General features: G+C 40.7%; 3 protein-coding genes across 12 annotated transcripts; all 3 read right to left on the bottom strand.

The window, feature by feature from the left end:
- Positions 1–33,186: 33,186 nt before the first annotated feature.
- On the bottom strand, positions 33,187–39,843 carry SMKR1 (small lysine rich protein 1). Its single transcript, XM_082399267.1, has 2 exons — positions 39,452–39,843; positions 33,187–33,866 (listed from the first exon to the last, which is right to left on the bottom strand). Exons 1-2 carry the CDS (start codon positions 39,452–39,454, stop codon positions 33,672–33,674), a joined length of 198 nt encoding a protein of 65 aa, XP_082255393.1. The 5' UTR covers positions 39,455–39,843; the 3' UTR covers positions 33,187–33,671.
- Positions 39,844–46,136: 6,293 nt separating this feature from the next.
- Positions 46,137–90,586, bottom strand: STRIP2 (striatin interacting protein 2). 6 transcript variants are annotated; one of them, XM_082399158.1, is made up of 23 exons: positions 90,308–90,586; positions 83,645–83,714; positions 80,538–80,612; positions 79,391–79,525; positions 77,916–78,036; positions 77,072–77,140; positions 76,768–76,874; positions 75,910–76,037; positions 74,826–75,029; positions 73,361–73,596; positions 73,044–73,109; positions 72,288–72,351; positions 72,137–72,153; positions 71,520–71,739; positions 71,299–71,370; positions 67,376–67,450; positions 66,605–66,702; positions 66,022–66,148; positions 63,076–63,176; positions 59,680–59,746; positions 52,279–52,383; positions 51,171–51,375; positions 46,137–48,603 (listed from the first exon to the last, which is right to left on the bottom strand). In XM_082399158.1, the coding sequence occupies exons 1-23, from the start codon at positions 90,446–90,448 to the stop codon at positions 48,353–48,355; spliced, it is 2,754 nt and encodes a 917-aa protein (XP_082255284.1). In that variant the 5' UTR covers positions 90,449–90,586; the 3' UTR covers positions 46,137–48,352. The 6 variants fall into 6 exon arrangements, with proteins under 6 accessions (XP_082255284.1, XP_082255285.1, XP_082255286.1 ...); XM_082399159.1 differs by having other exon boundaries at positions 71,610–71,739; positions 90,308–90,584; XM_082399160.1 differs by lacking the exon at positions 71,520–71,739 and having other exon boundaries at positions 72,242–72,351; positions 90,308–90,582.
- Positions 90,587–94,656: 4,070 nt separating this feature from the next.
- Positions 94,657–269,178, bottom strand: AHCYL2 (adenosylhomocysteinase like 2). 5 transcript variants are annotated; one of them, XM_082399186.1, is made up of 17 exons: positions 268,759–269,178; positions 145,949–146,060; positions 137,854–137,997; positions 137,308–137,408; positions 130,668–130,770; positions 128,608–128,702; positions 125,422–125,528; positions 123,841–123,957; positions 120,378–120,441; positions 119,810–119,898; positions 117,059–117,129; positions 108,763–108,857; positions 101,379–101,477; positions 99,662–99,730; positions 99,461–99,539; positions 98,082–98,202; positions 94,657–97,681 (listed from the first exon to the last, which is right to left on the bottom strand). In XM_082399186.1, the coding sequence occupies exons 1-17, from the start codon at positions 269,119–269,121 to the stop codon at positions 97,675–97,677; spliced, it is 1,836 nt and encodes a 611-aa protein (XP_082255312.1). In that variant the 5' UTR covers positions 269,122–269,178; the 3' UTR covers positions 94,657–97,674. The 5 variants fall into 5 exon arrangements, with proteins under 5 accessions (XP_082255312.1, XP_082255313.1, XP_082255314.1 ...); XM_082399187.1 differs by having other exon boundaries at positions 145,949–146,057; XM_082399188.1 differs by lacking the exon at positions 268,759–269,178 and adding an exon at positions 149,147–150,158.
- Positions 269,179–272,926: the final 3,748 nt, after the last annotated feature.

Here is a 272,926-nt window from a genome sequence, read left to right as displayed (position 1 = left end):
AGTGAGAGAAGAATGAGGCAGACACACACAGAGACGCCAACATCACATAGAATTTCTCAGGGTCCCCACAGTGCTCTAGTCTCTGGTTCTCTTCCTGGGACCCACCGGATCCCCGTCCTGGGGTTCCATAGGTTCCTGAGTATTCTCCTAACAAATTACCTTTTTTTGCTTAAAGCACTTTGAGTAGAGTTTCTAATGGGCAGACACTCCCAACCTAGAGTTCTAATGAATATACATCTGCTGTTTATGAGACTCTGGGCAAGGCACCAGGGATCCAACATGGATCAGGCTTGGTTCTATACTCAAGGAAATTTGAGCACTGGGGAGAAGGTAAACCCCGTTATCAATAACTATGATACAGGTAGGAAGAGAAAGCCCGCTAGAGATGTACGAAGCAAGCTCTTTGGGGGTTTAGAAGGGTGTGGCACTTGTAGAACCTCAAGAGTGAGTGCCTCCTTAAATTCTGCACCTTAGGTGCCTTGCTAGGCTCACCCCACTCCTGGCCCTGGCTTATAGTGAGGGTCAGGAGAACTCCATAGAAAAGTTAGTTAACTAAACCTAGAAGCAGCGAGGATTTGGACTTAGTATCAAGGTCATGTACCTCAAGATAAAGTAACATAATAGAAAATACTCTCATGAGAACTCACAAAGTCTGCTCTAGGATAATCAGACTCTTAAGTATGACTTAAGTGTTCAGAGCATGAAGGAAGAGGGGATAGCAAGAAAAACGGAGGCATCATAGAGACAAATTCTGCAGGCACCAAGAAAATAGTGATGACTGTGAATCTGGGAAATGACATAGAGTGGTGCTTAAGAATATTAAGTGAACAGAATAGCATGAACTGAAGGAAGGGCTAAGGTTGGGGCAAACAGTGGAGGCTATTGTGTTAATCCAGACAGAAAGGTGAAAGTCTAAATGAATTGGCACTGGGAATGCACAGACTGTAGGAAAAATAATATACAATTAATATAACTTGGCAGTTGATTGGATGTTGGAGACAAGGGAAGAGAGAAATCAGAAATGCTGTTGAACTCTATGCAGCTAACAAAGGATGAAAAAGCATTTGATGAAACGGTGTCCAAGACATGTATATGAAAAATGAAAGGGGTAGAACTATATATATGATATTCTACCAGTTTTATTTTTAAAGGAGAAAAATATCTAAATAAACATATTTGCTTACATATGCAAAATATATGTATATATCCCTAAAGGAATCCACACAAAACTTATGGCATTAGTGGCCACTGAGAGGGGAAATGGGTGGCTGGGGTCAGTAGGGGGAGAACATCTTCTCAGTTCACCATCAAACCTTTTGAATCTTGAACCATTTGGTTGTATTACCTAATGAAAACAATTGCTTAAAACTGCTAAACAAAAACAACCCTAAAGCCCAAAGATGATGCTGAAGTATGGGGCTGGTGACAGTAGCTCCATTAACAAAAATAAAGGAGACAGGAAGAGAAGTTCATTTGAGATCACCTCTGAGGCCATGTGAGTTTTTGTGGGTTATATGGAGTGCAAATATCTTCTCCTACTCTGTGATTGTCATTCACTCCTTCATCGTGAATTTTGGTAAGCAAAATCAATCTTTTTCTTAATGGTTAGTGCTTTGTGTCTCCTGTTTAAAAGATCTTTGCCTACCTTAAGGTAATGAAGAGAGTTTCCTATATTATCTTCTCGAAACTATATTATTTTAATTTTCACATTTAGCTCTACCACATACATGGAATATATGTTTGTGTAATGGTATGAAGTAAAGGTCAAGCTGCTGCTTTTTTTTAAACATAAGGATATCCACTGGACCCAGCATCGTTTATTGACTGCCCTTTTCTGCTGTGTTCTGCCTTGCCGCCTCATCACACAAGTGATGGTTTATGTGTGAGTCTGTTTCTAGTTTTGGGTTCTCTATTCTGTGCCTTTAGACTTCACAGGTTCTTTTTAATTCATAAAAAAAAAAAAACTTTAGGAGGGAAAAAGGGATGGGTTGGGGCATTCATTATAAACATATGTAAATAGTAAAATCATTACTATTATTTTATTTGCTTTAATTTCAAAGTTATCTATTTTTAAAAAACAAACATTCAAAACTGCAACATAAACTGTCAACCACTGAATTTTTTTTTTCAGTTCTATAGACCATTATAGATGAAGGGGTGATGAGGTCCAACAGAGCAAATGTCAAAATGATTCCCCACTGGAGCACTTTGTACCAACTGTTTAAGGCACTGAGCTTTGAGTATGATCTTTCAAAATTATTTCAACAAAGATTACATGCTTTATTAGAGACTTGTTTACCTAAAAACCATTTGATATACAAATAATTTTTAGACTCCACCAACAGTAGGAGCATACATTTCTTAGTTTAAATGTACTTGTATATGAAATGTGGAATTCAACTTTGGTTTGTATCTTTGCAGGGAAGTATCAGGCACTTAAGTTTTAAATTTGATTTAAGTTTTTGGATATATTACTTGTGGTTCAAACATTAAAATGTATATAAAGGCATACAATGAAAAGTCTCTTTCCACCTTGATCAAGTTTCTATCTAGTTTCCATCCACCTCAAGAAGTAACTACTGCTAGTAGTTTCTTATTTTTCTTCCAGATATTTTTTATGCTTATATAAACTACCATGAAAATATATTTTTCACTTTTTTTTTACAATGATAGTGTGCTCTATACACCCTTCTGCACCTTGCTTTTTTAAAAAACTTAACAACATATCATAAAGATTTTTCCATAATAATACAAAAAGAGAGTCTTCATTCTTCTATATAGCTGCATAGTGTTCTATTATATACATGCATCATAATTTAATTACCCTGGTGATGGACATTTTAGTTTGTTTTAGTCTTTTGCTATTATAAATAATGCTACAACGAATAATCTTGTCCTAATGGCATTTTACCTGGGAGGGAGTAAAATTGCAGGATACGTTCCTAGAAGTGGAATTGTTAAGTCAAAGAGTTTCCTTGACCAGATGCTGACAAATTCTCTTAGAGATTGTTCCAGCTTACACTCTCCCAGCAACGGATGAAGGTGCCTCTTTCTGAAGAACTTTGCTAACATATCATGGTTACTTGTTTATCTGGAATAATGCAGAGTAGTAAAACAATCAAATATATGTAATCACATTACATGTTATCATTTTTTAAAAAGATTTTTTATGGCCACTTACTGCAAAAAAATAAAAACTTTATCCATAAGTGGAACACGCTACCTACCCCAAATCTTAAGCTCTTTGCTGTGCTCCATTTTTCCTTTCTTTTCATATTGATGATTCTTTACTTCCCTGTAGCCCCAAAATAGTTTTGACAACTATTTTATCAATTTAAAAAAATTTATCACTTTAATAGCCCATAAGCCTTAAAATTGTTTTTATTACATAAAAATGATCCTCCCGTTACCCAGCTTCAACTCAATTCATAGCGGATCTTATTTCATCCACATCTTCTCTACTCAGGACTATTTCAAAGCAAATCCCACACTTCATATCATTTCTCTATAAATATTTCCAGATGCATCTATAAAATATAGGGACAGAACCACACTACCATTACCCTACCCTAAAAAAAGTAACAATAATTTCTTAATATCATTAAATATCCCATCAGTGTTCATTTTCCCCTGATGTCTCTTTAAAATTTTTTCTCGGGCTTCCCCGGTGGCACAGTGGTTAAGAATCCACCTGCCAATGCAGGGGACACAGGTTCGAGCCCTGGTCTGGGAAGATCCCACATGCTGCAGAGCAACTAAGCCCATGCACCACAACTACTGAACCCCGTGCACCTACAGCCCATGCTCCATGAGCCCGTGCTCCGCAGCAAGAGAAGCCACCGCAATGAGAAGTCCATGCACTGCAAGGAAGAGTAGCTCCTGCTTGCCACAACTAGAGAAAGCCCACATGCAGCAACAAAGACCCAACACAAACAAAAATAAAATAAATAAAATAAATTAATCAAAAAAAATTTTTTTCTCATTTTTATTTAAATCCTGATTTGAACGAAGAATATATATTATGATGGGTTACATTTCTTTTTAAATCTTTAATTTCTTTTAATCTACATGTTCTTCCATTTTATTTTTTCTTGCAATTTTTGGTTGACACCTGATCTCAGATTTCCACCCTCCAGAATGTGAGAAATAAATTGTTGTTTAAGCCACCCAGTCTATGGTGTTCTAGCATTCCGAACTCCCTAAGAAATCTCCACCCATGAACTACTCCCTTCCTCTTCCCCAGGGAAGGAGGTAACACTCATTGATTGTCAATGCTGGAGAAGGACCTTTTAGAGAGGTTATCTTCTGGATGAGACGACCCTGGCCTCCATGTGGTCAGCTCCAGAAAATGATCTGTCCCTACAGAGGGCAGTTCTATGTGGTGACTCTAATATGCGGGAGGGACCCAGCAAGAAGTGTGTGGCTACAGATCTAAGTCCCGTTCTCCAATCTCCTTTATCTAATAATGTTGATATTTTATCTCTATTTCCGCACTGCTTCTACACTCAGAGGGTGCTATAGACTGAATGTATGTGTGTCCCCCTCAAATTCATACGTCGAAAACTAACCCCCAAAGTGATGGTATTAAGAAGCAGGGCCTTTGGGAGGTGATAAGCCATAATAATAATAATAATAGATGGGGTCTTCATGAATAGGATCAGTGCCCTTATCAAAGAGACTCCAGAGAGCCCCCTTACCCCTTCCGCCATGTGAGGACACCACAAAATGATGGCTGTCTATGAATGAGGAAGTAAGCTCTCACTAGACACCAAATCTGCTGGCACCCTGATCTCAAACTTCTCTGCCTCCAGAACTGTAACAAATAAATTTCTGCTGCTTATAAACCACTCAGTCTATGGTATTCTTTTATAGCTGCCTGAATGGACTAAGACGGAAGGAAATTCTAAACACAGCAGATTATCTAATATGTTTGTATGAAAAATTCAATTGAAAGTCTGTTGGAGGGTGCGCTTCATAGGAAACAAATTAAATGAAAAACCAAGGTAAATATAACTTCGAGGATGTGTGTGGAGAGGGGAGATTGTACAAACAATGAAATTAAAGCACAGTAAATCAGCAGGCTCAGCACTCATTCACTCCAGGTGCTTACTGATAGCCTTCTACATGCCAGGCATGTTCCTAGGCCCGGGGAACACAGTGGTAAACAGTGTCCCTTCCCTCAACAAATATATAATCAGTATTTAAGTCAATAAGTACATAAAATAATATCAGGGTGTATGTGTGATAAGTTTGTGAAGAAAAGTAAAGCTGGGAAAACAGATGGAGGGGGAGGGTGTTATTTTAGCTAAGACAGGCTGGAAAGACTTCTCTAGTCAGGTGATATTTGAGCAGATTCATGACTGAAATAAAGAAGCAGGTCAGACAAACATCAGGGAGGAGTGTATTTTGATAGAGGCAAGAGCAAGTGCAAAGGCCCTGAGATAGGAATGCACTCAGCATGGTCACAGGTTTGAGGAACCAGGGAGGCCACTGGTGCTGGGGAAAAGTGATGAAGAGGGATAACAGTAGGAAGAGGAAGCCAGGGGCCAGATCCTATAGTGCTTTGCAGGATGTGGCAAAGACTTGAAGGATTCATTAGCGTGATAAAGTATGCACTGAATATTGATGTAACTAAAACTCATGATAAGAGGATGGAGGTTGTGAAAAAATGTCAAATCCTCATCTACCATAACAGAAAGTCAATAGATAACATCTAAAATTGGTAAATCAAGCAATATAAGAATTAGCATATTATTTGGAAATATAGAGATAAATACCAGAAGAAACAGCTAAAAGAGTTGACAGTGGTTGCCTCCAGAGAGAAGCCAGGCTGGATGGCAAGGGAGTGGGGAAGGAGACCATTGTTTATTATTTTAAGGCTTTTAGTATAATGTAATTTTTAAAACGATATGCCACATTGCTCTGACAAAACCAAAAAGCAAAGCAGGAAACAAAAACCACTGAAAAACCAATGAGTGACTTCTCATGTCCTAGTGTCACAGGCAATGACAGGGGTAATCTCCTTCTATTAAGCTGAAAGCTGGATCCTTGTAATTGTCACCCAGTGGCCTAGTTCAGCTGTTTGGAAAGACCCAGAGAAGGCCCCTCCCTCCTCCCCGTGAAGGGCCTCAGGTATGTGAAGCAGATCTGTCAGGAGACACCCTGGGACGGCCCAGCTACTCCCAGTCTTCCTCACTAGACATGGTTTCCTCACAGAACCAACTCAACTAGGCAATAAGCAGCAGCACAGATGGGAAGGCTGGGCGCTAAGATAAGGCATGGGACAGGGTTTGAACTTAAAACCCAACCGACCAAGGCATTCCTACGCAGCTTCGCCATTCTGCGGGCCACGTTTAGTGGGAGAAGTTAGGAGGGAGGAGAACCTACACTCACTGAGTATTCACTATGCTCTAGTTTTAAGTGCTAGAGGCTTTACATACGTTATTTCATTTAATCCTCAAAAACAACCTGGTGTGTTTAATACCACTGAACGCCACACTTAAAAATGGTTAAGATGGATGTGTTGTACAACATGGGGGATATAGCCAATATTTTGTAATAACTGTAAATGGAAAGTAATCTTTCAAAATTGTATAAAAATTTTTAAAAAGTTTTTTTAATAAAAATAAGAACTAAAAAAAAAGGTTAAGATGGTAAATTTTGTTATGTGTATTTTACCACAATTTGAAACAAAACCTTGTGTGGAAAGTATTGTCCCCAGTTTTCAGATGAGGAAACAGGGACTCAAGAAATTAAGCACTTGTAAAGCAACTATACTTCAATAAAAATTATTAAAAAAAAAAAAAAACGAAAGAAAGAAATTAAGCAACTTGTTCAAACAACCCAAGCAGTAGCTGTCTGAGCTAGGTGTGTCTGACTTCAAAGCCAGTGGTTTTCTGCCCTCTGGGAAGTCTCAGGCGATAAGGTAAATGCCAAATGAAATGGAAGGAATCAGCTCCAGGAGGGGATCGTGGTCTTTCTCTAGAATCTCACAATTTTGCCGGCTGCCAGCTTGGCACTCCTCCCTGGAGAAGTGGGCAAGTGCCGACGTGAGGCTCATTAATTAACATTCCCCTGCGCTCAGCAGCTCTGGGAGGGGGGGGTCCATCAGTCTGTTTCTCACCCACGAAGGCCAAGTCCACGAGGGCCGACACTGTCTGCAGCAGGGGATAATGCAGGTCTGAGACTTCTCAGCTACTCTGCGGGAGGCTCCTTTCACTTGATTTCAGGTTCCGAATTAGCTGAATTTTTAGATGATGCAAATCCAATTCTTTCCCTGCAGGAGTTGGAGGAAATGACAAGTACTTGACAGAGGGCAAAGAGAGCATCAGCATATCATTAAAATCCAGGTGGGAGAGTGGGGGTTGGAGGAGGGAAGGCTTAGGAGGACAGGTGAAGGTGTGAAGAATACTTACAATAATAATACCATCAAACACTTTTATAAAGCATGCCATGTGGCAGGCACTGTTCTAAGCACTTTACCTGTATTAATTCGTTTAATTCTCATAACCCTACTACGGGGTTATTATCAGTTAGTTAAAGAGTACACAGTTTATAAAGCATTGAATTATCCTATATGCCAATTTCCACCTGAGAAAGTGGGACAGTACAATTTATAATAGACAAAAACTAGAAACCGCCTAAATGTCCGATAATAGGGAATATTAAAGCCATGGAATTTATGCAGACAAAAAGGATAATAATAATAATAACCATTACTTACTAAGTGCTTGCCATCTCCATGCGTGCTTTACATATATTACCTCTTTTAATCTTTAAACAACCCTTTAAGGGAGGTCCTTATAGGAGCCCATTTTACAGGTATGGAGACTGAGGCTCAGAAGCCTTAGAAGGTTAGCTGGAGTAGATTTGAAACCCAACCCCATCTAACTTCAGGACCCAAGCTCTTACTTATGACATTATCCTGCCTCTGAAGACTGGAAGGTAAAAAAAATTGTACAAAACTGCTACTCACCAGGATTACAATCACATAAAACCTGAGGTCGTGGGGAAATGCCAGTCATGACTACAGTATGTGAATTCAGTAAGGGGGTCACGAGTGAAACGAGTGGAAACTGTTCTCTCTAAACACAATTGTTAAGGGAATCCCAGAACAGGGCATTTTCTTCTCTGCTTTCATAGGTAACAGTCCCCCATTAGCTGTCATCATACTCTGTGCCACTTTGAGCATCTGGGCCTTCGTGTCCTGGGTTCCAAAGGGAGAGAGGTGGCAGAAAACAGTATCGAGTTGGCCAAAAACAGCCTACGGAAAAACCCAAACAAATTTTTTGGCCAACCCAATACTTTTCCTTTCCCGGTTCCCCTGAGGCCTGCAGACCTGCACTGACAGCTCTTACCTGAAGTCACACCTGCTTGGAGCAGAAGACTGTGGCCCGGGTGTCTCTGGGCCCTGCATTTCAGTTGAGTCCCAAGCCTTCTGGGAACCCAGGGCTCCACTCACACGCCTCCTCTTTGCGATGGGCACCTGTGTCCTCCTATGTACGATCGATGGCCCAGGGTGTCTCAGGGCTGAAACTTGGCTCCTTCCTTGACTTCCACAAAACAGACCGCTTTCCCAGAGCTTCTGTTGGTGTAGCAGAGTTTCCTGATGATTTCACAGGGCAGACCAGAGAGGTTCACATCGGAACCACACAACTGTCATCCTTCTCCAAAGTCCTTTGCCTTTCTCACCTGTGCTGGCTTCTGGCCACCGCTCTGGCTCCTCTGCGTGTCTTCCGCTTGCCCCTCTCACTCATCTCTCCTTTCACTAGCCTCCTCCCTGTTCAGGAGCAAAGCCAGTAATTCCCCCCTGGCCTCTTGCAAGCCTCTTCCCCTCCTCTCCCTGCTAACTCCATTCCCACAGGTCACACCAAATCCCCAGGAGACTCAGCAAGGTTCCTTTCCTCAAAAGACACCTCCTTTCCGAAGAGGAGTTCTAATAGCAACTGTTCAGAAAGAAAATTTGTTAAAAGCAAAAAACAAAAAAACCCTCTTACACTTGAGATCATCAGAAAACAGACTGGGTAAGACAGAGATTTGTGTGCAGCAAGTTGATTGGGACGTGCTCCTATAAGGAGTGCGGGAAGCAGGACTGAACAGAGGGGGAAGTTAAGCTCCAATGCCATTGCAGTAATAGTCTTCACCCAATCCTGCAGAAAGTTCTGGAATAGGATGGCCCTTTGGAGTTAGGCCATTGAGGCAAGGGGGCCAGGCCTTTGTGCTCCTGTCTCCTCATGCATACTGGCGGTCAGTCACTGCGTGCCGGACAGGCCCCTCGGAAGACTGGTCCAGATGGGGACAGAGCAGGCAAACTCCCAGCAGCCAAGGGAAGGAGCGCCTGACTCCTAAAGGGGCCACATGGATGGCAGACATTGCGGTAATAATAATTTTTTAAAATATGAAACAATCTAAATGCCTATCTATTGGGGGTTTTATAAATCAATGATGGTACATCCACACCAAAGAATACTATGAAGTTGTTAAAAACTCAGTCTATTTACTGATGTGGAGTGATATTCAAGATATATTCTTAGGTGAAAAAACAAGCTGCAAAATTGTATTATCTTATTATTCCATTTTTGTATTTAACAAACATATATTAAAAAATATATATATGTAGTCTAAAAATATCTAGTCCAAACTTTTAATACAGACTGCCTCTGGAGAGGCAATTATACTAAAAAATTAACAGTAAACATTTTTATTATAATAATCTTGAGCATAAAACTCTTCTGGAAAAAAAAAACAAGCCCTAGCCAAATGAAACCAGGTAGCTGTTGATCAAATTTAAGCCAAGGAAGTGACTTTTCTTGCTGCTGACTTGTATTTCTCTCTCCATCAGTTTTCTCTAAGAAATGGCATTTCTCTCCACTTCCTGCCTTAAATTGTGCTGCAACCTGAGCAGCTGTTGAGCAGCTGTCACGTCCTGTTCCAACACAGAGGTGGCTGTGAGCACCTATTAGGAAGGCTGTTGGCTTTGTGTCCAGTGTGGGAGGAACAGGAAGAGCTGGGGTTGCCCAAATTCTACAGATCTGTCGCCATGCAACAGTCTCCCAGGCTGTGGCCATTGCTCAGCGTCCCTCAGTGGAGGAACTCCGGCCACTCTCTCTTCATCCATCATCCTAGTCATCATCATCGTCCAAAGAACAATGGCCACTTAGGGAGAGTTTACCGTGTGCCAGGCAATGTACTAAGCGCTTTATATCTCATTTCTTTCTCACAGCAATCTTATGAAGTTATATACAATTATCCTGTTTTACAGACAAGAAACAGAGGTCTGCACAACTTTGTGAATATACTAAAAGCCATAGAACTGTACTTTTATGGCATGTGGTTACTTTCTCAAAGATATTTTCTTATTTATTTATTTAAATAAAAAATACAGAGCTTTTATTAGATACCTTGCCCAGTCTAGATATATAAGATACAGTGATGACCAGCTGTGTAGAAAGCTATCAAAGCTTTTTTAAAACAGAGAGAACTAAAGTCCGTATAGGTTAGACGACTTGCCCAAGATCACAGAGGCAGGTTGTTGTCAGCAAGAAAGAAGCAGGTGGTGGATGCTTGCAGTGTCTGCTACACCAGAACCCCCTGCCAGCATGTGGCAGATGCTGGGGTGCTCAGTGTCCCTGACAGCCTGAGTCTGTGGGGACCCCGGGGGCTCTGGGGTGGGCAAGCCCTCTGGGCAGTCCTTCTAGCTGTGAGCAGCAGCCTCTGAGCTCCTCAGAGAGTGGCCCTAGCAGTGTGGGTGTGGGGAGGCAGTGGTAGGAATGGGAGTGAGAAAAATGAGTGCCATCTATCACAGGAAGTCCCCTGCCTAAAATGCTCCACCGGGTGGTTGGCTGCATCAGGAGCTGCTGCAAATCAGCCATGCACAAGGTGGAGAAGGGGCCGGAGGAGCTGCAGGGGGATTTATGTTGCAGGTGCCCTGGGACCCTGGCATCCAACTAAGGCGATAGAGAGCACGGGTGCAGGGAGGCGGCCAGGCTGAAGGGGCAGCCCCAGGCTGGGTCGCAATTCTGTCTTCACCCATGCTGGAATCTGTCCTTCTGCACCGATGTGCCCTTCCAGCCATGTACCTGAGACAGCTGCGTGAGGCTTGCGCTAAGGACACGTGAATGTGCTGTTAACCAGACCGGCAGCATTATCTTGAAATAGTTAGTATGGAAAAGTTTGATGGGTTTGAAATCCTTTGCCTTATCACAAGAAATTTCCATAAGAGCTGTTAAACTCTTTAAAGATAATTTTAACTGCTGTAAAACTTTGAAGGGTGGTAAAAACACTTTTCAATTTTTTATCTCCTGGTTGGGCAAAATTTCTCACTGATGGTGATTACTAAGAACTCGAATAAATCATTATTCAAAAATCTTCATTAGCAATTATTTATCGCCATTGCGAGCATATAAAAAACATTTGAAAGAGTTATGTCCGTGCTATATTTACCATCCTCACGGCAGAGCAGTGCCACCCAATCAGGCAGCCACATGGGGCCATCGAGCACTTGAACTGTGGCTGGTTCAAATGGAGATGTGCTGTAAGTGAAAATACACAACAGATTTCGAAGACCTAGTAAGAAAACAAGAATGTAAAATGTCTCATTAATAATTTTTATATTGATGACATGTTGAAATCATAAAATTGTGGCTATATTAAGTTAAACTATGTTATATAAATGTTTTAAAAGTTATGTTCATGGAACAAGCTCAAGTTTCTCATTAAAATTTGAAAATATTTTATTTGGAAAATTTTATACAAATGCAGTATTTAATATGTTCTCTAATTACTTCATATTTTATTTTTATAATTCTTTAATATCAAGAAAACATAATTACGTTTTCTATCAAGCCCCATACAGATGTCCTCAAATCCCCTCCAGTTTACTTGAGCATGCCATAAAAATGTGAATGCTTCTTGTGAGTGTGATGACATGAAATAATTTAAGAGAAGGTATTTTTGAGCATCTTTCAGGTTTGGAAAAGGCATTTTTGAGCATCTCACCATGCCCAGAGCCATGCTGGATTCTTACACAGAGCTGTACATATGGTATATTGTATAATATACACAGGGACAATTATTCACGGGAAATCTTTGTTGTTCCATTAAGGAAAGAACACCTGGCAAGAAGCCCCCAGCAACTTGCTCTGTTGGCCGCAGAATTCGTGGGCATCTTATTGAGGCCTGGACCAGCCACAGAGCAGCAGGCCAGAAGGCCTCAGTCTGAACACAGTGACAAGGAGAGGTGAGGCCCTTTGATTTTTTGAGCTTTATGTTTAAGTAGAGCCTCTGGACCAGTTCCATATTGCATGTTTCCAGGACACAAGGCTTCCTCTCTTTCCTTCTGTAAACTCCAGAAGCCCTGGCTCAGCTGCTGAGCATCTGTGGGTGGGTTTCCTATAATCCACATGCTTGAGGCAAGGCGTGTCCAGAAGTCAGAGGCCAGGCTACCTGGGTGCTTGTAAACTTGTTTAATTTTTGCATGTGTGGCTTTGGCAAACCGTTTAGTCCTCATTATGGGCCAGCTGAATGCCAGGGCTGACTTTCTGTTTCCAGCCTCGCCCCCTTGGGTGGAATCCTGCACTCTCCATAAAGGGCCTCCGCAGTGCAGGACATCCCCTGTGTGCCCCCACATGTGTTAAGTGGAGATGCTGGCATTTTCTCAGCTCCTCTGAGGTGAAGCCCAGGACAGTCCATTTAGAAAATCATCAGGAGGACTTCCCTGGTGGTGCAGTGGTTAAGAATCCGCCTGCCAATGCAGGGGACACGAGTTCAAGCTCTGGTCTGGGAAGATCCCACATGCCGCAGAGCAACTAAGCCCGTGTGCCACAAGTACTGAGCCCGCGTGCTGCAACTAGTGAAGCCCGTGCACCTAGAGCCCGTGCTCTGCAACGAGAGGCCACCGCAATGAGAAGCCCACGCGTGGCAACGAAGACCCAAACACAGCCAAAAATAAATAAATAAATTAATTAATTAATTTTAAAAAAAAGAAAAGAAAATCATCAGGGAGCTCTGAAGGTGATGGAAATCAGTGTTAGATCCCAGACTTTAGGGTCACTTCCCGTAAATGCAGAGAAGCAGTATGGCATCTGTTCAGATGAATATTTCTTTCTCAAATTCTGTGTGGCTTTGGGGCTGTGCTGTGATATAACTGTCATAATTTCTCCATCTTTGCCCCAAAATACCTATGTACTTGTGCCTAAAGCAATTGATATATAAGCATAGGTGGTACATATTACCATAAAAACTATGCATATGTGTGGAGGGGAAGTACTTAGCTATAAGAAGTGTTGTACTGAGATGACAGGGGTCAAGGGTGTTGTTTACTAAGTTATTTAAATATTAAATAAACATTTAAATTTTTAAAAACTGTCCAATTTAAAGGGGAAAACTAATAAAGGCCTTTGAAGAAAGCCTGTCAAAAGAATTTCGACCATTTAAATGTCCAACAATAGGGGAGTGATTAAGTAAATCACAGTAATAATGAGTAACCACTTACTGTACACTTTACTCTGTATTAGGTGCTAACCTAAGTGTTTTATATGCATTATTTCATTTTGTTTAAGTGCTCAAAATAACCCAACAGAAGAGGACTATTGTCATCACTATTTTCATTTTCTAGATGAGAAAACTGGGGCATAGAGACATTAAGCCACTCACCAAAGACCGCACAGCTAGTTAGTAGCAGGGGTGGGATCTGAACCCAAGACTGTTAGGTCCTACCACCAACTGTCAACCACTAGGTTACCAGACAACCCACTATCACACAACCATGGTAAGTTTTCATAGCCATGCACATTACAGGTGGGGCTATAATGGTTAGAACCTTCTAAAAAGATGACAATTTTGCGGCATCTATCCCAATGTTAAGGTGCACATACCATTTGTCATACAGTTCCACTTCCATCCAAGAGAAACTGCACGTACATAAAGACAGTTGCACAAGTGGTTGGAAACATTGTAAATGTCCATTAACAGGAGAATGGCAAAGTAAGTTTTGGCACATCTATAGATGAACTATGTGGCAGCTTTCTTAAAATGAAGTGGATTCCTATGGAATAAGGAATATGTCTTCAAGATATAAAAAAGCTAGTTGTAGGACCATTTTTAAAAAGCTGTTTTGTATGAGTATAAAGAAAGGTCTGCAAGGATAAAAACTAAACTGTTAAAAGTGGTTTACCTCTGAGGCATGACAGGAAAAGGAGGAGTGGAGGGAACATTTTACTTTTTCCTTTTTATATTTCTAAATTGTTTTAATTCTTTACAGTGAGTGTGTATTACTTTTGTAATTAAAAAATAATACAGAAAAATTTTAATGTTCTCAACCAATATGGTAACAAGTAAAAAAAATTAGAGCATGAAATTATTTATACTGTATGATCTCAGCTACAGAAAAATGCATTTAAAATCCAGGAAGGAAATATATCAAAATGTTAATAGGGACTGCCTCTGGGTGGCAGGATTAGAGGTGGGTTTTTTTTTTCTTCTTCTTCGTTTTTTTTTTCTGCTTTACTTTTCTATACTTTCTAAATGTGCCTTATTATTTTTGTAGAAAAAAAATTAAGTAGATCTGCCAAAGGTGCACGGCAGGTTGTAAAACACAAACAGCTGCTACACATGCTGGGTGGCATGACGATCTAAGATTCCCAGCCACCTAGGGGAAACTTCCTAACTGCAAGGGGACAGATGAGGAGAAAGGACGGTTTTTCTCCATCTTGCTTTTCTGATTAAATTGCAAGAGGGAAAAGGAGGAGGAGATACCAAAAGAAGGTAGAGTCTCCCAGCAAAAAGAGTGAGACTTGGAAATGGGGCCAGAATGAGGTTGTGAAGATGAGAGCACTGGGTCCCCAAGGGAAGGTTTCTGATCCCGGAGGTCAGTGATGGCTTTTGGCGGGAATGGGGGGATCACTGTGCCTTTAATAATTTCTGCATTCAACAGCTGAGTGGCGGGAAGGCAGGCACCACACCAGCTGAAGGGGCTTGTGCTGTTCCCAGAGACTGGCTGGGATGCTGCTGTGACACTGTGCAGAGGTGGGGGTCACAGTGGTGATGGCTGCAGGGGAAAACAGCTCCGTTACTTTACCCATGAGACCCAGTGGGTCCAACATTTCTGAAGCACGGCTCTGAGACTGGGATACCTCTGGGAGCCCAGCAGTCATCACGGCAAGCTCTAACATTACGGGGAAGAGTACATTTCTCTTCTTTTTAAAAAAAAATTTATTTTATTTACTTATTTTTGGCTGTGTTGGGTCTTCGTTGTGGTACACGGGCTTCTCATTGCAGTGGCTTCTCTTGTTGCAGAGCACGGGCTCTAGGCACGTAGGCTTCAGTAGTCATGGCACGCAGGCTCAGTAGTTGTGGCTCGTGGGCTCTAGAGCACAGGCTCAGTAGTTGTGGCACACAGGCTTAGTTGCTCTGCGGCATGTGAGATCTTCCCAGACTAGGGCTCGAACCCATGTCCCCTGCATTGGCAGGCGGATTCTTAACCCCTGGGCCACCAGGGAAGTCCCAAGAGTACATCTCTTTCTACAAGTAATGATTCTCATTTTGGTTAAGAGCTCTTGGCTTATGTGCCCATTCTAGGCCTGTTTATCATTGGATGTCCTTCTCGCTCTTCTCCTGCTCTGCTCGATAAATCAGAAGGGCTGCTCCCTGAAGGCTGTGTTTCCAGGCCTCCTGTGTCAGCTGAATTCTGGCTTTTAGCGGATGTGAGACGCTGTTGCTATCGGGAGATCGGAAGACAGGAAGTAGGGAGGAGTCAACGTATTTCTCCTCCTCCCTGTGCCTCAGGTGATGTCTCGGCAGCAGATGAGTTTCCTCCATGACACCAGCTGGGTAATCTGGGGCTCCAGTTACCCCACTTCCTCTCTGTTCCCCCTCAGCGTAGGGGCAGAGGCGACTTCTGTTGTTACCTCTGGCTTGTTTGAATTCACATCCCTTGTTTGGCTTCGCAATGCTTCTATCACACATGTAATCAATTCCCTGCCGTTAACTTCTCTCTCCTGGAAGTACTTTAAAGTGGTTTCTGTGGTCCTGCTTAGATCCTGAACTAATACCTTCTTGGTCTAGGTTTGTCCCCATAATGAGAATCCCAAGATGGGAATATTGAACAAGACGTATTATATGCCAATGGCTTACCCTCCCTCTTACCGTGTCCCCTGGGGAGTGCCCAGTGCTTCTCAGCTTTTACTTTACATACCTAGAACCTGGGGATCTTATTCAAATGTACATTTGAATTCAGTAGGTGTGAGGTAGGGCCCGAGAATCTGTATTTCTAGCAAGCTCCCAGGTGATGCCAATACTGCTGGTGCAGACCTGCCTGAGTAGCAAGGCACAGAGGCATCGGGAACTATATTAGGGAGGGAAACACCAGTGTCCTTTCATAGCTCAGTGGCTGGCGTCCTCTGTGGCACTACCACCAAGAGGCCTAACACTTACTGAACCTCTGTGTCTCTAAGAGGCAGCACAATTCCACATACGAATGTGCTGTTCTGACCTATTTATTGAGTAGGGGACAGAAGGTGGAAGCCAGCTACCTGGTGGCAGGTTGACTGCGTTCAGGTAGCTGCTGGCATCTGACTCCTTCACTGAAACCTTTCCCTCCCCACCACGGCCTCTCCGGCTCCAGCTAAATCATCTGTGCGGTGACTCCACGACTGGAAAACCAGCCCATGTCCCACACTCTATCAACCTGCTCTGCGTTGCCACCATCCTATGTCACGATGCTGTTACTCTTACTAACATTCCAAACTATAAATAAGGAAAATAAGACGAAAAAATGCTGAAAACTGAGCTGACAATTCAAGTTGCATAAATTAATTATACAGGGGAGACAAAGAGGGGGACCTGCGGGTGCCTGAGTGTCCCTGGGTGGAAAGCTGCCTGCTCATTCCACCAGGGTCTGGAGAAGGTGCTGGGTGATGGGAGCAGGAGAGCCCCCCATGTTTCTGGCCTCTTCCCAGCCCAGGCAGCACCCACCCCCTACCCCAGCCCCAGCGAGCCTGCCACATGCACAATGTCAGGAGAGTCAACTGCGCACGAAGCAGTTTTCATGCCCAAACATGCTGGAGGCAAATGTGTTCTTCCCAGAGCCTCAGTAGATTCGAGCATGAGCTGAGGAGAGAAAAGGAAAATAGAGGAAGTGAGGTCAAGGTCATGTCCCGATCAAGGCCTGGGCCTGGCCTCTCCCTGAACCCAGACCTGGCCTTTGGACCTTAGGGGAGGGGTGGGGGGAGGCAGGAACCAGAGGGAGGTGGGAGAGGCTGAGAGGCCGAGCACAGGAGGATGAATTTTTGTGAGTGGAGGAGAGTGGGCTGCCCGGCCGGCCCCTTCTCTTCCCTCTTTCCTGTGTTTTAAAATGAATGCGGGATTTTGTTTTTATTCAGGTATGGTGAAGCCAACAGACCAGGAGACGACTGCCATTGACAAAAGTTTGTTACCCACAGTTCCCAAGAGGAGGGGTTGCCACGCCACACAGGGGCTCACAGGGGGGCCCAGGGCTGTCAGGAGTGAGGGGAAAGCCTGGGCCAGAGCCTTCACGGCGGTTTCTGTGGGTGAGGCAGGGCAGGTGAGCTGGGCAGGCTTAGGATGGGTTGGTTGGGATAATTTTGGTGGGCGCTGGCTATAGGGGTGGTCCTCAGTTGTCTGGTCCCTAGCCCTGGGGTGACTTAGGGTAGGGGGTAGTGTCCCCGACCACAGGACTATGATAAAGGGAGAAGCATGGCGGGGATATCAAAGATGTGCTCACACGCAAGCTGTTCGCTATTTCTAGAAAATAGCTAACCTTGGGAGGGGCAGTTCCCACCCTCAAGGTGTCAAAACATCATAAAATACAGAACATAAAAAGCAGAATGAAAGAACATGCCAGAGCATCTGTGAGTCTTTGCGGGGGCTGGAACCTCTCCGAGTTCCCCACCCAGTAGGGTAGGGCACGAGAGCCAAAATAGGGACGTGAAAGTTGGGTGTGTCCAGGTTCCATCAACCATCCCATTTGGCCTGCAGTGGGGGAAACTTGCGCTTTCCCCCTTTTCTACTGGATACAGTAGGGGGTGGACTCGAGCTTTGGCATCAGACAGACCTGACTTGAATCTCACCTGGTCCTCAGGTACTGCTGTGTGACCGTGGGTAAATTACTTCACCCCTCTGTGCCCGAGAGAATCGTCTTACAGAAGCTTCTCTACTTTGGCTTCTGGCTCTGTGTGTTCCACAACTCCTGCCTCAGAGAGCCCTCCAGCAACAAAACGCAGATTTCCTGGCTCCTCCAAGACCTTCTTGCGGCCGGTGCCTGGGCGACACTCAGTACATGGTAAAGAGATAGCCAGACCAGAAGTGACTGTGTCAGGGAGAGGTTTCAGGGAGCCGTGGGGAGACTCCCGGGCAATGCCGGCTCACTCCAGGTGGGCGGGGACCTGGCCAGGCTGGGTGAGCCTCATCTCTTAGGTCGGAAGTGGGTCCAAGGCCCCGGGACACAGAGCATGAGAAGCTCTCCCTGGTGCCACTCGCAGGGGGCCAGCACCCCTCGGCTGGGTCCACAGACCCATTGGAGCCTCAGTACTGAAGTCACAGGTATTCAGTGAACACAGGACAAAGACCCATTTGCAGCTCTGTTAGGCCCAGGATGAGAAATAAATCCACATCCTCAGAGGAAAATGGAAATATCACATCCTTTTCAAGTTTCTGCTAGCACCTGTACATTCCAAACTGTGGAGAATGGACCATTTACTTATTTATTTCTTTAAGAATGGACATTTTAAAAAGTAAGCTGATTTTTCCTGGTCATCTTTTCTCAACAAATTCCATGAAGACTGAAAATCTAGAGTTCATCTCCTCTAATACTCCTTAATCCTGCCTACTTCCAACACAAAGATATCTTTGTATAATTTCTGATGAGAGAGCGTTTCACTGAGGTGATTTCACAGAATTCTGGAGCCGACGTGCTCTCGGCCCCCGTCTCCCAGCTGTGATGGAGCAAGCTCAGACTTGGGGCCCCAGGGCACCCCTGCTTTCTGAAATGCCTGACTCATCCTACCCCACTTCACTTGAAGAAAGTGAAGTGAAATTATACCCTCCCACACTCCTTTAAAAATGTATACTCTAAATTCCAGTTGTCGTAGTAACATCTTCACGCTGCCCTGGTGCCTTTTATATATTTCGGCACTGATGGACCATCAGTTACCATGAGAACAGGAGTGGTTTCCAACACAGCGAATCTTGTGGTGTTTATCTTTGTGTCTTATAAAAAACAAAACCCTCGTCCACAGGGACAGCCTCAGCAGAGCTCAGGTAGTTTACCGATGGAAGGACGCCATCCTCAGTCAGTGGATCCTAGAAACCACTAGAGGTTCACTTTATTTGTTCTCTGAATTGTATTTTGAAGAAAAGGTGTGTGTGTGTGTTTTTTTTAAAGATTCAGTTCCTCTATTAATTATCACTCTTAAGTGAGTAGATTGGTTTTAAATGTATATTCCTACCCTCAGCCTTGAAGACAAATTTGTCACTCCCACCCCACAATTGTAATCATTCCCTGAGCCGTGCTTTGCTGTACTCCCCCACGCCCAACCCGGCGACCCATTGGTGAGCAGGCAGTGCCAACTGATATTGCAGCAAATTCCCTGCTATTTCAGACCCAAGGTCTGTGCATTTATCCTTTCTTTCATAGCTGAATGTTTGGAAAATGTAAGCCCTTTGAGTTCAAGGACATAACACATGACTCTTCAGAACTCTCTGCACAGTCCTATCTGTTAATTGATTTGACTTTAAGCTTTCTATTCTGATGTACAGAATTAAGTTTCAACTGAGAATTTTAAGTCATTTCAGAGGATTTGTGTGTGGGTACAAACTTGAAGGGAGGAAGAAACCAACCCCACAGTCTGAATAGCAGGCTGTGTCAATGACACATTCTTTAATTAGTCCTATCGATATAACTAACTTGTATTCTGTGCTTACCACATGCTAGGCACACGGCGAAACACGTGACATGTATTATCTCATTTAATCCTCATAATACCCTATGATATAAATTCTGTTTTTAATCTTTCATTTAACGAATGAGAAAACAGAGCCACAGATATTAGACAACTTGACCCAAGTCACACAATAACTACCCAGTGGAGCTGGGATTTGATTACAAGCAACTTGCTCCACAACCCATGCACTCGGTCACCAAGCCAAGTAAATCTACGTTCTACAAAGACATCCTCAATCCAAGGCCAGCTGTACATCTGTGCAAACTCAGCAGCACAGAGACCCTGTTGTAACTGGTCATTCCCTGCGTTCCGTCTTTCTGTGTTACCACTTTGCCACTCCTGCCTGGGCAGAAGCAAACTAGGCTCCACTACAAGTGTGAGAATCATTGCCCTGTGAATCAATTCCTGGTCTTCTGGGAAACAAGATGGCCCCTCAAAAACCAAGTCTCCATAAAAGGATTTCAATTTTTGACCCAATACTCCCACTCATGGGAATTTATTCTAAGAAAAGTATTCAAAACAAATCTATAGGGACTTCCCTGGTGGCCCAGTGGTTAAGACTCCACGCTCCCAATGCAGGGGACACGGGTTCGATCCTTGGTTGGAGAACTAAGATCCTGCATGCCGTACGGTACAGCCAAAAAGAAAAAAAAAAAAGAAGAAGAAGAAGAAAAAAAAAATAAGCCATTCATTTTGACCAGAGGCTGAAACCAGGAGAACTTAAGCTGATCCATCAAACAAAGCAAAGCCGGGCAAAGACTTTCTTCTTCCCACCACTGCTCCCATAGTAACTCCTTCCCCTCTTTTCATTGTCTCTCAAGGTCAACAAGTAGCTACACCTTCACCTTCCATATCTGTACTGATTGGACAGTGGTTTCCATCTGTGCCCATGTGGTGGTAGTGTATACACACACACACACACACATGGTCTGGCTATACTGTAGCAACATAGCAACAGGCTGCCGTCGTCACCTTGGTGAGTTCTTGGAGGTTGACTTCGGCGGTGTGGATGGAGCTCAGAAGAACAGAAGCCTACAGACTGCTGAAGAGTTCAAAGTGGAGGGTACAGGGAGACTGAGAAGAGACCAAATGGCTCTGGGCAGCTCAACTCCCACAGCCAAAGGGTGGACCCAGATGGGTAGACGGTGCTGTTTATAGCTCTCCTGCTGACCTATCTGTGGCAAGTACAATGGTGACTGTTGCCCCAGAAGCCAGGGACCAGGAGGCCCAAGAAGACGAGGTCTGAGGGACCCCCATGGGGGCAGCGGCCCTCAGTCTGCACTCTCCTTGTGCTGAGACTGCCTCGAGCCTGACCTCTCATTCACAGCGTCTCTGCCTCACTTATCATTAATGCACTTTACATCCTAAGCAGGGAGAGAAAACACAAGGTTGAAATATCTGGGGAAGGCTGTTCACAGAGCAACAGATCCAGGTGCAGATGAGCAGGCAGGAAGTGCAGACTCCAAACCAGGGAAGGCAAGAGGGGAGAGTTTTCTGAGGGAGGTGGTGGAGGTAGATGCAGGGTAAAGGGGAGGGTGGTCCCGTGGCAGGTAATGTGGTTCAGGGCCTGGAGAGCGAGCTGTGCAGGAGGACACAGAGAGCACCGTTCTCTCCATATCACAAGGAAAAGATGAGAAATAAGGCTGCTGGCAGAGTGAGTGAGCTGGGTGAGGGGGTGGTCCTGGAGGGGGATCATGCCTGCTCCCACCATGTCCAACTGGAAAGAGAAAGTCTTTTGTGGGAGGTCTGCCCTGCATACGCCCTCTCCTCCCACCTCTACCAGAGATCTACAACAAAAAGGGAAAATCCTTGATTTTTGTGTTTTTTTTAATTGTGGTAAAAATATGTAACATTTATCATTTTAATCATTTCTAAATCTACATTTTAGTGGCATTAAACACATTCACAGGACTTCCCTGGTGGTCCAGTGGTTAGGACTCCAAGCTTCCACTTCAGGGACACCGGTTTGATCCCTGGTTGGGGAAATAAGATCCCGCAAGCCGGCGCGGATAAATAAATAAATTAATTAATTAATTCACAATGTTGAACAACCACCACCACTATCCATTAGAACTTCTTCATCAACTCCAACAGAAACTCCACACCCCTTAAACAACAGCGTCCCATTCTGCCCTCCCCTCAGCCCCTGGTAACCCCTATTCTACATTCTATCTCTATAAATTTACCCATTCTAGATAACTCATGTGAGTGAATTATACAATATTTGTCCTTTTGTGTCTGGCTTCTTTCACTTAGCATAATGTCTTCAACATTCATCCACATTGCAGCATGTGTCAGAATTTCATTCCTTTTCCAGGCTAATAATCCGTTGTATGTATAGACCACATTTTGTTGATCCATTCATCTGTTGATGGACATCTGGGTTGTTTCCATCTTTTGGCTATTGTGAATAATGCTGCTATGAACATGGGTGTACAAGTATCTGTCTGGCTCCCTGCTTTCAATTCTTTAGGGTGTATACCTAGAAGTGGAATTGCTGGATCATATGGTAATTCTATGTTTAACTTTTTGAGGAACTGCCAAATTTTTCCACAGTGACTACACCATGCCTTGAGCTATTTAAATGAAAAATGAATCTATTCCAAAAGCCTCATGTCCGCTTGGCTTGGAAGCATGGTCTAACGTCCAGGTTCCGGAAGGCCACAGCCTCACTGGGCTGTGAAATGTGGGTGCCCCATCTTAACGACAGGGTCAATGGAGAACTGGTGGCATCCAGGAGAGGGTGACCAAGAGGGGTCATGTCAAGTAAAAGTGGTTGATGGGAATTCCCTGGCAGTCCGGTGGTTAGGACTCCGTGCTTTCACTGCTGAGGGCTCGGGTTCAGTCCCTGGTTGGGGGACTAAGATCCCCCAAGCCGCACAGCTTGGCCAAAAAAAAAAAAAAATAGTAAAAGTGATTGAAGGGACTGGGTGTTTGGCCTGGAGAAGAACAGGTGTTCCTCTCCACAAGGAGCTGTCTCCAGGCGTGTGAAAGGCCGTGACATGGCAGAGTGGACAGACCTTTCTGTAGCCATGGAGGGAGAAGGGGAGCTGGGAGAAACCCACCAGGAGACCGACTTTGGCTGAACACTGCTCTGAGGGCCGGAGCCCACCGTGGCAGCAGTGCCCACACCCTGGGCAGTGGCGGCAGGTGGGAGAGGGGATTCCTGGGATGGGTCATCACTAAGGCTCCATGAACTTGGGAGGCCAGGGAAGAAGACAGCACAGAGCAGTAACTCACACTTCCTGGGCTTCTTTCATTGTGGTTATTCTGCCTTTGAACAAATGGGAAGGTTGAGCTGGCAGGATTTTTTGCAATTGAAAGAAATCTCACACTTTCCTTTTTACACAGGAAATCAGGAAGCACACAGTCTCGATACAAATGTAATTGCTGGGTTATGGATTTTGCTTTGATAAGTTTAAACAATCAAAATAAACTACTGAAGAAGAGTCATCTTATTTGAATGGTTTCTCTAGGAGCTGGAGGTGCAGAAGAAAATGGTATCAGAGATAAGAGTTTTGAGACTGAAAACCGCTTACTCGGGTATCCTTATGGCTTTGGACACCTCTACGGGTGGCTCAATAAATAAAACCTGAGCACACAGATGCAGCATCTTGAGGATGCATTTCTTCTTTAACCAGATTCGCAGGACCTCTTGTATCTCAGCCTTATTTCATTTTTAATTGTTTTCTGAGTCCTTTTTATGTCTTACAAAAGTAACGCACTAATACAATAGTTACTAGTGCTGTCCAGCAAATATTTCTGGTTTTCCTCTGGGGCGTGTTGGGCATTGCGATTCCCCACTCCCTTAAAGGTAGGTGTGGCCATGTGACTTGCTTTGACCAATAAAATGAGAGAAGCAACCTGGGTCACTTCAAGGTGGGAACTTTAAGGGCCTGTGTGCAATTTCCACTTCTTTCTTTCCTTGCTGCTGCCCGGCGGGCTGCAACACTCCACGTGGTGGTGGCTGCGTAAGCCTGGGTCCATGAGTGAAGATGATGAGAACAGGCCCCCAGCTTACCCTCAATGGACACGGAGCCTGAAGGAGAAAGAAACGTTTGGAACAGCCCTCCATGAACTGCAGCCTTAATAAGAAATAAACCTTTGTTGTTTTAAGCCACTGAGACCTGGAGTTTGTTACCATAGCATAATTAGCTTGTTAGAAAAATCCTTCAACAAATATTTATGTGCCAAGGTGCTGTCAGTATAGCTGGGACCAAGAAAGCCATCAATAAGCCACCAAGCCCCGCTTATCAGAGAGCCATTTCCTAGCAGTGAAGATAACCATTAAATAATGAATTGTACAATTCACCATTCAATTGTAAAAGTGTGGAGAAGCACAGGGCCCTGAAGAGTGTGTACAGCAAATGATCTAATTTGGCGCGGGGTGGGTCAGGGAGACTTCTCTTGGACGCTGGGATCTAAAGGCTGACAGGAGTTACCTGGGTGAAAGGGAGAGCAGTGTTCCAGGCAGAGGGAAAGCAGGAGCAAAATCCCTGAGGCAGAAGGGAGCTTGAGCAGCAGGGATGCCGAGAACAGGCCAGAGAATTGCTGGGAGGCAGGGAGGCAGGGGCCTGACCACGCAGGGGCTTTGGGTCACGGTGGGAAGTTTGGTCGTATCCCACGAGCGACGGGGTAGCCACGGGAATGTTCGTAGCAGAAGAATAATGTGAGCTTAACTGTATTTTTAAAGAGCAGTGGCTAACACGGGATTTGTGGGTGGTAAGAAATGTCAGGTGGGGAGAAAATCAGTCCCTAGTTGGCCCTGACCCGCAAGACAAAACACGGACGCAGCCCACAAACCCAGCAGCGGTGGCTCTACCTGCAAGTGGGCCCAGCCGCCAGGAGCCTCAGGCCACTGCAGTGACCCTGTTGCAAGCAGGCGGCGTCTCGGGCTGTCGCGGGCTGTCGCGGCTGAGGGACACACGCTGCATCCTCCCACCACCAGGGGGCGATGAGGAGACGAGGGCTACAGCCTGTCGGGCGGGGCGCAGACCGGGATTCTGACACCAGCAGACTTTGGTTTGTGCGCCACGGAAGCCCCCGTCCCTCCCTTCTACATTTACTCTCATCTCCTATTTGGTATATCTCCTGAGACCAAGAGGACCCCTTGTCCAACAGATCATGGTCCGTGTTCCCATTCCCCATCCTCTCTGACATCTCTGCAGCGTGCAGCCTCACAGACTCCCTTTCTTCCAGGTTTCCTCTCCCTTCTCGTTCTCCGACTCCATCTGTAACAGTTCCTCTTCTTCCTTCTGCTGCTAAATCAAAGGAGGCGGTCCGCAAGGTTCCCAACTCGCTGCTCCTTTCTTACCTCCGCACTATCCTGACAAGCTCTCGGTCCCAACCACGCGCTTGCACTGAAGCTGCAAACGTCTAAACCTACACCTCTGGCCAGCCGCTCTCTTCTGAGCCCTGGTCCCCAAATCCCGAGTGCCTGCAGGGCATCTCCCTGAGTTTTCCACGCCACCTCACGTCCCCAGGGAGGTGGTCTGATTCACCTAGCTCATGTTTTACAGCCAGGTGACCAACCCTGGTGCAATCACGGAGGGTGGGAGGTAGTGGGTGGGAAGGGGGCGAAAGAGGTAGAGAGCACAGCCAACGTGGGGAGGCAAGGGGAGAACCAACATACAAATAGAGACGACAGGAAGAGGAGAAGTAAAACAGATATAGAAGTACAGGCAGAGCTAGAAGGAGAGCCAGGAGCGACAGTGTCAAAGAAGCCCAGACAGAAGAGTCTTGAGAAGAAGGGAGTGGACGCAAACAGGCTTTGGCAATTACCAAATTCCATCCATTCAAAGGCACTTTCCCCACCCCACCCCACATTTGAGCAGAGTGTGTCATACAACTGGCGGCATTTCATTGTTAATTGGTGGTGAGTCTCCCACCCCCCCGCTGCCGCCTCGTTCTTAGTTGTACAGAAAATGATAGTATGGTTTGCAATCCTTGGAATTTTAGAATTAATGGAACAATGACATTTATCAAGCAATTTCGCTGGAGCAGTGGAGGCAGAAGTCTGAATGTAATGGGTTGAAAAGAGGACATTCCACAAAACAACTGGGTCTAGGGAATTCCCTGGTGGTGCAGTGGTTGAGAGTCCACCTGCCAAGGCAGGGGACACCGGTTCGAGTCCTGGTCCGGGAAGATCCCACGTGCCACGGAGCAACTAAGCCCATGCGCCACAACTACTGAGCCCGTGTGCCACAACTACTGAGCCTACGCTCTAGAGCCCCCAAGCCACAACTACTGAAACCCACGTGCCTAGAGCCCATGCTCCACATCAAGAGAAGCCACCGCAATGAGAGGCCCGTGCACTGCAACCATGAGTAGCCCCCGCTCGCCGCAACTAGAGAAAGCCCACGCACAGCAACGAAGACCCAACGCAGCCAAAAAAAAAAAAAGGGGGAACATCGAGGAGTTCTGTGGCCTAGTGGTTAGGATTCCAGGCTTTCACTGTCATGGCCTGGGTTCAGTCCCTGGTTGAGGAACTAAGATCCTGCAAGCGGAGCAGAGCGGCCAAAAAAAAAAAAAAAGTCAATGTCATAAAAGACCCACCCCCACCCCCACGAAAGGGAGGAAACTGTTTTAGATTAACAGAGACTACAGAGACACGATAGCTAAACACAATATGTGATCCTTGATTAGATCACTGATCAAAAACTAATCCAGCTAACTGGGATAATTAGGAAAAAACGAAGACGGACTGTATTGATGTCAATTTCTTGACCATGAAAATCCTATTGTTGTTATAAATGAGAATGTCCTTGTTCTCAGGAGCTAAAGTATTTAGTAATGAAGGATAATGATGTATGCAACTTACTTTAAAATAGTTCAGGAAAGAAAAGTGTATGTATATATGTATGTATATATACACTTTTACGTATTTTAACATTTTGCCACATTTGCTAGGCATGTAAAATACACACAGATGCATATATACTACATATACATTATATGTATATGCTGCTTTATGTAGAGATCCACAACTTAACAGTTTGCCACATTTACTTACTCTGATTATCTGTATATAAGAAATATATATGTAGATATACATATGTTTACATGTATGTATTTGTATTATATATATATACACTTATTATATGTGTATACACACACACACACGACAAAATGTTAGTTCCTAAATCTAGATCAATCGTTCTCAACTGGGGATGAATTTGCCTCCCAGATTTGACGATGTCTGGAGACGTTTGTGTCTGTCTCAGTTGCAGGGGTGCTACCAGCATCTGGTAGGTAGAGACCAGGGATGCTGCTAAACATCCCACAATGCACAGGACAGGCTCCCACAACAGCGAATTATCCAGCAGCCCAAAGTGTGAATAGTGCCATGGTTGAGAACCCTGGTCTAGGTAAAGGGCCTGGGTGTCACTGCACTTTCTTTCAACCTTTTGGTAAGCTTGCAATTTAAAAAAATACAAAGTTGATGTGAAAAAAAAAAAAGCAAGAGGGGAAGAATATGTGACAGAAAGGTAAGGAAGTGAAGAAAAAAGTGTAAGCAGATTCTTTCCAGGATCTTGTCTATAAAGGGATGGATTACAGCTGGAGGGAAAGAAAGAAGGCACTCCTGTCCACCACACTGCCAGTCCCGCCATGAAGAGTCACCCTACATGTCCTGCTTATAGCACCTGACCAGCAGACCTGCACCATCCTCAGGCACAGAGGTCAGACCAGTGGGAGACCCCAACCCCTGACAGCTCATCCACTGGCTACTACCACAGAGACTGGTCTATGGTAAGACGAGGTGGGTCTCTGATTCTCTCACCTGTAAAGACCCCGAAAACGAGGCCAGCTGACGCTTGGAGGAAGCACAGAGACCACGGGGTAGAGCTGGAGTCACAGGGCTCACGACAAGTTGAGGTTGTAGAAAAACAGAAACCTAGAGTAAGCAGAACTTAAGAAGCTGAGAAAAGATGTGTGCAGCATGGGAGGGTTGGGGGACAGAGGTCAGCATCTGGTAGAATGACTACAGCGGCGCAGGAGTGAGATCACCGCCAGCTGCTGAGCTCCCTGACTCCGACTTGAATCCTGGCCCCCGAGGGTCCCGCTGGACCCGCAGGTTCTCATCTCATGTCTCCCTGCTCTCTGTGCTCTTGTTCAGTTCCTGTGACCTGTCATGCTCCCCCCGTGCCTTTGCAGAGGCTCTGCCCCCTGCCTAATTTAGTCCTAGTTAACGCCTTCCTAGGACAGATCCAGGTTTTGTGGCACCCTCTTTAAGAAAAAATAACAGCCAGAATACAAGATCAATAGGGCTTCACCAGCTCTCCCTGACACCACCTCTTCCAGTCTCAACTCTAGCATCACTTCCTTGGTAACATCTACTTGCCCTCTCTCCCTCCTCCACTAGGTCAAATCCCTCCATATGTAATTCTGTGCTGTCCAACCCAATGGTCACTGATTACATGAGGCTATTTAAATTTAAATGAATTACAAGTAAATCAAATAAAATATCCAGCTCTTTAGTCTGCACTGGCCATATTTCCCATGCTCAAGAGCCACAGGTGTGGGTGGCCATAGTGTTGGACAGAACGAATATAGGACATTCCCATCGTTGCAGAAAATTCTGTCTGACAGTGCTGGTCCACATTGTCATAGCACTAACCAGTGACTATTCACCCCCGTCCACCTCAAGGCTGAGGCCCATCACACGTCTGCTGGCTTGATTGCTGTCACTCCAGTGCCTGGCACATAGCAGTTCCTCCATAAACATTCATTAAATGATTTGATGACTGTGCCATTCTTACCGTTACAGGCATCTCCTTTCAAACCCCGTTTCCAGACTATGGTGAGCCCCCATCTCTGCTTTTTAAGGTGGGGGAGCCCTTCCTTTTCTAGGCTGAGGGAAAGGAACTGGCAGAGAGGGAGAGCATGAAAGTACAGGAGAAAGACCTGTCCTAAAACAAAAATACACACTCTCCCACATATGGAGATATATTCATATCACCACGTAAGAAAAAGCCCAAGAATATACCAAATATGCCAAAATGTTGGTAGAGCTTATCTCCAGATGGGTTAATTGGGGTGAATCTAATTACCTTCTTTGTGACATTTGTTTTTCCAGAGTGTTCCCTGTGTACGTTATTAAAGGGATAATTAAGTAAACTCTACACCCAAAACTGGAAGGGAAGGGATTCAGAAACCTAGTGGAAGTAAGTCCAAACATGCAGTCTTCCCCAAGGACTATGTGAGGGTAGACAGAAGGTTGAAGGGAACTATTCAGCTCTGAGAGCCTCTGATTCCCCATGAAGGGGAAGAGGAGGTGAAGGATGAGGCTGGATAAGTGGCTGGGACTAGAGCTGTGGTCTCCCTTCTAGCCCTGAGTCTAGTGCCTGCCAGATGGGGCTGCTGAAAACACGTTGTTGAAGGATGAAACGAAGAATAAAAAGAGGATGGAGAAAAGGCCACTGTCCTGGGCACCTGTTCTGGCAACTGGTACCCACCCTCACCTCCTTATCTCCCAGGCTTTTTGGACCTTTGCTAGCTAGCTGTCATCAATTTGTTAAAATGAGATATAGTTCACATACCACAGAATTCACTATTTTAAAGTGTACAATTCAGTGGTTTTTAGTATATTCACAATGTTGTGCAACCATCACCACTGTCAATTCCAGAACACTTTCATCACCCCAAAGAGGAACCCCTACCCATTAGCAGTCACTTCCTATTTCCCTCTCCCCCTGGCAATCATTTATCTACTTTCTGACTCTATGGATTTGCCTATTTGGGACAGTTCACATGGAAAGAATTACACGAGATGTGGCCTTTTGTGTCTGGCATATCTCACTTAACACAAGGATTTCAAGGTTCGTCCATGTTGAAGCAGGTATCAGAATGTCATTCCTTTTATTTTTTATTTTTTTAAATATTTATTTATTTATTTGGTTGCACTGGGTCTTAGTTGCGGCTCCCTGGCTCCTTAGTTGCGGCTCACCGGCTCCTTAGTTGCAGCACGCAGGCTCCTTAGTCGTACCATGTGAATTCACGCGTGTGGGATCTAGTTCCCTGACAGGGGATCAAACCCGGGCGCCCTGCATTGGGAGCACGGAGTCTTAACCAGTGTGCCACCAGGGAAGTCTGTCATTCCTTTTAATGGCCAAGTAATGTTCCACTGTATGGACAGACCACATTTTGTCTAGCCATTGTTAATGGACATTTGGGTTGTTTTCACTTTGGGGCTATGATGACTAATGCTGCTATGAATGTTTATATACAAGTTTTTGTGTGAATGTATATTTTCAATTCTCTTGGGCATATACGTAGGAGTGGAATTGCCGGGTATATGGTTGATAGTAGCTCTACTTATAACATTTTAAGGAACTGCCTAACTGTTTTCTACAGCAGCTGCACCATTTTACATTTCCATCAGAAACGAACAAGGGTCACATTTTCTCCACATCCTCGCATACACTTGATATTGTCCTTTTTTTTAATTGTCATCAATTTTGCAAGGGGCACTGCCATTCTAAAAAGTGCCCTCTCTCGGGAATTCCCTGGCGGTCCAGAGGTTAGGATTCTGGGCTTTGACTGCACAGAGGGCCCAGGTTCAATCCCTGGCCGGGGAGCTAAGATTCCCGCAAGCTGCGTGGCTCTTGGTCCTCTCTACACAGGCGTTGCCAAGTCCTCCTTCCTGCTCTGGGGACATTGTGCTTGTCCCTGTAGTCACCGTTCATGGGGCGCTGCCTCCTCCCCCCACACTTGAGCAGAGCCTTCCTCACAGCAAGGACGCTTCCTCCACAGAGCACGTGTGGCCTGTGTGTGGACTTTCCCATCACGGCTCCTTTCACACGCTCCCCTTTGAATCCTCATCCACAGGAAGGATCAGGATCCTGGCCGATCTGAGTTTGGCGAAATAAAAATAGCAGCGTTCAAGGACCTATTTTATCATCAGAGGTGCTCCAGGTGTCCTAGGAGGGCAGTCCCACCCTCCTCTTAATCATCTTCATCAACTGTATGATGCTTTATCGAAGTTGAAATAGAAATGTAGCTGCTGTCACAATGGAACCTGGGCGTCAGCCCCCTTCACCAGGTTGGGAGCACCTGAAGGGTAGGAACCCTGTCTTATCCTCCTAATGCCAAGCATAGGAGATACTCAATAAAGTGTTAAAATGAGATAATTTTGTTGAAGAAAGTTTTAAATGGAATATTTCACCAAAAAAATTGAATTTCTCTTGAAGTAAAATGTGCCACAACTTTTATATGGCTTGCGTGTGATAGTTCATGTCATACACTCACTATACCACCACCATAGCTATTTAATCCAAAATTCCTAACGGCTTCTCAGAACCCCAGCGTTGCAATGAGGACAACACTAAATAGCCTTTAGCCACTCTGCTATAACCTGGGTGGAGAACCCGAGTGCACAGCGCCCCATCCAATCAGGTCAGTACTTCTTCTGTTCCAACGCTTACAGTCCTTTCTGTTCATCATTTAACCATCTCAAAAGAAGAAGGCATTGCCACCTCCAGATGATCTCCTAAGCCTGTAAAATCTGCTGACTGGCATGTCTGTCCTCCCCTCAGCGATGTTATCCTGCTGTGGACAAGATCAGAAGGCGGCAATGCAGATGCCACCTCCTCAACCTTCCCGTAAACATAACTGCTCAGACACAAGCTCCTGAACCCAGCCAGGTGAGGCAGAGGAGGGCCTTAGACATCCTACACGTTCAGAGATTCGTCAAGTCTTTCAGCATCTGGTGTGGCAGCATGAACTAGAGCAGTATCTCCAAGGGTCTGGTCCAGCAGCAGCGCAACCTGAGAGTTTGCCGGAAACACAAATTCTTGAACCCCGCTCTTCCTACTGGGTAGGGCCCAGCAATCTGCGCTTTCAGGAGTCCTCATGTGACCACGGTGCACACCCAGGTTTGAGAAGGACTGGACTAGAGTTGGTGTGTCCACAAACAGAAACCGCTCGGATCCAGCCCAGCAATCTCAGCAGAGTGGGAAGGTGGCCCTGTTTCCCAGGCCTGTAGACAAAACAGAAGAGGTCCCTTCAGGTTAAGAGGAGGACCAGGTTTCACCTGAGCTGAGCCAGGGCTCCTCTGGCAACCAGCCAAGGGCTCACATTGACTCTACACGGATGGTACAGCTAGACAAGTGTCATCCCCAGCAAACTCATGTTGGTTCCGAGCACCTCGCTTCTCTGGTACAAAGATTCACAGGATTGCCTTTTTTCTCTGATATTTATAAAATCCTGAGTCCTGGGTTGCAGACTTCCTTAGCAAGCTTCATGAACGTTTGAGATCCTCACAAGGCAGCCTGTGACATCGTTATAAGTAATTCAAACAAACTAGATCGTCTCTGGACTGGTGCTGCCTAGAGGAATCAGCTTCAAGCTCAGAATTGTGAATGGAGACAACAGTGCAGGTGTCAGCGCCAGGGGAGGTGGCACGATGTGCCAGGAAGACAGAGCAGGAGGCAGGGATGGGAGGCTATGTGATTTAGAGATGGTGCTTACACTTAAAAATGCCTTTCCTTCCAAGTTTCACATTTGGGGCCAAGCAGAACCAACTGCAGTTTTCTCTTTTAAGTGTCTCCACACAGGCTGGGGAGATCCCAGAATATCATCAGCAGAATGCCCAAGGAAGGCTTCCCTGGTGGCGCAGTGGTTAAGAACCTGCCTGCCAATGCAGGGGACACAGGTTCGAGCGCTGGTCCAGGAAGATCCCACAGGCCGCGGAGCAACTAAGCCCGTGTGCCACAACTACTGAGGCCGCATGCCACAACTACTGAAGCCTGTGCGCCTGGAGCCCATGCTCCGCAACAAGAGAAACCACTGCAATGAGAAGCCCGTGCACCACAACGAAGAGTAGCCCCCGCTTGGCACAACTAGAGAAAGCCCGCGCGCAGCAACGAAGACCCAACGCAGCCAAAAATAAATAAAATAAAATAAATTTATTAAAAAAAAAAAGAATGCTCAAGGTACATTTCTAGCACCAACTCCAAAACTCAGAGTCAGCCAAGTTTAAAAGAAAGGCTGCAGAAGGTGGGAAGATGTAAATGTGTAGAAAAAGACGAAGAAGAGTCAGGTGAAAGAGAAAGGAGAGAGGGACGGGGGCTGATTGGCCCCCTTCTCCCCGTGCTCCAACCACTGACGCTGTCAGCTCATTTGAGCCGCTGTTCCTGCACACTAGCAGGTTCAGAGCAGGACTGACAACCCTGGTCTCTACCGCTGTCTGTGGCTAATTCGAATCAGACAAGAGTCAGACCTCTGAGAAGAAAATTATAAAAACAAAATATTTATTATTTTTCCAGAAAAAGATGAGGAAAGGAAACTGTGCCCAAAAGAGGGACACATAAGCAAATTCTGTGCTTTTTGCCATGTCTTCTCTAAATAACAGACCCCCTTTGGTAAAAGAAAACAACTCATGCAAGCTAGAACTGCCTTTGGAGAGCGAGGTTTAATTCTGACCCAGACTTATAATAATTTTTTACAATCCTATCAATTCCACCACCATGTGGGAATTACTCGGACTTTTTTTCCCCCTCTTAACTACTGAAAAACCAAAGTGGCTCACCATACCCGGGTTTAGCTGAGGAAGTAAAATGCATTCAGCATTAACTACCACTGAAAAGCACACTTAGCTTGCATCTCAAATTGTCTTCAGTAAAGTCTATTTTGCTTGCAACAGTGGTATTATCCTGATTTCTCTTCCCCAAGTTCTGTCCTCTGTAGTAGAGAGAAGCTGGGAAACGCTCTGGCTTAAGTCTTGTTTTCCCCCTTCTTTGACTTGGTAGCGCCTGGCCAGCGGAAGCCGCGCAGGTGCAGGCAGCCGGCGACGTTGTGGACGATGTAGTAGAGGTTCAGCATCGCGGCAGGGCTGAAGATGTCCACTTCCGGTTTCTTCTGCTTTTTGTCATGGGACTTGCCTCGGCCTTTTCTTTTCCCTTTACCTGGCTTTCAAAGACAGGTATATATACGGGGCAAAAATTAGTTTTTATAACATTGACATTATATAATTTTCAACATTTCCTACCGAACTTAAGAAAAAAAATTCCTAAAAGGAAAAAACTGTGACAACAACAAAAACTTGCATGGAGTGGGAAGAGAAGTCATATGCAGTCTGATTCAACAAATGCCTATCAAGACCCCCAGTTTAAAAGAGATCCAACCTGATTCAAGCGCCCAGAGACTGGGAGAGCAAGGCGGAGAAACTGAGGTACGACCCAACACCTAGACATTGTGGGCTGTGTCATTCAACGAGAGGGTGAACTATAATGAGGTGACCCAGGGTGAGGAGAGAAGGCGAAGGGACAGAGGGCTCCGAGGGGAATCAGTGTACAGGGAAGGGAAGGCTGGTGCCAAGGGTAATTCTCATGGTTCACGGCTCCCCAACTCTCACACACCTCCCCAAAGGAGACACTCTTTTAGCAGAGAAGCAGCATTCTCCTGTTTCTTTTCTTTCAAAAACAAAACAAAACAAAACAAAAACTAAACCCCCCACCGCCAAGAAAACTAAAAAAAAAAAAAGACCCAACCTAATGCAACTGATGTGTGGACTCTGCATTTTGATTAGAACAAACAAGCCATAAAAAGACATTTTTTTAGGCAATTGAGGACATTTGACAATATCGAGTAATTGTTAATTCTATTAGGTCTGACAATGGCATTGGGTCATGGAAGAAAATGTTCCCACATTTCAGAGATGCACATTAAAATCTGTAGGAATGAAATGAAAGAAGGCCTGAGATTTGCTTTAAAATACTGCACCTTCCTCCTCCCCCCTCCCCCCTCCCCCCCAAGTAAAGTATAGATGAAGCAAAGGTGGCAAAATGCTTATAATTTCTGAATCTGAGATACGGCTATATAGGGATTCATTTTAGTATTCTATTTTTGTGCATGTTTGGAAATTTTCCTAATAAAAATTAAATTAAAACAGATAATTAGGATCAAATACATATTTTGGCATTTGTTATGCGAGAGTCTCTACCTCATTAAACAGTCACGAGGATTAAGTGAGACACAAACATAAGGCACTTAGCCAGTGTCTGACACGAAGAAAGCACTCAGTGAAGGATGTTGCCATCACCTTTATCACTGCTAATCCTCAGAGCTGTGTTTCAAGGGAGGGAGGTATCATTTCCGTCTTAAAAATGGAAATGCAGAGGCTCCCCAAGGTCACAGTGCAAACCAGCATCCACCAGGCTCGGGGGCTGTGCTCTGGCCACAAGCACACTGCCAGGTTAATGCCCTCCCGGCAAAGGAATGGCTACCATCCTAACCTGGGAATAAACTATCTCCAAAGTTTTGCTAGAGCTGCACAAAGCTGAATGGAATTCTCTATGTCCTATGACCCACCCATACAGAAAATAAATGATGGGAATGCATTATTGAAAAAGTGTCTCTTCTAGGCAAGGGAAAGGAGGAGTATATAAGTTATCAAGAGTGCCTGCAAGGGCTAAATGTTTGTGTAAAATAGATGTCCTGTTCATAGCATCTCACTTTTAAAATATCCCAAGTTAAACAAAGAGAAACATAGTCAATGTGTCAAAAACACTAAAATACATTTTGTGAAATGAAATGGAGGACATTCCTAGATACAAAACCCAGAAATGAAGATGAGATATATCTTGCAACACAGTGGCCCAGCTTCTGTGAGGAAATCCAAATGAAGAGAAACAATATGGAGTCCCATATGATAACTGCATCTCCTGATAAAGCATCACCTTGGGGTGTGGGATGTGCACTGCCATAAGCTCTTAAAGATTTTGAGTCTTGCCTTCCTTTCTGATTTTATACTTTTTTGCATGTCAAACACGCTTGACTTACCTGGAATAAGTGCCCCCAAAAATGTATGTGTTTTAATCTCTAAAATTGGTTTGAGAACTAAGATTCACACCAAAGTTTGACATTTTTATTCAAATTTCTCTTTTTTTTGTAGATGATTCTAAAATTCATATGGAAATGCAAAGAACTCTGAAAAAGAAGAACAAATTTGAAGGACTAATACTACCTTATTTCTAGAATTATTATAAAGTTTCAGGATGCAGACAGTATGGTACTGGTATTAAGATTAATAGACTAAAGAGTCCAGAAATAGATCAACACATACACAAACAATTGATTCAACTGATTTTCAACAAAAGTGCCAAAGCAATTCAGCAGAACAAGGATAATCTTTTCAATAAATGGTGCTGGAACAATGAATATCCGTTTGCAAAAAAATGAACTTCGATCCATATTTGCACCATATGCAAAAATTAACTCAAATGGCTCATAGACCTAAATATAAAACCCAAAACTATAAAACTTATAGAAGAAAATATAGAAAAAACCTGTGTGACCTTGGGTTAGGCAAAGATTTCCTGGGTATGATATCCATATTGATGTGTGTGAAAGAACAAATTGATAAATTCAACATCAAAATTAAAACTTGTGCTCTTCAAAAGATATAGTTAGGAGAATGATAAACAAAGCCACAGATTGGGAGAAAATATCTGCAAATCATAAGTCTTGAATGTGGTGATGGCTTAATGAGTGTATGCCTAAGCCAAACTGAAACTGTACATTTTAAATATGCACAATCTATTGTACATCAATTATACCTCAATAAGTCTGTTAGGAAATTATTGTAAGGGAGTGAAATTTTTCAGTTTCTGAGCTGGTTGGGTTGGTTGAATACAACTCCATGGCTCTTGACTATTCCTGGGCTCAGAACACAGAGCTCCTGACTTAAAACTCTCCAAACTCCTTAATGAAGACCATTCCTTCTTTCTAGTTCCCAAACTCGCCAAGCTCTTCCCTGATCCCTCCTCTTCCTGCAGATCTTCACAGAGGGCATAATTTGTTTCTTATCTTTGTGCTAGCCTCTGCTCAAATACCACCTCTTCAGAAAAACCTCTCAGACATCATGCCTCTATTCTATCTATAGTTAGGGTGACCATATAATTTATTGCCCAAAACAAGACACTTCAACAAGCATTAACTGGCACTGTCCCAGGCAAAGGGGGAGGAGGTACAGATGACCTCTTAAAAACCCTCCCAGGGCTTCCCTGGTGGCGCAGTGGTTAAGAATCCGTCTGCCAATGCAGGGACACGGGTTCAAGCCCTGGTCTGGGAAGATCCCACATGCCACAGAGCAACCAAACCCGTGCGCCACAACTACTGAAGCCTGTGCACCCTAGAGCCCGTGCTCCGCAACAAGAGAAGCCACCGCAATGAGAAGCCTGCACACCGCAACGAAGAGTAGCCCCCGCTCGCCGCAACTAGAGAGAGCCCGCGCGCAGCAACAAAGACCCAATGCAGCCAAAAATAAATAAATTTAAAACAAAACAAAAAAATCCCTCCCAGCAGTGTCACTTTCTATCTCCTTACCCTAAGCACTCACTATTTAATAATATTTTTTTGTTTGTGTATTTATTGTATGTTTCCCTAACCAGAGGTTTTGTCTGTGAGTTCACTGAACTTTCAGGACCTAGAACAATGTCTGGCATATTGTAGGGATGAATAAAATATGCTGAGTGAATAAAATGCAACTCAGGGAAAGCAAATGTAGATTTCTCCTTCTCTGGATTTTAAGATGCCGCCTTCATTCATTCAACAAATTTTTAACAAATACTTCCTGGACATGAGGCCTCAAGTTAGATGGAGAGCAAAGCAGATCTGGGCTCCCGCCCTCAAGAAACTTACAGTCCAGTGAGGGGGAAAATCACAAACACATTTAGTCACCAACTATGCTGTGAAGGAAGCCCAGGGTACATGGCATTATGATGACATGGGATGGGCAGGGAGTGACCTCGTCTGGGACATGAAGGAAGAAGGATTCCTGAAGAATGCCCTATGGGCTGAGGGGTAGGGAATTCCCAGGCAGAGCAAACAACCTCTCAAGTCAAAGGGACCAAAAAAGAAAAGGTCAATGTGACTGCCCTGTAAGCAACAACCATGGGGGCAGTGAGAGGAGTTGAGGCTGGAAAAGTAGGCAGCATACAGCTCTGGCCTGTAGGCCTTGCAAGCTAAGGTTTGACCTTTATCCAAGGAGCAGTGAGAAGCCATCAGCTTAAATGGCTTTACTTATTAAACCATTCTGCTTCAGTTTCCTGGCCTCTGAAAGAAAATGGCAGTGTCAACCACGTGAAGTAACCAGGGAATAGCTCTCAATTTAAATCAAGAGATATTTATTTAGTGCTTTTACACACAACACACTGGAAGAAACACAGGTTTACCAAACACATTTTTATACTACAGTCTAATGGGGATGAGGAGTAAGACTTTCCAAGAAACAGGCAAAGCACAGTAAGTGAGGTGCAGAAGGCTGTGGGTGCCTAGGAAGCAACAGGGGAGCAGGAGGTATTTCAGAGGTGGGTCCGTCTTTAAGTAGATTGATCATTCGAGTTGGGGAAGGTGCAGAAGACTTCCAGAAGAATGTGGGTCTATGTGGGATGTCGTTTTGTTTTTGTTTTTTAAAGCAGAGAAGAATATGGTAGATAAAGCTCAAGAGGTTGAGGCCCCCTTACCAAGGGCTCCCAGCGCCAAGCTCAAGCAGAGCAGTGCCTAGTTCAGCAGACAGTGGAAGTCCCTGAGGACCTGGTCACAGCCATTATGGGATGATCAAACTGGCAGGGAAGGACAGAGGAGATGGACAGCCCCTGAACAGTGATAGGGGGCTACTGCCAGAACCCGGCAGGTGGTAGTTAGGAGGGTCTGACCAACAGTGGCAGGCAGGTCACAAGAGACTGGATGAGGACTTGGGAAAAGGAATGCTTTCGAGTTTGCGGCCAGGAGAATGAACGTGCCATTGGGAAGTGCAGAGATGGTAGTGGTTAAAAGAGCTGGATTTTGAACACAGTTTGAAAAGGCTCTCTGATGGAGAGATCCAGCAGGAAGTTGGAAATGAAGGTTTGGCGTCAGCGAGGTTTGGTTTAAGATGTAGCTCTGTCAGCCAAAGACTTGGGGTTCAGATGGAAGTAAGGATGTTGCAAGATTTCCTGGGCATAAACCCAAGAACTCCCTGCACAAAAGGTCTCCTTCCAAAGCCTTTCCTCAAACTGAGGTTGGAAAGAAAAATCACTCTCTACAGCGGGCACTCCGAGTCCCACCAAGGCTCATTTTCTAATTCCGTAATCCACCGAGAGGAATCCCACCTGGGACCCTAGCGGGGGCAGCAGAAGCTAGATGCCTGGCCAGTCGCCGTTGGCACATACTGGCGCCCTGGGCATTTTCTGGGTGTGAAAATTGCTCAACAGAACCAAGGGACTGCAGCCAACCAACTCACACACACACACACACAAAGGGCTCAGCCTGATTCTGCGGTTGCTGTCCCCTTCGGCGGGCGCAGACCACCTAGCAAACCCCTCTCCCACCTCATCTTGACCCAAAGCGTTCAGATCACTGGATTGGACACCACCAACAACGCGAGGAGATAAAGGCACCAATCTCGTGGCGAGGGCAAATCTTAGTAAAGCGTGCCTCTACGAGGCAAACGGTATTAAACTAATTTAACAAGAGCCTGGGAACCTCTTACACTTAAATAAGACGTGTATTACCATGGTAATGCTTTCTCAGTTGAGCCGGTGAGTTCCTAATCCTGAAAGATACCCCAGTTCTCCGCGTCGCTTGGGGGCGGCGCCCCCGCGCCCATTCCTGCGGCTCACGGGACTGCCACCTCCGCTCTTGCCCCCGAACCGCCGCAGGCCCAGGACCTCGCCACGCTTCTCAGGAGCCCGCGCCCGCGGCGCGGCGCGAGGAGGCCGAGGCGCTCAGGGGAGCCCGGCGGGGTGAGGGGGCAGTCAGCCACTGGGCCGCCGCCACTACACGCTGGGGCACCCACCGCAACGAGGTTGCGGGCTGCGCGTCTCAGACGAGCGCGCCTCGGGCGGGCTGGGGCGCTGGGCTCGCGGGTGCCGGCGGGCGGTGAGCACACACGCCGGGCGGTGCGCGCCGCGGGGGGGCGGGGCCGCTCAGTGTTTACCTGTTGCCAGGACACCGGGGCCTGGCGCTCAGCCGTTGGACGGAGCCCGGCCCGCCCAGCCCGCCCGCAACCGCTTTCGTGATAGCGGCCGCCGTCCCCTGCTGGCCGCGCCGCTCTGGCTGGGCCATTTCACCTCGCGTGACTGCGGGTAAGGTTGAGAACGCCCGGAACCCGGGCTCCGCGCGGGGGAGGCTGTCTTTGGGCGACCGAGGAGGGCGCAGGCGAGCTCCTGGCCAAACCCGAACGGGCAGGCGATGCTCCGCGTGTACCGTACTGGCCTTGGAGTGGGCGGACTCGGCTGTGCGTGCGAGCTAGGTCACTCACTGGCTGACGTTGGAGAAGTTATCGAAGACTCCATGACCTTTTTTGGAAAATGAGATAAAGCCTTTGAGGATTGAAATGAAAATAACATGGGGAAATGTTTGTAAAAGAGCCTGTAATAATACAAACATTACAAAATGTTTTTTAAAAGCGCCTGAAAAAAGTTCTTATACCCGTCGTGGGATTACGCAAGGATACAGTAGATTCAGTTATGCTTCCAACCTTGAGTTCATCCTGACATCCTCCTCCCCGCAGGAGAATACACAGTTTAGGAGCTGGACCCTCATTCATTTTAATGACTCACTTCTTTTTATTCAAGTTATTAGGCATCTATCATGTGCCTGACACTCAGTTTTGGGCCCTGGGAATTCAGCCCCGAATGCAGAAAAGTTCTTTTTTTGGGGGGGGGTGTCAAATGGGGGACGTGGCAGACATTAAAAATGATAGGTGCAACAGGATGTATTACATTTGGTGTATTAAATTGATACTATGATAGCTGACTACTCTTTTATTTTTTTATTTTTATTTTTTTTATTTTTTTATTATTTTTTTTTATGACTACTCTTTTAGACTGGTGAATGGGGAAGGTCTCTCTGGGGTTTAACTGAGATTTGGGTGATAAGGAGGAGTCAGCTATGCCAAGGTCAGGGGACAGGACATTGCAGGCCCAGGGCAGGAGGAGGAGACTGGACCCAGAAGCAGGGGTGGGGTCCTGAAAGGCTCTGCAACCAAGGGTAAGGTGTTTTTTTGTTTTCCTTCTTTTGATTGATGACCTCACTTCCAAAGGGGAGTATTTGTGTACCAGGTTCTCATGCATTTGCTTTCTCTAATCATCAGCAAAGCAAACCCAAGTTCCAATGACTTTTAATTTGTCTGGTAGTTTTTTTGAGTACATAGGCCCTTGATATGGCAAATTCTCCTGCCTTCTGCCTGTGCTTTCTCCTCTGCTGGCACCTTACTCCCTGGGTAGGGGTGGCTCACACTCCCTGTGTACACTTCTTTGGGTCGTCACAACTCTCTCAGGTTAACCCCTATCGGGCTCACTCCCAAATCTGTTCTAGTCCTACTTTTCCTGAGTTCCAGATTGGAGGTCTGAAAAAAAAGATAGAAAGCACAAGAAAGCATGATTTGTCGGTGGACAGGTGAAACATAAAATGAACGGTCTAGTGACAATTGGTACAACTTCAATGGCAGCACCATCTTCCATTGACCAAATGGGTCGTCAGCCTTTGCACTGGAGAAAGCCTTAGCATTGACCTGAAGGGAGGTGAGGAGGGCTGCTGGGGGGTGGGGCTGAAAGGCAGACTTCCTTATAACAAAGAACGCAGGTTACTGGTTAGAATCAAAGGAAAATGTCATTGACAACATAAGCATTTTTCTTAAACACCAGTCCACTTAAGAACCTCTTAATGTTTAGCACTTAAGATCTGTTTATTCTACAAGAACCGAACAAATCTTCCTGTATAAATTGGAAGATGATGTTAAATTTAGATAACTATTCAAACTCACATTGGAAAAGTACTAGTTAATTTTATGTTTATGAGTACACATCCTTATGTCTTCTTTATAAATAGTAACATTAACTATGCTGCTCTTTAAAAAAAAAAATTACCAGAATTAAAGTGTACATTCTTAGAATATTCAAACTTAGAATATTCTATCACTATCTTTCTTAAAAGTTACATTTAAAAATTCCTATTTCTTCCTCTCTACTCTGGTGGTCTCTCTTCCTCCCTCCCTTCCTCCTTCCCTTCCTTCTCTTTTTCTTTTTATCTCATTAAGTTCAACAGTATAGCACTGTTCACTTCACCCACTATAGCCCTAATTTTGAAGAGGAGGTTACAGAAAAAATAAAATGTTCTTTGTAGATAATCTCTGGTCAGTTACTAGGGTCCCAGCAATGAGAACCTTGGGGTACAGTAAGACCAGGTGGAGCAGACTCAGGAAACTATCTAGAGCAGGGGTTGGCAAACTCAGTAAATATTTTAGGCTTTTCAGTTCTCATGTCCTCTTTTTTCCAACTACTCTGCTGATGTAGAATGAAAGCATTTATAGACAACACGTAAACAAATGAGTGTGGCTGTGTTGCAATAAAACTATTATGGAAACTAAAATTTGAATTTCATAGAATTTTCATGTGTCATAAAGTATTTTTCGTCTATGGATTTTTTCCCTCAACCATTTAAGAATGTAATAAAAAACCATTCTTAGGGCTTCCCTGGTGGCGCAGTGGTTGAGAGTCTGCCTGCCAATGCAGGGGACACGGGTTCGAGCCCTGGTCTGGGAAGATCCCACATGCAGTGGAGCAGCTAGGCCCGTGAGCCACAACTACTGAGCCTGCGCGTCTGGAGCCTGTGCTCCGCAACAGGAGAGGCCACGATAGTGAGAGGCCCGCGCACCGTGATGAAGAGTGGCCCCCGCTTGCCGCAACTGGAGAAAGCCCTCGCACAGAAACGAAGACCCAACACAGCCATAATAAAAATAAATAAATAAATAAATAAAAAACAAAAACCATTCTTAGCTCACAGGCTGTATAAAAATGTTGGTGGGCCAGTTTTGGCCCATGGGCTATAGTTTGCTGATCCCTGAGCTAGAGAATTTAAATGCTATTTATTATTCTTGCTGGGGGTTTCTTTAATAGGGAGGGGAATGAGGTGGAAATAACCAGCAATTTTTGAACACTCATGTTTAACAAGCATTATTCTAAGCACTATTATATTGACACATTTAATCCTTACAACTCTAGAAAGTAGGTAGTGTTATTATCCCCATTTATAGATGGGGAATCTGAGACATAGAGAGATGAAATAACTAGTCAGTTATCACACAGCTAATGGAGGCAGAGCCTGGGTATAATAACTCACCAAGTTGGGTCCAGCACTGTCAATCTGAGCCCTTATGCTGTACGGCCTTTCTGGGTAAAACATCTCACATCTTCCAGCAAAGACATATTTTCACAGGCATCCACATGGAGAATCTTTGTCCTGACAGCTCCATTAAGCATTTGAACAAAAAGTTACAGAATGTTCAAAGTAATGTTTCCATTTGGAGGCAAGGGGACAGATGGCGCTATCTTATTTAGTAAGAAAGTCACAGTCACCAAAGGTGTTTGAGCAGAGGTGGGATGACTTTTGTACTCTTGCAGTTCCTTTGAAAGACTTTTTCTTTTCTATAAAAGTAAAAATTTAAAATTCTTCCTTTTTGAAATTTAAATCTGGCTAATTACTGAAGGAGCAAATAGGCTGAACATCTCCCCATGGCCCACTCAGGCCCAATCTCATTCCATTTACAGGATCTGGGGGTGTCTGAATGGCCAGAAAAACTGCTTGTAGGAAATTACATTTCAGATTGCTTTGGCCTATTGCTATGAGAACTGAGTGAATCTCCCTTCACCTCATCCGCCACCACAACATACACACATGCACACGCACACACACACACCCTATTCTTCCCATCTATACCCTTTCGTATAACATTTCTTCCTAGCTAGAAAATGTCTGACAGTGTTAGGGAAGAATTATTTGATTTAATTATTTGATATATTAAATTTATAGTCATATAAGAGAATATTGATATAGAAAAATAGATCTCCAGGATAAATGATAAGAGCAAGAATAGAACAGTACATTGTGCTCCTAATTGTAAAAAAAAATGTCGATGAGGAGGAGATGGGTATTATCATGGGAATTTTCTGAAAGAATAAAAAATAGAAAAAAATATTGGCAGTGATTACTTCTGGGGAACAAGACAAGAGATCTGGGTTGGGAGATTACATTTTTCTTTGTGTACTTTGAAAATCATTTACATTTTTTGCATGTATCTTAACAAAAATACCAATACATAAATGTATTTTTCAGTTTTACACATGTTCCCTCATGTCATATCCTCTACCCAAGCCTAAAACTCTTTCTTTACTTGAATCTCCTTTGACTACATCAATAGCTACAAGTATTTTCTAGATAAAAATAACTTCCCTGGGTCTTGCCTTAAACCTCTAATACTGATAGAGTAAATAAATCAATATTGCTATTTGTTAGTGTCTGATGAGTTTTAGTGGGTTGAATGGTGGCCCTCCAAAAGGTATGTCCATGTCCTCATCCCTGAAACCTGTGAATACGGCAAAAGATAAAGATATTTAGATTGCTTCCCTGGTGGTGCAGTGGTTGGGAATCCGCCTGCCATTGCAGGGGACGCAGGTTCGAGCCCTGGTCCGGGAAGATCCCACATGCCGTGGAGCAACTGAGCCCACATGCCACAGCCGCTGAGCCTGCACTCTGGAGCCCACGAGCCACAACTACTGAGCCCACTGTCCTAGAGCCCATGCTCCACAACGGGAGAGGCCACAGCAGTGAGAAGCCCTTGCACCGCAACGAAGAGTAGCCCCCACTCACCGCAACTAGAGAAAGCCCGTGTGCAGCAACTAAGACCCTATGCAGCCAAAAAAAATTAATTAATTAAAAAAAAAAGTTAAGGATATTTAGGTGGTTACAGAGCTCATCAATTATAGCATCCAATGAGATCAAAGTCGTGAGTTTCATTGTTGTATGAACAAGTGTCATTTTTCTTCCAAAACCACAGGTGAACTTTTTTTTGCAGGGGCGGTGCTGCACAGCTTGTGGTGTCTTAGTTCCCCAACCAGGGATTGAACCCAGGCCCCGGCAGTGAAAGCACCGAGTCCTAACCACTGGACCGCCAGGGAATTTCCCCACAGGTGCATTCTTAATCTCAGCTAGTTTTATTGTAAATATGGGTCATCTCAAGAAGGACTAGAGGAATGAATTCTAACTTACCACTACTTGGGGGAAAAACAGAAACCATCAACACACTTGTCTTTATATAACAATGATTAATAATTGTTAGGTGGAAGAGCTGGGGATCTATGGGCAAGGAAGGTCAAGAAAGCCACACTGCAAGTATCAGCATAAAGCACTGAAATGAGTCTTTTCAAATATTCACTGGAAAGCTGTTGATATTCTCAAGAAGAATCTCTAGGGAGTTCCCTGGTGGCATAGTGGTTAGGGTTCCAGGCTTTCACTGCCCTGGCCTGGTTCAGTCCCTGGTGGGGGAACTGAGATCCTGCAAGCTGTGCAGTGTGGCCAAAAAAAAAAAAATGGAATCTCTCAGATAGTCCCACCACCAATCTCAAGAGCTCCCTGGGAAGCTGCTCTGACTCACTGTCTACCCATATGTCTGGTGGCAACTTGCCTCCCTATGGGTAGTATGCTTCTCTGGACCAATGCTAGGCTCACCTGTGTGAATTGCTTTTTGCCAGTGGACTATGAGCAATTTAACTTGTGCCACATCCAAGCAGGAGCTTTATTTATTTATTTATTCTTCTGTGAGTAGTGTTTGTTCAGTTGGAATTTCTTCTTTTTTTTTAAAATATTTATTTATTGGCTGCGTCAGGTCTTAGTTGCGGTACGCAGGCTCCAGAGTGTGTGGGCTCTGTAGTTGCAGCACGCCGGCTTAGTTGCCCCGCAGATTGTGGGATCTTAGTTCCCCAACCAGGGATCGAACCTGAGTCCCCTGCATTACAAGATGGATTCTTAACCACTGGACCACCGGGGAAGTCCCCAGGCAGGAGCTTTAAATGTGTTTTCGTGGTATGGTTTGGTCTTTTGCTCCTGCCCTTTACTATGAGAACAGTATGTCCCAGGTAAGGGCTATTCCATCAGCCTATTGCCAGAATGAGACAACATACAGAGCAGAGCTAATCTAGCAAGTCAATTGAGTTGAGTAGAGCTGCAGCTGCTTGCCAGAACCAAGAACAAGAGAAAAAGGTTTGTCATAAGTCACTGAGATTTTGCAGTTGTTTATATCAGTCTAGCCCCAGGGAATACTAATACAAGATTTTATATATTCGTCTCTTTAATTATACCCTTCCTTTCTAGATATAATGTCTTTAAGATTCTCTTGTGTTGAAGAAGTTAAAGACCAAATTTCTAACTCCAGTTCAATTCTTTTTATTAAAGTGCTTCAGTAGAGAAACAGTGTTATCAACAATCAACACAAACTTTACTGAAATATTCACAAATAAAAATCTTCTACTTTATAAATCACTCAAATAATGTTCTTCTATGTTGTAACAGTAATCACCATTGGAGGTTGGTTACTCTGATTTATTCCTAACCACACACATGTATTCTCAAATTGGGAGATTCAAATCAGTTACTGTAACATATGGGGCTGGCTATCAGTACCTGAATGCTAGTCCCAGAAAGTCAGTAGAAAAATGATGTGATTTGAAACTAATCATTTATCCTTGGTGCCTCAGTTTTTCCATCTGCACTGAGAATTAATTTTCCCTTAGAGAAGATTTATTAAAAAATATGAAATGTTAAAGCTTAGCATACATCTATGCCTTGGAAAGAATTCACGTGCATATTTTTAAGAGGATAACTTATCTGTTCTTGATTAAATTAAATACTATATACTATTTATTCAAAATAAATAGACTGATAATTGTTCTTTCCTTGAAAGTTGTCTTTTCACTTAAATCACATTAAAATCATAGGTTAATAGGGTTCAATAGGGTTCAATAATGATATACTGAGTAAATTATTTTAATTGCAATGAGGACTGCTGTCCTACTCAGACAAAATTTACAGACTATTTTAAGTTTCATCCATTACATACTTACATTCTTCATGACCTCACCATAAAAACAGAAATCCTGCAACCCATAAAGCACAAAGAGGTGAAATTCAAGCTATAATCAGAATTTTGGTATAGTTCCTTTGGAAATCATTAGCAATCTATCATGACTTCAGAAGAGACTGTGGTTGACAAAGGATGGAATAAATAAGCTGATTTTGACTAGACCTCCTGGCACAATTAAAGTGGCCTGGTGCTATCATAAAAAAGATTCAGTTGTGTCCATGTTGCAGGGTGGGGGCATTTAAAGTAAAAAAGCTTGAAAGTATAGATGCCATAATTTTGAGGACAGAAGAGAAATAAGATGATCCTGATTGAATCAAAAACTTTTCTAAAAATCATGTTTCGGTTGGGAAGACTGTGATTCTGCTGTAAAAGGGAGAAGTTTAAAGAGGTTGGTACATCAACCCTTATATTTTCAAAGAAATGTGTAATACTTCTAGGTAGAAACAGTATTGCTAAATACCCACATGACACTTTGAAACTGCTAGCAGTAAAAAGGGAAAAAAAAATCATTAATCAACATAGGAGAAAAAGAAAAATTAACCTGTGATGCTCTTGCTGTTCTATTCAATTAAAAAATAAATCGGTCGTGAGCACAAATGGACATGCCATCTCAATTTATAAAACCTCCTGTAAATAACTTGTCATTTAAAAATGAATTGGATGAAAAGAATAATTTTCTGCAATGTACTCAAGTCATTTTAAGACTGAAATAGTTTCAGGAAAACATGAAACATCCTTAGAGGAGGCCTGTTTCATACTGGTTGTGGCAGAGCACTCCATGCCCTATACAGAGTACACAAGGAAATACTTTTCACACTGAACATGGATCTCTTAATAAAGAAAAAACACTACACAATATACCTTTCTATAACATGCAGTATTTAGGTAATAGTAAATCATCATCCTTCACAAAGAAGATGCAGTTGCTCTAAAAATCATCTCAGAGCTAATGATTTTAGAAAGAGGTGAGTGTCAGAATTTTAAATTTAAAATACAGACTTAATTTCAAAGTTGGGTTTGCCAAACCTCTGGTAATCCAGGGTGAGCAAGAAGGAAATGATCTCCCTATTTTATGACCTGCACTTCCCATTACCTATGATGAATGCCATGAGTCAAATGCCATAGTAAACTTCTCACTTTTGGAGCCAGCAAAGGCTAGCCTGGTTCTAGGCAAGACTAAAGCAGGGAGTAGTCCCACAAAAGAGCCTGTCCAGGACTGATCCAGCAGGAGATTTCAAGGGCAACTGGGCACCCAAATGACCCCAGGGCAATTAGATCAATTTGTTATCACTCAGGATCCCAGCCTTGTATTATCTCCAGGCCTAACTGCCACCATAATAGTCCTGAACTACACTGGATGTCCTAAGGCTGGGTCACTGCTACCCTGGACAAGCACTCCTAGAGCTGGAAACAAAGGCTGAGTGGGCAGGGTAGGTAGAGCACCATTTATTGGAGCCAACCCCCATCTATCAGATGCTTGTTGACAAGAGCTCAGTCAGTGATTCTGGAGCAGCTCCTCCCAACAGATGGGCTGTGAAAAAACCTCTCTCTCCAGCCAGAGCTCATATGAGTAGTGGAAATCCTCAGGCAGATCCAACCTCTGCCCCAGCACACTCTGCAAGCAGTTATCCACAGGTGAAAACTCAGAGTCCTGGGGTCTGTCATACCGGCGGCTGTTAAAAGCCTCAATGTTGGCCCTCAAGGTGCATTCTTCTGCTTGGAAGTCCCACGGCCTGGCATCGATGTCTGTGTTGGGAAGATTAGAAAGAAAAAGATGTATACACCTAAGGACACCACTCCTGTTAGCACAGAGCATGGTCTATGGGATACCAACAATGCAACTGCTCAGAATTTCAATTTTTTTTGTAAAGAGCAATGTACAAAGTAAGTATATAACAGGCTGCCAGTCAGGTTTAAAAAATATACACATGCCCACATACATGTGCTTATATATGCAGAGACTATCTTTGGAAGAGTCTAGAAACTGGTTAACAGTGATTACCACTGAGAAGGAAATGAGGGCCCTGAGGGAGGTAGACTTCTTTTTATTGTATTTCCTTTCCATTATTTCACTTTCTTACTAGTTATATGTATTATATTTTCCAAAACAGCAACTCAGTTCCCTTTATTGAACTTTCCTTAGGAATGGGAGTTTCCCACTTGAACAAAATCACAGTTTTCAAGGAATGGTAAGAGGCAGGAAGGGGCACAACAAGGAGAATCAGAATGAACCAGTTACTGAAGACTTTCCTGATTCCATGGAACCTCCTCCAGCACACGAAAAATCTATATGCACCTTATGTTAAGATAATGAGGTGGGGCTTCCCTGGTGGCGCAGTGGTTAAGAATCCACCTGCCAGTGCAGGGGACACGGGTTCAAGCCCTGGCCCGGGAAGATCCCACATGCAGAGCAACTAAGCTCGTGCACCACAACTACTGAGCCCGTGTGCCACAACTACTGAGCCCACGCGCCTAGAGCCCATGCTCCGCAACGAGAGAAGCCACCGCAATGAGAAGCCCACACACCACAACGAAGAGGAGCCCCCACTAGCCGCAACTAGAGCAAGCTCGCGCACAGCAACAAAGACCCAACGCAGCCAAAAAAAAAAAAAAAAAAAAGCAAGCAGACAAATCCAGAAGGATTCTGCAGAACAACTGGCCTAGTTCTTCAATTATGTCAGTGTTATGGGGGGGAAAAAGAACCCTGCTAGATTCAAAACAAATAAAAGGATATAACAATCAGATGAAATTTGTGGTCCTGGGTTGGATTATGACTTGGAAAAGAATAGCTTTAAAGAACATTTTGGGGCAACTGGGAAATTCTGAACATGAACTTGATTATTAGATAAAACGAAAATGTACTGATATAGAAAGGTAGAAATAATGTTAACTAAAAAGAATATTATACACAACACTGTAAAGCAACTATATTCCAATAAAAATTAATTTAAAAAAGAGAAGATTATAAAATAGCATACACAATTTGCTTTCATTTAAACAAAATGTAGGGCTTCCCTGGTGGCGCAGTGGTTAAGAATCTGCCTGCCAATGCAGAGGACACAGGTTCGAGCCCTGGTCTGGGAAGATCCAACATGCCGCAGAGCAACTAAGCCCGTGTGCCACAACTATTGAGTCTGTGCTCTAGAGCCTGTGAGCCACAACTACTGAGCCTGTGAGCCACAACTACTGAGCCCACGTGCCACAACTACTGAGCCCACGTGCCACAACTACTGAAGCCCACGCGCCTATAGCCCGTGCTCCACAACAAGAGAAGCCACCACAATGAGAAGCCCACACACCACAACGAAGAGTAGCCCCCGCTCGCCACAACTAGAGAAAGCCCGCGTGCAGCACGAAGACCCAATGCAACCAAAAATTATAATAATAATAAATAAATAAAATGCATGTGTATATGTAGAGGAAAAAATCTGTATGAACATACAATAAGATTTTGGTGGCGATCTTTGGATGGTACAAATATGGCATAAATATGGTAATATTGTAAAATGTTTGCTTCCTTGTATTTTCTAACTGCTTTGTAATAATAAAAGGTTATTTTTTTTTAAAAAATCTCTCAGAGAGACTGTCATACAGAGTGAAGTAAGTCAGAAAGAGAAAAACAAATACCGTATGCTAACACATATATATGGAATCTAAAAAAAGAAAAAAAATGGTTCTGAAGAACCTAGGGGCAGGACAGGAATAAATACGCAGACGTAGAGAATGGACTTGAGGACACGGGGAGGGGGAAGGGTAAGCTGGGACAAAGTGAGAGAGTGGCATGGACATATATACACTACCAAATGTAAAATAGATAGCTAGTGGGAAGCAACCGCATAGCACAGGGAGATCAGCTCTGTGCTTTGTGTCCACCTAGAGGGGTGGGATAGGGAGGGTGGGAGGGAGACGCAAGAGGGAAGGGATATGGGGATATATGTATACATATAGCTGATTCACTTTGTTATACAGCAGAAACGAACACACCATTGTAAAGCAATTATACTCCAATAAAGATGTTAAAAAAAAAAAAATCTCTCAGAGAAACCTGTCACTTAAAGGAATGTTTTGAAAAGGGGTAATTATCCCTCAATTGACTTGTTTTATAAAATGGATTTTCATAGTTTACATGGGACAGGGTACGTGCTGGAATTTGAAGCAGCGCCTTAATGTTTGTTATAACAGCACCTGACTATAATCATATATTTTCTCATCTAAAATATGTAACAATTCACACCAAAAGAGTAGAGATGTTTGTTTAGTTTTGTTTCAATCCTGGGCAACTCCTAGAGGTCAAAAGCTCTGAGAATACTCACCATTCCCATAAGCCCAGTCATCATTCATGCGGTGGCGTACTTTCTGATAAATGGCTGACATGGTTTTCATGTTGCTTTTCCTCCACTGGCGCCCCAGGTACTTGGTCTGTATTTTTAGCAGCTTCAGCACATAAAGTTGCAGCATGGCCTGTTTGACCTTGAGGGCCCGCTTTAAGATTGGAGCAGATTTAAACACTACCAGCATCTGCCCATTTAAAGAGGGATAGGAATGAAGAAAGATAAGGATCTAAAGTTTCTTGGAATTTCCAACTCACAGACAAATTAAGCCAAACCTGGCTAACCTCAGACTACCCTGGGGAGCTTTGGAAAATCTATGGTCCAAGCTCCACTTAGACTTAGTCTTTTAAGAACAGAGGAAGCACTACATTTATATTTCACAATTCAAAATTTCTAATATTCAAAGAGCAAAAAAATTTTGTCAGCCACACATCCCCTTTTCCACTGTTACCAGTTTCCTGTGTATCTTCTGGAGATAATTCTATGTATGTGTATGTTACTTTTATTAACAAAAATGACAGCAACTACATACCCTTTCACCTTGTTCCATACCTTGATTTTTTTTCAATTTTATTTATTTATTTATTTATTTTTATTTTTTAATATTTTTTTATACAGCAGATCCTTGATTTTTATTTAACAATGTATCTTGAAAATTATTCCACAGCAGTACAGAACCGTCGCATTCTTTTTAATGGTTGTATTAATATTCTATTATAAGGATGTACATAAATAATTTAACCAGTTGGTATTAATGAGCATTTATGTTTTTTCCAGTCTTTCATGATTACAAATATTGCTGCAGTGAATAATCTTAGACTTGTATCATTTGAGATACGTGACTATAATCCAAAATACAATGCTAACTTCCCTACCAGAGCTGCCCTGAGGGAGGGTCCATATTCAGCTCCCTGAAAAGAAATGGACCAGTAAATAATTATCATAGAAAAAGTACCCAGAATTAGGAGGTGCTAAGTCTTATGGAGCATTCAGTGTCTATCTATAAAGCTCGCAAAGCGAGAAGTCCATATTTACTAAAGATAAAAAAACCCCCAATTAGGTGGACACTGTGATCTGAAGCTCCACTCACCATGGTTCTGGAATGCTTCCATTTGGTCAGTTTATTGAGCAGCCTCAGAAGGTTGATGCAGGAAAAGAGGTTCCTCCAGCAGAACTGGTTGTTGTCTCCAGCTTCCTGTAATAAGGCATGCTCATCATTATCTCAACACCTATAAGGCATTCCTTCCCACAGAAGTATGGAAGTCACTGTTGGTCAGTTTAGGTGAGGCCTTCCACATGAAATGCTACCTCCTTTCCATCCCGCTCTTCACGTAGTGAGGCCCCAAGGCATGCAATATCCTTCATCTGAAAACACACAGCTGCCAATCCTGGAAGACTCTACCTAGAGCAAGTACTGGCTAGAAAGATGGTACATGAACATAGAAACGTCATTTAAGCAAGCTTTCTTGTGTAGCTTTCTGCTTTAACATCAGAAAAGAGATGATAGAATTTTGCCCTCATATACTCTGCACTTAAGTAAGCTATGTTTATAATTGCTAAGGGTTATTCTGGTAGATTTCAAACTATTGGGTTAGCCAAAAAGTTCGTTCGCATTTTTGTAAGATGTTACAGAAAAACCCGAACGAACTTTTTGGCCAATCCTATATATTGTATGGATCTGATATTCATTACAATTAATTCTTTAAAAAATCAACCTCCACCCTCCTTTATCAAATCATATTGCAGTAAACTGCTTAATTCTCTAGCATGGAAGGAAAAAAGGCAGATGGTTAATTGGAACCAGGTGTTTCTCTTGAATGTTACTTGATAGCTTGTGAGCACCCAACCAGAGATAACAGATGGATGTCAGATCAGAAACAGGTAACTACTCATAGAAACATCTTTCAGGGACAAAAATAAGAGTCTGGGTTTTGGGGCTTGCACCTATATACTGGGGTCAGAAGCTATATAAATCAATTAACACACTTGGTGGTCAAACTAACATCTTGGAAATTTCTCATGTCTACAACGTGAGAGGAGAATGTAGGAGTGGGAGATGTGTAGAAGTTAACTGCTTTCTGGTGAGTGGAAGATTACCCCCTACTCTCCCAAATTAATTTGAAGCAAGCAAGGCAGACATACATCAACTGTGGAATGAACAGCCAAGACTTTTGAGAATATTAGTCTCTCCTAAGAAAGAAATAAGACTGAGGATCAAAAAGTTGCAGGGAAACTTTTCAGAAATATTGTTTAGAAATAATGTTCTCCTGCAAATTCCCTGGTGGTCCAGCACTTAGGACTCGGCACTTTCACTGAAGGGGCCCAGGTTCGATCCCTGGTCAGGGAACTAAGATTTCACAAGCCGTGCGGCGTGGCCAAAAATAATAATCATAATAATGTTCTTCTTCCTCTAGTAAATGTTCAATATTGTGTTTAGAACTAGTTCCAGGAAAGCTATCTGTTTTGTTCTAAGAGAAAATTCCATGGGAGCCTCCACTCTAGTGCAAAACAGATCAGGTTTTATAGATGTTACCTTTTGTGCGGCTAACAGAGGAGACAGACTTCTAAATGTTTATGTTTTAAGAAGAAGCAGGGGAAACAAAAACATAAGAGAGAAGTAAGTATATTTCAGCTGTGAGCTTTCTTCTTCCTGACTTCTAATACGGTAGCCGCATAAAAAGACTTGCATCCCTTGTGGGATATGGGAGTAGTGGCATGGTCTTGGAGAAGCAGCACTGGAGTAGGCACCAGGACACCCGGGTTATGGCTTCAGCCCTGGCTGTATCACCTTAGGCAAGTAATTTCCCTGTTTCCTGTAAGAGGCTGAACTAAGATAACCTTTAAGATCCTTTTATCTCTGACCATTCAATAATTCTGTGGCTTACAAGTTAAAGTTTTGAGGGAGAGAATGCTGACTGTGGCTGCCTTTTTCTCAGAGCTGAGTCTCAAGAGTCCCAAGAGCTGCCCCAGTCCCCTCCTGAAGGTAGTCTCACCTGCCCAGGGCCCTTCCCTCTGATAATGCTTCCCTGATGTCTATAACTAGCCCCACTTCTTGCATCACCAGATGCTGCCTGGAGTGGGCACTGAAAGCACACATGCTGGTCAGTGGCTCTCCCTGGAGAGCTGAGTCCAGGCTTGTTGTCTTCTTTGCTGGAGCCCTGCTCAAGCCTTCTCCCTTCTTCCAACCCAACAAATAATCTTTTTCCCAGAAAGCCTTTAGGTCCATGGGTGCCCTTTCAGAATTGCCTGTCTTGAGAGTTTTTTCTTTTTATGTTCATTTAAAGCAGGTTTGGGCTTCCCTGCTGGCGCAGTAGTTAAGAATCTGCCTGCCAGTGCAGGGGATATGGGTTCGAGCCCTGGTCTGGGAAGATCCCACATGCCGCGGAGCAACTAAGCCCGTGCGCCACAGCTACTGAGCCTGTGCTCCAGAGCCTGCGTGCCAAAACTACTGAAGCCCATGTACCTAGAGCCCGTGCTCCACAATAAGAGAAGCCACCACAATGAGAAGCCCGCGCATCACAATGAAGAGTAGCGCCTGCTCACAGCAACTAAAGGAAGCCCGTGCGCAGCAACGAAGACCCAAATCAACCAAAAACAAATAAATAAATTTATAAAACTAACTAAATAAAGCAGGTTACCTTCTTCCTTCCTCTTTTTTTTTTTTTTTTTTTTTCAGGACTCAGCATATTAAGTAAGATGCAAACTTCTTCAGGGGGATATATTTTGTGAACAGCAGCACTTGGCTATATTCTCTTGTTCCTGGTACTTAGCAGTATCCAAAGCAAGACGTTTACTCACTTTCAACCAGCTAAAATTAAAAAAGAATTGCCCATGTTCCACTCTCACAAATAAATATTTGTTTGCATACACATTTGGTCTGAAGATTCAGTTTAGCAACCACATCCTACCCTTTCAGAGCATCTCTAAGGCACTACAAGGGTTCTGCTCTCAAAGATCCATTCATAGCTCAGCTGAGTGAGCCAAGCCAAATAAAAACCCATGCTTTGGACTTCCCTGGTGGTCCAGTGGTAAAGAATCCGCCTTCCAATGCAGGGGACGCGGGTTTGATCTCTGGTCGGGGAACTAAGACCCCAGATGCTGCGGGGCAACTAAGCCCGCGCGCCACAACTACTGAGCTCTGGCGCCTCAATTAGAGAGCCTGCGTGCCGCAAACTACAGAGCCCATGTGCTCTGGAGCCTGCGCACCACAACTAGAGAAGAGAAAACCCACACGCCACAACTAGAGAGAAGCCCGTGCACCGCAACGAAGAACCCACGCGCCACAACGAAAGATCCCGCATGCCTCTATGAAGATCCCGCGTGCCGCAGCTAATACCCAACACAGCCAAATAAATAAAGTTAAAATGTTAAAAAAAAAAGAAAATACATAAAAAAAAAACAGGCTTAAGACAATTAAGTGGATAATTAACTCAGATGACTGTGGAAAGGAAGAACAGAGTGTTTCTTTTGTACTGAGGAAATCAGATTGGTTAGAATCTGAGCACTGGAAGAGACTTAGCTGTTCTAGTCCAATTCTGTTATCCACAGAAGCAAAACCTGAGGCCCAGAAAGAGGAAGGTGGTCTGGCCAAGGTCACATGGTAAGTGCCCCAACCAGGGCTTGAACCTAGATTTTAGTACTTACTGAATTCTAACACTTTGTCTTTATTTACTGTTCATCTTCTGATTAAGTTACTGCTAGGTTAAGGACCCAGATCTAGGTATCATAAGAGTTATGATTCTCAAAAGTGATGTGAGGAGGTATGGAGGAAGGAGAAAAGAAAATTTCAAAGTCATCTGGGGAGCTTTAGCAAACTACTTGTGCCCTGGGAGGGACCTGAGCATGTGAGTTTAAAAAATCACCCCATTACAGAAAGGGTGACAACCAGGAAAATTGATAAAATGCAAAAAAAAAACATTTATCCATGGTCCTTCCTCTGTATAAATACCTCATGGAAAATGGATATATACCTTATGATATGTTCACATTTTGTCTAGGATAGAGAAACAATAATGCTATTGGTGTTATTGGTTTTAAATAGTGATGGTGAATGTCAAAACAAAGACTTTTATTTAAGGAGGTCACAAATCACTGGTTAAATAATGCCTAAAAGGAATGCTAGAGACCTTAATACCTGAACATAAAGAAAACAAAAATCAAAACAATAACAAAAATCTTCTGGAATATCTGTAAATATCTGGATTAGGAAGTTATAAAAACTAATAAAGATAGATGAAAGGATCAGGTATATAAATTTAAGTGACATGAACATATTTTTATAGGTATTTCTGAATATAAATCATACCCAAATTTGAAGAATTTTGCAATGAACTACCTTTTAAGAATTAACTTAATAATTTCACTTGCCTAGATCTGAAAGGAAATGACAAATATTTCTTTGCAAATGGCTAGGTCATGCAAATTCTTACCCTCTGCTTTGGACAACACTTCACCACTCCACCTGCTTCCATATCAGTAGAGGGTAAGACTGGGCAAGATACTAAGAAACTTCTAGGTCTGATACTCAATGACTCCAAAATACAGTGTATGTTTAGTTAGAAATTATAAATGCATTGTTGTAATAACATGATATATGTTATAAAGTACATATAAAGTAAAAAAGGATATTAATACATATAAAAGATCTAATATATCCCACCCCTAAAGCATCATGTTGCACACCCTATTTTTCATACCATTGCTCTAAACAACCACCCAGATGCTGAGCATCCTACAGTACTTGAGGCCATACCCACTGCCTTCTCTAGCAACCTCCTTCTAAAGACCATACCTAACTTCCACACAATCATACATTCACCATCCTTCTCTTATGTTTGGAATTTAATTTTAATTTTTTCCTAGTTTAGTGGATTGAATTTGAATACAGACTTTTGGAAATCTAGAAATTGTAAGCCTTCCTGCACCAGGTAGGTGAGGAAACTCTTCAGTACATGAGTAAAGATGGCCTACTGTAGAGCTAGATATTTTGACAAGATGAGAAGACCGTAGAAATTAATGTGCCATTAACTTTGCCTTTATTTCATGTCCATTATATGTGTAGTTGGAATTCCAAATGAAGTTGAACTCAGTTCAAATACAGAAAACTGAGAAAATATGAATCAAGACTACCTTAGCCAAGTAATTCCACTTCTAGGAATCTATCTTAAGGAAATAATCAGAGATGAGGTCAAAGGTTCATGTGTAAGGATGTTCATTTTGGATTTATACAAAGAACACTGAAATAAATGCCCAACAATAGTAGAAAACAATCATTTTTAAAAAATTAAGTAGTGTAATATTATATGTAGCTATTAAAAATTATGTTCTAAGAATGTTTAATAAAATCATATTGTGAACATTTAGATTTTACTATGTGAATTGAAACATATGTAAAGTCCTTATTTTCTTAAATAATATGTGTGTGTGTATATATGAGTGAATATATAAATATATATGGTTAACTGTAGCAAAATATTAACAGTGGTTTATTTTCTTTCCCATACGTTTCTGTATTTCCCCAATTTTCTGCAATAGTATATATCAATTTTAAAGTCAGAAAAAAAAAATTTGAAATGTTACTTAAAGAAAATCCTATACACTTAAAATGCCAGTACATTTTCTGTGCTTACAATTAATTCACTGAGCCTGAAAAAGACATAAGTCTTACTCATATAAACACTAGTCCTTTCTGAGTGCAGAAGCCATCAGTTTAGATAAACAAACCACTATACTGAGGATCTATGTGGAGTAAACTTGCTAGTTAAGTCCATGACTGAGCTCAGGGAAGTACTTCTAAGTTCAAGTAAAAAATAAAAAAATCTGTGGTTACCAAATGAAACCACCAGGCGCCACTGTTGCTTCACAGAAAGGACAGGAATCCCTAGCATGAATCTGTTTTTCATTAAGAATAGATACATGTTTTTACCTACTCTTAGATACAATAAAGTCTTCTCAGAGGCATAACAAGTATTTCAATAATTTTCTGTTCATATCCCAAAAGGTCAATCAGAAGAGATAAAGTTTAGTTCCCATCAATTCCTACTTATGGGATTGAGAAAAGAGAACACATTGTATCAAGAAATTGATTCAGGTCATAAAAGCTGACTTCACGTTTTGAAGTACCCTACTAATAGTAGCGCTTTAATGCTATCCCTGTACCACTGTTTCTGTGAGAAAGTGCATTCCTCATTCCAACTCTGAATGACAGGGCTGCATGTCTCCACCCTGGCTCTGTTACTTTCAACTATAAAGTTTTGGCAGCTATTTAACTTCTCCATCTATAAAACACTGAATACCAACCTCATACAGTTGTTTTAAAGACTGAATAACATCATAAACAGGGTTAGACAACTTACTACCTCTCTCTGCAGAGGTAAGAAGCTCCCAGCTTCCTTGGCTGCTGAGACCACATCCAAGTAAGACAGGGAATCTCTGCCCCGGTGCTTAAAAAGGTGCTAGACTTAGTGTCTCAGGACATGGGTCCTTCTCTAATTCAGGGTCTGTCATGAGGAGTGGACCTGACGAGTCACTTCATCCACTGGGCCCTCAGGTTTCTCATCTTTGAAATAGGGGGTTTGGCCAAATGGCTCTCAGGTCCCCTCTAGCCAAGAATCCTATGGTTCTGTAAAACTTGTGCCACAGAAGGTACCATTCTACTTTTGCACAATAAATTTCTCTGACGTGACATCTTGCAGGTATTAAAGTTGGGGGACAAGGGGTTGGGGCACACACGGGTGCCATCATCTGATCGTTTATTAAGGTCCTTCCATGTACTGAACATGGTGCTAGACTCTGGGGATATAAAATGAAGATGATACTATCTCTTCCTTTAGGGAGTTTTCAATCAAATGGAGAAACAGATACAGATAAACAATTACAGTGCAACAGGGTGAAGGTATGCGCTGAGGTATATCTAAAGAGCTGTAGAGATGAGATAGGCACTCGAGTTCAACATGCTTGTCATGAGTCAGTTTCATGGGATTCAGAATAACTGAGGGACTTCTATGATTTGCCTAGAACTGTTTCCAGCATGAGGAACTTTCTGGGTCATCCTTCTGTGGCCATATTGAATTTTGCCTCAGAGAGACCTAGGTAAGGTATTTTCTGAAGTACACACCCCTGGGTATTTTCTGTAGCACAGCAGAAAGAAGACAGATAATTGATTTAGGCTAGACCAGAAGAGATTCTCCTGCCATTTATCACAGATGTTCACACTCAATTTCAGTCCCATTATCTTTCTAAATTCCCTCTCCTCCTTAGTGTTTTTCACTGACCCTTTTCTGTATAAAATGCTATGCTCAGCTTTTCCAAATCTTTCTCAACTGGGTCAGCAGCTCTAAACCCCTACTACCTCTGTGCTCTTGCCAATATGCCTCTACTGATCTGAGACCCCCAAACCAGGGCATTAGGGGGCTAGAGAAGAAAAGGAAGAGCAAATGCCAACCTCTGCCACCTGGTAATTTCAAAGAGTATCAAATCCCCACTTGCTTACCAGACTCTCCGTAGTAAGCTCTGGCAAATCCTGGATGATACAGCATGGGTAATCCAGGACCGAGATACTGCAAGATGCAGAGATAAGGACAGGCTTTAGGTAAATGGCAATGGCAGCAAATGGCTATATCTGAAAGGGCAGGAGGTATTTCTCTTCAGCAGGCCGCATCTATTTCCAAAACTGCTTAGTGATTTCAGCTGAAACTGAGGGTTCTGGTGCCAGGCAACTCCAGATCCAGTCTCCTCTCCTCATAGCCATGAGAAGAACCAACAGAATTCTTTCAGGCTGGCCCCTATCTGGCAGAGGCAAGGGAAAGCAGAAGGAGAGCCTCTGTATAGCCACCTTTCTCCTCCCTTCTTTAAAGGAATACATAAGCTTGTGTGCATTTGCGTTTCTGCATTTAAGTGTATGCTTGTGTGTATGCGTGTACATCAAATTGTGCTCCCAGAGATGCTGCCCAAACTCATCCCAATAATAACCACCTGTGGATGTGAGAATGAAATGAAGACCTCTCCTTTGTCCCTTACCAGATGTTCCTGAAACTCAGGAGCTCTGGGGAATGATCACAGAAGCCACTCCTAGAGGAAGCTTGAGACAGAGGCAGCTTCCTGCAGCAGGGCCAATCTAGTAGCTCAAGAATGGTAATAGCATCTGCCCCCAAAACAGACAGTGGGGAACTGCAAGGGAGCTGGAGGCTCTGCGGTGAGCCCAGGGAAGCAGGCATGAGTCAGCAGGGGAAATAAGGCACCACATGATGACAGGGACACGGTCACTCGAAATGACAGCTCTCTTTCTTTCCTCTTCTCCCTTCTTCACTGGTACAATGCAGAATTTAGACTAATCTCTAATGCTCCTTCTGGCTCCAACATTCCATAAGGTTTTAAACACCAATCCATCCGAACTAGAGTAGTTGGAAATGGGTAAAGGATGTTGGCAAAGCATAGGCTATAAAGAGGAATATGGGGTTCCTTCAACCTGTCTCTACATTTCAAAGTCAAAACTTCTATCCAAGCAAAACCCAACAATTTATTTGACTAGAAATGTTGACCTTTGTCCAAGAAACCCACAAAGGTAACTTAAGGGAACCAAGGTAGGAGAGGAGAGGGCAGTGGACCTACCTACTGGATTCTCCCAGGGCTCTGCACTACTCCATTAGGATGAACATTCTTGGCTGGGTCATCTACTTATCTACCCACCTCCCACTGACAAAGCCCCATGGCAAAGTAGGTACTGGCAACCAGGAAATGAGGGTGGGACATCAAGGATGGATTTGTTCCAATCTCATTGTACTGAATTCTAGCCTAAGGGGGCATAAAATAAAGTTACAAGTTTCTAGGATATCTAGATTGTAAGAGCCATGAGGAAACTGCAATAACGAGCTGTAGGTGCTCAAGTTCTCAAGATCATGCAACAGTAAAGCTTACAGGTAATGCATGAGAGGACCACTGTATCCAGGCCAAGCTTAGCAAACGGTGTAGTCTGGCACTACCGCTCTTCCAACTCCAAATTGAACCTGATGGACACCTATCGGATTGTCTGCCCCCTGCTTCTAGGCCCATGGTACAGGGGGCATTTAGTTCCTGAACCCCACTCCCCAGTCACAGTTGATTGATCCAAGGGTGGGCCTCTAACCCTGGGAATGTGGAACAGGGATTGAGAGCCAATTCAATCTCTGAAGTGGCACAGGAATATGTTTAGTTCATGTGGGCATATTTCACTAAGTGGCCTAGGAAGCAGACAAAACTATTTGTCAATGAGAGAGGAAAAACTGGAGTGGAGGTACAGAGGCTTGGTGGCCATAGATGGAGGTGGAGAGCTTCCTTGGCTCCTTATGCTACAGACCAACCCTGAGGCCCAGAGCTGCATCTTGTCCTAGGTTCCTCGAGATGATATACTGCCCATTTTCTCCTAACAAATTCCCATTCTGTGTGAGCCAGGTCCAGCTCTTTTTGGTTCCTTATCACTAAGAGGGTTGACTGATACACACAGGTACCTTCATGAAGCTGTGACCCTTACCCAGCCCGACCTACACTTTCATTTTCCCTGGTAACCCAACTAGTATGTCTTAAGTGTCTTTATTTTCTGGCCGTGCCACGCGGCTTGTGGGATCTTAGTTCCCCGACCAGGGATCAAACCCGGGCCCTCGGAGTGAAAGTGCAGAGTCCTAACCACTGGCCAGGGAATTCCCGTAAGTGCCATTTTTAAGGGGGGTGGTGCCCAAGTCTCTCTGCAGTTAGGAAAAACCCATTCTCCAAGGCTTCCTCCAAACAGGAAAAGTAAAGCACTCTCATCTATGTTTATCTTAACTAATGCTTATAAAAGCTCTATGATATAGTCAGAGTAGGTATTATTCTCATTTTAAAGATGAAAATACTGTGTCTCAGAGAAACAAAGTGTCTTACACTTGAGACGACACAGCTAGCAAGTGGCAGATCCAGGTCAGGAATCCAGGTCCCGTGACTTCAGGTTCTGTTTGTGTGTTTTAAACTACATATAAGTAGGTTGCCTCTCCAGGGTGGAGTTTCTGGCCGTGCTGACAGACTGGTGGGGCAATATCTCCTAGCCCCTCTCCAGTCACCTCAAGTGTCAGGTCAGCCTTCTTCTACTTTACGAACTTTGCCTCTGGTAAAGCACTTCTGGTCAACTCTGATTATCATGCTTCTAGTTTTTGTGTAAGTAGTAAACTGAGGAACAAGGATCTACTCTGTTAATCCCCCAGGTCCCCACTTGGCTGGAGCAATCCATAGCAACTGTGATCAGAAAGCAATTGATGTTTTAACTCTGCCTCTGCTGCTTACTTAAGGGGTCTCACTAGCATGTTATCCTTAAGTAAGTCAATTAACTTCTCTGAATTTGTTTCCTAATTGGTGAAATGGGAATAAAACTTATTGTGATACATTTTAGCACTACTGAGGAGATTAAATGAAATAATGGATGTGAAAATCCTGTATTTTTTTAAACTACAAATTGATCTATCTAAGTAAGGTTCTATTATTTATCTTTAGTTACAAATTCTGTATAACACTTTACAAAGTAGTGTGATTGATCCAACTTATGATTTACACCAAAATTAGGGCTGACCAGACAAGTAGGATGCTTCACAAAAAATATTTTCTGGATCCTTCTGCCACAGGGCCGAAATTTCATCGTTGCAGTTTCATTTCTTTGAGTCATGGCACTTTCAGTTTTCAAAACTATTAAAATACAAATATCTTTGTGAAGAGGCCAAACCATACACCCCACCAGTAACACTTCAAGGAAATTAAATTTGACAGTGACAGCTCTAAGATAGAAAGGACCAGGGACACCAGGAGAACAGAAAGTCGGCTCTGAGACGATGTAACTTCTCAACCATCCCAAATATCCCTTTGAAATAAACCTGTCCAGAGTTCTTACCTGTTTTTGGCAGTGATGTAGGACAAGATATTTTGATTGAAGAACTTCAGGATCAATGGAATGCAGTTGGCAAATACCAAATGTTGTGATACATATTCAAACTGAATTAAAAGATCAAAGCAGAAAGGATGCTTATTTGGGGGAGAATAGAAGGTCTGTATGAAAAAAAAAGAGGCAAGAACAATTCTAATATCCATTCCTAAGAATATTCACTGTCCACTTGTGTTATCAGTCTTCCTGTCTGGGAAGTGGGAAGAACCATCTTCAGCCAGCCCATCCTACAGAGAAGGGGACAATCTGAGTGTGTGTATGTTGCAAGCACCTGACCAAAAGCACAAACATAAACAAGCCAGAAAGAAAATCCCACTCCAGATAAATAGAAAGAATTGCTGTGAGATTTGTTCCTAAGCTCTACAGGAAAGGAAGGCTCCCTGAGGGAGTTGTCTTCCATACCAAAGCTCTGGCTCATAGGGTTTCAACTGTGATTGATATAGCAGGAACAGGTGCAGCCCAGCAACTGCTGGCATCACTCAGTCAGGATGGATACGGCACACAGTAACCAAATGAACCACTGGAATGTGGGCTCCAGCGTGAGTCTGGTTCACTATATTAGCCCCCATACTTAGAATATCAGTATTTTAATGAATGAATCAACAAGAGTCCTTCAGTCAACAGATACTGCACTGAGAATAAATCCAAGATCTTTTTGATGGGCTGGACACCAGAACATAGGGCTACATTTTGCTCTCTTGAATCTGGATGGGGTTTGCATCCAGGAAGACCTATTGGGGCAGTGTCATGGAGTTGTGTCACCTGGATTTTGCCCATGATACACTGAGGAACATCAGACACAGTTTGTCTCCAGATCCAGAACCTAGACTGCTGGGAAGTGTAGAAACTGGGTTGAAAAAGCAGAAAACTGTAGTGTTTTAAATCCCTTAGCTCTTCCTGATCACTGAGAAATAGCCATGGAAGCAAGCTAAGCTGCCCTTTGCTCAGGTGTGTGGTTAGCAGTGGGGAGTCAGGTTGTGTTGCCCATTTCTCTCTTCTGCCTTAATACTTTCTCCCTGGCAGCTGACCCAGGGTATTTTCCAAAGCCTCAGATGGAGAAGCCAATGCATACCTACTATCAAGTGATGGAAAACATTTTTCAGTTTGAGACATGTCTGTAGCCTTGTCAGGATGCACTGACACAGGGCAAGACCCATCAAGCCACCCACCTGTCTGGCTGTTGATCCACATACTGCCCACCAAGAGAAGCAGACAGAAGCACACATACACAGTTCTGTTTCTGCTAGGAGCACTATTTCTCATCCATCCCTACTCCTTCCAGCACTGCTGCTGCTCAGCAAACACTGGCAGAAGAAGTGTGAGTACTCAGGGCACCTAACACACCCAAAGATGTCTCTGAATGTATGAAAGTGGAGAAATAATCCTGGTTGTACAGTCAAACCTGCCATGGACACATACCCTGCAGGGGCTTCCCTGCACTCTGAGGTCCTGCCCTTCTACCAGCGAGCTTGGTTCTGACTCCTTAGGAGGAAAATGAGGCAGAGGCCCTGTGCAGGAATGAGAAGGCTCCCTGTCCTCTCCATGTCTCACCACAGAGAACATCCATTCACTGCCCCCATGTTCTCCTATATCCTGGCAACACCCATAGCACCAAGTCCAAACTCTTTAGCATGGCAAACAGTGCTTTCATAGGGAAGCAGGTTCTTAACCTTTTTTAGCCTCAGTGGAATAAAATAAGACCCACCTCGTAGGGCTGAGAGAATTAAATGAGATCTTACATGAACTTAACAGAGTGCTGGCCACATTGTAAGTATTCAAAACTGTGTGCTAGCATATGTATTATGACCTGCTCCCTGCCATCCCCTCCAGCTTCGTGTATCACCAGACCTCCCCACTCCCTCCACTCCAGGCAGAACTCCAGCAACATTTAATTAGTTTCCAAGGTACTCTGCTCTCTCCCTTCTGGACTTTCACAAATTAGCTTTTCTGCTTGAAATGTTTCCTGCTACCTTTCCCTGACAACTCCCGTATCCTGGCTAACATCTATTTCTTTAGGACTCAGGTTAGAAGTCACATCTTCTCCACCTCAGGTTGGATTAGGTGTTTCCATAGCAGCCAATGCTTACCTGTATAACAGCACTTATCACTCCATAATTGGCTATTTATACATCTGTATCCTTTACAAAACTTCAAAGCCCTTAACAGCCAGAAGTGTGCCTTATATAGAATTACATCTCAAACGTTAGAGAAGTGCTTCACGGGACTTCCCTGGTGGCGCAGTGGTTAAGAATCTGCTTGCCAATGCAGGGGACACGGGTTTAAGTTCTGGTCCGGGAAGATGCCACATGCCGCAGAGCAACTAAGCCCGTGCGCCACAACTATTGAGGCTGTGAGCCACAATTACTGAAGCCCGCGCACCTAGAGCCCGTGCTCCGCAACAGGAGAAGCCACCACAATGAGAAGCCCACGCACAGCAACGAAGAGTAGCCCCCACTCACCACAACTAGAGAAAACCTGCGAGCAGCAACGAATACCCAACGCAGCCAAAAATAAATAAAAGTAAATAAATTGAAAAAACAAAAAAGGGCTTCACATAGAGAAAAGTATGCTCAGCACTCCCCCACTTCCCCTTTCTGTGGCATGTTTGAATCCTGTCGTCCACTGCTTCAAAGCTGGCTGGGCATATTCCCAAGAAGCTAGGGATTCCTATGCACAACCCCTGGATAATGTTCAAAGGACACAGACATTTGCAACTTTCTAGGACAATTCCCCACTTCCCACCCCAAGCTTGTGCAACAGGTATCTGGATTCCGTGAGACAAAGAAAAGGCTGAAAGATGCTTAGCTGGACCTCAAAGGCCCTTTCGTTCCTCCTTTGGGAGACAGGACCTGGAGGACACCTGAGACATGTGGAGAAGCGCTCTAAGCTGCTCACCTGGTAGATATGATTCAGTTTGAAGTGTTTGAGGAGTAGCAGGAGCAGGGCAGAGATACTCTTTACAATGATCTCCTTGTGCCTGTTCACATCAATGCCCAACTTCATGCTCTGGAGAACAGTGATGCTACAACGGGGAAAGGAAGAGTCAGTGCAGAGGGTGACCTTAGAGCGAGGCCTACAAGGACCCAGGTATTTGCGTCAGATACAATAAACATGAGAGCCAGAACTCGAGAAACCTGAACTGTGCTAGGGAAAACTCCAGAGTTCCCACTTACGAGTCAGGAGAAAAGCTCCTCTGATCTCTTTGTTTCTCTCTCCTTTGGCAAGCTCATCCCTTGGCAATGTCCACCCACATACATGTGCAGCCAGTAACTGGCACTGATGTTACCCTCCAGACTCTCAATTCTGAGCTGAAAAGAGCACAGCAGAGAGCACTGCAGTGGAAAGGGGCTACTGGTGGCAGAGAGGCGGTCTCTTTGGAGACGATCCCTGTAAGTGTTAACAAGGTGAGGTGGGGACTAGAGAGACCCTGCAGACAAGATAGCTAATATTTAGCAGCTGCCCCAGTTGAAGCACTCACGGCATCTCCTCAGGCAGGACATCTGCCAGGATATTGATAGAGTCTGTCTTAGCCTTGGAGGTAGGGGCTGCAGCCAGTAGAATCTTAAGTAGAGCAATCTGGGAAGTAGAAAATGAGGAAATCCACCCCATTCAACAAGGTTATTCTTCCACAGTTCAACAGCCCTACGAGAAACGTTTTAAAGCCTTTCTCTAAGTTCTTCCCTCGATAACCAAATCTGCCCAGCCTCCAGAAGGGCAAACAGGTGCCCTGTCCTGACAGGCCTGCCTGTGAGGCTAAGGAGCCAGAAGGGAGCTTATGGGCTGTTCTGCTTCAAGACTGCTCTTTCCAAAGAGGATTGAAGGAGCAGAGTGAGAGGGGCAATGCCTAGAAATTAGGTGGGAGGTATAAGCAAGATCTCCCTCCCCGACCGTTTTCCTTCCTCTACCTCAGACCATCAGCGCCCTCACCATCATAGCCTGAGGCCAACTAGGACACCAGAGGCCACGGCAGACCTCAGGGGGACTAAGGCACTTACTTAGGAGGAGGGCCCCCTATGCATCCTGCAGGGATCCCACCTCATTCTCCACCCCTCCCAAAGAAGGACTTGGGAGTATAGCCAAGTCCTTCTTCCTCTGGGAGGAGCCCTGAGGAAAGCTCAGAGAATGCCTTGCCTGAGGGGTGAAGGCTCAGGAAGCAAGATCAAACGACAGATGGCTCAGCTTAAGAGGGCTCTCAGCTATCTACTCCTCGCAGCTGAGAAGGGCAACTCTGGCCCGGCCATCTCCTTACCATGTACTGGGGGAGGCTACACAGCATGCCCTGGTAGAGGATTTCACACGGCGTCTCTGGCACTACCTCTTCCCCCTATGGCAAGAAACATACAGTTTGCCCAGGCCATTTTCCAGTTGACCAAAACCTATGTTTCCTTGGTTGTGGAGGGTGGCAGGAAAAGATCTGGGAGTCAGATCTGGATTCCTACCCTAGCTGTGTTAATCATTCATTGTAGGACCTTGGGTAAGTTACTTTCCCTCTCTGAGACCTAATTTCCTCTTCCTAGGATCAGTGGGCTGGTCTGGATGACCTCTGAGGGCTCTTCCAGCCCTGAGAATCTATGATTTTGGTTGTCCTGTTATCTGGAATCAATCCAGAATTCGATGTCACTTTTGCTAGGTCAGGAGTCAGAACTCCCACCAACGCAGTGGTTAAGAATCCGCCTGGCAATGCAGGGGACACGGGTTCGAGCCCTGGACTGGGAAGATCCCACATGCTGCGGAGCAGATATGCCCATGCACCACAACTACTGAGCCTGTGTTCTACAGCACGCGAGCCACAACTACTGAGCCCGCGTGCCTAGAGCCTGTGCTCTGCAACAAGAGAAGCCACCGCAATGAGAAGCCTGTGCACCGCAACGAAGAGTAGCCCCGCTCACTGCAACTAGAGAAAGCCCGCGTGCAGCAACAAAGACCCAACGCAGCCAAAAATAAATAAATAAATTTATTAAAAAAAAAAAAAAAAAAAGAACTCTCATCAAGGAGTTGGCTCAGACTACTGCTTTGCTGGACATACTTGGGCTTAGCTCAGGCCACAGGTACACCTGGGACACTGGAACTGACACCCCACACAGAGGCACTTCCTATGGTGTCAATCTGAGGCCATCTGAGAGCTCTGGGCTGCTCCAAAGCCAGAAAGGAGAGGTAGGTGACTCAATAGAGAGGGTTAATAAAGGCCTGGAGAGGCAGGAAGGGGTATTAGCAGGGAAAATTTTAGGTGGAAACTATTTTCTTCCCTTCTCCACTACCCTCTACAACATCCCTTCCTCCTTTCTGACCAGGCCCCTCATGCACAGCTCTGTCCTTGTGATGACCCCATTTAAGCCCTTTATCAGAGTAGCCCTTTATCAAGAGGCTACTCAGGCCACTGTCATCTTTGGCCAGTGCAGTCCTTCCTCCCCCCCACGTCACTCTATTACAGGACAAGGGTCACTGCCATGAGACCCTAAGGCAAGGAGGTGTAACCAGGCCCCTTCTATCCCACACAACTCGTCTGCTGCTTAAATGGATAATAACCCCGGCAATCCTGCATGTTTGCCTTGCTGTTCTCTAAAAGGCCTATTTCATACGTTCTCCCCTCTCTTCAAACCAATCCCCTCATCCCACAGCCCCTCAATGCTTACTGACCCTACCTCTCACTTCATGGACAAAACAGAAGCAATCAGACAGGCACAGCCTCATTTTCTCAACACCAAAACTACCAGAGAGTCTCTACCTTCCTTCTTGACATGAAGGATGAACCACCTGTGCTCCTATCAAAGGCTACCCTCACTTTTGCTTTATCGAATGCATCAGTTCTGTAATTATCTCCTTTCTCCTGGATCAACCCCTTTAGGACATAAACACACTCCAGGATCTCCTAGCTATAAAGCATTCCCTTGACCCGCATCCTCCTTCAGCTACCATCCCATTTCTACCTTCCTTTTCACAACAGAACTTCTATGTGGTTTGTCTATGTTGACTAAGTCTACCTCCTTTCTTTACATTCCCTTTTCAATACACTCCAACTAGGCTTCCAGCCCCACCACTTCACTTCAGGTTGCTCTTATCAAGGTCACCAGTTATCTCTATGTTGCCAAAGTCAATGGGCACCTCAGGTCTTATCAAGCACCATTTATCAGCAACATTTAACATAGCTGATCACTCCCTTCTTCTTGAAAGACTTTTTTTTTTAATACATTTATTTATTTTATTTATTTATTTTTGGCTGTGTTGGGTCTTCGTTGCTTCGGGCTTTCTCTAGTTGCAGTGAGCGGGGGCTACTCTTCGTTGCAGTGCACAGGCTTCTTATTGCGGTGGCTTCTCTCGTTGAGGAGCAAGGGCTCTAGGCACGTGGGCTTCAGTAGTTGTGGCGCACAGGCTCTATGTGGGATCTTCCCAGACCAGGGATCTAACCCATGTCCCCTGCATTGGCAGGCGGATTCTCAACCACTGCACCACCAGGGAAGCCTTGAAAGACTTTCTTTGCTTAGCTTTTACGGCATCACAATCTCCTGGATTTCCTCCCAGCTCACTAAGGGTTTTCCTTTTATTTGGCTCCTTTCCTGACTCATCCCATCCTTGACATATTGGTGTGCCCCAGGCCTTTGTCCTGGATTCCATTTTCTCTCTAACTTTACTCCCTCCTCAGGTTACCTCAGCCAGTTCGATGGCTTTTAACACAGTCCATGAGTCAACAGTTCTCAAATTTATTTCTCTAAGTCAGTCCTCTCTCTAGAACTCGAGACCCATATACCTAATTGCTTGGCTGCTCTGCATGGGTGTCTAATGGACATCTAAATCTTAGTACAACCAAAATAGAACCCTTGATAAGACAGAACTCCTAGGAATTCCCTGGCAGTCCAGTGGTTAGGACTCCACGCTATCACTGCTGCGGGCCCGGGGTTCAGTCCCTGGTTGGGGAACTAAGATCCTGCAAGCCGCATAGCACGGCCCCCCCACCCACAAAAAAGAAAAGAAAGAAAAAGAAAAACAGGAGGAAAAAAACACATTAAAAAAACCAAAAAATAGGGCTTCCCTGGTGGTGCAGTGGTTAAGAATCCGCCTGCCAATGCAGGGGACACGGGTTCGAGCCCTGGTCTGGGAAGATCCCAGATGCTGCGGAGCAGCTAAGCCCGTGCGCCACAACTACTGAGCCCACGCTCTGCAACAAGAGAAGCTGCCGCAATGAGAAGCCCGCACACCGCAACGAAGTGTAGCCCCCCCTCGCCGCAGATAGAGAAAGCCCGCGCACAGCAACAAAGACCCGATGCAGCCAAAAATAAAAATAAATAAATTAAAAAAACAAAAACAAAAAAAAACAAAAAACAGAACTCCTCATCTTGACAAATGGTACTTATTTTTGATTGCCCTTTATGTCTCTCTATCCACAGCCCATTGAACAGCAACTCCTGTCAGCTATACCTCCAAAATATAAACCAAATTCATCCACTTCTCCCTATCTCCACACTTCCTACCCCCGTCTAAAACACCATCATCTCTCACCTTGACTATTTTAAGAGCTTCCCAACCTCCCTGCTTCCACTCTTTCCTCATCCAGCCTTTACAAAGTAGCCAATGGTTTTTATTATAAAAAGATAGATCATGTCACTCCCCGGTTTAAAATCTCCAAAGGCTTCCCTTTGTCCCGTGAATCAACTTCAAGCTCCCTATCTTTGCTTAAATGTCCTTTGTAAAGTGGCCCCAGGCCACCTCTCTGACCCCATCTCAGACAACCCTCCCCCTCCCCACTGTGCTCCAGCCACACTAGCCTTCATCGACTACCTCTAACATTCTGAGCTTGCTTGCACCTTCTTAATAAGTCTGTTCGCTCTGCTTCGAATGCTCTTTCCCCTGATGTTCTTACGGCCAGCTCCTTCTTATACTTCAGATCTTAGGTAACTATCACCGTCTCAGAGGTCTACATACCCTGACTGCCCAATCTAAAATAGTCTACTACATGATATGTCACCCTATTTAAATTTTATTAACCATATCTACCATTCTCTGAAAGTCTTCTCGTTTCCTTAATTACTTATTATCGTTTTTCTCCAACTTTAATGTATCGTGAAAGTAGAGACCTTGCTTTGCCTAGCATACAGTAAGAGTCCAACAGCATGCACGCGAGTTCTGCGACAGCACTGCAGACAGATTTCCTCCTGTGCAGGATTCCCCTTGACTCACCAAAGACATGGGGCACTTCTCTAGCTCCTCCTCATTCTTGATCTGAACATCTGCGATGGAGATGTACTTGTGCTGGGAAACATAAGACATCAACAAGGGGCCGAGGGCCTCAATCACATGTGTACCAATGATCATTTCCCCAATGACAAGGAAATGTCCTGTTTATGGGTCTGTCAGCCCAAATACACCACGCACCCTTTGAAGGCAGGAGCCTTATTTACCTTTGCATCATGAACAGCAGCAAAGTGCTTCAATACAGTGTTTATTCCATATTTCCATGTTTGAAGGGCAGCAAATACCTTAGCATTTACCTTCAACCAAAGTGCAAGGGGAGGGACTTCCCTGGCGGTCCAATGGTTAAGACTCCATGCTCCCAACACAGGGGGCACGGGTTTGATCCCTGGTTGGGCAACTAAGATCCTGCATGCCGCATGGCGCAGCCTTTTAAAAAAAAAAAAAAAAAACGTGCAAGGGGAAGCCAAGAATGGGCCCTTGCCCCTGGACCACTGCCCTGAGAGTTTTGCTGCATGTGCCTGTATGTGCGTCCGTGTGTGTACAGAGTGATGATGGGGTGGGGTGGGGATCAAGGTCTGTGCAAGGAATGACTATTCTTATTCGTGCACACACACACTTTGGATACAGAGCAGACTGCTACTCAATCCTGGGCCTGTGGAAGTTAGTGAGCCTCTAAGGAGAGAGAAGGAAAGGAAAGGAAGCAATAAGTGGGAAGAGAGAGAAGGGTGGGAGGAGGGAAAAGGAATGAGAGGAAGAAAGAAGAACTTGTTCATCTATCTAAATGTAGGACACTGAGTAGGTAGGGAGAGACCTGATTTTTTACCTCTTTGGCCAAAATGCCTGCGGAGGAAGTACAGAATAACAGGTTCAGAACGTGTCTGGTGGAAGAGCACCATCCAGGACCCAGGACCCTAGTCATCCAACTTGCCTTGATGGCTCCCTATCCCTGAAGACTGAGAGCCCACCCTGGTCACCTGCTTGAGGGTCTTCACACTCTCATGGATGGGCCTGGGCAATCCAACCAAGGTATCTGTGTCCCTGTGAAATGCAAGACACACCAGATCATAAGGGTCAAAAGTATAGAGAATTACCAATACCCCCTGGAGTCATGTGGACCATGCCACTTTCACCATCTGGTAACCTGGATCTTTCTCTGCAAGCTACCAGGTCCCCCATCGTTGCTTCAGGACACAAAAAGAATAATGGTACAGAGAAGTGTCCCTGAAAATTAGGATTTCTGTATAGTCTTTAGGGGACTCACTTTGTCTGGGAGCAGGTTCCTACTTAAAAGGGCATGTTGCCCAACACTTTTGACAGTGAAATGGTAGTAACAATGGTTTCTCAGGTTTTGTAGCGACCAGTGAGGATTCAAGAGGGTGGGGGAATGGGGAAAGATCTGTTCCAACCATGTCGCTTCTTAACAGAATTCTGGCCCATTACAGAAGGGCTTGCAGGGGCCATCTAATAACACTCTGACAAGGAAATTGATGTTCAAGAGGGAAATGACTTGTTGCTCAAGGTCCTACACCTGGATGAGAACATAAAAGTTCTAGGAAACTGGAAGGAAAAAACTCCATGGCAAGAACCCAAAGCAGTCACTGAGAGCTGCCCATGGCTCTGGGTTGTATAATCACGACCAGGCAACATCTCTCACTCTAGGCCACCCGTTCCCCTGGTCCCCTAAAAACCACTCTAACTCTATAGCCAGTTCTGACCATCCAGTCACTTACTGCTCCAGAGTGAATCCGATGAACTTGTTCCTGCTCATCTCCAAGAAGTGTTCAATGTCCTTCTGTCTGAGAGGACGGTGGAGAGACAAATCCCAGAGAAGGGAAAAAAAGCAAACCTTGAGAGAAGGACCCTTACTGGGCTCCTACTCCTCCAGCTGGAGAACTGGAACAGTAGGGGAAGACAGCAGGGAACTTCAAACCCAGGAGTTCTGACTCCCAGCCCAGCTTATTGAGCCTTGAATACATAGACCACTCCACCCTGGGCCTCCAGTGACTGAAACCCCGAAGCTCAGGGTGCTTGGTGTTATCAAACCTACCTGACCTTTGGGGTCCACGGTAGGCCCTTGGGAAAGGCCACCCGCTCAGCAGAGAGGGGTGCCTGTGAGGGTGGAGGTGGCACTAGAGGGTCCTGCTCTAGCAAGTCTAACTCTCCATCCAAGGTACGCTCTCCATCGCCAGCAGACTCCTCTTCCTCCTCTGTGGCTGGTTCCTCAGTCTTAAAGAGATCTCTTTCGTTGTAGATGTCCAAGCTGTCCTGCTTAGTAAGGAGTTGCTGGGGGGTTGGAGGGGAGTGGGTGGAAGGAGAGAGGGAAGGTGTGCAGAGATCTCACCCTGGGCATCCTTGTCTGAGACCACCCCAACCCACAGACTGCTAGACTTCAGGGAACATGGAAGTAAGACCCCACCTCTAGTGAGAACTTTCCCTTCCCATCTCAACCCTACTGTCCCCACCAGGCCCAATTCCAGGACAAGCAGCTCTCACACAACCACGCCAATGGCTGGGAAACAGAGCATAGATAATCCCAAAGTCACAGTTACTTAGCTTTCAGAAAGCACTGATGCTGTTTTTTTTTGCCAGCACTTTCCTTCCTAATTATGCTCTACTTAGGTGAACATTCAATTAGTTTGCCTTCTGTGAGCATACACCAGCTGGCTGACTGAGGAAGAGGAGGACAGAAGCTTGCTGCTAGGCAGAGGGAAGCAAGTCTGGAATTTTAAATCTTGTCACAGAAAGAAAAAAAGATTGGACAGAAATAGGCCAAAAAGTTAACAGTGATTGCCTCTGGTTGTTAAGATTGTGGGTGACTTTTTTTTCTCCCTTCTTCACATTTTTATATTTGTTCTAAATTTTCTATAATGAGTAAGCATTACTTTATAAAACAAAAAAATAAAGGTTAAAAAAAATCACATTGCAGATAATGTAGACTAGATTACTGAGTGTGACTGTCCGAGCCCGTCACCTGTAGTTGGTGAACTCAAGTAGGTCAGGCGGGTAAGTTCATGGGAGCGTGGTCAGCTCTCAGCACAACTTGTCATTGTGACCTTTCTAGGGATGCAGACTATAGAACCCTAACCAGTCACCTTGTAAGTGTAAGCCTCTGGTTCCAAGGCCAGATAAGAGCATGGCTGGCTCAGAGTAAATCTTACTGCGAAGACAATGATAAAGTGCCTCAACCAGGTACCTATGCCCAGGATTATACCCCAACTGTTGCTCAGGGTGCTAGGGAACTCCAGGCACTGAGGTCTAGACCAATAATCCTTAGCAAGACATGGATTTATGATGTGATATCACAATGTTACATCTTGACAGCCCAGGACCCTGTCAGGGCTTGGGAATAGAGGCCGAAGTATAGACTCCAAGATTTCAGGTTGGTCTCAGGGCCAGCCAGGGGCAGGAGAGCTGGGTCATTTACTGCTCTTTCCTACCATATCCAGAGCTGCTTAGAATCTTGATTTTTGGCCAGCTGGTGTCACAACACTACTGTCTGCTTTAGTCCATACCCTTCGAGAACCACGGCGGCCTCGCAGTTTGGAGGGTGGTGGTGCCAGCTGAGACTCCCCCAGGTCGAGAGTGTAAGAGGGCGGGGAGGCAGCACGCATGCTCTTCACCACCTGGATACTGTCCTCAGCCAGTGGAGGCAGGCCCAATTCTTCCCGCTTCTGTACTTTGAGAGCCTGCAGTTGCTCAAATCCACCGAGGGTAAACTAAGGGTTAAACAGGAAAGGGGCAGAGAAGAGAGGAAGGGAGGGAAGTCAGAGGGAGCAAGGTCAGGGAAGCATGGATAGAGAGGAAGAGCCACAACCTCCAGTCCCCTCAGACCCCCTCCTTAACTAGGAAGTAATAAAACAGGAGGAGGCAAAAAATGTGGTCACCATCCCCAGTCTCAGAGGTGGTTACTATCCCTCAGAGCTCAGGGGTCAGGATAAAGCATTATTTACTGACCCAGGGCTGGAAACATCACCAGAAATAAGGAAAAGGACCACCGGGGGCCTCCACTGAAAAAAACAGGAAAATGTACCCCCTTTTAAGGAGCAGATCTAGATACTACAACCCCCCAGAATCACTCAAGGCCTGCCCTGGAGGGTATGTTGTTCAGCCAGTCAGAGGAAGGATAGGGTTGAAAAATTAGTAACAAAACTGCAACCATACACTTATGAGGACTTCATTTTTTAAAAGCAAATCCTCTATTTATCTGGATGGAGAGCAGGCACTAAACCCCACATTTTACAGCTAGAGAAACTGAGACACAGAGACTTGCCCGAGGTTTCTCAGTATCAGCAGAGGCCAGATCTCCCAACTCTCAGCCAGGGTTCTTTCCATGAAACATTAGGTCTATCAGGGGAAGGTGCAATGACACCCCAACTCAAAAAGTGGCATCTCCCATCAGTCCAACAGAAATAGGTAACCTACTCTGAAACAGAACATCTGATTTCTCTAGGACAGCCTTATTGCCCCTCCACTGGTTAACAGCTGCCCTATTCTTCTGCCTAGCTCCAGCCTCCTGGAATCAGACTAGAAGAAACTGAGGTGGCAGAGGGCACTGCTGATCTGATGAGATGGGAGAGGGGTGAATCAGCCACTCACCATGACTACTTTCCAGAGCAGAAGCAGGACCTTCTTTATGGGGAAGTGGGGAGCCAGGCCACTGCAGAACTTGGTGACCATAGAGAAAAGCAGAAGGGCAAAAGGCTCCTCATTATGCATGGAGAAGCCTGGGGGTTGTGGAGAGAGGCAAGTGAGAAAGTGAGGATGAAGCAGCTGAAACCCAGTCCCTGTAACCCTGTTTCTGGACACTGAGGAAGGCACTCACCTTCCCGCAAAGAATCTGCGTACTTGGTCCTTAGAAGGAGGCTTAGAGAGCCCCCAGAGTGAACCCCCCGAGGGCAGGATAAGGGAGGTCATGGAGTTAAAATGGTATAGTTCCCAAAGCTTGGGGGTGGATATCAAACTAGAAGTAACAGTAATAAAGATAATAAATGGTAATAAAGATGCTTCCTGGCTGAGGAATTCAATGCATTTTGTAGATCACAACTCACTTTCCCACATCAACAAATATAGTATATATTTTAAAATCCCAAAGGCCTTCATATCTTATCCCTGACTGATGACAATACCAACTCATATTTTCAAGGTAAGTCAACTCATATTTTTCACGTGGGATTTGTGATTGAATGGGAGAGGGATGACTATTCCCATTTATAACCAAGGAAACCAAGACCAAGATATAGAGAAGACATATGACTGGGCCTAGCTCATAGACACAGGGACAATCAAGCCAGACCCTCAAGCCCACCACAAAGTATCTCTGTCCTAAAAGAAGGATGTTAGTTCTAAAAAAAAAAAAAGAAGATGAAGAAGAAGAAAGAAGAAGAACTGTCTGTCTCTCCTAGGCAGATGCCATGCCTCCCCTCCGCCACAGGCACCTCGAGTGCCACTTCTTACTCAGTTCAGTGCGGAAGGTCTCCCGGGCTCTCCTCCACCCGTAGGAGTCTGTCTCTCGCTCCAGGCGGATATTTTCCACCATTAGGTACATGACACTCAGCAGCACCCTGAGGTTATAGAAGGGTCACAAGAGGTTTCCAAGGCAGTTTCCAACCTATAGTCTGAGACCTCAGGGATGGTCTCTGTGGTGGCCCAACCCAGTGGAATTAGCAACTTCTAGTGGCCTGGGTGCATCTGAAATTTGGGCAAACGTAACCCATTGCTAACCATCCCCTGTTCCAATCCCATGGGCAGGCCCACTCACCGGAGCTCTGTGCTATCAGCAATGGAGATGGCTGGTTTCCGAAGAGCACTGCTACAGGCCTGGCTGTTGCTGCCACAGGGACGAGGGAGAAAACGGGAACCCGTAAGGCCTCTTTACTCCGTGTTGCACACTTATCATATGCACAAACATGAGTACCTGCCATTCCCTGGCTATGTAGCTAAAGAAATTGGTCTAAGGTAGAGGAGCCCATAGAATTCTCCTGCCACCTAGACAAACCCTTATCTGTGGTGAAGATAGGCAAGGGCAGGGTCTATGATATTGGCTCCTCTTAAAATCCCCGCTGTGTCTAGTACTGTGCTGGACACAAAACAGATGCTAAGCAACACTTGGTGAATAATAAACAGAATTTGCCCCACTAAAACTCCTGGGTGATAGGCATGAGACAATATGAGGGGTCACTATAGTGGCAGTGGCAGATAAGGCCACGTCTAGAGCTGTAACCGTGAGGGAAAGAACTGGGCACAGCAACAGGAATTGGTCCCGTCCCTCTTGGGTCATGTTCTCAGGTAGAACAGTTTCCTTCATGGAGTCCACAGTTAGGCTGAGCTAAGAAGGTATCTGGATACAAAAGCAATACAGGATCGGCCCCTGAAGCCCAGGATTGAAGCTGTAAGTGGGGCAGAGTCTGCTGATGAGCCCAACCTTAGGGAGCAGGACAGACTATCAGAGACCACGGCTGGATGGAGGGGGACTCTCAGTGAGCTTTGGATGAGGTGTGAGTAGACCCAGCTTCCACAGAGGGCTCTACAGTGAGGGAACCAGCATAGGAGATGAGGCACTCTTCAAGGAAGGGGGTCGCCAGCCCTCCCCTAAGGCTTCTCACTCGATTTCCATGTGGAGTAGCTCCAGGAAGGCCGAGAAGGTCCCCATCTGATAGAGCAGGAAGCAGTTGTACCTGGACCAGTGGAGTACATCGACTTCTGAATCACATTCCCCAAAAGTGCCTAAAGGACCAGACAGTGCCGCAGGGGTTGAGGTGGAGGGGGTTATCCCAGTTCTTTCCACCCTGCCCCATGATCTGAAGGCTATCTTCCAACACTCTGCCCAACAATTAGGCTGACAAAGGTAGGACAAGCGCCCCCCAGAACTTCCTGGAATGAGGCAGGGGAGAGGAGAAGCAGTCTCCAGGGTTAGGTCCAATGTGCTCATCACTGGTCTGTCTTAAGTTTGAGTTCCCTGAGAAGCAGATCCAGAGATAAGGATTCAAGTGCAAGTAGTTTATTTGGGAGTTGACCCCAGGAACCATCGGTAGAGAAGTGGGGAAGTGAGATAGGGAAGAGAAGGCAGCCAAGAGCTCAATCCCAAGTGGGGAGAAGCTCTGGAAAACATAAAACAAACAACTCAGAATCATCCCACCCAAGAGGGGTGAGGTGGTCAGGCTATTCATCCAGTAACTCCTGGCAGTCACTGAGGAATGCTGCTGGACTAGGGGAGAACATTAATTCCCTAGCACTTCCTGGCTGCCCTATGTGGGCTGCACAGAAAGCCCTCAGGCAAAAAGATGAAGGTACTGGCAGCTGGAACTTGGCCAGAGCGCCAGACCCAAGAGATAGGCTTGGGCACTGCCTTGTTTACTGCAGTCGTCCCTTCACCAGATGTCCACTCTCTTTCCTCTCCATTTATGATTTTTCTTTTACAGTTTTTTAGCTCCCAACTAGTTGGTTCTGCCAACAGTCCTCTTATTTCTGACCTCAGGGATTTCTTTTACTACTCCAGCTAGGCTCATTTTTCTTTCCAACACCTGGCTAATAGGTCTCTTCTGGGAAGCTTTCCTCAGTTAATTTCATTGAGTTCTGATTCTCCAAATTACTCACAGCAACCATTCCTGCTGCTGTGTTGGCTTGGACCTTCTAAATGCCAATGAGAAACAATGCAGAGGGTCCATGTGTAAATTGGTGGCACCCTCCCTGCCTCCTCTCAGTGTCAGAGCCAGGCCACAGCCGGTAAAAGAAACCTCCATGCTCAGCTGGTGGTACATTGTCAGCTCTGGCCACAATGACCCTCTTGCTAGTCTCCACATAGGATTACAGCCCAGGCTAAGGAAAAAAAGAACCTTATAAGAAATCCTGGCATGCCTGGAAAGAGAAAGGCCGATTCCAAGGGATCCAGAACAGTACCTACCATCATCTCCTCATCTTTCGCATAAGCACAAGGTTACTTCTAGCACATGACAAGATCTGTCCTCGAGGGGCAGGAACCTTGCTTTCCCAGCGTGGCTTGCCTCATCCTAGTCCTGCTAACACCGTCTCTCTCTCTCTAGTGTCCACCCCTCTCAAGTTGGCAAAGCTGGCCACTCACCTTGGGCCAGGTAGAGAACAGCTCGGGCCACCTTCAGTCGCCGTTCCCTACTGACCACCTCCAGCCGGTCCAGGAGTCCCATCACATAGGCCTTCTGGGCATCTTCCTCCAACTCCAGCCACTCCTTACCCTGCACTGGGAACAGAAGGCCATACAGATCTAGTGTCAGCTGTTGCCTCCCCTTCCTGGAAAGGCTCCTGAGAGCATATGTACCTCTGATCTCAGTCCCCCAATAAATTCTTCTCTTCAAAAGCTTTCCTTGTTTAGCTGAGAAAGAATAAGGGATGGGAAAAGTAAAAAACCCAAATGTTCTGGCCTGAACCCACTCTGTAGCCTCATCTTCCTCCACATCCCCTCCATTTCCACTTCCCCCTCCCCAGCCTATACGGTTCTATCTCTCTGCCTTTCCTCAAGGAGTTCCCTCTATCTCCCTATGTATCCAATTCCTATTCATCCTTACAGGTTCAATACAAATTCACCTCTTTCCCACTAATGCTCCAGCCAGAAGCTCTGTCCCCCATGATACTTTTTACTTCTCTAACGACACTTCCCATTTTCCTCTTGGCCTCAGCTAGTTTTGTGACGTACACATCTCCCCTCTGCTATCTGACTATAATTTCTTTAAAGATACTGTAAATTCACCTTCACCCCTGCCTCCTGCATCTCTGGCACAAAATGGGTACTCACCACACATTTGCTGAGTTGAACACTGAATTGCCACTGACCAAGTAAGGAAATGGAGGTCTGAGTGGATCACAGGGTGGGCACATGAAATTATTACCAGATGCTATGAGGAGTGAGGCAGAACTGGAGACAGGGATTGAACACTAAGGTCGAAGACTAGGCTGGGCACAGGGTTACCAGGCAGCAGGGAACCAGTCCAGCCCCACCTCCCCATTCCTCTGTTCTCTGGGCCCTTGACATCAGGGAAAGGGACCCAGTTCAGGCTTCTCTTGCTTCCACTCCATGACCTCTCCACTTGAGATATAGGAAACTCTGTGTCCCATATGCAAAAAGGAATAAGAGAAGTTATATGGCTATGGAGAGGATGAAGAAGGATCATACTTTGTTTTAGGCTTTTTCTAGATCAGCCTTGAATATCATGGAGAGAAAAAGCAGATCTCTATGAATAAGGATCTGGAATCACCTTGGGTCTTGAAATCTTCTTCAAAGCACCTCCTGTTAGCGGTGAATTCCGGGTTTTCAGTGTAGCTATACAATTCTGTGGCAGGAAAGATAGGACAGAGTCACAAACATTCAGCAGATCCTTATAGAAGGGGCCTGGGGTGGAAAAGGTGGCATGAAAGAGCTAAAGCTTCCAACACATTCCTGTGTCCAATTCAATCCAGAGTCAGCTTCCTCCTTTTCGGAGCAGTTAAAAATAGCCACTTGGGTCCCTGGGTGATTAAACCATCAAACCTGTCCTCCTCCTGCCAGCTGGCTGCTACAGCAGAGAAGGCAGGCTCCAACATTTGGTGAGGGCCAGGAGGAGGGCTGGAACAGAGAGGGCTGAATGTCATCACTCCTGGTTCTTAGGGCTGCAACCCCTTCTGCTTGTCAACCCAGACTGGGACTAATCCTGTCTCTAGGGAAAAAGCAGGCAACACAACTCCTGAAATTTAGAGGCAAGATCCTTGTGCTATTCAAGGAGCCAGTTCATTCTCTCCCCGCTGAGTTTCTTCGAAGGGTACAGAAGTTTATGTTCCTGCCCACGGCCACCCGGGCAGCGGCAGAATCAAACCATATAGAAGCAGCTTTGATTGCCAAAGAGCGGCCTGTGCCCAGGAAAATCTAACTTTGCTGACAGCAGCCTCTCAATACAAAATGCAGACAGCTTATGAGAAATAAAAATGCCCTTTCCTACACACACATACGCACACACACACACACTCCAGAACATCACACCAGTACGCTCATCTTACAGAGGATGAAGAAGTGAAGTCATTAAGTCAATAGGTGCTTCCTCAAAACTCTGTTCCCTAACTAAGACCCTTGGTGGAAATTTAACTAGGTCACAGATAATTCACAATGCAAGAGAAATTCACTTATATTTCAGCCAGCTGTCTAATGGTCAAGAAATACCTTGTCTGGGAGCCAGGGCTTTTGAGTCCTGAGTTCCAAAATCCTGGAGTGACCAGAAACAAATCCCAGCTCTGTTTGTTAAATTCTTCAGTCATTAGTGAGTAGTGTAGATATATATATTTTAAGAGTAGAGCACAAACCCAGTTAAAAAAGGGAGCAAGGCTCTTAGGTACTAAACTTTGCTTTTGTCTTATTTTTAAAGTTTAGATCATGAACTTTCATATACTACCGGTAAATACAGAGTACATAAAAGGCACCGTGTTTATCTTCTACTCAGATTAAACAAATGTTAACACTTGTCATATTTGCTTCAGACAGCTAAAGTCCCTTCTTCCTTCCCAGTCTTATTTTCCTCTCTAGAGATAATCACTATGATGAAATTGGTATGTATGCTTCACATGCCTATTTTTATACTTTTAGTACATATCTATGTGCCTGTAAACAACACATGATATTGTTCTGTTTTTCAAGTTTTTATCCAAGCAGTATCATATTGTATAAATTATTTTTTCTTAGAAGCATTTTTTATTATGTCTTTCAATAGTTTACATGAAAAGCAGTGTGATGAACACATCCATTCACTTAACTGACACGGTTCTTAATCAAGTGTGCAATAGACTTCCCAGAAACATCTTTTAGACTTGTGTGTTTAAGCAGTTTTTTTGATGCATGTATAAATTATTTTGTCACTGTTTCTTCTCCCCTTTAATATGTTTTTAATATTTATTGACACTGAAGCATATTGATATAGATCAATTATTTTAATGACTATACAGTAGCCTAATATATTGATATACTACAGTTTATCCATTCCCCTACTAAGTTGTTTTCAATTGTTCACAGTGGCGACAATAAACATCTTTGTAAGTGTTTTCTTGGGCCCAAGAATTTCTTTAAAGTGTACATCTAGAATCACTGGGTCATAAGACGTGTGAATTCGACTTTGCTAGATATAACCAAACTGCTTTCCAATTTTATACTGTTCCCTCATGCCAAGCCATGTATAAAAAGTACTCATTTCTCTGTACCCTCACCAACCCCAGGCTTTTAAATTTTGCATCTGATGATTGTTGAATAATATCTCACCATTTTAATTTGTTTTTCCCCATTTCCTAACATAATTGAATATCTTTTCATATATTTACTGACCACATGGTTTTCTGTTCTGTGAATTCCTGTTCATATTCTTTGACCATTTATCTATAGTCTCTATTGGGATGTTCATTTCTTTCTCTCTCTCTATGTGTGTGTGTATGTATGTGTGTATTCATATTCTGGATTCTAATCCTTTGTTAGGTATTAAACTTAGCTCTCTATTTCTGTCACTCATCACAAAATCTATTCCCTATGCTTATTCACAAGAACTTCTTTAAAAGCGTTTGTCTCTTTTCTCTGAAAAAAGCCTGTCTTAAAGTGTCACTTTCATGTGACAGAATATTTAACTTTCACACAATTTCCACCCAAAGCTCATTTATTAATAATTGGCATTTGTAGCACATGTAACATGGAGGCCCTTAATGCAAGGAGATCACGTTTAGCCAAGCTAAGAATCCAGAGAGAAGCAGCCCAGCATTGAAAGAAGAATGGGATCACTTAACACCAGCTCAGAAATATCCAAGCAGAGCTCCACTGTGATGGATATAGATGACATGTTCAGCTTTGCTCAGCTGGCCAGTTGTCTATACAGTTTTTCTTCAGACATTGCTGAGACTTTAATAAGGGGCAAGTATTAGGGGAAGGGGGCGAGATGGAGGTAGAAAAGAAAAGGAGAGAGAGATGGAATGGGAAAGCAATGGAGTGGGTGGCAGAAAGAAGCACACAAAGATATGGGTGACTATGGGAAGAGAAAGAAAGGAGAAATGGGGAGAAGGTGGAGAGAAAACAGATTTGAGAGTGCACCAAAAGAGAATAAAGAAGGGTGAGCAGAAAACAGGGATAGAATGAAAGAATGGAGAATGCCATACATAGCCAAGGAAGCATTCACAGAAAGAAATGTGAAAGCAAACAAAGAGATACTGACCACTGGAAGGTGTAGAGAAGTGGGAATGTGGAGAACAGTCTGTGTTCTATAGCCACTTGCTGAGAACAGACAAGCTGCCAGGGGAGAGCACAGGTATCTTCCCTCTCCTCCTGGCCAACCTTCCACTCTTTACAGACCCATCTATCTCATACCTGACAACTCTGCTGCGTGCCCATCTGTGTCTCCATACTCAAATTCCAGGGTAGGGCAGTCCACAGAGCCCTGTAATGGAGAAATCTTTGTGGTAACTTGGGAAAAAGGTTGACAAAAGGAGATCATACCCTCATTTCATTTTCCACCTCTCTTGGAGGCCGAAGTTAGAGGAAGAAGGCAACTAGGAGAGTTCCATCTGGGCCTTTCATCCAAGAAGTACCCTCCTCCAAGCCAAAATTAGAGGCTCAGTGTGGGGCTGGGCTGAAGATTCCTATATAGAATCAGAAACTCTGGGCAAAGGACCAGGATCATGAACAGATACGAAAGCTACAATCTGTGCCCATATCTGATCTACATAAACACAGACCTGAAGAACATCTAGCTGATCTCTAGAAAAACAAGACGGATGAAAACAAAAGAAGTAAACTGGATTCTGACTTCAGCTCTGTCATTAACCCATTGTATGATTTTGTATGATTTCATTCTGTGGATCATAGTTCCTCATCTATAAAAAGAGGTCCTTCAGTTCCAATATTCCACAATTTTAGGACTGTCAAATAAGGTAGCATTTCTACTTCAAATTGTATTAAAGGCTAGATTTCCTATGATGTTGTATGTATAAATTTATAATACCCTTTTAAAAGTATTTTTAATACAATCTTACCCCCGAACCTCTTTAAGCATTTTGGGATAGATTTTTCCTACCAATATATTAATAAATATGAATTAAAAAAAATTTGGATTCCAGCTCTTGTCACATACTATGTGACCTTGAACAAGTTACTTAACCTCTTTGTGCCTCAGTGTGGTATAAAAAATGTATTTGGTCTTTGCCCCCTCACGCACCTTCCTGGCACAGAGCTCTTAAAACCTTTGGAATTTCCTGAGTAGTAGGAGTGTCTGTTATTCATAAGGAGCTCCTGTCAACCATACCTGAGTTTATGCTAATGAGGTGACTCAGAGTGAGAGTTTCAAAAAAGGGGCTCCAGGGAGGGGAGGAGGCTGGAGACTGAGTTCAATCAAGTGGCCAATGGTTTGACCAACCATGCCTAGGTAATGAAACTCCATATAAAAACTCTGAAACAATGTGATTTGGGCACACCAACGTGCTAGGAGGGTAATGCCGCAGAGAGGGCATGGAAATTCTGCACCACTCCACCTCCATACCTTGTCCTATGCCTCTCTTCATTTTGTTCCTGAGTTGTATTCTTTATAATAAAATTGTAGTCATAAATATAGCACTTTTCTGAGCTCTGCGAGTTGTTCTAGCAAACTATTGAACCTGAGGGGGACAGTCATGGTAACCCCTGAATCTGTAGTTGGCCGGGCAGAAGTGCAGGTAGTCTGGGGATTCCACTGTGGCTGGCATCTGAAGTGAGGGCAGTCTTGTAGGACTGAGCCCTTAACTTGTGGGGTCTGTGCTAACTACGGGTAGTGTCAGAACTGAATTGGTATCAGGGAATTGTTGCAAAATGACGTACTCAAGTTTTCTCATCTGTAAAACGAGGATAATTCATAGGGTCATTGTAAGGACTAAATGAGATAATAGAGGAAAAGCACTTAGCACACAATCCAGCACCTGGTAGCACTATGTGGACAGTTACTCTAAGAATTTTACTTACTCTACTTATGATTTTAATATTATATTATAAAGGCATTTTTCTCATACTACTATTATTTTTTTAAAGATAAAGGTATACTTTTTTAAAAATTAATATTTATTTATTTATTTATTTATTTAGGCTGCGCTGGGTCTTAGCTGTGGCACACAGGATCTTCGTTGCCACATGCAGGATCTTTGTTGCAGTTTGCTGGATCATTAGTTGCGGCATGCAGAATCTTTAGTTGCGGCATGCATGTGGGATCTAGTTCCCTGACCAGGAACCCATGCATTGGGAGTGTGGAGTCTTAGCCACTGGACCACCAGGGAAGTCCCTTTCTCATATTATTATAACTGTCACTTTAAACAGCTAAGTGAAGAGCTCCCTGATGCCCTAGTGGTTAGGATTCTGGGCTTTCACTGCCACGGCCTGGGTTCAGTCCCTGGTGGGGGAACTGAGATCCTACAAACTGCACGGCACAACTAAAAAAAAAAAAATTTATTAAAAATAAATAAATAAACAGCTAAGTGGACAGATATCTATTGGCTTACTTAACCAATTATCTATTGTTGAACATTTGTTTTTAATTTTTCTTTACTATATACATGAAGCTGTAATACACTTATAAATTTTTTCATATTTAGGATCTTCTCTGACAGTTTCTTATAAAGGAAATGAATGCATCAAACCTTATGAATATTTGTATGGCTCTTTGTACATGACAAGTTGTTTTCCAAAACCACTTTATGAATTTACACTGCCAAAAAGGTGATTTATGTTTAAATCCACTATAGCAAAGATTTCCAAACTTCTGGATTACAGGGACCAGTAAGAAAAAAGAAAGGTGGATGGTGGAGAATGACATAAGGTTGTTGATGTTTTATTTTCTAAGTAGAAACTTTAAAAATCTCTTATATATATAATTTTTAAAAATCGTTTAATACCCCCAAAATGCAAGACAAAATATCAGAATAAGAGCCATTAAAAGCAGTGAAGCTTTTTTTGACTGTAAGTCAAAGTATAAGTAAACTTTACATCATGTCCCAACACACACAAAAATGGAACAGAAGTTTAACAAAATAATATTTACCACTACTATATGTGATACACCAGTACTTCCTATTAGTCTATTTCTTTAAAAAAATGTTGGGATTAATCTCCAAGATTTACAAGCAGCTCATGCAGCTCAATAACAAAAAAACCAACAACCCAATCCAAAAATGGGCAGAAGACCTAAAGAGACATTTCTCCAAAGAAGATATACAGATTGCCAACAAACACATGAAAGAATGCTCAACATCATTAATCATTAGAGAAATGCAAATCAAAACTACAATGAGATATCATCTCACATCGGTCAGAATGGCCATCATCAAAAAATCTAGAAACAATAAATGCTGGAGAGGGTGTGGAGAAAAGGGAACACTCTTGCACTGTTGGTGGGAATGTAAATTCATACAGCCACTATGGAGAACAGTATGGAGGTTCCTTAAAAAACTAAAAATAGAACTACCATACGACCCAGCAATCCCACTACTGGGCATATACCCTGAGAAAACCATAATTCAAAAAGAGTCATGTACCAAAATGTTCATTGCAGCTCTATTTACAATAGCCAGGACATGGAAGCAACCTAAGTGTCCATCATCGGATGAATGGATAAAGAAGATGTGGCACATATATACAATGGAATATTACTCAGCCATAAAAAGAAATGAAATGGAGGTATTTGTAGTGAGGTGGATGGAGTTAGAGTCTGTCATACAGAGTGAAGTAAGTCAGAAAGAGAAAAACAAATACAGTATGCTAACACATATATATGGAATCTAAGGGGAAAAAAAGGTCATGAAGAACCTAGTGGCAAGACGGGAATAAAGACACAGACCTACTAGAGAATGGACTTGAGGATATGGGGAGGGGGAGGGGTAAGATGTGACAGGGTGAGAGAGTGGCATGGACATATATGCACTACCAAATGTAAAATAGATAGCTAGGGGCTTCCCTGGTGGCGCAGTGGTTGAGAATCTGCCTGCCAATGCAGGGGACGCGGGTTCGAGCCCTGGTCTGGGAAGATCCCACATGCTGCGGAGCAACTAGGCCCGTGAGCTACAACTACTACTGAGCCTGCGCGTCTGGAGCCTGTGCTCCGCAACAAGAGAGGCCGCGATAGTGAGAGGCCCGCGCACCGCGATGAAGAGTGGCCCCCACTTGCCGCAACTAGAGAAAGCCCTCGCACAGAAACGAAGACCCAACACAGCCATAAATAAAAATAAATAAATAATTAATTAATTAAATTAAAAAAAAATAGATAGCTAGTGGGAAGCAGCCGCATAGCACAGGGAGATCAGCTCGGTGCTTTGTGACCACCTACAGGGGTGGGATAGGGAGGGTGGGAGGGAGGGAGATGCAAGAGGGAAGAGATATGGGAACATATGTATATGTATAACTGATTCACTTTGTTATAAAGCAGAAACTAACACACCATTGTAAAGAAATTATACTCCAATAAAGATGTTTTAAAAAAAAAAATGTTGGTCTCAACTCACAGGTTACTCCCTACAGTTTGAAAAACATTGTTTTAAATTACATACACCCTTTAAATTTAACGTATTGAACTACATTTTATGAAAAACTCACTTTAATGCCTTGAATTTTCCTCATTTTGCTACAAACCAGTTAAACTTTGTCAAGGACTTTGAGAACCACCTAAAGCAAGGAATCTGGCTGTAAGAGGTCTGAGGTGAATCCTTTGGTTAGGTTAAGAATCTTTTTATTAAGCAAACAATCATTCTCTAGCTTCCTTTTAAGCTTAGGATATCCATACACTAAGCCATTGGGAGAGGGTAGGTCAACGGTGTCCCTATAAACACAGTGATGTACGAGGCTCTGTTGACTTGTGCCAACAGTAATTCTCTTCCAGTAATTCCTGAAGCCCTAGAGAGGAAAGAAAATCATCCTCCCCAGGACTGTCTTCCACAGGAATGCAAAAGGAGGGAGGGAAGGAAAAGCAGATAGTCATCTATCTGAGAGTCAAGCAGAGAGTCTGGCACCTGGGTGTTGTGATAGGGGATGTAGTGACAGGTAAGAGCAGCTCTCCTGCTGCAGTGGAAGGTGAAGGAAAGCTAATGTTTCCAGTCAACCTTTGGGCAGGCAATGAGCTCAGATGGTGAGGATCACTGCAGTTGCTCATTTCCACATGAAAAGTGCAGCTGCAGACAATCAGGCGGTAAACTGGGTAAACTGTGGTGCAGGTGGAAAGCTCTGAGTCTCTGGATACTGAACTCACTGGCAAGAGTAAAACTATGAGAGCCTTTTCCTGAAGGAAGACTTGATAGGTAGGGAAAAAGCCTCCTGGTTCAAGAGGAGTTTTAATTCACCCATAGAACATATCATTCCAAATTATTTTATTCACTCCCACACTGTCTGTCTCTCCACCCCAACTGTGGAGAGACTGCTGTATCCCTAGCACCTAAAACAGTGCTGGGCATATAGAAAGGACTCAACAGCTATTGAATTAATAAAAGACTCATCCCCCTGCCCCATCCCCCAGAAACCATCTGAACAAGAACGATGTCTCTATCGGGGAAGGAGAAACAGGGTGCCCTAAAAGGCCAGATTCGTACTGAGGCAGGCAGGGAGATGATATGGTGCATAAAACCCTGATCCAGTATGGCAGGAGGGCTGAGCTCTGCCACTGAAAGGTGGTGTGATTTGGGGGCCAGTCTTTTCACCTCCTCCACTTCTCTCTTTTATAAAATGGGATGGATTCCTGCTTGTCTGTATCAAAATGGAAAGCATACATGAAATCCCTTTGAAACTGAAATACAATTCAAATGGTAAACCGTGGACTGGGATGCCTAAGATCTGGCTTCTACTACCAGTTCTGTCCCTTGATGATGATGGTAATACAGTACTAAGAGCTACTGTGTGCTAACCAACTACATGCACCGTGCCTGCACTGAATTAAACATTTCACATTCAATTATCTAATTTTGACTTTATCGCAACCTTCTGAGGCAGGTAGTATTAACCTCATTTTACAGAGGAAGAAACTGGAGCTCAGAGGCTGGCAATCTGCCAAAAGTCACACTGAGAGTAAATGGTAGGGCTGGGATTCAAAACCTCAAAAACCTGCTCTGACTGAACCCAAAGCCTGGTACCCCTGGCCACTGTGCCAGATGTATGACCTTCGGCAAGCTACTTCTGTCTCCCACTTCCGTCAAAGTAAGGGCGAAAACCCGGTGACCTCTACAGACCCTTCCACATCTGACATTCTGTGGTCTGATTCCCCGCTCAGATCCGGTTCTGCTCTTGGCTAGTTGATGGAAGCTGGCTGGATGAGGGGGTTGGAGTGAATGTTAATTCACTCCTTTCATCCTCCTAGTTAGGGTTTCTTTTAAGAAGAGGGAACATTCATACTCCTCTCTGTGGGTCTGTATCGTGCGGTGGTCCATCCACTCGCTCCGGTACTGCCCCGCCTGACTCCTGTATCATTAACCCTTACGGGGAGGGGGCCTGATGTCCGTGGAATGTGCTCCCTCAAGGGCTCGCCAGCACACGGGGGTAAGGAGAAGGGCCCAAGTCACGCGGCTGCTCTGCTCGGCTCGGGGCGCCTCGGGGTGGGAGGGCGACTGCCCCCACGCCGGCCCCTCTTCACTGCGGCCGGGCTCCGGCCTCCCACCCCTCAGGCCACTCACTTCACCTCTCCGCGCCTGTTCCTCCTCTGTAAATTGGCCTTACGAATTACCACTCCGGGGGGCTACAGCGATTAAGTGAGATAAATATGTGAAAGTATATCACGCTCTATCTTCGCGCCCCCAGAGGGAGGCCAGAGGGCTAGAAAGCCCCCGACCCGCGGCAGGAGACGGGCGGAGAGGGTCAGGGGCTGCAGAGCCCGGAGTTTAGGCTGCGGCGGGCCCCGCAGGCGCCCGCTCCGAAAGGCGGCACGGGGCGCGCAGGGGTCTCCCGGCGGCGGAGGGGGACGCGACCGAAACACCTCAGCCAACGCTTCTAGCTCCGGGCGTCTACCGGTCCCAAATGAAAGCTCTCCGGGCTCCTCACCTCCGACTCCCGCCGCTGGCTTCTGAACGTTTCCCGGCCTTTAGGCACCGCCGGCTTCCCTTTGCCGCCGCCGTTGCCGTTTCCGTTGCTGTAGCCATTGGCAGGCGGGTTCCCGGCCCCGGGTGCCGCGGGGTCCTCCATGCGGCTCTCCTCAACAGCTCCCCTCTACCGCTCTGCGCTCTCTGCCAGGGGTTACCCCACAGCCGCCGCGCTCCGGGAGCCAGGCCCCGCCCCCTCCACAGCTATTGGTTGAGACCTTTCTCCGCAGCCCCACCCTGCAGCGCGATTGGCTGTTCGACCTCTCTGAGCGGGACTTGGAGGGGGCTCATTCAAGGGATTTTTCCCCCCTCTTTTTTTCCCACTCCCGCGCCGTCGCTGGTAGCCTGACACTCCTGGGTCGGCTCTTAGCTCCACTTCCCACGTCCTGGGCCTTGAGCTCTAGGTGGTCAGCTCTGCTTCTCACTAGGTGTCCCTCAGCCCTCACCCCCTCCCAAATAGCGACCTTTTCGGGGAGCTCTAGTCTCCGCCTCCTGCTCCACTGCAGTCTTCGTTTCCCCAGTATCACAGACCTCTGCCCCCAAGTCCTGGCTCCTGAATACTTCCCAAATCCCGCTTCAGTCGAAGGGGAGGGATGGCACCGCCGGGTGGCCAGGGACACCGCAGGAAACGAGCGACTCTCCCTCTCTGGAAGCTGAGATTTCAGAGGCGAACTCATTCCACTCGGAGTGAGGGCTTGACTGGGAGACTGGGGGTTGAGGGGTGGAGTAGGGCGTTTTTACTTCACTGAAATTGCTGGTGCCTTTCCGGGCTGTTCCTGGCCATCTGCCTTTCTCCGCTGAAGGGGGGCATCTTCCTCATGGTGTGAGCTAGGGAGTAAAAGTTGATTGGAGAACAAATCCCCAGCGCCACCTGTTCCCCAGTCCTTTCCTTCATTCTAAGATCCTTCCTAAGGGCTCAATGTTACCTGGGGCAAATGAGGCTGTGTGGTTTGCCCACTTTGGAATTTACGTTAAAAGCGTCTTACAGTAAACACGTGTGCAGTCTGGGATAGTAATAGAAGCCCCAAACAAGATGGGGGGGATTGTTGAACTGCCACTTTGTACCAGGCATTGCGCTAGACTCTTTCCAGATATATCTCTCCTACAGGTTGTTTTCACTAATCCAATATTACTGACAAGGAAACCAGGACGCTCAGAGACTAATTCCTCCTTGCCTGCAGTTCCCAAGGTATCATATTCCAATATCTTGTTTCAGTGTCTCTCACTGGAGGAAACTCTGCTCTTCTCCTGGCTAACTTCTATTCTTCCTTAAAGATTCTATTTAGTCATCACCTCCTGCTCCAGAAAGCCTTTCTTTTGACCCTCATCAACCCACTCAGGCTGTGCTGGTGTCAGCCAAGTCTGCCTGGATCCACAATCCTTATATTTTCTACTATATCCTCAAAGTAAGGGGCCCAAAGGAATTATCCCCCCTTCTTGTATCATATCTCTCCCTCACACTTTCCTCTGCTAATTAGTAGGTGACAGATCAAGGCAGAGTTGAGAGTGAGCACTCCTTGGAGATTTCTGAGTTCCTTTCTCTCCCTGGTCTCCAACATCTCCTTACTGTACCCACCCACAATTTTCCCTTTCCTCTCCCATTCCCACCTCCCACCCACCTCAACCTGGATATAAGCTCTCTGAGAGTAGCTTTTGTTCATCTGTGTATTGCTCATTTCTGTGTGTTTAACACAGGGTTTCTTCTGTACTATCGACTGAAAAATGTCTTGTCGTGGGGAGCTGTTTTGTGCACTGTAGAATGTTTAGCAGAATCCCTGCCTCTCTTCACAAGATGCCAGCAGTACCCTCCCCCTAGCTGAGACCACCAAAAATGTTTCCAGATATTGCAAAATATCCCTGGGTGGGGTTGCGGGGGGCAAAATCTTCTGTGGTTGAGACCCGCTGGTTTAAACAGAATTGAATTGATATGAATTTCTAAGAAAGTCCCTGGCTCAAGGCCTAAACTATTTGATTTTGGAATTTTTTTCAGGGTATAATTTTGTTAAACTCTTAAAGATTCATACTCTGCTTTAAAATTCACAACCCACACCTAGCTCATCACTGCTTCAGTGTGGTAAACCTGCCACAGCACAGCCCATTGGGGCTTCTTAATAAAACAATTAATTTTCTACCTTCCCTCTTCCCAGTACATCTCCTCCTAAGCAGTCAGAGCTCTAGGATTGACAAGCCCAGAACTTCATATTCTTTTGTGAGCCTAGTCAATCATCAGGATCCCCAACAATGGTGACATACAGGAGTGGCTACTTTTGAGGTTTTGTTCTTTTTCCAACCTATCCCTAGGGCCAAGGGAGCAGAGTAATCTTTAGTTGGGAGTAGAATTGAGGACAACAGATCTCAAGTCCCCTCTGGCCTTTATGTAAATCCATTTGCTGAGCCTAGAGCTCCATCTGGCTTCACTTTGGGAGATGGGGTTTAAAAAAGCGGTGCTATGGAGATTGCAAAGAATCAACATGGGAAGAGACCTCAATCCAGTATCTTTTCCACACTGCAGTGTAATGGGAGCCAGTAAAGATCAGACAGCTATCTGATCATTAGAGGCCCAGACTTTCAGAGCTTATCCTAAGGAGGAAGATATCTGGAAACAACTACTGGAAGAAGTAACAAGAAACCACACATTAACTGAAAACTTTGAAACTCTGGGCCATGTAATTGGCACACACTCAATTTCTTTTAGTTTATTTGTCAACAAAGAAGTGACAGCCATCAACACCACTGACCACAGAGGTACCCATAAATATACCTTGGAGCTAATTAGGGACTGGTCCACATCTTGCAGAGATGGCTCCAGTGTGGAATTATTTCTAAACCTACACTACCACTTTCCCTTGTCCCCAAACTCAGGTATTCTGAGGCTGCTGGCAGAGGGCTAGAGGTATAAATAGGTATAGTTACAAGGACCAAACATACCCGTTTCCCCATATAAGCACTCCACTTTAATCCAGAGGTTGGATATGTGATTATATAGATAACGCCTGGCATTGAAAAAGCTTAAAAATAAGATTGCAGGAAGTCTTAAAATACCTAGTTTTTGAGGGTATCGGGCAGCCAGGATAAAATAGTACAATAGAAAAAGGATAGAATACCCTCTTTGCCCTATAAAGAGCACATGTGGGTGTAATGAGGCAATTCAGGCTGTAGGGCTCTAGGCTGAGACAAGGAATCAATATTCATGTAGTACCTAGTGTTTGCTGGGTCTGTAAGCAGTATTTTAAAAATTAAATCAGGTCATTAAATCTTTACTCTAGGAGATAAGCATTATCCATTTCACAGGCAAGAAAACTGAGGCTCTGAATGGTTATATCATTTGGCCCAGTCACACAACTTGTAAATGGTAGAGCTGGTCAAGTCAGCCTGACTCCAAGCTCTTTCCACAATATCACGAGATTGAGAAACTGCACAGCAGTGGGCAGCCTGGGATTACCCTGTGAATCTGAAACTAAGACCGAGGCACTCAAGTTTCCATCCTTCACAAAGGAGGAGTCAAACCTTGCTGTAGTGGAGCAAATCCTGTCAGCTGGCTCATAGGCTCCATGCTAGCTGCTGCATTCTCCTTTGAGAATGGGCCACCTTTGAACCATTACCAATTGCCCAGGCTATTCCAGCCCTGCGGCCCTTAGTGTAGACAAACAGAAGTCAAAGTGGCATGAGATTCTGATAGGGAAGAAAACATCTTGCATACAGGATATAGAACTCATTTAGGTTGTCAACTAAAGAAAGTGGCTATCTTTAGTAGCTATTTCTCAAAAATGGCTGCTCTACTGGTAGTTGAGAAAGAAGAGGCAGTTGGACTTATCCTCTGGTTATGATTTAGTCAGGCAAAACCTGACTTAGAGACAATTCTCTGCTAGATTCATTTCTTTCTTCTCTTTGGTTGGATGTCATAGTCAGGTCCTGTAGTCAGGGTCTTTTGGTCCCAAACCACAGGATGCTGCCTTTCTGTGCTCTCCAGCTTATGGCAGCACACAGAGGGCTTGGGGGACCAAGAACCAAGGTTTAGTTTCTCTTCCTTAAGCCTGTACTTCTCAACTCCCCAGAGTGGTCGCTTTACGAAAGCAGGTTCTTTATACACATAATGGGGTGGGCAGTGGGTGAAGGGTGATATTTATGAGTGGAATGACCCACCATGGAACAAGGGACTCAAGGCTAAGGGCACTTAAACATGCCTATTGGTAAGTGCTTCAGCTTTTCACATCCTTGCGCTACAGCAGGCTCTCTAGCCTGTTGCCCAGAAGCCCCTCTCATCTCTAAATTCCTAGTTCACTGAAGCAAGGAATACTCTCAGTACAAGAATCCATTTTAAGAATATTTTATTTATCTTTTGAGATTACATATTCATTATTGCTGATCTAATACAATCACTTAGACATAAAGGTTTCCAGGAGCCTCTCAGATATGGCGATCTTTAGAGGTTTTATTTCCTTTCAGTAAGCTGACAATGAGAACTAGATGATTTTACATATATATGTATGTATATATAGTTTAGAACTCGTCCACATATAATTTGCTGGTGTTGCCTATTATTTCCTGTAATTTTCCTTTATTAAAAAAGCTTAATGCAACAATGCATTTTGATTTCTTTTTTAAAACCATGACAAAGTTAATTTTGAGAAAACCACAGGAGCAGCAATTTCAGATCTGTTCAGAGAAAAGCCAAGCAGCAAAAAAGCTTTGCAGGAGTATGTGGCCATGGGGAGCCGTGCTCATATGGGAGGGGAGGATGAGGAGGTAGGAGGGCAGAGGGAAGGTAGACCAGATACTCTTTTTTTTAAATAAGAAAAAGAAAACAGTATTTCCATTAAGAAGGCAAAAAACCTTGAAAACTAGCACAAATTCATTGCAGAGAAAATGGTAAGATCCCCACAGGCCAGGGCCACATATAAAGAGCTAATTAGTCTTCTTTCCCATGCTTCCAGATACCTAGGATGCATCTAAGGTGAGAGCTCTAGGGAAGAAGATGCATTTGTTCTGATTACATGGGCAGAAAGAATAATGACCAAATTCCAACACCAAGGTAGAACCCAAATACTCAGGAGGCCTGGACCTCCTTTTCCTTAATGGTTATGACACAGAGGTCCCCAGAAAGAAACGAAGAGTGGTCACCTGAAACGCAGAGGCAAATATCTCACCATGGGTAGCAACATGGGCAACCTAACCTAGAAGCCCAGTGTGGCTCTTTCTCATTTGGAATGGGTCTCTTCACATTTTCAAGGCAGAGTATGTTCTGTCAGGATCAGCACATCGTAAGCTCCACAGACAGCCAGGCTTTGCTGAGAAACAGCAGGTTATGACTTTGGCTTAAGAACATAATAAGCTAGAGTCCAGATATCTGCCTAATGGAATCTTCTCTGGATATAAGATGAGATACAAATTTCATCTTCTGAATCTTCTGTTAAAGGGATCCAATTAATTAATACAAAAGCCAGAACTGGGTGGACAAAAGGAAGAATTGAATGGCCTAGTGGGATTTTCAGCATTTATGATCTTCTCCATGAAAGAATATAGCCATGCATGTGGCATTTTTCCAGTACTTGCTAAGACATACGGCCTCTGAGGAACTAGATTCTATGGGCTGAGACTGTGTACTATTTAATGAGGCAAACAACCATTTACCTAAGATCCACCTCCCTACCTCCAAAGGGAAGGTCACTTCCAGACTAGCTCTGTGGGTATATGTGAAGACCAGGAGAAGCTGGAGAAGGTAGAAATCGGAGAGCAGAATTAGGGTGGGAAGGTTATGGTGATCGTGGGTGGTCTGGTGTTTCCTTGGGTCATCTTGGTCTTGAGACTTTGAGGCAGACCAGGATAGGGTAAAAATGGAAAAACAAAACTGAGAGTGTTAAATAGGGTTGGCAGGGGGAAAAAGGACTCATTTCATTCAAGATTCCTAGGACCACTCCAGTCTTTAACTCTTAGAACCAATCTGGTCCCAATGGAACCCTTAAGACCCACAGGTCAGTCTCTAAAAGGAATCCAACTCTTAGGTGGGACACAAAATTTCAGGCTGCTCACATTACAAATTTTTTGTAATGTTGGAGTTACTCAAGAAACTACCTCTGGAATACAGAATCCCAAGATGGCCAGAACATAAAAAGATATCCCAGCAGAGAAGAAAGACCACAGACCAAATTGCAGAGACATTAGATCTCAGTTTCATATTCAATGGCAATGGCCGAAGGGATGAATGTCTGGCGAGGTTCAAACTAGTCAAACTGGCTTTGATCATCTGGATTCAGTTTACGGTGTCATCTCTGTGTAGCTTAGCCAGTTAAGCTGCAAAGCCCTTCCCAGGAGACAAATAAATATATTCTGCTTCTTTAGGGTGTTGAGCTGTGGGTCTGAAAGATCTGTCGCATTTCTGAAGCCCTGCTCTCCCAAATCCCTTGGAAAGTAAGCCTTTCCCTGCTCAGTTTCAGAAGGAGTTTTAGGCAATAGGAGGAAGTTTCAGGAAGCAGTGTTTCACAACAAGCCTCCTTTTCTGAGACAGTGCCAATTTGTAGGGAGCTTCCTGGGAAACTATCCAGTTAAATGACAAGGAAGTAAAATTATGGGCCCCAGTGGGGCTGGCCCTCACTTCCTGAGCAGAGGCTAGTTGGGTTAGAAAGAGGGCAAAACAAATGTCTGATAAACATCAGAGCTGCTGAGGAAATAATAGAGGCACATTCCTCTTGGAACCTGAAATTGTTACAATGGACATAAATATTCAAGGAGAAGAAAGGAGTCCTGGGTAAGGAAGGAGACTCCCAGGAAGCACAGGCACAGCTGAGTTCTTGGTGTAGCTTGCCAAAGCCACAACACTCCTTCCTTCCTTCCATTTTATAAAGAAGGCAGTGATAGTGATGGTCAAGGCTGGGAACCCAGGCCATGTTAATTCAGTGGCTTCCAAAAGCCCTCACCTGGGGAAGGGCCAAAGCTGAGAAAGGCAGCTGCTAAAAATTTATTCCAGAAAACCTCAGAGAAGGAGGAGTCTGGAATCCATGGACTAACTCCTGAGCCTGGACCAGAGAACAATGACCAGTGCTGAGGATTCTGAGTCAATGGGGAATGACTCAAAAGATCCACTGGGAACCCCATTTCTTTCCTTCCTCAGCCTGTCCCCTGCGGCTCTCACAGCCCTCAGGACAGCAACCACACTCTGGGCCAAGGCGACATTTATTATTTAGGTTAATAAATAAATAACCTAACATATAGGGTGAGCACGGCAGGCAGCTGATTGGAGAAGCAGCTTGCTGGGTTCTTTCCTGTATAGGAGTGGAGAAAAGACTTGGAGTTCTATTCCTTAAAACTTCTTCTGGCTTGAGTTACAGGAACTTAATACCTGCAGGAAAAAAGAAAGATGAGACTGTGATGTTATCAGCTTGTGGGGATGCTGGGACGTGAAGAGCCTGCCTAAAGGTATAACGGGGAGGCAGGAACTTTCCTGCAGTGTATGGTGAGGGTAGATAAATGTGGTGCTTTTTCACCTCAATGAAGATGGCCAGTTTTTCTCCATACAGGGGTAAACATCATATCAAGAAGATGAAATGGCAAATTCAGGAAAGGGAACACTATTTAACGTCTGGAGAAGGCCTCAAAGAATCCTTTGGGGGTGGTAGTGAGGGGGAGTGGGTTTATTTTCCTAAGTTCATGTAAATATGGTGATGGATGAAAAGACCAATTCCAGTGCAGGAAGCTCATCACTACTCAGGCTTCCCTATTTTATGGGGAGTCCAAGGCACCTGTAGTAATTGGGCTTGAAGGGCCCATTCTTGTTGAGCCCCAGATACTTGGCCTGTTCATCTGTCAGCTCGGTCAGGTGGGCATCAAAGGTGGGCAGGTGTAGGCTGGCCACATACTCATCTGGAACAGATCACAAAAGACCTGGTATAAGCATTCTTGCCTCTTGTCTGGCTGTTCTCTCCAGCCTTAAAAAGTTGGAAGACACCTTCTAATTCTTGGAGCTGAATGAAAAATGCTTAACTTTTGCTCACTGGACCTCAATTCTAAGGAATGGTTGCTTGAGCTTAAGCCCAGTGCTCTTCAAAGTCATAACATTTCTTCCTTACAAGCTGTTTCTGCCTTGAACCTTTCCTTCTCCCCAGAAAAGTGAGAAATGAAAGAAGCAATAGCCCTTAGAGTCTAAAAGAAAGGATGGGACAGTGGGTGGACTAAAAAACAGGAAGCTCCAACTTTAGTTCTGCCTTGAACTTTATATTTTAGGTCACTCAGAAAAACTAACACCTAGGGAGCTCCAAAAGGAGTGACTGAGAAGGACACTACACCCTTAGTTCTTATGGGTTTCTATTTACATTCTCTTACCTGAATACATATTGTTTATTCAGAATTTTGAGTCATTTCCTATGTATTTGTTTGGTCTCCCTAACTTCATTATACATTCCGTTATGGACTGTTCTACTTTTTTATATTCTTCCAAAGTGTCTATTAAAGGGATAATATGTCAACTTCTCACAGTTGCTGTGCATCTAATGCTGAAGCAGAACAAAACCAGAAGCTGATTTATTCCTTGATCTTTGGCTTGGGAGTTTATAAACATACGGTATCAGTTCAGGTGCTTGAAGCAGGTTCTTTAAAAATTTAAGACAGTTTAATGTTTCTCCTATACGAAACGGCCACATAACTAAACTCTTAACAGAAGCTATTCAGAGTCTTTCCTTTGGCCTGAAGCAACAGGGTCAGAGTTAGAAGGTGTAGTATGAAAGTCTTCTTGGTCTGAGAAAAGTTTGGTAGGAGCTACTTAGCAGCCTAGAACTGGAGTAAGTCAGATGTCACAAGGTAGGAGATGATTCCTCTTTCTTGGGGGAGAAGAGGTTTTTTTTTCCTTTGAGATTTTTTCTTGTGTAATAGATACTTTGGGAAAATCCTTAAAATTCACAGGCAGGTAAACTAAATCACAGCAAAATGTCCTTACTTCATTAGGACAACCTATTTGGAAAATGTGATAAATCAACTGTGGATGAAATCTAAGAATCCTAGCTCCTACTTTACAAGATGAAGATATCTTTTTTCTATCCCTAAGAAATATAATGCCCCCAAACTTCCCTTAGCCTCTGACTCTGAACTACTTGGTAAGGACTGGGATAGAAGAGCTCATGCTTACCCATTTTCTTGGGCAACAGGTAGACATCCTGCTTATAGCGACCCTCAGGAGCATTGTAGAGTTCTATCAAGGCAAGAGCCTAGAAAAGCAGAGAAATGGATGCTGACGTGCCATTCACAGCAATCTACCCCATATCAAGTGAAACCCTGATGCGCTAATGACTCTCTCCAGCCCACTGCTTCCCCACTCTGGAGGCCTTACCTGAGTAGTTGCAGTGATCGAGAGCACAAATGTAGGCACTGTGGAGCAGCTTAGGTTCAGCAGACGGCCCTAGAAAGCAAAGGTTAACACACAAATGGGTTGGTTAGATGAAGTCTCTGGCTTTGAGGAGTGAGGGAAGAACACGACAGCCATTTTCCAAACACTTTCCAACTAACATGCTGGACAAAAAGCAGGTGTTCAATCAGTGGAAATGAACTGATTGACATTTGAGTGAAATGTTAAAAAATTCTGGAAAATCTGATGAAGACAATAAGATAAAAGATCTCTGCGTTTATGTAAAAAGGAATAGAGATAGTCACATGATACTGGGGCTTATGTCAAGGAAGGGTATATTTCCCTTGAATTTTCTACTTTCTACAACAGAATATCTTCCCTCTGAGGCATCGATATTCCTTCGAAAAACTGTCCTAAACAATGATCTGGTCAAATCCAAGGGCAATCTCTCCAGGTTGTGATGGGAGATATTTTTTGACTTAGGAAGCTGTGATGGTTTCTGTGCTTTTTCCTCAACCTGGTTCTCCTGAATTCAAGGGCAGTCATGTATTTCCAGTGGGTGATTCAGAGAGTTAGAATGACTAGAACCTTCCCCCAATGCCATTCTTTCCTACTTTATTTCCTAGGAAGCTTGACCACCTTTTTTGCTCAACCATTGTAGCCAAAAACAACGATGGTGCTAGCTTTTGTCACCAAAATTACTAGATGGGACCTAGAAATAAGTCACCAGACAGTGGGCTGCCTTTAAAGCAACTGGTGAATATTTAACAACCTGCCGATTCCCTTCCTGTACACACTCCTGTACATACTTTATAGATGCCCTAAAGTATTTGAGAAGGTGAGATAAGGTGAGAAAAGGTGAAGAGAATAGGAAGAAGACTCAAAAATAAATTTAAAGGCCCCTAAGTGAAGACAGTATATGTTTTATACTTTCATATTCAGCTTCTTTAATTAAAAAAAAAGACTGAAAATCAAAACTCAAGGAAAGTATTATTGTCCTCTTTGTAATCTTGGTATCTTTCCCTGAAGAAGAGAAAGTGTTAAGGTAAAAACAGGGGGCATTGTTACAGCTGTCAGAAATCTAGGATAGGAAAGAGAAGCTGTCAAGAAAGGAAAAGTGGCCAAACATTGACATGGGAGTCTAAGTGGCCTGAAAGTCAAGACCAAGGCTGAGCTAGAAGAAGCCAGGAAAGGGAAATATCAATCACACAACCAATACATAGCTGGGTATGTACTACACATCTGGCTCAGTTTAGGGGAATGGACACTCAGAAACAGGGAATCTATTAGCAAAGACATGACCTTCTCAGAGTTTGCCTAAGATTATCTTAGTTACAGTCAGGAATATCTACTTTGTGCTTCCTGATTAAACCATCCCACAAATGACATTATCTCTTTATAAGCATCACTCAAAGTGGCAATGGTTCTATCCATTAATTCCTTCCACAGTAATAAGTCATTGTCTGACTCAACCTGTAGAGTGACATAGAGAGACAGGATAATTGGTGAAAAGTGGGGAACCAAAATAGTTTCTTAATTGCTGAATGAAAAGACCTTTCACAATTAGATGTAAAATCCATTGGTAAAGTAGTTAAGCTTATTCTTAAGAGGAGTTGAAAGTATGAGAGAACATGAGGGGGAGGAGACCTGGGTACTGCAGTCTCTCCTGTCAGGGGTGAACTTCTCCAGCCTCAGGTCTTACCTCTGCCAGCAACACTATCCTCTTGCCATCAGGCCATATTACATGGTCAACTTGGGATCTCACTCGCTCCCAGGTCAGTTCTGGTGTCCGAAGACTCGCCTGGAACACATACAGCAAGCACGTCATCAGCCATGCCAAGTCCCACTTTCTGGATGGAAAGATGTTGAAGGGAGCCATTTCAAATAGCAAGTTGAAAGAAGCAACCAACATGCCAGATGGAGAATACCTGTCCTGGGTTGGTTAGGACTGTTCCATTTCAGGGAATTTAATCTTAGGCCCAGCCAGGGAGAGATCACTCAGGATGTCATTCCACAACATATACTGTGAGCCCACTCTCTGCTGAGCACAGTAAAAGGTGCTATGGGAAATACAAAAGAAACCAAAGACATGGTTTCTGCCTTCAAAAAGCTCATACTTTAGTTCGGGACACAAAACAATACATATGTGAGGGGATAAAAGCCTTTAATACTTATGAAGCAACATGCAAACAAGTGCAAATTAATACAGTGCAAACTGAATACTTAAGTGCTGAAGAGACACAGAAAAAAGGAGGGTCAGAGCTGAGTGAGATTAGTTAGAGAAGAAAGAATGTCCTACACATAGCATGCCGGGGCCCAAGGTTCTGCCCTCATGTCCCAACATCCCAGGTTCCACCTTCTCAATGATGGTGGTTCACCCTAAAGTTACAGAAGCTTTGTGACCTAAGTGCAAATGTGAGGTAGCCTTTAGAGCAATGCTTAATGGTAGAGTAAAGCTCCCAATGGCTCACCCTCCTTCCATTTCTGTATATTGTATATTCCGAGAACAAGAGAAGAAATGTTAAGTTTATTAACAGCAGTAATCAAATAACAGTCACAGGGTTTAGACTTAAGACAACTTCCTTCTTCCAAGAGGCAATGCCTAAAATAGAAAGGGAGTCTGTACTCTAAGACTACCCATTGGCTCAAGTTGGTAAAATTGAGAAGTTCTGCCAAATAGTAGTTATCAGACAAATAAAGAGAAACACTTCAGTTATACGACAATCATTTACTGGAGTACATACTGTATTCTAGGCATTATAGCAAAGAACACTATTATAGATAAGACTGTGGACTCCTCTACTAGACTGTGAGCTGTTTATTGACAGGGACTGTATCTTCTTTTCTTTACTACTCTAGTGGGAAAGAAAGACATATAATTATAATTATATTCAGTATATTCAGGACTTTATTAATGGTCTGGACCATTTCTTTATTAGGTAGATAGGAAATATAAAATTTCTTCAGATGTCAAGTTTCATAAATTAGTTCAACCTTTCTAGAGGGCAATTTGGCAGTAGCTAACAAAATTTTATATGTACCTAATCTTTGACCAATCAAATTCACTTTTAGGGCTCTATCCTATAGAAATACTTGTTCAAGTTCAGAAGTGTAAGTGCCCACGAATGTTTAACCCAACATTATTTGTAATAGCAAAAAATGTAAATCAACATGGGAATGGCTAAGTAAATCAGGATAATTCCATACAATGGAATATAATGTAATTCTCAAAAAAAAAAAAAAAAGAAATTAGTAGATCTGTATTTGTTAACATGAAAACCATACATTATTAAGTGAAAAAATCAAGTTGCAGAAATAATATGCTGTAACCTCAATTTCATAAATTTTTTGCTTCTTACTTTATACATATTTATATTGCTTGAATTTTATTAATTTATTTTTATTAATTAATTAATTAATTAATTAATTAATTTATTTTTGGCTGTGTTGGGTCTTCGTTTCTGTGCGTGGGCTTTCTCTAGTTGCGGCAAGCAGGGGCCACTCTTCATCGCGGTGCGTGGGCCTCTCACTGTCGTGGCCTCTCTTGTTGCGGAGCACAAGCTCCAGACGCGCAGGCTCAGTAGTTGTGGCTCACGGGCCTAGTTGCTCCGCGGCATGTGGGATCTTCCCAGACCAGGGCTCGAACCCGTGTCCCCTGCACTGGCAGGCAGATTCTCAACGACTGCGCCATCAGGGAAGCCCAATATTGCTTGAATGTTAAATTGAGGAAGTACTACTTTAAAATTAGGATTTTAAAAAGAAATTTTATAAATAAACACTATAAATAGAGTTAAAAAGAATTTAAGCAAATAGGCCATTTTGGGACGTTAAGGATATACAGAGTAAATCCCTCAGCCTTTAGAAATATCACCATGGAGGACAATAACCATGTAGAGCCAAGAGATACTCCTTGGTAGCACTAGCAATTTTATTGAGATAATGGGACTTTAAAGTATTTCAAGTTCTTAGTGTTTCATACTCCTAATCTTCCATTGGACAAGCAATCTTGATGACTGGAAGTAAAGAGCTGACACAATGACAACAAGAGTCTCTTGTCTTAGGAAGTATTCCCTGGGAAAAAAGATGTGGTGGAATCAAGGAAAGGGAACTTCTTAGGAACATCATAAAAATGATCAGTGCTTAGTAGAGGCAATTTACTAGAGCAGTGGGATGGCTATGATGCAAGCAAAAGACCTGAGGGTTTAAAATGGGGTTTGAAGGGCAACTTGGTTAAGTTATCCCCAGCACTGCCCATGCAGTTCCAATAAACTATTAAAGTCTATTTGGCATTTACACTCCTTGAGAGAAGGGTTTCTTATGGCTAGCACAGCTTTACAAGAATTTCTCTTAAAGACATCCAATGTCTTTTCTGTGGATTTACAATCACTAAGCAATCTACCAGGAAAAAGGTCCCCTATGCCCACTCCCTTCCCAAACTAGGTGTACGTCCCACTGTAAAGCCAAGAACAGTTGTCGTTCTAGTCCTGCGAAGCATGGAGTCAGTAGCAAGTCTCAGGCTGTAATTCTTTGGCTGGCAAAAACTTTTTTTTTTTTTAATTTATTTACTTTATTTATTTATTATTTTTGGTTGCGTTGGGTCTTCGTTGCTGCACGCGGGCTTCCTCTAGTTGTGGCGAGTGGGGGCTACTCTTCGTTGCGGTGCGCGGGCTTCTCACTGCAGTGGCTTCTCTTGTTGCGGAGCACGGGCTCTAGGCACGCAGGCTCAGTAGTTGTGGCGCAGGGGCTTAGCTGCTCCGCAGCGTGTGGGATCTTCCCGGACCAGGGCTCGAACCCATGTCCCCTGCACTGGCAGGCGGATTCTTAACCACTGCGCCACCAGGGTAGCCCAGGCTGGCAAAAACTTTTAAAGCATGTGCACATACTGGTTTAACCACCTGAACTGTGAAGCTTATAATCACACAGGTTGTCTATGTGTTATATACGGGTAAGCAGGTTTCTTTTCAAGAGAAAGGAAGTATGTGACAGAAAGACTTGGACAAAAGGCAGCTAAGAGCACATCCCTATCACAGGCCCCCTAAGTATTCATGGTATTATTTTTCAGAAAAAAATACAGCTTTCTAAATGACAAACTCTTTCCATGAGCAATTGCTTCCTAAAAATGCAGCAGTCAACATCTCAAGGTTAGGTAAACTGTAAATTCCTCCACAAAAAAAGATCCTTACATTTTTGATCACTAAAAACTCTGGATAAAAATTTACCAAATCATTTTCCTTCCCAGTTTTGCTGAGTTAACTTATAGTGATTCCTCTCTTTTTATCACACTCTGTATCCAATCCATGTAGCAAAGCCCATTGGTCCTACCTTCACAATATATCACTTCTTATCACCTCCATTGTTTATCCATCTAATCCAAGCTACCTCCTTCTATTGCTGGAAATACTGAAAGAGTTTGCTATCGTCCCTATCACCACTCAAGCTCCAGAAGTGTTTTCTTCATACAACAGCCAAGGTAATTTTTTAAAACATATGTCAGATTTCATCAGTCACCCACACAAAGCCTTCCAACGGCTTCACTTGTACGCAGTATAAAATCTAAAGTCCGTACCATGGCCTACAAAGCTCAACATAACCCGCTACCTCCTTGCTGTCTCTTATCCTCATCCCCTTGCCCATTCTGTTCCTGCCACAATGGCACCTTTTCTGTTCCTCAAACACATCAAGCATGTTTCTACCTCATGGTCTTTACTCACCATTCTCTGAATAGAATGGTCATTCAAGTTTTTGTTCAAATGTTATCTCCTCAAAGACACCTTCTTTGATCACCCTAATTAAATAGCAACCTCAACGTCCTTATCTTTCTGTTTTACTTCAGTATTAGGCACTAACTGAAAATAACTGTCTATTTTTTTTTGGCTGTGTTGGGTCTTCGTTGCTGCGTGCGGGCTTTCTCTAGTTGCAGCGAGCGGGGGCTACTCTTCATTGCGATGTGTGGGCTTCTTACTGTGGTGGCTTCTCTTGTTGCAGGGCACGGGCCCTAGGCGGGCGGGCTTCAGCAATTGTGGCGCATGGGCTCAGTAGTTGTGGCTTGCGGGCTCTAGAGTGCAGGCTCAGTAGTTGTGGCACACGGGCTTAGTTGCTCTGCAGCATGTGGGATCCTCCCGGACCAGGGCTCGAACCCATGTCCCCTGCATTGGCAGGCGGATTCTTAACGATTGTGTCACCAGGGAAGTCCATAACTGTCTATTTAGTAATTGTTTCCCACACTAGAATATAAGCTCCAGGAAAGCAGGCATATTGTTCACTGTTATTTCTTCAGCCAATTAGTACTTAGCACAGAGCAGAGCGAGTACTCAACACAAATTTGCTAAGTAGTGAATGAACATTCTGGAATCAGTTTAGTTGAGTTTGCTATTTCCTTAAATTTCACTTTGCATGCCCTGTGACACTACCATTGAAAGTTGCATAATTAAACTTTTCCAAAGTCATTCTGAACATCTCCCTTTCTGGACCGCTTAGTCATATACTTTCTGCTAAGAAGAGCACAAAGAGAGTTGAAAGATGGCTCTTGGCTAGTGTCAGTGGCAGATACTGGGGCTACCTAGCAATACCTGCAAAAGTAGGTCTAGTCTCAATGCAGCAGCCAGGGTGACACTTTTAAAATAAAACAATCATCCTTTTAAAACAGAAGGCATAAATCCTACAGTGGCTCCATATTCCTCTCAGAACACAATCAGGAGTTCTTACAATGGCCTCTGAGGTCTTATAAGATGTGGCTCATTACCCCTCTGACCTCATTTTCCACTCTTCCCTGCCCCATGCTCTTCTGCTCTAGTCATACTGGCCTCACTGTTGATCCTCAAACAGCTAGGCAACTCGTGCATTAGGGCATTTGCTCTGGCTGTTCCCTCATCTTGAAATGTCCTTCACCTAAAAGTCAACATGGCTAATTCCTTCAGATATGCTCAACCATCACCTTCTAAATGAGGCTTATACCTTGATCCCTCTATCTAAAATTACAACCCAGCACTCTTGATTTCCCCTTACCATGCTCTGCTTTTTCTTTTTTCTACGGTGCTTTCACCTTCTAATATACTATAAATTTTACTTATTATGTTTATTGTCCTTCTTCTCACTAAAATATAAGTTCCACGAGGGCAGGAATCTTTGCCTGTTTTGTGCACTGATTCCAAGCATATAGAACAGCACCTGGCATAGAGCAATCACACAATAAATATTTATGATTGAAGGTAAAGAGTCTCCTGGCCTTTATCCTGAGAGATTACTTATATCTGGGCTGCCTTTGGAGAAGAGATTACCACCACAATTTGAAGGTAATCTAAAAAGCATGAGGAGATCATAGTATAACATACAGAAAAACGGAATTCCCTGGTAGTCCAGTGTTAGGACTCGGTGCTTTCACTGCCTGAGCCTGAGCCCAGGTTCAATCCCTGGTCAGGTCAGGGAACTAAGATCCTGCAAACTGTCAAGCACGGCCAAAAAAAAAAAAAACACAAAAAAACTGGACTAGAAGTCAAAAAACCTGAATTTTGTGCTTCAGTTTCATTTTTGAATCAACGGCTATGACTGAACAATGTACTTAAGCTTTTATTTTCCCAACTGAAAATCAGGAATAAGAATACTGCCTCGTGGGGTGGTCAAGAGGATGAAATGAGATAAAGTAAAAATATAAAAATTACATGACTGCATTTGAAATTATCTTTATTTTAGAGCTTCTTGAGGGTTTAGAAGGGAAATTCCTTCCCCGTTCGCTTACTCAGAAGATTTCACTTCAGGGCTCAGAGCATGACCACTTCCCTTTAAGCTTTTTCCATCTGGGGGCTCTACAAGCAGATCAATCCAGAAAAGGACAATCATAGGCTAGATAGTTTTAGAAATATTAATACCTCTGACCATTTAGTAAACGGGCAGTATGACACAAAAGTGAAACTTAACCAAAAAAACAAACCAAACAAAAAAAAAAACAACAAAACACCCCCCAAAACAACAACAAAACATCCCTCAAAAACACAAACTAAATAAATTACTCATTTTAAGCAAAATATCATGGTAAGACAGAGTAACAGAGCCATGCCACTCCAAAACCTCAAAGGTAGAAACAGGCTTTGGTAGGTTGTTTTTCCAGCTATTTTTAATAACAGAAGAATAGAGCACAGAGTTAAAAAGAGAAACCATTTAAAATAGATATCCAACAGGCTCTCAGTATACCAACTGATCCTTACCTGGCAATGCTGAAGCTCAATCAGAGCAGCCCTCAGCGGAGATGAAAGCATGCTTTGCTTGAGCCATTTACCCAGAGAGAAATATAGTTGTGTCAGAAAAATGCCATAAAAACTTAAAACCAGAGTGAAAGTCACACTGAGAGATACTTTGGTAAGTCTGAAAAGAAATAAATAACACTTCTATTAACTATTACTTGGGCACCTTAATAGGATCAAGTGTTCTGTTGGATCAGAAAATTTTAGGTGACTATAATAAAACTAGAGAACCAAAGCTATAGGTTTTCCAGGTTTGAGGAACACATGCTACTGAATTGATTGTGACATCTATAGATCCAATACTACAGTTTGGAAAATATGTTAAGGGGAGACCTAGCCCCATAAAAGAGGGAGAGAAAAGGGAAACCACCATATTTGACAGACACAGTCAATCTTAAGCAGTGTTCTCAACCCAGCCCATAGATTTCCCTCCCTTGACTTGATTCCTTGGACCAACCTACTAATCTCACCTTTATGGCAAAATCAAATCTCTCCAAAATACTGACTAGCATACTGACTCACATTTATTGTATCCTTTTTGTAGTTTTGAGTTTACCCAGCTCTTAATCCTAATCATAAAGATAAAATGGCTTACAGTACAGGTAGGTATCAAGCTTAGGTGGAAAAAAAAACAATCATTTGAAATGATTAAGTTGAGATAAAGAAGCTTTGTAGAATCCATATGCACAAGCCATAAGGCTAGTGAGTGAACAGACTGTGAACAGCTCTACCAGTACAGTCATGCTTAGGATGGCTGGTGACCCTGCTCGTTCTTCTTCTAGTTTATGTTTCTTGGGAAGGAGAGAGAGAAAAAAAAACAAAACCCAATGATGAGTCACTTGAACTTACCACGTCAATCTCCGTGTTGGAATGTCCCATGTTACAAACGATGCAGCTATTCTTCATACGGTCTAAGTGCTCTCTGGTTACCACATTCTTGTTACCTTAAAAACAGAAGAGATAGCCACATGAAAAGGAATGAAGTTGGACCTCTTCCTCACACCATATGTAAACTTAACTTAAAATGGATCAGAGACCTAAATATAAGAGCTAAAACTATAAAACTCTTAGCAAAGCATAGGAATAAATCTTTGTGACCTGGGTTAGGCAATGGTTTCTTAGATAACACCTAAAGCACAAGCAACCAAAGAAAAAATAAACTGGACTACACTGAAATTAAAAACTTTTGTGCTGCAAATGATACCACTAAGAAAGTGAACAGACAACCTACACAATGGGACAAAATATTTGCAAATCATAAATCTGATAAAAACTCTTACAACTCAATAATAAAATTTATAAAGAACTCTTACAAATCAATAATAAAAAGACAGCTCATTTTAAAAATGAGTAAAGGATCTGAATAGACATTCTTAAAAGAAGATGTACAAAAGATGTGCCAACACACTCATGAAAAGATGCTCAACATCATTCGGGAAAGGCAAATCAAAACCACAGTGACACACTACTTCACACATACTAGGATAACTATAATCCAAAAATCAGACGATAACAAGTGTTGATAAGGATGCGGAGAAACTTCAACTCTCATGCATTGTTGACATGATTGTAAAATAATGTAGTTACTTTGGAAAAGTTTGGCATTTTCTCAAAATGTTAAAAGTAGTTACCATATGATCCAGCAATTCCACCTGTAGGTATATACCCAAGAGAACTGAAGACATGTTCACAGAAAAACTTGTACACAATGTTCATAGCAGCATTATTCATAATAGCCAAAAAGTAAAAACAACCCAAGTGTCCATCAACTGATGAATGGATATCACTGAAATGTGATATAACCTTAAAATGGAATATTATTCAGCAATCAAAAGGAATGAAATACTGATACACACTACAACATACATGAACCCTGAAAATATTATGCTAGGTAAAACAAAGCCAGTCACAAAAGACCACATATTGTATGATTCTGTTTATATGAAATATCTAGAATAGGCAAATCCATAGAGACAGAGAATTTAATGGTAGCCTAGGGCTGCGGAAAGGCGAAGGGTAGAAAGAAGAGTGACTGCTAATGGTATAAGATTTCTTTTTGGGGTGATGAAAATGTTCTGGAATTAGATAATGGGATGTTGTACAACTTTAGTAAAAATCACTGAACTGTATGCTTTATTTTTTAAATATTTTTTTTGATGTGGACCATTTTTAAAGTCTTTATTGAATTTGTTTCAATATTGCTTCCGTTTTATGTTTTTGCTTTTTGGCCCCAAGGCATGTGGGATCTTAGCTTCCCCGACCAGGGATTGAACCCGCCCCCCCCTGCATTGGAAGGTGAAGTGTTAACCACTGGACCACCAGGGAAGTCCCTGAACTGTATACTTTTTTATTTTTATTTTTTTGAATTTTTGAATTTTATTTTATTTATTTTTTTATACAGCAGGTTCTTATTAGTTATCTAGTTTATATATATTAGTGTATATATGTCAATCCCAATCTCCCAATTCATTACACCACCACCATCCCCCCACCCCCCGCCACTTTCCCCCTTTGGTGTCCAGACATTTGTTCTCTACGTGTGTGTCTCTGTTTCTGCCTTGCAAACCGGTTCATCTGTACCATTTTTTTAGGTTCCACATATATGCATTAATATACGGTATTTGTTTTTCTTTTTCTGACTTACTTCACTCTATATGACAGTCTCTAGATCTATCCACATCTCTACAAAAGACCCAGTTTCGTTCCTTTTTATGACTGAGTAATATTCCATTGTATATATGTACCACATCTTCTTTATCCATTCATCTGTCGATGGGCATTTAGGTTGCTTCCATGACCTGACTATTGCAAACAGTGCTGCCATGAACATTGGAGTGCATGTGTCTTTTTTGATTTTTTTTGTTTGTTTGTTTATACTGCAGGTTCTTCTTAGTTATCAATTTTATACATATCAGTGTATACATGTCAAAACCAATTGCCCAATTCAGCACACCACCGTCCCCACCCCACCGCGGTTTTCCCCCCTTGGTGTCCATACGTTTGTTCTCTACATCTGTGTCTCAATTTCTGCCCTGCAAACCGGTTCATCTGTACCATTTTTCTAGGTTCCACATACATGCATTAATATACGATATTTGTTTTTCTCTTTCTGACTTACTTCACTCTGTATGACAGTCTCTAGATCCATCCACATCTCAACAAATGACTCAATTTCATTCCTTTTTATGGCTGAGTAATATTCCATTGTATATATGTACCACTACTTCTTTATCCATTCGTCTGTCGATGGGCATTTAGGTTGCTTCCATGACCTGGCTATTGTAAATAGTGCTGCAATGAACATTGGGGTGCATGTGTCTTTTTGAATTATAGTTTTCTCTGGGTATATGCCCAGTAGTGGGATTGCTGGGTCATATGGTAATTCTATTTTTAGTTTTTTAAGGAACCTCCATACTGTTCTCCATAGTGGCTGTATCAATTTACATTCCCACCAACAGTGCAAGAGGGTTCCCTTTTCTCCACACCCTCTCCAGCATTTGTTGTTTGTATATTTTCTGATGATGCCCATTCTAACTGGTGTGAGGTGATACCTCACTGTAGTTTTGATGTGCATTTCTCTAATAATTAGTGATGTTGAGCAGCTTTTCATGTGCTTCTTGGCCATCTGTATGTCTTCTTTGGAGAAATGTCTATTTAGGTCTTCTGCCCATTTTTGGATTGGGTTGTTTGTTTTTTTAATATTGAGCTGCATGGGCTGTTTATATATTTTGAAGATTAATCCTTTGTCTGTTGATTCTTTTGCAAATATCTTCTCTCATTCTGAGGGTTGTCTTTTCGTCTTGTTTGTAGTTTCCTTTGCTTTGCAAAAGCCTTTAAGTTTCATTAGGTCCCATTTGTTTATTTTTGTTTTTATTTCCATTACTCTAGGAGGTGGATCAAAAAAGATCTTGCTGTGACTTATGTCAAAGAGTGTTCTTCCTATGTTTTCCTCTAAGAGTTTTATAGTGTCTGGTCTTAATTTAGGTCTCTGATCCATTTTGAGTTTATTTTTGTGTACGGTGTTGGGAGTGTTCTAACTTCATTCTTTTACATGTAGCTGTCCAGTTTTCCCAGCACCACTTATTAAAGAGACTCTCTTTTCTCCATTGTATATCTTTGCCTCCTTTGTCACAGATTAGTTGACCATAGGTGCGTGGGTTTATCTCTGGGCTTTCTATCCTGTTTCATTGATCTATATTTCTGTTTTTGTGCCAGTACCATATTGTCTTGATTACTGTAGCTTTGTAGTATAGTCTGAAGTCAGGAAGTCTGATTCCTCCAGCTCCATTTTTTTCCCTCAAGACTGCTTTGGCTATTCGGGGTTCTTTGTGTCACCATACAAATTTTAAGATTTTTTGTTCTAGTTCTGTAAAAAATGCCACTGGTAATTTGATAGGGATTGCATTGAATCTGTAGATTGCTTTGGGTAGTGTAGTCATTTACACAATATTGATTCTACCAATCCAAGAACATGGTATATCTCTCCAGCTGTTTGTGTCATCTTTGATTTCTTTCATGAGTGTCTTATAGTTTTCTGAGTACAGGTCTTTTACCTCCTTAGGTAGGTTTATTCCTAGGTATTTTATTCTTTTTGTTGCAATGGTGAATGGGATTGCTTCCTTAATTTCTCTTTCTGATCTTTCGTTGTTAGTGTATAGGAATGCAAGAGATTTCTGTGCATTAATTTTGTATCCTGTGACTTTACCAAATTCATTGATTAGCTCTAGTAGTTATCTGGTGGCATCTTTAGGATTCTCTATGTATAGTATCATGTCATCTGCAAACAGTGACAGTTTTACTTCTTCTTTTCCAATTTGTATTCCTTTTATTTCTTTTTCTTCTCTGATTGCCATGGCTAGGACTTCCAAAACTATGTTGAATAATAGTGGTGAGAGTGGACATCCTTGTCTCGTTCCTGATCTTAGAGGAAATGCTTTCAGTTTTTCACCATTGAGAATGATGTTTGCTGTGGGTTTGTCGTATATGGCCTTTATTATGTTGAGGTAGGTTCCCTCTATGCCCACATTCTGGAGAGTTTTTATCATACATGGGTGTTGAATTTTGTCAAAAGCTTTTTCTGCATCTATTGAGAAGATCATATGGTTTTTATTCTTCAGTTTGTTAATATGGTGTATCACATTGATTGCTTTACATATATTGAAGAATCCTTGCATCCCTGGGATAAATCCCACTTGATCATGGTGTATGATCCTTTTAATGTGTTGTTGGATTCTGTTTGCTAGTATTTTGTTGAGGATTTTTGCATCTATATTCATCAGTGATACTGGTCTGTAATTTTCTTTTTTTGTGGTATCTTTGTCTGGTTTTGGTATCAGGGTGATGGTGGCCTCACAGAATGAGTTTGGGAGTGTTCCTTCCTCTGCAATTTTTTGGAAGAGTTTGAGAAGGATGGGTGTTAGCTCTTCTCTAAATGTTTGATAGAATTCACCTGTGAAGCCATCTGGTCCTGGACTTCTGTTTGTTGGAAGATTTTTAATCACAGTTTCAATTTCATTACTTGTGATTGGTCTGTTCATATTTTCTATTTCTTCCTGGTTCAGTCTTGGAAGGTTATATCTTTCTAAGAATTTGTCCATTTCTTCCAGGTTGTCCATTTTATTGGCATAGAGTTGCTTATAGTAGTCTCTTAGGATGCTTTGTATTTCTGTGGTGTCCGTTGTAACTTCTCCTTTTTCATTTCCAATTTTATTGATTTGAGTCCTCTCCCTCTTTTTCTTGATGAGTCTGGCTAAAGGTTTATCAATTTTGTTTATCTTCTCAAAGAACCAGCTTTTAGTTCTATTGATCTTTGCTATTGTTTTCTTTGTTTCTATTTCATTTATTTCTGCTCTGATCTTTATGATTTCCTCTACTAACTTTGGGTTTTGTTTGTTCTTCTTTCCCTAGTTCCTTTAGGTGTAAGGTTATATTGTTTATTTGAGATTTTTCTTGTTTCTTGAGGTAGGCTTGTATTGCTATAAACTTCCCTCTTAGAACTGCTTTTGCTGCATCCCATAGGTTTTGGATCGTCGTGTTTTCATTGTCATTTGTCTCTAGGTATTTTTTGATTTCCTCTTTGATTTCTTAAGTGATCTCTTGGTTATTTAGTAACATATTGTTTAGCCTCCATGTGTTTGTGTTTTTTACGTTTTTTTCCCTGTAATTCATTTCTAATCTCATAGCGTTGTGGTCAGAAAAGATGCTTGATATGATTTCAATTTTCTTAAGTTTACTGAGGCTTGAATTGTGACCCAGGATGTGATCTATTCTGGAGAATGTTCCGTGCACACTTGAGAAGAAAGTGTAATCTGCTGTTTTTGGATGGAATGTCCTATAAATATCAATTAAATCTAGCTGGTCTACTGTGTCATTTAAAGCTTGTTTTTCCTTATTAATTTTCTGTTTGGATGATCTGTCCATTGGTTTGAGTGAGGTGTTAAAGTCCCCCACTATTATTGTGTTACTGTCGATTTCCTCTTTTATGGCTGTTAGCAGTTGCCTTATGTATTGAGGTGCTCCTATGTTGGGTGCATATATATTTATAATTGTTATATCTTCTTCTTGGATTGATCCCTTGATCATTATGTAGTGTCCTTCCTTGTCTCTTGTAACATTCTTTATTTTAAAGTCTATTTTATCTGTTAAGAGCATTGCTACTCCAGCTTTCTTTTGATCTCCATTTGCATGGAATATCTTTTTCCAATCCCTCACTTTCAGTCTGTATGTGTCCCTAGGTCTGAAGTGGGTCTCTTGTAGACAGCATATATATGGGTCTTGTTTTTGTATCCATTCAGCAAGCCTGTGTCTTTTGGTTGGAGCATTTAATCCATTCACGTTTAAGGTAATTATCGATATGTATGTTCTTATTACTGTTTTCTAAATTGTTATGGATTTGTTTTTGTAGGTCCTTTTCTTCTCTTATGTTTCCCACTTAGAGAAGTTCCTTCAGCATTTGTTGTAGAGCTGGTTTGGTGGTGCTGAATTCTCTTAGCTTTTGCTTGTCTGTAAAGCTTTTGATTTCTCTGTCGAATCTGAATGAGATCCTTGCCAGATAAAGTAATCTTGGTTGTAGGTTCTTCCCTTTCATCATTTTAAATATATCATGCCACTCCCTTCTGGCTTGTAGAGTTTCTGCTGAGAAATCAGCTGTTAACTTTATGGGAGTTCCCTTGTATGTTATTTGCCATTTTTCCCTTGTTGCTTTCAATAATTTTTCTTTGTCTTTAATTTTTGTCAGTTTGATTACTATGTGTCTCGGCGTGTTTCTCCTTGGGTTTATCCTGCCTGGGACTCTCTGCGCTTCCTGGACTTGGGTGGCTAATTCCTTTCCCATGTTAGGGAAGTTTTCGACTACAATCTCTTCAAATATTTTCTTGGGTCCTTTCTCTCTCTCTTTTCCTTCTGGGACCCCTATAATGCGAATGTTGTTGCATTTAATGTTGTCACAGAGGTCTCTTAGGCTGTCTTCATTTCTTTTCATTCTTTTTTCTTTATTCTGTTCTGCGGCAGTGAATTCCACCATTCTGTCTTCCAGGTCACTTATCTGTTCTTCTGCCTCAGTTATTCTGCTATTGATTCCTTCTAGTGTATTTTTCATTTCAGTTATTGTATTGTTCATCTCTGTTTGTTTGTTCTTTAATTCTGCTAGGTGTTTGTTCTTTAATTCTTCTAGGTCTTTGTTAAACATTTCTTGCATCTTCTTGATCTTTGCCTCCATTCTTTTTCCAAGGTCCTGGATCATCTTCACTATCATTATTCTGAATTCTTTTTCTGGAAGGTTGCCTATCTCCACTTCATTTAGTTGTTTTTCTGGGGTTTATCTTGTTCCTTCATCTGGTAGAAAGTCCTCTGCCTTTTCATCTTGTCTGTGTTTCTGTGAATGTGGTTTTCCTTCCACAGGCTGCAGAACTGTATGAACTGTATACTTTAAGAGAGTGACTTTTATGGTATGTAAATTACATCTCAATAAAAAAATTTGATTGTCTTGGTTGTATGACCTTGTGAATTTGCTAGAAAACATTGAATTATACACTTAAAATGGGTAAAATGTATATGGTAAGTGAATTATATCTCAATAAAGCTACTTACAAAAAAAGAGACCGAAGGATTGATGTGAAACAAGAACAGTTTCTTTTTTCTTTTTTTTTAAAAATAAATATATTTATTTATTTTTGGCTGTGTTGGGTCTTCGTTGCTGTGGGCAGGCTTTCTATAGTTGTGGTGAGCAGGGGCTACTCTTCGTTCTGGTGTGCGGGCTTCTCATTGCGGTGGCTTCTCTTGTTACAGAGCATGGGCTCTAGGGCACACGGGCTTCAGTAGCTGTGGCACACGGGCTCAAAAGTTGTGGCTCGTGGGCCCTAGAGTGCAGGCTCAGTAGTTGTGGCGCACAGGGTTAGTTGCTCCGTGGCATGTGGGATCTTCCCGGACCAGGGATTGAACCCACGCCCCCTGCATTGGCAGGCAGATTCTTAACCACTGTGCCACCAGGGAAGCCCCAAGGACAGTTTCTTATGGTCCCTCTTTGCCCCCAGCTCTCCTTGAGACTACAAATAATAGTTTTATTCTTAAATATTCTGATTTTCCTCCTTTAAAATAGAATTATAAAATAAACCCAATATTCCAATGGCTTTTGGTTCTAACATAAAGATAAAATATCTCAGTCCAAGGTAAGTAGCCATATCTGCATATTCCTCTCTAAAACTCAAAATCTACCTCTTTGGGAATTAACACAACTACCTTTTCCACTTTCTCTAACTACAAAGAATTTTGCTCTAGCCTTGCTTTAATTACAGGGACTAGGGAGAAATACACATCACTTTTGGAAGTAAAATTTTAAAAAATGTACAAATTTAAGATCTAGCTTCCCAAATAAAACTCACTGGTAGCCATCTCCTAGGTAGCTGAGGATGGATGGAGATATGGAATAGTTAAAAAGACTAGAGAGAAACTTTCCTCTAGGGATGACCTAATGGTATACTTTTGGTCAGAGTTCTAAAGAGGTAGGAAGAATGTGAAAGATTGGTTTTGTGGACTACTAACTCTGGCTTTTAGAGTTTGGTTTTGTTCAGAACATTTCCAGTCATTTTTCACTTGTTCCATGAAAGTGTTCCCAAGTGCCACCCCACCTTATATGTCATAATCATACCTGTACAGGTAATAACAATATCCACTTGTCGGATGACCTCATTTAATTTCACCAGTCGAAATCCATCCATACTGTAGAAATAAAGCATGATCAATTAACCTAAAAAAGCAGCTGTGGAGCCTTCTGCCACATAACCTCAAAAGCTATTACCCAAGTTGCTTTGGTACCTACATCACTTTTTGATACAGCTGGACTATTCTTAGTGAAAAATTCAAACTCTTTCCTTAGTTCATACAGGACAGAAATAAAAGGTTCTTTCTAACACTGGGACCTAATTCTTCCTGATAATAGGGAGGCAGAGTTAACCATGAAACCCCAATCAAGTTTCTAGAAAGTGCCATTTTACCTGAACCTACTACCCCATTGAAATTGCTCTCCCCAAGATCATCGATGATCTCCTGAATGCCAAAAACAATTTTTTCTTAGACTCTAATATTACTTGATATCCTCTGCTACATTAAACATTATTTGCATTCTTAAGGTTCTATACTCTTGGAGTCCATGATACCGTTTTCTCTTGGTTTTCTTACTTTTCTGATTGCTCCTTCTCGATCTCAGTCAACCTTTAAATGTTGGTACTCTGTAGGGTACTCTTTTCTCTATTCTTTCGGCACTTATCCTTTCCTTTCCCTTGGCTACAAATGATGCCTCACAGGTGGCTGATTTGCACAATAACATCCTTAGCTTAGATCTCTCCAAAGCTTCAGAGCCATAGATCAAATTATCTACTGGATAGCTCCTCCTCATGTCCCACAAGGACCTCAAACTTATTGTGCTTGAAAACAGACTCATTATCTTACCCACACCACCAATCCTGTTTCTCTTCTTCTATATTTTCTATCTTAATCAATAGCATTACTGTTCACCCAGCTCTACGAGTCAAATAAACTAGAATGTCCTAGCCTACTACCTCTCCCTAATTAAAATTGTCACCAAATCTGGTTGATTCTTTTTCCTTAATTCCTTAAAATCTTAATTCTTAATCTATCCCCTCTTTTCTAGACGTGCAGGCCTGATGTTCAGGTCTTATTATTTCTTGCTGTAGTAGCCCCTGGCCCCATCTCATCGCCTCTAGGTTTATGTCTCTCTAATTCATTTTGCAGAGTGATTTCCTGAAATGCCATCTGGCTCATGTCACTTCCTTGCTTAAAATACTTCGGTGACATTGTCTGGTATCAGGATAAGACCCAAATACTTATGTTGACATATGATTATACTGACATATGATTCCTACTCAGGTATTACCACTCCCCCAAATTTATCCTATCGGCCAGCTCCATTAAAATACTTCCAGCTTCTTAAACATAAACATGCCGTGCTCTCTACTTCCTAGGTGACCTTGCATATGTTCCCTGTACCTGAAACTTACTTCCAAACTAAGAAGTCACTTAAATAAGTTTTAAGACTCAGCTCCATTGACACCTCTTTCTACCCTCACCGCCCTGCTCTTTAGTTAGATATTCCTCCTTTGTGCTCCTACAGAAGCATGTGCTGTTTATCTCTATCACAGCACTTACTACACTGCACAGAGGTTATTTGTCTGCGTGCTTCTAAAAGCAGGGACCTTGTCTCGTTCATCTACTCATCTTTCATCCTCAGCACAGAGCACAGTACCTAACATAGAATAAGTGATCAGTTCACGTCTATAAGATAGTTTGAATCAGTACCTCAGTCAATATTAAAGCACATTCAGGTTTCTCTAATGAACCCTGAAAAAGTGCTAGAATGGTGATAGTTCCCTTCATGTGCTGGAGCCCTGACTCAGACAAAGCCAACAACTCTGTTGGGGAAAACTGTGTGTTGATGGCTACGGTGTGTGGGGAGTGGTAGGACAGGAGAAAATGGTTATGGAAACATCTTTATGCCATGCCTCATCTATGCTGGGTGCCTTCCTCTGGAGGGTTAATGGTAAAGACCGGGTGGGTTATTCAGGCTACAGACATGGGGACTTTGCAGTAGTTTTCAGGGACAGTGGTATTTTATCCTGCTGAGGGTGGCAAGAGACAATTTTAATAATAGCTACCACTTAGTGAGCATTTATTATGTGACAGCACCTCTATACTTTACATAATTATATATTTATTATATAATGTATAATCATATGTAATAATTATATCATTATTTTCTGAACTTTCACAGTTGAAGTAGATAAGATTACCCACATTTTTAGATGAGAAAGGAACTATTTTTTTTTAAACTTTTAATTTTGGAATCATTTCAAACTTAAGAATTATAGGAATAGTACACACAACTCCTATATACCCTTCAGTAAGAGTTAGTAGAGTTTATCCTTCATTTAGATTTGTCTGATATTTCCTCCTGATTACATTAGGTTATGCATTTTGGGGAGGAATGTGACAGAAGCACTCTTTTCAGTGCATCACTTCAGAAAGGATCTGATGCCAGCCTATGTCTTTTTTGATCATTGTTTTCAAAGGGAGAAGGATGGCATGTGGAGCTGATAAGGGGCTACTTGCTCTCTGGCTCAAGGCGACCCCTGTTACTATTGCCACAGGAGTTCTAAATTATAGCTTCTGACAGTCTCTGCTCTCTCAGAGCAGAGCTCCTAGATCTTTGAAAGACAGGCACTTACAGTTAATAGCAGCCTCTCAGGATCTGGGCAGCTTCTCAGGACCTAGGCCCCTCTAAGATGAAATGTGGCATTAACTAGGCCATTCTTTGGAGGCAGTTAGAAGATCATATGTTAGACAGTGGTGAGAGGAAAAAGCAAATCTCCTTTTGTATGCTTACCAGGCTTGAAGAGCACAGATGGGGTCAATCTCAGTTACATACACAATGGAGCCCATAGCTTTTAAGGCAGCACAGCAACCCTTCCCCACCTGAAGAGGAGAAAGTACACATAATAAGGAAAGTCACAAAGAAAACAGTTTCTCAAAGCTTCTGGTAAAGTGTATCCCCCTTTCCGCCCCCAAAAGGAATTTCACTGAATAGATTCACGCTTAGGGAAAAATAAGAAAAAAATAAAATGAATGCAGTTCATAAACAAACTCCTAAACCCTGCTTAGCACATGCATGTGCATAAGAACACCCACACTCAATGATTTATAATCAAAACACAAGCTAAAAGAACATCACAAACAGTGCACTGGAACAGTCAGAAAATCAACTTAAAGAAAAAATAGCAAAAATGCAAAGGGAAAAAGAAAGATTGTACTTTAACCAGAGGGCCTCTGAAGTTACTTTTTTCCCATTTAAAGTGGTAAATGAATGTACTTTTATGTCCATACAAGTGAAAAATTCTAGTATATTTCAGCAAAATACATTTTAAACACCTAATAATTGAAAGGTTAAACCTTACCTCTCCATAGCCACAGACCACCACCTGCTTCCCACCAAACATCATGTCTGTTGTTCTTTTAAGTCTACGGGGGGAAAAAATTAAATCAGAAAAATCTCTTGTTTCTCCCTTGAGATTAGATTGAGCCCCTTTGTTTTCATGTTTGGGTTTTGGGTTTTTTTTGGTTTGGGTTTTTTTTTTTTTTTTTTTTTTTTTTAATGTTGAAAGCAAGCCTGTTTTCTATCCTAGAGAAACTATTTAATGACTAGAAAGAAACGTTCAATAAAATATGTATTTTCTTATCCATGCTATCCAATCAATTCCATCTCTATGTGAGGCCTTTTTTCTTTTTGTTCCCCTTGTTTAGGGAGTGGTACAGAAGGGAAGAAGCTATAGACCACAAAGTAACTTTTAAACATAAATGTAACTTTTATTTAGGAGGTGACAAAGCTCTGGCTTAATGTGAATGTTGTAGCTTATTGAATTAGACACATAAAACATAACGCTGATAAATGAGTCCTACATTTAGTAGTATCAAAATTGCCAATAGGTCCCACATTAATTCACCAGGGAGGGTAATGGGCAACAAGGTGGAGAAGAGCCTTGAAACACACCAACACTGACTACATGAGGTAGTGAGTTTTCTGGGCTGAGTCCTCCTCAGACATGTTCTACCTCTTTCTCTCTGATTCTCTATGAAGCTAGAATAGAGGTCCTTACTGTTTTCAAGGTCTCTTGGAAGAAGTTGTAGGAGCAGTTTCTGGTTTCTCTGTAGGGTCAGTTGGTCTCCCTTCTCTAGGAAGCCCTGGCTAGGCAGAAGAAACTTCAACTAAAACCTGCCATTCTGAGACAGATGGTTCCGACAAATATTTGTAGGTCTTTCTACTCATCTGTTAACCTCTCCTGCTGAAAAGTCTATAAATGCCCCAAAGGCAAAGTAGAAATCCTATCTTCTTAATGATTTGACAACTCCACTCACTAGGAACTAGTATAACTCCATGAACTCCAATGAAACTCAATAAATATCAATTAAGTGCAGAGGCAGTTTCTGTTGAGTGAAGAGGGTAAGTCTGGCTGGGCTACCACCATACTCAAAAGCCATGGCTTAGAATGGTCCTTGACTGGCTCAGCACAGCAAGGAAATCAATAATCATATTTCTGAGCCTCCTTTGCTTTGACTACCCACAAGCCTTTCTGACTCTCTTCCCAAAGGAAGATGACTCTCTCTTTGTGACTACAAATGACTGTGTGGTGGAAGGGAAACTTCATCAACACCACTACTCTGCAAATGATAGGATGACAGACCAGGATGGATTCCAGTTAGGCAGTGATTTCCTTGTGCTCTGAGGGACTCAGATCTGCCTCAGGGTTCAAGGATAAAGGATAGAAAAGACCTCCGTCAAGGAAGGACTTTTGGGGATGTGAGTGTAAGCTGTCTGGCGGTGTATAAGAGTCATGCCAAGTCTCTGACTTCTCTCTAATTCTTCTAGCCCCAGAACTCTCTAGAAGAGTTCCTGAAATACGATCTGTTTTATGATCTAAAAATCCTATCTGGGATATCCTTTTTCTTCCTACCAAGTCTTCCTTCATCAGTCTCCATAAGGCTGCACCTGCCTTGCTTTTTGGCATTGCAGACCAATTACAGAAGTGTCCTCTAGGACTGAGTGGGGCCATTCCCTCATAGCTTATGGTGCAGTGTGCAACCAGCTCAGAGCTACAGAAGCTCAATCCCTAATCCCTTCCTCATATGGACTCTCTATTTTGCAGCCTTCCCTGGAGCATACTTTGCCTCTTCTTTAACTTCTCCTACTCTCAACTCCTCTGAGTCTACGGCCGTACCACCCTGAACGCGCCCAGTCACATCTCAACTCCTCTGAGAGGAGCAACTGCCCATGACCCAATTGGAAAGTTTTTCACCATCTGAAAATGCCAACAAGCTCTTACTACTACTCAGCAGGTTTCCAGTAGATGGGTGATGTTTTCTTATTTCTTTATTAACTTTAACTCCAGCTCCACTGCTTCCATCTTACTTTCACTTTCATACATTTCTGACGTTAAAGTATCTTCCTGATCCACAGGGTAATCACTGCTTAGGAGGGACTCTGTCCATGTTTATGAGCTAGTAGAGGTACCTGCATGCATCTTTTACTAAATATAGGCAGATTTTAGGCTCACAGATTTGGGAGTTGAAAAATCTATAAGAAACAGTTGTGGATGAGTAAATATTTTTATGAGTATATATCCAAATCATTATTATCAGGTGCAAAGCTGTGCATCACAATAACAGTTATATGTGGACAGAACTAGAGACAGTCTGTAAACAGCCTGATGCAGTGAGAATTCACTCAAATGTCCAATCTATCTGATAATACTACTGACTCTATAGGAGTAATAATTAAAAATAGTTTGAATTTGCATTGAACACCCCCCTCCACCCCCCACACACAAAAAAAGATTTCAAAGTAAAAGTCTTCTTATAAGATCTAACTCAATCCTAAACTTACTATATAGGGTTCTAGAAAGAAGGGCAAGGGAACTAACATTGATCCCCAGGATTCATACCTTATCTCATTTAATCCTCACAATAACTCTATGAGATAGGTCTTACTGTCACCATTTTACAGATGAGGAAATAGGCACAGAGAGGTTAAATAACTAGTCTGAGGTCTTAGAGTTAATAAATGATAGAACCAGTTGTTAAACCAAAGTCCTTCTTGCACCAGTGCCTGTGGTGTTGCAAATTGCCTGGGGTTCAGACTAGTAATGTGGCCCACAGGCCCTTTCTTCACTTTTCCATTAACTAATACATGATGGAAACCATTTGGCTTGGCAATATTCTAAACCAACTTAATAGTTTCACATAGGGAATTACTGAGTCTTCCCAGCAAGAATGAAGGAATTTCAGGACACAAGTGTAGAAACAGAAACTGGGCACCAGACGAACACAGTTTTTGGTATATTATATCTAAGTAGATTTTGTCAGATTTGCAGTCCTTACAGATTTGAAAAACTACAAATGCCTGGGAAATAACCCTGTGCTCACCACAACTTTCCAGGTGGCCAGAGAATTGTATGATAGTTGGAGCTTAAGAACTGACAACATAACCTGGAAGAGAAATACCAGGAACCTTTTCCTAAACCATCAAAGATACTTACTTATTTATAATGACTTTAGTTACTGACTCCCAGGCCTGATAGGGTGACAAAGTAAAAACTCTGCCACCAATAGATAGGGGCTGGTCTGACTTTTAAAGTAAAATAGATTTGCTTGAAATAGTGATAGCAATGGTAGCTCTGGGTCATAAAATATTGAGTGTGATGTAACAGTGACAGCAATGGTAGCTTTGGGTTACAAAATATTGAGTATGATGTAGTAATAGATCCAGAGTTGCTACACGAATCATTTCTAGAAATAACCAAAACCAAAAAATTTAGAACCTCAATTCAACAACTCAAGTTCATCCCGAAGATAACAAAACATTACCCATCAAGAATTGATTCACGGCAACAGTAGAGGTTGTCAAATTTCTGTTTGGTGACTGAGTCATTGACATTCATGGCTGGAACACATAGCTTCCCAGCTTTGGATAGCTGGTACAGCCTGAGGATGAAGGAAATCAAGAAGAACATAAAACAATGAGATATTACAATCTACCATCAGTTTCATATCAAATTTCACAAATAAGTTAATTGAGTAGGCATGAGAGCCTGAGACACAACTAGTTTCATCCTATAAGGTGTATACAGAGAAATAAAGAATACCTTTCCAGAATCTGTATACAGCTTAGAAATAAAGATATTAATCAAAAGACATGTGGGGAAAATCTTTGACCCACCACTAAATTTTAAGCATTAAAATGTAAAATTTTTAATTGCTTATTAGTTTTATTTCCCTTTTTAATTATAAAAAGAGAAACTTTAAGTACTATTTTAATCCCACTACTCTAATGCAACAACTTTAACTTTCAAATAGTTTAACTTTCCAATAGTCTCAATTTTATAACTTCAATACATATACCTATAAATATGTATATCTGTATATAGGGGTTTTAATTAAACTGAGTCAACTAAAAATTAGAACCAGGTGTTTTATTCAAAATTCATCCCTTTCTAAAAGTTTGAAAATATGGGACAATCCAGAGTTTTATACATTCAAAAAGATCACAGTATATTGAAGCAGTGATGGTGGCTTATTCAGAATTTACTTCCCTAAAACTTTCATACTTTCAGTTCTTTCTGGGTAAATAACAGGAAACAGAAATGGTTACAATTTTACTCAGGGAATTAATGCTCATTTGAGAAACAGAACCCTAAATCCTTGTTCTCTGTGTAAGAACATAAGCTCTATGAGGGCCCAGGCTTTTGTCTGTTTTCCCCACTGCTAGATCCCTAGCATCGTTCTTAGAGTAGTTCCTGGTTCACTGTAGAAGTTCAATAAATAGCTGTTGAATAAATGAATTCGTCCAAAAAGGACAAGCAGTCATTGTATTACAACGACTAGAAAACATGAGGACCACACTTATTCCCCTAGCTACTCCCCCCTCACTATTTTAAGTTTGCTATTTGTGTTGTTAATTTAAAAAACAAGTGTGCAGACTCATATCTCATCATTTCAGATCAGGTTTCAATTTTTAACATAATGTATTCTATAAGTATGTGATTATAAGAATATATATCCAGGGGCTTCCCTGGTGGCGCAGGGGTTAAGAATCCGCCTGCCAATGCAGGGGACACAGGTTCGAGCCCTGGTCCGGGAAGTTCCCACATGCCGCAGAGCAACTAAGCCCATGCACCACAACTACTGAGCCCGCGTGCCACAACTACTGAAGCCCGAGCGCCTAGAGCCCGTGTTCCACAACAAGAGAAGCCACTGCAATGACAAGCCCGCGCACTGCAATGAAAGAGTAGCCCCCGTTTGCCGCAACTAGAGAAAGCCTGCGTACAGCAACAAAGATCCAACACAGCCATAAATAAATAAATAAATAAATAAAAATTTGTAAAAAAAAAAAAAAAAGAATATACGTCCAGGCTGCACAAAACCAGGCATATCCATGTCAAATCTTACCTGTGGACTCCAGTAACACTCTCTTCCACTATGCCCTTGATTTTCTTAAACATGTTGGGATACTTCTTATAAATCCAGTGAGTAAGATCCCCTCCATCATCCAAGATCTGCAATAATAAGCATCAATAATGTCATATTTCAAATTTCCCAAATGGTTATGCAAAGTAACTTAAGAGTCAGTATAATGACCAACAGTCATTACACTGAAGAAAAAAAAACCAGTGAGGGACTTCCCTGGTGGCGCACTGGTTAAGAATCCGCCTGCCAGTGCAGGGGACATGGGTCCGAGGTCTGGTCTGGGAAGATCCCACATGCTGGGGAAGAGCTAAGCCCGTGCGCCACAACTACTGAGCCTGCGCTCCAGAGCCCGCGAGCCACAATTACTGAGCCCACATGCCACAACTACTGAAGCCCGCATGCCTAGAGCCCGTGCTCTGCAACAAGAGAAGCCACCGCAATGAGAAGCCCGCGCACCGCAATGAAGGGTAGCCTCCACTCGCCGCAACTAGAGAAAGCCCGCGCGCAGCAACGAAGATCCAATGCAGTCAAAAATAAACAAACAAACAAACAAACAAACAAAACAGTGAAATGAAAGGCCAACTGTAATTCTCACAGCCAAGTGACCTTCCCAAATGACATACCCGCTAGGATCAAAATATACAGCAGCGCAATGAGGATTTTCTTACGGACTAATAGCTTAAGTGATTACCTAGACCATTAGCTCTTGGCTGTATTGTTGGTAGTCAGAAAGCCTAAACTTGATATTAGCATATTTATATTGGTTGAATTCAGGACTTTAAATATCATCAGTAAAAGCTTAGTTTAAATAAAGCCAGATAATTAGTCTCCCTCCCAGAACGATGGCTTACAAACGTGTATTCGTTAATCTTTTACGTCTCCCAAAGTACAGGCACTCTCCTATCCAAAATGATCAGGCAGCACTGTAGGGTTTTGCCTAGCACAGCCTCACACTCTCTATAAGCCAAATTAAAAATAACTAGGGAACTGTGCAGCATGTAGGTGCGCAAGCATGCCTCTGAATAGCTCATCACTATTTCAGGTTGGGATTAAAGATAAACACAATGCTGTGCCCACTGGAGCTTTCATCAGCAGAGGAAAGTTTCTGAATTATAAATAAGCTAAAGAAAGACCAGATTAGAATACTATTAGGCAGTAGGCTGTGGCATTTCAGCCCTTCATCTAGCTGTTAGAAACGCTTGGCAGGACTTTCCAAGTTGTTACACCCACCCTCCTGGAAAGACCCACAGGACTAAGCTGCCCTCCACTGGCAAGCACCCATTTTGCAGTCCCATCAATTATCAACTCTACTACAAGTGCCGAAGATGCCATACTGGACCCCTGGGTACACAAAATCTCCAACCTCATGTCTACCACCTGATCTATTTTGCTTCTGCTCGTTTTTTTTTTTTTTTTGGCCGTACCGCTCGGCTTGTGGGATCTTGGTTCCCTGACCAGGGATTGAACCTGGGCCCTTGGCAGTGAGAGCGCTGAGTCCTAACCGCTGGACCGCCAGGGAATTCCCACTTCTGCTCTTGTTGTTGATCTATTTTCTCTGATTCCACTAAACCTTATTTGAGAGCAGGGATCCAAGGCAGGATTCTTATTAAAACTCTTACACTTGCTCCATACCATAAAATAGTGCTCCATTTTCTCCCAGTAGAAACCTTCAGAACAGATTCCCTAAGAAACGGAAAGGCTCCTCTGAGTTTCTCTCTCCCTTTTTACATGTATGAAATCCCTCATGGAGTTTTTCCTTGCAGCCTCTGATCCCTAGCCACACAAAAGATCAGAGACAAAAAAGATTGTGTCTTAGTCTCAGTATTCTCATCTACCTTTCCCTTTTAACACAGGTATTGAATACAGGCAGGTAGGTGCTATCCCTAATATTTATTTAATGAATGTAGCCCATAATTCTCACCCTGTCGTCCTACTGCAGAAAATTATTGTCACCTGGGAATCTTCCTGAAGTTGGCAAGCAAGTAAAAGCACTAGATCTTGACAGGATCCAAAAAGATATGGATCCTGTTTCCAAGTTGTTCTTACCCTTGTCTTACTCTCTTCGTCAACCTTTCCAGCAGTGTGTGCTGGCTCTACAGTCTATAAAAGCTCTCCATGTACAATCGCCTGTCCTCCTTATGTTCATGACTATAAAATTAATGTTTTATTTCCAGTAGAACCCCCCTGGCATATCTTCTTTAGCACCTGTCAGTCACACTCCCTTCTGTCACCGTTAAACTCCGCTGGAATGAGCTGACTCATCTTATAGCTGAGTCCTCCCTCCCTTTCAGGATACAAAGGTTTTAACCCAGCTTCCTCAAACCAACACTTGGTGCAATGTGACCTGGATGACAGAATCCAGAAAGACAGGCTGCTTCTCTCTGCTGTGTCCCAGGTGAAGCCTGCTCTGCAGTCTTTAGCAGTAAGCAATAGTTGGACTAGAGCTTCAAGGATTCTTGTTTCAGTTGATTCCCTAATTTCTCCTCTCACCCATATGCAGAAAGGTTTGCAAAGCAGGAGTGCATCGTACTTTGTGAAGCTTTTTGCTTCCCCTTGTGAATCTAATATGCTCTCAGCCTTCAAGCACTTGATCTTTTAAAAAATGAAACAAAAATAAAAACTAAGCAAAAATTAAGACCCCAAAACTTTGCCTATTCATCTTTCTTCAGGTGAGAAATGAATAAAGAGAAGAAATTTGAACTTGGAATCCCTTCAGGTTTACTATAAATTTAGCATGTGATTCTAGAAAGAAACCTAAGTACCATAGGAGCTGTGTGTGCATGTGTGTGCTTTAATCATTGATGTTGTCGGGCGGGGTGGGTGGGGGGTAGGGGGTGGTGGTAAGCAGTGGTAGGGGATGGTAACTCATTAATCTTACTTTTTAACCAGTCATGTGTGAACCCTGAGCAGTATTTTAATGTTGCTGATGAATATGAGTGCTTCTGAGATCAGCACTGACAATGAAAAGCACTTTGAGGCTATAAAGAGGTTGAATATTCTTGGGATGTCCTAAGCATAAGCATCTAGTTCTGCCAGAAGCCCAGGTATATCAGATGGAAAAGGAAGCATTTGCCTTCCTTCCTGTTGGGAAACCCTCTCCCAGACCACACTCTCCCTCTCTATACCTCCAGGCCCCAACAGAATTGTGTTGGCAGAGATCTAACCCACCATGTTTGGCTGCCAGCCCTCCACATTCACACATCTATCAATGCACCACCAGAAGTCATCTTCTGACTCTCCTTTCCAGGCAAACACAGGAAATCCTGAGAAAAAAGAACAAAGAGAAACCATTAAAGCCTGAAAAAGGGCTGACCCTAAATTTTGGCAAGAAGATGCTGGTTTTCCCCAATTCCAAGCTCTCTCGTTCTGCTATACTTCTTGGGTTGACTTTCTTCAATGATTAGTATTGTCTTCAGTCCTTTTACACTCACCTTTGTCTTTGGTGGTCATTTCACTCCTGTTAGACCAAAGAGGACAAACAAAAGGGCCAAGAGTATGACAGATGCTAAAAGTATGACTAAAGGCAAAAAAGAAGAAACCAGAAATATGTACTTCTTCATCCAGTCCAACTGGAATTCTCATCATTTCCCAACTACATTTTGATCTTTCTTGTTTCTATACTTTAGTCATCCCATCCTCTGCATCAGGAAAACTCTTACACTCTTCTCCCTCTGTTCAAATGTTGTTATTCTTCATTGTCCAGTTAAGTATCATGTTCCTAAGGAAGCCTTATAACTCAGCTGAAAGTGATCTCACATGGAATCTGAACTTTTATAAGCCCCTTGTTTGTATACTAAATGTGGGTTTATGATCTGTTGTGGCATTATCATATATGCCCTTGTACTATCATTATTTATATATGTGTCTTTTCTCCTTAACCACAATATAAGATTCTGAGGGCAAAGACACTCTCATTTGTTCTTAAAGTAGGTCAATAAGCATTTGTTGAAAAAAAAAAGAGAAATGAATGTACATGTACAATTAATTGGACTATATATTTATATATGTGTACTTTCTATACATATTTTATACATTAATAAAAATTTTACAAATGAATGACTGTAAATGAAAGAACAAATAAAACACTCAAAGTGCTTGCAAAAAGAGAGGTATGCATGCACTATAGAGCTTTCCCAGAATTTCTCAATAGCTCTGAAGCAAGTGTTTGGTATCCTGATCTGTGTTGGGCTATCAGAGAGTGAAGGCAAGGAACTGGCAAAGTCCAAACTTCTCTATTTCTTTTGTCCTTCAAGTGTCAGTGGTTGTTGTTATCAAATATTAATCTGCCAGGTCAAGTCCTGTTTACCGCTGAAGCAGAGCACCAAACATTAACTGCTGAAAACCAGTCAGACCACAAAATTATGCCTGAAGCATTTTCTTTTCTAATCCATATGACCTTAGACAGTGAATAATGTTCACTGGTGCTCTGACAAGGCAAAGCATTAACTAATAATGGAATATTAGACATAAGATGATATTTGTGACTGTAAAGCAACACAGTTACCTCGATCATATTTAACAAGAGAAGCCCAGAAAGAGGGCAAACTCATCAAGAATAGGGACCCACCAAGACATGTAAGCAACCTAAGTGTCCATCAACAGATGAATGGATAAAGAAGATGTGGTGTATACATACAATGGAATATTACTCAGCCACAAAAAAGAATGAAATAATGCCATTTGCAGCAACATGGATGGACCTAGAGATTATCATACTAAGTGAAGTAAGTCAGAGAAAGACAAATATTACATGATATCACTTATATGCGGAATCTAAAAAAATAGTATAAGTGAACTTATTTACAAAACAGAAAGACTCACAGACACAGAAAACAAACTTATGGTTACCAAAGGGGAAGGGGGAGATTAACAGATACACACTACCATATATAAAACAGGTAAACAACAAGGATTTACTGTATAGCATGGGGAATTGTATTCAATATCTTATGATAATCTATAGTGGAAAAGAATTGAAAAAAGATATATAGATATAGATAGATATATAGATATAGATATATATACACATATACAGTGAATCACTTTATTGTATACCTGAAACTAACACAACATTGTACATCAACTATACTTCAACTAAAAAAAAAAAAAAAAGAATATTTCTTTCAAGACAACTTTAAATGTCAACTTTCCTTACAGATATTTATTGAAACAATGGAACTTTTTGGAAACTTTAGCCAAAGACAAAGAGAACACACAAAAGATCTTACCATTTTCTGCTAGAGCAGCAGCCACTTCATTGAGAGTGGAATAGATATTGCAGGCAGCCCATCGGCACTGTGCCCCCAGAGCGCCCAGAGTTTCCATAAGCACCTATATTAAAGAGAAAGCAGGAGATGAGCAAGCATGGGCCAAACAACTGGTCAAGGAGATTAAGTTTATACATTTGACAATGAGAAAGTACATTAGGAATAACTAACGCCCATGATTTTCAAACTGTGCTTTACAGAAACTTCAATACTTTGAGAAAAGGGCAAGGGTTCGGGGTAGGCATGGGGAAGGCTCCAGCTGAGCTGTATGCTTTTACTCATTTAACATATTGGGCCTCCCTGTAAGATTTAATTAAACCAAGGCTTTCAGTGCCAAACATCTTTTTAAAAACCACAAATTTATAGCTCTGCTTCTCCTTAGGATGTAGAAAGCTGCAAGAGAAGCTTCTACCTTAACAAGAAAAAGCTGGATAATCTACAAAACCATAACTTTTCTTGAGTACATCAAAGAGCCGAGGTCATAATGCAACCAAGGAACTCCAAAGAGCAACAAATCCCTTTAAGGAGAGCGGGAACACTGTTTCACCCTTGTCAGAGCACAGAAGGAAGGGGTGGCTGCCATACATCACGGTAAGAAAAAATAAGCTAAAATTTTAATGAATTAGTAAAGGCTGAGTGTGGGAAAGTATGTCAGTTTGGAACTTCTGGTAGCCCCAGGCACAAGGAGAGTTCATACTCACATGCAAGCTCTTTTCCAGGGGCTTCCAACCAGGGCTCACAAGAAAGATTGGGGGCAGGGAGCTGATTGGCTGGACTCAAAGGTAAGCATGAAACCTCGGCACTTCTCCACAGTCTTCTCTCATAGGAAGCAAAAGCCTTAAACTGTAGCAAGAGGAGCAGGAATTATGCCTGCCACCAGGGACCAGGCAAAGAGCCATTGCTTCTGGGGAAGGGTGGAAGCAAAAACTCTCTGCTCCTGGGGGAGTAGCAGAAAATCATCTTGGGCCCAGGACCCTACATTGATACAAAGTAAAAATCTGCTACCTCTCCAGGAGGGACAGGAAAATATCTCTGCTCAAGACTTACCACCAATACAAGGCAAAATTTGGCTGCTACAGAGAGGAGTGGCAGGAACACTGAAAAAGTCCTACCTTCACAGAGGCCTGCCTAACACCGAGGCTGGACCAGAAAATCTAAGAACCCCACTTGCCCTCACCTTGAGCCTAGCTCCAGGAAACAAGGAGTAGCAGTCGCGTGCTGCAGCGGGGACATGCACTTGAAGACAGAGCCCCCCTGTGGCAAGCATGTGCAGAAGCGGCTGAAAGCCCGAGGGTGAAGTGCAAACACTGAGGAGTACGAGGGCCGTCCAGCCTGGGGGAATTTGTAGCCTTTGGTATGGAACAACAGAATTGAAATCCAGCCCAATTCATGACAATAATGGAAAATAATATACTACCATTCAATGTAAAATCGCAAGGCATGCCAAAAAAAGTGAAAAAAAACCCCAACCCATTGTCAGGAAAGTATTCAAGAGAACCAGACTCTGAGATGAGATAGATGTTTGATCAGACAGGAACTTTCAATTAACTATGATTAATATATTTATGCTAAGGGGTGTAGTGAAAAAGATGGACAACATCCATGAACAGGTAGGGAATTTCAGCAGAGAGATGGAAACTATAAAAACAAGTCAAATAGAAATGTCAGAATTTTTTTTTTTTTTAAGGATCAGATTTAAGAATTCTTTCATTAGGCTTATCACCAGACTGGGCATATCTAGGGATAGAATCAGTGAACTTGAAGATAGATCAATAGAAATCACCAAACTGAAATACAGAAAGAAAAAAGAGTGGGGGAAAAAATCAGAAGAGAGCATCTAAGATCTATGGGATACTATCAATGGCCTAATTTACAGAAGGAGAGACCAGGGCAAAAGATATATATGAAGAGTTAATGGGCAATTATTTTTGAAAATTAATGAAAGAGGATCCAGGAACAATGATATCCCAATAGCAAAGAGCACACTAGTGTACAGATCCACTAAAAGGAAAAGGAACCAGGGCTCCTTGGAGAAATGGCTGATTCCAGGGATAGGACAGGGAAGGTACAAAATGAGCTTAGATCATCTTGTACGAGAAGAAAGGAAGTGCTCAAAGAAAGAAAGGGATATGTCAAGAGACAAGGCACAGAAGCAAGACTTAAGGGGTTCCTCTTGGCCAAAATTGGAACAATTTTTATCATAATAAATAATGATAGTAATGGATTATAACCCATTAAATAAAATAGGAAACAATGACTCCACACAAATACATAAATGAATGAATAAATGGAAAGTTTGATGAAGAATGGGATATTTACACAGTTTCGTATTACTACCTCACAAAATACTTATTAATTACAAAAGGGGAAAAATAACTTTTACACTAGAAAAGTCTGGCAGACACCACCTCCATCAAGGGATCAAAATGAACATCAGTTATGGGACAAATCGAAAACAAGTGCCATCCAATAGGATTAAATGAAAAAAGCACAGCATCATTTTCTACGTACTAAGGACATACTACAGAATAATTTGTCTATAATCTTCAAAGTGTCAAGGTCATGAAAGTCAAGGAAAGACTGATGAACTATCCAGCACTGCAGGAGACTAAAGAGATGACAATTAAATGAGACACATAACTATGGACTGGATCCTTTGGTTATAAAAAAGTATTATTGGGACAATTAGTGAAGCTCAGATGGGACCTGAGGATTAGATGGCAATAATGAATCAATGTTAATTTCCTAATTTTGAATGGCTGTACTGGTTGGACAGGAGAATGTTCTTGTTTGTAGAAAATATACACTAAGGTATTTGTGGGAGCATCATAAGGTTGGCAACTTACTCTTCAACGGTTCAGAAAAAAAGTTATCTGTACTGTGTTTGTGACTTTTCTATAAATCTATGTGTATTTCAATTTTTTAAAAATTATTAAAATAAACTTAATCCACTGATTTGATCCTGACTTACTTTCACTTCAGTATGTAAGATGGAGATAGGCTTCTTTATAAGAAGGTAGTATAGGGACTTCCCTGGTGGTCCAATGGTTAAGACTCTGCATTCCCAATGCAGGGAGCCCAGGTTCAATCCCCGGTCAGGGAACTAGATCCCACATGCCACCACGAAAAAGATCCCACATGCCACCACTAAACAGATCCCACATGCCGCAACTAAAGATCCCACACACTGCAACGAAGATCCCGCATACCGCAACTAAGACCCAATGCAGCCAAATAAATAAATGAATAAATATTAAAAAAAAAAAAAAGAAGAAGGTAATGTACCACCCTACTGCTTCGATTAAGAGCTCTTTTAACAAGGATAAATCTTTGGTGAAAAGGTTTGTTTTAAAATTTCCTGACAGTGCTTAACTTTGGGTACTGATAATTTTCATTTTTAAAAATTTGTATTTTCTAATATTTATATACAAAATAAAAATTCTAATTAAAAATATGCTCTAATTAAAAAAAAAATACGTGCAAACAACTCCACTAGGCTAACTCTCTCACATAATTTGTCTAAGGCCACAGCAGAACTACTCTTATATCTTAATTTCTTTACCTTTCAATATCCAATCCAATTTTTTTCTATCCTGTTTTAATTTTCACCTTAAAGAATTTCTGAATTTCTATAACTAGGATTCCTCAATGTGCCAAACAAAAGAATGATACTGAGACTTACCTACAAAGCAATATAAATTAACTAGAAAAGTGACTAGGACCAAGAATATAAGAACTATTTAAAGAACTATGAGTCAAGACTGCTGGCTATTAGGGCTCAAGCAGAAGTGAAGGCAGGTAGAAGTGGGAGGAGGACAGAGCTCAGAAGCTGGTTTAACTCGACTTTAAATCATTACTGTTTAGAGAGAGTAGCTAAGGAATCTGGTTGGAAGGAACTATGGAAAAATACCTAAAAAATATAAATATTTAGATCCAAGTCTATTAGAAACATGGACAGGAAACTGTTAACCATGATAGTTATTTCTGGAGCATGGGATTATAGCAGACTTTGTCTTTCTACATTACAGATTGTGGTAATGCTTGAATATTGTAAAATGAACATGAATTACTTCTGTAATCAGAAAAATAAAATAGAGATTAAAAAAAACAAAGCAAAATTCCTTTGTAATTATTTTTTTAAAGGAAACAGAAAAATGTGGGGAGGGAACAATAAAATAATATTAAAATTGGTAAACTAATTTTGATTACTCCATTCAGGAAAAAAAAAGAAGGTAAACTTGAAGAGTGGTAATGTTTATGAGCCAGGGGGTAAAAAAGAAACTAGATGTAATTTAGCAACATGAGACAGTACAGAAGCACTAACTATTTTAAGCCACCACACTGAAGTCTCATGTCTCTGACTGGGGAAGCCCAAAAAAGGTTCCAAGAGTGTTTCTGCCTTGATTCATTAGTCTATAGCTCCAAAAAGTGATAGCTTTTCAATTTATTATACTAATTTTGGGGTGCCAAGATATCCTTTTCCTCAGAGAACACATAACCCAGAAAAGTCTCACAGGGAAGACGCTAACAGTAGCTGTGTCTTGAGGAATCTCTGCTGTTCTGAATAAGGAATGTGGCCACATAGCGTTGTGCTTACGAGACAATCTTTTGGAAGAGATCTAGTCATACAAATGACCTGGATCTTATAAATCCCATAAAGGAGTCCAGACAATTTCTTAATACACTGATTTCCTGTAGTGGTCTCATTATGGTTGGCAACTTAGTATGTATTACATCTTTGATGATGGCGACTCTAAGTCCGTGGTTCTCAGCAGAGGAACTTTGGAAAACCGTGGGGGCATTTTTGGTTGTCACGGTAATTGGTAGGGGAGTGTTACTGGTATTTAGTGGGTAGGGCCAGGGATCTTGACATTTCGAAAGTGTAGGACAGTCTCCTAGAACAAAAAAACCATGCCATATCTGGTACAATTTTCAAGTGTTCCAATGAAAAGTTCACATGAGTGAGAAATCTATTTATAATTATCTGAGTTTAGAACTTTAGTCCACTTTACATATCAACAAAGGTATTGTTGTAGTTTTAATACAAAACAATAATAGTTTTTCCAAGAATGCAACAAGTGTATAAACCAAGAGAAAACTCATATTTTTTTTTTTTAAATGTAACCTTATTTGGAAATAGGGTCTTTTTTTTTTTTTAATTTATTTTTATATTTATTTTTTGGCTGTGTTGGGTCTTCGTTTCTGTGCGAGGGCTTTCTCTAGTTGCGGCAAGTGGGGGCCACTCTTCATCGCGGTGCGCGGGCCTCTCACTATCGTGGCCTCTCTTTTTGCGGAGCACAGGCTCCAGACGCGCAGGCTCAGTAGTTGTGGCTCACGGGCCTAGTTGCTCCGCGGCATGTGGGATCTTCCGAGACCAGGGCTCGAACCCGTGTCCCCTGCGTTGGCAGGCAGATTCTCAACCACTGCGCCACCAGGGAAGCCCGAAAACTCATATTTTTGATACTGTTGTTATTCAGAAATTTATAAAAAGTTGTTTATAATTTCAGAAAATTATATAATTTGGCAATATTTCTCTGATGCTCTGGAACCAGTAACACATTTCTATGTATATACATTTGTAGCACTCACATTCAAATAATGCTATAAGTAAGTACAAATATCTGACTATTCAACTCTACTTGTACCCAAGCACTTACATATTGAAATACACATTATTTTATTATAAATTACTTTCCTTTTATTCTTCCTTCATATTTCAGTAAGATTTTACATTTATTTTTTAAAAATTATATGTACCTAGCTATGCTATATCTGAATTTCATTTCAAGAAAATACTGGGCCGTTGCAAAACATATTTTTTAATCAAAAGGGGTCAGTGAATCTGACAAGGGTGAAAATTACGGATCTAAACCCATTACGGTAACCCCAGTTCCTCTGCCAGGACTGGTGGGGCATGAGCATGTGATCCAGTTCTGCTCAGTGACATGACAGAGTACCCTGGAGGACTTCTGGGAAAGGTTTCCTTGCTCTTGGGAGAGAGGAAGAAATGGTCCTTCTTCCTCTTCATGTCAGTCTGGGATGGCTTAAAGAGCTGTAACCATCTTGCTATCAGCCTGAGGATAAAGTAAGCACAGAGAGGAGGCAGCTCCAAGAGAATCACAGATAGATGAAACTGAGCCCTGAGAGCCTTCATCTGAAGTCCACCTTACCTCTGGACTTCTAGCTATACAATGTCATGAATTCCCTTATGTACAATCCAGGTTGAATCAGGTTTTCTCTTATTTGCAGCTGAAAGCAGCCTAATACAGAGGTGCCGTGTAGAAATGACACTGGAAGGGAAGATAAGGGGAAGCAATGGAGAAGACTGGAGAAAGAATAAGCTTGGGAATCAGATATATTGAAGTTTAAATCTCAATTCTGTGGTTTACTAGCTGTATAACCTTGGACAAATTACTTAAACTCCCTGAGCTTCAGCTTCCTCATTTATAAAATGGAAACAGGAATATGTGCTTTTACATGGCCAGTATGAGGGTTAATGAGCACTTGTTAAGTGCGGAACTAGTGCTTGGCATGGTGCCGGCCCTCAATAGCTGGTGGCTGTTATTAACTATTGTTATGTGGAGAAAGGAAAAGGACTCACAGCAGTCTGAGCAGTGATGTGTGTGCAACCCACAATTTTGGCTCCAGCCAAAGGTTTCTCTCCTTGAGCTCTCTTCCTCAAAGCCATCAGCGCCGGCATTTCTGAAAAGGCCCAATACACACGCAGCAATTTTAGAGAGGAGGGATGAGAGGTAAAGAATAACAGAAAAACGTACTGTCTTAAGATAAGATCCTTCCCCAATCAGGTTCTCTGTTAGATTAAGCTTCTCAAGGGATCAAAACATTAAACTTGATTTTTCTGTTATAAGAGACTTCCAGAGGTAAATGGTCCAATGTTTAATTCCCTATATCCCAGTCCCCCTTATCTAGTCTCTCCCCCTCTTCCTTGTACAGGGGTTCCTTCTAGACCCTCTAGAGTTTACTCCCTCCCCACAGTGTTTCCTGAGCCCATATTTCTTTTGTTATAAGTATTCTTCAAAATCACACTGAAATTTCACAAACTACTAGACCCCAGGATGTAAAAAGGAATTAACATGGACAAAAAGACACAGGCAGCTTGAGAGGAAAAGGTGTTTACTTTCTTTACCTTGTTCAGCAATTTCAATTTCTCTTCGTCCAAACTCTGCCTGTTTGATGTTCTTGACACAGAAGTCACTGCTTCCCTTAGAGTTCTTTTGCTGCTTGTCCCTGGGAGATGTCTCATCATCAGAGCTATCTGTATATGAAGCAGCTGGAATGACAGAATAAAATACCTTTAGAGGGAAAAAATGGCTTCCTTTAAAACTCCAAACCATGGAGTGAACTGAGGCTTTTCTAGTAATCCAGCACCTTGTAAATTTACACATTTGGTAAGCACCTAAGTGGCACCAAGGAGCTGTGTCAATCATCACCCATGGAAAGTGCTATCCACAGGCCAGAAAGAGGAAGCTGAGAGACGTTGCCAAAGACATTCCTCCTGGGTAGCATTAACTTGGAATCTAAGGCTAACTTTATCTTCAGAACATGCAGAAGTCCTTGAAAATGAAAAAAGAGAGAGGTTATTCCACGGTAGCAATAGGTTCAAGTTCTTAATGCATGATCATGGTGATTAACCTGTGGGTTTCTGGGATCCTAGCTACCCTTCTCTGCTTGCTGCTTAAACACCTGATGTAATTTGTGTTTCAGTACAGTAACTGAACAGATAAGACCTAGAAAACAAGGAACCCATGGGAAAGTAATTAAGAACCACACAAAAAGTGTTTGTCTGACAAAACAGAGCTTTCTTTTTTAAGACTGGCTCTGATGAGGCTGAACTATGCCTGCAGACCCAATTAGACATTGACAATGAAGTATTCAGTGTGCTCTCCCTTCTTGCTGGCCTCAGTGGGTCCTGCATTAGGCATTTTAGATTCCCAAAGAAGCAGATGAATCCTCTTTCCGTATAATTAAATGTTCTGATGACTAATCCATTTAGCAACATACACTAGAGGGTGGAAGGTCTAAGACTTTTGATTGTGGCTAATAGGCAGCTACTGCTGCTGCCATTCCCATGTTTGACTGAGGTCTTTTTAGTCTTCATATAATTCTGTAGTTGCTAATCATTTGCTGGATGATTTGAAGTAATCTCTTTCTTTGATTTGTTTAAGTTCCTGAGGATAGTTTCTTCCTAAGCAGTCCTCAAGGTTTTGGGGGGAGGAAGGTTGGGGACATAAAGCACTGTCTATAAAGCATTATATATTTCTCAATGAGATAAGAAGTACTTCCATCACTTTTAAGGGGAGAAAGCTGCAAAAGCTCAGAGCTCCTAGGGTCTCCTGATCTACTTATATCCAGAGAATTAAGGCATTTCTGGGATTTCTTAGCAAAGGGTCTATCTCTGGGAGGGCTGTAAAAGGCAAGTCTGACCTTGCCCAGTTAATCAAGCATGGTGCTACAAAATGTTTGGGCAGCAGGGGCCCGAGTGTCTCTCTTGGAGCTGGAAAACTGCCCTAGAGCAAAGTCCCAACAGGAGGCAACAAGAAAGAACATGAACACCAGGGGAGGTGGGGGAATTAATAAATCCCCAAAGGGACTTTTGTTCTTGAAAGGAGATAATCTGTACAAAAAGTCTATGGTTCTCCCTCCTAGGGTGAGTGAGAGCTCAAAGTACCTTTGGCAACAGAGCCCAGAAACAGTTTCTTGGGCAGTCACCTGTTTCACCAATCAATACTCAGAAATGGCTTATGAGTCAGAGGCTTAGGGGAACCATGCTTCTATCACCTGAGAGAAGAAAGATAACAGCCATCCTAATCCTGATCCAAATTTATAGAAAAGTTGCTTTTGAAGAAAGTCTTCACATGCAGAGTATCCTGAAATTTCAAATCCTTTTCCAGAGCCATGATGATTTTTATGCTCCCTAATGGCCATTTAAATACAGTGGTTAAGTGTTCTGGAGTCAGAGAGATTTTGGTTGGAGTCTCAGTCTCTGCTTCTGGGTATAAAGTAGAGGTGATACCAGAACCTTTTTCATAGGGTTGTTAATTCATTCATGTATTCAGTCATTCACACATTCAGTTGTTCATTCAATGAACTTTTATTGTGCATCTACTATGTACCAGGCACAGTCTAAGTGCTGGGGATACAGGACAGATATCAACTGTCTTTGCCTTCATGGGATTTTCAGTCTAGTAGGTGAGTCAGACATGAAATAACTAATTACAGAATTAATTATTTAGAGTTTTTCTTTCTGTATGGTTGTAATATGTGCTATCAAGCAGACTATATAATATGCAGACATGATTTGTCAGAGTCAAGTTGTTGAGAAGATTAAATAAAATAATGTACGTAAAGTGCTTAGTGCAATGCTGGCATAAAGTAATTAAGCACTCAGTAAATGATACCTGATATTATTACTGGGTTTTGTACATATTTTTAATTCAATACCAAATATAACATCTTCAAGCGTTCTTACTTAGCTATAGGATTTTGAATGGGAAAGGAATGACATACATACAATATTATTTAGCAGTTTCTTTTTTTCTCTACCTCCGTCATCTATTAATTTACCCAAGCAGCAGGTGGTTGGCTGGCAGTGATGAAAAAGGTTGAGACTGGAGTCCTAACTCTACCCAGAATAGCTCTCCTCTCCCTATGCCTCTTCAGCTTTTAAGGACAAGTCAGGGGAAAAAAGCCAACCAAACAACAACAAACCCCCCTAAAATTCTCCTTAAGAGAAGTACTCAAATTTTTGGTTTTCTTCCAACTCAAAGAAAAAAATTATTTATACTACTTCCCTTTTCTAAAGGGAAAAAACAGTATTTTCTTTTCTTAACAGTAGTCAACTGGTTATAGTTAGTTCAACCAATCTTTTTCTTTGAGCCAAAATGGATTTGTTTTCAAAGAGCCCTTTATACAGACCTGTTATCAAGTGAGATCCAAAAGTATCAGTTGTCTAGACTGTACTAATATGTGAATGCAAAATGGCTGACACACTTAGACCAAGAGAATGTTATTGTTGCAAACACAGTGGAAAGATTATTCCTGAACTACCATTTTTTTTTAATCCATAACTCATTTCTGCCACTATATTTAAAGTAGCATATTCATGAAAATAGTTGAGAGAGAATTAAAAATTCTTCCTAGGAAAATTTAGAGAAACCCAACACACACACACACACACACACACACACACACACACACACACACACACATATATATATATATATTTACATGCTTGAACAGTTTCTAAAGTGTTTGGAATTGTCAGCACATTCTGAAGCCCAGAGTCATAATTTAGTTAAAAATGAACAACCGATAATCAAGACAATCACCTACTGAAGTACAGGTCTGAGACCTTAGCTCTAGCTTCACCTCTAACTGGTTAAGTGACCAATTTTCAATTTATCCAACCATAAAATAGGGAGTATAATAGATCCTCTCTCTCCCCATGCTCTCTCTTTCCCCTAACTCCCACCAGAAAAATCTTATGACTAAATGAGATAATCACAAAAAAAGGGTTCAATTTCTAGGTAGAAAAGTAATACTAAGTACAAAATAACTCTATCATGGGATGTTCTCTTGTTTCATGGTATCTCAGAATCAAAACATAATTTGGTGAATCACTAATCCACAATCTACCCCATGGAACTGGCATACATATGTTCTATGGCTCAAGCCTGATTAAGCCTTACCTCCTAGCAGCTGTGATATTGTGGGTTATTGCTAGGAGAAGAAGCAGTCAGACTTCTGGCTGAATTAGTCCTATTAGACTATTTTAAGTCAGGCAGTTCCTCTTGGGCCCAATCTATTCATTTGGTAATGGAATAACAGTAATCACCCGTGTGTCAATGTGCAGCAGATTTCATTGATAACACTAGAAATATGTGAAAAGCTATGTTAGCAACCAAAATATAGACAAACAAAACTTTGTTATTTGGAAAAATCTGAAAATACTTCAAGCTTTAGGAGAACCAATTATGAACTAAGGAACTTTACTCCTCTTTCCTTATCCTTAACCAATTAACTCACTGCAAAGACAGCATTTTCAGAAATATATCACTGAGAATGATCTGACTTTGAAGAAAAGTCTCTTCTATTCATTTGTTTTTAAGGGTTTTGTGCTTAGAGAAAGAGTTTTTAGAAGTTTGTTTTTTATAAAATAATTTCAAGGATTGATGTAGCCCCTTTCAGTCTGGGTTCCACTAGAATTAAGCCCTAATGTCTTGAAGCATCCACTGAATATATGAATTAACTTCTCTCCTCTGCATCTAGCAGGGTACTAGTTATGATCCCTCCTTTGAAGAACCATTCTTTTCTGTGTTCTATGATTCCCAGGAGGAACCTGGTTGAAAAGGCCAGAAGAGGTTCCTAAATAAAAGCATGGCAAAACTTAGTATTAGGATCATTAGGAAGGGAGAGTACGCCACAGCCTAAGTAAGACTCTAAGTATCTTCATCAAAACAAGCACTTTGAAAAAAAAAACAAAAAACAAAAAACAAGCACTTTGGACAGGAAGGTATCTTTTTTTGAAATGTCATAAACCTTCTAACTCTTCACATACAGAGAGTGTATCAGAGGTGTATACTCCTTTACAGGGGTGTAAAGTTGTATAATAAGAATGTCTCTGGACACCTTTCCCCAATATGTATTTATTGAGCACCTCTTATGTGTCAAACACAGTTCTAAGTGGTGGGAATAAAGCAATACCAAAGAGATAAAAATCTCTGCTCTCATGGATCTCATATTCAAGTAAGGGAAGAAAGACAACAATAAATTATATGTTATATGATAATAAGTGCTATGGAGAAAAATAAAGGAGGAAAATTTGATAGGTGTAGGGTGTCTGTACAATTTTAAAAGAGGATAGGTTTCAGTGAGAAGGTGATCTTTGGTTAAGAACCTAAGGAGGCAAGATACCCAGTGAGGGTATCCTAGAGCATTCCAGGCAGAGGAAATAGCAAGTGCAAAGACCTTAAGGCAGGAGAATGCCTGGCATGTTTCAAAATGACAGTTAGTAGGATAGCACGACTGGAGTGAACAAAATAGCCAGGGGAGGAGGAAAGTTTGGGAAATTAGAGATGTGATTAGAAATATAATGTGAGGGTGGATGGTATAGGGTCTTGTAGGCCATTGTGAGAACTTTAGCTCTTACTCAGAGCGAGACTGGGAAGCCACTGGAGGGTTTGGAGCTAAGAAGTGATACGATCTGACTTATTTTAAAAAATGAATCTGGCTGCAGCATTGAGAATAGACTGAAGAGGGGCAAGGTTGGAACTCAGCAATTCAGTTTTTAAGACATGGGAGGGCTGAGATGCCTATAAAACATCCAAGTGAAAGGACTGAGCAGGCAGTTGAATATCTGGGGCTAGTGTGCAGAGGAGAGATTTGGGCTAGAGATAAAATTTGAGAATCAAACACCAGTATACGGTATTTAAAACTATGAGACTGAATGAGTTCACTTGGGAAGAGATAAACACAGAAGGGAAGAAGTCCAAGGATCAGTCTTTGGGGCTCTAACAATGTTAATTTCTATAGTCAATTAAAATATAACATATGCTGAAAATGGGTTCCAAGTTCTTACTGACATGCATTTGCATGTCTTCTCATATTTAGAAAGCTGTAATTCTGTTATTCCTGGCTTTTCATTTGATGAGTATGGAGCTTTTTCTGTGTTACCTCATATAACTTTCCCATTGCCTCTGTTATGAGCATTTCAGGCTGTCAGAGTTTTCCAGGATCACACAACAAATCACACACTGATCAAAGTCTAGAAACTTGGGCTTCCCTGGTGGCGCAGTGGTTAAGAATCCGCCTGCCAATGTAGGGGACACGGGTTTGAGTCCTGGTCCGGGAAGATCCCACATGCCGCCCACACGCAGCAACAAAGACCCAATGCAGCCAAAAATAAAAAAAAAAAAAAAAAAAAAAAAAAAAAAGCCTAGAAACTAGGTCTCTCCTAACTCCCAGTCCAAGACTATAGGCAGTAGGCATCTCCATTCACAGACTGTTTAAAAGGGTTTGACAATTGCTCATGTGGAAACAAGAGAAGGTAACAGTGTGTGTGACACAGCTGCAAAAGAAGGAAACATAATCTTAGGTTTCATTTGAAAAGCACTGAGTTTATGGAAATAACACCTACTATAGATTATTTTGGACCATACCTAGAATATTATATTCACAGGCATAATATTTTTAAAAGGACACAATCTGGACTATATCCAGATGAGGTTAACCAGGACAGTGGGATGCCCCCCAAATCAGGCAGCCAAATATGGTGATTTTTATTTCTAAATAAAATCTTTAAATATTAGGGATTGTATAAGAGCTTATTGGGAGTTAAATTACTAGATCAAGCAAGGATCAACCTATGATCTAAAATGCTCCCAAAGAGGCCAGATGGCCATTTGTCAGGGATGCCATCAAGGCAATTCCAGCATCCAATGGGAAGCTGAATAACTGATCTTTAAGTTATTTTCCAAGTCCCAGGATGTTTCGACTCCATACTCCTGAACTTAGTACCCTTAAATGGAGATATAAGGTTGATAATGTTTTTTACTATAGAAATGGCAATTTCACATAGTTCAACCTAAAAGGTCCAATCTATGCAGGGTGGTGACATCAGTCAATATCACTCACCAATGAGCTATACCAGGCAACTATGTGTTCACTTAAAAAAGAAAGGCGTCAAACCCAGTCTTCTGGGTAAATAGATATTTTGTAAGTACCGTCCCTGCATAGGGGACTTCTGTGGGAAGGCAGGCACTGGTTTTCTCTGCAGGAACATAGTTGGAAATGTGGATCCAGTGTGTAGGGAAGAGATTGAGCTGAAGTTAAATTTTAGTACTATTATTATTTAGTTATCAATCTTTAGATAACATGCACAAACTCAAGAGTCTAAAATGTACACACTCTTTTACAATTCACATTTGCACAACTATTATAGTTTCCAGAGTTATAGTAACTGGTTCATGAATTTTCAACAGTTATTGAAAATTATTTATTTAATGATTTATTATTCTGCTGGTTATTTTAACAGAATTACATAGGTACAAAATTCGTATCTTTAGACCAGAATCCCTAGGGATTTACATTATGTGATTGTGGGGGAAATGTAAAACAAGAAATGTAAAAAGTGTAAATAACAATCTACCCAATCTAAAAGTTACAGTGTCTCAAATAAGCTTTCTTCAACTTTACATAACAAACACTACTTTCCTATTTGTGTGAAAAACAAAATTTCAGGTCACGATGAAAATTTTCTAATGAATGTTCTATTTATAATGTGAAGAGGTAACTAGGATAAACACTCAGCTTCCTACCACATTCCTACATAAGAGCAAAATAAAATAGCTCCATATTAGATCAGACATAAACTGGGCGCTGATGAACAAATGGTCAATAGCTAGTGGGAAGCAGCTGCATAGCACAGGGAGATCAGCTCGGTGCTTTGTGGCCACCTAGAGGGGTGGGATAGGGAGGGTGGGAGGGAGACACAAGAGGGAGGGGATATGGGGATATATGTATACATATAGCTGGTTCACTTTGTTATACAGCAGAAACTAACACAACGTTGTAAAGCAATTATACTCCAATAAAGATGTTAAAAAACAAAACAAAACAAAACAAAACCAACAAAAAACAAATGGTCAGTGCCGACAAAAGGTCTCACATGTTAATATTCATCTGGCATTAAATGATAACTCAAGCCCAGGGCCCATATATTGGAATTAATGCCACTGCCAGGAAGGAAGGAGTAACAGACAATACAATGTCACAGCTTAGAAGAGAAGGCAAAGGGCTCACTTGAACTAGCTACAATGATTTCACTGTTTCTCAGGGCAATTAAGGTTTCCCAGATGGATGTATGGGGAACCCCTCTTTTATTTTCAAAGAATGGAAAAAACACGTCTTCATACATGCCGCTCAGTGAAGGTCATTAGTGAGCAACATACTCTCACCCTCTGAATAAGTCAGAGCTCAGTTTCCTTAATCACCCTCTTCTGCCTTTACTGGAAGAGGAAGCCTCTATTAAGCTCCACTCTGAATCCCCAACAGGAATCCAAAGTTTCCATCCAGAATTTTGGTCCAAATTTCCACTGAGAATCGAAGTGTTTATACCAAAACATAGGCTTGATCATTCTTAATTAGCCTGGGATAGACAGGAGGGTCCATTGATCATACTTAAGTAGCCTCCGCAAGTGGGTCCATAGCCGTTCAGTCCTCACCTGAGCTATAGCTGTCAGTAGATGACTGAGAAATGGAGCGAGACAGAGAGCGACGTCCAATTTTGGTGGGACGTTTGTTGAATTCTTGCTTCTGGTCAGCAAATTGGATCTGCTAAGAAAAAGAACTCTAGTTACACAAAGGAAAATAACCTCCATTTTGAGACAGCAATTCAAGGCTTGCATTATAGGATCTTACCTTCCCTCATAGCTGATCTGATTGCACTAACCCACATTTGGAATGTTAAGACTGTTGGAGAGAATGATTTTTCATTCTTTACCTACTCTGTTTCTATGAAATTTAAATCCTGGAAACACTCTCTGACTATATACCTCTTGCAATCAAAGGGAGAAGGGGATGTACCAGTTAAAATAAATTTTTAGAAAGTCAAGTCATATTCAGAAATCCTTTCCATAGTTTCACTGAAAATTAAAGCTGGAAAGAATCTTTGAGACTATCTATTCCAATCTTCATACATCTAAGATGAGAAACTGCAAGATACAGAAAGGTAAAGTGACCTGCCTTCAGGTTTTAAGATTCTCGGGACATAGTATGGTATAATAGAAAAAAAAAAAAAGCTTTCTATTCATACAGAGCTTTCTGGAACTGCATTTAAACCCTGGTTATGTCACTCATTAGCTATATGCTGTTCATCAAGATGTTTTTGTGACCCTCCTCTTCTTGTAAATACAACAAAGATGAAAGAACTTACTTCAAAAGTTTTAGAGAGGGTTATATGAAACAATGTATGCAAACCATGAAACATAGCAGGTGATTCAATTAATACCTGGTTCCCCAACTCCCACCCCTACAAATTCACTGTTCTTGTAACTCTTGCAGGTAGTCACTCTAGCTTTTTAAAGGCTTTCTAAAATGCATTAATTAGCTTTTCAGTACTAATAAGTATAGTAAAAATTAATCTATTATTTAAAAAAAATTTTTTTAATTTTGGCCACGCCCTGCAGCTTGCAGGATCTTAGTTGCCCAACCAGAGAATGAACCCAGGCCATGGCAGTGAAAGCACAGAGTCCTAACCACTGGACCACCAGGGAATTCCCTAATTTATAATTTTTAATGTTTGGTATCACAAAATACTAAAAGCCACAAGGTTGATAATTTGTTAACTATAACAGATGTAGGAGTGGATAAGTGGACTGAATATGTATAAACCTCAATACTCTTGGAGGTTGCATTTTGGACAATATCTGATCATGACTTTTTTGCAATTTTATCTCTTTTTCCTACTGTTCAAGGTTCAGCTGATACTTTATAACACTCCACATCAAAGCTCATATCATTATTCAACAAATATCTTTCTTTCTTTTTCCCTAATTGAATGTTTGCATAATTGCTTAGATGTAGATCCAATTGGCACCGAGGCAGGAAAAATCAAAGATCTGACAACTGATTCTGCTTTTCATGATAAAAAGATGGTTCCTTGATGGGCAGAACACAGATACGGCATACCAGAATGAAAGCAGCACATTTCCTGCAGTTAGAGGTAACTACTGAGTCATTTGAGTATTCAGACAAGGGGACCAATGCCAAATCAAATTAGCTTAGCATGCCTTTTAGGGGAATTCATAGCATTTTCATAGCTATAACAACAAATATAGCCTGTGTAGTACTTTAGAGTTTGCAAATTGTTTTCAGCAATAAGAAAATTCTTTGGATCAGAAGCATTTCCCAAAATGAAAAATGGCAAAATTATTTTACTGAAGTAGCAATTTATTCCAAAAAGATGAAGTGCCCTTTTATGCAGTTCCATGGAATGTACATGAACTTCCATGTACTTCTCCTATCACAGTGAATACAACTATCTACCTGTATCCTGTACAAACTAGGCTCCATAAAGGCAGGAGCCATGTATCTTATTCACCTTTATATCCTCAGGCGAAAACGCCTGACACATAATAGGCAACCATGTGCCAAAACGATGAATCTTACTCTATCTTCAGAGTCTGTACTTGATTGAATATTAAGTAAATATGGTAACCATAAGCCAAGTCTACAGTTAAAAGAATTTTTAAGGGTAAAAAAAAAAAAAAAAAAGTGGGGAAGGGGAAGAAGGTGGGTGAGAAGATGGGGAGGGGAGTAGCAGTCAAGCTCAAAACCCTGGCTTGCATTTCACCAACCTTGTTCAAGACAATAATATGTCTTTATTCTTTTTTAGAGGCCCATCTAGGAAAAGGAGTAGTCATTGACTTTCCAAAGGCCACAATGAGTCACTAATGTCAGTCGTGCCTACTTTTAAAAAAGAGTAACAGACAAACCCTGCCTTAGATTATGTACCACCCCCTCCCACTCACACACCACTAGAGGGGGCCAGTCACTCTACTTCTCTAGATTTGTAGGATGGGGTGGGTGGGCACACACCCATTTACCCCAATACCAAACCATGTAGCCATCTAGCTGCGCCATCATTTCAAACCAGTTACCTTAAACTGAGCTCTCTTCTCTATAAAGTCCCCTCCATTTACAGTACTTCCTCCTACCCAAGTCAAGTTTAGGATATCTTTTTTTTTTCTGGCTGCGCTGTGCAGTTTGTGGGATCTCAGTTCCCGGACCAGGGATCAAACCCATACCCCCTGCAGTGGAAGCGCAGAGCCCTAACCACTGTCCCGTCAGGGAATTCCCAAGTTTAGGCTATCTTTTGGCAGTAAAGACTAGGCTAGGTAGGCTTTCTGCACTCAGAGACATAGGGTTCTAAATCTTGTTTACTTGTCAGACCCTGAACTCGAGTTTCTTTAAGACAGAAGAATATTAAAAAGAGACTAATCACTTATATAGAATAAGTTATACAATTTCCCCAAGAAATAAATGTTTATCTTTTACTGACAACCCATCCCTGGTGCCCACCTCCCCTTAACAGTTACGTGCCATTACATTTTTCACTCCTACTTGTAATACAGTAATCTTCCCACCCCGGTTGGGATACTCTGGTAGGTTCTACCTCTAACTTTCCTACCTTATCTGAAATCAGAGAGTCCTTTAAGGGAACCCTCCTTATCCATTTGAGAGAAAATTGCCTAATTCCAACAGGCAGCAAGGCGAGGAAGGGAAAGAGACTGTTAGGAGAGGCGCAGCTCACCTTACGCCAGAAGAAGGGACGAAAGCAGGAAAGGAGGGCAAAAGCAGCTGGCCTTTTACAACAGTGGCTATAGCGGCAGCAAGACTGGTAAATAAGAGCTTAGCCTCACCTGGGCTTTAATCCCAGAGTTGCCATTGACAATGTATTTCTTCTTGTTGCTCAGCATAGTGACATCACCAGCCCTACTGCCACCTCTCCAGTCCAGGGGCCCTTGTGGCTGGGCCTTTAAACTTTCCTCATCAGCAATTCTGTTGGCTCTGGTTCCAGCTAGCTTTTCTTTTCGTTGTTTTGGTGGAGGTGCCTTCCCTGGAAACCCTGAAGCAGCTCCAACGACCCCTCCAGCAGTAGAGCCCAATTTAATAAGGCATTTCTGTTAGTGGCTCATCAGCCATTCCTAATTCTGGTGGCTGTTTTGCTTTTATTATTATTATTTTTTCCCTAAACACCTAATTACACGGATCCCCTGACCTCTAAACTTTAACAAGTCCCTTGACAAGGCCCAACTTGCATGTGCATAACAATAGCTTATTTATATAACCGGTGCACTTTTTTACCTGCTATAATTAACTTGCTAATTAGCTTCCTTTTTAACCTTACCTCCTCCTTTTCCATGTCAGATGACTTTAGTTAACCTAGTCTCATTAGAAAAAAATTAACTACAGAGCCACTAAAACAATGAGGGAATTTATAAAGATGGTAAGAAAAAAAAAAAAAAAAAATGGAGCCAAGTGCTCAGGCAGCCCCTAACCTACACTCTGTGTCCTTGGGTTAGTCAAACTGGGAACACAGGTTTCAGCTCTGTCACCAAGAAAATCAACTTTCTCAGACCACTGCTTTACTCTTAATTGTTCATCTTTTTATGCAGGTTTTGACATTCGGTTTCTAGTCCCATCTCAAGATTGTTGCTGATTAGGTGTCCAGTGATCTGCTTGCTTTTTTCAAAAACTGTGTTTTGTGGAAGGTGTGACTGGCATAGGGAGTTTTCTAGTTCCCCAGGGCCCCCAGAATCATAATGACCTTGTTGCATATCAAATAGAGTCAAATGAAAGGGCAAAGAATCACATTATTTATTTGTTGGTTTCTGAAAGGGACCCAGTGAATAGGAAAGCTACGTTCAACTATATGTTACAGAGATTGGGGTGGGAATGTGATTTGAATTCTTCCTTTAGAATGAGTGCTTGTTCATAACATAATGGCACATGTGATGATCAGTAATGTCTTAGCATCACTGAAATGAGGGATCACATGTCTGCTACTCTATGAGAAAGTGAGCTCCTCCAGGTCTAGCATCACGTTTACTCATCCTTTTATTCTTCCTGCCAAGTACACCATTTGGCACAGGGAGAAAGGTACTAAATATACATATGAATAAATAAATGAAAGATTTGTTTTTATGTGTACAGCTTTTCTCCCTTAATGGAGGCATAGACTCTGATTGATTCTTTGATTTATGCATCAGAAACTTATTGGGTTCCTAGAGTGTCAGGCGTTAAAAATGTAGAACAAAACATATAGTTCCTGCCCTCAAATAGTTCATGGAATAGTCAGTCACAGGTACAGAAAGATATACAAGCCTGTACTATAACAGAAATGTGTTCAAGATTCAGTGGCAGCATACAACATGGTGACATAAAGTCAGCAAGGTATGTTAGGGAAGTTTTCCTAGAAGAGGAGTTTAATCTGATACTTGACTCAGGAGAATGAATTTTCCAGATGAGTAAAGTAGGGTGGCCCTTCTAGGTACATAGAGCAATATTCACAGAGCAAAAGGAACAGGGAACTGCCAGGAACCCAGTATGACAAAGAACCAAGTACATGTATACAGGAAGTTAGAAGTAGTAGGGCATGTAGCTGAATAAAAAACAGGAGCTAGTTTGTAGAGACTTTTATGCCATGATAAATCTGATAACTTTACAATTCATAAAAATATGCCACAGAAGATATAAAACAAACTCTTGCACAGAGGTGACTCCCTATTAATCATGGAAAGATGCTATGGGCTAATGCATGATAAGAGTGACCAGTGTGGAGAAAGGGGCTGGAGAGACATATTCTCCTGGGAAGGCTGATGGAACAGATGAGAAGGGTAGGAGGACAAACTACTGGCGGTATATCTAATAGACAATTATGCGTCGTGCATTTCCCCAGAGACCATTTCAATTTATTTGTTTATCCGCTTGTTATTTTCAGTAATTTACTATCATTGTTCATCTCCAAGATATGGGAGTTTGACCCTAGAGAGAACAGGTAATTTATTTTTGAATTTGAATAGAAGATGAAAGGGGGTTAGTGATGTTAACATTTGCATGCAGACAGATGTGTCAGCAAATGGAGAAGAGGTTCATTATTGGAATGTGACCCTTGAAAGTGCCATATTGACAATGCCACAGAAAATCACCGCTGCGTAGACCAGGAATCGGGCAATCAAATTAGGTTAGTTAGATCCCAGCAGAAGTCAAAGATCCTTCCACATCTATTTTAATTCATTCTCTCTACCTTATTTCCTCTGGTCTTCATAATAGACTGTTAGTTACATATTGATCTCCTCATTAGAAAACAAGCCCTCTGAACCAGCCCTCAGTTGTGAATCATTTCTGTATTTCCCCCCAGTGTCATCCATACAGATGGTGTTAAGATAATAGCTTTGGAAATTATTTGGATTTGTTCATGTTCTTTGTAGTTATACCATTTTAAATTCCCTAACTATAAAATCCCAGATATGATTTTTTTTTAAAAAAATGAGTGCTTGTTGAGCACAAGAAAGAACATAAAATGGTAGTTTTTTTTTTGGGGGTAATCTTTATTTTGAGAGAAAAGGTCCCTGGAAGAACAGAATAAGGGGAGGAGAACTAATATTTATTAAGAGCCTACTACGCAGAGGCCTGTGTATACGCTACTTCTGTTAATCAGTATAAGAATCTTAAAAATTTGGCATAATTATCCCCATTTGACAAATTAGGAAAGTACAAATGACTGTATTGAGAGAACAAATGATTTGCCTGAGGTCTCACAGCAAGTAAATGGGACTAGAACGTGAGCCTGTGTTTACGCCAGAGCCGAAGCTCTTTCCACTACACCAAACCTTATGATATTGATCAGAAGACCAAAAACTCCCCTGGGTGTACCAGCCCCACCTCATTCCTCTTTTTTTTTTTCTTTATTAGTCATCAATTTTATACACATCAGTGTATACATGTCATTCCTCTTAATTTATCATAAATTTATTTAATTTAAAATTGCTCCTTAAATTTACTTTCTTATTGGATTGGGTTTCAGAAAGGACATTATCGCAGATAATTTTGGGGCTCTGATCAAACCACAAGTCTGAAATGGCTAAATCATATAAGAATTTGAAATCTAACAGCGCTTTAATTGGCAACTTTGCCCAATGCCACTACCAAAAATTGAAACGGAAATTAATTGAACTCAAATATTGATGTTCACCATCATCCATGACAATCTTGATCTCTAATTCACAATTTCATGAAATGAGACAGACCAATATCTTTTTGCTTGCTTTATGAGTCTCTAAACTTCTGCTCTTCCTAACCAAGGATATTCACCCTAGAACACTCTCAGCTGGTTCCTCATTTTCCTCACTCAGGTGAAAAGGAACTCCTTGGTCTAATGGCTTAAGTCACTAGGCCTGAGCAGAGGGAGCTGCAGCTCTATACCAAATACAACCAGAAGGCAGTTTAGGATACTATGACTGACAGGAAAAGCCTTACCACTTAACAAGTTTATCTATCAAAGCAGTTCTCAAATTTTAGGTTCATCAAAATCACCCAGTGAGCTTATTAAAATGCATTGCAAGGCCCCACCCCAGGGTTTCTGATTTAGTAAATCTGGGTGGGGACCAAAATTTTGCATTTCTAACAAGTTTCCAGATGCTGCTGCTGCTGCTGCTGGTCTGGGGACCACAGTTTGAGAACCACTGCTCTAACACTCTCTCCAAGCATGAATAAATTCGACCGAACTCTCTTAACTCACTCCTTAACCAACCATTTTATCCTATCTATGGCTATGACCATGGAGGCATATTCATAGGCAGAAAAGAAAAGCTTATTTCAAAGGTCAGAGAATGGAATGAGGTAATCCTTTCTTTATACACAGCACAGGATATAAAGAGAACTGGGTCTAATTCTGATTTCTACAATTTAAGGCTAAGAATAGATGGTTAACGCATTAAGAAAAATAGGATTCATGGGGAGGATAGAAGATCTGTTTACCCTATAGAGGAGCACGCCAAGAAAAAACAAATTAATTCCTTTTCAAGTACAGAAAGTAGTACTACAAAGGATGGTGATCAGAGGTTCTTTTTTGTATCTCCATTTCTTAACATTTCTAGTACTTAACATCTGTAATCCTCATTTGTAAAATAGGAACAATAATACCTACTTTGTCTATCTCAAATGTGTGCTGAGAAAATAAAATAATGTATGTGAGAAGGTTTTGGAGGTAACATAATGATACACAAATATAAAATATTAACATTTCTATTTTTTTAGGTCAAAAGTTCTTCACCTAGAGTCCATGGATGTCTAGATGCTCTAAAACAGAATGCAAAATGTTGAGTATGTGTATATTTTCCTAGGGAGAGGGTCCATAGTTTTCATCAGTTTCTCAAATGGGTCTTTGCTTTAAGTGTCAATCCTGACCCAGAGTTATAGTGAAGCTACCTCTACCGCCATTTACCAGATACCTTAAAGGTTTTTGTCTCACTTCCAAATAGATATGGTTCAAGCATTCTTAGAGACATCTCTCTCTTCCAAGCCAAATGAGCTGCTGGAACAAATTCTTCATCTATAATAGGGATTACTTCTAGCCGAAAGAAAATCGGGTAACCAGCTGGCTGGGTACTCAAGAAAGTGAATTAGATTTCCTACGGAAAAGTACCAAGTACTACAAAGAGCTTGAGTGGGAGGAGGAAATATTAAGATGTAGAAACTTAAAAAAAGGTTACTGCTGATCTCCATGCACATAAGAGGAGGTATTTTCACCTACCACTAGGGACTAAAGATTTCTCAGGGGAAGTGAAAATATATTAATAAAGACAGTCTTTAAAAGGATGAGTTCCCCAACCTTTTAGCAGTAAAACTGCCTGAACAAGGCTAAGAAAATCTTTCACATGAAAATAGCTGGGGAGCAGAGGCTCTAGCAGAAGTTTTCCAGTGAATGATGGAATGTTAACTCGAAGGTCTACCTTGTCAATTCTCAAGATGGGTTCTTCAAACTTCGTCCTGGCTTATTTCCCTGCTGGGAGTCACAGATGTGAGTACTGTCAACCGCTGTCTGTGGTCTTGAGTCCTATTCTCTGAGGGGTATGCCAGTCCCTTTTTGCTACTGATCATTAACAAGAAGGGAGGTATTATAATGCACCTTTCTCTGCTAAATTTTCCCCCTGAAAGAAGGTTTGAGAGCCTTGTCATACTTCCTTTGGGGGCAAGGATAGTCTCAGTGGAAAATTCATTACATTAATATGTAAACTGGAACATGAGTTATTTGTTAAAGCTGTCTTAAATGGAAATTTTGACCCACTGTGGGAACTGGCTCCAGGGTTTCCTCTTGGGGATTCAAAGGCACTCTAACATTTCACAGGTAAAGTCTGGAAATCTATAGGCAACACACTAGAGGGTGTTCAGTGGCTCACAGCGGAGGCTAAGTGGATACTGGTGGCAGCCTAATGAAGCACTCTCAGACCAGGTCAGAACTTAACAACTTACGTGGTATCTGAAAGAAAGCCTCAAGAGGTTAATCTTTGGCAAGGGAAAGATAACAGGTGAAAAAACTGAGTTATTGAGGCCAGCCCCTCCCTACTTTTTCTCATTGGTCTTAAAAAAATCTACTGATCAAAGGTACTGTGCTGGTTTTTGAGAGAGAAGGGCCAGGAAATCGCTAAGTAAAAGAGGCGCCATATTGAAAACAAAGCAGAGCTGTGCTTTATTAAAGAATGTTTTTTAAAAGCTGGGAAGTCTTAGGTGGTATCGCTTGAGCAATAGTCACACTAACTCCTTTAGGACAGTTATCTTATTCACTTAAATAAAAAGAAGGTGAGTAGGTAAAAGTCCAGTAGGAGCTCCTCTTGAGAGGATGTGCTCAGCAGATAAGACAGCGCCGAGATGTATTATTATTTATAAGAATAAGAGTTACTATAACACTTTCGTTGATTGAGTTGACACACCAGTGTCCTGCGGAATTCTTCTGTAATATTCCTTTATAGAAGTACCAAAGGTTAATATCTTAATGTGGGCCCTCACCTAAGAAAACCAGAATTCCTGCTCCTCTTTCTTGTTATTAGTGAGTGCTGGAGATTCAAAAACAAACTTAGAAATCCAACTAGAATTATTATCTGAATTTTTTCCGTTAATTCTAATGTATCTGTGGGAAGGAAGGTGATCTCCACGTCTTACTCTTCCGCCATCTTGCCCAGACCCCCCCATTAATTCTAAAACACTGCGTTATTTGAAATAAGCTTGTGGATGGGTAGGATTTCTTTTGATCAAATGTCTTAAAACTGAGCACAAGGTTCTGGAACAACATTAAGAACAACAAGAGGAATAGCCGCAACAAAAATAATATTTGTTATGGGAGTTGAAACATGGGCTAGTCAGTTGGGCCTTTGTTAGGTCTACTATATATCAGTCTCATTACTGATGGTTATTTCTCTAAGCCCATAATTCCATAAACACTGAAAAGAACTTGGAATATGTTGTATACAGTCTAACCAGTTTTCAACAGGGAAAAATATATACATTTAATATATATATTATATATGTGTGTGTATATATATATATATATAAAAACATAAGCAGTATATAGACTGTAAGAAATCAGGCTAAACCCGGAAGAAAGCATACAGGAACATAAGAATGGTTGCTGTTTTTAAATCAAAAGTTAAAATTGGATCTAAAATATTAGGTTTTATGTGCTAGTTCTTATCAACAAATTAAGTCCTTATTATAATTATATTAAAAATATCAGGCAAAAAAGGTATTTTGAAAAATAGCACCAAGGGAGCTACATAGGGACTTCCCTGGTGGTCCAGTGGTTAAGACTCCACTATTCCACTGTAGGGGGCACGGGTTCGATCCCTAGTTGGGGAACTAAGATCCCACATGCCATGCGGCATGGCCAAAAATTTTTTTAAATTAATTAATTAATTAAAAAAGAGAGCTATATATTTCCTGCCTTTTAGAAACACACATATAAAGAATATTTGGGGAACTGTTTTGGCTGGTGGGAGAAAAATGGGAAGATAGGGGATAAATGTCTTAAGTCTTTTTAGGCTTGAGAGAGAGCACCATTTCTACAAGTTGTTTTTGTTTTTTTTCCCCTCACTATTCTTTTTCTTTACCCTCATGAGAAGTAAACTAAGCATCAGTTTGCAAATAGAATGCAAAGCAATCACAGTATAACACAATCCATGCGGTACACCGGCAGCAGTGGGGAAGCTCACCCCAGCCCAGACAGCCAGGCAATAAGCTGACTCTGGCCAGGCAGCTCTCAGACCTTCCCAGCTCACTCATAATTTAAAAAAAAAAATTTTTTTTAAGAAAAAAGAACAGAAAGCTGCAAGGGTGACCCAGGACATAGGAATTAGTCAGAAATTAGAGTAATAACTGTTTTCCCAACCACAGGCCTTGGTAGGGACTTTGCACAGCGATCCCTATCACCTGTCAGAAATGGCTGCCTCATTATCAAGAAACAGAAGGAAAAGCAAAGTGACCAAAGAACTCACCATCCACTCAGGCACGTGAAAAGCTGAGGTGCCCTCATTACCGTCCCCATTCTCCATAGTGCAGGCTTGGGTAATCTATGTCCTGAAGCAAAAGGGAAAGTGGTTTGGAAATGCCAGGGTTTTCTGAGTGCCCAAAAGCAGAGCCAAACCTAGTGATTCAGAAGTTCACAATATCTAGCAGAAGCTGCATCCCCTTTCACAGAGGCTTCCTATTAAAATCAAGATCATTAGTCAACTGTCTGATAAATCCCTTACTGGCCAGCTGCAAATCTTCTGATTCAAAATCAGAGCCGATGCAAGGTTCTACACCCAGGCGCTACACCCAGGCACCCAGGCACCCAAGGTTCCTACAGGGCACTCACTGTTTAATGCTACCCAGACAGTATCCCCACCTCCCCCGTGGGGACTTTCTGCAGCAACAGTCAGGCTTCCTCTTTTTCCAACCCCCCCCCCCATAAGGCGTTAACTTTCTCCCGCCCCTGAGGACGCGTCACTGGAGGTACTGATACCAAGATCAATAAGGATCGAGGTCAAGAAGGCACACCCATTTCTTGAGAGTTGCTTGATTTGGATCTGCACAGTAAACAGGCGTTTCCTTGCGATCAAGAGTTCCTTATGGCTTTCAAGTTTAAACAGTTATGCGGAAGCTCCCCATCTGCTCACACCAGGGATCTGGCAGCAAACTCAGGCATATCTCAAGTTAAATTCTTATTGCACAGGAGATTTGGACGGAGCCAGGGAAGATCTCTTGCAAAATCAGAACTTAGAAGCTCTGAAGAAAGTTCTAGGACCACAACTCCCTCTGCTGGCTCCCTGTGCTATGTACATGAAAGTCTAAGGGTCTTCAGCTACCAAAAGATAGGCGCCCACTGTAAATTACCTGCTTCCCTGAGGCTAGTCAGGAGCTACCACAGCGTAGGTAGGTAGGTTTGGGGGAGCCAGGGTTTCCAATCAAGACTAGTGCTGTCTATTTTATACATAGTAGTTTGTGCCTCTTAATCCCCCACCCCACTTTCCCTTTGCCCACTGGTAACCACTAGTTCGTTCTCTATGTCTGTGAGTCTACAAGGATATACTGTACAGCACAGGGAATATAGCCAATATTTTAAAATAACTTTCAATTGAGTATAATCTATAAAAATATTGAATCACTATGTTGTACACCTGAGACTAATATAATATTGCAAATCAACTAACTTCAATTATTTTTTTTTTCGTCGTGCTGCATGGCTTGTGGGATCTTAGTTCCCCGACCAGGGCCCCCAGCCGTGAGAGCGGGAGTCTTAACCACTGGACCACAAGAGAATTCCCTATACTTCAATTTTTTTAAAAAAGACTAATGCTGCCTCGAAGTCCCTATCCAATGCTGTTTTTTACTCACAGGTCTGGTTTCAGAAAGAAACAGGATGCCAGCACAGTACTCTTATACACTATCACCTTAAGGGACCTCAGAAGCTGCTTCCTCCTTATGTCCCCATACCAGCTCCCTTCTCCTTATACACTTCAGAAATTTGGAAATAAAACAAAACTAGAAAAAAGGTGACCTAATCTATTTACCTTCTTAATTAATTCCTAGAGTATATTATCCAATAAGAGTACCATAGATTTCAGGCACAAATGAAGCCCAACAAGATATGCCTGCTCTGGTCCCCTTCAAAAGCAGGGGCTCCTTACAGTGTTAATTCCCATTGCAGAGGATAATTTCCCTGGAGCTGATAGTCATAATATTGTGATTGTGATTATAGGTTCATTGCCCTTTTGGGCTTTCGCGGGTTAAGAGAATGGTCCTTTGGATGTGGAATGGAGGAGAGGAAGGTAACTTCTAGGGGAAGAGGTGTTATTGCAAGATGCCAGAAAGGGCAGAATTCAAATGACTGACCTGGAGGTCCGGACTGGAGAGAAAGGCAATTGAAAACAGAAGGGGACTGTTGGACCAGGTGAATGCAGAGGTGTCAAAGGATTAGAGATCACAGGGCAGGTAGAGATCAGATGCAATAAGAAAAGAGAACAGCAGGAGTGGAAGTAAAGGAAGCTGTGGTCATAGAGGAGCTATGGAGTGAAGCAATTTGAGTGACAGCAAGATACAGAAGGTCGATGAAATGCAGGAGAGATTTGAGGTCAGGGTTTAAATTTTGATAAAGCCCTCTGTAATCAGATTGTCAATTTCGATAAAGCTTCAGCTCTCAGCAACCTCCAGTTATTGTCCTCTGTCTGGTCTTCCTTTTAATCCAAACTTCTTAATAAAATGAGAAGTTAACATTTGTTGCCTAAATTTCCAATGATATATTTCATTTGACTTTTTTTTTTCTTTTGGCCATGCTGCGGCTTGCAGGATCTTAGTTCCCCAATCAGGCATTGAACCTTGGCTGCGGCAGTGAAAGCGGTGAGTCCTAACCACTGGACCACCAGGGAATTTCATCTGGGCTTTAAATGCAACATATCTAAAATTAAAATGATTGCTCCATCTTTCCTTTCCCCCCACTCTTCAAACAATAGTTTCTTCTCCTTACTTTTGTACCACTGTTCCCTCAGTCATCCAGAAATAAAAACCTGTCATCTTTTTTTTTTTTTTAATTTTAATTTATTTTTTATTTTTGGCTGCTTTTGGGTCTTCGTTGCTGCACGCAGGCTTTTCTCTGGTTGCGACGAGCAGGGGCTACTCTTCGTTGTAATGTGCAGGCTTCGCATTGCTGTGGCTTTTCTTGTTGTGGAGCACGGGCTCTAGGCGCGTGAGCTTCAGTAGTTGTGGCACACGGGCTTCAGTAGTTGTGGCTCGTGGGCTCTAGAGCGCAGGCTCAGTAGTTGTGGCACACAGGCTTAGTTGTTCTGCGGCACGTGGGATCTTCCCGGACCAGGGCTCGAACCCGTGTCTTCTGCATTGGCAGGCAGATTCTTAACCACTGCGCCACCAGGGAAGCCCCCTCAATCATCTTTGGTTTCTCCTTTTTCCCTAGTTTCTAGAACACTCAGTTGCCAATTATTTTTGAGCCCTCCGACACCAAGCATCTCATCTCTCCCACCCAATCCATTTTCATTGCCTCCTAAAAACCCTCTACAAATCCTTTCCAATAGGATCTTCCACCACTTATCCCTATATATTCTGTATCCCCAGGTAAGCTGTATTACCTGTTATTTCCTGAATGTGAAGACTGTACAGCAGAGCATCTAAGAGCTCTGGTTTTGGAGTTAAACAGACCTGGGTTCGTATCCTGGCTGCCATGTAATTAACCTTTCTAACCATCCAGTTTTCTAATCTGTACAGTGGAAATAATAACAGCCATCTCACAGGATTGATGCAAGGATTTTAAAAGTTTGCATACACTGAGTACTTAATAAATGGTAGCTCTTACTTGTGTCATTGTTATGCCATCTCCTTTCCCACCTCAATGCCTTTGCTCATGCCATTTTCTCAGATTGAAATGCATTCATTCTGCCTTCACTTCCATCATCTTCACATATTCAAATACTTTGAGGAATTCCCTGAAGGTCCAGTGGTTAGGACTCCGTGCTTCCACTGCAGGGGGCACAGGTTCAATCTCTGGTTGGGGAACTAAGATCCCACATGCCACACACCATGGCCAAAAAAAAAAAAAAAACACCCCAAAGACAAAAAACAAATTCTTCGAGGTTTGGCTCAAATGATTGTTCTGCCATGGAATCTAACCTAAAAAAACAAAGGAATCTCCCTTTTCTCTAATACTGTTCCTTGGTCACATCACTATTTTCACCTTTCCTCATATTACAGTTACTGGAATATGTGCTGTCCCTCATTAGTTCAGGCTCTTCGGGGGCTTAGCCAGCTTTGATTTGCCTACAGTGTCCGGCATATGGTAAGGGCTTAAGAAATTGTCAAATTTTGTATGCTGTACATATACCTTATAGTACTCTGGGGCAACTTGCATAACCAATGTGTTAAATACATTTATGTCCATTTTATAGGATTTGGAACACTATTTTATACCTTTAGGGGCTTAGTTATACACTACTGAGCAAAGCTATGACTTACTTGTGGTGAGTCCTTAGTAGGGTTTTAATCCTTAATTATAATATTATCTCTGCAAGAACATACAATCTGCTTTCCATTGCTTGATCTGCATCAATTGTAATCTATTATGATCTGCATCATAATGAAGCTTTTAGAAACAAATCAAGGCCAAAGGACTATTTCACTGCTAGAGTAGAGCCCAACCCTTAAAATATGTCAGTGATCAGCAAAGTACTAGATTCTTGGTACTCCTGTTGATGTTTTCTGCATAATCTGTTATTAAATAAATGGGGAGAGGGAGGGATAAATTAGGGGTTTGGGATTAGCAGATACAAACTACTATATATAAAATAGATAAACAACAAGGTTCTGCTGTATAGCACAGGGAACTAATATTCAATATCCTGTAATAAACCATAATGGAAAAGAATATGAAAAAGAATATGTATATATGTGTATAACTGAATCACTTTTTCTGTACACCAGAAACTAACACAACATTGTAAATCAACTATACTTCAGTAAATAAATAAATAAATGGAAGGTGACTGCCCTCATGGTATTGCTAAAACATGGAAGAAGATAACTTTTAAAGAAGACAGGGTTGGGAATAAAAGAATAAGCACAAGTAAAATATATCACTTCAGCTAAACTAAATGTCATTTTAGTTGTGACTTTTTTTAGAATAGGTTTTAACTAAAATAGACTTCATTTGAAAACTGCAGCCTTATTATACCTTTCTGTAATGACTCTGAAACAAAAATAAAACAGTAGCTATTACAATTGAGAACTGAAGGTCTATTAACTGAGTGGGACTGCACAAGGCACAGGGTATAGGTATAAGTACTAGTTATAAAGTTGTTTTCATTCTAATTTAATTTTACCATAATGTGCCTTAGAAGATACACCTATAGCAGGAGCAGGAGTGAGACCCTTGCGTATGATTATCTATAATAATCACCCTGAACATTTAGGAGTTTGCAACTTGAAAAGGATACACAAACTGCACCTGCTCCTGCAGCCTTCAAGCTTTACAAAAATTGACCAAGTGTGTGAATAGCTCAAAAGAATCTCATTTTCACTCCAAGAAGAAGATGGACTTGAAGTTCTGTGTGCCAGTGGTGTTCCTACCAGTGGTGATTTGATACTAGTATCATCATTAAATTAATGAGGGCAAGCCAGATGACTTGCCGGAGTGAATATATGCTTGGGGCTGGAGGGGAAAGGACAAAAAGTTAGTATTTCCAGGGGCCAAAGTCAAAAAGAACAAGAAGTAATTACAATGTGATGAAGAAGTAACTACAATGGCAGAAAAGTTTTAAACAGGAGGCAATAAATCTGGAGCCTAGAGAGTCATAAGGCACAGGGCAAAGAATACAAGAATGTGACCCTGTCCTCTATTCCTGGCTTGTCCCTAATGGTTTTATTAGACTTTAGCAAGTCACCTAAGTACTCCCTTCTTCAGTTTCCTTATTATAAAATAAGGGGGAGGTGGGTAAGAGGGCACTGTGGAAGGTTAGAACTGGTTCCTTCCAGTTCTGACATTCGGTATTTCTAATCCGTCTGGTTTCTCTGAGGCCATAAGAAAAAGCAATAACTACTCCTTAGTCACCTAAGTTACAGCTTATTGTAGAGGCCAAGATTTCTAACCAGCAGAGTTCAGAGTTCCATCTGGTCAGTTATGAGGTTGGCTGAAATTGCTAGACTTTAAATCTCCTTTGCCCCTTCAAACTTGAAATGCCCATGCTACCCGAGCAGCTGGAGTTAAGTCCTACTACCGCCCCCCCGCCCACCAACTTAAATGTTAGGCATCCTATCTCTCAGTTCCTCAGTGATCTTAAGACTCACATCCCACAGGTATTTCATATTCCACATGGAGGCATCATCATTACTGGTAAAGACTACAGGCTTTAAGAGTTGGATAGACTTGGGTTTAAGGCTAGCTCCATTACTTAGAAGCTGTGTATCTTTTGGTAACCTATATAACTTTTTGAGCCTTTGCTTCCTCATCTGTAAAACAGGATAATAAAACCCTCCTCAGATTGATGTTATAAAGATTAAAAAATACATAGAATACATAGAAAGCACTTACCACAGTGCCAGGGAACTATTTTGTCCAAAACTAGACATAGCAGAGTAGTACCAGATGGGTTTGAATCTTGACTCATCACTTACCAACTGCATAACCTTAGACAAATTACTTATCCTCCTTGTGCCTCAGTTTTCTCATCTTTAAAATGGGAACATTAAGAATATCTACCTTATAGGATTGCTGAGAAGATAAAATAAATTAACATATATAAAGCGCTTAGAACAGTGCCTGCAACTTATCAGTGCTATTTAAAATTTACTATTATTATTAATACATATAACATGTACATCCCTCAACACACCCAAATTCATCTTTTCTTCTTATACATGGTGAATTCATTCAATTGAACCACAAATATTTATTGGGTGCTTATCATGTGCCAGGCAGCATAGAAAGACAGTCCCTGCATTCATGGTGCAGGAGAGAGACAGGCAGTTCAATAATTACTAAAAATAAAGTGTGAAAAATGATAAGGTAAGTACAGGCTGCTATGGGAGTATATGGCAAGGGTACCAATCATGTGTACTGGGAGTGTCACATCACAGAAGCTCCATTTAAGCTGAAAGGTAATGGATGAGTAGGGGGTACCTGGTGTGCATTTGGTGGGGGAGGGGGAGTGAGAAGAGTATTCCAAATAGGAGGAAGAATATGTTCTCCGCATTATCTCTCGCAATCTGTCCTATCGTCTTCACACCAGCTGTCTAAAGCCTGACCATCATCCTATCCATCTAAATCAGTGCTTCTTAAACTTGAATGTGCCTACAAATTATTTGGAGATCTTGTTAAAATTCTGATTCTGATTTAGTAAGTCTGGAAGAGGTCCCAAGATTCTACATTTTTAACAGCTCTCAGATGATGGCAATACTGCTGAGACTACACTTTAACACGGCCTAGGTAACTCCATCCCTGTCATAACCTACTTCAGTTCGTTAAATTAACTTATTTATATGTGATTATCATCAGCACAATTATTTTACACATCACTTCCTTGCTCATAATGCCTCAACAGCTCCCCATTGTCTTCGAAATAAAATCCAAACTCCTCAGCATGACACACAAGACCCTTCATGACAGCCTCCGTGTATCTCCTGAGCCTCACTCAGTTCTCTGAATTCCCCCAGATCCCCACTCAGAACACATATACTCTAACTTCCTTCAGTACATATTTCCAGCTCCAGGTCTAGGTTAAGAATCAATTCTAGGGAATTCCCTGGCAGTGCAGGGGTTAGGACTCTGTGCTCTCACTGCTGAGGGCCGGGGTTCAATCCCTGGTCGGGGAACTAAGATCCCACAAGCCGCATGGGGAGGCCAAAAAAAAAAAAAGAATCAATTCTATGAGTTAATGAATAATCACCCAGACTGATCTCTATTATAGCACTTATCAGTGCCGATAGTATAATTGAACATTTATCTGTTTACACACCAGAACTGCAAGAAATTTGAGGGCAGATATTATGCGTCTCATTCCTGTATTCCAAGCACATAGCAAACAACCAATGAATATGTACTGAATTTTTAAAAAATGACTTAATCAAAGAACAGCTAGCTCCGAGTAAAGCCCCAAATGAATACAGTATACCACAGGCACCTGAAGGGTAAAAGGAAAGAAAAGGGACTCAGGTATGAGTAAGTATTGACAAAACCATAAAAAGAAACTGCATCATAACAAAATTATGCCTAGTACCCCTAAATGTACCTCCTTGCCACTGACTAATCCAGTCACTGTTACAATTAAGCAATACAGAGACTACAGTACACTAAAGCAGGCACCAAGCCACCTTTCCCACTCCCTGTTAAGTCCTCTAGAATCTGGGAGTGGAGTGTGGACTTGAATCCTCAATCTCCCTGACACAGCTAATAGAGCTCCACTTAGGTCAGAGTTCAGTTTGCTGCATAGTTAGCACCTCTAGCTAAAACTGTCCTCAAAAAGAGGTCAAGCTTAAACTTGAAAGCTCCTTCTTAAACATGAAAACAACTAGAGTAAGAGCGGACAAGGATTTGCATTCAGGGCCCTCAATTTTATCACAGAGTGGGAAGTAGAGGAAGGGTAGGAAGGATGCAGGATGAAATAATGAAGCATAATGCCATTAAATAAATGTGGAATGTAGACTTCTCACTACATTATTTTTCGTAATAAACTTTAAATTGAGGCATAACATACCTACAGAAAAAGTACGTAAGTCAGAAAGTTACAGTTCGATAAAATTTCAAAAGTCAACACACCTATGTAACCACTACCCAGGTAAGGAAATAGAACTTTACCAGCACCCTAGAGTCTTCTCTCATGTCCCCTCTCAGTCATTACCTTCACTCCTCCTTAAAGGTAATCTCTGATTCCTATCACTACTTATCAATTTTGCCTATATTTAAACCTGATGTAAATACCATAAAAGATGCATTCTTAAAAGGCTGTTTTTTTCCTGCTCTATGTTTCTAAGAGTTATCCAAGTTCATTGATTTAGCAGTAGTTCATTTATTTGTATTGCCGGAAAGTACCCCATTGCATGACTATTCATAATTTATTGAATCCATTCTCCTGTTGAAAGTTGGTTTCAGTTTGGGGCCTTAAATAATAATGTTGCTATGTATGTTCTTATGTATGTCATGTGGTACCCATATGAAAATATTTCTGTAGGATATAGGTACGTAAGAGTGGAATTGCTGGGTTATAGGGTATGCATATGTTCGGCTAGGTAGATAATGTCAAGCAATTTTCCAAAGTGTTGGTATCATTTTATACTCCTACCAGCAGGATATCAGTGTTCCAGTTGCTTCATATCCTTGCTAGTGCTTAGTATTGTCGGTCTTTTTACATTTTAGGCATTCGAGGTAATGGTTGTCACATTGTGATTTTAATCTGCATCTCACCACCACCACTACCATCATGACCACAACCTGAGCACATTTTTTTATGGCCTTTATTTTGTAGAGGTACCATTTGCTCTATAGCCACTTCGTTGAGAGTTGTTTGTTTTTTTTTTTTTTTTGAGAGTTTTTTTTTACCACGAATGGATGTTGAATCTTGCCAAATGCTTTTTCTGCATCTACTTAGATGATCGCATGATATTTAGCCTTCATTTTGTTAGTCACATTGATTGATTTGCAGATACTGAACCATCCTTGCCTCTCTGGAATAAATCCCACCTGATCATGGTATATGATCCTTTTTATGTATTGTTAAATTTGGCTTGCTAATTAATATTTTGTTGAGGTTGTTGAGGATTTTTGCATCTATGTTGATCAGGAATATTGGCCTGTAACATTTTGTGTGTGTGTGTGTGTATGTGTGTGTGTGTGTGAAAAAATATATATATAAGATTTGCCATTTTAAAGTGTACAATTCAGTGGCAATAATTGAATTGTTGTGCAACCATCACCACCATCCATCCCTAGGACTCTTTCATTATCCCAAACTGAAACTCTATACCCATTAAACAATAACTCCTCATTCCCTTTCTCCCCCAACCCTTGGTAACCACTAGTCTACTTTCTTTCTCTTTAAATTTGACTAGGTACCTCACATAAGTGGAATCATACAATATTTGTCCTTTTGTCTGGTTTATTTCACTTAGTATGTTTTTAAGGTCTATCCATATTGTAGCATGTATCAGAATTTCATTCCTTTTTAGGGCTCAATAATATTCCATTGTATGTATACAGTACATTTTGTTTACCTATTATTCATCCATCATCAATGGACATTTGGGTTGTTTCCACCTTTTGGTTATTGTGAATAGTGCTGCTACAAACATAGGTGTACAAATATCTGTTGGAGGCCCTACTTTCAATTCTTTTGGGTATATACCCAGAAGTGGAATTGATGGATCATATGGTAATTTCTGTTTAACTTTAAATTTTTAATTTTTATTTATTTATTTATTTATTTATTTATTTGGCTGCGTCTGGTCTTCATTGTGGCACGCAGGATCTTCGTTGCGGCATGCAGGATCTTTCTTTGCTCTTTGTTGTGGCACTTGGGCTTCTCTCTAGTTGTTGCACGCAGGCTCCAGAGCACTTGAGCTCAGTATATATGGGTATATGGGATCTTAGTTCCCCAACCAGGGATCGAACCTACATCCCCTGCATTGGAAGGCAGATTCTTTTTTTTTTTTTTTTTTTTAATTATTAATTAATTAATTAATTTATTTTTGGCCGTGTTGCGTCTTCGTTTCTGTGCGAGGGCTTTCTCTAGTTGCGGCAAGCGGGGGGCCACTCTTCATCGCGGTGCGCGGGCCTCTCACTATCGCGGCCTCTCTTGTTGCGGAGCACAGGCTCCAGACGCGCAGGCTCAGTAGTTGTGGCTCACGGGCCCAGTTGCTCCACGGCATGTGGGATCTTCCCAGACCAGGGCCTGAACCCGTGTCCCCTGCATTGGCAGGCAGACTCTCAACCACTGCGCCACCAGGGAAGCCCAAGGCAGATTCTTAACCACTGCAAGTGGTTAAGTCCCCTGTTTAATTTTTTGAGTATCTACCATACTATTTTCTACAGAAGCCACACCATTTTACATTCCATCAGCAATGCACAAGGGTTCCAACTTGGAGAAGTTGGAACTCTTGTGCACTGCCAAGAATATTTTTATGCTTATTGGCCATTTGGATATCCTCTTATGTGAAGTGGCCTTTCAAGTATTCTGCCTATTTTTCTTTCGGGTTGTCAGTCTTTCCCTCATTAATCTATTTAAGTCATTTACAGATTCTGATTATGAGTCTTTTGTAAACATCTTCCACTCTGTGGCTTCCACTCTTACTGTTTTTTTTTTTTTAATTTTTGTTTTGAAATAATTATAGACTTAGAAAGAAATTTGTAAAAATAGTGCAGAGAGCTCCCATAAACACTTCACCCAAGATCCTCTAATGTTAACAACTTGTAAAACCAGGGTAATTATCAAAACTAATAAATTAACGTTCGTACAATCCTATTAACTAAATTACAGACTTTATTTGGATTTCAAAAGTTTCTCCAAATGTCCTTTTTTAGTTCTAGGACCCAACCCAGGATCCCACATTACATTCAGTTGTCATGTCTCCTTAGTCTCCTCCAATCTATGATAATTCCTCAGTCTTTCATGACCTTGGCAATAGTAGTTGACTGAATCCTGAAATAAAGCTATGCATTAATTGGATTTAAAACAAAACAAAACATCTGCTCATCTTTTCTGATTAAATTTTTAGTCCCCAACCCAGTTTTACTGAGATATAATTGACATACAATATTGTATTAGTATAAGGTGTACAACATAATGTTTTATTTTGTTTTTTGGGGTTTTTTAAAAAACTTTTTAAATTTTTTATTTATTTATTTATTTTTGGCTACATTGGGTCTTCGTTGCTGCGCGGGGGCTTTCTCTAGTTGTGGCGAGCGGGGCCACTCTTCATTGCAGTGCGCGGGCCTCTCACCATCGTGGCCTCTCTTGTTGCGGAGCACAGGCTCCAGAGCGCAGGCTCAGTAGTTGTGGCTCACGGGCCCAGGTGCTCCGCGGCACGTGGGATCTTCCCAGACCAGGGCTCGAACCCGTGTTCCCTGCATTGGCAGGCGGATTCTTAACCACTGCGCCACCAGGGAAGCGCTGTTTGTGACTTTTAATAGATTTTTGGGGTGCTTTAAGTGCCTTAAGTGTTCAGAGACCCTCTCTTCTTAGCAATGAGCCAAGTGGCTCCATTTCCATTAAGAGATCAACAGGGCCTAAATGACTCCTGAATTGCCGCTCATTTTCTGATTTTTCTGGAATGAAGATGTATTACTCTTATAAAAATAGAAATAAAGAAAAGAAATGTGTGGTAGACAGAATAATGCCCCCCACCCCCCGCCAAGATGTCCACATCCTAATCTCCAAAGCCTGTGAATACATAGCATGGGTAAGGCTGCAGATGGAATTAAGGTTGCTAATTGGTTGACCTTGAGATAGGGAGATTATCCTGAATTATCCAAGTGGGCCCAATATAATCAAAAGGTTCCTTATACTTGGAAGAGGGAGGCAGAAGAATGAGAGCCAGAGAGATATTTAAAGATGCTATAATGCTGGCTTTGAGAATGGAGGAAGGGGCCATAAGCCAAGGAATCCTGGCTGCTTCTAGAAGCTGGAAAACGCAAGGAAGTAGATTCTCCTCTAGAGCCTCTAGATGAAATATAGCCCTGTTGACATTTTGATTTTAGTCCACTGAGACCCGTTTTGGACTTCTGACTTCTAGAATTATAATTAAACACATTTGTATTATATTTAAGCCATAGAAAATTAATACATGAAGGCTCTGAAATTTTAAGGGGGAGAGGGAGAGATTAGCTGTTTGGTCTTAAATATCTCATTTTCAACTAACTACCCATGAATGCTCAGTTTGGCTAGCAATATTTTCATAACTTTTTAAATTCTGCACATTACAACGACTAACATTTTAAAAAGTGCTTGGGAATAATATTCCATTTTTACCAAATCCTTATTTTGTATAAGAACACTGTCAATGAGAGAGAGTGTTAAGATGTGACTGGAGAGGTAGGCAGGGACTGACTGACCACGTAGGGTTTACAGGTCACAGAAGAGTTTTAATTTTATTCTAAGAATGATAGGAGGCTACTAGGGATTTATGTTTTTAAAAGATCACCATGGCTGTGTAAAGAGAGAAAAACTAAATGAACATGAATGGAAATGAGAAGAATAGTTAGAAGGTCATTAAAACATATGAAAGATGATGGTAGCCTGGATGATGATGACAGCAGTGAATGGATTTAAGACATATAGGTTGGTTGACTCAACTGGACTTGGTAACAGACTGAATGTGAAGGGTAAGGAAGATGTCAAGAATAACCAACAGGTTTCTGGCTCAAGCAACTGGTTAAATAGGGATGCCATTGATTAAAATGTGGAAGAATAGGGGAAAAATAGATGTGGGAAGAATATCAAGACTTCAATTTTGGCCATGTTAAGTTTGAATACAGAGTCTGGAGCTCAGAGGAAAGCCTAGGCTGGAAATATAAAATTGGGAGTTATGATTTCATCCGTTTCTATAATTTAAATCCCATGTATAGACAGATACATAAAACCATGGGAATGGATAAAAATTGTCTAGAGAGGAGAAAAAAGCAAACAAACAAACAGAATTCAAGTCTGAGCCCTGATCCATGATCTACCATACAGGATAGAAGAAGAAAAGCCAGCAACTGAAATTTAAGAAGCAGCGACCAGAAAAGTAAGAGGAAAAATCCAAAGAGAATGGTGTCACTGAAATCAAGAAAGGAGATTTTTTGAAGACGGAAAGTATGGTCAGGTATTTCAAATACCTGCTGAGAAGTTTAATAAGACGACAGCTGAAAATAGTTTGTAGGATATGGCAACGTGGAGGTTTTGATGACTTGAGGGAGTAATGGAGGTGAAAGCAGGATTAGGGAAAACTGAAGAATGACTGGGAGGTTAAGAAGGAGAGATGGTTTGAACAGACAAGTCTTTTGAAAAACTGGGCTGTGAAGCAGAGCAGAGGTATGTTAATAACGAAAGAGGGATTACAAGTCAAAGGAAGTTTTGTGTGTGTGTGTGTGTGTCTGTGTGTGCTTTTGTTCACAAGATGTTTACTAAAGCTTGACTGAACTCTGAAAGGAATGATCCAACAGAGGGGGAGGATAAAAATGTGTGCGTCTGTGTGTGTGTATGAATGTGTGTGCGTTTAGAAGTGTAAATAAAGTAAAGAGAGGGGTAAATAGGGTTGCCAGATAAAATTCAGGACATCCAGTTATATTTGAATTTCAGATAAACAACAAATAATTTTTCAGCATAAATGTGTCCCAAATATTGCATGGGACATGCTTATACTAAAAACTATTTGTGGTTATCTGAATTTCAAATTTAACTGTGCAATGTGTTGTTGTTTTTGCCAAGTTTAACAACCTTAGGGGTAAATCAAGAAGAAAAGTCTCAGAAGAAAAGAGAGAATGGGATCCAGGGCACAAGTACTTCTTCCTCTGTTATAGAAAGAAAAAAGAAGAATAGACGTAGCAAATTTACAGATGATGGTAATAAGATGAGGGAATTCACATCTAAGAGGTTCCTGCCCCCCAACAATGAGTCATGACATAACATCAATTAAGGGAGGTGTTGCGGGGGATAGTTCCCTGGTGGTCTAGTGGTTTGGATTCTGTGCTTTCACTGCCATGGCCTGGGTTTGGGGAACTAAGATCTCACAAGCCGCGCAGCGCGGCCAAAATTAAAAAAAAAAAAAAAAGGTAGGTGGGGAGGAACAGCTGTAGGAGAACTGAAAAGCATTAAGAGACAGTTGCTTTATAGTAATTTAAAAACAGACAACTTGGGACTTCCCTGGTGGTCCAGTGGTAAAGAATCCACCTTCAACGCAGGGGACGTGGGTTCGATCCCTGGTCAGGGAACTAAGATCCCACATGCCGCGGGGCAACTGAGCTCGTGCGCCTCAACGAGAGAGCCCAGGTGCCACAAACTACAGAACCCATGTACCCTGGAGCTTGCGAGCCACAACTAGAGAGAGAAAACCCACACGCCACAACTAGAGAGAAGCCCATGCCCTACACTGCAACTACAGAGAAACCCAAGCAGACTGCACGCTGTAACGAAAAAGATCCTGCATGCCTCAACAAAGATTCCGTGTGCTGCAGCCAAAAGAAAAATAAGAAAGACAAATAAAAATAAATAAATAAATAAATATTTTAAATAAATAGGGCTTCCCTGGTGGCGCAGTGGTTGAGTCCTCCTCCCAATGCAGGGGACACAGGTTTGAGCCCTGGTCCGGGAAGCTCCCACATGCCGTGGAGCAACTAGGCCCGTGTGCCACAACTACTGAGCCTGCGCTCTAGAGCCTGTGAGCCACAACTACTGCAGCCCGTGCACCTACAGCCCATGCTCCGCAATAAGAGAAGCCAATGCAATAAGAAGCGCCACAAGTAGAGAAAGCCCATGTACAGCCACAAAGACCCAACACAGCGAAAAATAAAGCAAATAAATTTATCAAAATAAATATATAAATCCACTGAAAATCTACATTTGGAAAATTAAAAAAAAAAAAACCAGACAACTAGCAGCCACTGAAAGTTTCTAAGTAGGGCAGTAATATCTCTGCAGAATGATATGATAAAAATATGCTAAAATAAGATGCATTCAAGGGAGAATGTGGCTGAAAGAAATGAGAGCAACTTTAAGGTCAACTTGAAGATGGTTAAAGTCTGTATTTCCAGATTACTATTACATGACTGAAAAAGAAAGGAAAAATTTGAGAAATTACATAAAGGAAGAACTAGCAAGATCTAGACAAAGATCTGAATCCAGAGTTGAAGGAGAGAGATGTTCCTATAATATATATGTATATGAGAAGCCATGTTCAACATAGTACATTCAAATTCTACGCACTCAGCAACTTATATCATTACCGCTTTTATGTTTGTGATAATAACCACTATGATTATTTTTCCCTACCTGACAATTTACTGCCAAAAAGTTCTAATTGCTTTCCAAAATTCTTTCGTCTTTTCACTTTTTCCCATGAATGCCAAATGGGGAATATTCTGATGAGTTTCAAAGCAAAATCAATCAAGCATAGTTATGATTAGGAAACAGATCTTTTTACCTCCAAGGGCAGGATATAATATATTTAAGAGATTCCTTATAAGAAGCAAAAATTGTCCTAGAATCTGAACATTAAAGAAAACCTACTATGTGGATTGCCCCCCACCATCCTCCATATAACAAATAAATTACTGTCTAGCAGCCAGTTTTTGAAAGTTGTGTTGATGACTGAGCTAATGTCTGTAAGATACTTTAATGTCATTGAAGGAAAGAATATATAAAATACAGTAGATTCTCACTATTCACGGTAGTTATATTCTAATAAAGTCACGACAAACACTGAATTAGCCAACACTGAAGCATTCGTCCTATGGGAAATACAGGGTTAGGCTCCTATGAGTCTCTGATCACATTTTTGTCAAATGATCAACAGATAACCTTGTTTTATATGTTTCTGTTTAAAGACACCTTACTTAACATATGTTGTTGATTCATTAACACTGAACTCACAGCCAACAGCACTATAACTCATGGCTGCATGAAGCTTATCTAGCGCACATTTTTCTCTATAAAACACATCACAGCCTTTTTTGTGCTTAGGAACACTAGACAGCACTTTAGCACTACATTTGGGGGACATTTTAAACAGTGAAATCACCAAGAAAAAGCACAAAAATAAGTGGCACTAAGTAGATCATGTAAAGCAGGGGTCCCCAACCCCTGGGCCGCAGACAGATGCTGGTCCGTGGCCTGTTAGGAACCGGGCTGCACAGCAGGAGGTGAGCAGCGGGCAAGCAAGCGAAGCTCCATCTGTATTTACAGCCTCTCCCCATCGCTCGCCTTACCACCTGAGCTCCGCCTGTCAACATTATGGTGAGTTGTGTAATCATTTCATTATATATTATAATGTAATAATAATAGAAATAAAGTGCCCAATAAGTGTAATGCGCCTGAGTTATCCTGAAACCATCCCCCTGCCTCCCTGGTCCATGGAAAAATTGTCTTCCACAAAACCGGTCCCTTGTGCCAAAAAGGCCGGGGGCCACTGATGTAAATCAGGCCAAGTTTTTGAGACCAGACTTATTTTGCAAACAAATTAGTCTTAATTTGGTTATATTTGGTAGAAATGAGGGTAATTTTAGAGAGAAAAAGATGTTTCAATGAATGTTAAATCCCAGTTTTGATAATGGAGGTCTGTATTTACTAAGACTCACCTCCCAGATAGTTCCTTACTGTTATATTAATGTAAACTTTAATTGAATTATTAAAGGACACTTTCTAAGTTTGTTACTGCAGCTTATCTCAGTAATCTATCTTTGGATGAAGATCAAATGCCCCAAGACCTGCAATCAGGGGATTATGCATACTGGAAAAGACATAATTTAAAGGACTATCTCCAACCTGGACAGAAGGACCCTTATCAGGTACTCTTAACTAGCTCATGCACAGTGAAACTGAAAGGAATTGACCCTTGGATTAATTTCCACTCACAAAGGGCCCTGCTTGGTCCCTGCACTGGACTGGCCTATAGAGAGGACAGCTGACCTCAAAATCACCTTAAAACAATGCTCAAACAGAGGAGAAACTACACTCATACCAGGGCTAGAAGATGACATCAGAAGTAGACAGCTTGCCCAAGATTCTCGACCTGACTCGTATGATCATTTATAATGTTTTCTTGACTTCTTGGACCTCTGCATATGAATCAAATGTTTTTCTATCATAGGCATGATCCTATGCTAGTTTTAAAAATCAATCCAATTGTTGATTTTGTGGCCAATTACCTGTGTCTAGTACTTCTGGGTTACCAGGATGGATTTCTCCACTCCAAGGCTCTAATTGGTTGGCTCTTAGGAAATTTGTTTATTTATTTTTGTTTCTTTTTAAAAATTAATTAATTAATTAATTTTTATTTTTGGCTGCGTTGGGTCTTCATTGCTGCACGCGGGCTTTCTCTAGTTGCAGTGAGCGGGGGCTACTCTTCGTTGTAGTGCACGGGCTTCTCATTGCAGGGGCTTCTCTTGTTGCAGAGCACAGGCTCTAGGTACGCAGGCTTCAGTAGATGTGGCATGCCGGCTCAGTAGTTGTGGCTCATGGGCTCTAGAGTGCAGGCTCAATAGTTGCGGCGCACAGGCTTAGTTGCTCCGCCGCATGTGGGATCTTCCTGGACTAGGGATCGAACCCGTGTCCCCTGTATTGGCAGGCGGATTCTTAACCACTGCACCACCAGGGAAGTCCCAGGAAATTTATTTTAAAAGAAAAATTATAGTCATGTTCAGGCCACTATCGATATTACTAGATGGAATCCCCTCACCCGGCCAATTAATAATGCCTGCTCTGACCCTGGCCACAAATATGAATTTTCCTCTGTTACTCAAGTTCAGAGCAACAAGGAAAATTTCAGCCAAGGAATAAAACCTCCCACAATTATGGGATGGATTTATGTAGTTAACACCAAACTATGGTAATTTAAGTTTAAATGCCCCTCTGTGTTGAGAACAATTAAATCATATTAAGGATAATCAGTCTAGCAACATTGGGAAATTAAGCTGGGTGCCTCATGGACAATGCCAACATATAATTTCCCTTAAAGATAAGGATTGGTACAGAACACACTAAGTCAGACAACCTGGACATACTGGGCCACACCTAATGGAAGTTCTTGGCTTCTTACTTATGACTTTACTAATACTGCTAGCTATTTTCGTTGTATTTTGCCTGTTTTACAAAGTTGTTGTTTCTTACGTTACCAGTGTGTGACTGAGCCTCTGAGAAAATGATGATATATAGTTCCATATAAGATCAATGATTGGGTTTCCCTGGTGGCGCAGGGGTTGAGAATCTGCCTGCTAATGCAGGGGACGAGTTCGAGCCCTGGTCTGGGAAGATCCCACATGCCGCAGAGCGGCTAGGCCCGTGAGCCACAATTACTGAGCCTGCGCGTCTGGAGCCTGTGCCCCGCAACAAGAGAGGCCACGATAGTGAGAGGCCCGCGCACCGCGATGAAGAGTGGCCCCCGCTTGCCACAACTAGAGAAAGCCCTCGCACAGAAACGAAGACCAAACACAGCCATAAATAAACAAACAAATAAATAAATAAATAAAATTTAAAAAAAACAAAACAAAACTCTGTGCTCCGAGTGCAGGGGGTGTGGGTTCAATCCCTGGTTGCTTCACGCTGCAGCCAAAAAACAAATAAGTTAATTTAAAAAAAAAAAAAAAATCAATGATTGTAATAGTGTAACTCTAGATATGGGAAGAAGCAACAAGAGGGAATATTTTCCTGGACCACAAGAGACTAGTAAGACAGGTGGTCCAGAGACTTTTTGCTACTCACAAGGCCTAGTCCAGTAATAGCACATTGAGTGGTCTATCAGCAAAATCTTCGCCAGACCTGGGAATGAGCATTCCTAGTACTGTGGGACAAAATGCTCATGAAATGCCGCAAAACCATGGTTGAATTTATGACCATGAAGGGGCCCTGCCGACTGGAAACTGGCACTTGCCATCTACCTCTACAAAGATTAAATCATGTGCTGCTGCAGCTGCTGACTTTCAGCACCCTCTGAAAGGAGTTCAGGTTGGAGACAAGGAATGAGGCACTCTGTGCTCTGGGAAAAACTGACAGAACAGGCCTTCAGGATAGTTAGATTCTTTCAGGAGAAGATTTTATAAGCTCAAATTCTTGCATTTTCCCATATCTAGAAAAGCAGTGAAATCATTAACAGTGACATCTGCTTTAACATTGAGGAGGGAAATGCATTTGAAAGTCAAAATGGAGTAATGATGGTAAAACTAGGTGACCATTGTGGATGTGATGTCAGATGCATTCATTCCTGTACTGTTGCAAACTTGAATTTTCTGAGCTATGTCAGACTCCATGAGGATTTAAAAATTCCCCTACACTCTTCAATGAGATTTTGGCTAAAGACTTGAGAGGATTACACCTGGATCAAGGTTGAATAGAGGCCTTTCCAGCCAAAATAGAAAAAGCATCAGAAATGACAAAAACTTAAGTGACCATCTTAAGGACATTATTAAGAAAACTCTCACCAAGCTATGAAAAAAACTCATCTAAAATGGGACAAGGTCTTTCCAGTTGCTCTCCTCTGTAAACTGGTGGCCCCTAGAAGCGGGCTAGGATTGAGCCCTTATGAAATTATACACAAGAGACCACTCTTAGCTCCTAAGAGTAAAAAGAGGAATATTTCTAACACAGGAGGTAAAAATTAAACAGTATTTTCAACAGACTGGACAATTCTGAACTGCTATGTGTGAGTTTGTGTTCCACAGGTCTCCCCCTCACCTGGAAGCTACCTTACATCCCTTCAAAGCAGGAGACCAAGTGCTGCTGAAAGTGTGAAAAAGAGCAATGACCTGAGCAACAACTTGAAGAAAAATGGAAGGGATCCTATGAGGTTCTTCTTACTACTCACACCTCTCTAAAACTGGATGGAGTATAACCGTGGGTACATCATACCAGAGTAAGAAGATTACCAGAGACTGACCAGCCAAGCCTGCTTACAGCCAGCAAGTGTACTCCCAAGAAGCAGACATCTCACCCTTTGGGAAACTTTAAGTATTTGTTCCAACAAGCGGAATGAAAGTTCTGTTTTCTTCTTTCTCATACCTTCTACCTATAGGTTCATATGCTGATTTTTTTGATAATTCTAACTGCTAGATATGTGGTCAGCTTCCTATTTCTGGGTCTTCAGGATTGCCTTGATGGGTTTTCCCCATACAGGAAATGGTTTGAAAACAACTGACTACAATAAGACTCTCTGAAGTGCTGGTTCTAGACTGGGCTTCAGACTTATGCTCCTGAATTCCTAAGGAAATGAGATCTATTCTTTCTACTAAAGTTCTAGTTATCACTCGTCTTACCTCTAACTGGTTTTGCTGCACCAAAATGGCAGAACAAGGGATGAGATCTTAATCATGTAAGACTCGAATCCAGGACTTGGAACTCAAATATTTCTAATTCGTTATCTATTCCCCCAAATTTAGGCAGGACTATGCCCTATCTCAGCAGGAAGTAGTTAGAGTGTTTATCGCCCTGTTCCCTAAAAGATTTTGGGAAAGATAAAACCGAAGTGGGGATTAAAACTGAGTTCCCTTAAAACTGAGCTCCTCTGCTGAGTTTATGATTAACATCCCTATCCAAAATGATTATTCCCTTCCTTGTCCAACACCTGTTCACCTCAAGATTGGGGAGTTTCAAAGAAAAGGGGAGATTGATACTGAGCAGGGCTCTGTGGGGTTCCTGGGCACAAAGCCTTTTCTGTGTCCCCCATTTCTTTGATCACAGGAAATAGCCTTCATTTAGCCTCCATGACCTTCCCCAACTTGCAACGGGCAGATTCAAGCAGTTGTTTATTAGGGAAGGGAGGGGGATGCAAGACAATGGAGAAACAAACAGTCAAGAGAAACAATAGTGCAGCCTTGGGGCAAGGTCCTGGTTCCCCATCAATGGATACACACAAAGATATTTTTGAGCTGTTCTGCAGATACTGAAACCCCCTCCAGGTGGGAGAAGTTGATTAACAATTAATGATGGTATGCTGCCCACAAGCACCGAGACCCCAGACCAGTTGGAACCTGAAGGTTGATGATGCTGACTCCTACTTACCTCACCACCAATCCATCAGAAGAATGCAAGCCCATTACTGCCTTGATCCTTATCACCTACCCATGACCACGAGCCCTGTCTATAAAACCTCTCCCTATTCTCCAGGGAGAGGGGCACAGTTCTTAGGGCATTAGCCTGTGCTGTTTCTTCTTTGTCTGGCAAAGAAGAAAGCTACTCTTTCTCTTCCAAAACTCTGTCTCTGTATCTCATTTTGGCATTGGTGTACAGAGAGCCAATATTTTGGCATCAAACTCTTCCAGAAAAACCACAAATGAAAAACTGAATAAAACAGAAAGACAAACCTTTAGGATTAGAGGTAGAGTCTACTCAGGAGTTATAAATTTTGTTGAAATAATTAGTAGACAGTAATGGGGCCTGCTGTTCTTCTAAAAATAATAAGAATCTCCTTTAATTCTAATTCAGATAGGTACCTGACAAGGAGAGAAAGAAAAAAATCTACATGACCTTCATGGTGGAAATCCCAAACCTATCAGGAAACAGGGCAGCCAGTGCAATCTGAAAGCCCAGAGATCCAATGATTGAGACCTGATTCTGAGCTGTTCTGCTTTTTTTTTCTCTCTCCTTTTTTTGTCAAGAAAACAATAGAGGCATGGGCATTCATAAAGAGAGCCTTGCTAAGGGATTTATGCAACAAAGTAATCTTAGGAGAAAACTGGTTCTAAATTCTGATAGTCAACAACTCTCCTCAACTACTTATCTACTTGTCCCACAGTTCAGTGTAGAATCCGGGGAACTTAGTCTCTTTATAGGAAAATGTACTCTGACCCACCCATTCAATGAGGCCCTTTAATTCAAGAAACTGAAACCTACCTCTCTGACTAACCAGTGCAACAGAGGGCCATTTTCTTAAGGTAGTCATCAAAATTATCAAGGATATTCTGATTGTGGGATAACAAGACCATGTTAGCTCTCAAAAGAAGAGTGATTTGAAGGTCATCATTGTGCTACCCAACACAGGGCAAAAAGAGAGCATGACATTTTTCCAGGTGCAACCTAACTTTGGGAGGACTAGATTCTCTATGGTAAAAATTTTTACTTTTGTCAAAATATTTGGGAAATCTCTAAATTGACTACTGTTCAGACCTCCTAGATCATCTATTACGGTGACTAACATATCACTAGTACTTACAATGAGACTTGCTCCAAACGTATTACTTACTGAGAGAGTGAAATGAAGTAATACACAGCACATACACCCAAGAGGAATGTCTAGGGATGATGGTACTCTGTTTATAAAATCCTGGGTACCCAAATTAAAACACAGACAGACAAAGAATAAAGTTCTTCCTAGATTCAAAAAAGTCAGCTCAAGAGCTCACTCTTAAGGAAAGAAAGGGAAAGCAGAAGAACTATAGCTGAACACAAATAAATACAGAATGTGTGTGCAAACTAAATTCAATTAGCAATTACCATTCTAAGGTAACCTGAAGAAAATGACAAAGAACACAATCAAGATGGTAAGTGCGTGGAGTTGTATAAAACATTTTATACACAATCCAAGTTCATCCTTGAGGTCTCAGCTCAAATGTCACCTCTTCAAGGCCTTCCTTGATCATCCTATCTGGCCCTGCCCCCGTCACTCTGAACCACTACCTTATTTTATTTTCTTCAGTTATCACTATCTGAAATTACTTTTGTTTTTCCCTTCCCATTCTGGAATTTAAGCTTTAAGAGGGCAGGGACCTTATCTGTATTGTTCACCTAGCATAACATCTGATACATACAGGTATTCAATATATATTTATTGAAAATATATGGCCTCTACCTTGGAAGGCCTAAAGTTCAGTAGCAAGAGAGATTACAATAACAACCAAAGAGCTGCAGGAACACAGCTCAACACCTGTGAGATCTGTGAAGGCTTCACTGAGGAAATAATATTAGATTTGGGACTTGAAGAAATAATAAGTTATACCTAACTCTGTAAGTCTCCAAACTGTCATGGTGCTTTATGTCTTCATGTTTTTAATAGCAACAACAAGAAAAAAGATGCTAGTTATAAAGAGAAAACTGACAGCAGAGTATTTTCTGGTGGAAGGAAACATAAAATAGCAAAATGGCTTAGATCATGTGTCAATTTTTTTAGGGCCATGCGACCCTCCTTAGAAAATATGATGAAAGTCACATACCCTCTCTCTAGAATCTACAGTGTTTGGTGTCTGCTTACACAAAATTTGGTATACAATTTCAGAGAGTTCACAGATCTATTCAGATTGACAATCTGAATTCACTTAGGCCTAGGTGAAGACAATAAATCCTCCAAACAGTAATTATGGAATTGGAGGGAAAAAAACAAGAACAAAGGCTATCATTTATTGTATATACATTTACTATATGCCAAGCAGCACTGCAAGAGATTATATACATGACTCATTTAATCCTCAGGACAGACCTAAAGATAGGTTTTTTAAATCTAGATTTTATTTTTTGATTTGTTCATTTGTTTTTCACTAGGTAACAAAGGTTCATGGCACAAACTTCAAGAGACATAAAGATTATATTGTGAAAAGTAAGTCTGTCTTTCTGTCCCTTTCCTTCAGCACCAGATTATCCACTCTAGAGGGAAATTCTCCTACTTGCCCATTCTTCTAGAGCCATCTTTTGCATATAAGCAAATAGGTTAAGTAACTGACTCAAGATTACACTTATTACACTTATAAGAGGCAGAGCTAAGACGTAAATCTAGGTACTATATGTGTGTGTGAGTATTTTTTATTAATTAATTAATTTATTTATTTTGGCTGCGTTAGGTCTTCGTTGCTGCACGCGGGCTTATCTCTAGCTGCGGCGAGCGGGGTCTACTCTTCCTTACGGTGCACAGGCTTCTCATCGCGGTGGCTTCTCTTGTTGCAGAGCACGGGCTCTAGGCACATGGGCTTCAGTAGTTGTGGCACGCAGGCTCAGTAGTGTGGCTCGCGGGCTCTAGAGCGCAGGCTCAGCAGTTCTGGCACACGGGCCTAGTTGCTCCACGGCATGTGGGATCTTCCCAGACCAGGACTCGAACACGTGTCCCCTGCATTGGCAGGTGGATTCTTAACCACTGCGTCACCAGGGAAGTCCCTGTGTGTGAGTATTTTTGTTTCTTTTTCTACACAAATAGTAGCATGTCGGGAATTCCCTGGCGATGCAGCAGTTAGGACGCCCTGCTTCCATTGCAGGGGGCGCGGGTTCAATCCCTGGTCGAGGAACTAAGATCCCGCATGCTGCGCAGTGCGGCCAAAAAAAAAAAAAAAAAGTAGCATGTCATACGTAAACCTTCCCCCACCAACATTACCTTGAAGATTGTTCCATATCAGTATTTATAGAGCTGCCTCACTCTTTCAAACTCCTGAACATTATTCTATTCTATAGGTGTACCAATATTTATTTACCAGTCCCCTACCAATGGACATTTAGATCATTTCCTATCTTTTGCTATTTGTATATCACCATGATAATACTATAATGAATATTCATCTTTATATGATATTTCATACATGTGTGAGAACATCTATAGGATAAATGTCTGGAAGTATTAGTTATTATTCTTTTTGGAAAAAAATGACTGTTGCCACTCACCCCACCCCAAAATCTGGATGCAATAAGAAAGGAGTGGAGTGTATCTACCAGCCAGAAGCTAGCCAATTACTTCACCTTAGTTTTTCAGGCTTACTTGTCTATATGGGTATAACTCAATACCCCTTTTCCATCTTTTCAGAAATTGTTTTGGAATCCATAGGGGAGGGAGCCCCTGGTACTCAAAGTAGATTAATGTATAGTATTTATTTGAAAAGCTTTGAAGTATAAAATGGTACTTGGATGTAAAAGTAAACAGGGTAAAAAATACAACTGAGGGACTTCCCTGGTGGCGCAGTGGTTAAGAATCTGCCTGCCAATGCAGGGGACACGGGTTTGAGCCCTGGTCCGGGAAGATCCCACATGCTGCGGAGCCACAACTACTGAGCCCGTGTGCCAAAACTACTGAAGCTCACGCACCCAGAGCCCAGGCTCTGCAACAGGAGAAGCCACCGCAATGAGAAGCCCGTGCACCGCAACGAAGAGTAACCCCAGCTCGCCACAACTAGAGAAAGCCCACGCGCAGCAACAAAGACCCAAGCAGCCAAAATAAATAAATAAATTTAAAAAAAAAACAACTGAAAGAAGATTCAAATATTCCTTATTTAGTGAAATAAATTTCTTTTAATTATTGGTGTTGGATGTTTTCCATCATCATTTCTCCCCCAACAATATAAAAATCCAGACATTTAATATCTATACACTCATTAGGCTATAATTAAATCTTTCCAAGGAGTGTAATTGTTCACTATCATTGTAAAAAACTTGACGGAGTGGTGAAAGTTGAGGAAGGGAAGCAAAACCTTCCCATTAAGCAGCAGCAAATAACTGAAAATAAAGACCAATGAATCCTACAGTATTTACTAAGTGATTTCAAGTTTAGACCAGTAGTCCTGAGTTATTTACCATGTCTCCATGCAATTTCTTATTACAGCTAGTTTTTTAAAAAATAGACTTTATTTTCTAGAGCAATTTTAGGTTCACAGCAAAATTGAATATATAGATAGTTCTCATGTATCCCCTCCCTTCTAACACACACAGCCTCCTCCACTATCAACATCTAGTCCCAGAGTGGTACGTTTGTTATGATGGATGAACCTATGTTGACACATCATTATCACCTGAAGTCCAAACTTTACATTAGGGTTCATTCTTGGGGTTGTGTATTCTATAGATTTGACAGATGTATAATGACATGTATCTACCACCATTATACTATCATACAGAATAGTTTCACTGGTCTAAAAATCTTCTATGCTCTGCCTATTCATCTCTTCTACCTTCCACTCCTGGCAACCACTGATCTTTTTACTGTCTCCGTAGTTTTTCCTTTTACAGAATGGCATATAGTTAGAATCACACAGTATGTAGCCTTTTCAGATTGGTTTCTTTCACTTGGTAATATTCATTTAAGGTTCTTCTGTGTCTTTTCATGGCTTGATGACTCATTTCTTCTTAGTGCTGAATAATATTCCACTGTCTATATGTACCATAATTTATCCATTCACTTGCTGAAGGACATCCTGGTTGCTTCCAAGTTTTGGCAATTATGGGTAAAGCTGCTATAAACATCAGGGTGTGGACATAAGTTTTCAGCTCACTTGAATAAATACCAAGGAGGACAACTGCTGGATTGTATGGTAAGAGTATGTTTAGTTTTGTAATAAGTTGCCAAATTATCTTCCAAATTGGCTGTTCCATTTTGTATTTCCACCAGCAATGAATGAGAGTTCCTGTTGCTCTATATCCTTACTGACATCCGGTGTTGTCAGTGTTCTTGATTTTGGCCATTCTAATTGGTGTATAGTGGGATCTCATTGTTTTAATTTGCATTTCTCTGATGACAATGATGTGGGACATCTTTTTATATGCTTATTTGCTAGCTGTGTATCTTTTTTGGTGAGGTTTTGTTAAGGTTTTTTGCCCATTTTTTAATTGGGTTGTTTGTTTTCTTATTGTTGAGTCTAAGAGGTCTTTGTGTATTTTGAGTAACAGTCCTTTATCAGATAGGTCTTTTGCAAATAGTTTCTCCCAGTCTGTGGCTTGTCTTCTTATTTTCTTGATACAGTTATTTTTAATAGACCAGAAAATTATAATTCAGAAACCTGATCAACGCATACAGTAGGAAGTGGCAAAGCCAGGACCTAAACTCTGCTCTTACCACCATTCCATGTTGTATTTGCTAGGACTCACTTGGAAAAGGAGACAGAATACTGAAGGAAAAAACAAAGCAAAACACCAACCACCACCACAACCATTCTGGTTCTGAAAAAAGGAAACCACACACCCTCCCCTTCTCTTATCTCACAAATTCCCCCTGATAATCTCTTCCATCACCACGTTTCAGTTATCCTCTATGTGCTAATAACTCCTAAATCTCTACTGAAAGCCCAAATCTCTCAGATCTGTATATCCAAATGCCTTTTGGACATCTCCACTTATATACCCCATGGGTTCCTCAAACATAGCCTGTCCAAAACTGAATTCATCATTTAACCAAACCTGTTCCTCTTCCTCCCAAATTCTCTATCCCAATAAATGGACCTCCATTTCAGAAACCCCAAAGTCACCCTAAGACCACTTCCTCTTAACCTGCTGTTTCATTTGCAGAAGTAGCCTCAATTCATAAAACTCTGTCCTTTGTCCAATGACATCATTTTCTCACAATTCATCAATCCTTTTTTTAGTTTCACTTCCCTCCTTGTCTAGCCTAGATTCCCTAGTCCGTCTTGAAAGTGACTCATAAATAACTTCATTCCCTCTCTCCCTTCATTACTTTTGCCAGGCAAAAACCTCAGTCCTGATTGACCCCTACTAATCTATCTACTTCATGTTGGGCCCCAAGCTGCTAAATTTTGCAAGAGAAAAACCACGTGACCAAGCTGACTGGTTTCACTTTAAATTCACCTTCCCCAAACTCAAATGGGCATCAATAGCACCTCAGCCATCTTACGAAGTTTCTTTAGTGGTAAGTACTCCCTCTGTCCCCTCCCAGGAAGAATAGTTCATGTTTGTCCCCTCAAACTTCTACCCTCACTTTCAAGTGACAGCCTTACCTTATATAGATAAAAGAGAATAAAAAGAAGAGGAGGAAAATATCTGATATAAACTTACATTCCCATCACCAGGCCTAGCTCATTTGCCCCAGCTTCACCTTCTTCCCCACTTTTACTGAAATAAGGGTCTCACCTTGTGCTCTACAGTCCATTCCATCTCAAGTTCTTGAGGACTTGACTCTTTCCACATGATCTGGCCCTTACTTATTATCTTTCCAACCCCATCTCCCATCATTTAGCCTCTGCCTAAAAATACTCCACTAAAAACCAACCTTCTTCTCCAAATTAGGGCCTTTGTACATGCTCCCTATGCCTTCTTTCCTTCATAATTTGCAATTTTTTGGTTAACTCAGTTGTTCGTCTATTTCTCCTGTGCAGTTGACTCACCACAACCACCACGATGGCCCTAGACAACCACTGATCTGTTTCCTGTCACTGCAGAGAGATTTGCCTTTTATAGAATGTTATATAAATGAAATCATAAATATATATACTCTTTTGTGTCTAGGTTATTTCACTTAGCATAATATTTTTGAGATTCATCCACATTGTTCCATGTGTAGTTCATTCTCTTTTATTGCTAAGTAGTACTCCTTTACATAGATGTACTTTAGTTTATCCATTTACTTGTTGATGGATATTTGGTGTTTTTCCAGTTTGGGGCCATTATGAATTAAACTGCTATCAACATCAGTGTACTAGTCTTTGTGTGAACATAGGATTTCATTTTCTTGGGTAAAGACAAAGGTAGGGGTAGAACTGCTGAGTCATTTGGTAAGTATATATTAAATTCATGACAAACTGGAAAACTGTTATTCACCAGTAATGTATGAGCATCGCAATGGATCCATATCCATATCAATACTAGGTATTGTCAGTCTTTTGAATTTTAGCCATTCTAGTGGGTGTATAGTATCTCACTGTGGTTTTAATTTGCATTTCTCTAATGACTCATCATGTTGAGCAACTTACGTGCTTACTGGCATTTGTTTAGCATCTATTGAGGCATGTCTGTTTAAATCATTTGTCCATTTAAAAGACTTAATTGTGTATCTTATTATCGAGTTGTAAGAGTTCTTTATGTATTCTAGATACCAGTCCTTTGTCTGGTATATGTATTGTGAATATTTTCTCCCATTCTGTGGCTACCCTTTTTATTTACTTAACTATGTACTTTAAAAGAAATAGAAACAAATAAGAAATTTTTGCTTGCCCCAAGGTCATGAAGATTTTTTCCTTTGTTTTCTTCTACAGTCTATGATCCATTTTGAGTTAAGTGTTACATATGGAATGAAATAAATGTAAAAGGCCACTTTTCTCCCAAATGGATATCTAATTGTTCAAGTACCATTTGATTAAAAAAAGATCCTTTCCCCACTGATTTCCTTTGGCTTCTTTGTCAAAACTCAATTCATTGTCTACGTGTGTGTCTATTTCTGGACTCTCTATTCTGTTGCACTGACCTACATGTACCTATCCTTTTTCCTTTAGTGTCAGTACCTTCTGTGGAGTGAGAAAAGGTAATAACTGGAGTCTAAAAAATTTCAATTCTTTCCCATCTCTCCAAGTCCTCCTTCTCTTTTTCTTCTTTAAGCACTTAGCACAAAATAGTCTTCAAAGTCAAAATTGCTAGCACAGAAGGTACTATAATCGTCCATGTACGTCAAATATAGACTGACCTCAGGATGACGATTTTATTCATACAAAATGTAGAACAAATAAGAAAAATATGGAAGTTTTAATTCCAAATTCACTATGAACAGTCCACTAAAAACAAACAATATCCTAGTGCCCTCTAGTGGGGAAAAACTGCAGGGATATAACAAACAGAGAAATGGGCTAATAAAACACCATTCAGAGGAATACTGAATACCAACAAATGTGATTAATATTTTCATTTATTCTCCTCACTCTCTTTATAACAAAATTTTTTTTTAGGTAAAAAGGAAAATGCCTTGCTATCTTAAGCTATTTTAATCCAATGTGCATGCAGTGAAATAGAAAATTGGTTAGAAAAAACAAAACAGATGTTTGAAATTTGTATGCCCACAGTGTACTTCCCTATACAAAGGAAATGGGGACCAGAGGTCAGAGAAAAAGAGAAAGGATTTTACATAATTGATTGAGCAAGGATGTAAATTAAACGGTTTCAAGACATGTAGTTTAAATACACTGTCAAGATATATATGTTAATATATACTTGTATACAATGTAAGACATAATAATGTATAGTATTAGGCACACACACAACACATTTTCTGGAATGGAGCACAAGAAGTTTATACATTTATATATTTTAAATATATATAATAAACGCTTTTTAAAATGTAGGTCAATCATTTTGAAACAGTGAAATGGAATTCTACATACTTACTCATGAGCCCCCCAAATAGGTGGCAAGAGATACTTTCTCGAGAATAGTTCCAACAGTTGGTTATAATTAATTAACTCTTAAGTCCCACAGGGTACATAGCTACATTAACCTCCAACATTCTCAAACATGCAAAAGTAGAGAAATAATAAATTAAAAGTACTTTTCGGACTTCTCTGGTGGCGCGGTGGTTAAGAATCTGCCTGCCAATGCAGGGGACATGGGTTCGATCCCTGGTCCGGGAAGATCTCACATGCCGCGGAGCAACTAAGCCCATGCGCCACCACTACTGAGCCTGTGCTCTAGAGCCCACGAGCCATAACTACTAAGCCCGCGTGCCACAACTACTGAAGCCCACACGCCTAGAGCCCGTGCTCCGCAACAAGAGAAGCCACCGCAGTGAGAAGCCCGCACACCTCAACAAAGAGTAGACCCCGCTCGCTGCAATTAGAGAAAGCCGGCGCGCAGCAATGAAGACCCATCGCGGCCAAAAATAAAATAAAATAAATAAAATTTAAACCTCTAAATTCTGGCAGTAATTTATTACGCAACAATACTAACTATAATAGATGTTACACAGTAGTAGACAAGCTCTCCACTTTATATTATTTGAAGTCAATATAGAATCTTGAAGATATTCTGCTTCACTTCTATTTTCTTTTTCCTTGCCTTAGAATTTCAGAGATATTTTTGTTAAAATTCCAAACCACTCATTTCATAGGTGTAGAAACTTATGTCCAGAGAAGTGAAATCACAGAACAAATTACAGATCAAACTAGTAGTAGTATATAGATCAAAATACATGCTTCTTGATTCTCAATGTAGTGTTTTTTGTCCGTAACCAAAACCTCTTTGTATCTTCTCCTTCCTTTCTCTATTCCACTCTTTCTTTGTGGCAGAAGGGCAGCCAAAATAATTTCAATCAACCAGCTTTTTATGCTTCTCTCCAAAGAGCCCAGACCTATTTCCAATTCAAGGATTTAAAGCGCATTTCCCAGTCCTGCTTGTCTCTACTCCCGCTGAGCCTCCAGCAATGCATGGTGCCAGCCTCCTGGGCCAGTTGATAAGTGTGTATAGATTATCACCAACAGAATGCAAATTTGCTACTAAGTGTACCTGGGTAACAGGGGAACAATGACAGGAGGGCATTATCTGAGTAATAAGACTTACAGAAGAACTTCCAGTAAGTAAGACAGCAAGAATCCCAATCTCACCTGGACTGAAAACTGCTATCTTTTGTCAACTGTAAAATGTAAAAGTTACCTGCAAGTCTAACAATTTCCTAACAAAGGTCTAACTAGCAGTTAGACAGGCTGGTGTATCAGATAGGGTCAGGAAGGAACCAAGAAAAGAAAATTAAAAAACAGAAATAAACCAAATGGCACCAGAAAAACAGATGGTAATAAAGAAGGAAAAACAAAGTAGGGTGAGGGTGCATGAAGGGAGCATAACTATGAAGTTATGCAGATATCTTTCCCTAGCCCAGATTAGAACTACAGCAGGATTTGTAGTTTTTCATTTATATTCAACTGATTTCTATGTATTAATTTCTGTAGCCTGGTCCCAAAGTAGGATTGCTAATAAAAGGGACTTAAAGTTACTAAAATTTCAGCTTAAAACTATATGAAACCACTCAAATGTCCATCAACAGAGTTTTGATATATCTGTTAAAAAAAAAAAAAGAGGAAGCTTTTTTGTACACATACGGAAGGTTCATATTATATGACCCTTGGTGTAAGAAAGCGGGATAAGGATAAATATATGTATTACTTATATTTGCATAAGGAAACAATAAGAAATGATGACTAGGCCATGAAAAAAAAGTTTTTGGCTATCAATACATGTAAGTTCATTATCAACCTTACTGCCCAGTTAGAGACTTAAGGTCATTATAATGACACTTCTTATTTAACTTTTGCTCTCTTCCAGCTTAAGTATGAACTGGACCATCTGGATGAGAATGTTTAATTTTAGTGCTGGTTGGCACAATAGGGTCTGATGCTGATCGGTTTCCAAAGTCTCCTCAGATCAGATAAAACATGATTTTTTTCTCCATATCTGGATTAAATGAGTAACTGCAATGTGCTTTCTTTCTCTTCCCCCAATAATGTATCACCCTATGTTTACCTCCATTAACCTCTAATTAATATTTACAATTTAAATTAATATCTTACTATCTGATTCTAAGTACTTACCTAGTTTCTGTGCCAAGTGTTTTAGGCTTCAGCTGTTCTTGTCCCTCCAGTTGTAATTGTAAACGCTTGTAAGTTATTGATTGACAAGCTAGCTACATGTATCTTTGCATAGTGCCTCCAGTGCACATTTAATTAGACACTCTGGAATGACTTTTTTTATGCCAATCCCCAAAGTGTAACCCTATATAACCAAAAATCCTTAACTTTATGTCATGCCATAAACCTTTTCCTAGGTTTTCCAGTCCTGAAAGACAGCTTAGAGTCTATGAATTCCAATAGTGACAGTTTCCAACATGCAAACAGAGAAAAAGTTATTAGTCAGCAACATCTCTCAGCTGCTGGGAAAAAAGGGCCAACACAAATAGCTATAGGTAACATATTCTAATCTCAAAGAGACAAGAATCAAGACCAAGAATGTACACATAATATTCTCCTCCCTCAATTTCTACCCTTTCTTCTAGTCCTTCCCAATTACCCTCACCACCCTTTCCTTCTCTTCCTCTAGGGAATGAGGCTCAGGCAGCAGCTGGTTTACTCATAGCTAGCTTTATTTGATTTACATGGCAACAGAAACACACAAAAAGTCAGGCCCAAAAGACAGCTATTTGTTCTTGATTGGTTCAAATTCTTTTCACCCAGGTAAAAAGACCCTCAAACTAACAAAAAAGAATTGGGAGAAAAGAGAGGTGAAGGAGGATTTTCTAGTGAAAAGCTAAGAGATGGGCCTGGGGAATTGCTAACTGTGTAAATTTCTAGGTGCTGTGCTTCTGGTTTCTGAATCCTGTTACTAGTGGCCATGGTCCCAGATCTAGAGAACAAACTAAGCAATGGTTACAATGTTATTATTTAAAGACCTTTCATCTGTTCACATCTTTGGATCTCAGAATAACACTGCCATTTCAACCTTCCAGCTTGTATAAACTAGTGCCAAGAGGAAATTACAGGCAACATCAAGAGTGGATACACCCAAACTCAGAAATATATCTCTCTTCACAAACAGAAGGAAAAGGGAATGATTATTTTTTTTAATCCACCCCACCCCTATGCTATGAAATGAATATCTTTTTAAAAACTTCAATTATAAAAGTCACTCATGTTCACTGTGGAAAATAAGAAAAGAAGAGACAAAAATCAATCATAGTCCCAACACTCAATTATTATCATTGCTGACGTTTTAGAATGTATCCTTCTGGTAAATTTTTATAGGCAAAAAATGAGATCACGTTATAACCTTTTTTCATGTAATATATTACTACATATTTCATGTCTATAAAATCATTAAATACTGTAACTGAGAGCATGGGTTTTGAAGTCAGACAAACATAACTGGGTCCCGGCTCTCCTACATATTGTGCAATTTTAGATAAGTTATTTAACCTCTCTCAATGCCTGAGTTTCCTAATATATAAAATGGAAACAAACTGTTTACCTCACAGACTTATTCTAAGTATTAAATAATAATAGATAAGAGATAGATAGAATAAATCTAGTACATAGTAAGCACTCAACAACATAATATACGTTGCATACATTTTGTATTTCTACAACATTTTATTAAAGTAGCTAGTCTTCCATGGAATAAATGTATCCTAGTTTATTAAAAAACCCCTATTGTCAAAATAAAGTTGTTTCTAAATTTATAATATTATAAATATCAATAACAATGCAACAAACACTAAATCTAAATCTTTACATGTCTGTGATTTTTTTCTTTAAATTCCTAGAAGTAAAATTATAAGTCAAAGGGAATAACATATTCTCTATTGCCAAAGTGCCCTCCAGAGAAGCTGTACCAGTTTATAATCCCATCTGCATATATAAAAATGTCATCTCACTCCTCCATCCACATAGAGATTTTAAAATATTTTTAAAATATCACACATATCTTTTTATAATCTATGTTTTAGAATTAAAAATACAGAATTCTGACAGAAAATTCCATCATTTCAGAACCATTGGAGATGAAAGTTTCCCTTCCTCCAGTTCTTTCCCTATTTGGAGGTCAATTTTTATGTAGTCAAATGTATTGCTCTTGTGAATTCTGGGTTTTATGTCAGAAAATAATCACTGATGGCTTCCTTCAGTACTTTTATAATCTCACTTTTATTTATGTATGCTTAAAATGTAGAAGTTACTCATGAATATGTTTATTAAAAATTCAAATAATACATAAATATAAAGAATGAAAAGTGAAATTCACCTTTCATTCTTTCCCAGCAGTGACTGTGATTATTAAAGTTCATCCTTCCAGACCTTTACCTATGAATTTACAAACAGATAAATTCAGTTTATTTTTGTTTGATATAAATATGGTCATATATCATCATACTACAAAAAGCAGCTTGCTGACTTTTTTTTTAAGTTACCAGAGTATCCTGGATGTCTTTCCATGACTGAATATGTAGATCTACTGATACATCATTCTTTTTTTTAATAAATTTATTTATTTATTTGTTTTTAGTTTTAGCTGCGTTGGGTCTTCGTTGCTGTGCACGGGCTCTAGTTGCAGCGAGCGGGGGCTACTCTTCGTTGCGGTGGGCGGGCTTCTCACTTCGGTGGCTTCTCTTGTTGCAGAGCACGGGCTCTAGGCGCACGGGCTCAGTAGTCGTGGCTTGCGGGCTCTAGAGCGCAGGCTCACTAGCTGTGGCGCACGGCCTTAGTTGCTCCATGGCACGTGGGATCCTCCCGGGCCAGGGCTCGAACCCGTGTCCCCTGCATTGGCAGGCGGATTCTTAACCACTGCGCCACCAGGGAAGCCCCGATACATCATTCTTTTTAAACACTGGGTAATATTCCATTGAATGAGTGTACTATCATTAATGATTGTATCATTGATGATATAATGATTAAGTATCACTTAATCATTCCTCTGTTACTCTGTTGTTTCCAACTTTTCACTATCACAAACAATGCTGCAGTAAAAAAAATTCTTGTACCAGTTCCCTTGTGGATTATGTGGGTACTTCTCTAGGATAAATACTAAAAAATGGAACTGGTGAGTCAGAGTATTTCTAATTTTAATAGCTACTACCAAAGTGTCTTCCAAAGAGGGTGCAGAAATTTTTCTTCTATCATCTGTGTATGAATGTACCCATTTCTAAATACCCTTGCCAAGACTGAATATTACTAATCTTTTAAAATTTTCCAATATCACGGTCTGAGAGACAGAAATGGTCTCTCAGTTTAATTTGTATTTCTCTAATTACTAGTGAAGATGGGCATCTTTTCATATTTTTAATGGCCATTTGTAATTTCTCATCTGTGTAATTCTAGTTTATATCTTTTGCCCATCTTTCTATTGGATGGTATGTCTATTTCTTATTGATCCATAGAAATATTGTCTATAACATGGATATTCATTTTTATCGTATATATTACAAACATCCCCTCCCAGTCTATAGCTTAATTTTCAGCGTTGTTTATAGCATCCATTTTTGTATAAACATTTTTTACTTGGATATTGAGTCTTATTTAAGAACTGCTTTCCTATCCCCAAGAGACTGAACATCCAAGGGAAAAAATGTTTATAACTCATTGATCCTACATACTATATCTGTATTTACTCAGAACTATCCTCATTGAATTTCCCTGTTTGCTTTGCCCCTTCCCCAATTTACTAACATTATAACAAATTCTGTTCCTTTTTGTCTAAAATGATTCAGAACAACAATAAAAGTGGGTAAAGACGTGTAAGATACCTTACACATCTTAATTAGATCTTCACAAATAAAACCATACAAGTGGGGGTCATCCCACCCATTTTACAATTGAAGAAACTGATGACAAATAGATTAAGGACTCTCCAAAGGCTACTCAGCCTAACAAAGGCTAAATTTAGGATTTTAACCCAGATCTATAGATTCCAAAGCCCCATTCTCCTTTCAACAAACCAAAATTGCCTTCATTCCTGCCATACTTCAATACATGTCCACATACATGATTATCATAATCTCTATGCTATTATCTAAGAAATCAATAGAAGAACATTAATAGTAGATCCAGGACTAATTCCTGCAAGGTATTCTCACTGGGTTGACAATGAGCCTTTGGTCATCACTGAAACCCAATCCTCTGGCCTAGGTTTTCCAAAGGGTATTCCAGGCAGATATCTTATTTTTTAAAAAGTCCATATTCAAATCAGTTTGAGAGACACTATAAGAAGTACAACAAAAGACCATCTCCATGTATAAAGAAAAAAAAGATAAGTTAAAGGAGAAAAATGAATTAAGCGAAATATGAGGATAAACATTCAAGATGAACTATTAACTAGGGATGTCACAAAATAGAAGAAAAATAGGTATACAGCAGTACAAGAAACATTAAAGGAAGTCCTTCAGGCACAAAGAAAATGAAAAGATGGAGCTACACAAAAAAATGAAGAACACCAAAAATGGTAACTATGTGGATAAATGCAAGATTTTTTTCTTATTATTTAGATCTCTAAACGTTTATAGTCTGCACACCCTTGCCAATACTTTTTCTCTCCTGTTTTCTTGATGACAGCTATTCTAACAGATATGAGGTGATACCTCATTGTGGTTTTGATTTGCATTTCCCTGATATTAGTGATGTTGAACATCTTCTCATACCTGTTGACCATTTGGATGTCTTCCTTGGAAAAATGTCTATTTAGTTCCTCTGCTCATTTTTAAATGAATTATTTGGTTTTCCTTGTTGTTACTGAGCTGTATGAGTTCTTTATATATATTGGCTATTAACCCCTTATCCAATATATGGTTTGCAAATATTTTCTCCCATTCTGTAAGTTACTTTTTCATCTTGTTGATTGTTTCTTTTGCTGTTAGAAGCTTTTAAGTTTGATGTAGTCCCACTCCAGTTTTGCTTTCACTGTTTGTGCTTTGATGTCATATTCAAAAAATCATTGCCAAGATCAATGTTGAGGAGTTCCTTCCCTATGTTTTCTTCTAGGAGTTTTATGATATCAGGTCTTATGTTTAAGTCTTTGATCCATTTTGAGTTAATTTCTGTGAGTGGTGTAAGATAAGAGTATAATTTTTTTTCTTCATGTCTTTATACAGTTTTCCCAGTACCATCTGTTGAAGAGACTATCCTTTCCCCATTGGTGTTCTTGGCCCCTTATTGAGTATTTTTTGACCGTATATGAGGGGGTTTATTCCGGGCTCTCTATTATGCCTCATTGGTCTATGTGTCTATTTTTATAGCAGTATCATTCAGTTTTAATTACTATAGCTTTGTACTATAGTTTGGAATCAGGAAGCATGATGCCTCTGGCTCTGTTCTTCTTTCTCATGACTGCTTTGGCTATTCAGGGTCTTTTGTGGTTCTATACAAATTTTAGGATTTTTTTTTTTTTTTTCTGTGAAAAGTGCCATTGGAATTTTGATAGAGATTGTGTTAAATCTATAGATGGCTTAGAGTAGTATGGACATTTTAACAATATTAATTCTTTCCGACCCATGAATATTGGATGTCTTTCCGTTTGTGTCTTCCTCAATTTCTTTCAACAAAGTCTTGTACACTATTGGTAGGAATATAAATTGGTTTAGCCACTACGGAAAACAAGATGCAGGTTCCTCAAAAAATTAAAAATAGAGCTATATATGATACAGTAATTCCACTTCTGAGTATATACCAAAGGAAATGAAAACAGGATATCAGAGAGATATATGCAATCCCATATTTACTGCAGCATTATTCACAACAGCCAAGATACGGAAACAACTTAAGTGCCCATCAACAGATGAATGGATAATGAAGATGTGATATATATGTATATACAATAGAATATTTTTCAGCCATGAAGAAGAAGGAAATCCTGCCATTTGTGACAACATGAATGGACCTTAAGGACACTATGCTAAGTGAGATAAGTGAGACAGAGAAAGACAAATACTGTGCAATATAACTTACATGTGGAATCTAAAAAAGCCAAACTCATTAAATCAGAGAGTAAATGGTGGTTACTAGAGGCTGGGAGGTGGGGGAATATGAGAGAGGCTGTTTAAGGGTCTAAGCTTGCAACTAGTAGATAAATAAGACCTGGAGACCTCACGTACAGCACAGTGATTATAAACAATAATATTGTATTATAAACATCACACTTGCTAAGAGCCTAGATCTTAATTATTTCCACCACAAAAAATAAAAGATAATTATGTGACATGATAGAGGAGCTAATATGAGAATGGTAATCATATTGCAATATATAAATGTATCAAATCAACATGTTGTATATCTTAAACCTACATAATGTCATATGTCAAATACATTTCAATTAAAAAAATGAATGTAAGATGCTTCTATAAAAATAGTTTACAACAAACAAATAAATAAAATTAAATTAAAAGGTACTGTTGAGTTATATGCAAAAATAAAGTGGATGACAGCAATAATATAAAGGATGGATGGGGAGATATAGAAGTATACTATTATAAGATTAATACTATATATGAAGTGCCATAATATCACATAAATGTAGTCTCTGGTAAGTTAAAGATGTGCCTAAAACAACCACTGAAGAAAAGAAAAGAAAGAATTATAGCTAATAAGCCAATTGGGGGATAAAACTAAATGATTAAAATATATTTAATTAGTACAAAAGAAATAGGAGAAGGGGAGCAAAGGGTAGATGGGAAAAACAGAAAACATACAGCAACATGGCAGATTTACACTCAACCATATTAACAATCACATCAGGGACTTCCCTGGTGGCACAGTGGTTAAGAATCCGCCTGCTAATGCGGGGGACACGGGTTTGACCCCTAGTCCAGGAAGACCCCACATGCTGCGGAGCAACTGAGCCCGCGTGCCACAACTACTGAGCCTGCGCTCTAGAGCCCACGAGCCACAACTACTGAGCCCACGTGCCACAACTACTGAAGTCCATGCGCCTAGAGCCTGTGCTCCACAACAAGAGAAGCCACTGCCATAAGAAGCCTGTGCGCTGCAACAAAGAGTAGCCCCCGCTTGCTGCAACTAGAGAAAGCCCATGTGCAGCAACAAAGACCCAATGCAGCCAAAAAATAAATAAAAATAAAAAACAACAAAAAAAAATCACATCAAATGTCAATGGTCTAAACACCCTAATTAAAAGGCAGAGCAGTGGTTGAGAATCTGCCTGCTAATGCAGGGGACACGGGTTCGAGCCCTGGTCTGGGAGGATCCCACATGCCACGGAGCAACTAGGCCCATGAGCCACAACTACTGAGCCTGTGCATCTGGAGGCTGTGCTCCACAACAAGAGAGGCCACGATAGTGAGAGGCCCGCGCACCGCGATGAAGAGTGGCCCCCACTTGCCACAACTAGAGAAAGCCCTCACAGAAACGAAGGCCCAACACAGCCAAAAATAAATAAATAAATAAATTTAAAAAGGCAGAGATTGTCAGATTGGATAAAAGCAAGACCCACCTATGTGCTGCCTACAAGAAATACACTTAAATAAACATAAAGATACAAACACAGTAAAAGAAAAAGAGTGGAAAATATATATGCTAATACTAACTAAAAGAAAGCTGAAATGACTACCTTTATACACATTCTCAGGTGATTTCAAATCTGACTGTCTGATGAGAGACACTCAATATTCACCAGCTTCCATCTTATTAATCATACCTACCTAATTCATTTCTGAGGATTAAAGGCCTGAGTCATTAAAAATTATATGCCCCATTTAAGCAGATTTTCTGCACACTTTACTCAGGGAAAAATGTTGAATGCATTTTCCCCTACATAAATTATGTCTTCTGTTTATGATTTACCAACATTGAAAGCTAGTATATAAATGGATGCCTCTCAGTCTCGCACGCTAGTGGTGCATAATTCCTGAAAACAGCAAACTTAAGCAATAAAGACATCCACGCACTGTGTCCCCCACCCTTCTTCAGGCAATTATTCTTGGGGGAAAAAAATCCCAGAGTTGCAAATTCCTTTTATAAGCCTATGTATTTTAACCTGTTTTCATTAAATACAGAAACTAGAACACCTCTCCCTCAGTAAATTTAATGAAATGATTGTTTCAAAATACTCTCTGTTTTGTGACTTTTTTAAAAAAGTGTGCATGTTTTAAAAATTGAAATATGGTTTCTTTTTTTAAAAGGTTGAAATGGCTGGGAATTCCCTGGTGGTTGAGTGGTTAGGGCTCCACACTTCCACTGCAGGGGGCACAGGTTCGATCCTTGGTCAGGGAACCAAGATCCCACAAGGTGTGTGGCTTGGCAAAACAAACAAACAAACAAACAATCAAAAACTTTAAAAAAAAGGGTTGAAATGGCTATGTTAATATCAAGTAAAGTATATTTCAGAGCAAAGAATATTACCAGGAACAAAGGATATCATTTCTTAATCACAAAGTGGTCAGTTCATCAAGAGGACATAATCCTAAGTGGTTCTATATCTGATAACTAAGCTTCAAAATAAATGAGAGAAACGCTGATAGAACTGCCAAGAGAAATAGATAAATCCACAATTCTAGCCAGAGATTTCAATACCCCTCTCTTGATTGATAGAACAGCTGACCAGAAAGGATTATAGAAGACTTAAACAACACTGTCAACCAACTTGACCTGACATTTATCAAACACTCAACCCAAGAAGAGCAGAAAATACATTCTTTTCAAGTGCACATAGAACATTTAACAAGATAAAACATATTCTGGGCCAAAAGACACGTCTAAATAAATTTAAAAGAATTCAAGTCAACAATGTACATTCTCTGACCACAGTGAAATTGAACTAGAAAACAGTAACAGAAGGATATCTGGAAAATCCCCCAAACATTTGGAAATTAAAAGAAAAAAAAAAACAAAAAGGAAATTAGAACATATTTTAAGCTGACTAAAAACATAGCATATCAAAATTTGTAGGATACAGCTAAATAGCACTTAGAAATATATAACACTAAACACTTCTACTACAAAAAAAGAAAAGTCTCAAGTGAAAAACCTCAGCTTCCACCTAAAGAAACTGGAAAAAGAAGAGCTAATAAAACCCAAAGTAAACAGAAGAAAGGAATAATAAAGATTAGAACAGAAATCAATAAAATACAAACTAGAAACTAAGTAATAGAGAAAATCTTTGAAATCAAAAGCTAGTACTTTGAGATGAATGAAGCAGACAAACCTTTAGTCAGATTGATAAGGGAAAAAAAAGAGAGACGATCCAAATTAACAATATTGGGAATGAGAGGTGACATCATTATAATTCTATAGATATAAAAAGGAATACAAGAAAATATTATGAGTAACTTTTTCTAACGGAGTCAACAAATTTCTTGAAAGACACAAAGCTCACTCAAGAAGAAATGAATAAATCTGAATAGCCCTGTATCTATTAGAAAAATTGAATTTGTGGTTAAAAACCTTCCCCCTCAAACACAAAAAACAGGCTCAGATGGCTTAACTGGTAAATTCCACCAAATATTTAAAGAAGAAATGATACAATTTCTACACAAACTCTACAAAAACATAGTAAGAGAAGATACCTAGAGAATAATTTTTCTCACTAACACAGATCCAAATATTCTTAACAAATTTTTAAAAAATCGATTCCAACAATATATAAAAAGAATAATACATCACAACAAAGTGGAGTTTATCCCATAATGGAAGGTTGGTTTGCAATATGAAAATCAATTGATGTAATTTACCATATTAATAAACTAAAAAAGAAAAACTATATGATCATCTCAATAGGTGCAGAAAAGCATTACATACAAGTCTTTATATGTACATATGCTTCCATTTTTCTTGGGTGGGTTTCTAAGAGTATAATAAGCTGGAATGTCATTCTGCCCCATATAGAATTACCCTAGCAGGCAACTTTTGCTTGGGGACTCCACATCTGCTGAAATTTCCTCAATTGTGCTGTGGTCTGAAGTTCTTCCCACCCAATCCTTCCTTCACAGCTGTTCGCCCTGTATCACGTTCTGAGGGCTCTCCGTGCCCCTCCTGGCTCCCTTCCCTCTATAGCTCACAGGTGCTTCCTCCAATAAATCTTGCACCTCTAAGCCTGTCTTGACATCTGCATCTTGGAAGATCCACACTGACATAGGGAACATAAGATAATTTAATTGAGGAAAGAATCAGCTACCTGTTTAAATTGGTCCTGACTCCACATTCTTCATACCCAACATTATGTTTAAAGCTGCAACATGGATGGTTTCTCTTGATAAGCAGTTAGAAGCCATGGAGCCCAGACATGAGGGAAGAGAAACAAGTTTTTTTAATCTCAGCATACTGTGGGCTCTTTTAGCTATTTCACTTGAACACTCAAATACATTTGCCTCAGGAAACAAAGATGTCTCTAAGTGAATCACCATACTTATCCTTGTCCTGTCTTGAACTGAGAAATAACTCAGAGATCTGGTCAGCACTGAAGGTACTTGCACCACCCTCTCGCATTTAAAATGTCCTGAACAACAAATATGTTATCAGCCCAAGGCTTCTTTGTCCCCATCCCTAAGGAAAATCTCAAATCTCACCCTAAGAATAGATGTTATGCCATCTTGTAACAGGCAACACTCATTTAGATAGGATTTCATCCGCATTTTTTCTAAAGTTTACATTTGGCTTACTTCTACCATCATTCTGTTCCAAAGGGATAGTCTTATGAAATTTGCCAAAGTTTCTAAATTATTGAAACAAACTGAGAATGCATAAAGCCTATAATAATCAGTGGTTTTACTTTAGAACCTCAAGAATCATGTGGCCTTATTGTGTATAGTGTTCGACGTACAGGGCATGGCTAATAAATGTTAAACCAATCCTCCATAACCTGCCTTCTAGGACAAAAACTCTCTTTACTCATAAGACCAAAATATTCCACAGCAATGTTTCAAGGGAAAGAGCTTCTTAAATCTTATATTTTGGCCTTACCGCTTCATACTATAAAAAGTTCTGAGGGATGAAGGTGACACCATTACCCAAAACTACATCAGGACATTACTTTTAGAAAGGTATAAATTCGCCTGCCCTTAGTTTCACCTTCTTACTAAGTTTCCTAGTCTAGGCTAAATAATTCCTCTCTTGCTCTAATGTTAATAATTTTCAGATATTTGGGAGTGTCTCTCTCCCGGATCTCGTAGTTGCCAGATTTCAGTCAACCCTGCATGCATAAAATCTTTAAATGATCTCATAAATTCATTTATTTATCCCTTTCAGCACTACAGTTGCTCTCAGAACTCACCACCTTCTGTTTCTATTATGCTGACACTGTGCTAAATGTAATACTCCCAGTGGGCTCTTGCCAACTCCCTACGCTGTGGCACAATTCTTCTTTGTTCACTGCCTAGAATAGCACTAGTTTTCCTTTGACTGCCAGATCACATTTCAAGCCCAAACCAAGTTTGTTATCTGCCATTACTGTCAAGTCTCTCTTGCCCTCTGGGGTTTCTTTCTTTCTTTTTTCCCTGTCAGATCACTTGTATCTCCTCTTCAGCCTCTGAAACAAGAGCAGAATTGTGCCTTAATGTTAATTTCCCAGACAAATGAATATTGTTCATATTTTGGCCTATTAGTACTAGAAATTGCTTATCGATAATGTTCATAACTGAGATTTTCCCCCCTGTTGGATTCCTCCTTAAGATCTTTCTTTGTTAAATCTTCACTCAAACCTATATCCTCCTTCTAGTAACTATTTTAGTTAAAACAAAATAGGTTGTATACTCTCCATAGTTCATTTAATTCAATAAACTTTTACTAAGCACCTACTAGATGTAGGTGTTGTGGATAAAGATGAATATACCACTTTTGCCCTCAGTTCACAATCTTGTTTTAAAGAAAGACACATACGTATTTATTTATAATACAGTGTAATAACACAATAATGGAAGATTATACAAACTACAAAGATCAGGAAAGGTGATAACTTTAAGAATGAATAGGAATCCATCAGCCCTGGAGGAAGGAGAGGACATTCCAGTCAGAGAGAAATTCCAAAATAAAGGCAAAGAATGTTAAATAGTGCGGAATGCTTGGGAAACAAGTAGCATGGTGTTATACTGGAGCATAAAGGGCAGGCAAGGGGAAAATGGCAGGAGATAAAAGTAGGGAATTAGAAAAGAACCAAGGTAGTAGACCCTGAAGTGCCTTGAAGCTCAAGCTAAGGAGTTTGGACTTAATCATGTAAGCAATGAGCAGAAGTTAAAGAAATATAAAAAAGGAAGATATGTGACCAATGTTCTAGAAGAATCACTGAACACAAATGCAGAGAAGAAAATGGAAGGAGTGGGTACAGAGGCAAGAAAATCTGTCAGGTGTCAGCTACAATAGTCCAGGTGAGATGTAAGCGCTTTAAATTTGAAAATTTCCAGAAGGAAAATAATCAAGATGGTTATCAGCTTAACGTTTACTGAGCATCAACTATGTGGAAGGTGCTATAAGATTCCTGTATTTTATCCATTTAATGGTTACCATAACCCCGTCGGGTAGATACTAGCGTCATTTTTTTAAATTTATTTATTTTTGGCTGCGTTGGGTCTTCGTTACTGCGCGCGGGCTTTCTCTAGTTGCGGCAAGCGGGGGCTACTCTTCGTTGCGGTGCGAGGGCTTCTCATTGTGGTGGCTTCTCTTGTTGCGGAGCATGGGCTCTAGGCACGCAGGCTTCAGTAGTTGCGGCACGCAGGCTCAGTAGTTGTGGCTCACTGGCTCTAGAGCGCAGGCTTAGTAGTTGTGGCACACGGGCTTAGTTGCTCCGTGGCATGTGGGATCTTCCCAGACCAGGGCTCGAACCCATGTCCCCTGCATTGGCAGGCAGAATCTTAACCACTGCGCCACCAGGTAAGTCCTGATTCTAGCATCTTAATCTAACACATGAAGGACCTGAGACTCAGAGAAAACAAAGTTCAAAAATGCAACAAATAAACCTACCACCAAAAAGAGTCAAATTTAGTAAAAATGTCTGCTCCCTTTGGCTGGTAAACCTGTCAGTACATATAACTTCTACACTTTTGGGATCTAAAATTTAAATACCACATTTCATCAAATCTAAGATGCTATCAATTGGAAGACTCACCATTATTTCACATACCAATAAGAAAAAAGTATTACCAATTAAACTGACATCTCAACTTCAGAGATATTAAGGTGAAAAAAAAAATACTCCTAAAATCAATAACTATGGTATCTTAATTCTGATGGCAACTGCTAGTCCTTTTATCAGTCTCTCACTCTGTGTTTTCCATTATATCTCTTTGACCTCAACTACACCTCTGGAAACTTGACCCTTTTGTACTATCCCAATCTGTTAGCTCTTGCCTTTTAGCAAAAACTGAGATTAGAATTTAGAGACACGAATTTAGAGAGGCAGCAATTCTACAACGTCATAGCACAGACAGGAACAGAGAAGGCAAACTATAGGAGTAATTCAGGAATTTGGGGACTGGTAGAGGATAAGAGTCAAGGGGACTGAAGGTATTTACAGGTGACTAACTGAAATGATAAACCATTTGTAACTATCAGTATTTATAATTCAGTGCTTTAAAATACTTATATCCCCAAATGCAGCAGACTGAGAACCACTACATGACCATAGAACATCACTGAAATTGTCTGTAATGATCCACACTAGCCTGCCCATATCATGTGGCCCATGTGCCCCAGCACCAATACCACATGCCCCTTATCACAGCAAACTATTATTCATTAAAATAATGGTTTATTTTTTTGAAATCACTTTAGAATAATTTCATTATCTGAATGTTTCTGGCTTTTAAACTCACATGAAGAATCTTCTCCTAGGGACTTCCCTGGCGGACCAGCGGTTAAGACTCTGCGCTTCCACTGCAGGGGGCACAGGTTCCATCCGTAGTTGGGGAACTAAGATCCCGCATGCTACTCAGCCAAAAAAAGAGAAATCTTCTCCTATATATTCAATTATGTGCTAAAACATCCTTTAGAAAAGTCATTCTGGTGTTTCGGATTTAAATGATCTAAACCACAGAAATACAATAAAGCCAGAACAGATCAGATCCCAAACGTGTGGATAAAGAATCATCTTCTATATATACAAAGTTGTGTACTTCTACACTATATGGTTGGTGATAATGGTGAACAGGTACAACACCCTCCTGACAAGTCATAAGAGCATGAAAATATTCCTAAAAGTTGGGAAATTCTCATCTAGACTATCACCTCCATGGGATATGAAAACTTACTAGTGGATTTTTTTAATGTGTCTGAATATAAAGCAGCAGTCAGCAAACTATGGCCCACAGAAAAAATTTGGCACACTGCCTATCTTTGTATAGGTCTTTCTTTTTTGAATTTTTAAATTTTAATTAATTAATTAATTTATTTTTGGCTGTGTTGGGTCTTCGTTGCTGCGCATGGGCTTTCTCTAGTTGCAGCAAGCAGAGGCTACTCTTCGTTGCAGTGCACGGGCTTCTCATTGCGGTGGCCTTTCCCGCTGTGGAGCACGGGCTCCAGGCAGCGGGCTTCAGCAGTTCTGGCATGAGGGTTTCAGTAGTTGTGGCTCGCGGGCTCTAGAGCGCAGGCTCAGCAGTTGTGGCGCACAGGCTCAGCTGCTCTGCGGCATGTGGGATCCTCCTGGACGAGGGATCGAACCCGTCTCCCCTGCACTGGCAGGCAGATTCCTATCCACTGCACTGCCTTTGTATAGGTCTTTAAGAATGGTTTCTACATTTTAAAATAATTTTTTTAAATCTTAAAACAAATAATATATCATGGCACATGGAAATTACATGAAATTTAAACTTTAGATTTCAGAAATAAAGTTTTATTGGAACATAGCCACATTCATTTGTTTACATGTTGTATATGGCTACTTTTGTGCTACAACAGCAGAGCTGAGTAGTTGCAACAAGAATGTGTGGCCTGAGAAGCCTAAAATCCTTACTGTCTGACACCTTACAAAAAAAGTTTGCTGACCCATAACCCCCTCAAAAGTCTTATTTTATTGTATAATTCGGTGATGACAGTGAGTTATTTCCAAATGGGCATAAGAGCTTGAACCAATAGCAATTTGGAAAATGATGACCTTAGTCGATTAGAGTTAACAAAGCTTAAATAGTTTAATAAGTAAATTAGTCCTAATTAAATCGGTAGAATGGCAGGTATCAAACATACTATTGCATATGTGCCACTTAAAAGAATTCATCTCTTTGGTTTAGTTCTTATAAGCCCTTACCCTGCTTTTCTTCAATTATCCCCCAAGCAACCTTTTGTAAGAACTCTCCGAATCTCCCCTAGGAGTTTTAGGGAAAGCCACATAAAGGTATAGTATTTTGTCACTGCAACCCTACCTAGGCACCTTCCATAGCTGTTATATTTCCATGTTTCAGGAAAACAAAACAAAACAAAAAAGCGTATCCTCATGAAATGTCAGCTGAATTATGGCCAGTAGATGGAGACAGTTTCTCACCAAACTAGAGAAGCAAATTTTGATTTCAAGTTGTAGTGGAAATTTAAACTATCTTTAGATCCTTACCTTGAAACGTTTAGTTAACTAGATGGGACAAAGTGATTTTTTTCCTAGTTCAGCACTAAAACCAAACTAACTCATATTTCTTAAATCAGATTTCATTAAGGGATCAGAAATAGAAAAGCTGGTTGTTGAACACTCCATTCTCTATAGAATATGAACCTACTTTATCGACCAGAATCCAAAATCTTTTTCTCTCGCTAATAAAAAAGGAATATTTTCCAATCATTTACTCTCAGCGAGGTTAGCATCTTTCCTCTCAAGTCAAACCTCAGGCCCTCTTTTGTACTACTCTCAAGCTGCTTCTTTACATAAATTGGGAATAACTTGCTATTCAGCAGGTAGTAATTTGATAAACAGCTCCAAATCAGCTTATCAAATACTATTTACCTTCACTAACAAAAAATACCCTTCACAAAGATTTTTCTCGTTTTATAGACAAGAAGAAAAAGGTTTATTTTATATACTGCAAATTGTGTATAAACACCTGTGTAAAACCACAGGAACAGAATTGTGGTTCTAATTTTTGGGCCACTAGTCCAGTTACAAGGCAATTTTTCTAGCAGTAGACAGGAGTAAGGAAGCTGGTTCTATTAGGCATCAAGCAAAAGCATTGTAATCTCAGGCACTCAGTACCTAGTATCAGCTCTAAACCACCTAGTTATCAGAAGGTTCTGAAATTTTCATTTTACCTTTCAGGTTATGTGGAATATAGGTATAAGCACCTTAACCTTTCCATTTTAATAAACCCCAGGCATTTACTCTCTATCAATTTCATGGATCACCCTAGGAAGCCAAAATACTTAAATCTAATAAAGCCAACATGGCACCAGAAAATTTTATCTTTCTTCCCTGGTCTGATCTTGCTTCTGATCTTTTGATCAAGTACCTAACTGGAAGGAAAGTCTGTGGTTGATGGTATATTAAGGGGTCCAATGGTTCTTCACTGGCTCCTTTATGTAGCCTCTCCTCTACTCCTCCTATTAGTTCCTTGATTACTTTCAACCAAATATCTGTTTTGAGAAATCTTAAGATTCCCCCAAAATAAGAATCTTGTACTAACCACATTTCCAAGTCTCCAATCAGTTTCTTTAAGTCACTGGAGGTAAAGGTGGGAGCAACAGAGCCAAGAGGCTGGCATAAGGTACTAAGATTCCAGGGTCTAAAATTACCTATATATTTATCCAATATATATAGCAAATAAAGACAACAGTTCAAATGCAGAGAACCTTTAGAAAAACCGACTAATCTACTTTCATCCTGACTTTGGCCAAATTACCTAAATCAATGCCTTTAACTTCATGTATGTTCATATAAACCCCCAGCAATACCAGCAACTGCTGGGAGAATAAAGGATTGAGCAACCTTCCAGGGATGCCTGTGGTTTCTCTGGCCATTCACTGCCTTCACCTTAAGACAATAAATAAGCATAATTCTATAATTGTTTTTACATTCATACATTTAATTACTGTGTGCCTACTATTTGTTGATTGTTGTGTTTTAATTTTCTTCTCTATATAATGGAAAAGTCCATGAGTCAGCTCACTAACAAAGGTCTGGAGAAATACCAAATAATGCCTAGATGGGGACCCAATTCTACACTCCATACAATTGGTTCCCCTACTGCCTATTTTTCTGCTTTCAGAATCTAGGCTTCTTTTCAATATGCTATTGAGGACCATTCCCTGAGCTTAAACTAGTTGCAGTTTACTGTTCTCAACCTAGGGACATAGACCAACTCATAGGTAACATTTTTAAAGCTGCTGCTCTGTGGTGGACATCCCTCATAAAACGTTAATCACAGTAAATTTAGTTAAATCCTTTAAAACCAGACTGTTGTAGCTTCACAGAAAAAGTCTGGCTGCTCAGCTTCAATTCCCTAGAGAGAAGGGAGAGGCTCTACTCTATTATGAAACCAGCTTGCCTAATAAAATTCCCTTTCAGAGAAAGAGGTCAAGGAGAATAACTGCTGTGCTATTTTTCAATTCTCCCTTCCAAGAAATTACTGTGATTGACAGATGCTATTTCTTTGAGTTCCAGTGGCCTACTGCCAAGATCAACTAATTGTTCCTTAGTTAAAAGAATGATACCAATCCACCAAGCTACACAACTCTCCATAATCATAATACATAATACTTTACATATGTAAAAGTTTTATAATTTTCAAAGCTTACACATACACACACACACACACACACAAACACACACACACTCGCTCTCTCTCTCTCTCTCTCTCTCAAGACCCCACTGGGGATGTAGAACAGATATTATCCTCATTTTCAACACTGGGAAAATGTAACAAAAGCAATATATCACTTGTCCAGTGTTAGGTGTTGGATCTAATATGTTGTTTTCCTATAGTCCTGCAATTCCTACACACTACATATCTCTGCAATCTCTTTAGTATGTCTACTAATCTTATTATCTGCCCCAACTTATTGAAGCAATTACTAACAGAAGACAGCATGTTCAGTCATGTTAGTGTAGTACAGATTCGTGTGGTGTAGTAGAAAAAGTGGTCTTTGGAGACTGAGATGGGTTCAAAGTATTGCCACTTAAGGTATATGACTTAGGGTAAATTGATAATTAGCCTTAATTTCTTTATCTGTAAAATCGGCATACCATCTACCTCACAAAACTCTAAGTTAAATTAAGTGAGTTAACACATGTTAAGCGCCTGATACATAAAAGGAACTCAAATGTTAATTCCCTTCCCTGGAACAGTCCTAAACAGATCACCAGCCCTTGAAAGAGTCTAACTTATCTGATTTCAGCAACCTCTAAAAATTAAGGGATGAGGATTAGGGAGATTGGAACATTAACACTTTCTTGGCACTTCCCTCAGACATGGGGTTTTTTGGCTGTCAGTCTAATGAGCAGCTTTTAGAGATGCAGTCAAACCAATTAAGAAAAAATAGAAAAAGGCAAATGTGTCCAAATAAATAACATTTATCATGGGTACACAAAGTAATTGTTCTACCAAGTAAACATATATTTGGATGGCAGCTAGAAAACACCATTCAGCCTCCCAATAAAGAGCTGAATTAATGTTACGTTTCCTACAAAATAACTGGTTGATCCATACACAAAGAAATAATATGAACATTAATCTAAATAATCCTTCTCCACTACGACCCAATAAGCCAAATGGGATGAAGCACTTTTCACAACCAATAAATGAATAATCACATTGACTATGAAATAAGTTCCTAAAAGTGAATTAACAGTCTCTCAAATGAATTTCTTAGTTTAGAACAAATCACATCTGAGTCTTATTCTCAATACAACACATAAATTCATACTAAGCCATCTCTTTCCCTGGATTTACTATATTTTGATAAATAGTTAAAAAAATAATTCCAATAAATATTTCAAAGCCTTCAACATGTTAAGCCCCTCACATATAAGAACCCATATTTGTTGTTGCTGTTTTTATTGTTTTTGTTTGAAAAAAGTTGGATGTGTGCTGGGTTCCCTCAGATAAATTTTATTCTGTGGTCATAATCACTTCGTGGTTTCTACTAGAACATTTTCAAGGCCATATTCAGACACTGATATTAGTTGAAGGGGCATAAATATATTTGCAAATAACTTTTATGTGCTGCAAAAATATTTCTTCTCTCTCAGATATAGGAAATCAGTAACATATTATTTATTAAAATAAATTTAGCATTGTTATTCTTGGTTTCCTTTTCTAAAACTTCCTTTTCCTCAACCGTTGAAACTGAGCTTCCAAAAAAAAAAGAAAAACACCTGAGCTTCCCAAACAAAAGTTTCAAAGATAGAAATAAAAGAATGCTACTAGATGTCTCTGCTGTATCAATCTGAAGAAAGGTGGTTAAGCAATATGCTTCAAAGGTAATGTTTCTCCAACACGTTAGATCAGACGGACTCAATAAAAATACACAGAACATGCCATCCAAAAGCAGCAGAATACACAATCTTTTCTCAAGTACACAAGGAACATTCTACAGGACAGATCACATGCTAAGCCACAAAGCAAGTCTCAGCAAATTTAAGAAGACTGAAATCACATCAAGATCTTTCTGACAACACTATGAGACTAGAAATCAACTGCAAGAAAAAAAACTGCAAGAAACACAGATACTTGGAGACTAAACAATATGCTACCAAACAACCAATGGGGGACTTCCCTGGTGGCACAGTGGATAAGAATCTGCCTGCCAATGCAGGGGACATGAGTTCGATCCCTGGTCCAGGAAGATCCCACATGCCATGGAGCAACTAAGCCCGTGTGCCACAACTACTGAGCCTGTGCTCTAGAGCCCACGAGCCACAACTACTGAGCCCGTGTGCCACAACAACTGAAGCCCATGTGTCTAGAGCCCATGCTCTGCAACAAGAGAAGCCACCGCAATGAGAAGCCTGTGCACCGCAACGAAGAGTAGCCCCTGCTCGCCGCAACTAGAGAAAGCCCATGCACAGCAACAAAGACCTGATGCAGCCAAAAGTGAAAAACAAACAAACAAACAAAAACAACCAATGGATCATTGGAGAAATCAAAGAAGAAATCAAAAAAACAAAACAAAACTGGAGGCATATGAAAACAATTCAAAATCTATAAGACACAGAAAAATAAGTTCTAAGAGGGAAGTATATAGCAAGAGAAGCCTACCTTAGGAAACAAGAAAAACCTCAAATAAACAACTTTAACCTTTCACCTAAAACAACTAGAAAAAGAAAAATAGGGAGTTCCCTGGTGGCCTAGTGGTTAGGATTCCAGGCTTTCACTGACATGGCCCCAGGTTCAATCCCTGATCAGGGAAACTGAGATCCTGCAAGCTGCACAGCCAAAAAAAGAAAAAAGAAAGAAAGAACAATGAACAAAAACCATAGTTAGTAGAAGGAAAGAAATCAAAAAGCTCAGAGCAGAAATAAATGAAATAGAGACTAAAAAAAAACCAATAGAAAAGATCAATGAAACTAAGAGCTGGTTCTTTGAAAAGATAAACAAATTGATAAAACTTTAGTCAGACTCACCAGGAAAAAAAGAAAGCCCAAATAAATCAGAAATGAAAAAGAAGTTACAACCAACACCATAGAAATACAAAAGGGATTACTACGAACAATTATACACCAATAAAATGGACAACCTAGAGGAAATGGACAAATTTCTAGAAATGTACACTCTCCCAAGACTGAATCAAGGAAGAAATAGAAAACATGAACAGACTAATTACCACTAATGACACTGAATCAGTAATAAAAAAAAACCTCACAAAAAACAAAAGTCCAGGACCAGACAGCTTCACAGGTAAATTCTACCAAATATTTAGAGAAGAGTTAACACTATCCTTCTCAAATTACTCCCAAAAATTGTAGAGGAAGGAATGCTTCTGAACTCATTCTACAAGACCAGCATACCCTGATACCAAAACCAGACAAAGATATCACAAAAAAAGAAAATTACAGGCCAATATCACTGATGAGCATAGATGCAAAAATCCTCAACAAAATATTAGCAAACCAAATTCAACAATACTTTAAAAGGATCATACACCATGAAAAAAAAAAAAAGGTAATGTTTCTCAATCCAGAAGTCAAGCTGTAAAGCTGTGGGGACTTCCCTGGTGTTCCAGTGGTTAAGAATCTGCTTTCCAATGCAGGGGACGCACGTTCAATCCCTGGTCGGGGAACTAGGATCCCACATGCCTTGGGGAATCTAAGCCCACGTGCTGCAACTACAGAGCACGCATGCCACAACTAGAAAGCCCGTGCACCGCAACTACTGAGCCCGCATGCCACAACTAGAGAGAGAAGCCCATGTGCTGCAACGAAGAGCCCACACACCACAACGAAAGATCCCACATGCTGCAACAAAGATCCCATGTGCCACAGCTAAGACCCGATGCAGCCAAAAAATTAAATAAATAAATAAATAAACAAACAAATATTTTTAAAAGTTGTAAAGCTGTGATCCAGATAACTTATTTGTAATAATACTTAATACTTTTATAAATAAATTAAGTTCAAAGTTCTCTCAATTAATGCCACTTTCATTCTCATATTACATTCAATTTTATTGAGTGGGAGAGAAAGAAGTGACATACAGCCAGTCAGCCAGGAATTTTGCACAACCAGTGGACTCAATTATACATGTTACATACAGCCTTAGTTGTGACAATTACAGATTATTATAGTGCCTGTGAGTTATTTTCTTTTTCTCATGCATAAATTCATAGTAATGATGGAAGCAAGGAGAGATGAAGAAACTAGGACAACTGCCTCTTCAGGGCTCAAGTAGCATGCTATGAACACGTTAGTAACCACACAAAACAAAATCACTTGCCCTAATCAAAGGGAAAGTGATGGCAAACAAATGTTACAAGTACTGTTTCTCCTAAAAATGTTTAAGATTTCCAAATTCTATGAATCTAATTGTTTTATAATAAAATAGAGGATAATAAGAATTTGTTCATACTTATTTGCTTTAATACCATCTATGAAATGATGACCTAGGGAAAAAAATTAAGATTGACTTTTCTAGGAATAAAGTTTCATTAAAAAAAAAAAAACTGGCTTAGCCATAATAATTTATCATTAAAACATGACAGATTTTGTGACACTAAATGAATAATTTTACCACATGACCATAAAATTCTTTTATGAGCACCCTCCCATCCTGCAAAAGTCTGTGGTTAGGTCACTAAAGGTAATTTAACAGCACAGGCTCTGGAGAAAGAATACATGATTTGAATCCTGGCTCTAACATTCACTAGTTGTGTAACCTTGGGCAAGTTACTTAATCTCTGTACTTCTATTACTTCATCTATGAAATAGGAGGATGATAATAATCCTACCTACTTAATAAGGTTGTGGTAATAAATTATATATATATTCCACATAAAAGCGCTCAGAACAGTGCCTACCATATGGTGGGTACTTAAAGTTAGTTTTGCATTACTGTCTTGCAAATTTTTTTTAGGATTTTGTAAAATAAATGGATAAACTCTGGGGAATGTATGCTTGGCGATGATGTAAATGTTCTTTGCCATTTATATTAAGGGAGAAAAGAACAGGTTGCGGGTGGGAGAAGATGCTTTTAAATGTTATTTATCTTCTAGCAAAGAAGTAAAAACAAAGGTTCTGATTTTTTCCTTTGAACAAAACTACAATGAAAAGACTCACTGGAAATAATGGGGTAAACAACTCCATGCCTTCTAACAAATAGCAATTAAATAACACTTACTTTTTAAAAACTCCTTTTTCTTTCACATTCATTAGAATATTTTTCACTGTTGTATTATCTTTTCTCAGATCAAGCAGGGAAGCCATACTTGACACTGTTCCTCTGTCATGTCTCTAAGATGAACTCATATTTTAAAATGTCGCTCAGAACACTCATTAATTCATTCATTCATTTAACAAACATTTACTGAAAGCCATGTGCTAGGCACCAGGGACACAAAGATGACTAAGACATGTCCTCATCTTCAAGCTTAGTCTATTAGAAGAACAAACATGTAAAATTATTAGGTAAGGAATAATGTACAATGATAACAGCAATGGATTGAAGCATATTAAAAAATGATTAAATCTAGGCATTCATAATGATACCAAAAACAAAGCAAAACAAAAAACCCTAACCGGTCACCACTGGCAAATGCTAGTGAACCAATTCATTATTCTGAAAATTGATGAATCAAAAGAAAGAATCAAGCATTCATCCTGACTTTCTTATATGAACTATACCACTGGGTAATCACATAGTAGATAAGGGAGAGTTTCTCTTTATGGAAGTATCCCATCTAATAAATAAAGAATAACAGATTAGAATATCACTATTTTGCAGCTCTTAATGATTTAATGGATCTAATAGCTACTGACATCATTAATAGCTACTGGCATCACAAAAAGAGAGTCAGTACCTCCTGATAGAAGTACTTACCGCTCTTGAAGAAGTCTGAGCAAACTTCTAAATTTAAGTACCAATTTAAAGGAAATGCAGAAGGGAAAGGAACATGCTAAAAGGCACCACAGAGATGTGATCAGCAAAATTCAGACTCAAGGAAACTCTACAAGACAAATGACTCAGTTTTTACAAGAAAAAATTACGAAAGAAAAAAAGAGAAAGAGATGGACAGTCTTAAAAGATAAATCAACCAACTGTACTGTACAAATTTATTTGCATCCCAATTCAAACACACTAGAAAAAAAATATATGTATGTGTGACATAAGTGGGGAAACGCAAACACTCACTGGGTTTTGATGCTATTAAAGCATTATTGTTAAATTTTTAAGTGTAAGAATGGAATTATGGTTATTTATTCAAAGCCCTTATCTTTTAGAGATGTATATGGTTATGTTTATAGATGATATTATAAAATGTCTAGAATTTGCATCCAATAATCTAGGGAGGAGGCAGGAGTGAGTAGGGGTAGTACTAGGTGGGTGATGGGGTACATATTTGACATTGTCTACTATAAAAAACATTAAAAAGAAACAGTAAAGATCAAAATAACACGAGAAAGAGAGAGGCTGACTGTATGTAAAGCACTTAGGCTGTACATCACAAGTACTACTTATAATTATTATAAAGCTTAAGGATTGGATTAGATGACCTCTCAGGTACTTTTCAATTCTGAAAAGTCTAAAATGTTATGACTAGATTATTTTTAAAGGTCATTTTTATCTCTTAAATTCTTTGGTTCTTCCCCAGGGATACGGCTCAATTTTCTTCTCCCACTGGTTAACAATATCACACAAAAACACTGAACAACAACTACTTTTAAAAAGCACATGAACTGGAACTGACTCCCAGTTCAATGCTTGGAGGTTTTGGCTATCCCACCCACCTCAATTCTGGAGTCTGGCTGTTATACTGCTTAAATATTAGGTTAAACAGCCAGTACTGGTTAAACTCATGGAAAATTTTGCTTTACCCAATGGTGATAACTCCTATGCTTCTTTTATCCTACACATAAATAGTTTGGGAAGAGTGGTCCAGAACCCCATGGAGATAGTGAGGCACTTTCAGGAGGTGCCTGAGATCAAAAGTATTTTTGTGGTAATACTAAGATGATATTTTCCTTTTTCACTCTCATCTTGTAAGTGTACAGCGGCGGGGTTTTCCAGAGGATACATGATGTGTGGAAATACACCAGACCAAATGCAAAAGCAGATACAAAATTCAAGCTGTTTTTTAATGAAGCCAGATACCAAAGAGATTTGCAAAAATATAAAACAATGCCTTTTTTCTCACTAAATGTTTTCTTGTTTTGGAAAATATATTCTTTTTTTTTTTTTTTCAGCCATGCCACATGGCACCAGGGATTAACCCCCTGCAGTAGAAGCATGGAGTCTTAACCACTGGACCGCCAGGGAAGTCTTCTTCATGAAAATGTTATTTATGTTAACATGTAATGGGCCGATTATTTTTCAAATAAAATATATAAATATTTTTTAATTTCTCAGTTTTAAATAAATAGTAACATGATGTATTTATTATTGTTATATTAAATAAATAAATAAATTTAAATTCTCAGCTTCAATTTCTAATATAGTAAATCGTGATGGATATAACCCTCTTACACAAAAGCTCTTTGGGATCCTCACATTTTAAGAGTACCATATGACCCAGCAATACCACTACTGGGCATATACCTTGAGAAAACCATAATTCAAAAGAGACATGTACCACAATGTTCATTGCAGCACTATTTACAATAGCCAGGATGTGGAAGCACCCTAAGTGCCCATCGACAGATGAATGGATAAAGAAGGTGTGGCACATATACACAATGAATATTACTCAGCCATAAAAAGAAACAAAATTGAGTTATTTGTAGTGAGGGGGACGGACCTAGAGTCTGTCATACAGAATGAAGTAAGTCAGAAAGAGAAAAACAAATACCGTATGCTAACACATATATATGGAATCTAAAAAAAAAAAAAAAGGGTTCTGAAGAACCTAGGGGCAGGACAGGAATAAAGACGCAGATGTAGAGAATGGACTTGAGGACACGGGGAGGGGGAAGGGTAAGCTGGGACGAAGTGAGAGAGTAGCATTGACATATATACACTACCAAATGTAAAACAGATAGCTAGTGGGAAGCAGCTGCATAGCACAGCGAGATCAGCTCAGTGCTTTGTGACCACTTAGTGGGGTGGGATAGGGAGGGTGGGAGGGAGGCGCAAGAGGGAGGGGATATGAGGATATATGTATACATATAACTGATTCACTTTGTTATACAGCAGAAACTAATACAACATTGTAAAGCAATTATACTCCAATAAAGATGTTAAAAAAAAAAAAAGAGTATAAAGGGCTCCTGAGACCAAAAAGTTTGAGAACTACTGCACTAGAATACATAGAACTCTAATTATGTCTGTCACTACATCACCTTACATTCCATTTTATGCTGCATAGCCTCATTTCTCTCATTTCCACCCTACAAAGGACACTGCTCTAAAACTAGTTGGTTTGATATACCTAAAATTTAAAATTTATGGGGGGGAGGTGTCCTGGTTTAAAGAGAGAGAGGATTACTGCTCACAATTATAAAAAGATATGAAGAATCCTAAGAATCACTTGGATTCTACAAGGTCAGGAAGAACACTTCCCTTTGGAGGGAGATTAGCACTTAGTCCAAGAACCTAAACTCTTTCTTTTGTAGTCTTTTTTCCTTTTCATTAAGACTTGCCAAAGTTAGAGTCCTCAATCCCAGTTCCCTGACACAATGGGAAGACTTTGGCAAAACAATGCTTCCTGGTCAGGGTAGGAAAGCTGGTCATCTCAGGACACAGAGAGCTGTTCATTTCCTTGCCTTGTGGATTCTCCATTAGGAACTCTATGCACTGATCTCTGCCCAATTCTTCTAACAAAAACCTGAAGTTTAATTCAGTTTAACAAAGTTGGGTGAGCTCTTGAAGAAATGACTCAAGGAAACCACAGATGGGAAAGAAAGAAAAGAATGAAGCCTTAAACATAGCTGATGTTAGCTGTAAATACATACAGACATACAATACATGCATGAGGAAGGCTATATACATAAATATATCAGGCAGGACACAGATACGAGAGAAAGAAAAGACGGTAGCCCTGAACAGCTGATGCTGGCTATAAATACCTACTTACAAACATACGTATAAATGCAAATACCTAGAGTTGGCTGTCCCATCCTCTCACTAACCCTTGAGCAGCACTGGACTCCTCGAAATCATGTCTTCTAATCTTTTATACTCCAAGGCATTTTAACTGGATTTCACCTTTATAAAAATATTGTGGAAGACATCTGAAATTTGTCCACTTTCCTAGAGCTATAATTCTCTAAATTGATACAATAAAAACCGCACTACTCCAATTTGAAGAAAAAACCACTCCAGAAACTAATGATTTGAATTTTCTTTTCTTTTTTCTTTTTTTTTTTTGGCCATGCCACGCAGCTTGTGGGATCTTAGTTCCCCAACCAGGGAATGAACCCAGGCCCTCAGCAGTGAAAGCATGGAGTCCTAACCATTGGATCACCAGGGAACTCCCTGAAATTTCTATTTCATGATATACTTACCTGCTATGAAAAAAATTTCTTTAAAAAACTTTTTTCATTCCCACTCCTTTTCAATTAATCAACAATTGCATATTGAACATAGAGGGGGAAAAAAAGAAGCAAGAGTTAAAGTGATAACCTAGAATCCTATCCTCATCCTCAGAAAGGTGAGAATCACACTGCTACAGAACAAGTCTCCATACAGATATTCCAAGCTTTTTCTATCCCAACTAGAGGTTGAATTTTCCTATTCCTCACTTTTATCAGATGACCCTACTTCCTCTCTGAGAAGACTGGTAAGCTCTCTCATCTTAACTTCAGATTCACTCTCTACTCAAAATCAACCCCAACCCCTTATTTTTCTTTCCTTTATTACGTCTATCAACAGAATTCATGTCCTTATCAATTCCCTTAAACTATTCAACTAGAACACAGTCTTCCTACCACAGGAAATCTTGAAAATAAATTATTTATAATAAAATAGTATTCAAATTTAAAAATTCATTAACCAGGCTAGAGGACAGTGCTTTTTTTTTTTTTTTTTTTAAATGACTCCATTGTGGAAAGGTTTAAAGATATTTAAATGGTTTTAATATTTGGATCTCTGTTTTGTTTTTTAAAGCCTCAGGATGTCTCTTTATTCTATTTGTGGGAGGTTTCTTCCCTGAGGTCACAAGATCAAATTAGACCAGATTAGTAGACTGGTTTTAAAGTAAAAAATGACCACCTGATGCTATTTGGAAGCTAATATGAAACAAGATAGTGATATGAATTCAGGTCTCAGGGCCTGAATACAAGAAGTATTACAAGAAGTATACAAGAAGTATTGCTCTAGTCATAAAATAACAGAACATAATAAATCTTTTTGTTTTAAAGATAACCAGTGAATGCTACTAGAATCAAAGCAAAAGGAATTACCTAAAAAACACCTGAAATATAAAACTTTAATCTCCCGAAATGTTTGAGAAGAAGGTGAAGTTTAACCCAAGTCTGGAAAATTCTAATCGCTACCTTACCTTTGACAAATATACCTGCTTGGTTTATGTATTTATCACAAAACATTTTAAGTACACTAAAATGTATAGAAAATAGGGGACTTCTATTTCCAGCCAATATGGGGTAACATGTAAAGGATTTACGTACCTGCCTCAAGAAACAAACAAAAGAGCAGACAAAATATATGAAACAACGGTTTTGAAGACACTGCTCATCAGACTATGAATGAAGGACAGTGATGCCCGAGAGACAGGAAACAAGTGAGGTGAGTTCTATGAATACCTCAACTTACTGCCTTGAGACTATTTTCAGGGCATAGGTTAGGGAGCAGGAACCCAGATAGAGCCCAGCAGACTATCTCAGTTGAGGAGATGGAGCTGAGACTTGGCAGGACAGAGTGCTGGAGAAGAGAGGCTGTACAGACAGAACACTCTGGAGATAGGTATTCAGTATACCCTCAAGAATTCAGCAGAGTACTGATCAGTGATTGCATGTAAGGAACCATTCAAAGGAGTTAAGAGGGTACACTAACTGGCACTCAAACAGAATAGGAATAATGCCTGTTCCTACGAACCAGAATGGAAAACCCCATAATTTACAGAGCACTGGGTAGAGTATTCAGAAGGGTCTTGGAGAAATAATTACCCTAGAAGGAAAACTGCTCTGGCTCCACCTAACAAATCCTAAAAGCAAGACCAGGAAGGGTCAAGTTGTATCAATAACTTAACTGTGATACAAAACAAAGAAAAAGAAAAAGACTCAGTATCCAACAAGGTAAAACTCTGGAAAAATGTCTGGAATCTAAGCAAGTTTACCAGACATGTAAAGAATCAGGAAGATATGACCCATAAAAGGAGAAAAATCAGTCAGCTGAAACCAACACAGAATTGACATAAATGTTAGAATTAGCAGACAAGGGGATTAAAACAGTTATTATACGTGTAGTCTATATTCAAAAAACTACGTAGAAATATGTAGAATATTTCTTTAAGGAGAAAGACTATACCAGATGAAAATCTCAATCTGCACAAAGGAATGAAGGGTACCAGAAAGAATCACTACATGAGTACTTATATAAGGTTTTTTCTTATTATTTAAACTCTTTCTGAGATAGTTTACTGTTGATATGAAATGGCATGGGGTTCATAATAAAAGGAGAAAATGTATGACAGAAATAGCACAAAGCCTGAAAGGAAAGAAAGGGGAGTATTTCTTCTATTGTCTAAGAACTATTGTAAACTTTTTTTTTTAGTTTATTGTAAACTTTTTATACTGTAGGTGAGGTGGTATAACATCATTTAAAGGCAAACTGTGATAAGTTGAAGATGTATACTACAAGTCAGATTTAAAGCAGCCAGTAAAACAAAACAAAACAAAAAGCAGCCAACAAAGGAATAAAAGAGAATGATAAAAAATAATGAATTAATCTAAGATAAGACAGAAAGAAAAAATTGTAACTAGAACAGATGGGACAAATAGAAAACAAATAGCAAGATGGTTGGTTTAAATCTAACCATATCAAAAATCACTTTAAATATAAATGGTTCAAAAAAGTCAACTGAAAAACAGATTGTCAAATGAATTAGCAAGGCAAATCTCAACTATATGCTATATACACTTATTAGAATGGCTAAAAATAAAGACTTGTGATACCAAATGTTGACAAGGATGTGGAGGAATTCAAAATCTCCTATACTGCCAGTAAGATTGAAAAATGGCAAAACCACTCTGCAAAACAGTTTGGCAGTTTCTTAAACATACACTTATATGATCCAACTATTACACTCCTAGATATTTAACAAAGAGGAATGAAAGCATATGTCTACAAACACTTCTACAGAAATGTTCATAGAAGCATTTATAATAGTCCCAAGCTGGAAATAACCTAAATGTCTGTCAATAGGTGAAAAACAAAGTGTGGTCTAGTCATACAATGGAATACTACTAAGCAATGAAAAGGAATGAGCCTTTGACTACTCACAATATGAATGAATCTCAAAATAGTGATGCTTAGTAAGTGAAGCATAATGTTCCCCACCCTCAAAAAAGAGCATATACTGCATGATTACATTTATATAAACTTCTAGAAAATGCAAACTCATCTATTATAACATAAAACAGATCAGTGATTGCCTAGGGATGAGGTTAGGTGGTGGGAAGGGGCAGAAGACTTTAGGGGTGATGGATATATTCTTTATCTTAATTGTGATGACAGTTTCATGGTTGATTACCTACGTCAAAATTTTTCAAATTGTACACTTTAAGTATATGCAGTTTATTGTATGTCAATTATACTTTTATCAAACTTAAAAAAATTCCATCTGTGCCTCTTTTCTATTGGGCAGATTTTTATTTATAACTGAATATGTTTAATGATTATAGGTTTATTCAGGTTTTTATTCCTTCCTGAGTCAGTTTTGGTAAGTTAGTTTTATTTCTAATTTCTATTATTATTTCTTCTTTGACCTATGAGTTACTTAGAGAATGCTTTTAAATTTCCAAATAAATAAAGTTATTTTGATCATCGTTTGGTTTAATTTCAATCTTAACTGAAATGAATAAAAGAACATAGTCTGCATAACACCATTCACTGGTTTTGTTGAGACTTGCTTTATGAATTCAGTATGCATTCAATTTTTAAAAAACTACTTAAAAAGAAAGTATATTCTCATGTATTAGGTGCAGGGCTCTGTACAGGCCCACCAAATCAAACTTGTTAGTTGTTTGTTCAACTCTTCTCAAATTTTTTGTCTGTTTGACCATCAATTATTGAAAAAGATACTAAAATTTCCTGCTTTGTAGATTTATCTTTTTCTTATAATTGTATCTATATATTTTCTTCCTGTATTCTCTCTATATACTTTGTATTCTATCTGTATTCTATCTATATATATTTTGAGGCCATAGTATCAAATGCATACTGATTTGGAATTATTATAGCTTCCTGGTTAATTATTCCTTTTATAATATTTTGTGATGATTTTTAACTATAATAATAATTTTTACCTTCAAGTTAATTTTGCCTACTATTACCCTGCTATACCAACTTTCTTTTAGAATATGTTTTTCCATACCTTTACTTTCAATCTCTCTGATTCCTTATGTTTTATTAGGTATGCCTTTTATAAACTGCATAGAGCTAGATTATTTTCTATTTAATCTGACAATGTTCCAATTATCTATTACTGCATTAAAAAAAAACTACCCCCAAACAGTGGTAAACAATGATCATTTATTATTCTCATGATTCTGTGGGCCAGAAATTCTAGTAGGGCACAGCTGAGACAGCGTGTCTCTGATCCGCAATGTCTGGGACCTCAGATGGGATGGATGACTTGAATGGATGAAGATGGTTGGGATGTCTCAAGAGGAGCTATTTGTCTGGGACCTCAGTTCTTCTCTCCAGATGATGTTAGCTAGGGCTGGACTGTCCAACATGGTTCCTTCACACTCACAAAGCTGACAGTTAGTTGATGCTGGCTGCTTGCTGGTAGCTCACTGGGGCTAACCAGGGCCTACATGTGTCCTCTCCACTTGGCTTGGGCTTCTCACAGCATGATGGCTGGGTTCTGAGAGCAAGTATTCCAAGAGGCATACATAGGCAGAAGCTGCAGGACTTCTTATGACCTAGCCTCAGAAGTCCCATTCAATTGGCCAAGCAAGCCACTAAAGACAGCCCAGATTCAAGGGGAGGAGGGAAATAGACTCCACCTCTGAATGGCAAGAAGGGAAGAAACCGACAATGGCCACTTTGGAGACAAAGCTACCACAAACCACCCTCTGGCCCCAACAAGTCCCTCCCACATGCAAAATACACTCACCCTCTCCTAAGACCTCCAAAAGTCTCATCTGATTATGGCATCAGCTTGATGTCCAGAATCTCGATATCTAATTCAGGTCCAGATGTGATTGAGGTTCCTCAGATGCAGTTCCTCAGGTACAGCTACTGGAGTATAATTCCTCTTGATCTGAATAAAGAGACAAATTATCTGCTCCCACACACTCAACATACAAATGTACAATAGTGAGACTGACTCAGGATAACCACAATAGACACTCTCATTTAAAATAGGAAAAAAAGGGGGAAGGAACAGGAGACACATAGCAGTTTTTTTCCACAGCAATTCTGTAATTTAATCAGACAAATATCACCAGTTTCTTGGTTACAGCTCAGCCCTACTCCCTGAGAGTGATTCTTCAAAACTCTTGGCTCCACCCTGAGTTATCCTTCCTTTTACATAAAAGATGGTTAATATTTGCAGGGGAGTAGCCTTCTCAGCCTATGGTATATGGTTGGGAAGTCCAAAGGCCTATTTTTACTTTTAATTGTCTCTGTTCCTTTTGCTCCATGCTGAAGCTGCTGCAATTAGTACACACAATTTATTAAAAATCTTGCAGATTTCCTATGAATCCTATAGGAAGTTCACTCCAGTAGACAGAGCCATACCCACTTTCTCTCTTTCAATTTCTGTGTAAGCTACTGTCAGAAAACACCCTTAAAATCCTTAGAAGCCCTATTGTTTAACTAAGAGGGTCTAGGAGGTATTCCCTTAAGATCTTTAGACATCTTTTTATCTAGCTGAAAGTTTCTATGAGGCACTGCTTTAAATCTTTCCGAAGTCTTAACAAAGGGATTTACAGTTGCATTCTTGAGATCTTTACTTTGAGGTCATGTTTCATTGGCAGCATGTTGAATTTTATCTTTACTCTGAAGCCATTTCTTTAGAAGTCATTGGCTATCTGGAGCAACTAGGGATGAGAAAAAGTTTTATTTCCTAACATAACAGATCCTGGGTTAGAAATATTTCCCCTCTAAGTTCTGCTTAAAAACTGACTAGTTCATTTTTTAGCTCATTCATCTCTGTATTTTTACCTTATCATAGGCAGATAGAAGTAGCTAGGTAACACTTTTCAGCATTCTGCCTAGAAAACTCTTTAGACAAAATGAATTCATTAGATACATTTTCTATCTTCCATGTTACCACATGTGACAGTGTTAACAAACCTTGTACCACCATCACCACATAACAAAGGTTCCCTTTTATCCAGCCTCCTGTAATACTTTTCTGTGTTTCAAGCCTTCACTAACAGTCTCCTCAAGGTCCCTCCAGCTTCTACCCACTGCCAAGTCCCAAAGCCAATCCATATTTTAGGTTACAGCAGCACCTCACATCCAGGTACCAAATTCTATTTCAATTATCTATTGCTATAAACAAACTACCCCAAAGCTTACTGGCATAAAACTACAACTATTTTATTATGCTCATAATTCTGGGGGTCAGGAATTCAGACAAGGTACAGTAGGGATGGTTTGTATCTGCTCCACATCTGGGGCCTTAGGTAGGGTGGCTCTAATGGCTGATGATGGCTAGATTGGGTCCCTATGCCTGGCGTCTGGGTTTTTCTCCATATGATATCTGCTGGGACTGGAATGTCCAAGATGATTCCTTCACTCACTCACATGGCTGGCAGCTGATGCTGGCTGTTGGCTGGGAGCTCAGCTGGGCCTTTCCATCTGGCTTGGGCTTTTCACACATGACAGCTAGGTCCCCAGATTGAGTGTTCCATGGGACAACATTCCAGAAAAGAATGTTCAAAAAGGCTAGATGGAAGCTGCAAAACTTCTCATGACCTAGCCTTGAAAGTCCCAGAATGTCACTTCTGGTACATTCTATTGGTCATACAAGTCACTAAAGCCAGCCCAGATTCAAGATGAATGGAAGAATAAACTCCACCGGTATGTGGGAGGATGGCACACATGTCAGCCATCTTGGAAACATGATATAACAGTCTTAACTGGTAAGTGTAATTCATTTACTTTAGTATGATTACTGATGCATTTGGATTTATTTCTACCGTCTTTTACTGTGTTTTTTATTTATCCTATCTTTTCTACTATATTTATCACATTTTTGATCCCTGCTTTCTTTTACATTGAACAAGTGTACAAATCATAAGCTTAATAAATTATCACAAAGTGAAACAACCATGTAACTACCACCAAGGTCAAGGAATGTAATGTTACCACCACCCTAGAAACCGCCCCTTTGCCCACTGCCTAATCACTATCCCTTACCTCTTCCTCAAAGATTACTATCATGACTTCTAATACCATATGTTAGGGGTTTTAGCTTTACATAAATGAAATCATATAGTATATACTGTTTTGTGTCTGGCTTCCTTCATTCAGCATTATCATTATGCAACCATGATATTGTGCATACCAGCAATTTATTCATTTCCATTGCTTTACAGTATTCCATTGCATGAATATACCACAATTTATCCATTCTACCATTGACATTGTCCATTGAATTTTAAATTTCAATGACTATATTTTCTAAAGTTCCATTTTTCAAAAAAAGTCTTTAGGACCCCTTTAGCTGTGGGAATCCTGTGTGGCTTACATTGAAGATATTCCTATAGAGAAGTTTTGCATTTGCTTCATCCTGATGCCAAGGGACTGTCACTAATTCAGGACTACTTCATATGTTAATTTCTTGGCTTTAGGTTCCCTGAACTGCAGAGGAAGAGGGACACTCTAAACCAAAGTTACAATAGGAGAAGTTCATGGTAACAAATTCTCAGAAAAAACTTTTTTACCTAGAGTTCATGCAGTGTGGATGAACTTCCTTGATATCTATGTCACTGAAGAGATGTTTTTCTACATCAACTTTTCAATGATACGGCAACCTTCTGAGGAACTAGCTTTATGGGGGGAGGCAGGAAAGTCCCCTGTTCCTATATGGCTCTTAAAACTGAAACCTCTTATTTACCTAGGGCAGCCATAGTTTTAGCTTATGTACCTACCACTTTGGTTTTAAATACCCTCTTCACTTTTTCCCCTGAGGATTTTCCCTACTTTTTTTCCCCACAAGCTCAGCTATTGGATTTAAAATAATGTTTATTATATTCTATCTGGCATTTGACTAGGAATCTTTAGTGCCCTTTTCGCGTTCTATGAAATGTAAAGCATATGACAGGGAAAACAAAAAGGCCACAGGAAGCAAAATTCAAAAAGAGAATAAAAAAAATTTCTGCCTTTTATCACAGGACAGGACAGAGCACTCACAGATCCAAGGTTATCTGCACCAAGAAGATTCTAATTAAGGGAATGTATATACTTTATTATCCTGTCTGAATCTCTTTGTGCTCTAGTGGCTAATCGAAGAGGACACCAGTCAAGCAGGTATACCAAGGCAGTTCTAAACACAACTGACATTACATTTGGAAGGCATAATCCTTCAATCAAGGTGATTATACACTGAGGAAAGGTCTAAGGGAACTGAAAAATGAAGTATTAAGATATACCTAATAGTCTCCTAATGGGCTTCATCTTCTTTTCAGTAACTTTGGCTTCTACCAAGTACTGTATAATTACATGAGTCTGCAGGAATAAAGAGGGCCTCAGTAAAAAACTTTCCATCAGTAGTGTAAGTAAAAATACTATTCAGTTAGGAAGTGAGTAGTCAGGGTAGAAAACGGAAATAAGAAACAGTAAATGAAATTCAGACACTAGGACAATATCAACAAAGAATATCTTTTAATATCCATAAAGAAATCCATGTAATATTACAAATTATTTGATATATACTATGTACAAAGCATTGTATTAAATGATAGGATACAAATATGAATTAAGAATCAAGCAAATTTATCACACAAGACAGAGCTATAAACTTTATAAACTTTAAAGTGACCTCTAAAAATATGGAAACACAAAAAGAAATCATTTAGGAAGGGAAAACCTTTAAAAGTTAAGAAGTATACTTGTATTGTATGATCCCATTTATATGAAGTGTCCAGAATTGGCAAATCTATAGAGACAGAAAATAGATTAGTGGTTGCCTGGAGATGGCATGGGGGGTGGAGTGGGAGGAGTAGGGAATGACTACTGCAAGGTTTCTTTTGGGGATACAGAAAATGTTCTAAAAGTAGATTATGGTGATGGTCACACAACTCTGTAAATATTCAAAAAACGCTGAATTGTACACCTTAAATCAATGAACTTTATGGTATAAAATTTTACCTCAATAAAGCTATTAAAAAAGGGAGGTCTATCTATTTTCGAAAAGCTAGAACATCCTACCAAAAGAGAAATTCAGCTCTCCAAGCAATATTCAAGCCCTTTTTTATTTGTTTGTCTATTTAAATAAATGAAAGATTGAAGCCCAGCATTAATGCTGTCTCCAAAGAAGAATAAACCCTACCAAAATTCCCTAATGCCTCCTTCAAAGTTATAGCTTTTTAATACATAGGTTTTTTCCACCTGGTTATACCACAATACTCTGTCAAGATGAACTTCTTTAGGGTCTAGCTGATAAAAACAAAATCCTCAAGATAGCATAGAAATTTAAAAATCATCCCACAACTGCCAAAATTCAGACTTGGAAATTACTAATTTAAATTAGAACTTAGAGTGAAAGGGAAGTAGATTGAAATAGCAAGTTTGTCTAAAAAGTCTTCAAAAGAAATTATTCTCGGACTTCCCTGGCGATGCAGTGGTTGACAGTCAGTCCGCCTGCCGGTGCAGGGGACATGGGTTCAAGCCCTGGTCTGGGAAGATCCCATATGTCACGGAGCTACTGGACCCATGCGCCACAACTACTAAGCCTGCGCTCTGGAGCCCGCGAGCCACAACTACTGAAGCCTGTGCACCTAGAGCCTGTCCTCCGCCGCAAGAGAAGCCACCGCAATGAGAAGCCTGTGCACCACAACAAAGAGTAGCCCCCGCGCACAGCAACGAAGACCCAACGCAGCCAAATAAGTAAATAAATAAAAATTTAAAAAATAAAAACAATGGCTTAAAAAAGACCCCAAATCTCAAAAAAAACAAAAAGGAAATTATTCTCACTTTCACTCTCTCTAGACATTTCCCCTCATCAATTTTTTCTTAAAATAGATAATTTGATACTTTCAGTGGTTTTTCTCCCATGCTGTAAGGACTGTGAAATAAATAGGAAGTGGTACCACCATTCATCCAATCATACAAGACTAAAAACTTATCTTCCTCTCATAACACAGAGCATCCACCTCAACACACAAATGTCACCAAATTCCATCACTTCTGTCATCTTAATATTTCTCTTATTACAGTTCCTCTTCTCTATATCCTGTCTTAGGTCAGGTCCTTATCCTCTCTTACTTAGATAACCACAACAGCCTGACAGTTCTCTTTGCGTTTAATACTAGCCTCACCCCCACCTCCAATGTATTATCCATACTACCGTTCAAATCTAATAAAACTAAAGTGAACTCAATACACTGGAGGGGTTGCTTGCTTGCGCATGCGCGCGCACACACACACACACACACACACACACACACACACACACAAACACATTCTCTGTCTCCCTCCCACTCTCCTTCCCTCCCTTTAAACTAAATTGATATTTAATTTTATTTATTTATTTATTTATAAGTTCATTTATTTATTTTTGGCTGCGTTGGGTCTTTGTTGCTGGGCGCAGGCTTTCTCTAGTTGTGGCGAGCGGGGGCTGCTCTTCGTTGTGACGCGTGGGCTTCTCACTGTGGTGGCTTCTCTTGCTGCGGAGCATGGGGCTCTAGGGGAGTGGGCTCAGTAGTTGTGGCACCCGGGCTTAGTTTCTCTGCGGCATGTGGGGTCTTCCCAGACCAGGGCTCTAACCGGTGTCCCCTGCATTGGCAGGTGGATTCTTTTTTTTTTTTTTTTTTTTTAATTTTTTTTTTAAGTACTTTTTTTTTTAAATTAATTAATTAATTAATTTATTTTTGGCTGTGTTGGGTCTTCGCTTCTGTGCGAGGGCTTTCTCTAGTTGTGGCAAGTGGGGGCCACTCTTCATCGCGGTGCGCGGGCCTCTCACTATCGCGGCCTCTCTTGTTGCGGAGCACAGGCTCCAGACGCGCAGGCTCAGTAGTTGTGGCTCACGGGCCCAGTTGCTCCGCGGCATGTGGGATCTTCCCAGACCAGGGCTCGAACCCGTGTCCCCTGCATTGGCAGGCGGATTCTCAACCACTGCGCCACCAGGGAAGCCCCGGCAGGTGGATTCTTAACCACTGTGCGACCAGGGTAGCCCTACTAAATTGATATTTTAAATTAAATTACTATTTTCTGTTCATGTCACTTTATAACCCATTTTTTGTTTTCACTTAAAACATAATGGTCATTTACCTTTTTTATTAAGTATCCTTGTGCAACATAGTTTCTGATGGCTGAATATTATTACATAGAATATTAATATTATTCTATGGATATACCATATTTTACTATGTCTTCACAACATAAATAATATTTGCATGCTGTACTAGTGAACAAAAAAGTTTCTCTTCAGGAGTTCCCTGGTGACCTAGTGGTTAGAACTTGGCACTTTCGCTGCTGTGGCCCGGGGTCAATTACTGGTTGGGAACTGAGATCCTGCAAGCCACACTGCATGCCCACCCCCCCCCCCAAAAAAAAGAAAAAGAAAAAAAAAGTTTCTCTTCAACATTTTCTTTTGCTTCTCTTTCCTTTAAAACCTATTTATATCTAAAATTAAAACTATGCTATTTTTGTTAATATAAAACAAAATCATCTTTGTTTCACATCTTTTATAGCATTTATGGTATTTATTACATTCTAATTTGAGAAGTTATTATGTGATTTATTAATTCCACTCTATTATAACCCTCTGAATGTATGTACTATATCTTATTCAGCTTTGGATGCCTCTCCCCAACAATTTCTACCCCAGCATCTAACTCAGTATCATACTTAAATTAGATACTCAATGATATGAGTGATATATCCAGATAGAGTTACCCTGATAAAAACATTATGTCCATTATGCTATCTAGATCTCTGTGAGATGACACTTTAGTTCAGGGCTCTTCCAAGGTATGATTCCTTAGCATTTCCTGTGATTCTGAGAGTTACCCCTATTATCTTTTTAATATCCTCCCCCCACCCACCCCTTTCCTTTTTTGCTTAAGTCAATTTGCAATCAAAGAAACCTAACTGATAAAGGCTGGAACACTTTATAATTGCTCAACAGACATTTGTTTGTTGAGCAAAACAGTGAATGAACATACTGAAAGCCAGTTAAATGCGCACTGAGAAGGAAGAAAAGGATACAGGGATATACTGAAACAGGAAGATAATCACTACACCTACAGTAACTCACCTTACCAATACAATTAGCCTCATTTTGGACAACTTTTCACTATTGCTCCCATCCTTATAGTTGTTCTGGCCAGTGGCTTTGAAGTCATCCTTAATGCCTCACTTTCTTTCAAACACTCATTAAATGCATTCACATTTCCTGTTTGCTCTACCTTCGATATATATGCAGAATCTAACCACTTCTCCCATCTTCACAGGTATCATCTGGTCCAAACTATCATCATCTCTCATTTGGTTATTGCAATGACCTCCCAATTGGTCTCCTTGCTACTACCCCAGACCCCCTTCAGTCTATTCTCAACTTTGCAACCAGAATGATATTGTTAAAACTTAGGTCAGATCATGTCCCTCTGCTCAAGACTTTCCAATGGTTTCCTATCTCACTTAGATCAAAAGTCAAAGCCTAAAATCCTTAATATGACATATTAAGACCATACGATCTTTCTTCCTTATCTGCTAGTCTCATCTCTACAACTCCCCCTCTCTTTCTCTACTCTAGCCACACTGGCCTCTTTGCTATTCCTTAAAATTGCCTGGTAGACACCCCCCTCAGAAGCTCTGCACTTGCCATACTCTGCCAGAACATTACTTCTTCACTCTCTTATATCAATAGAAAGCAGCTCCTTTAAGGTCATGCCATTCAACTGTATCATCTCTTCCCCTCCTAGTTACTGCCATCTACTAAATTCCTCTCTCTCATTCTAGTCATCCTAAATTCCACCACTCACCTGGGTTTATTAGATAACAGGTAAGTGGAAGTTGTTGGGTGGGACTTCTGGAAAAGAGGTGTTTTTTTTTTTGCTTTTGCCCTACCTCCTTCTTTCTGGTTATAATTTGGAAAGCATGCGTTGAGCTCCAACAGTCATCTTGAACCATAAAAGTGTCCCTAAGGATGGAAGCAGCATACTAAGAATGATGGAACAAAATGAGTTGGGGCCCTAAGAGTCTGGGTCCCCAATCTTTGGGGAGCTACCACACCAACCTTATAATGCTTATCTCTGTATTTCTTTATAAATTAAATATCATACATACATTCTGAGGGTTACAGTTGAGTAGAATTAATAAATCATGTATATAACTTATTCAGAATGTATAAATACCATAAATGCTGCAAAAGATTTGAAACAATGATGATTTTATATGAACAAAGATAGCATATTTTATGAGAAAACAAACCCATGAGCATATAAGCCATTGTTATTGTGGGTTAGTGTCATACAAAGCTGAATCTAATTCTAAGTAGCATAGTTTTTCCAGTGCACATTGCCCAGGGTTCTGTTAATAAAGAAGTAGAAACTGGACATTGAGTAGACAACTTAGAAGTTCTGCAACACTGGGTGATTTCAATAATTCATGGGTGGCCCATTAAGACCTTGGTCTTCAAGTTTCTTTATCTTATCTCTAATGATGTTCTCCTCCATTTTATCTCAGTTAACCGCTGCCAAGGTCACACCCCAAATCTTATCAACACTATAAATTGTTCCATCTCCAAAACAGCTAATTTGTATATCCTGCTCTCAGACTTCTCCTTTTAGCTCACTTATTTAATTACTCTTACTATGACCTCACATTGACTTTAGCTCACTGATCCTTCCTGATCCTTCTACTTTCAATCTTTTGGCCATCTCCTTTATGCCCTTTCCTTCTTATTCATAATTCTTTATCCTTACATTACATGAATCATCATTTTAATAATACTCCTTACATCCTCTGGACTCCATACCAGTATACTCAATTTGTCTACTAGTAATCTCCATTTAGATGTCCCACAGACACCTCAAAGTCAACATGTCTAAAATTAAGATATCTTCTCCCACCACCTGTTTTACCTCCTAGGTTGGTGAATGGCACCACCATCTACCCAAATGTCCTAACTGGCCATAACTCTCTTCCCTCTCTTTCACTCCTCCCCACAATAATCAGGGCCTCATCCTACCTTTGGAGTAACTGAAAAAATCCATCTTTCCAATCCCAATTCCAGGCCTCTAGTTTGTGCTTCCATATCTGAAACAGATTACTTACCATTCTTTTTTGCATAAGGTACTGTTCTTCCTGCTTCTACTCTGATGCATTCTCCCCATTCTCCATACTGCATACAAAGTAATCTAAAGTGCAAATCCAATCATGGCACTCTCCTATTAGCTCAGAGATACAAAGGAAAGTTTCAGGAGCCATGGCAGCACAAGGGAGTGCAGAGACTAAAGTTGCCAGGACGTTTTCTGGTCTCTTATCTCTCTGCACACTACTAGCTTCATTCCCTCAGGTTACTTTAAGTCACTGGGAACGTGGTCACCAGCAGCTCCAGGGTAATCCCAGAAAGTAAAGAAATACAATTTGATATATGCAAATAGATTCCATTTTTATTCAAAATATTCACTGCCCCTCCATGGTGGAGGATTAGACATTCCTGTCCAGTTGATGTCAGGCTTGGGCATGTGACTTGCTTTAGACAATGAAATGTGAGGAAATGATACATTCCACCTCTGAACAGAAGCTTTCAGAGCAATGGTATGGTTCTACCAAGTCTCATTTTCCTCTATCACAAGGGCAGCGTCTCAGATAAGAGCTGCATCTCTAGCCTTGGTCCTGGAAGAGAGCCACATGACAGATACGCAGCATGAGCAAAAACTAATCTCTTGTTATTATAAGCCACTGAAATTGGGGAATTATTTGTTACCACAACATAATCTAGCCTAAACTGATTTATACAGTATATCATAGGAAGGACTCTGGCCTGGTTTTGATGACATGCTCTGCTTAAAACCCTTCAAGGACACTCATGTGCCTACTGGAGTCCAAATTCCAGCATACAGTAGTTATAAAGGTCCTTTCTGATATGGTCCTACTTGTCTCTCCAGCCTCATTTCCTGGGACTCCCCTTTATATTCCATATTCTAACCATACTGGCCTATTTTAAGATTTCTCAACACATAATGTTGGCCTTTAACTTCATGTATTTGTACATGCTGGTCTTCATAAAAAGAATGTTATTCTTCCTATCCCACCCCAATCAACCCAAAATGTCTATACTTCCTTCAAGAATCCACTTAAACAGAATTTCCTCTGTGGAGGCTCATATAAACCTGCCTCCATTAAACACAATTGGTTGCTCTTTCCTGCACCACAGGATTTTGAACATCCTCTAGCAGCCCTTACCTTGCTATTCTGTAAAAATTTACATTTATCTTTCCAACTTTTCTTGAAAGAAAAGACCTTGTCTTATTCATCTTTGGAGTCCAAGAATCTAATGCAGTGCTTGGCACATAATAGAGGATCAATATAAGTTTATGAAAAGTGCTAACATACAGTCTTTTTCCAGCAAAGTTGTATACAAAAAGATGAGACAGGCCCTTCTACCATGTTAAAAGATAATACAAAAAATCTAATCTATTCCACTCTTATTTTGCTTCCATTTTCTTTATCAAGAATAATCCTCCATATTGGAAAGAGCAGAACACATATAGTTAAGAGGAAACTGAAGCCTGAGATAGAAGAAAAGATAATAAAAGAGCATCTAGTAGCTTTTTAGTGTTCAAATCTCTATGACCAGATAAATTATAGCCTAAGACATTGAGATCTCCATGATATCTCACGGAAAATACAAGAGACACTAAAAGACTAGAAACAAGAAAATTCTATTGCAATTTTCTCAATTTCAAATGATAAACAAAAGACCAGATTCTAAAAACTACAGATTAAGAATTTAACAAGGTTTCTCACACCATATACAAAAATAAACTCAAAATGGATTAAAGATTTAAATATAAGACTTGAGGGACTTCCCTGGTGGTCCAATGGTTAAGACTCCACACTTCCAATGCAGGGGCCGCGGGTTCAATCCCTGGTCAGGGAACTAAGATCCCACATGCCATGCAGTGCAGCCAAAAAAATAAAATAAATATGACTTGAAACCATAAAACTTCTAGAAGAATACATAGGCAGTACACTCTTTGACATTGGTCTTAGCAATATTTTTTCGGATGTCTCTTCAGGCCAGGGAAACAAAAGCAAAAATAAACAAACGGGACTATATCAAACTAAAAAATTTTTGCACAGCAAAGGAAACTATCAACAAAACAAAAAGACCGCTTACTGAATGGGAGAAGATATTTGCAAGCAAAATATCTGATAAGGGGTTAATATCCAAAATACATAAAGAACTCATGCAAGTCAATATCAAAAACAAACAAACAACCCAATTAAAAAATGGGCAGAGGGACTTCCCTGGTGGCGCAGTGGTTAAGAATCCACCTGCCAATGCAAGGGACACGGGTTCGAGCCCTGGTCCGGGAAGATCCCACATGCCTTGGAGCAACTAAGCCTGTGCACCACAACTACTGAGCCTGTGCTCTAGAGCCCGCGAGCCACAACTACTCAGCCCGCACGCCACAACTACTGAAGCCCACGTGCCTAGAGTCCGTGCTCCGCAACAAGAGAAGCCACCGCAAAGAGAAGCCCGTGCACTGCAACAAAGTGTAGACCCAGCTCGCCACAACTAGAGAAAGCCCGCGCCCACCAAAGAAAACCCAACGTAGCCAAAAAATAGAGAAAGAAAGAAAGAAAAAAAAAAAAAAGGTCAGAGGACCTGAATGACATTTTTACAAAGAAGACATACAGATAGCTAACAGGAACATGAAAAGATGCTCAACATCACTAATCAGAAGGGAAATGCAAATCTAAACCACAATGAGATACCATCTTACACCTGTCAGAAGGCCAATATCAAAGACAATAAATAACAAGTGTTGGTGAGGATATAGAGAAAACAGAACCCTCATGCACTGCTGGTGGGAATGTAAATTGGTGCAACCACTATGGAAAACAGTATGGAGACTCCTCAAACATTTACAAATAAAACTACCATATGACCCAGCAATTCCATTGCTGGGTATTTATCCAAGGAAAACAAAACACTATTTCAAAAACATATATGCACCCCTATGTTCACTGCAACATTATTTACAATAGCCAAGATATGGGAGCAACCTAAGTGTCCAACAGATGAATGGATAAAGAAGATGTGGTATATACATGCAATGGAATATTTCTTATCCATAAAAAAGAATGAAATCTTCCCATTTGCAACAACATAGATGGACCTAGAAAGTATTATGCTAAGTGAAATAAGTCAGAGAACGACAAATACTGTATAATTTCACTTATATGTGAAGTCTAAAAAACAAAACAAACACACATAACTAAACAGGAACAGTCATACATACATAAAACAGATGGTTGCTAGAGGGCAGAAGGGGTGGGGAAAGGAGAGAAATAGGTGAGGCAGATTAAGAGACAGAAACTTTCAGTAACAAAATAGATGAGTCACGGGTATGAAATGTACAGTGTGGGGAATATAGTCATAATTATGTTATATCTTTGTATGATGATGACAGAGCAGACAGTAACTAAACTTGGTATGGCGATCATTTTGAAATGTATAAAAATATCAAGTCACCATGTTGTGTACCAAAAAATAACATAGTGTTGTGGGTCAATTATAATTCAAATACATACAAACAAACAAACTCATAGAAGAAGAGATCAGATTTGTACTTACCAGAGGAAAGGAGTGGAGAGAGGGGGAACTGGATGAAGGCAGGCAAAAGATACAAACTTCCAGTTACAAGATAAACAAGGACTAGGGATGTACAACTTGATAAAAATAATTAACATTGGCAAACATTATATATGAAAGTTGTCAAGAGATAAATCCTAAGAGTTCTCATCACAAGGAAAAAAAAATTTTTTCTATTTCTTTAATTTTGTATCCATATGAGTGCTGGATGTCCACTAAACTTATTGTGATAATCATTTCATGATGTATGTAAGCCGAATCATTATGCTGTACACCTTAAACTTATACAGTGCTGTATGTCAATTATATCCAAATAAAACTGGAAGAAAAAAAAAAGAAGAGTTTAACAAGGATTCCCAGCAATATTATATGTCAGCCTACGGCAAAATAGGGAAGGGGTAAAGAGAGCACCAGAAACCAGAATGGGTTCAATAAGAAAAAAATCATGCTAACCTCATTTAAAAACTACTAGACTGAGAGATCAGAGAAATAACATAGAGTAGGTCAAATACATCTCGTTGAAATCAAAACAAAGTTACTTATGTTCATCAGGTGACAGATTGAGAATAGGTTGATTATTAATCAATGGCTTGATATCAATCTGAATGGAAGGCTCTCATGTTGTCTCAGGGCTCTGTATTTGGCCTTACTTTAGTCAATGTTTATCAACACCTGGGAGATTTAAACAGTAGCTTATAAATTCTCCTAGTGATATAAACCTGGGAAGATTAGATGATACCATGAAAGTCGTAATCAAAAATCAAAAATATCTGAACAGATAGATAGAAACAATGGGGTGAAAATGCAAAATGAAATTTATCAAGGATAAATGTAAATGCATTTATCTAAACAAAAGTATGCTACTAGTAAGAAATCAATTTTAACATTAGCTGATAATTAGTGGAGAGTTTATTTGACGGTAAGCTCAAGATGAATCTTCAGTGTGAAAGTGTCAGCTTATAAACCTTACACAAATTCAGTTAATAAAATAACAGTATAGTGACCTGAACAGAGAAGAAAATCACTACAGGTCAGGTAACTTCCTGAGAATTATAATTTAGAATATGACCTCTTTCAAGTGATAACTGACCACATATAATAGATTCAGAAGAGGATAACCAGGATGGGGGTAATGGGGCTGGCAAACTAAATCATATGAAGAAAAGAACTAAGAGAATCAGGAATGATTTCCACAGAGATGAGATCTGAGGTAGGAAAAGTAAATCAGAACTGTTTCTGGGGGACTTTCCTGGCGGTCGAGTGGTTAAGAATCGGCCTTCCAATGCAGGGGATGCAGGTTCGATCCCTGGTTGGGGAACTAAGATCCCACATGCCATGGGGCAACTAAGCCTGCGTGCCACAACTCCTGAGCCCATGCGCCACAACTAGAAAGAAGCCCATGTGCGGCAACAAAAGATCCCGCATGCCGCAACAAAGATCCCACGTGCTGCAACTAAGACCCAACGCAGTCAAATTAATTAATTAATTTTTTAAAAAAGAACTGTTTCCAAGTTCTTTGAATGACTGCTATTTTGAATAGCAGGAATTATGTTTTATACATTTTGTACTTATTCCCCACCTTATTCCCCACGCACACAGTTCCAAACTTTGCATATAATAAATGCTCAGATATTTGAAGTTCAAAAATCAACTCACCTGTTGATGGCTAAACCAACAAAGACAGTTGTCACACAGGAGTATCTGATGTGATCTCAACGACAGCTCAACAAAAGGATAAGGCTAGAGGAAAAAAACTTAAAAACCAAAGTAAAAAGCCTTAACTGAAGCAAGCTGCATAGGATAGCTGAGGCACATTACCCTGAAAATTAGAACTTCTGTCTTCTATTAGGTGATATTCTTGACCATACCACTAGTTATATTTCAGTTCCTCTTGTAAATATTTCCCTACAATAGAGAGTCATTTTTTCACTCTTCCTTTACAGAGAGAAAACTGAGGCTGACAGAAGCTATTTGCTTGGCACCAAACCACATGACAAGGGTTAAACTTGAATCAGAACTCTAAGCTTTTTACCCACAACCTCCTTGTTAAAACCACTGGACTCATTAGGTATGTAGTAAACAAGTACAGTACTTAGCAACTCAACCTCGATTTGGTAATACTTTGGTTTCTCTTTTATTACTCCCTCCAGTCATCCAATCTCTAAATCCACAGAGTAACCCCACATTAAAACTATAAAAGATATAGAAATTTTTATTTCTTAAAGATTAAATGCTAAAACAAAAAACTGAGATTTGAAACCAAAGATTTGTCTCTTTCATGCTGCTTAAGGAGTAGCCATGGCACCATCGGTTCTACCACAAGCAAATCTTGGCCAACAGGGTATGCTAGGCACACACCACACTGTTTTTCTGGAAACCTAAGTGGCTTCCTTTGTGCACCGAAGAGCTGCAGCAACATTAGTGCCAGAAGACAGTGTGAAAACCTTTAACTTTAGTAGAGGAAAAAGAGGTGTTCATGTATATGAAGAAGATAAGCACATGAGAGATCAATTTTGTTTTATATACATATTAAAACATGGTGTTAACTTCTCAAAAAACTAAAAGAAGGCTGGAGTGGCACAAGACTTGGTGGTGTCCAAGGAGGAGTTACACCAGGTTCTTAAAATAGCAAACTGCTAGTCATTTCTAGTAGTAAAATCTCTAAAGGATTGCCCTTACAAGTGCCCAGGCTTTCTACTTCCTTCCCAAGGAGACTCATTTACATTATAATGGTTGCCAAGGTTACCTTAATTCCATCAAACTCCTTTCTCCAATTGCTAATCTGGAGCTCCGGCCTGGGTGGTATACTGGATGGTACACATTAACCAAAAAACCTCAACTGAGGCCAACTCAAAACTCAGGCTACTCAAAAGTTCATAACCCACAAAAGGAGAGTTCTAACGACAAAAACTGCCAAAAGGTAGGGCTCTTTGTTTCCTGTACTTATTCTACCCAAGATCTTACTGCTACCTCAGGGAACTCTGTAGGAGTCAATATTTCTACCTGCCCTAACCAGAGATTCTTGTAGGAAAAGCAAGACAAATAACATAAATTTAATAAAGAGTAATGGATCAATAAAGTGATTCCTTTATTACCAGTATTTTCCCCCTTACTTTAATCAAATAAAGGCCATTATCTAAAAAGACATTGAAAATTCTCTCATATGACTCATCACTATTATCTTTTAATATAGTGCTGGCTACACAAGTAGTACCTAAACCAGACATAAATAATGAGGCTACTATATTCTGTATTAAAGCAACAACCAAACAGAACATATAGTAACAGAAAAAGCGAAGAAAGAGGTGAAGACCAAAAAAAAGAGCAAGATTTCAGAACCACGAACTCGAAATATTCACTTTAAGTACAGTTAAATTAACAAAAAAAATATGGTCCAATGATAATTTGTTATGAGAAGTATTACTCCCAAAGATAGCAACAATGAAAGACACAGGGATAGTGGTCTGTAGATATCCTCCTAGTCAGCCATCAGATGCTTCAAAGATCACCCACAGGAGAAATGAAGTTCCACATTTACATATTTTTATTGTTTATTCTTTTATCCCCATTCTCATCATCCCCTCGACTTAGGCAATCATTGCAATGTACTTAATATGTTTAGATGTTTTCTTACAAACTGCATAATGTGTTTTACTTACGTACCTTTTTAAAATTTATATAAATGCTATTGTTACATATCTCAGTCTGTTTCTTTCTGTTTTTAATCAGCACTACATTTTTAAGGTCCATCATGTTGGGCTTCCCTGGTGGCACAGTGGTTAAGAATCAGCCTGCTAGTGCAGGGGATGTGGGTTCGAGCCCTGGTCTGGGAAGATCCCACATGCCACGGAGCAACTGGGCCCTTGCGCCACAACTACTGAGCCTGCGCTCAAGAGCCCGCAAGCCACAACTACTGAGCACGCATGCCACAACTACTGAAGCCCGCACACCTACAGCCCGTGCTCCACAACAAAAGAAGCCACTGCAATGAGAAGCCCATGCACCACAACAAAGAGTAGCCCCCGCTCGCCGCAACTAGAGAAAGCCCGCATGCAGCAATGAAGACCCAACGCAGCCAAAAATAAATAAAATAAAGAAATTTATTAAAAAAAAAAAAAGGGGCTTCCCTGGTGGCGCAGTGGTTGAGAATCTGCCTGCCAAGGCAGGGGACACGGGTTCGAGCCCTGGTCTGGGAAGATCCCACATGCCGCGGAGCAACTGGGCCCGTGAGCCACAACTACTGAGCCTGCGCGTCTGGAGCCTGTGCTCCGCAACAGGAGAGGCCGCGATAGTGAGAGGCACGCGCACCGCGATGAAGAGTGGCCCCCACTTGCCACAACTAGACAAAGCCCTCGCACAGAAGCGAAGACCCAACACAGTCAAAAATAAATAAATAAATAAATTTAAAAAATAATCTGTTTGTACTTTAAAAAAAAGAAAAAAAAAAAAAGACCATTAAAAAAAAAAAAAAGATCCATCATGTTGTCATGTGCACATCTAGTTCAGTGCTTCAGACTGCTAGATAGTACCCTGTGGTATAAATCTATCACAATTTACTCAACATTAGGAAAAGAGTATGAACAACAAGATTGTTTTCCATGGGCACAAATAACAATGTAATGAACAACCAACCATTTATAGACCTGTGTGAGAATTTCTTCCAGATATATACCTAGGAAAAGAACTGCTGTATCACAGGGTATGCAAAATGCATAATCTGATTAAGTACTACCTTCCAAAATGGTTAGACCAGTCTAACCATTCCACCAACAAGGAACTAGGGTAACTGAGCAGCCACTAACCAGGCACTGGACTAGGCACTCCAGATCCTTTTTCTCCTATAAACCTCATCCTCTTCAGCTAGTCTTTGCTCCTTTGCTTTTCCTATCAGCTGTCACCACATCAAAACTATGAAGGTAAGGATTTCCTCCCTTACTCCTCCCTGACCATCAAGTTCCCTATTCTATTCCAACGATGCCTTGGGCTCCCAAGCCCTCCACTAACCATGAAACTTATGAAAACAAAATCAAACAGCAAATGTTATTTTAACAAGGTTTAATTCTCAAAAAGTCATTAATTGAGGTTTACCCGTTACACAGAACACTAAGAAATTCCTTTCGTATACATTTCAGAGCCGTTCCTATTTTTCTCTGAGGATTCTTTCTATAGTCCATCTTCTTTCTCCTTTTTGGGAAGCCTTGGAGGAATAACTCCATTTATTTGGAATTCTTCATCCATAAAATAAGGGGAGCTGGATTGCAATCAGTGTTTTCAATCTATTCTCTGGAACTCTGAGGACTCAAGAGGATCATGTCAAGACAAAAGCAGGTTACCTACGCCTCTTCAATTAGAACAGCAATATAAAAATTTTTTTAATTTATAAATTTTGTTTTCTATAATTTTTGTTTTCTGTAAAACAAAATTTATAGATTAAAAAATTTATAGATTAAAAGGTTCAGTCTGGAAAATTGGTTCAATAAGAAAAGATTTATTCACACGTAACTAGTTGGGAGTATTAACTGGTATAACCTCTACTGCATTTGGCAATACTCACAAAATAAAAAACACACACATACCTTTTGAATCAGAAATTTCACTTGTAAGAATTTATTCTATAGACATTCACATATGTGTTCAACACCTATATACAAATATATTCATTATAGCTTTGTTTGTGAAGGCAAAATATATTGAAAACAACTCTTGAAGGACACATAAAAAACTAAACATTCAGGTTGCCTCTAAAAAGGGCAATCAAGTGGCTAGAGGACAAGAGCTTTATTTGTGCAATATAATCTTTTTATATCTTTTGAATTTTATACCATTACATATGTAATCTATTAAAAATTTTATTTATCACTTTAAAAACCTACATTATCTTCTAAAGTTTCTTCTAGCCTTCACATTCTGATTTTAACATACTGACTTCCAATCAAATAGTATTTCTTTCAAGTGTTCAGGAAAAGAAAGCAGCTGAAGGGTAACAAGAAGCCAGCTTTCATTCGGCCACATGGTGTGTCTATACAGGGTGATAGTATTAAAGTTAGTCTTGGCACTGCCACCTCCTTTAGGATGAACTGTCTTCTAACTGGATCTCACCTTAGTTTTTATCCATATCAACTTCCCTTGTGTTGATCAAGCGAGGTCTATCAAATGAATTGCCTCTTCCCTAAGAACTGCTAGAAAGAAAATATATCCTCCATACAAATAACAGATAACAGTGTGGATGAAGCTCAAAATGTATTTACTTTTTTTTTTTGGCCTCGAGGCTTGCAGGATCTTAGTTCCCTGACCAGGGACTGAACCCAAGCCCTCGGGCAGTGAAGGCGCTGTCCTAACCACTGGACGGCCAGGAAATCCACCCCAAGTGTATTTACTTTTAATTACTTTTGAACCTCCCTGTTCAATAGATAGCCATTAGCCATATGGGGCTAGTGGACACTTGAAATGTGGCTAGCCCAAATTCAAATGTGCTGTCAATACATAATACACACCAGATTTCAGACTTAGTACTAAAAAAAAGTAAAATATCTCAAGTTTTATATGGATTACATGTTGAAATTGTAACATTTTATATTTATAGGATTAAATACAATATATTATTGAAAATTACTTTTACTTGTTTCTTTTTACTTTCTTTAATGTGGCTACCAGAAAATTTAATTCTACTCTACTTTCTGATTAATTCAGAAACCCTTCTACACTTCGGATTAATTCACTTGCTCACATTCCACAAAAAAAAGTATTCCAAAATGTCACCATTTTAGTTAAACTTCTGAGCCCTTTTCCTTTTCCACTCCTCAGCCTGTCACCTAGCCTCAGAGAAAATAGAAGGGTAGTTATAATGTTGCCTTTAGGTTTATTTATAAAATTGTATCTTCTTTGAAATAAAGTTTGCAGATAACATTGTTCTGGCCAGGTTAAATAAAAAGTGACCCACAACTTAATGAAAACTGATGGTTTTACAGCAGTATGTATGGTACAAGAAAGAGACCCAGATGGAAAATTAAGACACCTGGGCTCTAGTTTCAATAAAATTGCTCTTTCTTTTAAAAATATTAACAATGTACCAATCAAGTACAAAATAATCCAATGTAAAATATCTAGTTTTTAATCATAGCGTTTAGAAAAAAATAGTAATAGTTTCCTAAAATTAACATGTTATATTAAGAAGTCACTTAGTTTATTTTAAACTCTCAGTATCAAGTAAAATTATGGATTTAACTGGATTAAAAGGTATAAAGAGCTATATAAAGGTAAAATTGTTACTGTCGGATAATAATGTAATTTTGCCAATACTTCTTCTTCTTCCTGTCCATTTAATAGTGCTTTGTACCCAAGGTTCTCTCATTAGCCATCTTTTCCTCCCTACAATCCTTCTAAATATAGCTACCATTATGATAAGGACTTTATGACAACTTCCAAAGCTATATCTTGACTCCCACCCATTTCCACTCTGAACTCAGTTCTTGCTATCTACAAGACATTTTCATTTAGATGTTACAAACACAAGGTAAATATTTCAAACAAAAGGTAAAAAGCTGAACTTAAGTTCTTATTCTGTATTGCTTTAACCAAGCACTCACATGTTAGTCAAATAAGCATTTGGTTAAAGTATTATAGAATAAAAACTCAAGTTCACTTTTTTACATTGTGTTTGAATTGACTAAATCATATTATTTAAGCAGAAAAGATACGACTATAAACTAAGTTTGTTTCCTGTTTTTCTAATTCTGACTTTTTACCCCTTTGAAAATTCATGAAACATAAAGACCTAAACAAGCATGTTTTGAAACACATTCTAATCTCTGCTCAAGAATATATCTTTATTATCTTATAACTCTAGAATTATATTTTCAGATATAGAAACTGAGATTCTGCCCTGGCAAAATGCAGTGTTTGTTTTTTGCATTTATAGCTGTCTGCTCTGGAGCCTTGGACAAGCACTAAGTAGAGTGCTTAATAGCATTTAACAAACATTTATTTTATTTTATTTTATTCGGCCTTCCCATTAGTAAACTATAATTGCTTACCACAGTGCTATTATAAGAACTAATTCATATTTATAAGTGCTCTAAAGAGAGTATTCTTTGATACTCTGCTACATCTTGGCAAGGACCCAAACTTCCTAGGGTGCCCTTCCTTTTCTTCCCAAGACTGAGACTGAGGCTTCAGGAGTCTAACTGTGAGTCCCAAAATATCCATCACCTTTGCTTCCTTTAAGCCAACAGCCCTCCTGCTTGAGTCTCTCAGCCTTCAAGTGGAAATACATATCTACCATGATCTCTGTTAAGGAACAGTTTTGGAGAAAAAGAGTAGATAAAACTAAGATCTACAAAGTAGGTTTTAAGTCAAAGGAGTCTTAACTGGTTTAACATGATGCTCTTGAATAAAACCAGTGTTGCTTTAGAATTGTCAAGTATCATCATGTCAATATATACTACACACTGTTTTTGTTACTGTCTAGCCAGAGAGCCTGAAAATCCTTGGGCTCTTCCCAAAGGCTTAATTGTCACTGCCATCTGTCAGAAAATCTAACCAAGAATATTACATACAAAAGCTGAAAAATTAATACTGAAGTTTTCATGTGTGTGACTGCATCAGGGGTTAAATTCATTCAAGGGACACAGGTAATAAACTGGTAAGCATGTTATAAATCAGTAGTCCATGACTGGGGCTCAGCTCTATAATCACAAACATTTATTAAGCACCTATTATATGTGAGCATTAAATTGTGAAAAATCCACCAATAGCAAGACAAATACCAATGAACAAAAAGTAGATCAGCTAACCAAACAGAAGAGATTAAAAGATACTACTACCCCACGGTAAGGAAAAAAAATCTCAATGATTTCTTTTTTTTTTTTAATAAATTTATTTATTTTTGGCTGCGTTGGGTCTTTGTTGCTGTGTGCGGGCTTTCTCTAGTTGCGGCGAATGGGGGTTACTCTTTGCTGTGGTATGAGGGCTTCTCACTGCGGTGACTTCTCTTGTTGCGGAGTCTGGAGTCCGGGCTCCAGGGCGCATGGGCTCTAGTAGCTGTGGCATGAGGGCTCAGTAGTGTGGCTCGTGGGCTCTAGAGCGCAGGCTCAGTAGTTGTGGCGCACGGGCTTAGTTGCTCCGCGGCATGTGGGATCTTCCCAGATCAGGGTTCGAACCCATGTCCCCTGCACTGGCAGGCGGATTCTTAACCACTGTGCCACCAGGGAAGCCCTCAGTGATTTCTGGGATAGGCAAAAGATCCTAAAGACCATAAAATGTATAAGCCACTATGATAACTCAGAAGACAGTGGCAGAAAAAGAATTTAGGATTAGCTGGATTAATGGATATATTCAAACTGGAAATAATTATTTTTGGGTATTATCATTATCAAGCTATGTGAGTTATCATCATTATTGATGGGATTCAGAACATGTTACCTCAAAATAAGGCACCTTGGCATATTGAATATTTAAGGCCTTGCTAACTTTCCCCTAGTTTACTACCCTTAGCTCATACCCTTTTGTCTTATCACATTTTGCTACGACTTTCCATTCTTCATCAAAACTAGTATTAAAACATTCAGGTTTAACCAAGTCAACTACAAATTGGCACTTGCCATTGGCACTTGCCATCTACCTCTACAAGGATTTAAATCACGTGCTGCTGCAGCTGCTGACTTTCAACACCCCCTGAAAAGAGCTCAGGGTGGACAGCATAAATGAGGTACTCTGTGCTCTGGGAAAAACTGGCAGAACAGGTCTTCAGATAGTTAGATATTTTCGGGAGCCGATTTTATGAGCCCAATTCTTGTATCTCCTCGTATCTAGAAAAACACGAAAATCCTTCATGGTGACGTCTACTCCTCGTGACTAGCAGTAACCTTCACGAGACTAGCAGAAACCTTCTGCAAAAAATGTGTGCTTGATTGCATGTACTCCCCCTGCACCAAAATCACATATATACTGACCTTCCCCCCTACCTCTTTGGAGCAGTTTCTCAGAGCTGAGATGCTGTCTCCTGGGCTATAGTCCTCATTTTACCCCATATAAAACTTAACTCACAACTCTCAAGTTATGCATTTGTTTTTAAGTCGGCAACCATTTCTTTGGGTTTTCATTTCCTAATGAAGGCTCTCATCTCAGGTAAAACATATTAGGGACTTCCCTGGTGGTCCAGTGGTTAAGACTCCATGCTTCCTTTGCACTGGGCACAGGTTTGATCCCTGAGTTCGATCCCTGGTCAGGGAACTAAGATCCCACATGCCGCAGGGCATGGCCAAAAAAACAAAACAAAAAACATATTAAGTAACTTCATATGCTTTTCTCTTGTTAATCTGTCTTTAATCAGTGTAATTTATGCAGCCACAGCCAAAGAGCCAAGGAGGGTAGTAGAAATAAAAACTTTTCCTCCCCCACAGTTTTGGTGATCATGAAGGGACAGCCAGGACACCCCACTCACCACAGAGGATATAGCTAAAAACCTGGGACAACTGACAAAAGCCAGTGAAAGGTAAGAATTCTTGCAGTTGAGAGAACGTAAACTCCTCCTTGTCAGATTAGCAGGAGGAAAACATTTCTAAGAATTAATTCTTCAGACTGTGACTCTTGTGAATTGGGTTTTGCATACCCATTGGTTACTGATCCCAGAAACAGTCATTGTTTTCCTGTATCTCTGTCTTTTGTGTCCTTTGTCATAAGGAGGTTCTTTATACCACCTGCAAATATAACAGGTCTTTACTTTCTTAGGCTATCTTGGGGGGGTTGGGGAGAAGGGGTCTGCATCTTTTGCACCCTCTTTGGGGATGCCTCTTAAATCCATAGTTAAGATATAAAAAGGCTTTATTGGCTTTAAATCACATTGAAATAGGTATACTATTAACAATTTGGATTTTTATATCTAAAAGGATTTTTAAAGAGCATTCATCCTAAACAAATGCCCTTTTGGTACCTATGGGAAGATCAGACTTTTTAAAAAAAAGAAGGAAAAAAAGAAGAAAATACACAAGAGAATGCCTTGGGGCTGGTCTGAAGGGAAATAAAAAAATTCCTTTAACAAGATTAGGAGGAAAGGTTAACATAAATCTTGGTCTTAACATAAATCTTAACATAATCCTGGTCTTAACATAAATCTCAAGACCAGGCTTGAGATTTACGTTAACACTGATAGCCAGGAAACTGTTTTGGCAAAGGCCTAGAAAATGTACAGGCCTTGCCATGCTAAGCCCCTTGCAAATATATTTTGGACTCCTACTGCAAAGAATTCATTAACTTTTTAAAAAAAGAGAGGAAGAAACAAATAATGATTACCCCAGAATTCTGACAATAAGCAAATATGCCCCTGAAATCCTTCTTAGAGAAAATTTACTTGTTTTCACAGAATCCCTTACCCAAAATTTAGTCCACAGCCTCCATAAGATTATTTATCAAGGATGAAGGAAAATCCTAAAAGTCTTCTCCACAAATATTTATTAAAAAAAAAAAAAAAGCTTTAGCAATCATTAAGCAGGTAACCTAACTTGTTCCATCTTCCAGAAACATACTTGGATTAGAAAAAATAATAAAGATGAGAGTCAACTCTTAAATAAATGAGTGAATTGTGTGTATATGTATTTATACTTAACTCATGGCTAATTAGAATGAAAGTTATAAGGTCTCTGTTTACATCTGTCTGTAAGTTTTTACATGTTTACATGTGTGTAATGTATACATATTTTTCTACCTCTAGATGGTATTACCAATTTATAAAATCCAAAGGAGTTCTATTCAAACTGGCCTAGAGATAAATGAGTGCTTCTATAAATTAAGTATTCTAAAACTCTCAAAAATATAGGAAGTAATCCAAATGCTCTTTTCAAATTAATGTGATCTGGGACAATCTTTGCTTAAAAAAAAAAAAGGCTAATTTAAAATTTGGAGTTTAATAAAAACATGTATATTTTCAGAGTTGTCAGTATTAAAATACAGATAGATACACAATTTTTCCTACCCAGGAAAAAGCTTACTAGTCAAGAAGCTAATACTATCCCTACTAGATGTTTAGGGTTATAAAACTATAAATCCTACCTAAAAGCAAAATGTACAATAAAAGTGAATTTTTAAAATTAATTAATTTATTTATTTTGGCTGTGCCGGGTCTTAGTTGCGGCATGCGGGATCTTTGTTGAGACAGGCATGTGGGATCTAGTTCCCTGACTAGGGTTCGGACCCGGGTGCCCTGCATTGGGAGCGTGGAGTCTTACCCACTGGACCACCAGGGAAGTCCCAAAGTGAATTTCTTGATGTATGTCAAGCATGGCAGAAATAAAAAAGCCATGTTTTACTTTTCAGATTCCTTGCTTTTGTTTTTTTGTTGTTGTTTTGTTTTGTTTTGTTTTATGGCCACGTCACAAGGCTTGTGGGATTTTAGTTCCCTGACCAGGGATTGAACCCAGGTCCTCAGCAGTGAGAGCGTGTAGTCCTAACCGTTGGACTGCCAGGGAATTCCCCTTGCTTCTGTGATTTTCTTTTGATATTTGCCTGATTCATCAAGAAGAAAAAAACAACTTACAATGATGGCTAGCTTTTCATGAAATTATGTTTAAAAAATTCATAATTTTTAAATTATTGTTAAAATAAGTAAGGATAATTGTTAAAAACAAGTACATAGGACTTCCCTGGTGGCGCAGTGGTTAAGAATCCACCTGCCAATGCAGGGGACATGGGTTCGAGCCCTGGTCCGGGAAGATCCCATATGCCGCGGAGCAACTAAGCCCATGCACCACAACCACTGAGCCTGCGCTCTAGAACTCGCGAGCCACAACTAATGAGCCCAAGTGCTACAAATACTGAAGCCCATGCGCCTAGAGCCTGTGCTCCGCAACAAGAGAAGCCACTGCAATGAGGCCCGCGCACCACAACGAAGAGTAGCCCCCACTCCTCGCAAACTAGAGAAAGCCTGCGCGCAGCAATGAAGACCACACGTGGCCATAAATAAATAAATTTATAAAAATTTAAAAAATAAAAATAAAAACGAGTAAATTAGATAAATCTAAGTGGGATAAAAATTTATAAAGGAACCTTTTAACACTAAATATGTTTTATAATATGTTTACTTAAAAACAGTTTCCAAAATCTTTTTGGTAACTTGAAACCTTAAAGCTATATATACTAAGTTAAATGACAGATATTCATTGAATATTTAGGTCCAGCTCCGAATAAGGTAAAATGCTGAAATATTAATTGCTAAATACAAGTTAATCATCTACTTCTGGCTTAATTTTTACAGAAAGATAAAAAAATATTTGGTTCTGTTAGTAAACGTGTCCTTTATCACACTGAAAAACTGTACTATGAGGAAACAGAATACACCTATAAAAAATGTGAGATATGGTATATTAATAAAATTTGCTAACCTGCTATAGAATGCTGGTATGTGAGTCAATTCATTATCTACTTCCTAGTTTTCTCAGTAAAAGAAAGGTTACTAATGGTTAAAAATTATAATGAATATACGTAAATGAAACTACTAGGAATAATGAGTTAAAAAAACTCTATGCAAAATATGCAAGAAAAGTAAGATGTGTTTTTAAATTTTTTTTTAAATCTTATTTATTTTTGGCTGTGCGCAGGCCTTCTCTAGCTACGGTGCTCGGGCTTCTCATTGCGGTGGCTTCTCCCGCTGTGGAGCACAGGCTCCAGGGCACACGGGCATCAGTAGTTGTGACTCGCAGGCTCTAGAGTGTAGGCTCGGTAGTTGTGGTGCACAGGCTGTTACTCCATGGCATGTGGGATCTTCCCCAACCAGGGATTGAACCTGGGTCCTCTGCATTGGCAGGCAGATTCTTAACCACTGCACCACCAGGTAAGTCCAAGATGTGTTTTTGATAAGGAAAAGTATGAGGTTTGAAGGATGTGTTTTTGCTAGGGGAAAAGAGAGTTTTGTCTTAAACTAGAATGACTGATTGTTCCAGAATAAGAAAGATGAACTAAAAAACTAAATGAACATTTTAAAATGTGTAGAACGTTTGTGGAAAAGGAATTTTATGTGTGCTCAAACTGCTAAGATTGAAAGGACTTATTTACAAGTTAAAAATAAAAGATGAGCCTTAATATCAAAAGTATACTAATGCAAAACTAGAATGACAAAGTTTTAGTGGATTACTGTCTGCTCTTATTAAGAAACTGTAAGGTTTTTCTTTTTTTCTTTTTTTTTTAATTAATTAATTAATTTATTTTTGGCTGTGTTGGATCTTTGTTGCTGTGCGTGGGCTCTCTCTAGTTGCGGCGAGCCGGGCTACTCTTCGTTGCAGTGGCAGGCTTCTCATTGTGGTGGCTTCTCTTGTTGCGGAGCACGGGCTCTAGGCACGTGGGCTTCAGTAGTTGTGGTTCACGGGCTTAGTTGCTCCGTGGCATGTGGGATCTTCCCAGACCAGGGCTTGAACCCATGTCTCCTGCATTGGCAGGCGGATTCTTAACCACTGCACCACCAGGGAAGTCCAAGAAACTGTAAGGTTTTTCTTTACCTTTAAGTAATCTGCCTAAGAAACAAAGATTTTATATCTTATCAAAATAATGTCCTGTATTTCATATTCTCTTTATCATGTCTTTGATTACTCAAAAAAAAAAGTCTTCGCAGTACTGAATGAGCTAAAATTTTTTCTTTTCTTTTTTTCTTTTACAGCTATATTACTTCCTATATTTGCCTTTAAAATTTTTTATTATCACTTTGGTTAAATGGATAACTAAGTATTGTATCATAGTGACCTCGGACCCTATATAATCAAATATTCAAACCTTTTGAGATTTTTGACAAACTTCCTAAAATCAAATTCTAAATGAAGTCTTTTTAATCTCAAACTAGAGAGTCCCAAAGGCTCCTCGAAAATCAAAGGATTTGTTCTTTTACTTTGTAAAAAGAAATGTTAAAAAATAATAATAATTTCATTTATTTGATATATTATGTTGCATGGAAAATGCTGTCAAATAAAAAGGGATGCTTAAGCTTACCTACGTTATATTTTTTATAGGTAAATGTTAATAATATAGGTATTCCAGAAATTGCATGAAGTTCATAGAAATCTGTCAGTATCTTCATTGTCTTATTATTATGCCAAAATGTTGTATGCCATAGAAATATCCAGATTTCCTTATCAAATGAACTTTCATCAAATCTTTAACCTCAATGATTTTAAATTTTTTGTTATGCACAGAGAGTTTTTGTTTTACTCAGATTCTTCTCTGAAAATGTTTGAAACTGCTAATCCAAGATCAAGCAAAACACAAATTAATCACATGGGACTGAACGAACTGATAAAGAAGGATTTTGACTTTTTATGGCCTTCTTGTTTGAAATTTTGCTGGCTCTTTAATGTTCTACTTTCCAGATATAAGGAACTCCTTTCCCTTTTCTCTTAAACTATCTATAACTTACAGCAATCTAATAGATTATACCTTGGTAAACTAAAATGTAACATTTATATTTTCTCCTACCTGATTCCTCAGGTAGGAGAATATATAAATTTTTTTTTGGAACACTTTTAAGTGTTCTTATTTTCATGGCAACATAGTTATTTTAATAAGTTAAATAAGAATCTGTTCTCCTTGAAACAGGCCACAAGATGCATAACATCAGATACAATTAGACAGCTTCATGAAACTAAGGCTGACTTTATGGCGCCAATGCTTACAAAGCCCTCTTGGAAAAACCAGGCTGGTAACTGGCACACAGAGTTCTCAGGCTCACAGGTAAGTAAGGAAGGTCACTTCCTGCCAGGCCCATGTGAATGACAAATGTTGCCTGCCAAATCAGTAAACAAAGGATGTTGCAGCCATCAAGCCACAACAGCCACCCCCCCCACCACATCCAACAGTGAGCTCTGAGGGAACTCAGGATGGAGACAATACCCCCTCACCAAGCCCTCAGCCACTATTGCCATCCCCAATGGTGCACCCTGAAAGGACTCAGGATGGGAAAGAACAAGATACTGGCCCCAGATAGCTAAGGTGCGTATTAAAGGAATGATTTCAATGAGCTCAGACTCTTGCATCTTCCCATACATAGAAAAATGCTAAATTCATTAACCTGAGATAACTGGTTTCCTTTAATTAATGGTAATCTTTTGATGTTCCGACTACCTGGTCTTTGTTGCAAAAACCCCTCCATATCCTGGCTCCTCCCTTACCTCTTCTTCAGAGCAGTCCCTCAGAGCTATCTGAGAGACTGTCTTCTGGGCTTGAAGTCCTCATAAAGTCTGCTGAAGAAAACATAATTCTCAACTTTTAGGTCATACATTTTTTTTCCAGTTAACATCCAAGAACCTACCAACCACCAGCTAACATCATACTTAATAGTAAAAGACTAAATACTTTTCCTTTAAGATTGGGAACAAGGCAAAGATGTCAGCTCTCACCATTTCTACTAGAGGCTCTAGGAAGTGCAATTGGCAAGAATAAGAAATTAAAGGCATACACATTGGAAAAGAAGTAAAGAGGTCATTTGTAGATGACATGATCCTGTATGTAGAAAATTTAAAGAATCTCCAAAAACCGACTAGAGTAATAAACAAGTTTAGCAAGGCTGCAGGATACAAGATTGACATACGAATATCAATTCTACTAGTAGGTATATATCCAAATTTCAGTTGGATATATACCAAATTGAAAACAGGGATTCAAATAGATCTTTATATACCCACGTTCATAGCAGTATTAGTCATAATAGCCAAAAGGGAGAAACAGCACAAATGCCCATCAACGGAGGAAAGGATAAACAAAATGTGGTATATAGATACAATGGAATATTGTTCAGCATTAAAAAGGAATGAAGGTATAATTCCTTGGCAGTCCAGTGGTTAGGACTCCGTGCTTTCACTGCTGAGGGCATGGGTTCAATCCCTGGTCAGGGAACTAAGATCCTGCAAGCCGCATGGTGCAGCCAAAAAAATTAAAAATAAATAAAATTAAAAATTAAAAAAAGAATGACAACGTTAAAAAAAAAAGGAATGAAATTCTGATATATGATACAACATGGATGGATCTGAAAAACATTATACCAAGTGAAATAAGCTAGATACTAAAGGATAAATACTGTATGACTCCACTTTTATGAAGTACCCAAAGGAAAATTCATAGAGACAGGGGCTAGGAAGAGGAGGGAAAGGGGAGTTATTTAATGGGTACAGAGTTTTTCTTGGGGATGATAAAGTTTTGGGTATAGAGAGTGGGGACAGTTATAGAACATTGTGAATGTACTTAATGCCAATGAATTGTACACTTTAAAATGGTTAAAATGAGGGAATTCCTTGGTGGTCCACTGGTTAGGACTTGGCACCTTCGCTGCCGTGGCCCCGGGTTAAATCCCTGCTCAGGGAACTACAATTGCACGAGCTGAGCGTTGCGCGTCCAAAAATAAATAAATAAATAAATATTAAAAAATAAATTGGTTAAAATGATAAATGTGTATATTTTATCTATCACAGTAAAAAAAAAAGTCAATTGTATTTCTATATACTAGTAAAACAATCTGAAATAAAATAAAACGATTTCACTCATAATAGCATCTAAAAAAAATACTTATAAATAAATTTAACAGAAGAAGTGTTAAGCCTGTACACTGTAAAGGACAAAACGTTGCTAAGAGCAATTAGCGAATAGCTAAAAAAAATGGAGAGATGTTTCACGTTTATGGGTTGCAAGGCTCAATATCATTACGATGAGAATTCTCCCAAAATGACTTATTGATTCAACACAATCCCTATCGAAATCCTGGCAAGCTTTTTCATAGAAAATGACAAGCTTATCCTAAAAGTTATATGAAAATTTAAAGGACCTACAAAACCCAAAATAATTTTGAAAAAGAAGAACAAAATAGGAGCATTTATACTACCCAATTCCAGTACTTACTATAAAGCTACAGTAATCAAGAAAGTATAGTATTGGCATCAAGATAAATAAGCAAATCATTGGAACAGAATATAGAGTCCAGAAATAGACCCACATATCTACAAACAACTAATTTTCAACAATGGTGTCAAGACAATTCAACAGGGAAAGCACAGTCTTTTCAACAAATGGAGCTGGGACAACTGTATATCCATATGAAGGAAAAAAGATTAGGCCCATATCTCATCCCATACAATAAAATCAACTCAGAATGGATCACAGACCTAAATATAAAATCTAAAACTATAAAACCATTAGAAGAAAACAAAATATTTTTGTGACCTTGAGTTACTGATTTCTTAGACATAACACCAAAAGCACATTTCTTAAAAAAGGATTAAATTGGACTCCGTCAAAATTAAAAACATTAGCTCTGGGCTTCCCTGGTGGCGCAGTGGTTGAGAGTCTGCCTGCCAATGCAGGGGACACGGGTTCGAGCCCTGGTCTGGGAAGATCCCACATGCCGCGGAGCAACTGAGCCCATGAGCCACAACTACTGAGCCTGCGCGTCTGGAGCCTGTGCTCCGCAACCAGAGGCCGCGACAGTGAGAGGCCTGCGCAACGCAATGAAGAGTGGCCCCCACTCGCCACAACTGGAGAAAGCCCTCGCACAGAAATGAAGACTCAACACAGCCAAAAAATAAATAAATATATAAATAAATTTATTAAAAAAAAAGAAACATTAGCTCTTCAAAATAAATCATTAGGAAAATGAAAAGACAAGCCACAGACTAGGAGAAAATATTTACAAATCTTGTACCTGATAAAGGACTTGTATTCAGAATATAGAAAGAATTCTTGCAACTTAATAATAAGAAAACAACCCAATTTAAAAATGGGCAAACGATCTGAATAGATTTCATCAAAGTAGATATACAAATGGTTAAGAAGGACATGAAAAGATGCTCAATGTCACTAGCCATGGAGAAATGCAAACTCAAACCATAACGAGATAGCACTACATAACCACTAAAATGGCTATAATCAAAAAGACTGATAATGCCAAGTGTTAGAAAGGATGTAGAACAACAAGGTCATACTGTATAGCACAGGGAACTATATTCAACATTCTGTGACAAACCATAATGGAAAAGAATATGAAAAAGAATATACATATATATGTATAACTGAGTCACTTTGCTGTACAGAAGAAATTAACACAACATTGTAAATCAACTATACTTCAATAAAATTAAAAAAAAAAAAAAAGGATGTAGAGAAATCAAAACACATACATTGCTGGTGGGAACGTAACATCATACAAACACTTCGGAAAAGTTACCATTTTCTTAAAAAGTTAAACTTAACACATAACCCATCAATTCTACTCTTAGATAGCCGCCTAAGAGAAATTAAAATATATGTCCACACAGACTTCTCCATGATTGTTCACAGCAGCATTATTCAAAACAGCCAAAACTTGGAAACAATCCAAACGTCCATCAATGAGTAAAATGATAAATAAAATGTGGTATAGCCATACAATGGAATGCCATTCAGCAATAAAAAGGTAAACTACTGATATACAACTGAACCTCAAAAACTTTATGCTAAGTGAAAAAGCTAGATACAAAAGACCATATACTGCATGATTCATTTACATGAAATTTCCAGTAGAGGCAAATCTATGGACAAAGAAAGCAAATGAATGATTACCTGGGGTGGAGAGTGGGAGCAAGAATTGACTGCAAATGAGTAAAAGGGATTTTTGGGGGAAACAAAACTGCTCTTAAACTAGACTGTGATGGCAACTTTTTAAGATATTTCATACCCGTTAGGGTAGCTATTATAATAACTAAGTAAGTAAATAAATAAATGATATTGAGGATGTTAAAAAATTAGAACTTTTGTACATTGCTGGTAAGAGTGTAAAATGGTGTAGCTGCTATGGAAAACAGTATGGCAGTTCCTCAAAAAATTAGAAATAGAATTAAGACATGATCCAGCAATTCTACTTCTAGGTATATACCCAAAGAATTGAATACAAGGACTCAAAGGTATTTGTACACCAATGTTTATAACAGCATTATTCACAACAGCCAAAAGGTAGAAGCAACCCAGTGTTCATCAATGAATGAATGGTTAAACAAAATGTGGCATATACATACACTGGAATATTATTCAGCCTTAAAAAAGAATAAAATTCTGACACAAGCCTCAACGTGGATGAACCTTGAAGACATTTTGCTAAGTGAATTAGCTAGACACAAAAGGGCAAATACTATATGATTCCACTTATATAAGGTACCTAGAATAGTCAAATTCATAAAGACAAAGTGGAATGGTGGTTGCTACAGACTGGCAGGAGAGGGGAATGGGGAGTTATTCTTTAATGGGTATAATGAAGTTTCAGTTTGGGAAGATGAAAAAAGCCCTGGAAGTGAGCGGTGCTGATAGTTTCACAACAATGTGAATACACTTAATGCTGCTGAACTATATAACTTTAAAATGATTAAAGTGGTAAATTTTATGTTTTACATATCTTTTGCCATAGTGAAAAAAAAAAACTCTACAGATATATTTATTAATAGTCATTGAACTGAATATACAATGGGTGAATTTTACCCTATGTAAATTTTGCCTCAATAAAGCTGTTAAAAATTTTAAAGACTACATTAGGAGGAACTTATCCAAGCAAACATCAAGAGTTATTATAAAGTTCTAGTAATTTAAAAAAAAGTGTGGTATTGGTAAAGAGATCAACAAAGAGACCACCCAGAACAGAATGGATACAGAGCATATGACAGAAAGTGGCAACATATATCAATGGGGAAAGGATAGACTTAGTCAACAAACAGGGCTGGGACAATTGGTTATCCATATGGAAAAATAAAATAAAATAGATCACTATCTCACACCATAAACAAAAATAAATCCCAGACAGATTAAAGACTAAATTGTGAAAAAACAAAATTAAACATGTTAGAAGACTATATAGAAGAGTATATGACCTCAAGATAGGGAAAAGTTTCTAAAACAAGACTCAAAAAGGACAAACTACACAGAGGGAAAAAAAACTGATCAACTTTACATTAAAAAATTTAACTTCTGTATGAAAGTCATAAGTTAAAAAAAAAGCAAGACACAGACTGGAAGATATTTGCAACACATATATATGATGAAGGATTAGAATGAATATATTTAAAGAACTTTTACAGGGACTTCCCTGGTGGTCCAATGGCTGAGACTCCGCGCTCCACATGCAGGGGGCCTGGGTTCGATCCCTGGTCAGGGAACTACATTCAACGTGCTGTAACAAAGAGTTCGCGTGCCGCAACTAAAGATCCTGTGTGCAGCAACAAAGACTCGGTGCAGCCAAATAAATAAATATTTTTAAAATAAATAAATAACTTTTACAAATCAATAATAAAAGCCAATAAGATCCCAAAAGAAAAATGGGAAAGGATATGAATACAGACCACAATTTACAAAAAAGTAAATCCAAATGGACTACAAACATATTAAAAGATGCTCAATCTCACTTTATCCAAGGAAATACAAATTAAAACAGCAGAGATACCATTTCACAACTACCAGACCTTGGTAGTTCAACTGAACAAAAGTTCAATGCCTGACAATTGCACATATTAGTAAGGATTCAGAAAATAGAAATTAATAAAATCAATTTAGAAAGCAATTTGGGAGTATCTGGTAAAGTTGACATACCTGAAGCAATTTTGCTTATAGGGATATATCCTAGAGAAACGCTCAAAAGGAACTGTGCATAAGGAAACATGATTAAGGATGTTCACTCCAGAAAAAAAAAAAGGAAACATTAAAGGGGAATGGGTAAAAAGTGGTATATTCATACAATGAAGTACTACACAGTAGTTAAAATTAATCAACAGGAAAATCTACACGTTTCAGACTGGTTAAAACTCAAAGTTGAGTGAAAAAAGTAGGTTGCAGAATAAATATCTGCTCTATAAAACCACTTATGTTAAGTTTATAAACATGCAAAACAATGCTATATATCGTTTACTGATATACAATTGATACTGATAAACAATATGTAGCAAAAGTATTAAAACATGAAGGGGAATTATAAACAGTAAAGTTTGAAGAGCAGTTACCTCTGTGTTGGGAGAAAGAGAAGGAAAGAAAGAAAGGAAATAAACAGAGAAGGGGTACAAAGAGTCTTCCATTTTATCTACAATGTTTTATATCTTTTAAATAACATCTACAGGGCTTCCCTGGTGGCACAGTGGTTAAGAATCCGCCTGCCAATGCAGGGGACACGGGTTCAAGCCCTGGTCCGGGAAGATCCCACATGCTGTGTAGCAACTAAGCCTGTGTGCCACAACTACTGAAGCCTGTGCACCTAGAGCCCATGCTCCTCAACAAGAGAAGGCACCGCAATGAGAAGCCCGTGCACCGAAACGAAGAGTAGCCCCCGCTCACCGCAACTAGAGAAAGCCTGCGCGAAGTAACAAAGACCCAACGCAGCCAAAAATAAAATAAATAAATTTATTTAAAAAAAAAATCTACAGAAAATTTTGCAAAATGCTAACATATGTTAAATTGGGCAGTGAGTACAATTTTCTCTGTACTCTTCCATATGCTTGGGAAAAACAATTTTTTTAACAGGCTTTTGGTCAAATGAATACATATACATGTACCAGGGAGCAAGAGAAAAATATTTATCTCCTTTTGGAACCTACATTTATAAAACTATTCTACTAATGTCTCTCTGGTGCCTTACTCCCTCAGTGTGATAGAAACTTTTAAGTATTTAGGCACAAACATGCTGTACAGTCGAGTCTCTTTTTCCCTAACAAGATACTTCTCTCCAAGATGCTACCCAAGCCAAATCCCTGGGTACGTGGATACCAATGATCTATCAAACAACACAGTGTGCAACCCCCAGCCCACATCCATATAGTTTTTAAATCCTTTAACTTACAACTAAATTATTCCCCTGAGTCACTCTGAAGCTTCATCACAGATCTTTATGCAAACCTATACCATGAATGATCCAACAGGTTAAACAACCCCAAATTACATCTCTTTCTAGTTTTAACATAATTTTCCCTCTCCACTCTACATTCTTCAATCCCACACACCCACAGAGGACTCAGTACGAGTCTTCTACATAGGTACAGTGTTTCTAGATCTTCCAATTCTGGGCAGATTTATGTGACTCAGATAGCATCCAGGGGCACTGAGTATGGAACTCTGCTTAACCAGCAATCTAGCATACAAGCTCCTGAGAGAAAGAGAATAACTTTCCATCCAAGCATGATGAGTACATCAAGCTGAAAATGATGCCCAGGAACAAGCAGTTCCAGAAATAGGAATTCAAATAAAACTTTATAGCATTCACTGTTCTGCAGACCTGGTGGCAGCCCATCTATTTTTGCTTCATTTTCTGGCTCAGATAAAAGTACCTTAGAGAGTATACTCATCCCTTCTCCTCAAAATAGCTATGGAGAACACTACTCAAGTCCTATGAAAATCTGAGTTTTACACATTACCTGTTGGGGGTGTGTGTGTGTGTATATCTCTCTGTATAGGACCGGGCCTCAGGGTGCATGTGAGTCTGGGTCGGGTGTCTCTGTGGGTATAAGTCCAGGACTCTGTGGAGACGCTCTCTGTGGGTGTGTGTGTCTGGCGGTGGGGGGGGGGGGGGGCGGGGGGCAGTGTCTGAGTGGAGGAGTCTTCAGGGGTTCTGTGTATGTGGGGGAATCTCTGTGTATGTCTGTCTTTGTATATCTGTGCCCGTCTATGCTTCCGTCTCTGTGTCTATCAAATATTTCATTACAAGTCTTATAATGTTTTATTATAAATTTCTGCCCTTCCACAAAACCCTAAAATGATTTTCTTGCCTCTCTACTCTGAGATTTCATAAAAGAGAAACATGAAATAAGCCAACTGCTAAGCCAACATTATTCAACAATGAATAAAAAACTAAGGTTCTGGTGGGTATGCACTAGTACAGAACCAATTGCCTGAGATTGTGCATTTCCAACAAGATCAAAGGCGATGCCAATGCTTCTGATCATAGACTGGTTTGAGTAGCAAGGACCTAAAAGATTCCAAACTTAAGAAACTGTCTTTATGATTAGACTTCCCATGTAGACTTTCCAAAGTCTCCTGACATGTATTTCAGATTAGCCTGAAAGTTCTGTTCTGACCATAAACTAGAAGTTATCATTTTGTTTTAAATGAGTCTCTTGTGAGTTTGGTTTGAATGAACCAGTCCTAAGAGGTGAATGAACTCTAAGTGTACTAAAAATGTGAATTTCTGGATTTGTAAAGCTGGAACATGGAAACCTCACAAAGGTTCCACTACACTGTGAAGCTTCCTGGGTGGACAACCAACTCATTTTCCTAAGGTGATATACCTCCATTTCAATGCTGACCTCCACAAACTGCAACAATTCCTGCTTCCAGTGGTGCTCATACTAAACTAGATTGTACTTATTTATTTTCCTATCCACATTCCCTACCCTCTTCTTGAGGGCAAGAATGTTATTTTGATTTAATAACCCTACCACTTAGCAGTGTTCAGCACACAACACATAAGTGGTTTTTGCACAAAAGAAGCTCAGAATGTACTGGGGGAGATTATTAAACAAGCATCCGGAAGGATAATCTTTTCTCTCTCACAGAAACAACAGACATGAATGTAGTAAAAATTCCTTTAAAAAACTGTTAAGAAGCACAAGTTAAAGAGGAAAAAAAAAAAAAGAGAACAAACCCGAGCAAGTATAATATTAAATTTTATTTGGGACCAAATAGAGCTATCTTACATTCCAAATAGTCCCTATCTTATATTACAAACAAAAATAAATTCCAGATGGACTGAAGACCAAAAGATAATAAACACAACCATGAAAACAGCTGAAGAAAATATAAAAGAACTTGTTTATAAACCTGGGGTAGGAAAGGCCATTCTGAGACACAAAATGTTTAAGCCAAAAAAGAAAAAAATGGCCAATCTGACTACATAAAAACTTTTAATATAAACAAACTTACAAGTCAACAAGAAATAGAGTAGAAAAAATATCTGCAACATATACACAAGGAATTAATACCCAGGGACTTCCCTGGGGGTTCAGTGGTTAAGACTCTGTGCTTCCACTGTAGCAGGCGTGGGTTCGATCCCTGGTTGGGGACTAAGATTCTGCATGCTGCGTGGCACGGCCAACAACAACAACGAAAGAATTAATATCCAGAAAATATAAAGAATTCCTACAAGCCAACGTGAAAAAGGCAAGTCAATAGGAGGACAGAGATCTTCATCTATTTTGCTGAATACCCAGCACTTGGCACATAGTAATCCCTCAATAAATATTTGTTAATGAATAAATATGAACAGGTAATTACAAGAAAAAGAATATAAACTACCAATTTATTCATGAAAATATTCTCAGCCTCACTATAAGCAGAAAAAAGTACCAATTAAAAACAATAGTAAAGGGGGCTTCCCTGGTGGCGCAGTGGTTGGGAGTCTGCCTGCCAATGCAGGGGACACGGGTTCGAGCCCTGGTCTGGGAAGATCCCACATGCCGCGGAGCAACTAGGCCCGTGAGCCACAATTACTGAGCCTGCGCGTCTGGAGCCTGTGCTCCGCAACAAGAGAGGCCGCGATAATGAGGCCCACGCACCGTGATGAAGAGTGGCCCCCGCTTGCCACAACTAGAGAAAGCCCTCACACAGAAACGAAGACCCAACACAGCCATAAAAAAAAAAAAAAAAAAAAAAAAAAATAGTAAATGCCTTTAAAAAAAGGCATCTTTACATCTTTATGTCTTTTTTTCTTATAAAAGATGTAAAAATATACAGTATTGGTGAAGGTGTAGTAAAAAGGTTATCTTGTATATAGTTAGTTGATGTGTAAAATGGTACTACATTTTTGAAGGCAACATGATATTATGTATTAAGTTTAAAATGTGGATATCTTTCAACTCCAAAATTCTACTTTTAGGTTATCTATCCTAGAGAAACACTTATGCATGTACACAAAAAGAATGCATACAGATAGCTACTACAGCATATAAAAATTAAGTTAAATGTGCATCAACAGAATAGTTTAATAGACAACAATGGTATAGACTTTGGAAATCAACTCAGCAGTCAAAAAGTATGAGATACATATATAAGTAATGATATGTAAAAAGCTCCAAGACATTCTGTTAAGTGGAAAAAGCAACCTGCAAAACAATGTATATATATAAATGTATATATATATATATATATATATATATATATATATATATAAAATGTACTTTTATTTATGTACAAGTTATTATAAAACTACCAATTTCTCTATGTACAATATGAATGTAAAGTTGAAAAAGATAAGTTGATAGCAGAGGTCTCTGGGGAGGGGAACAAGACTGGCTGAGGGCCAAGGAAGGAGTTTCCTTCATTAGATTGAATTATTTCACAAGAATACATTCAAGCATTACTTGTGTAATTAAAAACAACTTTTTTTTAAAAAGGCAAAAAATAATGTAACTACCATTTTACTGATATGAAGAAAACAAGAACATATTTTGAGGATTAGACAGGAGATAAATATTCCATTTTCGACATTAGTTCTGAAGTCCAACTGCAAGTAGGGAGTTGTACACACACAAGATTGGCATTCAGGAGAGGGGTCCTGGCTAAAGAAATAATCCGGGGAGTTGTTGGTATGTAGATGATACTCAAAGGCACAGGAATGCTGTGGATGACTTAGGGAGAAAACACAATGGAAAGAGCAGAGCAACCAGGATCAAGGAGAAAGAACCCATAAAGAAGACTGAGAAGGAGCAGCTGGGGAAATAAGAGGAAAACTAGTAAAGAGGAGGGTAATGGAAGCCAAGAGAGGAGAGTGTTTTGGTAAGAAACTGGTGTCAAATGCTGCCAAGAGGTCCGATATGATGAGGGATGAAAAAACAGATAGCCATGTTTCTCAATCTGATGGACATTACCAGCTTCAGCAAGAGGGCGTCATGTGGGTCAGAGTATTAGAGTAGGAGTGGGTTAACGAGTGTGGGAAGACAAAAGGTGTATATAGCATACACTGAAAACTCCTTTAAGAAACTTAGCTGCACAACGGAGTAGAAAGATAGGACAGTAGCAGAAAGGAGATATGGAGGTTAGAGGACAGGGTTTTCAAAATGGGAGAGATTAGAGCAAGGAAATCTGTAGGAAAGGCTCTAGTAGAAAGAGGAAATAACCAAAGGAAGAAGTTCTTTAAGAAGACTGGAGGGACCTCCCTGGTGGCATAGTGGATAAGAATCCACCTGCCAATGCAGGGGACATGGGTTCTATCCCTGGTCTGGGAAGATCCCACATGCCGCGGAGCAACTAAGCCCTCGTGCCACAACTACTTAGCCCGCACGCCTAGAGCCCGTGCTCCACAACAAGAGAAGCCACCGCAAGGAGAAGCCCTCGCACCACAACGAAGAGTAGCCCCTGCTCACCACAACTAGAGAAAGCCCACAAGCAGCAACAAAGACCCAATGCAGCCAAAAATAAATAACATTAAATCTTAAAAAAAAAAACAAGACCGGAGAACGTGATTAGAACACTTGTGGAGGGACCGGCCTTTGACAGAATGAAGGACACATCTTCCCCTATCATAACATGAGGGAAAGAGAAAAAGATGAACCCCAGATGGAGGTAGGTTTGTAGATTTGGGAGGTACAAAGATGAAGGAATTCCCTTTTGGTGGTTTCTGTTTTTATAACAAGTATAAGGCATATCACTAGTTTAAAAAGAACACACATGAAATTAGAAGTAAAAAGATACAGTATGAAATAATCATTTGCAGTGAGTGTGAAAGTAACCTTACTAGAAAATGTATAACATTACGAGGCAGCGATGATCAAGCATATGAGGTTGACGACTATGAGTTTATAGTGACATCGATCTACCTGGTTTTCTGATTTTTTCTAGCAACTCTCAGCTCCGTCGATGCAGGCAACTAAAAAGGCAGATGGTTAGGTTCAACCAGTGCGTCACTCAGAGTTCCATAAACAGCAGAAGTCAACTCTGGCTGAGTTGGACAGAAAAAGAATTTACAGAAAGGACATGAGGTAGCTTTCAGGGCTACACAGTTAAAAACACCACCACAGAATGGGCTTGGAAAAGATGTCATGTTTGCTTATGCCAAGCAGGAGATGCTGCAGCTTGGGCTGCACCATTATAGTTCAGGATACCAGGTGCCAGGTGCCACCGTTGCCCCTGTAACTTGATCTTGCTGCTAGAGGCTGATGCTACAAGAAGATTCACTGATAATGAAGGGGCAAGTTGTAGAGAACACAGTGGAAAGGTTCGGGAAGATTGGACTGGCTGAGAGGATGAGGAGAGTTTTAAGGGAATGAGTATTAGGAAGACAATGGTTGACTAGGCGTCAGGTAGTGACTGAGGTAAACAGGGATGTGAGGCCTCCCCTTGGAAGAGGGTAGATCCTGGGATCCAAAAGGTTGCAGAATAGTCTCAGCAGCCTAGGTGCAATAACTTAAGCAAATTTCACATGGGCGTTTAATCAGAAAAGTAAGGGGTTGGCAGTGTGGCAAAGCCTCTCACTATTGCTGTGGGCAGTGTTTCATCTCACTGATCCCAAAGGCATCAAAGATTGGCAAAGCCTTGGGCAAGTTAATTACTCTCTTTGGGCCTATATTTTCTAATCTATAAAATAAAGATAATAATAGTCATCTGATAAAGTTGTTATGAGGATTAAATGAGATGAGATAGATAGATGCCTAGAAGAGAGTAAGTATTCAGTAAATGGTAGCCATAAATGAAGTCATAACTGAAGCCGAGAAAAGAGTTTCCAAGAAAAGGTAGTCAACAATATCAAATCATATCTTTTAGAATGATCAGAAGGGTTCACATTGGAACACTGCGGGAGATAAATCTGTAGGGAAGATGAAGCCAGTTTAAGTCTCAGCTTGCTTAACTTTCAGTGACAGCTTTGCAGTATTCAGAAAGGCTTTAAGGAAAAGTCTGACTTAGAGAAACTCAACTAGCAGCTCTAGAACCTCTATACCCTTCCTTAATGTAAGTTCTGAGATAAAAAGAAGCAGGTGCCCCAAACCAATCCATTTCTATTGAAAGACCCTTAAAAAAAAAAAAAAGAATAGGAAATCACCAGCTATTAATGCAGTGTCCAAGAGGGAAAATGGTTAACTGAATTGCTGCACAATATAGACGGGGAAGAGGGAACTGAAAATCATACACATCATATGGCTTAAGTTATTGAATTTAATCAAAGTAGTTTTACTTAGAACCATTACAGAAGAAATTTCACTCCACTGCTTTCTCCTTTGCTCAGCTCTCACCAAATCTCGGGCCATAGGTCATTCAGACTATAAAAAGCTCCTCCAAATTCCATAGAAACCTGATCAATCTAACTAAACCTCTTATTGGGGGAGTGGAATTTCAGCTCCTCTAATTGTGCATACCACCTGAACACGATGGCAGGCGGGTGGATCGGGGCAGCTGCCAAGATTTACTCTTCTCCCATCCACCTCAGTTGTACCTCTCTGAATTATTTAAACAAGGACTACCAAGAAAGAATGAAGTCTGAATGAAGATCCCAACAAATCTCTTCCTTTTTTTTTTCTTTTACTGTGGGGGAGGAGAACGCTTTCAAGGAAATGATATAATAAAGAAACTCACTCTCCCTTTTCATGAACTATCCATTTCTTCTATTAACTAGACACTAAGGACCTAAGTCGTCTTCCTCAGGACATTAAATACACAACTGCAACTTCAGCTCTGAGCAACCTCCTAAAACAGCTCTTAATGTTCCGTCTTTCCCAGGAAGAAGAGAATTCAGAAATTATACAAAATAAGGGCTGCCTTCTCAGAAAATTCATAAATGTTCACATAAATAAATGGTAAGACCATTAAATAAGCTCAATAAATAAAAACCGCCTGTTAGTGAAATAACAGAAACATCCACAAAAATATACAGATTAAGATTTGAAAGGTTTAAGCTAAGCTTTGAACAGAGAAATACTTCAATTGAAAAGCAATGAAGGGACTTCCCTGGTGGTCCAGTGGGTAAGACTGCATTCTCAATTCAGGGAGCCCAGGTTTGATCCCTGGTCAGGGAACTAGATCCCGCATGACGCAACTAAAGATCCCACATGCCACAGTGAAGACGCTACGTGCTGTAACCAAGACCCAGCACAGCCAAATAAATAAATATTAAATTAAAAAAAAAAAAGAACGAAAAGCAATGGAGGGACTTCCCTGGCGGTCCAGTGGTTAAGACTCCACACTTCCAATGTAAGGGGTGCAGGTTTGATCCCTAGTCAGGGAACTAAGATCCCACATGCCTCTGGGCCCCCCCCCCAAAAAAAAAAAGAAGAAAAGCAATGGAGTTTGTGCATGAGAGTCAAACAGTTCTGTTAGCTCACATCACAGTTACTAAACGTGTAACCTTGAGACAAATTCCTTAATCTCTCCAACCCTCGGTTTCCTCAATAAAACAAGGATAACACTACCTATTTCTGAGAGCTCTTAAAAGGCTTAAATAAAATAGTATATGTAAAGCTCTAATACAATGCCTGGGACACAGCAGGAATACATAACAATATGCTTCCCCTTCTAATTTTCAAAATGTTTAACTAGAGATTGATTCATAAGAGAAGGTGGGTCTTAAAGAACAAGGAAAACTGTTAGCTGCACAGAAAGGAGGAGCAGAGTCCTCGGGTACTCCTGATTTATTTATAACTTTAAAAATAAGAATACATCTCTCAAATTATCACTAAATTACTAATGTGAAAATGCATCATTGATCTTGAAATGCTTTTTTATATACATATAAGATCCTCTTCTCCCTCTCTCATAATTTTACAATTCTCTGAGATTCTACATTTGTACAACTTTTTCCCGTCCTCTTCCTAAAGCCCTGATTCAGACCCTCCTTACTTTGGATTTGGGATGACCTAAGTCTTAAACCAGAAAGACATAACTTAGAGTTCACTGAGTATTCTGACAGACTTCTGGGAGAAAGCCAGAGCCCAGCAACTAAAAAGTTAGAATCAGTGTGGCATAATAAAAAGGACACGGGCTTTGGAAACAGACCAAGATTTAAAACAGGGGTTTTAAGTCCTACCTTTGCCACTTTCTAGATGTATAACCTTGGTCAAGGCACTTTACCTTCTCTGGACCTCATTTCCTTATCTGTGAAATGGAGATAATGCCACTTATATCTCATTGTGTAGCTGTCAGGATTAGAAAAATGCCAATAACATATAAAGGGCCAATTAATGGTAACTGTTATTACAGTCAATCTGCCAAGTGCCTTACTGAACATTTTGCAAGGCTGTACTTTCCTAACTGGCAAAAGGAGTAATACTGCTCCCCTGTTCCCATGACTATATCCAAAAGGTTTCATTTTAGTAGTCCATAATTAACCAAATAAAGAGCTTAAAGAATTCAGGGCAAGAAAGCACTAGCATGGCTCAACTCATTCTCTGCTGACAGCAACAAAGCCAGCGCAAGGTGGATTCATTTGCCAAAAAAAAAAAGGAATCTGCTTGAACATGGTCATTACTGATATTGACGTAAGCACAAACTAGTTGTGGTTCTTAGGCTCACAGCCTTATTGTCAGAAAGTTTTAACTTTTCTGAAATAAATCCTCTCCTGCCTTGTTTTCCCTGCTGTGCTGTGACATTCCTATTACCCCATTTTCAAGAACACAGGGAAGAAATCCTCTCAACTACTGCAACTGCATTCACTGTGGACTTTATCTTGCTATTTCACAAATCACTCCTTACAGAGATTTTTGGTTTGTTGAGTTCACTTACGCAGAAAAACATTATATACAAATATATGATAGCCACGGTGACAAGATCTGATCCCCAGAGCACCACAAATTACAGGATGGAGGTAGATGCCAAAGATAAGATGGGACTGAGTAACCTGCACACCATATGTTCATTCTGGTTAAATGCTGCACTTGGAAAGTCTAGCTCTTATGAAAAGCTTATTTCCCTTGTGTGACTGAACAGAGTAACAGTACTAAGAAAACTGATGACAGATACACAAATGGAGTAAGGGAAACCATCAATGGAAATATGCTTAAGATAAACAAGCTTGTATGTGACAGTTACAAAATAAAAGCAACGGTCACCAATTACATAGCCAAAGGTAGCTATTTCAATCCTAAGTACCTCCAGTCCCTCCCTACACTAAAATAAAAGCAGAAGGGAGTCAAGGTCAGAATGATTATTTAAATAAATTAAAAATCAAGAAAGGCTTAACAAATCAAAATATCACACTGCAGTCCCTTGGGGAGGTGACTTTCAACTTGAAGAAAGAAGGTCAGTCTCATGAACTTGTTTTAATTTAGCTAATTCGATGTCAAGAAAGTTAAAGATTCTGCCCCCCAAAAGTAGCTCAGCAATGCCTGTAGTTGTGTCATACAGCTGCATCCTTGCCCGGAGCTTTGCCTGCTTAACTTCCAGTACAGAAGTTGGTTTTTGGTTGCAATTAACATTGTAAGGCAAGCTCAGCCCTGTCTTCCAAGCCTTGAGGCTGCTGAGTAAATCTAGAATCATGGGACCTACATTTTGATGCTGGAAAAACAGGAAGAAGGTGGTTCAGCAACAAGGAAAATGATCAAGAAACACATCTCGAATTGGGAAAAACAGACTGATGCTGGCCTGTGATTTTTTCACTGCTTTATATAGAATGTATTGAATAGTATACACCATTTAAAGGAAGCCATAGTGGTGCACTTAAGCCACGATGGAAGGAAGAAAAAAATAAAATCAATTCTTAATAATTGCTGTAATTTCTTAAGCCCTCACTGTATGTGCCAAGTTCAATGCTAAGCCCTCTACAAATATTTCTAATCTTCAATTGTATTAGTAACCTCACTTTATAAAAGAGAAGACTAAGATGTAGAGAATTTGGAAATTACCCAAAAGCTAGTTAGTGGGGGTACTAGGATTCAAACCCAGGTCTACTTGACTGTAAATCCCATGTTCTAAAGGTAATTTGAGCCCGCGGGCCACACAAAAAGACCCCACGTGCTGCAACGAAGATCCCACATGCCGCAACTAAGACCAGATGCAGCCAAATAAATAAAAATAAATATTAAAAAAAAAAAGGCAATTTGTTGGGGAGTTCCCTGGCGGTCCAGTGGTTAGGGCTCCGTGCTTTCACTGCTGTGGCCCAGGGTTCAATTCCTGGTCAGGGAACTAAGATCCCGCAAGCTTCATGACAAGGCCAAAAAACTAAATAAAGGCAATTTGTTAAACACTCTTACCCTCAAGAGACCTAATCAAAATACAGATTTTACACAAAAAGACCCTTAATCACTGGATTTGGCCAAAGTTATAAAGCACCTCAACTAGTTACAAATACATTTCAGATTTCCAGACTCAAATCTAGGTACTACCAGCACTGGTGCCTGCGCTGTCTCTCTTTCCTCCTATAATTCCTCCCAGAGAAGTTTCATAATGCAAATGAGAAAGACACTGTCCTAAAGCACCATTAAACAAATTCATTCAGTCTTCCCTCTGATGTTATCACCCATATTTGGGTAATTAAAATGGAAGGGTTCTCTGCTTCATACCTTAATAATGAGGCTATTACAACCAAAGTTAGGCTGGATACAAGGTTCCAACTCAGCTGAATCCTGCACAGTGAAACCAATGCAGACTTCACATCACTTCCTTGCTGTTCTGATAAAGCAATTAAAAATAATTCACAAGGGGACTTCCCTGGTGGCCAGTGGTTAAGAATCCGCCTGCCTAAGGCAGGGAACACGGGTTCGAGCCCTGGTCCGGGAAGATCCCACATGCCCAGGAGCAACTAAGCCCGTGCACCACAACTACTGAGCCTGCACTCTAGAGCCCACGAGCCACAACTACTGAAGCCCGTGCTCTGCAACCAAAGAAGCCACCGCAATGAGAAGCCCGCGCACCGCAATGAAGAGTGGCCCCCGCTCGCCGCAACTAGAGAAAGCCCGCGTACAGCGACAAAGACCCAACACAGCCAAAAATAAATAAATTAAATTGATTTTAAAAAATCATTCACAAAGTAAAAAAACCTATAAATCACTGTGTTCACATTATACCTCGGAAATTAAAATGATAATCCCTTTTAATACGATCCACATCTGTTTTTGCAACATTTGCCCTTTTTCTTCCGTACTGATTTGCTTTATGAGAGGATAGACACACCACAGATAGCCATTGTAAGGGTAATACTGGGAATATCAAACATCTAGGCACACCTACTCCTTGGTGTTCTGAGGCTACGGCCTCTTCAAAACTATATCTGAAAGAAGCTGACAGCTGAGATAGAAAACCCCACAGTGATCACCTTTCCCAAAAGTAGAAGCATTTCTTCCTAACACTTTCAGATCATAATAAAAGAACCAATAAAACAATCATTCTCTTCATACACAGTCTAATAATCCTGGTGACCAACTACTGAGCAGAGAGGACAAACCTCTGAAGAGAAAACAGTGAAGAGAATCTCTCCATTACCCTTCTACATTCAGAGAAGATGTAAGGATATTGCAGTATCTGGAATGAAGGGCACGGCATCAATACTGCTCGATGGAAGCGCTTGGCCACAGAAAGGCAGAAAATCATCATCTGTACAGAAACCACACAACTGAGGATCTCAGTGCGAGGTAACTACTCCTTATAGAAAAGATCTCCAAATAGAAAAGCTCTTTCCACCCTTATTGCTGGATGAGCTCTCATAAGCAGTAAGCTTTTTCTACACCATCGGGGTCTTCTCCCCGATAGTCTGGAAAATACACACGGGAGTATGTTGGGAGTACAGAGAGGGGTAATACTATTCCAAGGAGCAGGGGAGAGCGCTACTACCTCCATGTTATTCCCAGCTAAGTACGGCCGTACCACCGGGAGTCTTCGCTCCCCAGCACTGGGGCCCGGGTGGGAACATCTCTGAGAGAGCGGGTTTAAGGGGAAAAGGGATCTCTCTGCTCCTACGATCAGAAGGGAGGGCCTGGAGGGTGGTGCCGCAGCGCCGAGAGGATCTGCGGTTCCCCCTCCCACCCTCGCTCTCCGAAAGAGGCAGCCCGGCCCCAATACCTTCTTGACCGTGCGCGGCGCCTCGGTGACGGTGCCGTCGGGGCTGACCAGGGCCTCGCCGCCGTCGCGGTGCCTCTGATGCTGGTGATGAGGGTCGCTCCGCTTCATGGCCGACGCCTGAGGCACTTTCCCAGCGGCGGGGCTGAGAGCCGCAGCGGGCCCCGATCCCGGGCCAGGGGCCGGCGGCCGCTCCGCCGCGGGAGCTGGAGCTTCAGGGTCCCCGCCGCCTGCTGGGGGGGCCATGGCGCTCACGGCCGCCGTGCTCAGTCCCAGCTGCGGCTCCGCCTCGGCGGGGCTCAGGTCCTTCAGCTCCACCTCAGGCACCTTCGCGGCAGCCGCTGCTGACACGACCTGCACCGACATCACCGCCTCCACTGCAACCGCCGGCTCAGACTCCAGCTCCTGCTCGGCCCCGCCTCCCGCCTCCCTTCCCCATCCCTCCCCCATTCCCCCACTCCTCCCCTCCATCGCCTCCGCTCCCACCCCCTTCCTCCGCCCGCCCGCCCGCCAGCCAGCCCCGGCCTCTCCCCCACCGCCCCGCCCCGCCCCGCCCCGCCCCGCCCCGCCCTGGCTAGCTCGCTCGCGTGGAGCCACGGAACCTGTAGTGCGCTTGCTCGGGGCCGCATGAGGAGAAAAGACAGTCGGACCTCAGCCCCCGACCACCACTGCGCGCCGCCGAGGGCTGGGCGCACGATGCCCCCTGGGAGTTGTAGTCCCAGTCCCTCTTCCTCCAGCAAGCGGGATTTTGTAGTAGAGATGGAGCTCTAGTGCCGGTGACTAACGGAAAGGAGTGACAACGGGTGACACGACATGAGGAAGAGAAAGTCTCCAGAGGAGTTGCGGCTTCCGGGGAACAAACGCTAGAAACCCTAGCTAGAAACACACTAGCTTGTTTAAGATAGTGGGGGAGGAATGACTTTCTACCCTAACATTCATTGTAAATTGCCTCCGAGTGTGCAAGTCTACGATCATGTGAGCAGGCATTTAAAGGAAAAGCGGTGTCACGTGGGGAGAGCGCCGACTTCAGGCTTAAAGTGACTTGATTTTTCTGCATCAATGAAATCGGGACCCTAACAGCTTTCCGAACTTTTAATGGCTTTGTTTTTAGAAGGAATAAATTAGGACCTTGCCTGCTGTGGTGATTTCTGGAACATTCCGAGCTTGGAATTTAACATCAGTCCAAAAAAAGAAGTTAGGTATCACTAGGTCAAAATTTCAAGGCTAAAGAATTACACGTTGGGGACTTCCCTGGTGGCACAGTGGTTAAGAATCCGCCTGCCAGTGTAAGGGACATCGGTTCGCCCCCTGGTCCGGGAAGATACCACATGCTGTGGAGCGACTAAGCCTGTGGGCCACAACTACTGAGCCTGCGCTCTAGAGCCGGAGAGCCACAACTACTGAAGCCTGAGCACCTAGAGCCCCTGCTTGCCCCAACTAGAGAAAGCCCACGCGCAGCAACGAAGACCCAACGCAGCCTAAATAAATTAAATTTAAAATTTAAAAAATTACCTGTTGCCTTAAACAAGGCCAATTCTTTTGCCCTGTTAATTAATTTCCTCTTTTTTTTTTTTTGCCCCTCCCCACAGCTTGCAGCGTCTTAGTTCCCCGATCAGGGAGTGAACCCTTGGCAGTGAAAGCACGGAGTCCTAACCACCGGACGGCAAGGGAATTCCTGCCCTGTTAATTCTAATAGATGTCCAACCCAAGTTCGTGTGCCAGTGGCACAATGAGGTCAAGTAAACCAAAATCAAAGTTTGGAGCAGAGGAAAGTTTATTGCAGGGTGCCAAGCAGAACAGGCAGCTAGTGCTCAAAAAGCCCGACCTCCCTGATAGACAAAATTTAGGGCTGCAGGATGTGTGACTTAATTCTGATTGGTCGGTGGTGAAGTAACAGGGTGATGTCTCCGGAATCTCAACCTTCTGGTTCCAACCAGCCTACGGTGCCCATGCTTGTGGTCACGTGCATGTAGTCACTATCCTCCACCTGGGTAGGGGTCTTAGTTTCTGTAGAACTCAAAGATACGTATCAGATTGTTATCTATATCCCTTCAGGAGGAACTGGAACTATGTCCTGTGACTCTATTGTCCTATTAATGCTTGAGCCTGCTCTTTGGAATTTGGGGAAGACCTAGGAGATTAAAGCCTTTTCTTTTTTCTTTACTACAAACAAGAAACACGGGACACGGAGGAGCACCCGAGAGGGCACTGCAGACTCTTGCTCAGTTTCAGGGAGATAATATGAAATTCAGGTAAGAGTGTATCAGCAGAGAGGAATATTAACTAAAATATGAATTGTGATTTCTTTAAGTGATGGGATTTGGGGTGAGTTTTTTTTTTTTTTTTTAATTTTACACTTTATTTATTTATTTTTGGCTGTGTTGGGTCTTCGTTTCTGTGAGGGCTTTCTCTAGTTGCGGCAAGCGGGGGCCACTCTTCATCGCAGTGCGCGGGCCTCTCACCATCCCGGCCTCTCTTGTTGCGGAGCACAGGCTCCAGACGCGCAGGCTCAGTAGTTGTGGCTCACGGGCCTAGTTGCTCCGCGGCATGTGGGATCTTCCCAGACCAGGGCTCGAACCCCTGTCCCCTGCATTGGCAGGCAGATTCTCAACCACTGTGCCACCAGGGAAGTCCTTGGGGTGAGTTTTGTTTTTTTTTTTTTTTTCTTTGTACTTTTCTGTATTATTTTAAAATTTTAAATTTATTTTAAAAGGTGTAAACCTAAAGACATGTATGGCAGTTTTATTTTGGATAATGAAAAGTTATCTGATACTAATGTCCAACAACAGAGGGATGGTTACAACCTTTAAAATTAAGTTGGCCAAGAACTTTTTTTAATGATGAAGGGAAATAAATGCTTATGATAAAATAATAAGCTAAAAAGCAGGAAACAGAATTGCACGTTCTATTAGATTTTAACTATGTAAATAATGCTTGAAAAAAGCAATACATTAAAATACAATTGACTCTGGGTGACAGATTATGGGGAAGGTCATTTCTTCTCCGTTCTCAGAGAAACTGAGGCAAAGGAGATCTTACAGTTTATGGTTGTTCGGAGAGTGATTGCCCTGACAACCCCAGAAGGCCACTGGACATCTAGTCTTTGGATCAGCTATTTTTCCCCTGGCAAGAAGGAGAGGGAGAAATCACCTGCCTTGATTTCCTTCCCTGTGCTACTGCTATCTTGGAAATCTGTTCATTTGTTGAGTTGTCCTACACTGAATGGAATCTTTTGTATCCTGGCCTTCAAAAATTTGTGCCTAACACTGTGATTTGGAAGGCATCTGAGCACTTCCATTTCCACAAAGCCCACAAGTCCACCAGACACAAGGGCTTCTTAAGCTTTCTCTTCACACTCTGTCTTTCAGAATTTCCTTCCTATTATAAAGAACCAGCTTAGAGCTTCATCCTCCAGCTGTCAGAGAAGAGATTAGCAGCTCTATAACTGATTTCTTTCTTCCCCCTAATGCACAAGGGAGCTGTGGTACAGCCACCTGGCCTGTGTTGAAGCTCATAGGCAGCAGCTGCCTACCTGGACGGCCACTAGACTTGATTACTGAGGGGATGAACTAATTCTTCAATGGGATGTGGTTACAAAACATAAGGAGTTGGAACACTGGAAAGAAACTGATATTCATCCTCTATTTATCCAGGCACCATCCACTGTTTGAGGCCAAACATCAGGGCACATTCCTCACCCATTCTCAACTCTATCCTACACACCTGCTGCTTCCGCCATCTTTGTTACTAAGGGACACGGCACAGTTGCAGATGGGAATACCATAATGGAAACAGGATAATTAAGCACAAGTTTATGAACTATTTAGTTTATGAAATATTTAGACTACAGGTCCTCTTCCCTCACCTGGCTCATTCAGCTTCCAGACCCTGGCAGGCAGAAATGTATCTTCCATGCAGGAGACTGGAAGAACTTCTCTAAGATAATCTAACCAGTCCAAGAGAGAAAACTTGAAGATATAACATTAAGAGTTCCCCAAGGAAATAGGCCAGCCAGATCACCCTCGGTGAAGACCACACCCATGTTCGCAGAGTTTCCAGAGAACTACTTAGTGTTACACTCTTAAGTATGAGTAGATAAAGTCACAGGTTATACAAGAAAACCTTTAATATGGAAGACAGAGATCAACATAAGCAAGCAGAAAAAAACAAC

The sequence above is a fragment of the Balaenoptera borealis genome, assembly GCF_965194805.1.
Source record: "Balaenoptera borealis genome assembly, chromosome: 7".
In the NCBI taxonomy this organism is placed as follows: domain Eukaryota; kingdom Metazoa; phylum Chordata; class Mammalia; order Artiodactyla; family Balaenopteridae; genus Balaenoptera; species Balaenoptera borealis.
The sequence above is the reverse complement of the archived record's forward strand: the minus strand, read 5'-3'. Positions and strand labels throughout refer to the sequence as shown.

What these genes read in the sequence shown, in the direction of transcription:
- STRIP2 (XM_082399158.1), bottom strand. Translation starts at nt 90,448, where the DNA reads ATGGAGGACCCCGCGGCACCCGGGGCCGGGAACCCGCCTGCCAATGGC. An exon ending in ATCGGATTCACTCTGGAGCA is followed by an intron (nt 72,352 to 73,043) that starts GTAAGTGACTGG and finishes TGCATTTCACAG; the next exon opens with GGACACAGATACCTTGGTTG. An exon ending in AACTGAATCATATCTACCAG is followed by an intron (nt 63,177 to 66,021) that starts GTGAGCAGCTTA and finishes CTTTTAATTCAG; the next exon opens with TTTGAATATGTATCACAACA.
- AHCYL2 (XM_082399186.1), bottom strand. Translation starts at nt 269,121, where the DNA reads ATGTCGGTGCAGGTCGTGTCAGCAGCGGCTGCCGCGAAGGTGCCTGAG. An exon ending in CCAACACGGAGATTGACGTG is followed by an intron (nt 101,478 to 108,762) that starts GTAAGTTCAAGT and finishes TATGTGTTCCAG; the next exon opens with GCGAGTCTTCGGACACCAGA. An exon ending in GGATAGTGTTGCTGGCAGAG is followed by an intron (nt 99,731 to 101,378) that starts GTAAGACCTGAG and finishes TTTGCTTTCTAG; the next exon opens with GGCCGTCTGCTGAACCTAAG.